This window comes from Suillus plorans (genome assembly GCF_016647745.1).
Source record: "Suillus plorans strain S12 chromosome Unknown HD556scaffold_14, whole genome shotgun sequence".
In the NCBI taxonomy this organism is placed as follows: domain Eukaryota; kingdom Fungi; phylum Basidiomycota; class Agaricomycetes; order Boletales; family Suillaceae; genus Suillus; species Suillus plorans.
In genome coordinates this window covers 146,441-363,577 of record NW_024537398.1, presented here as the reverse complement: position 1 = coordinate 363,577, position 217,137 = coordinate 146,441, and the positions used below count along the sequence as shown (strand labels likewise).

Sequence of the window (217,137 nt, the reverse complement as noted above, 5' to 3'; positions counted from 1 at the left end):
AACTTTTGATCTTGTTCAATCTTTTGTGGAGTTCAAGTGTTTCGCTCGTTCAGATGTTTTACGACCAACATCTACTATGATCACCTGGACTAATTTATCTTTCTTCGTGCAAAAATATCCACTTCGACCAATCAAAGCAGGAACGGTCATCATCGAATTCCCCAATCTCATGTCGCTGATCTACACACCGGGTGGTGGTATAACTAGCACGAATGCCATCGTATTACATCCATCAAGTTCGCCTCTCACCCACATCCATTCTCTACCAATATGACCGCCGTAATCTCAAATGATCCCACTTGGTGGTCGGCCATCGATGCATATCGGTTGGCCAGCTATTTTGGAGGTTCGTGGAGAACAGTCGGATCTTGAAGCTGACACACTCTAACCTTGGCTGTGGTTTCGCAGTTGCCGTCTTTGTTGCAGTGATGTATGATTGGGGTGAGCCTGATAACATTAAAAGACAGCTGACGTCTTATGATTATTTTCAGCACTTACATTCGGACAAGAGGTATGTCGATGGTATGACTGGAGTAGCCATCTCGCTGAGAATGGCTTTATAGGTGGAGCTCATCTGGGTGAGCAGAGTCTGGTGTCAGAGGAACACACACGAAAATACATCTGATGCCAGAGACAACAATGGTCCCTAATGACAGTTATGTATCTCGGTGTATGTGGCTTGTTTGCTGTGGTTGCCATGTTGTGCTGACTTGCAAGTACCCTAGGCACGTTACCTTGGAATCTTATACGCTGTGTATGTCCGGAAGGCTACACACTCGATGTTGTGCTAATTGTCTATCTCTCATAACCAGCCTGATCATTCTGAGTATGTCCCCTTAGTACATTCGCTGTCCGTGTTTATTCTGACCAACGACATATAGTCAGTGTTCCGACTATCTCATTGACAGATACTGTGAGTCTTCTGCACAGATGCTTGCTATTCCCCTCCAATTAACCGTGGTTCCCTGTAGCAGTGGGTGTGGTCATTTGCCAATTTCTTGGTTCACTAATGACTGCCATGCTATACTGCCACAGATGTGAGTCTGTTTGGAGTGTGGCACCCGAGGCCGATCACTGATCGGATTCGTCAGGCTGGATTATATACACCATAGGTGATTGGACGAATGTTGTGGTATTTGCGATGCTGTGGGGTAAGCTTTGCACTTGCGAGACCTCAGTGATATTAACTTGACTGAAACATGCTGCAAGTCATCATCATCGCTCGGTTGCATGCGATGTATCAAGGATCCAGAAAGATCCTGATACTTCTCATTGCCACCTTCCTGGCTATCAACACTTTCGATGCAGTGGCCGCTATAATGGCAGTGATGCATACTTCAGGGGGTGGGTCTAATTGTGAATGAAAATAAACGTGCATGAGACTCATTGATACCAGAGGAACTCATTCTCTCCGGCACTTATCAGTGCCAGCTTAACTATTCAAACGATATCCCACTTCTGAATTCGATTACTTGGATTCTTGCCATTGTATGGGAGGTCCTCACGCTATGTCTCGCAGTCTGGATTGCGATAAAACACTTCCGTGAACTGCGACAACATTCCGCAGGAGGGATTATCGAGGACTGTTTCACGGTGTTGATGAAAACTCACGCAGTTTACTTTGCGAGGTAAGCTCATATTGTGATTGTTGTTCCTTTTTTCCACTGACAGGTCGGACGTGGTAGCGTTGTTGCTGTTTCTGGCATCGAGCTCATTTTTGATTTATATCCAACATTCTTCGTGGTATGTCAATCTTTCACTTGCCTATGCACACTACCACAATTTATCATTTCTATAGTGCTTTTCCCTGGACGCTCAGATCATTTCTGGGGTTAGTCAGATTTTGGAGGTCGTGCAGATGTTTGTGTTGGGACCGCGCCTGATCCTTGGTGTCCGGGAATACTATGCCAAGCTCATGGCCGATTCTGACGCAGCAACTGGTATGACCTCAGTCGCTTTCCAGGAGCGCGTGGAAATATCGACTGGTAGTGGTGTGTGATAATCGGTGCAGTTAACGGTTGTCTGGTGCCCTCCAAAGAGCAGGGAAATTTGCTTTTATTTATTACCAATTTCTTGAAGGTATTGATTGGTGTTCCGAAGTAGATTTGAAGGAGAGATACAAATTTTTCGTCATATTATTTAGTCAAGTGATTTGCTATACGTGTTGATAATAGGGGAGCTCAAAGTTGAACACCCAACGTCTCAAGATCAGAGTCGATGTGCGGTCAGAATCTAACAGGTAAGACAAGTCTCAGTCTCTGGAAACAGAACTCTGCATTAACGAAATGTGTACCTAACAGGTAAGACAACTACATTGCGTTAGCGTTTGTATACGACAAGCTAAGGTATAGGTACTCACGTCTCAGTCTCTGGAAACAGAACTGAGACATTCATCTGCATGGGCGCTAGACTTTATACTGTGAGTAGTTTTTCTCGTTATATTAGAATGAAACTTGATATGTGTGCTGTTACAGTAACATTTTACCCCTATCTTCATTTCTCTTATCTCGCTTACAAATGGGCCGTCCATATCATGCTTATCTCTTATCTTCGCCAAGCGGGCTGTCCGCCTTATCTTTCTCCTTATCACGCTTCTATCTTGATAACCATTTACAAGCTCTGCTTGAACATTAGCTATATAGACTAGCTACCAACCGATTGTATTCTTTACTTTAATCTACTGGGTTTTACCTGGAACATTGTTCTTCAGTAAGGTCTCCAACCTTACTGTCTAAGAACCACTATTCTAAGGGAGTCAGCGACACTCGCCTTAGCCAGAACCCTTGATCTCTCAACCGAGAGTAGACCTCCGTCTATCTGGCACTTCGCCGATTGTCTATTCAGACACAGATAGCTCGACTTATCCCAGTCATAACAAAAGATTAAAGTCTTATAAACTGAACCGTTGCCATCTGCAACGAAACCAACACCACGACTTCGCTAACTCCCTTGATCGGAGCCTTGAACCTAGGAGCCCTACCAAATATCCCTCCTTTGAACGCCATGACAACCAAAGCCAAAGATATAGAACTTAAGATCGGCTCCCCCCGAATTTGATGGAGACCGAGAAGAATCCAAGAGATTCATGATGAAATGTCACGCGTACCTTGATATCAATGATCAAGTATACAACGAAGACAAGAAAAAGATCATCCTAGTGTTATCTTACATGACCAAAGGAAATGCAGCAATATGGGCAGAAGACTTCATGGAAGCAGCCCTAGACCCTAAGAGAAAAGATACCTCTGGCCAAATGATCGGTTACGGAACTTGGGCCACATTCAAAAAAGACTTCGACGAGGCCTTTAAACCCATGGATCCCGCTGGAACCGCTATGATGAAGATCCGAGGATTGGAAATGAGGGGAGATCTCCACACCTACATCTCCAACTACAAACTCCTCGCACACAGGGCAGGAATGTCCGAACAAGCCCCCCTGATCGAATTCTTCAGACAAGGTTTAGATTACGGACTTCAAGACAGCCTGCACCGTACCGGTGAAAGCCTTGACAACTTCGACACCGTGGTTAACACTTGTATCAACCTCGATAATGCTTTCCAAAGGTTGAAGGCCATTAAAAGAAAAGAAAGGCCCAACCAGCAGAAGAAGAAGAACTTCGGGAACAAGCACTATGTTCCCAGAAGAAGTGAGATATGGAAGTCGATCGTATAAGCCATCTATCAGACGCAGAGCTAAAGAAACACCTCAAAGAAGGAAGATGCTTCAAATGTCATCAAGTAGGACATCGCGCCAACGACACCTCTTTCCACCCTAGAGAAAGGGACCAGATCCGAAGAAATAAAGAAGAAGAAAGCAGCAGCGACGATGAAGTCGAAAGTCGCGCCCCCTCCTCCAGAAAAACACCTATCAGGAGGAAGAAGGAAAAGAACGAAGAAGACACCTCAAAAGGGAAAGCGCCAATCCGGAGGAAAACCATGAAAGTGAAAGAAGTCGAGGAAGAAGAAGATAGCGACTTTACTGAAGTAGAGTGTCGCTTCATGGAAGTGGATTTTTAGAAAGGGGAACTGCTTCGACGTCAGTACCCCCTATCCCTGTACGACTAATATGTTCTATCGGAACTAGAAATGAATTAAGAATTCCTGCATCCATTTTTTCCGATAAACGCGTACAAACCGTCGAAACGTCCATGATCATCGACTCCGGAGCATCCGGAACCTTCATAAGCGACGCCTTTTGTAAAAGGCACAAAATAAAAACCCACAAACTCTCTAGACCTTTCCCGGTCATCACTGCCGACGGATCAGACGCTCAAGGAGGACTCATCTCTCGCTATTGCGTACTCACGATCAAAATTGACCAACGAACCATGATCGGAAAGTTCAATATAGCAAAACTCGCCAAGCAAGACAAAATCCTCTTAGGATTCCCTTGGCTCGCGGCATTAAAACCTCAGATCGATTGGGAAGCCAAAACGGTATCACTCCCACCAACAAAAAGATCGTTGACTATAGAAAGAGATATCGATAGAAGACGACGAGGGAAATCCCTTCCACCACTCTTCAAGAAAACAAAGGAAATCAAAAAAGAAACGTCTCGAGTTTGGGTAAACTCCAAACTATGGAAGCCAATACAGGTGAAGGTGGCAATTAATGAAACCACCTCCCCCTATACCACCTCCGTAGAAGAAGTAATGGATGAAGAAATCCCTAACTATGACACTAAGGACAATGTTTGGTCAGAAAATTTCAAACCCCCGGTCCTCGATCCCCTAGCCTATCAGCTAGCCAACAATGAAGTACTCGTTGAATACGCCACAGATGGATCAACCGTACGCATCATCGAAGATATATCTTTTGATACCCCGCTCATTCGTGACGGAACATCGAAAACAGAACAAAACTTCGGAAAAACGAGTAATAAAGCCCAAGAATTCACAGTCACAGGAGAAATAGAAAAACAAAAGAAAACCTTTGAAGAACTCGTTCCCCCTTTTTTACACCAATACCGAGATGTTTTCGCCAAAGACGGTCTTAACAAAGTCCCACCCGAACGACCTGGTGTAGATCATCGCATCGATCTTAAACCAGGGTTCATACCCAAAACGTCAAAAATTTATCCGTTATCTGGGAAGGAACAAGAAGCTGTCAAAACCTTTATCGAAGAAAATACCAAGAAAGGTTTCATTGTCCCATCAAAGTCCCCTCAAGCCAGCGGGTTCTTTTTCATAGGAAAGAAAAGCGGAGAATTACGTCCCTGTCAAGATTACCGATATCTAAATGATTGGACCATATGGAACCAATACCCCCTCCCTTTGCCGAAATCTCTCATTGAACGACTCTATGACGCCAAATACTTCACAAAGATCGACATAAGGTCGGGGTACAATAACATTAGAATTCACCCTGAGGATTGCTGGAAGGCAGCATTTACGACAGAAGAAGGGTTGTTTGAACCAACAGTCATGTTCTTCGGACTGACAAACTCCCCAGCGACATTCCAAGCGTTTATGGCGAACCTCTGTCAGCAACAGATAAACGAGGGGTGGTTGGTCATTTATATGGACGACCTTTTGATCTTCTCGAAAGATCTTCAGCAACACCAGGCACGCACGATCGAAATCCTCAATATCCTTCGAAGAGAAAAGCTGTTTGTCAAACCAGAGAAATGCACTTTCAACACGAAAGAAGTAGAGTATCTTGGAATGATAATTCGACCCAGAGAAGTGGGTATGGAACCTGCTAAAGTAGACGGAATCAAGCACTGGCCAACCCCAGAAAACTTGAAAGATACACGGTCATTCTTAGGGTTTTGTAATTTCTACCGAGCATTCATCGCTCATTACTCCGATATCGCCCGACCCCTCATTGACCTCACAAAAAAGGACCACCCCTTTTTATGGACCAACGATTGCCAAAACGCCTTTGATCGTCTCAAAAACGCCTTTCTATCGCAACCAGTACTACGAAATCCTGACCCAACTCGACAATTCGCAATTGCTACTGATGCATCACTTGCAGCAACCGGGGCGGTGTTGTTACAAACCGATGAAAACGGGATGTACCATCCTTGCGGTTACTTGTCTCAATCACTCAACCCCGCAGAACGAAACTATGAAATCTTTGATAGAGAATTACTGGCGGTCATCCGGGCACTTTCGGAATGGCGCCACTACCTTGAAGCAAGCCCCCATGTCGTGATAGTATTCACGGATCATATGAACCTCCTGTACTTCCGCTCCACCCAGAAGTTAACTAGGAGACAAGCGCGTTGGCAGCTTATTTTATCAAACTTTCAGTTGGAGTTGCACCACGTTGCAGGTACTAAACTGGCTGCCCCCGATGCCCTATCACGACGCCCAGACCACTCATTCGGAAAAGACGATAACGAGAATCGCATTCTCCTCCCTGATACCATGTTCGTTCGATTGATCGACAACAACCTATCGGATAGCATCGCGCGCAACTCCGCCGACGATCCCATATATCAGAAAGCCGTACAGGCATTGGATGGGATATGCCTTCCCCCAATGAAATCTGCCCTCTCCGACTGGACATGCACCAATGGCGTCCTCTTTTATAAGCACAGGGCCTACGTACCGATGGCCCAACGGCATGATGTGTTATTCAAACACCATGATCACCCCACGGCAGGACACCCCGGCCGGTTCAAAACAGAAGAATTGGTGAAGCGGGATTTTTGGTGGCCCGCCATGGGAACCTATATTCGCAAATACGTTGACGGATGCGCGTTGTGCCAGCAGATGAAAGCTGACACACATCCGACCACCCCGCCTTTGCGGCCCATCCCCTCCGCTGCCACTCGCCCTTTTTCTCAGGTTTCCGTCGACCTCATCACCAACCTGCCATTATCGGGAGGCTTCGACTCTATCATGATCGTGGTAGACCATGGGCTTATGAAGGGGGTAATTATTTCACCATGTAACAAAAACATCACCTCAGAAGGAGTGGCCAAATTATTTCTCAAAAACGTATTCAAGAGATTTGGCCTCCATGATAAAGTAATCTCGGATAGAGGACCACAGTTCATTTCGAAATTCTCTCGAGAACTCGCCCGACTCCTCGGGTACCAGATCGCTGCATCAACTGCCTACCATCCCCAGACAGACGGACAAACGGAACGTCTCAACCAGGAACTGGAAACCTACCTTCGAATCTACTGCAGGAGTAACCCGTTAGAATGGGCCAACCACCTTCCCATCGCCGAATTCGTTCACAACCATCGAAAACATGACGCTAGAAATACCTCCCCGTTCTTCCTCATGATGGGCTATGAACCATGGGGAATTCCCCACATTTTACCTGTATCAGACACGCCTGCAGCAGAAGAAAGACTCAGGAACCTCCAGAAGATACGTGAAGAAGCACTCGCTTGCCACAGCATTGCGATGCAGAGAATGGCAGAAAGATCGCGCCATGGGAAATATCGACCATGGAAGATAGGAGATAAGGTATGGCTTACGGCCACCAATCTCCTGACATCGTTACCATCTAGGAAACTTGCGCCCAAGAGATATGGACCATTCGCTATCACCGCAGTCTTATCTCCTATCACGTTCACGTTGAAGCTTCCCAACCAATGGAAAGTTCACCCCACGTTCCATGCTTCTGAACTATCCTCCTATCACGAGACAGAGATACATGGACCAAACTACACCGAACCTCCACCTGACATTATCAATGGGGAAGAAGAATACGAAGTGGAAGCTATTCTTAGCCATAAGGGAACGGGTAAACGAAGACGCTATCTCGTATCATGGATAGGCTATTCTTCCGGAAGCAACGAGTGGATACCCAAAGAGAACTTGCGGAGTTCGAAAGAACTTTTGACAAGGTATAAAGGAAGACACAAGTCAAACTGAACGAACCATCCCCCTTGAACAAAGACATCCCAAGTATCATGACTCCCCCATTGACACCTTCCCCCACCGGATCATCCACATCTGCCTTCTCCCTTGAAAACTCCACGTACAAGAAAAACATCATTGACCTTGACGACGACGCCATCATCGAAACAACCCTCTTGTCCCTCCCTCACGCAATTGAACTAGAAAATCAACTCGCCAAAGAACCAGCGTTTGTCGCCGCCCCCATACTCTCCCAGATTCACGTCATACGCGCCACCGCCGCCCTTGAGCTCAAACTCAAAGAAATTGAGAACGATGCCCTCAGACTCGCCTGCCAACACCTCCAAAGACAAATTCGCAGTCTTGAGATTCAGCTTCTTCCTTCTGCTTTTAGCACTGTCTGCAAAACAGTTATACGAACTGTTGCAGAACGAAACAAAACCGAAATCGGTCGCCCGCCAAGCCCTTCTACTAGCGCTCCCCCCAACAGCATACTTGCTGCAGATACGACTAGAGAAGACCCTCAGCCTGCTGCTCAGCCAACACCAGCTGAAGAAGCATTACCCATCCCAGAACCCACCATCGTCTTTAAACAAAAGACCCGCAGTGGAGCCACGGTGCACGGAGTGTCGAAGACTAGAGCTTCTAAGGGAAAGAAGCGTGAAGTCATTGACCTCACCAAAACCCCCGACGTCATCACAGTAAAACAACCCCAGTTCTCCGCAGACAATTTCGTTTGTCGCGTCTGCAAGAAACTCGGACACCGCCACAAGAACTGTCCTGAATACCATTGCCACGTATGCCAAGGTCAAAAGCCTGGCCACCTCTCCATCTACTGCCCCTATGCCGCCAAGAAAGAGCAATTCCCGTTGGTCTACACTGACAAAGGCTTTTACGAAGCGCTGTCGGAATGGGAGGCTAAGAAAGATGAGGAACTTCGTGAGGAAATAGAACGAGCGAATCGGGAGTATGCGACTCGGTATGATGAGCCGGAGTTCTGCAACGCTGATGCAGACCCACTCTACTACGAACACATGGACGAGTATGTCAACACCGAAGAATATTGAAGCCGGAGACTTCAACCGTAGCAGTGGGGTAATGTTACAGTAACATTTTACCCCTATCTTCATTTCTCTTATCTCGCTTACAAATGGGCCGTCCATATCATGCTTATCTCTTATCTTCGCCAAGCGGGCTGTCCGCCTTATCTTTCTCCTTATCACGCTTCTATCTTGATAACCATTTACAAGCTCTGCTTGAACATTAGCTATATAGACTAGCTACCAACCGATTGTATTCTTTACTTTAATCTACTGGGTTTTACCTGGAACATTGTTCTTCAGTAAGGTCTCCAACCTTACTGTCTAAGAACCACTATTCTAAGGGAGTCAGCGACACTCGCCTTAGCCAGAACCCTTGATCTCTCAACCGAGAGTAGACCTCCGTCTATCTGGCACTTCGCCGATTGTCTATTCAGACACAGATAGCTCGACTTATCCCAGTCGTAACATGTGCAGCTTCGGAACCGATGTCACCTCTCCCTCATGCCTGCCATTCTCCCCTTGCGCTCGCACCCTCTATTCGACATCTTGTGCCTCGCTATTGGCTCCCTCAGTCTTCTTCGACTCGGACTCTTTGGACGACAACACTCCCCCTTGAGCACAAGCCAGTCCCATCAGGGCCCTGAGCTTTTGCAAACAGGGGCGTGGCACGGCCTTTGTGAATGCATCCACTACGTTCTCCTCTGTAGGGCAATAATGGAGCTTGAAGAGGCTGTCCTTGACGTGTGAACGGACAAAGTGGTACTGCAGATCTATGTGCTTGGTGCATGACTGAAATTTTCTGCTGGACGCAAGTGCTATAGCAGCTTGGTTATCGCACAGGATGGGGATGGGCTGTGTGGGGGCTTCATAGAGCTCTTTGATGAGAAGCCAGAGGTAGAGGAGCTCCCGAACAACACTGGTAAGTGCAATGTATTCGGCTTCTGCTGTGGACAAGGCGATTATGGGTTGCTTACGCGCACTCCAGGCTACAGCGCCTCCATTCAGGAGCACAATATAGCCTGACGTGGAGTGTCTATGGGCTTGTGAGGCCCAGTCTGCATTGACAAAGGCCTCTAGTCCTCCTTCGGTCTGGCTCAAGGTAAGTTCGAGGTTATCTGTACCCTTGAGGTAACATAGGGCACACTTTGCTGCCTCCCAATGGGCTCTGCCTGGGCTACGCATGAATTGTGACAAGCACGACACCACAAAGGCAATGTCCAGCCTTGTACTGGTTGCGGCGTACATCAATGAGCCTATGGCCCTTTGATAAGGTATGTCTCGCATGTCTTGCAGTTCCGAGTGCATCGCGGGGGACTGGTCTGACGAGAGGCTAACTCCAGGTTCCATTGGAGTTTGGACGTTCTTTGCATCGGCCAAGTGAAAACGCTCAATGAGAGTCGTGACATACGCCTTCTGTGACAAGGTTATAGTACGTGCAGTTCTATCCCCTGTTACCTTCAAACCTAACAACCAGCTTAGTTCTCCCAAGTCGGTGATTTTGAAGAATTGGTGCAGCTGGGACTTGAATTGGATGATGTGGGAGATATGGTTTGCCATGATGGCCATGTCATCCACGGACACTGTGATGACGACGTGCTCCTTCGAGGTACGTTTAAAGTACACAGCCTGGTTGACCTTCGAACGGCTGAAGCCCAGGTCAACAAATACTCCTGCTAGCTCCTCTGCCCACTCAAATCCAGCTTGCTTCAGTCCAGGTAGGCTCCTCTGAAGTTTCAACACCTTCCCCTCTTGCCCAGGCTTCAAATATCCAGGCGGTGGCCTCATGTAGATCTCTTCTTGGATGCTGGCATAAAGGTATGCACTTTTTATATCAACTTGATGAATCTCCCAGTCTTTCTGAGCTGCCATCATTAGCACCGTCTGAATGGTGGTCATATTCGTGGTGGGCGCGAACATTTCGAAGTAATCAACTCCGTAGCGTTGGCATTGGCCATTGGTGACTAGGCAAGCTCGTAACTTGAGCTTCTCTCCATCGGGTCCATGTTTCGTGGCCAGAACGAAATGGCAGGGAATAATGTTGGCGCCTCGAGGTGGGCCATCACTTCCCATGTACCTAACTTCTCAAGCTGACTTATTTTGTAATCCAGTGCTTCTTGCCACTCAACTCCATCCAGGCCATTCAGCGCCTGGCGAAGTGTAGGTTCTGGCTCTGCGGCAGCCAATGCAAGGTGAATGTGTCTCTCTTCGTCCAGCAGGTCCAACTCTGATGCCTCCAACAGGGAATCTAAAGCTAGGGATGCGGTCTCCCCCTCATTGAGGGCTGCATAATATCCTGGAGGTGGCCTGGTGTGGGTGGTCCTTGGAGCTGGTGGGGTTAAGGGACATTGGGGTACTCTGGCTGGAGTAGCAGGTGGCGGGATAGGCTGAATGACTGGTATGTTATTACTGCTGCTGCTGTTATATTCATCGTACCGCATGACATTGGAATCCCCCTCGTTCAGGGTATCCTCGGCCACTGTGACCTCCCTAGGTGCAAAGGTAAGGTTTCTTTCAACCGAAACCCTGCGCTTACCTGGCCAGTACACTCTGTAGCCTTTGCTCTCCACGTCCACTCCTACAAAGACTCCCTCCTCTGCCTTCGACTCGAGCTTCCCTGCGTCATGCAGGTGGACATAGACCTTCGTGCCAAATTTGTGTGCTTGGACAAGGCTGGGCTTAGTCTTTCGGACGAGCTCGAATGGGGTGGTATCTGGGGTTGCACTTGATGGTAAGCGGTTTTTCAACCATGTCGCATAATTGATTGCTTCAGCCCACAGATACTTTGGCAAGTCCTTCATTATGAGCATGGCCCTTGCATGTCCCACCAGGGTCCGGTTCAGATGTTCGGCTACGCTGTTCTGCTGAGGTGAGTCGTGGATGGTCAACTGGCGCTCGATACCTTGCTGATGCAGGTACTGGTCGAATTCGACGGACAGATACTCTCCCCCTCGATCCGAACGGACCTTCTTCAGACGGATGCCAGGACTCTGGCGTCCCAACCATGCCTCATAGGCCTTAAAAGCGGTAAGAGCCTCGCTCTTGAGCTTTAGGAAGTGGAGTTTGGTTTGACGACTATAGTCATCAGTGAAGCTGATATAATACAGGCTCCCACTGATACTGGTCGTCTGGGCCGGCCCCCACAAGTCCGTGTGGACAAGGCATAGGTGAGTGCCTGGCTGTTGCTCTCATTGGGGAATGGTTTCCGTGCTGACTTTGCCTTGGTGCAGGCTTCACAGAACTTGGGCTTCGAGCTTTGGTCTAGCTCGAGGCCCATTATCAGACCCTTCTTCACGGCATCTGCTGCTGTAGTCTGGGACACATGTCCCAAGACTTTATGCAGCTCACTAACGGTAAGCTTGCCTTTAGCAATGTTGGCGTGATGCTGACGTGGCTTCCCTGCTGTCACGCTGTACAGCCCTTCAACCTGGGGTATTTCGGCTATGACACGGCACTTGGGTCCTTGCGACAGGACCTTGCACATCCGTCCCTCGAAGAGGACAGCCATCCCAGCAGCCACAATGCAATTGGTGGAAATGAGGGTGAAGGCCATAGCAGGTGCATACAGTGTGTTTCTCACTGAGAGGCAACTCTAGCTCAACGTCTCCTCGACCTACAGCACTCAGACTGGAGCCATCGGCAGTGTGGATCTCCTGGGGGGGTATGGAGGTGAAGTTGGTGAACTTCGCCTGGTCTGGGCAGAAGTGTGAGGTAGCACCGGAGTCGACAATGGCCCCGCATCTATCTGCAGGTACCCTGAGGTCCTTGGCAATATTCACCAAGTCAGATGACACGAATGTGTACTCCTGGGACGTGGACTCTGCAGCTGAATTTGCGGTCTCGTTTCGGCCCTTCTCACCCTTCCGTCGTTGCTGATTTGGGCCTTGGCCCTCCTTTCCCCCTCCAGGTCTCCAACAGTCTGTTTTATAGTGACCTTTGCGGTCACAGTTATAACAGGTGATGTCCACATTAGCTTTGCTTGACGTGGCTGACCTCTTCCCTTTGTCTTTAGACTCGCGCGCATTCAATGTGGTGCCTGCGCTACCCTTCTTACCAGGACGCTTTTCGGTGAGCTGACGGTGCTCGTATTCCTCTGTTATGATACTGATTAGTTCATAGGAGGACAAGGGAGTCTTAGTGATCTTGGCGGCCACATTTATGGACGACAAAAGAGGGTGATAGGATTCGGGGAGTGAGCCGAGAATGATGGCATGGAAGTCCGTATTGAGGATCCCCGCACCCATGCCTGCAAGTAGCTCACGCAGGTGCATCATCTTGGAGAAGTGGGCTCTAATGTCTCCTCCCTCCTCGCACCTCGTCTCCTGCAGACGACGGCATATATTGATCTGGACGAGCTCAGTCTTGTCTTCATGGATCTGGCAGATCTCCTCCCAGACCTCCGATGCAGACTTGAACTTTTGGACGCGCAGCAAGAGTCGGTCCGTTATAGTACTGAAGATCTGCTGCTTGACCAGTGAGTTCTTTTGGTCGTACTCGTCTATTTTCTTATCGCGCTCGTCGATCTCCTTTTGTGAGGCAGTTGAACTGTCCAGTTTCTCCAGTACTCCTGATACCTTGCCTATGAGGTAGGGTAATGGCTCGATGGCACAACCATCTGCATATTGCATCAAACCTCGGGCACTTATCGCCGTCAACATTCTCTCCTTGTAGGTAATCCAATTCGTGCCATCTTCGGCAAGTTTGGGGACGTTGAACAATGAGGACGTAGTGCTGGGGAGTGTATTATCGACGGTCATGTCAGGGCTCATAACCTCTCAAGATCAGAGTCGATGTGCGGTCAGAATCTAACAGGTAAGACAAGTCTCAGTCTCTGGAAACAGAACTCTGCATTAACGAAATGTGTACCTAACAGGTAAGACAACTACATTGCGTTAGCGTTTGTATACGACAAGCTAAGGTATAGGTACTCACGTCTCAGTCTCTGGAAACAGAACTGAGACATTCATCTGCATGGGCGCTAGACTTTATACTGTGAGTAGTTTTTCTCGTTATATTAGAATGAAACTTGATACGTGTGCAGCTTCGGGGCCGATGTCACCTCTCCCTCATGCCTGCCATTCTCCCCTTGCGCTCGCACCCTCTATTCGACATCTTGTGCCTCGCTATCGGCTCTCTCGGTCTTCTTCGACTCGGACTCTTCGGACGACAACACAACACCCAACACCCAACACCCAACACCTAACACCCAACCTTGTGACCTAACTAGAATAAATAGAAATAAATACAACACAAACCCTAATAAGCCCTACACATTACATCATCATCCCACACGAAATAAATCAATAAGCATCATTAATATTGTCACTGAAGATAATCAATTACATGGCTCGTACAAGTCTAATCTACAAAACTACATCCTGTATATGATGTTATGAAGCATCCTTCAGCCACCACGGACCCCAGAAGAGGCTGTCCATGAATTTAACCTTGCATTCAGACATGGCACATCAGTAAACTAAAACAAGCTGTACAGAGCTGTACAGTATCCCAGCTCCCTAGCTTGGTCCCTACTACCTAGCTTGTTACAGTAGCAGACTATTTTGTCAATCTCTGTACAGATGCCCACAGACATGCCCAGCAAGCACAAAACAGCTCTCAAATAGTACTGATCTCCTCTGTCTATGTCTGTACAGACCCTCACAGATCACTCAAAGAACGTGATTTGTACAGACAACTTGCTCCTGGTCATGGTATTCACTCTATACAATAGGATAGCCACAAAAATATATTGAATCTCGCATGCAGATGCATGAAAGCACATAACAGTAGTGGTGGATATAACAATCAAGAGAAATGATACAGAATATGATATGGGTGAGTAATTCGAGCACAGATCAGCAGCACGATTTAGTCCAGAATCACCTGGAGGTGGTTGTGTCTTGCCTCCAGAAAATATTATTTCTGAGTATGATGTCATAATGATGTCATATAGCTCCACAGAAAGTTCTAGACTATTCTGTTGGAAATTATGATGTAATGTATGAAGTCATAATGATGTCATAGGCTCTAGAATATTCTAGCCCCACTATGATGTCATCTCTGATGTCATTGCTCCATCTTTTATTTGTATTTTATACTTTTATTGGGTTTCACCCAATATTCTGATTGGTTCTCTCTTTATTTTATTGTTTGTGAACCTACATTACTTTCCCACACAAAATGTATATAAGGGGAGCCCATTCTCCCCCAAAAAAATAGAGATCCCTCTTCTAGGAAATTTTCTTCTCAGAGAAACCCCTCAGTTGAACAAGACATCTCACTTGTAAAGATCTCCCACTTGTAGCAGAACAAGTGCAGGGAAACATATCCCTTGAGAATACAAGTTTCTTACGATAAGAAGCTTACATTACTGTTTATTTGACCAACCAGTCTTTGGTCCACATGATTTTAGAGACCGTTGTCTCTCCTGTTTTACTGTTTAATTGACCAACTCGTGCCTTGGTCAACGTGATTATTCTTGAGACCATTGTCTCACCAGTGCTATTTGTGCCTATTTGACCAACCAGTCTTTGGTCAACATGATATTACAGAGACCCCTTTGTCTCTACTCCTATTCGTGCCTATTTGACCAACTCGTGCCTTGGTCAAATCTACCCAGTTCATTTCAGTGCCTAGAACGTGCAATCTAGGCAAAGTTATTTGTACTTCAGACCACAGTTCTGAATCTAGGTAGCAAATCCTAGATAAAGCAATTGGAGGTACACATAAAAGCTCCGGCTAAGTTGATCACCTGATTGGTTTAGCGAGCCTCCCAAGAACTCACACGTTATCTACCACGAAAACTAGAAAAGTCGTAGACCGTGTTAATCGAGGACTGGCAAGAAGTCTTATCCAAGTGTAATTGTGGTGTCATTAAATTCTTACACGCTTTATGTAAGACCCTCGGTTATTAAGACAACGGGTATAGAACATAAAGAAATGCAACACGTCTTCGTTGGTCTGCTTGCTGGTGCTGTCCCAAGGTAAAGTTTAGTAAGCCATGCTGCTGACATAATCATTGATTTCATTTGCTAGTTGAGTCTTAGTGGTTGCGCGAGCCATTCTAGACTTTTCATATTACGCACAACTTCGAATGCACACTGTTGATTCCCTCGATGGTCTGGAGAGCGCGCTTGCGGTGTTTCACACCAACAAGGACATCCTTCAAGAGCTTGAAGTTCATGATCACTTTAATATTCCTAAACTCCATCAAATCTCACACTTCGTTAAGTCAATCACTCCATTTGGTTCCACTGATGGTTTCAACACTGAGCTTCCCGAACGTTTACATACCGATTTTGCCAAAGACGCCTATCGTGCCAGCAACAAACATGACTACGAGGAGCAAATGGCCTTATGGCTTCAATGGCAAGAAGCCATATTCCTGCGTAGTTCTTACCTTGATTGGTTGTCAGAACGCTCTCAGTCAGCCACAGTGTCCAGTTACACAGATCCCAACCGCAGATATGACTTGGATTCAGACTCAGACGCCGAGATTGAAGAGTTGCGCAGCACTGCCCCCACAAATGCAAGTCCGTCACTTCCTATTGATGTGGTCCATATTCTCGCCAAAACTCCTGCACACCCTCGGCAGTCTGTTGATCACCTCATCACCGCACATGGCACCACCATGTTTCTCCCTGCCCTCAAATCTTTCCTGCATGAGCACATACCATGCAACAACATCATCCCCGGTCCACATGACCAGTTTGATGTTTATCGACAAGTCGTCATAGTTACTCCCCCTGATCCACGCGCCAGTGACTCACCAAAGTGGTTGCGCATTAGAGCGACACCTGAAGTGCAGCCTGGTCCTGGCCAGAAACATGGGACCCCCGCTAGATTTGATATGGCACTGATAAGTGATGGTGTTAGGACATCGAATTTGCGGACATTCGAAGGTAAGCAATGGTTACTATTCAAGGCCTTGCAACTGAAATGGATACTGTAGGTGTGCGAGTTGCGCAAGTTCGTGTTATATTCACCTTGCCTCATCAGTTTCAAGTTGGGAGTGGCCCACTAGCTTACGTCAAGTGGTTCACGCCGCTTCGGGAGCCAGATCCCTCCTGTGGCCTGCATCAAGTGTCACGTTCGACTCATCAGCTGCAACAGAATGCAGCCGTGATACATCTAGATAAAATCGTTTGTCCGTGTCACCTTATTCCAAAGTTGGGTCCGTCTGTTGACCCCAGGTGGATGAGTGCGAACGTCTATGAGATGGCACATGATTTTTATTTGAATACTTTTATTGACCTTGAGACTTTTTGTATTTCTGCTCGTAGTGTCTAGATCTACTACTACTGCTACTACACTACAATGACTACAGGTTGCTACTACCGCCAACTGTTGCTCTACATAGTCCTAGTTCTGGCTACACCAGGTATGTAGTACTTGTTAAGGTCGTACTCTCATAGGATCGGATCCGAAGGACTTCGGCCTCAGCTCGTACGCTGTGCCCCTTTCCCAAGTACTGTCCCTTATTTCAGAGACTAACGATAACGCGTCCGAAGGTCCGGACGGGTCTCGTAGTTATATCCGGATGACTTCCGGATATCGGAAACACGTATAAGACTAATCCGGACGGATCCGGACTAGAAACAAACAGAGTATAGACTATCCGAAGATAGAGGCGGAGACGTAGACTATCGGAATCGATCCGAAGTCTCAGAGATCGACAAGAGTTGATTAGACTCAAGTCCGGAGGACAGAAAGAGGACAAACTAAGATGATATTCGAACTGAGGTAGTACTACAGAAAATATACATGGGTTTATATACTAAGAGGATAACGGAAGGATCAATAAGCAAAGGTCCGAGGCTATGTACGAAGCATATGCAAAGCTTATCAAACACGAGTCGGAAATGAAGCATAGGATAACGGATCAGTAATCATACCGGTAATAAGTATAACCGAGACACCGGGAAGAGGAAATACCGAATAGGCTGTGTTTAACATTATATGAACAGGAAATGAATTAAGAAGCTTATCGAATATCGGACCGGACGCGGATCTATGCATCGGACCGGACCGGATCTAAGGGTCCGAAGTCCGGAAGAGAAGCGTGAATATATGGGATATGACAGTACTATATAGTAGCCTGGTTGCCTACATAGTACTACACCGCCTATGTAGCACTATATAGCTGCCACTATGACTCTGATGATTTGGTATTTTTCCTGATGAAACGGCCCCTGGAGCCCCCAGGACAACACCCCATGACCGGAAATGACACTATAAGGCTACGGGGAGGTTGCTTCATCAGGAAATCACTGAGTTCCTTATTTGCTCCTTATTCTCCTTAATTTGCACGATAAGGTCACTCGAAAATAAGGAGAATAAGGAGATCCATTTCCTTAAACTAAGGTGCTTTCCTTAAAATAAGGCACTTTTCCTTAAACTAAGGCAGATAAGGAGATCAAAAAATACTATTATTTCGAGACATAGACTAAGTACACTAAGGTGAATACATGAGTTCAAGGCGCCCTATGAAAATCTCCAAAAAAAAACACGTCTGAAAATGAGCAATGATAGCGGGAGCAGGAACCAATATGTGATTAATGATTCAAGGGGGAAGGAGGAATAAGTGCGCATGTACCAAGTAGCCAATCAAGTCCTATCAAATATATAGCATCAGTGAGAAAATCTCGAGCTCAAATGAGGATCGACACACTCACATAATGTAGTGCTGCCGTGGTGCGGTTCTACCAGAGTCGATGTTATGTTTGCAGTGTCCGAGAATGCAAATGTGTCAATCTTCACTGCAGGATTCTCTGAAAGGTGGAAAGCCCGCAGAATAAGAGCTGTGGTGATGGAGACCGACCGATTCATGATATGTTGACCAGGACACACTCTGATATTTTCAAGTAAGGCATGAGGAATGGTCAAGAGATAAACGATACCACTCACCAGCGGCCAAAGCCAAAAGTAAAAAATCGGAGATCACTGCACACACAACCTGCATTGTCAGTGAAAGGTGGGTCGTTCATTATCGCGTCATCACAACTCAAATAAGACGTACCTCCAAGACTGACAGGTCTCTACCTGAGACTCTTGAGCATGAACGCGGTAACCTGTGGCAGCATGTCAGGATCTGTATGTGAAGTCGGAGTAATTTTTCCATAGATGAAGGAGTGAAATCTCTCACCAGAGCCCTCAAGCAGCACTCCCAACCCATCAGCCAACGTCTCTTGCACCGAAATAGAACATGGGCAATCGGCAACATTTGCTCCCTCTTTTTCCATGATATCCACTGCAGCCTATGACGTGATCTACTTCATGCCTGGATAGACAATGAAACATTTTATGCTGACCTGATGCCGTCCTATAGTCACGAAAATCCTATGGCTGAGCGAGAACACAGGTCCATATTGTTCTGTCCGTCTCGCGAATTGAAACGGCACACTGTGTAAGGGGTTAGATAGAGATCATGTTGGTGGTACGAGTGCAGAATTTGCAGATGTCAAGGATCCCAGAAGTCGAAGTCGTCACATGAACAAACATATACAAATATTGGACTTAGAGCAGTTTCGAACCATTTCGCCACCTTGACCACCTTATTTTCCTTAGCCACCTTAATTCCATTTTTTAAGTAATCTAAGGAACAAAAAGAAAAATAAGGAACTCGGTGATTTCCTGATGTTGGCACCTCCGCAGCATTGCTGATGCATGCGAGGACTTCGGTGGTCACCCCAATTTGTTGGTGGGACTTATACTTCTTCACAGCGAAGGCAGCTTGTTGTATATAAGTTTGATTTTTTTGTAAAAATTTGAAACATCCCCGCAAAAAACCTGAAAATGGTAAAAACAGTGTATTTTGGGCATGTTCCTTCCTAAAATGTCTATGGAGTCGCAGTAATGCATTTCTGAGGTTGTACAGAGGCACTGCATTTGAGCTTCTTACACTGTAGGTTAGGCAGAGTTAGGCATAGGCGAAGTTAGGCGGCTATGTCAGAAATTCCTAATTTAGATTTCAACACCTTGTAAGGCATTTCAAGGTTCAAAGGCAAAATGGCCTTTGAAATGGGTTTAAATAATAGAGTCGTACTTAAAATTGCCATAGAAATGTAGTTAAAATGGCATTGCAACAGATTGCAACGGGCCTTGCAATGGTACGGCACGTTGCAATTTGGTTGCCATATTATTGCAATATATTAAATTCCTTGCAAATTTGTTTCAAGAATACCTCATTGCAACCACTTTTGGAAATTTGCGACATACTTTGAGCCACCCTATAGAATGATGACTAAGCTACGCGAAACGCGTATGTACTAGTACCTTGAACGTTGACGTTGAACACGTGTAGACTACTTGTTGTTTTCTACTCCGAGTCTTCAGATTATGCGCGTGTCTTCGTCCGTTGTCCAATCTGTGTGCGCCCTTTGTCCGCCTCTCAGATCTCTCACAGGATCGCTGTGAGACAACCACCGAAATTGTCCTCTAATTTTTTGCAAGTTCTCAAATTTTGCATCGGGCTACCGGTGCCGCAATCAAATGATGATCAAGTGCACAATGCATGATGTTGGACTGCGCGGTGCTGTTCAGGAGAATATCTGTGCCATGACACTAGTGGCATATTGGCGCAGTGATCATCTCCTCCAACAAGCATTTCCGACATACTAATGCACATACGCGAGCAAAGAAGCCATGTTGATCGTGGCATACAATCTCGATGGATTATACTCTCGTGGTCTAATTTTGTGCGTTGTGACCTACATACTACCAATAAGGTGGTCGTGAAATTACTCGATATGGACACTCACGCTTGACCCTTGTCATCTAGATCATCCCTACATGGCTTGCACCGAGGTCCGAGGAAGCTTTCAGAGGGGGTGACGGATTATAGCTCATTGACCACCAGAAGATGATGATCAAACATGAGTTGAACCGCGCAGAGATCATGATGCTTAGCATTTGATGTAGGAAATCAGCTCACAGTTGTTCCGCATAGTGTACGGGCGTTGCAGTTCTTCCATTTGCATCAAACTGTAACCACCAATGGAGCAGAACATATTCATTTCGACACGAATGGCATGGTTTTCTTCTCTGAGTTTCAAATTCACCCTTTTGCCAGCGAGCAACTGCTTATGGGGCAATCCCAGTACTCTGCATTTGCTACATTGGAAATCCATCGCCAGTTTCGCGACACGGATAGGACCTGCTATTGGTTTTGACTGAATCACCATGTGCAGTCTAATTTGATCTCGCACGGTGACACGGCGAATGCACAGTTCCGAAATCATGCAAATTCAGATCTTGGAAATATATAAGAGCGAATTCTGGAACCTTATCTAGTACGAGCGTGCAATGGTCGCACCCCTCGAGAATACAGGTATTCAGACGGCGAAGGTAAGAATTCCCGAATCTGTTTTCCAGATGATGTTTATTGACTGCAACTGCTCTAGTATTGCAATGGTACGTGGACTTCATACATACAGGGGTTTACACCATTGTCATCCTGAATATGTGCAGTGGCCGGTCTAGGAGTTTTGGTAGGTCTATATACAAATCACGGACAATAACCCCTCTTATGCTTCCTAGATTTTTGACTATTTCTTAATGCTCAAACCTGAAGTGAGCATTTCTTTGTCAAGTTCGAACATCTCTTGACAAATGTCACAAGATTCGATGGACATGGAACAGGCGCTGGAACGTCGCTCGTGTTCTTTTCGTAATCTTATGCTACATGGCCTTTGTAGCAGCCGGCATGACTTCATACGGTGAGCAACTACCTGTATCTCCTGGTACATGACATTGACGAGTGATTAGCTATCCTTGCTACACGAGCGAACGAGAATGTTAGTGTGTCTTGTTTACGTGGTTGTTGTATGACCTGAAGGACGACAAATACAGTGCTCGAACTTCAGCAGGGCTTCAAATGGTGATCGATATCCTGAACATTCAGCGTCTTGTCACTGATTTCACTACAGCAATTCATATCATCAGTATTGTAGCTGCTGAAGGTTCGCTCCATTCCTGTAGTGTCGACGTCTTCTGAGCCTTATATCTATCTCTCATAGGTCTTCTGATTATTCGTACATATGCGTACTGGAAACAGAGCAAGAAGCTTTGGCAGTCTTACTGGTCTTGGCAGCAGTACGTTGGTCTGGTCATGCATGCTCACACTCATCGTCTGTTGATATCGCAATGTAGATTTGCATTGCGTGTGGTGTCGGTCTCACAGATTTTGTCGGTAGCCTACTAGTGGTGCCTGTAAACCCTTCAGGTGGGTTTGCATTATTTTCTTTCCTTGTTGTAGACGACAAATGTGCTTTTCAAGTTCCCCCCATAAGCAACTGCACTTTTCAAGTGAATCCGGGCAGTGCCATTCAATATGGCTTTCTTATAGCCTACGAACTATGTAAGGATATCTCGTCCATTCCATCGCGGCACAACTTTTCAATCCCGTTCACCTAGTGCTGTTGTCTTTGATGGTGTTCAAGAGATATAAGGACTACAGAGATTATAACAGTCGTCTGATGAGAGTAGTCTTCCAGGGCGGAATGCGGTATATGACTGCCATGATCTGTGTGGTGACCTTTTTTCAATTTAACATGTCCCGTGCTGAAGCGCTTGTTGCAGTCGTTTCTGTGGCCAATATAGTGATCACGTCTGCGGTGCCAGTAAGTTGCATATTGTATGCGCTCATTTGACAAATTTTGTTAATTTGGGCAAGATATCATACTATAGCGAGATGATGGACTTGTGCGTGGCAATTCGTTTAATGTGGTCTAATAAAATCACTGATGCATTGTGGCAGACCACAAGTTGTCCTCCATAGTATGTTTGCATCTCGTGTGCTGTTTGATCTGCGTGAAAGTGACCAGCATGATTTGGATTTAACAACATTACAATTGTCGACATTTCGTCCAGCTCAGCAGGACCAAAGGCCTACTTCATTTGATTGATTATATCACATAGTCATGATATGGTTGGTCCATCAGAATGTAGACGTAACATACAAGAGAGTTTGCCTAACTAACGACAACGTGATTTGAAGTGACCAAGGTCTGTGATGCCTGGTAAAAGAGGTGGAAGGAACGACAAGGATAATTAAGATGGACATGCGGATATAAATATAGACATGTTTGGGATTGTTGCTGAAGCACTACTGGGGGATACATGTACCCTATTAAGCGATGTGATATGAAGGCCGTGATCCTTCAGCCGAGACTCGGCGCCTTTGTGGAGTCGGGGGAATTTGAAGGAATCCAGGGTGCTAACGGACACGAAACATAAAACAACAACAACTTGTTGACGTGGCTCAAAACGGCGACAAGGGACGCACCTAGGAACGGACATGCAGGCACCAGCACCAGTAATAGTGCAGGAGTCGAGTATCTGCTGCTTGAGGTCAGGCTGTGGACTTGAAGTGTGCTGTATTGCAAATTGTTATAAGAATAGACTGGACGAGAATTTCAGTATGCACAAGTGATAGAATATTTCAAACAAAATCATTTGACACGAGTCGCTCTGAGCAGAACAAACATTGGAGCATGACTAACATGAAAAAGTCACCAGGTTGGTGGGTGCCATGGGTAGGCTTTGAAAGTGATGGGTGTGGTTGCGGAGGACTGAGTAGGTGGTGTTGGTGACAGTCGAGTCCGAAAATGCAAGTTGAAGATGGGATTATTGAATGCGTGGAAGCTCACGTTTTCCACGGGAATGCATTCCAGAGTCGTGGCCTGTACCGACGCGCAAGCTTAGTTGGGGCAGAATGCAAGGTAATGATATCGAGTCAAGTGGGAAGTTTTGTACAGTATCATAACACAGCTGTACATCAAACAGCGCAAACTAAAAGTCCTACTCACTACCTTCTGACATTTGCCACATTGCCAATTAATATTAATAGTACTACATAGTATTACAGGAATGAGAATGTACAATGTGGTGAGTTATTAGTGTTATTTTGATGATAACATGGGCTATGCTAATTCCATCGTGTCATATCGATGAATCCCACTAGGATGCTGTTCAATACTCCAAAGTGGCATGCACAACTACGCATGCGGCGACCAATCACCGGAGTGGAAAATTAGGTGGAATAGGGAAAGCAGCGCATAGGATTAAATGGTGAACATTGAGGATTGTGCATTTGCAGCCTGGAGGTGAGTTGACTATGACATTGTGGCAGTCACTTCATATCCAACTTCTACGCTAGCTCGCCAATGTTCTGTGGCATAAGGGCCATACCTGGATCTCTTTCTCCCTATGCGTTCACATTCCTGTTTGTAATCTAGGGATGATGTTACATTCTACGCGCGTCAACTACGGATCATGAATCAGGCCTCAGGCTGTGTCATTGATGCAAATCAAGTGCGGTGCGCCTTGTATCAGTTCCATACTTATCATTTAATGACATCCTTATATGAATAGTCAATCACTGAGGTGGAGGGCTAGAAGATGAGAAGGTGGCACATGCTCAGGAAACGAAGGAGCAGGGCGTTGAAAGACGTGCTTGAGGGGGTTGTATGGGTGAGTCCTCTGTCTGCTTCGTTTGGACCTTCCTTGTCTTACATTCTAACCTCATCGAGCGGCCTCGGAGGTGCCGTCACATTCAGGCATGCGAAGCAGAGACTACTGATGCCCATCGAAAGTCATTGAGATAGCAAGCTTTTCCCAAGGTCACATCACACCGAGGCCATTGTTAGACAAAGTTGTACATTGGATTTCAGTTGATTTAGCGTCGAGGGGTGTGCCCTGGCAGCTTTGTGGCCGAGGTGAGTTGTTGTTACAATCAAGTACCCTGAGATTGAGGCTCGTCGCTCAGGTTTTACGATATCAACTGGTACAGTTTGAAGAGCAACAAATCAGGCCTCATGCAGTCATGACAGTGCGTCTGAGTCTTCTTTTCCCATCTCTCAGCGCTGTCTTTATTTAGAGATGGCATTGCATCCGAATTCAACAGATATCAATCATAGATTCTCGATCAGGATGTCACCACAGCACTCAATTAGTATGTCTCTAGCTGTGTAAACCGATACCTGGCCATTTTGCCAAGTAAATCGAAGATTCTGCAGTCACCATTTTTCGCATCCCTATGAGACAAAAATCCGATAATCGAGGCAGAGAGCAAGGAGGTACGCATGTATTTTGAAGTACTTCAATCTCTTACCATATTCCAGTATTCCGCTCTCGCAACTGCTTGACGACCAACATCTACGTTGAGTGCCTAAATTTAGTTTATCTTTCTTCATGTGAAAATACTTATCTCATTTCGGTACTCCAAGCACATCATCGCGCTATATCTAGCATAAATGTCATCGTAATACGTCCACTAAGGTTGCCTCTCACCCACACCCATTCTCTACCAATATGACCATAGTCTCAAATGATCCCGCTTGGTGGTCAGCCATCAATGGATATCGTTTGGTCAGCTATTTTGAAGGTTCGGGAAGAGCAGTCGGATGTTGAAGCTGCCACAATCTAACCTTGGCTGTGGTTTTGCAGTCGCCGCCTTTGTTACAGTGATGTATGATTGGGGTGAGCATGATAACATTAAAAGACTGCTGACGTCTTATGATTATTTTCAGCACTTACATTTGGACAAGAGGTATGTCGATGATATGACTGGAGCGGCCATCTCACTGAGAATTGCTTTATAGGTGGAGCTCATCTGGGTGAGTAGAGTCTGGTGTCAGAAGAACACACATAAAAATATACTTGATTCCAGAGGCAACGATGGTCCCTAATGACAGTTCTGTATCTCGGTGTATGTAGCTTTTTTGTCGCGGTTGCCATGTTGTGCTGACTTGAGAGTACCCTAGGCGCGTTACCTTGGACTCTTATACGCTGCGTATGTTCGGAAGGCTACACAATCGGTGTTGTGCTAATCGTCTATCTCTCATCATCAGGGTGAACACGCTGAGTATGTCTCATTAGTACATTTGTTGTCTGTGTTTATTCTGACCAACGACATATAGTCGATGTTCCGACCATCTCACTGACAGATACAGTGAGTCTTCTGCACAGATGCCTATTACTATTTCCCTTGTGGTTCTTTACTGCCTTCCTGGTTCATTAATGACTACCATGCTATACTGCCGTAGCTGTGAGTGTTTGGAGCATGTGCTACCCGAGGCTGATTGCTGACTGGATTCGTCAGGCTATATTATGTACGTTATATGGAATTGGACGTATGTTGTGGTATCTGCGATACTGTCGGGTGAGCTTTGCACTTGCGAGACCTCTGTGATATTGACTTGATTGAAACATGCTGCAAGTCATCATCATCACTCGGGTGCATGCGATGTATCAAGGATCCAGAAAATCCTGCTATTTCTCACTGTCACCTTTCTGGCTGTCAACACTTTCGATGCAGTGGTCGCCGTAATGACAACGATGTATACTTCAGGGGGTGCGTTTAATTGTGAATGAAAATAAGCGTGTATGAGACTCATTGATACCAGAGGAACTCATTCTCTCTGGCACTTATCAGTGCCGGATTGACTATGCGGAAGATACCTTGTTTCTATATCTTCTTACTTGGATACTTGCCACCATGTGGGAGGTTCTCGCACTATGTCTCGCAGTCTGGATTGTGGTAAAACACTTCCATGAACTGCGACAACATTCGGCAGGAGGCATTATCGAGAACTGTTTCATGGTGTTGATAAAAACTCATGTAGTTTACTTTGTGAGGTAAACTCATATTGTGATTATTGTTCCTTTTTTCCACTGACGGGGTCGGACGTGGTAGCTTTGTTACTGTTTCTTGCTTCTATTTCATTCTTGCGTTCTCTCCAATCTTTACGGTATGTCAATCTTTCACTTTCCTATGCACGCTACTACAATTTATCATTTCTATAGGACAATCTTCTGGATGCTGAGATTATTTCTGGGTATGTTCAGATTTTGGAGGTCGTGCAGATGTTTGTGTTGGGACCGCGCCTGATCCTTTGCATTCGGGCATACTACGCCAAGCTCGTTGCCGATTCCGACGCAGCAACTGTTACGACCTCAATCGCTTTCCAGGAGCGCATGCATATATTGACTATCAGTGGTGTGTGATACTCGGTGGAGTTAACCCCTGCAAGAAGCAGCGGAATTTCCTTTAATTTAATCTCACTTCGTTGAAGTATTGATTAGTGTTCCGAAGTAGATTTCAAGGAGATGTACAAAGTTTCGTCGGATTATTTAGTCAAATGGTTTGCTATACGCGCTGACAATGGTTAAATCAAAGTCCTGAATATCTCCGCTGGCACCAGCTGCCCACCCACACTTGCACCGACCACCGGTTTTTGAGTGATGACAATCATTGCTATGTTTGCTTGGGAAAATGGGCATGCAAGAGTGGCAGTGCGCAGTTTCAGCTACTCAGAAATCCGTCCTCGATTCATCTTTTTGTCTCATTTAATGTCCACCCTTGTCTTCTCACCCGAGTCGCGCCAACTGGCTTACAGAAAATTAACTGTATTTAGGATAGTTACTGAAACATTACTAGTGGATACATGTGTACTATTAAACATCGTGATACGAAGGTCATGCGTGAGTTTGAATGCTTTCTGTACCTGAGACCCAGCGCCTCTGGGGAGTCAGGCGAATCTGAAGGAATATAGGGTACTAACAGCACACAAACATAACACAGCTCATTGATGTGACGCACCTAGGAACGGAAATGCAGGGACCAGCATCAATGATAGTGCAGGAGTCGAGCATCTTTTGCTTGATTTCAGGTGGTGGACGTGATAGCGAGTTTGAGAAAGGAAGGAGCCAATTTCTTGATGTAGCTGGCTGGTGGCAGAGACCGCCTCTCGGACATAGCGGGACTTGGAAAGCGATTATGTGGATGCAGCTAAGATGTCTTGAAAATGACATCGACGATGTGGTCTTGATTTAGGTTTTCGGATGTGGAACATGTATGGGGGAGTGCTTCAGGTCATGGTGGTGCTCTAAGAGATTTGGGGGTATCGAAGAAGGGAATGTTCCATGATCTTTCAAATGTGCTGTATGTGAATTGTCCTAAGAACATGTGAGTATGAGAGGCCATTCAGAAGATTTCAGGCACGCGAGAGTGATAAAACATTTGAAAACAAAAGCACGTCAAATTGTCAATTAGACTTTAGAACACGTGGCTGCAAATTTCAAATACCGTGCTTCGCCTTCAAGATTGTCAAGATCGATCAGACCAGCCGGAGCTCTCGACTGTCTATAGTTTGAACTTCGCGCTGAGGGTACTCGTCTGATATATTCTTGTTCCCAAATGCCCATACCCGCTTTAGCGTCATAAACCAGCTATACCACTAGTTTGACATTCGCACGGTCCGCGACTGGGTACGCCAGCTTTCCCAGTGTTCCATGACATCCCACTTTTTCAAGGTCTAACAAAGGCCACATGATGAAATAATACAGCTTGTTCACAGCAAGTCTACATCCACGGTGAGCATCCCTTCTTTTTTCAATTATTTTTTGCGGTGTAGTCCCAGGCATCGTTATGGTGGCTGGTTTATGCGAAATATAGACGGCGTTCCAATCCACATTCCCACTCAGGCTACCCTACGAATGTGTGAGTCAACAGGAGGGCATCAAATGCATGATGGATTCAATGTGGCACATTTTGGATCAGTTTTTGTTGGAATAAGCGTTGATGTGCATTGCAAGGTAGCTGTATGACCCGGTGAGTTATTCCCTCGACTTTTTCAAATCACCAACTTTCTGATGGTGTACCAACAGAATGTTATCGCCTTCAGCCATTGTGCATCTGAGCACCGGTTTCTCTCATCTTCTCTCTCAACGATTTTTGATACAGGGGTGATGTTGTATCTTCATCATACATCAATCACAGAATCTCACATCTCTGGTGAAATGCAGTGCCACCGCACCAACCCCACGATACAAACCAAACATTCTGGGCTCACCATTTCTGACATCCAGATGATATGGTAGCCCAATTTTCGAGGCAGAGAGCGAGAGGGTGCGCATGAAGCGACAGACCTAAGGGTGAGATGAGACATCGAGACATATGCTCGCTGGGAGGTATTGGTAGCTGGAGTAGGATGCAAATTTGCTTCTTCGTGCGATTTGACGGCTGACTTTCCTGTTCCAGCGTCTTGCCGACGCAATGTCCATTTGCTGAGTGACCTTGGATGAGCTGTTATGCTCCCCGGGTTTGTGCAGGAGAGGCGAATAGAGATGAGATAACAGGCTTTCCGATGGTCGCACCATGATCAGTATGTATCAAACAGATGAAGGTAGTACTTGGTTGCATTAATGAACTGATGCACGTGTAGCAAAATCATTTCGAGAATAGTATCGGAAACAAGGTGACAAGATCACAAAAAGTTCTCGATGTTGCTTGATCTTTTGCGGAGTTCAAGTGTTTCAGTCATTCAGATGTTTTACGACCAACATCTACTATAATCCCCTGGATTGATTTATCTTTGCTCATGCAGAAATATCCACTTTGACCAATCAAAGCAGGAACGGTCATCATCTCCTGATCTCGTTTTGCTGATCTATGTACCGGATGGTAGTATAACTAGCACGAATGCCATCGTCTTACGTCCACCAAGTTCACCTCTCACCCACACCCATTCTCTACCAGTATGACCATGATCTCAAATGATCCCACTTGGTGGCCAATCTTCGATGCATTTCGTGTTCAAAGCTATTTTGTAGGTTCGTGGAGAGCAGTCGGATGTTGAAGCTGACACAATCTAACCTTGGCTTTTGTTTCGCAGTCGCCGCCTTTGTTGCAGCGATATATGATTGGGGTGAGCATGATATCATTAAAAAACTGCTGACGTCTTACAATTATTTTCAGCACTTACATTCGGACAAGAGGTATGTCGTTACTATTAACGGAGCTGCCATCTCGCTGAGAACGGCTTTATAGGTGGAATTGATCTGGGTGAGTAGAGTCTGGTGTCAGAGGAACACATGAAAATACACTTGATTCCAGAGACAACGATGGTCCGTCATGACAGTTATGTATCTCGGCGTATGTAGCTTGTTGGTCGCAGTCGCCATGTTGTGCTGACTTGAAAGTATCCTAGGTGCGTTACCTTGGAATCTTATCCGCTGTGTATGTCTGGAAGGCTACACAATCGGTGTTGTGCTAATCGTCTATCTCTCATAACCAGCCTGATCATTCTGAGTATGTCCCCTCAGTACATTCGCTGTCTGTGCTTGTTCTGACCAACGACATTCAGGCAGTGTTCCGACTATCTCATCGACAGATACGGTGAGTCTTCTGCACAGATACTTGCTATTCCCCTCCAATTAACCGTGATGCCCTGTAGCAGTGGGTGTGGTTCTTTGCTAACTTCTTTGTTCACTAATGACTGCCATGCTATACTGCCACAGATGTGAGTCTGTTTGGACTGTGCTACCCGAGGACGATCACTGACCGGATTTGTCAGGCTGGATTATCTACACCGTATGGAATTGGATTGATGTTGTGGTATTTGCAATGCTGTCGGGTGAGCTTTGCACTTGCGAGACCTCAGTGATATTGACTTGACTGAAACATGGTGCAAGTCATCATCATCGCTCGGTTGCATGTGATGTATCAAGGATCCAGAAAGATCCTGATATTTCTCATTGTCACCTTCCTGGCTATCAACACTTTCGATGCAGTGGTCACCATAATGATAATGATGCATACTTCAGGGGGTGGGTTTAATTGTGAATGAAAATAAATGTGCATTGGGCTCATTGATGGTTACCAGAGAGATGGATCCGAGTGTGTGGGTGATAGTCACAGCAGTGAATATTGATTATGAGAGGAGTTAGACGCAGGTGCAGAGAAATGAGAGTTGAACTGAGTGTGATCGTGCCACATGTCTAGCCATGTCTCTGCAGTGTATTTTAATGGAACAAAATTGGAGGGATGATAAGTCACTCACAATTTTATCTTGAGCAAGAGGTACATCGATGGTGCGTGTGGGATGACCTCCGGAAAACAACTTGAAGTTGAAATTCCAGTGTTGGGACTGTCGTTCAATTGGTTGGGATGCATCTACAGGTCGTGTGCCAAAATGTATGAAACTGAGAAAATGTGTAAAGAGTGCTAGTCCGAAATGAAATGAAATGGACAGGCACACCGAAAGTGTAGAGAGATGGTGACTTGCTGTAACGAGCAACAGGTACACTGAGATTACAGTGTATGATTACACTGAGTTATACTTACAAATACAAGTTAGACACCATATACAACAGCCATGGTTGCTGTCATGAAGACAGGCGAGTAAGCCTCGTACTGTGCGACGTTGAAAGAAGCATTGACGACCACCAGACAGTCGGTCCATGGCTCAAGGGACCTGTCGTTACCAGGCTCGACAGTCTCAATGGGAACATACTGATAACCGCCAAGAGGAGTAACGACAGTGGTCTCATTGGCAAGAACAATCTTGTTGGCAAGGTTGGGAGGGAAACATCAGATGTGATGACCTTTGCACCTGGAATGCCGGTGAGAAAAATAGAACAATACAGAACAAACAAACTTACCTCGTCGAATTGAGAGACGGTGAAAGGACTCCAGAACATGTCAGATGATTATGATTGTGCCGCGACGAAAGTTTGTATGGCGACCAGTAGGAATGTTCTGATTTGGACATGGTTGACTTCGGATGTAAGTAGTTACAAGTGTGAATGTATGAATAGGAACGAGGAAAGGGACAAAAACAAAAATGCAGTTAAATTGCTTCGCCAGTTCAGGGTTCAGAGCAACTCTGTACGCCCTGGCCGGGTCTGCATTCACACTGGGATCAGCTCAGAATTCGAAGCAACTTCGGACTGCCCTGGCCAGCCCAGGTAAAAAGAGAAAGTGTGGGGGCGAAGTTGACAGAATGAGTACTCACTTCCACGAGTTTTTGCTGTGTCTTGGGGAGATCGATTAATTCCCACGGGTTCGGAAACTTCCTGGCCAACCCGGGCCCTGAGCAACTCGTGCCGATCAGACTTGAGTTCAATGTGGAGCATCATAAGATGTGCGAGACCTTTGTATGGAATCTGAATGGTAAGCCTCTTGTTTAGAGTAGCTTTCATTGCTGATGCCATTTAGATCCTTCCATCACTCCTGAGCATTTTGCGCAGATGCTCGTCAAGGATTATGCGCTACCCTGGAGTTATCACGGCGTCATCACGCCACGTTGACGGCGACTGGAAAAGAAGTGCGTCGTTTTTATATTGCTGTCATTTATCTACTGACTATTGCTATCCTTGCTCTGACTTCCTGCACTTACTTCACGAGTTCCCTAGTATGTCGCACAGACTTGTGAATCGATACTTATCGCAAAATCATACCAGATAAAAACAATACAGCAGGAACCACACACCGATAGGTGGCCTGTCGTTACTCGATCTTTTGAAAGTAGATGCCACTCTTATGGCAACCCGAGCGCCAAGCAGGGCATTTCAGACATGGATATTCTCTTTACTCTCATGCAAGCTTACAAAGTTCTCGACAAAGTAGGCTCGTTTTCCATGAATCAAAACATGATATTCATGTATGAATAGATCTCATTCGACATGTCTCTCGCCCGCGGTCTAGACTACGACCATGCAAGACATCCAAAGGCATGTTTCTGTCTCTGACTCTGAATATACCACAAATCGAGCATGTTTCTTGCAGACTATTGCCACCACAACAGTCCGCGATGCATGCATAGATGGAGACTTATATACTGACGAAGAACTACTCATGCAAGATATCAATACCGATCCAAACAACCATACTCCCTACGTCCATCACTCAAAGGCATGTTTTTGTCTCTGACTCATATACCACAAATCGAGCATGCTTCGTGCAGATCCTAGCCATCACGACCCCCCGTATTGCATGTCTAAATGGAGACTTATCTACCGCCAAAGGACTACTCACTCAAGATATCAATACCAGTCCGAACTATCATACTTCCTACGCCCATCGGTCATTCGTCATGGCACAAAAATGCGACTGGGACCGCGCCCTTCTGGATGCAATCAAGGTGAGAATTAGAGTGTGTCGTTGCCCACCAGTCACAGGCTTGCAGCTCAACTCACTTTTGCCAAATACTCGGAAGACCTTTTCGGCCGTTGCCCATACAATAGCCAACTAGTATATCGAAAATGGTGGTCTTCGCTTGTGCTTCTGCTTCGATCGTAGGCAAGCACTTGTATGGTAATATATATCACATTATTCCGCCTCGCTTTAATCTGTATCATACCCAGCACCATCAAAAACTGGTTTTTGTATATTAGCAAAGTCTTTCAGAACGACAAGGTGCGCAAGATGCCTGTGAGACCTTGTGAAGTTAGTGAGCCAAACGGGCAGATGTTTCATCATGGCATCTATGATGAAGACCAGGATCCTCATGATGGGTTATGGTTGATGAGTAGACTCGTATTTGGAATTTGGTTCGCCTCCAAGAGGCGTTGCCATCTCATACACTTTTGTACCATATGGTTTGCTTGCTTCTCATCTTCTCTGCTTGCTTCCACTGCATGTTAATCCTCTGACATGTCTCCCGATCACCAGCATCTCTTATCTCTTTTCCCCCACCTCCGAATTGTCCAGTCGCTCCCTCCATAGCCTGGTGCACTGATCCAGTATCTTTACACTTTGTTACTCATCAATAGTTCCTCTATTGGTGAGTAAACATGTTCTTGCAGTTGTAACACATTTTTAAATATAACTCTTAGTAAAATGACGACCCGGTATCGTTGCAGCAAGTGTTTGACTCGCATATGTGCTGCATATTTTGCTGCAGATGCTTCCCAGGTATGGTTTTTATTTTCCTGTAGCCATTAAACTCACACCGCACTCCCTGTAGCAAATATGCCACTGCACCCACTCAATAACATCTCACAGCAAAACTCCTCCACATCCAGAACCTCCAGTGTTTCCACCTCGAGGAGGTGCTGGCTTGTGTCGTGAATATCGCAGCCTTCACAATGCACCGGTAGGCAGAGCATAATTTGTTTTGTGCTTTTGTTTACTCACCATTTTTTGGTATCAAGATTCATCATTATTACCAGTTGTGTATGTGCGGGCAGCCTTACAGTGCCCACACCCCTTGGTCATCCAATCTGTGCTCCCATATTCCATACTGTCATTGTCATCTTCCTCTGTAAACCATTCCAGTGTACAGTCTAATCTGTCAGGGCATGCTGACGATCAGTTCTTCACTAATATGGCCTCTCACTCTATCCCTCAATACCAGGCCAGTACCACTTCAAACCGACTGGCAACCATCTCTGGACCTTCACTGGTCAATGCATATACTATGTCTGTACATCGTCCTCCCCCCCAATCTCAAGGGGCACCAGTCACCCGTGGCCACATGGCATTTGGAGTGCCAATGGCAGGTGTCTCAACCAGTTCTACCAGCTTGCGGGGGCATACACGTGGTCGTGGGCAACGAATCACAGTCAGTGCGCCATTGCGTACCATCCATGCTCAACTCATTCTCATGCCAAGAGATGTAAGTGACGTCAATGCTGTGGTATCTATAGCTATTCTGACCTGTGTTACAGCCCATGTATGATTACACTGAGGCAGATGATAACCATGTAGGCCATGTGAGGCGCATGCGCGATGGTGAAGGATTAGCATCTGACCTCCACTTTCTCACCGAGCATGGGCTTACTCGCATGGTGAACTTGTCAGGCCGCAAAGGCGATTCACTCATGAACCAGATCGTTCATGAGGTCACACAGATGGCTCATGATGGCCACCTGCAGTTCCCAGCATGGCAAGCTGACAATCTTCCACTAGCTACAGATGCACCCAACCGTGATATCCGCCTGAAATTCCACAGTTTGCCTTTCCGTTTTCTCCAACCTGGCAATTCCAATGGGAGCCGGGGCAGGCGCTACTTAAATGTCGATGCCGCCTTCAATTTCCAATCTTTGGAAGTCTCGAAGTTTTTCAAGCGATGTGACCATATAAAGAGCCCTGAAGATTCCAATGTGTCGCTCATCTATCTCTGTTTGTCTTGCACTTAATTTTGCATATTCTAAAATACTAATGGTGCATGTACTAGGTCCGAAAGGGGGCGATGTTATTGGACCGTTGATCAAGGGCTCAATATATCCCCACCACTGTTTTGCCGACCGTATTGCAACCTATTTAATTCAAAGCTATGAAGACACCGCTGGGATCACTGACCATTTCACAACTCCGCCTTGTGCTACCACATGTCCTCCTGAAGATTCACTAGGCACACCTGCATCGTCTACTTCTCAACTGAGCCTATTGTCACCCGCATTGCTGTCAAGTTCCATTCCATCCTCACCAACCCCATCTCCCTCCTATGCCAGTCTTTCTCCTCGCCCAGAACTCCCATCTACACCTGCCACCAGCGAGTCACCTGCAGCCATGACATCGGTGGGCAGTAGTACTAGTATCTCATCATCAAGCCTAGTACCTCGCTACAGCAATCGTGATCGATCAGCATCACCCCAATGCAGGGACATTGGTCCTGTATCTCATGGTCGAGCTCAATCTCATGGGCATTCATATCGCCTAATTCCATACTCTGAACGTCATTCAGAGTCATCATCTTCAGGGGATATTACATCTGGTCATTGGCTTATTCCAGCATCGTCATCATTCCCTAGTCCTGAAGCCACCACTTCTGCCACTGACACACCATCCACGCCACTGGACCAGGAAAGATTTATAGACTTGCGCCCATTGGTCCAATTTATACCACGCCGCCAAAATCAACAACCCCGATCTCCTTTACTACTACGTCCTTACCCTCAGCCCTCTACTACAACGTCCCCCATGCTCTCAGGCCTACCATCTTCTGAGGATACTAGTGGCTCCATTTCCGAAACCAGCTCCTCTCTGCCCAGTGAAGTGCATTCCCCAGCTCTAGAGAGAGCACAGCATGGTCGCACATCAGTACCCACCTATGATCACTCCCTCGTCCCTTTGGTGCCTTTCAGGGCAGACAATCTCCATGATCTGACAGATCTGCGTGAGGGGATTCATTACTCGGCAGATTCAAAGTACCATGGTGCAACTTTCTATGTTGAGGCTGATGTCCTTTCAGATGCTGCTGATGGTATTATTGACTTCTTCAAATACCAAAGGCAGTTTTCCGATGTAGACTCAGACATCCGGGACTTGTCTGATACCTTTGCGTTCACAAATCCTGATGCCAAGAGCAGTTTTCGAGTCCGATGGGGCACTGAAGGGAGGGACTGCACGCTAACTCATAGCGATGTTGAGAACATATTCTCAATGTCAGTCTGGCAATTTCGAGCGTACGTGATACAACTTTTTCATCGTGCACACCCTCATTGACCTAAATACCAGTGGTCATCCAGAGGCAACAGACAGTATCGGCGATGGGCCAATGCGACAGATTCTGGATACAGCTATGAGACGGTGTCTAACCTGGAAGCCTGACATAGGTTCTGGTGACGATGAGGATGTGATGGATGTTGATGGCGATGTCAGTTCATTGCTCGATGACGGCTATGTCTCACTCAAGCTTTCGAGATTTCCATCACCCGAGAAACTCGACATCATTTTTGCTCTTGGACGCATATGTGCGTGGTACCTGGTCAAGATCAACAGTGGACCGGATCTGATTTCTCCTGCTTTGCTTGAGCTGGTTATGAATGGTGTCAGCTCCATCATGGATGAAAAATGGCTTTCTACACTCTACCCAACACTTGCAGATGTTCTGAGTGTGGTTCCCCCAGATGATCAGAATGGACAGTGCCTTCCTCGTGAACCTAAAATGCGATCACAGATCACCCGCATCTGTCATGTCTGTTTGGACACCACTGTATGTGCTCATATACTATATGGTTGGCTAGATGAAGTTGACTAAACCTGTATCACTAGTTTAATGAGATCTATCGCACTGGGACTGAACAATGGCCAGCCGTTCGTCGTGACTTCTTTTGTAGTGCCCTTTTAGGCTACTCCTACGAGTCTTTTGTTAAATCACAGGAATACAAGGCGTTCACAACAGGCTTTGATATCTACCTTACATCATCTCTGCCTTCAATCACCAAGGTATGTTCTCAGCAAATTTTAACCAATGTTAGGTATTTATATCTTTCTAGGCCCTACAGCACCATTCCAAGCCAATTCTGCAGCATATCTTCAACAAACGTTTAACAGCAGTTAAAATAAGCCCATTGTTACGCTTTGAAGTTGATGGAGATGTGATGTTCCATGCATGCATGTCGCCTCTTCTGGAGGCCTTGAAGAATGCGGTGATTCGTTACTTGGAGGGAGAAGGACATCCAGACCATGATGCATTTCATGATCTTGTAGATCCTGATCATCAACCAGGTCCTGATTATCGTGCCCAGCGTTTTGTCAAGGTGTTAAGCGGTATCCCTACTCTACCTGCTGACCCTTTGACAACGTTTAGAGTAAGTCATTTGACTACTATCTGGCCTGTACATGCACTGACATGGGTGGGTAGATTGCATTAATTCAAGAGGTGTCAGACGCTGCTACTTTTCATGGTCAATTCAATGTGCGTTTCTGTTTGCTATCTGATGACTTGGACACTCATTCATATGCCAATAGGCCGATCGCGATATCATTCCACCAATGGTACATACCTGCATGTACAAGCTGAACGTCTTCATGAATGCTCCCCTCATCAAGTGTCTTCAAAATCCACCAATAGATGTGTCTCAAGTCACTGCTCTTGATGTATGCCTACACATGGCGCTCATAGAGGCAGGTGATGATACATTCAATGCACGAATGCCTTTATTCGTGTGACCCACCGCCATTCTCTTCTCGCATTTTGCTGATGTTACTGCTTTTTGAACTGGACTGCACGCATTTTCTCTACTAACCTGTTCATTCAAGTTGCACGACTGCTGCTTTCATTTTCTCGTACTGCAACATTTCCACCACTGCTCTTCTACTGCTCTTCCCTCCATGTCTTTCTCCACGTCATCAGCCCATATTGTACCTTCATCGCAGCGCTGATTAATTTTGCTCCTCCTGCACTGTTCTCATATCGCACTGTTCTCATACTGCACTTCCCTGACTTTGTCCACGTCATCAGCCCATATGGTACCTTCATCGCAGCGCTGATTAATTTTTTTCATATGTCCTGCACGCACTGTACTTGCCATTTCTCGACACAATTCCTTACTTTAGCTGTTGTTCTCAGATAACACACCTCGTATATTGCTGCATCCTGCTACATGACTGTGTATGATTCAAGTTGTTCGTATCATACTTATGGGCCCTTTGTGCCGAAGTACCTCTCGCTCTCGAAGTTCCACTCATAGTTCGAGCACACCCAGTTTCCCAAGCCATCACACCTTTTGCACACTCTGACCCTGTTTGTATTCAATCTCCTGTGCCTTTCGAATACGTTGAACGAGGTTGTTGCAGATGGATTCTCACCGCTCGGGCACAAGTTATATCTGCTCCTCCTGCACGTCAGAAGTCTCTGTTGCTGCTGCTTTTGCATGGGGCTTGAGGTGAGGCACGCTGGTCGCCTGAGATCATCCTATGAAAGTATCAAATTAGTATCCGTACATCATCACACATAAAGTTGAACAGCAATTCCTCCTAGCATAATGTTCACGCCCTGTCTCAATGATGTGAACGTCAGGCAAAATATGGGATGATGTGCATACCATCAAAGCACTTGTCTTTATGTTGGCAGCATGCGCAGCGGATGCGCCTCCCACAGCTTGTACAATCAAGTAAATGATGTCCTAGGAGGAGGCAAGATATGAGGAATTAACACCGCTTGAATATATGATACTAACAAAGCAACAGAAAACGATGGTATCTAGCCACCACTAGGTCCCGACCTGGATGACGGCGACCACTGATGCCCTGAAAAGGACGTGATGTCAGCAGCAGGCTAGAAGACCAAAGTAGAATGTACCCTCTCATCTGACCCTCGAACTTACAAGCTGCGAGAGTTGGGTGGACCGGGGTGCCTAGACCATGGTGCAGGCCAGTACAACTGACCGAGGAGATACTGAGAGTGAGAGGCACAGGGCGGAGAGAAGTCGGACATCTGAGAACCCCGGCAAATGTGGCCACCAGACGCGCTTGAAGAGGATCAGATGGACCCAGGTCCTATCCACTGTGCCATCCACGCTGTGAGTGGTCACAACCCGCTACTAGTAAACTAGCCCTGGCTTGATCTCTGTGCTTGTGGTTCTATCTGGGTAAGTTTTGAAGTGGCAGCACCAGCGAAAAGCACGGAGAGAGTGGGATGAGACATGTCAGCATACCATCTGGACACCATTGCTAATGAGAGCCGAGTGCCAGGCGGGCAGTACTGTAACTGGTAATTGATTAATTACTATACCAAGCAAGTGCTGGTACCAGCGTCACGCACCCGCCATACTGTGACCAGTGACCAGTGACCCGACATGCAAAGGGCGGGGCCCGCCTTGAGCTCACCATTGATAACGGTGAGCATGGGATGACTTGAGCCAGCAGGTGGACCACTTTTGTGCCATGAATAGAGTTTTGAGAAGCAACATGGATGACTTTTGTGCATGACATCCTGATTTGGTAGCCATGTGGACAACTTTTGTGAAATGATTTAGAGTTTTGAGAAGCCATGTGGATGACTTTTGTGAAATCAATTCGAGTTTTAGTTATAACATCGATTTATTTACTTTATCGTTTTGATTTTATTTTGTCCAATATGGTCCCTCATACCTACCAGTCAATATTTCCACACGCTCCTGGAAAGCAATTGAGGTCATACCAGTTGCTGCATCAGAATTGGCAACAAGCTTGGCATGGTATTCCCAAACGCCAAGGATCAGGCACGGTCCCAGCACAGACATCTGCACGACTGTCAAAATCTGAACAAACCCATAAATAATCTGATTGTCCAGGGAAATGCTCTATAGAAACGATAAATTGTGGTAGCGTGCATAGGCAAGTGAGAGATTGACATACCGTTAAGAATGTTGGATCTAAAACAAAAATGAGAGAGAAGCAAGAAACAGCAACAAAGCTACCACGTCCGACCCGTCAGTGGAAAAAGGAACAATAATCACAATATGAGCTTACCTCGCAAAGTACACCACATGAGTTTTGACCAACACCGTGAAACAGTCCTCGATAATCCCTCCTGTCGAATGTTGTTGCAGTTCACGGATGTGTTTGGCCGCAATCCAGACTGCAAGACATAATGCGATGACTTCCCACACGGTGGCGATTATCCAAGGAATGGAATCTAGAAATATGATATCTCCCGGATAGTCAATCTGGGACTGATAAGTGCCGGAGAGAATGAGTCCCTCTGGTATCAATGAGTCTCGTGCACGTTTATTTTCATTCACAATTAAACGCACCCCCTGAAGTATGCATTGTTGCCATTATGACAGACACTGCAGCGAAAGTGTTGATAGCCAGGAAGGTGACAATGAGAAATATCAGGATCTTTCTGGATCCTTGATACATCGCATGCAACCGAGCGATGATAATGACTTGCAGCATGTTTCAGTCAAGTCAATATCACTGAGGTCTCGCAAGTGCAAAGCTTACCCCACAACATCGCAAATACCACAACACCAATCGAATTCCATACGGTGTACATGATCCAGCCTGACGAATCCAGTCAGTGATCGGCCTCGGGTAGCACACTCCAAACAGACTCACATCTGTGGCAGTATAGCATGGCAGTCATTAGTGAACCAAGAATTTAGCAAAGAACCACACCCACTGCTACAGGGCACCACGGTTAATTGGAGGGGAATAGCAAGCATCTGTGCAGAAGACTCACCGTATCTGTCAATGAGATAGTCGGAACATCGACTATATGTCATTGGTCAGAAGAGGCAAAGACAGTGAATGTACTAAAGAGACGTACACAGCATGTACAGGCTGATTGTGAGAGATAGACAATTAGCACAACATCGAGTGTGTAGCCTTCTGGACATACACAGCGTATAAGATTCCAAGGTAACGCACCTAGGATATTTTGAAGTCAGCACAACATGGCGACTGCGACCAACAAACTACATACGCCGAGGTACATAGCTGTCATGACGGACCATTGTTTCTCTGGAATCAAGATTATTTTCATGTGTGTTCCTCTGACACCAGATTCTACTCACCCAGATCAATTCCACCTATAAAGCCATTCTCAGCGACATGGCTGCTCCGGTCATAGCATTGACATACCTCTTGTCCGAATGTGAGTGCTGAAAATAATTGTAAGACATCAGTAGTCTTTTAATTTTATCATGCTCACCCCAATCATACATCACTGCAACAAAGGCGGCGACTGCGAAACAAAAGCCAAGGTTAGTCAGCTTCAACATCCAACTGCTCTCCACGAACCTATAAAATAGCTGCCCAAACAATATGCATCGATGGCCGACCACCAAGTGGGATCATTTGAGATTACGGTCATATTGGTAGAGAATGGATGTGGGTGAGAGGCGAACTTGGTGGACGTAAGATGATGACATTCGTGCTAGTTATACCACTATCCGGTAAGTAGATCAGGGAAATGAGATCGGGAGATGATGACCGTTCCCGCTTTGATTGGTCGAAGTAGATATTTATGCATGAGGAAAGATAAATGAATCCAGGGGATCATAGTAGATGTTGGTCGTAAAACATCTGAACGACTGAAACACTTGAACTCCGCAAAAGATCGAACATCAAGAACTGACTGTTCGTGGTCTTGTCGTCTTGTTTCCGATGCTATTCTTGAGATGTTTTGCTACACATGCATCGGTCCATCAATGAAATTAAATGCTATTTCATTTGTTTGGCACATGCTGATCATGGTGCGACCATCGGAAAACCTGTCATCGCCTCGCCAGCACAGGCCCGCGGAGCATAACACCTCATTCAACAAATGTACATTTGCGTCAGCATGACGCCAGACCAGAAAAGTCAGCCATCAAAAATAGGGAGATTCGCATGAAGAAACGAATTCGTGTCCTACCCTGACTACCAATACCTCCCAGCGAGCATACATCTCAATGTCTCATCTCACCCTTATGTAGGTCATCTGTCCCTTCATGTGCGCCCTCTCGCTCTCTGCCTCAGAAATTGGGCTGCCATATCACCTGGATGCCAGAAATGGTGAGCCCAGAATATTTGATTTGCATCGTGGAGTTGGTGCGGTGGTGAAAAGCATCAGGATTCACCAGAGACGTCTTGGTTGAGATTGAGTGATTAATGTATGATGAAGATGCAACATCACCCTTGTATCAAGAGAGCATTGAGAGAGGAGATAGGAGAAAATGATACTCAGATGCACAATGGCTAAAGGCGATAACATTCCATTGGCACACCATCAGAAAGTTGGTGATAAGAAGTTGAGGGAATAACTCACTGGGTCATAGCTACCAATGCACACCATCAACGCTTATTCCAATGAAAACTGATCCAAACCATGCCACACTGAATCTATCATGCAGTTGATGCCCTCTTGTTGACTCACACATTTCTAGGGTAGCCTGAGTGGGAATATAGATCAAAACGCACTCTCTATATTTTGCATGAAACAGCTACTAGAACGATGCCGGAGACTACACCGACACCGACTGACGATCAAAATTCGAGATTTGAGAGTTCTTGTGGCATTAGAGCCCTTGCATGCTAACAGCTTATACAAAGCCGGTTCTGTATGGGTTTGCTTAGCGAAGAATAATCAAAAAAGGATGGGACGCTCACCGTGAATGTAGATGTGCTGTGAAAAACTCGAGCAGCTGTACGATTTCATCAGGTGGTCTTGGTTAGGCTTTGAAAGAGTGGGATGCCATGGCTAAGGACTAAGGACTTACTACTTCGATTTGGATGTTGGCGTACCCGGGTGTGGACTGTATGAATAACATACAATATCGCACTAGTCTGGTTTATGATGGCATGGGAATTTGGGAACAAGCAGCCTTAGTGCGAACAGACTCCAGTCCAGTGATCGATCGAAAGCTTGGCGAAGCACGGAGTTTGAAATTGCAGCGATGCATGTTGCTCAGATTGCCTCACAGACTTTGTTTGAGATATTTTATCACTTCGAATTCTGCGTGCCTGAAATCGTCTGAATAGTATGTGTTTGCCTCCCATGCATACAATCTTCTCGCGACTTAATTCACAATGCAGCACATTTCAAGGACCATGGAACACTCCCTTCTTCGATACCCTCAAATCTCTTAGAGTACCACTATGACCTGGATAGGGTTCCGGGAATTAGGGTATGGCGTCTGGTTGACCGGCAAATTAGCATGGCCCTCGCAGAGGGCCAAATTTACAGGTGTGAATGACACGAAATTCACGCAAATTTACTGACGGGGGTTCGGGGGCAGAGCCCCCGAAAGCTCTAGCTTTTTGACGCTAATTTGCATTAATTTGCAGGTGAATTTCACCTAATTGACTGTAATCTACTCCACAGACTCCCATATCTCCCACTCGCCATCCATCGGTGTCGTCGACGAAGTCACAGCATCAGCTGTCAGCTTGGATGGAGGTCCGTGACTCACGGGAGCCGGCTCAAGCTGCACAGGCTGGTCTGAGAGAAGATCGAGAAGGAATCCTGATGCTAAGTTAATGTGATCACCAACATCGAACCTGTCGCTGTCTTCTCCATCGAGGCTCACATCATCATCATCATCATCATCAGGCCACTGTCCCTCACTGGTCTCGTCATCTGAGTCGCTCATGGCAATATCTCGTTTCATAGGTGGTCGGGCAGGTGGTGGAACAACTGTTGGCTTCTCAGGTCGTTGATCACCAAGGATGGTTGCGTGCATATCATCATCATCATCAGGCCACTGTCCCTCACTGGTCTCGTCATCTGAGTCGCTCATGGCAATATCTCGTTTCATAGGTGGTCGGGCAGGTGGTGGAACAACTGTTGGCTTCTCAGGTCGTTGATCACCAAGGATGGTTGCGTGCATATCATCATCATCATCAGGCCACTGTCCCTCACTGGTCTCGTCATCTGAGTCGCTCATGGCAATATCTCGTTTCATAGGTGGTCGGGCAGGTGGTGGAACAACTGTTGGCTTCTCAGGTCGTTGATCACCAAGGATGGTTGCGTGCATATCGCACCATTTGATCGAAGGAGCCGTTTTTGACACCGCTGACTGAATTAGATGTACATGAGTCTTTCAATAGTCCAAATGAGCAAGAGAAACTTACATCAGGTTTCCAGCGGTGCCACTGGCGAATTTGAATGGTTTCTTTTAATGTTGCGATGTCTTGTCTGCTCCGAGTAGGACTATTGAGCCACATTATGATCGACATGGTCCTCTCATCAGCCATTGACACTGGTACCACAGAATATAGCTTGATTGCAAGAGCCTGACACAAGAACAGAACTTTAGTGAAATGAACCAATCGAGTAAAAGACTTTATCACCCCAAGAACCTGCGCATTTTCATCCTTCTGGACAGCTAGCCACCAATCCCGAACATTCTCATTTTTACGAGGCTTGCGGTTGAAAGGATCTGTGCCTTTGTAATACTCCTTGAGCTCGACCTTCATTGACTGCAGAGCCTCTCGTGGTGTCAATCCAGCCAAGCGTGGATTCCTCTCGTTCATGAGTTTTGCAGCAACTTGGTTCGACCTTACCCCATCATAAACATTGCCGTATTCATGCTTTAACATGCGCTGGAGACTCGTGCCAACTCTCTTGATAATTGCATCTTCAGGGGACACAATAGCATAGGTTCCATTAGATTTGCTTAATTGAATAGGCGGCAAGTCGAGAGGATTGATATTTTTGTAGATCTGCGCTGCTCTATATTCTTCCGAGATCCAATGGATCAGTAAGCTCCAACGACCATATTACACATCGCTCACCTGGGTTCAAGAAAAATGCTGTGATATATGGATCATTTGGTGCATCGTTGATCATCTGTTTGAACCGTGCATTAGTAATTGTACGAATGGCAGTTTTGGTCTCTTTGTGTAGTCGAATTGTATTGCCCTGAATCAGTTGTTCCATCTGGGCAACAATGGCAAGCCAGTAGAGATAGACATCTGCGCAAGTTGTTTGGGCTGATTCCAGACATTGAATTGCTTTTGCGTAAGGCCCCGTGACTGCTACGAGTTTCGCAAGGTCAACTTGGAACATCAGAGAATCAGTTGTGTTCTCCTCGAAGAAATGATTTAGGCCCTGTATGAAAAGATATTAGTGGCCAATCTTCACCGACAACAGACGTATCTACCTTGATATCAATCCCCAATTTTGAATCACTGACTATGGCTCGCATTGCTGGTAAACCTCGTTGCAGTGAAGCCGCTGACCAATGGATATTCGCGAATCGAGTTTTGCTGATCTTCTCAAGACCACGACCAATTTTGAGCACGTTGCGCTGGTAATTGAAGTGCTCCATGGCATAGCCTGACTTATCCATGAATGATAGAACCTTTCTCAGATGGCCAGAAATCTGTGGGTAGTACGATAACATCATTGCAGAGCCAAATCTTGAGCCATACGAGTTATTATCACCTCTTTGAGCTCTGGCAGCTGGCATATTTGCTTGCTGCATAGTGATAGCAAATGACATGCATCCTGGAGGTTTAGTATATAGGGGCGTTTTGCCGACAAATCTCTGCGGCTATTCTTTGTGTTTCCTGTGTCATCTGATGACAAGCCAGAGAACCGAAAGGGTCCAATATCAAGAATAACCTATTGTTGTCGAGTGAGCTTCAAATTCATTTAAGCAATCAACGAGTTTAGTACTCACACTTTCCAATAACTCCCCAATATAATGAGCTGTATGACTGAGCATTGATGCATCATCAAGCTCAAATAGAAATGTTCGCCGTTCAGCAGTGGTGACGTGGACAGTGTAGAATGATTTGGGCTTCCGGACCTTCCCACCATCAAACATAATGGTGAGATCGCATTGTGTTTTCAAATAGTTGACCATTGCGATGGTGATTCTTGCACATTCATTTGGGATCAGTCGCTCGGAAAGAGTCGATGCACAGGGAGTCTTGTAGTTCGCATTCAGGGTAGTGCAGAGTGCCCTAAACTCCTTGGAATCAATGATGTCTGGTGGAACTCCAGTGCACGTAACAAATAGCATCAGTGTGTGATCCCCATTCATCTTCAACTGCTTGGTTCCTTCTGTAACATATGCCTTGTTGAATGGCACGACTTGTTTCGAACTTGATGCAGCCTGGAACTCCATTCTTGCTTTCTTCATCGGCCGTTCTGTTACCTCCAATGGAAGAACATTTTCGTTAGAATCCAAGTCCAATGCTGCTTCTGTGACTTTTGCTTTCCCTCCTGTTGCCTGGGACACCATATATTCTCTTGCTTCTTTCCGCCACTCTTTTGCCATGCTTGGACACTCATGGGCAGCGTGCTTCATTATACGTTGTCAAGCTCTTGGCCATGCCCATGTCACATTACACCCACGGCTAGCAATGCACCATACAATTTTGGTAGCAGTAGGATTGCTTGCCAGATGACAAGGCTTTGAAATCTTGCGAAGCAGTGGGTGCATCTTAGCACCACCTTTCCGAGCATCCTCGCCTTCATCAGCAGTGAGGTACCGGTCATCGTCAAAGGTTGAGAGGATATGTGTATCGAGTTTCTGAACCTTCTTTCTTTTCTCAGGTTGATGATTATTGACATTGACTGGCTTATGTTTCGTAGAATCCACTTCGACATCGAGGACCGGCAACTATATACTAGTATGTCAATATTTTATTAGAATTAAGATAAAACTGACTCACAGTATTGCCGGCTGCAAGAATGAGACCTCGTGCAGCTTCGAGAATGTCATATGTCCACTTCTCTAAGAGAATATCGCCTGGATATTTTTTGATCCAAGTTTCGAGAACATCCACAACAGCTTCTGTCTCTGGCCCTCGCTCCATGATTTTCAGGCCACCAGCATGACTGCCAAACCGGACCTCTAATTCTCGGTTGACAGCTGCAGCCTCTCCGATTTCTGCGGTCCAATCGAGATCTGGGCTGAAGTTGGAAAAATTATATGTTGATTCCTTTGGAATAGGAATGTTGGACGGTAGCGCCTTGAGATACTGTTGCAGTTCAGCCAATCTATCCTTGAGATTTGGCTGCATGTGCGCTGTTGGGATTATCAGGGACTGATTGAAGTTCTTAGTTTTTACAATATTTTGGTTGTCATTGGCATAATGATGTTCGACCAAATATAAACCTTATTTCAACTATGTAGATACTAGAGCCACAATAAGCTATGTGAATCTTTCAAGTGTCCGAGCTGTCAGGATTGTCCAGTATATCATATTTAAGCTTTTCAGGTGTTCTGGGTCCAGTAGACACAAATTCACCCAAATTGACACTATGTTTTCGAGGGTGTGAAATTGACACTGTCATTCACAGTAAATTTGCAGGGTAAATTTGCCGGGCTAATTTGCCTGGTGCAAATTCCTGGAACCCTAGACCTGGAGCACTCCCGCACGCACTTTCCAAACACCTCGCAAAGTAAACCACGTGAGTTTCCATCAAACTATGAAACAGTCCCTTATAATTCCTCCTGCCGAATGTTGTCGCAGTTCACGGAAGTGCTTTATCGCAATCAAGACTGCGAGACATAGTGCGATGACCTGCCAGAAGATGGTGAGCAGGACTTTTAATTTGCGCTGTTTGATGTACACCTTCGTTGTAGATAGCTTGCGCATTGGTGCAGGCCGCAACTCTGGTGATTCATAAACGTGTGGAAAAATGTGAGCTTCCACGCATCCTTGACTTGTAATTTTCAGCCTCGACCCTCACCAACACCACCTACTCTGTCCTCCGCAGCCACTTCTATTGCTTTCAAAACCTATATATAGCGCCCACCAACCTGGTGGCTTGTTCGTGCTAGTCACACCCAACTGTTCTGCTCAGAGCGACTCTGTTACTCTGTTTGAAACATTTTATCACTTGTGCGTGCTTGATTTCTTGCGATCATCTACATCTATTCTCATAACAAAACTTTTAAACATAGCACACTTCAAATGTCTCTGAATATTCCCTTCTTAAAGTAATGCCCTCAATATCACTACTTCTCAATTGCACGCACATTCCAAATTCGAAATTCGAAATCAATCTAACATCGACAATATCTTGGCCACATACCAGCTACATCGAGAGATTCGCCTCGACCTCGCTATCACGTCCGCAGCCTGACCTCAAGCAGCAGATGCTCGACTCACGCACTATATTGTTGGTGCTGGTGCCTGCATGTCTGTTCCTGGGTGTCTCGCTTGTCGCTATTTCGAACCACGTCAACAAGCTGTTTTGTTTTGTGTCCAGTTAGCACCCTGAATTCCTTCAAATTCCCCCAACTCCACAGAGGCGCTGGGTCTTGGCTGAAGGATCACGGCCTTCATATCACAAATACAGTACTTGTATCCCCAAGTAGTGCTTCAGCAAAAATCCTAGACACGTTTATATTTATATCTGTATCCCATCTAATGAAAGTGAAAGGCAAAGCTCGTCCACAAGCATTAACCAACTTCAGCCTCCTCAAGACTCATCAAGTATGCCTCGCATCATTAAGCTACGTATGCATGAACATGCTTCGCAAACCTTGTGATCACCTTGAATGGATCATCATTTGTAAGTCAGTTGGCGTGAGTCAGGTGAGAAAATAAGGGTGGGACATTGAATGAGACGAGAAGATTAATCGAGTACGAATTGCTGAGGAACTGAAGCAGTGCGCTGTCACTCGACTTTCCTCTCGCGCGCTGCCTAAGCAAACATATGAATGATTGTCATCGCATAGAGCAAATAAGAACCGGTGGTTGGTGCAAGTGTGTGTGGGGAGCTAGTGCGAGTAGAGATATTCAGGATATTGATTTAAATATTGTCAGCACGTAGTTATGTATAGCAAATCACAATAACACGACGGGAGACTTTGTATGTCTCCTTGACATCTACTTTGGAACACCAGATAACTTCAATCAATACTTCAAGAAAGTGAGATTAAATAAAAGAAAATTCCCGTGCTCTTTGGAGAGCACCGGACAACCGTTAACTCCACCAACTATCACACACCACTGCCAGTCGATATATGCACGCGCTCCTGGAAAGCGATTGAGGTCATACCAGTTGCTACGTCAGAATTGGCCACGAGCTTGGCATGGTATTCTCGAATACCAAGGATCAGGCGCGGTCCCAACACAAACATCTGCACGACCTCAAAAATCTGAAGAAACCAAGAAATAATGTGAGCACCCAGAGAATCAGCCTATAGAAACAATCAATTGTGGTAGCGTGCATAGACAAGTGAAAGATTGACATACTGTGAGGAATGTTGGATAGAAACCAAGAATGAGATGGAAGCAAGAAACAGCAACAAAGCTACCACATCCGACCCGTCAGTGGAAAAAAGGAACAATAATGACAATGTGAGCTTACCTCGCAAAGTAAACCACATGAGTTTTCAACAACACCGTGAAACAGTCCTCGATAATCCCTCCTGCCGAATGTTGTCGCAGTTCACGGAAGTGTTTTACCACAGTCCAGACTGCGAGACATAGCACGAGGACCTCCCATACAGTGCTGAGTATCCAAGTCATAGGTATAAGAAGTAGGATATCTTCCACTTTAGCATAGTTAATCTGGCACTGATAAGTGCCAGAGAGAATGTGTTCCCCCACAGAGTTGCTCTAAATACAAATACAAAGAATACTGTGGAATTTCTTTTGCCAAAAAGTCAATTTTACGATGGCCATTAGCTGTACACTCTAAAGTCACACAAAAGTCACTCGTGGTCATGTGATGTTGGTTGTTTGTGCAAGAGCCCTATCTTATTTCCTGCCACAACATCACCATGCAATGAATGACAGAAAGATCTCACCAAAAGAAGTATATCCTCTGGAAAGAAGGAGATAAGGTTTGGCTATCTATCAGAACAATGGACGGTTCATTCCATGTTCTGTGCTTCTGAACTATCCTCTTATCATGAAGCCAAGATCCATGGTCCAAACTACACAGAGCCACCTCCTGATATAGTCAATGATGAGGAGGAGTATGAGATAGAAGCCATCCTGAGTCATAAAGTGATGGGTAAATGAAGACATTATCTCGTATCTTGAAAAGTAGAGGCAACAAATGGATTCCAGTGGAGAACCTGGCAAACTCTGAAGATATTCTGTTGCCCTGCTGATATTGAGCTATCTAGCTCTAGTGCACCTGTCAAACAGAAGAATGAACCAGAACCAGTCCTCATTCCAGCACCTTCCACTAAAACCCTGCGCTGTTGCTGCAGGAAAGATGTAAGCCATAGGCTGGTCCGCCTTTCTAGAAGTCATTGACCTCACCTCACCTTCTCCATTCTCTCAAAATACCTCTAAAAAGTCATCCTTTGACAACTCACTCTGCAGATACTGCAAGAAGATTGGACACCTCCATAAGAACTGTCCCGAGTACACATGCTGCGTATGCCACATCTTTGCGCCCTGCAGCTTGCCTTAGCCAGACACCTTGATCTCTCAGTCGAGAGTAGAACCCTGCTTGTCACTCTAGCTTCCTGCTAGTACCCAGTTGTAAAAAATACAAATTTGTCAAGGCTGAGATTCTTTATTGAGCTTATTCAAGTGGTTGCCAGAGTCAAAATATATTTCTCTCAAACTAAGCAGGTATGTAATCTATATAATGATGTTTATTGAAAGAACTGACAAAATGCAGATAAATGTGCTTTGAGGATTCACTTTTGAATGAGTTCATTGGAAGTGCATTCAACTAGTCTTAGCCAAGCAGTTAATACAACAGAATCTAAATCTGTATGTGTGGGTTCAAAACCCACTAAAGATGAAATTGTCAAGTGATTGCTAGAGTTGAAATCAGTGTCTCTTGGGCCATGCAGGTTTGAAACCTGTCAATGACATATTTTATTTTCTATAAAAATACTCATTGACATGTTATTGCCACAAATAGATTCACACAACTGCTCTCAGCCAAGCGGTTAATGCGACAGAATCTAAATCTGTCTGCGTGGGTTTGAAACCCGCCAAAGATGAAATTTTCAAGTGATCACCAGAGCTAAAATCTGTTTCTCTTGGACCGTGCAGGTTTGAAACCTGCCAATGATAAAATTCATTTTCTATGAAAACACACCTTGACATATGCTCATGGTCAGTTTGCTTTAAAGCCGCTGAGACTAGTGTTTAGCCAAGTGGTTGTCAAAACAGAATCAAAATCTGTTTCTATCGGAGTGCAACGGGTTTGAAACCAGTGAAACATTACATTTTTTTCTATAAAAAAATGCCTTGAATATTGAATCATAGACAGTATCTCAGACACTTATCTTCATCAGTCTTAGCTAGAGCTGCAACTGATCAACCTTGAGCGAGGAGAAACTGTATCACCAACGTTGATTGAAATAGACTCAGGTTACTAGATGCTGGGTCAAGGACGGTCGAGCTTGATTGGAACGACTGGAATAAGCCTGTGATGTCTCGGCTCAGGGCGAAGTTGTTCCGGAATAGCACCTACGTAAACGATATCAGGCAACCATGAGAAACATACAGCGGGCAGCAAACCAAGTTAGAGATCGCAGTATTGAATAGCACGAGCAATGTATCTTCTTGAGCAGAACGCTCAATACTATGAACACCTATCAAAGAAAGATATCAATGTGAAACGTCCACTGATGGTTTAATTCGACATACCTTCAAAATCCAAAGCAACAATAAGAGCATCTTTAGTCGGAGTTACTGACATCCAAACCCCTTCTGTCGTACGCATGGCCGATCCTGCGAATGATGTATCCACAAGATGGTTCAAGGAAAAGCTCTTCGATTGTTCGCCCATGGACGACACAACTTTGACCGGCTTGAAGAAGATGGCACCGGATAAAGTCAGTATCGCTCGACTCGAGGCGTTCATGTATCATACCTTTTTCGCCATGTATGACTGGAACAAAGACTCATACCAACCAAAAGACAGGTGATTGACAATGCGGTTAACATCTGCACCGAGGAGGGACTTCTCAAGTTCGGTTGGATATATACCATCCTTGAGGATCCAAGGATAGTAGCGCAAGGGAAAGGAAGTGCACGAGGAGACTAAAGACAACTTTGATCAGCTTGCAAGCAAACCGACCATGAGCATATTTCAAGGCGTGTTTTTATAGAAAACAAATGTTGCAACTGGCAGGTTTCAAACCTGCACGGTCCAAGAGAAACAGATTTTAACTCTGGTGATCACTTGACAATTTCATCTTTGGCAGGTTTTGAACCCCACGCAGACAGATTTAGATTCTGTTGTATTAACCGCTTGGCTGAGAGCAGTTGTGTTCAATTCCAATGAACCCATTCAGAAGTGAGTCCTCAAGGCACATTTATCTGCATTTTGTCAGTTCTTTCAACAGCATGGTCACCCTTGATTCTTGTATACTGCTCTTATTGCAAAAGACACAGACTTCTGCTGGGGCTCTTAACTTCAAGACCTGTTTACCTAAGAATCTCCTTGAAAAAGTGCTGATGACAGACCATCACAGTGGGCCAATGATGTTTGTGATGTCTTGGGATTAACAACCGGGTCACGAGTGACAACTGACAATGGAAGGATCGCATATGGTTGAGCTCAAGGGTGATGTTAGAAATTAATGTTAGAACTGACAAAATGCAGGATAAATGTACCTTGAGGATTCACTTCTGAATGGATTCAATGGGAGTGCATCTAACTGGTCTTAGCCAAGCAGTTAATACGACAGAATCCAAATCTGTCTGTGACAGGTTCAAAATCTGTCAAAGATGAAAATGCAAGTGATCATCAGAGTCAAAATCTGTTTCTCTTGGACTGCGCAGGTTTGAAACCTGCCAATGATGACATTTTTATTTTATGAAATCACATCCTGTCCCATACCAAGCACTGCATTTCTGTGCGCGCCCTACATTACATGTCCATCTGTTGTCCAATCCAACACACTGCTGGTATATTTTCATTATTTTATTTTTATGTCGTGCTGAAGGATACTCCCAGCTACAGACCACAATGTATAGATGCAACAGAAGCATTCTCGCTACATTCTGCTGCAAAACTAGTACAAAGCAGTCACACCTGGGTTGCATTGAAAAAGATAAAACTGACACGAATGACATCACTTTGATGAATACTCCAAAATGTCTAACTGTCCCTATTTGCTTGCACTTGGAACTTGGGTCTCTGAGAATCTATACACTGCAAAATATTTTGCAAGCAGGTTTTGAACCTGCATGGTTTGAAAGAAACAGATTTTGACTCTGTTGCAACATCTACTTGGCTAGGACCAGTGATATGAAGCTCTCAGGAAAGTACACATGGGTCGATGTCAAGGTGTGTTCTAACAGGGGAAAAAAAAAAAACATATATAAATCATGAGGAAATGTCAAGGTGCGATTTCATGGAATAAAAATGTTATCATTGGCAGGTTTTAAACCCGCACATTCCAAGAGAAACAGATTTTGACTCTGGCGATCACTTGATAATTTGATCTTTGGTAGGTTTTGAACCCACACAGACAGATTTAGATTCTGTCGTATCGACTGCTTGGCTAAGACCAGTGAGATGCACTTCTAATGAACTCATTCAGAAGTGAATACTCAAGACACGTTCATCTGCATTTTGTCAGTTCTTTCAATAGGCATGGTCACTGTTGATTCTTTTATCCTTGACGCAAAGTTCAATATATGACCAAAGTCTTGATGCAAACTCGGAATGATGAGTACAAGAGCAATTTAATTCTCTCCAAAGGTCTTGACTTTGTTGAAGAAGAAGAGCAGATTACACATCAAACTTTCAAGTTTGATCCTAATGACCTGGGGAATGAGGAAGAATACACATCTGTCAAGGCTGAGATTCAAGGCAAAGATTCAAAAGAGCCATCTGGCCACTATTCGCTTATGTATAAGGTTGAGGTGCACTGTATTTGAGACCTGCTCTTCTCTTGCTTTTTGAAAGTGTTGTATTGCAGTCTGTTTTCAATTCATCTGTTCAGCCGAGGGAAAACATTGCGAGTGACTGAACCAGACACTTAGTCAAGCCTGGTTAGGCGCGTGATGATGTGCGGAGCACAGTTAAGCAGAAGTGCTACTATGCATTGGCATGCACTAAGCAGATGTGAGGCGCGCATGCAGGTGGTTGGAGCATAGCGACTCTAGATGAGTTGAAGGGGGACCTAATAGGGGCTAAAAAGCACGTACCACAAAGGACTACTTTGAAGGTAAACCTATAGGGAGAGGTATGGAAGCAATGTAGTAGTAGTCCCAAGTATAGTCAACTTATACTGTCTAGTGCGCAGGAAAGTGCGGGTTCAGGTTTGCACAGGAGTTAATTGTTGGACAAATGATGAACAAGGATAGGGAAACTGATAGTGCTCTATACTCCTCGATGCATATATAAAAATTGGCTCATTCCTGCCCAGCGCGGTTCTGAGCATCACAGCAAGATGATGGTGGTTAATTTGTCAAGAGAGAAAAACATACATGAACTATGTAAGTAATGTTAAGCGCTAAAGCAAACTGAGAAGCGAAGCGAGTGCGTGATAATATGTAATATAAGGGTCCATGACATAGCATTATGGAATGTGTGCGTATAGCACCAGCAATGCTGTCAGAATTCACAGAAATAGAATAGAAATATGCACCGATGAACTGAATGGACAAAGGACAAGCATGACTCTGTTATGACAGTCACATGGCTAAACCCAACTTTGATCAGCTTGCAAGCAAAGCGACCATGAGCAAATTTCAAGGTGTGTTTTCATGGAAAAAAAATGAATTTTATCATTGGCAGGTTTCAATCCTGCAGAGTCCAAGAGAAACAGATTTTGACTCTGGCGATCACTTGACAATTTAATCTTTAGCAGGTTTTGAACCCACACGGACAGATTTGGATTCTGTTGTATTAACTGCTCGGCTAAGACTAGTTGAATGCACTTCCAATGAACTCATTCAAAAGTGGATCCTCAAGGCACAATCTCAGCCTTGATATATTTGTATTTTTCCTCATTCCCTAGGTCATTAGGATGAAACTTGCAAGTTTGATGCACCTGTGGTTCCCACGTACCTGATCTAATAAGATATGACAGCTGCGTGTGCTGGCGGGTCTAAAACGACGTGTTTCTAATTATCCCCAGCCAAATGAATAAAGGCTGGATACTGAGGGGCCTTCAGTGGTGCAAAGAGAGTACTGGTGGTGTTCCAGCAGTGTCGGCACCTATCTCCGTACCCCGCGTGCTAATATTAGCTCATTTAGAATGCCGCCGGCTGTCGGATGTAATGGGCGAGGCCACGTCAGCACCAATCATTCGTGCTCGCTGTTGCCGACAGCGAGCTCGTGTATTTCGCGTGGATGTGCACAGATTGGAGGCGGACTTTTTTGCATAGGTAGTATTACATGTATATAATGATGTACTACGTCGTTCTACAGCCAAAATGCAATCCCTATGATGAGCTCAAACATTCAAACATCTAAGGTCACCTGTAGAATACTCTCGAGAACGCGAGCATGCTCCTCACCATCCACGTCAGCATTCTCATCGTCCTCAAGGTCCTCCAGTGCATCATCCTCGCCTTCAGGCACCATGCTAAGCCCATCAGCAACCAGCTGCGCAGGAATACAGACTATAGGGGAGCTTGCGCTGGCTCCCGGTCCTCGTTCAACACTCTCACCCGGCGTGATGGATCCTGTAAAGCCCTCCAGCATACTGATATCATGCAGGCGCTGATAGTGGTGTCCAGCGAACCGCGCGCGAATCTTGCGGTGCAAGGAAACTTGATGAGCAAGCCCGGGGTGCAAAGTTTGCAGCTGCTTCTCGCACTCTGTCAGGTACCGGCTCTCGTCGTGTAGGTAAGTGGCTAGACGTCTGATTTCGATGTCGAGACGCTGTATTTCCTCACGGGCACGGCGCGTCTTGAAATATGTATCCATGGTCAGGCGTCCGGTGGGTGTTGCCCAAGGACGTTGTGATATGTCTTGACGTGCGTCACGGAGGAGATCGAAGTCGGAAAGAAAGGCGTATTCAACGACTTCCTCCCATGAAAGGGAGGCACGCGGGGGGCGTAGTGCTCGAGCAGCAGTGTTGTACCTGTCTAGTGCCGTCCGAATGGCCGCTGACCGTACTTGCAGCGCCTTGCCAATGTGTTTGCGCAGTTTGTAGCCTGACAATGCCATCAATATTGAGTAAGACACAAGCATCAAAACTCACCCGTCCCCGCTTGATTCATCTTCGAAAGTTCAAAAATTCGAGCAACAACCAGACCCTCCAGATGGTCCAGCACACGCTGAAACTTTCGGTTTGCCACTAGACGACCCACATCTTTCCACTCCTGGTCTTCCTGTTCCCATCTACGAGTCACGCCGAGCTTCGTTTCAAGTTCCTGGACAGCCTTGAGGTCCTTCTCGTAGTTTTCCATGGCATGCCTACGTGTCGTCTCGATCCTGTTCGTTGACGCGATATCATGGGGTCCGAACTCTACAGTGCTTGGCGTAGTGACGGTCCAAGCTGCAGTAGCAGCATCGAGGTCCTTCCTAAAAATTTGTTAGTAGTCAGCGAGCAGACAAAAGACCCTTACTCACTTGCTACCTGATAGATTCAAGAGTTTTTGCCAGTATTCCATCTGGATGGTCTCGTGGTTCGGTTCATGACTCAACGATGTGAGATAGGCTCGTTCCTCGGCCAACCAGGTGTCAAAGACACTCTTGTCCTCGAGGCCAAGCTCATGCATGAGCTTGGGCAGGGAGTTGGTGCCGTCAGAGATGATGCGGAGCGCCTGCTTGTAGTTGTTATATAAGAATGTACCTGGATACGAAAAAATCACATGTTATTCTGAGCACGCTGGTGATCGATTAAAAGACTTACTAAGATTTGCATAGATCTCATAATCATCGTTATGTTCAAAGTAATGGGCGATAGCTTGACGCCGGTGAAACACGCTCGCGTATCGCACAGGGGAGGCAAGTGCATTCGACTTCGAAAATGTCCGTTCGCAGCCCTCGAGGTCTTCCAGCCCAAGGCCATCCACATATGTGGCGAGATGGTCAAGCTGACAGAGACGTTGGTGGGCGTGTCCATGGAATGCCCCAACAAGTGAGGTATGATTGAGTTCCCGTGCGCGCTGACCTAGTGAACTACGGCTGAGTGTAGTCTTAAAGCGACAGCCGATGTCATAACCTCCTCCAAGGTTGCTGCCGAATGTATCGAGAAGTTTTGAGACGACGGCTAGAGGGTACTTTGCTCTGAAAAATGGGTCAGCAAGCAAGCAAACAGGGGATTAATGACTTACTGTTCTCCACTTTGGACCATGTCGGCTATCACGAGCGAGAAACCATGCCTGCAGATAGACATAAATATACCTGACTCGTCGAAAACACCCCACATCTTCTTCGTCTTTTCATCTCGCATATTTTTCCAGCGTCCTGCGCAAGGATTGTCCTGCAGTCAAATTAGCACAGTGTGAAGCTAAGAATGAAGAAAATAAACCTTGTCGTCATCAAGGGATAACATATCGGCAGGCGAGTCTCTTGCAAACTGTTCGATGTACTCGTTTAACAAATAACGGTCGCCACCGACAACTTGCGTGGTGGGTAACTCTGATGAGCGTTGGGCCAAGGGAGAATTGTCGTCAGAGTCCAAATCATCCTGCGTCGACTTTTTCAAGACTCGCTTAAGTGAGTCATTGCCGTCCATTGCATAGAGTAAGCTGAATTTCATGGGGACTTCACCTTGCAGTTTGTATGTACATGCTGGACAAGCATGCTTTAAGCGCCAGTGAGGGTCTCCACGGCGAAGTGCCTCGTCGACTAGCATATTGACACTGGTGAGAATCTGTAGGTAAACGTCCAGCGCAATCGAGAATTGGCGAGATAGATAAGCGTAAAATTGAACCTGTTCAATGTTTTAAATCATTGCGTGTTTGGGTGTTGACATAGACATTAGGTACGCACCCCTTGCAAGTCACACAATGTCTTTACGTAAGCTTGAATAGAGAAATGAGGATTTCGTTGATGTGCGGTGTGATAGAGTTCGAGGGCCTGTACTGTTAAGCCAGTAGTTGGACTTATGGGTGAGGAGGGAATGATGCCTTGTCGTACAAGGGCTGATGCAATAAACGAGTCCGTCGATAGTATGGTGAGAGGAACTTTCTCAGCGCCTATCATATAGTATGTCAGCACAGTGCATGTTTATGACGTACATCGTACAAAATACATCCACCACCTTGATCTGGATGGAACCCTCCGCTGTGTTCTCCCGGGCCTGAGAAGTGTTCTTATGGTGCGCAAAAAACCCGCAGTCGCCGCTGGCAGCATTGCTAATTGAGAGATGCCAATCGAGGTAGGCCTTTGTCAAGGCTGGCATCTGTCTATCGAATGCCTCGGTGCGCCGCCGTGTCCTATCACGCCTCGTCCTGTAGTCTGGCCTGCGAGACTTTGTATTGGCATTTCTGGGGATCATCTCAGTAAGTACTACGAGTTGTGTGATATATTATGGTACTCACATGTTGTAGAAATCCCCTAGTAGCTCTCTGGTAAGCTCGTGGAACTCTCCTCCCGCATGACTGATGTCCACTGGCTCAGATCCATCGAGGACGTTCATACCGGGGTCATCGTGAGTCTCGAAATCGAAGTCGTCCTGTTCTCGAAGCGCCTCAAGTGCGCGTTTCTCATCTGCTGTCAGTGCTAGGTAATTTTATTTGGTCAGGTTTCATACTATCACTTGGAAATTATAAGCTCACCTTCTGCGCGAGCTCGTTTGCGGATATTCGTACCAGCTGCCCGCTCAGCAATCTTACTTGGCCCTAGGACCTCTCGTGTTGGATGCAGCACACGGTCCCGATGAGACACAACGTGGCGGATCCTTGAGCTGGTAAGTCCCGTCTTGTTGCGTGGTCGTTTGTTGGGGCGTCCTAATGCCATTGACAAATATGATATAGATTTACCTTTGCGCGATCAACGACCACTCACCTGCACGGCGCACGTCAGATGCACGTGACTAACTTATCTTTCAGCGCTGTTGCCCACTGCCAGTGATCTACGACATATACCATCAGCGTGATTCTGTGAGGATCATGAATCAGAGTATTGCTACACCACCAGGTACGTTACATTATTCCTCCACTCACATTCTGGTAACTGATCAATGTAGCTTCTGAACCTTCATCTCAGAATCGCAGGCACGCCGCGGGGACCGTCACTCGCACATGGACAAGACGTACTGTGCAGACTCGTTCCCACCGAACCGTCACCCGCACAAAGACGACGGTCGATGCCACAGAGACCAAAACTGTCAGTGAGAAGACCCGCAAAGTCGACTCTGACATCACGCAGGCAATAACTGGCCCAGTAAGTGTCCCAGCCAGTAGTGCGCGCAGTTTTATCTGACATGCCACGTTAGTCGAACATTCCCGCTGTCTTGAACACTGACATTACAATACCGAGTCTCACCCAAGATTTTCCGCGGGATAACTCTCCCTCCCCAACCGACTCGACATTCACACAAACACCTCCTACCACTCCAAGTTCATCAAGTTCATCGATTTCATCAGCGCGATCGAGTGATGTGCTATGGGATCAGCTTGAGGATTTATCAGAATATATGAATGCTGTTAGTTTAGGTTGAGATCGAGTGTCGCCTGCGGGACTTTTGAGGATGTAGAACATTATCTATGGATGCTACGAAATAATGATAACACCCTAACTTCGCATTATCAGTGTGATTGACTCTTGAGCGCTGCAGAACCATGTCTGACATTTGCACGATAATTTGATGTATTGAATACCAATAATTCTAAGGCTACATAGAACAGAGTTTGTGTCCCGAAGTGTGGCTGAATGTTGCTTCAGTTTATTGGTGTATTTTCAAATCTTGCTCTACGAGAAATTGACTCGGCTTCAGCTCATCTCTCTGCAACAACTGCAACCACCATAAAACCATGCGTCCCACCATGTATAAAACTGCAGAGGAGCGTCATGAGGCTCGACTAAAATCAAAGAAGGATAGCTATGCGCGGTAGGTATCAGCCTTTCTTATCACTTCAGCATGTAACGCACCTTTAGTAGTCACCGACTTCAAGAACAAGTGAAGTCCTGCACACGATGGCGACGTCGTCGAGGGGCAGCTGCGGTGAGTACTCATCTGAATTTGACTTATGTGCATGTTGCCAATAATATCTGCACTTAGGGTACTCAAGAACTGCTTCAGCGTCTCGATAGCTTATGGTTAACGTTAGGTTACCGCGATCGGACTCTCCAACACAAATTCCTGGAGTCACATGGGATGTCGATCGTATCCGAGGTAGACCGAGAGGGTTGGGATTCAGTCAAGCCAGGATGTGAGGCAGGGCTCGCAGAGGTAAAGGACGTGGTGAAGCAGGCATATGATTTGCACACTGAGGCCCGTGATATTGATGGGCCTCTCACAGATTAATTGCGGGATGGAATAGCATCTGTTGTAGATGCGGTAGACGTGCACGTTCGTGCATGGGAGGAGTTGTTGTCAATGATGGAACACGGAGTCGATACATACTTTGATGCGCTTCGCTATGGTTCATTGGTCTGGCAAAGTACCGCATAATGCGCGTTCAGTATGCAATATCATTGTTTTCAAGTAAAGAACACTAAATTTTCGACCGCGAGCAATGACATATCAGCCTCTCCTACCCACATGCAAGCCGCTCCCTCTCCTACCCACATGCAAACCGCTCCCGCTCACCATATCAGTCAGAAGCTAAAGACATACTTTGGATCTTCCTCCCTCACTTCCTGCACCAGACTTGCCCCCACCAAGCTGCGGTATCGGTTTAGTCACGGCCATACGATCCTGCTGGCGAATCAAGTACAGAAGGCCAAGTGCATGGTATTGAGTGATGTAGCTCGTTGAAGGGATAGGTTGGTGACTGCTGTTCGAATTTCCAGACAAGCCAAAATTAAGGTAACCACTGCCGGATGATCCGGGGAAGAAGGATGATGAAGACTTTGAGCTGACACCTGGACGACATGGATGGTGGATGACCTGGACATTTGGTCTTGTGTAGTATGTAAGTCACGTGGGTCCAGGCCCTGCAGAAGCCATGCACATTGCGGAAGCAAAATGGACTGCGGAAGCAAAATGGACCCAAGTTGAGCTAAAAATAACGATCATTGTGTGTCGTTGTAGACGTCGCCGAAGAGCCTGAACTTTGTTCCGCGTCAACCTCAAAGCAAACTGCATCCCAACTTCCTGCATCCCAACTTCCTGCACTACCTCTCGCACTTAAGCGTGAACCACCTCATTCTTCCATTGTTCGGCTCATCACTCCAAATCAGTTCTCATTATACTCCACAATATTACAGCCGGCTAGCTCAATTGACAGCAACACAACTCGCTATCGTGTCCATCCTCAATCAGCCCCAGGCTGATGAAATGTATGGGATTCAGATACCTGATGTGTACGAACGCGTGAGACAGGTAATCAAGACCACCGAGGAAGAATTCAGGTAAATGGATCGCGTTCATCATCGTAATGGTCCATGGTTTATTTTGTTGCGGCCAGCACCGACATAGAGTGGCTTCTTGAAGAAATATACATATTCAGCCCACTCGATGATGATCGCATGCGCTCACGCCTCGTGCATCAGTTTAGTTTCACCATTTGTACAAATCAGTGAGTCTCACTTGAAGCAACGGAGCTCTCCTTGTTCGTCCTTGCAATATACTAATGTGCGCCGCAACTAGAACACAATTATCTTATGGTCATGCGACCCTTCTCATTGCCTCACTGGAAGCCGCCTCCTCAGGGGATTTGAACTTGCACGTGATGCTGGCAGATGCAAGACATTACTACGGTGAATTTTTTTTTCCATGATTTGGCAAATATCTTGACGTGTTCTTTGGTTGACAAACAGCGCGTCGTGATTTTTTGCACGGTGCAGTTTTTTGGCCAGCGTGGCTGGTACAAATGCTCACATCCATGGATGGCTTCATCTTCCCTGATCCATTGTGTGGTGACACTGGCTTTGGCTTTTTAGGTGAGTCTCTTACAATGGTAAAATGTGCGCTGTGTAATAAAGTCATCGCTAGATCTCAATATCAGCAAGGATCTTGGAACGACAGGCCCAGTCCCTCCTGCACACGACATTCACCACTCCTCTCAGCCTCCGTTCCAATATTCCGAACCTTTTCGACAATTTGACCCTGGTCGCCCTGATCTCAGTTTCACTGCGTCACTGAACTGGGATGATCCCTCACTGTACTTCGGACTCCCACCTCTCAGCGCTCTGCTCAATGAATCTCACGGCGTGTCAATTCCTCCTGTATCGAGTGATGTCCGGGCCACACTCACTTCAAGCAACACGGCCCCAGTTGAGGACAACACGCTCGAAAACTCAACAGAACTGGTCGGTAGTCTGACTCACAATACTGACGCGCATTCGACAATCGACGATACACAAGTAGATGGCCAGCAGCCCATTGAAGGCTCGCGTACGATGATTGCTCAACACAGCTCAGCTGCTCCACGCGTAGATTTGGCTGAAGCCAACAACTCTTCCTGGGCAGCACGGAATCCCGACAGGCCTGTTCTCGCATCGCGGGAACCCCTTACCACAGCGCAAAAAGCTCGTGCCAAGGCACAACGAGCATCACGCAAGATTACCTCCCAGCAACGCAAAGAGGCTGAAGATATGTTGAACAGCGCAATTCAACAAATGCTTGCCGAAGAAGCGCAGAAGGTGAACGACATCGCACTTGAGCATGGCGTGACTGTCGAGAAGGTCAAGAAGTTGATGGGAGGGATCAAAAATTACAAGAGCAGCCGCAGCGCACAACTTGAAAATGCCCTCATGCACGTGAAGGCAGAGCAAGTCAACAAAGGTGAATTTCTGTGCGTCATTCTCAACTGATTTATCTATTGTGTCTACAGATCTCCCGCGTGGTGCGAAATTTGGAGCTAAGGATCTCTGGATGTTGGTGAAGGAGGATACCGCCATGCAGAACTTGACAGAAGGAGAGAAGCAACAATATATCGACAACTTAATCGAACACCGCGCTATGCAGAACATGAGTGTTCGTGCGACGAACGCCTCCGCTGCACGTGATGTCCAGTCAACCCTTGATAATGTTTTTAAGATGGTAAGTTGCTTGATTTCACCAAGTCCTCACAACTAATGAACTCGTAGCTTGATAGTCTAGCAGTCCGGACCGGAATCTATGCCTGCGTGTTTGCCTCACGTGGACATGTATACGATACAGCTCAGGCAACGTGGTTCGGGACAGACAATGTGATGGATTTCTGGGAGGACGTCCTGCAAATGGAGGCAGACGAGATCGCAAGAAAACTGGAACAGTGGGCGTGCATGGCAGGTCGAAGTGTGTTTCACTTCACATTTTCACTTGCATATCTGCTGACTCTTACATTATCCTAGGCCTCGACGAACGTGAAACGGTGCAAAACATGCAACGTGTATGCACACGGCTCCTCAATTCAGGCCTAAGTACGTGTTTCGTTTCTCGCACTCACTTGATACTAACTAATTTTTTGTCAGAGACTGTAGCTAAGAGACGTGACATCCGCATCAACTATGCAAGCTTCGATACTGCTATCAAAGAGAAGCTCGGCATAGACCTGAGGGGCTGGCCTGAAGGCATTCCATTCCAATCCCCCACCAGCTTGAACGATCTCAACTCCCTCCTCAAGGTCCGTTGTGCACTGAAGGATGGCTCATGCCACTGGTTCCGCATGAGTCCCCGGCAACGCGAGGAGTATAATGCTCTGCTTGACGCACGCCGCAAGAAAGGAGAGGTGGTTACCAAGCCACGCAAGAAGCGCTCTGATGCAGGGGTACCTCGCAAACGAAAGGGCAAGGAAAATTCGCACCAGAGAAAGAGGGCACGAGCACCAGGGTCATCAATGCAGGCTCCAAAGAGTGCTGAGTTTGTTTGCACATCCGAGGAGGAGAGCAGCGAGGACGAAGCTTGACTTAGTAGTAGGGTGTTGACTTTGTAAGGTTTGGACCTCAAGAACCCTGTTATTCTACCTACGAAGCATTGCAATTACAGTACTCTACGTATATCTATATATCAGTGAAAGTCCGCCTCCAATCTGTGCACATCCACGCGAAATACACGAGCTCGCTGTCGGCAACAGCGAGCACGAATGATTGGTGCTGACGTGGCCTCGCCCATTACATCCGACAGCCGGCGGCATTCTAAATGAGCTAATATTAGCACGCGGGGTACGGAGATAGGTGCCGACACTGCTGGAACACCACCAGTACTCTCTTTGCACCACTGAAGGCCCCTCAGTATCCAGCCTTTATTCATTTGGCTGGGGATAATTAGAAACACGTCGTTTTAGACCCGCCAGCACACGCAGCTGTCATATCTTATTAGATCAGGTACGTGGGAACCACAGGTGGTTTGATGTGTAATCTGCTCTTCTTCTTCTTCAACAGAGTCAAGACCTTTAGAAAGAATTAAATTGTTCTTATGCTTATCCTTCCGAGTTTGCATCGAGATTTTGGTCATATATTGAACTCTGTGTCAAAAATACTCGCATTCACCTAGCAAAAAAGGATGCATGAAACCAACAGCGATGTCAATCAAGCTTGAGATCATCAGTGTTTGCTTGCTATACATTTGTGTGGAAATGTGAAGGTGTGATTTCATTATTCATACAATAAAAATAAAAATGTTATTGTCAAGGTGTGTTTTTATAGAAAATAAAATTCATCATCAGCAGGTTTCAAACCTGCACATTCCAAGAGAAACAGATTTTGACTCTGGCAATCACTTGATAATTCGATCTTTAGCAGGTTTTGAACCCACACAGACAGATTTAGACTCTGTTGTATCGACTGCTTGGCTAAGACCAGTGAGATGCAGTTCCAATAAGCTCATTCTTTACAACTGGGTCATGAGTGACAACCGACAATGGAAGGATCACATATGATTGGACTTAAGGGGGATGTTGGAAATTAATATTAGAACTGACAAAATGCAGATAAATGTACCTTGAGTATTCACTTCTGAATGGGCACATTTGGAGTGCATCTCACTGGTCTTAGCCAAGCAGTTGATATGACAGAATCCAAATCTGTCTGCATGGGTTCAAAACCTGCTAAAGATGAAATTGTTGAGTGATTATCAGAGTCAAAATCTGTTTCTCTTGGACTGTGCAGGTTTGAAACCCGCCAATGATACTATTTTTGTTTTATGAAATCACACCACCAGCAAGATGGTGCTCTAAAGCACAATATTCAAGGCATGTTCTAATAGAACAAAAAAATGCGAGATTCAACAGGTTTCAAACCTGTTGCACTTCAATGAAAACAGATTTTGATTCTGTTATGACAACCACTTGGCTAGACACAACTCTGATGAGCTTGTAAGCAAACCGACCATGAGCATATGTCAAGGTGCATTTTTATAGAAAATGAAAATTATCCTTGGCAGGTTTTAAACCCGCACATTCCAAGAGAAACAGATTTTGACTCTGGCGATCACTTGATAATTTGATCTTTGGTAGGTTTTGACCCCACACAGACAGATTTAGATTCTGTCGTATCGACTGCTTGGCTAAGAACAGTTAGATTCACTTCCAATGAACTCATTCAGAAGTGAACCCTCAAGGCACATTCATCTGCATTTTGTCAGTTCTTTCAATAGCATGGTCGCTGTTGATTCTTTTATTATATTTGTATTTTGCCTGATTCCCCAGGTTATTAGGATCAAACTTGAAACTTTGATGTGCAATCTGCTCTTTTTCTTCTTCAACCAAGTCAAGACCTTTAGAAAGAATGATATTGTTATTGTACTTGTCCTTCCGAGTTTGCATCGAGATTTTGGTCATATATCGAACTCTGCATCAAAAATACACTGTGTGATCCTTTCATTGTCAGTTTTCACTCATGGACCCACCATGGTGGTCTTCCATCAGCACTTTTTCAGGGAAATCATTAGATAAACAGGTCTTGAAGTCAAGAAGCCCCAGCAGGAAGTCTGTGTCTTTTGCAATAAGAGTAGGATAAAAAAAATCAACAGTGACCATGCTATTAAAAGAGATGACAAAATGCAGATAAATGCACCTTGAGGACTCGCTTCTGAATGGGTTCATTGGAGGTGAATCTAACTGGTCTTAGCCAAGCAGTTGATACAACAGAATTCAAATCTGTCTGCATAGGTTCAAAACCTGCTAAAGATGAAATTGTCGAGTGATCACCAGAGTCAAAATCTGTTTCTCTTGAACTGTGCAGGTTTGAAACCTGCCAATGATAAAATTTATTTTCTATGAAAACACATCTTGACATTGTCTCATGAATGATTTTCTCAAAAATTCATCTCAACTGATGTTAGCCATGTCGTTGCCAAAATAAATTCAAAATCTATTTCCATTAAAGTCTACAGGTTTGAAACCTATTGAGTGACACATTTTTTGTATTAGAACATGTCTTGGATATCTGCTCATAGACAGCATTTCAAGTATTGATCTTCATCAGTCTTAGTCAAGTTGTCACCAGAGTCAAAATCTGTTTCTCTTGGAATGTGCAGGTTTGAAACCTACCAACAATAACATTTTCATTTTGATTCTATGAAATCACACCTTCACACTTCCACATGAATCTTGAAATGAATTGGAAGGCCTCAAATTTCTGTTGGCATTATGACTTTCTTGGAAGAGAAATCAAAAAATTTCAAAGCTGGTGTATGGAACCATGTTCCATTGCTAGCCTCGCAGCAGCTTGTTTTATGATCCATGTCAACTGTTGAACATTGTCCGAGTCTCTATCTATTATATCCAACTTGATATGCATCAAACCTGAAAATATCAAACATCAGACATCAGGTTTCACATCGGCCAATCAGATATCACACACACTCATGCTACCTATGTCTCATCCCATCCTGCTAGTCCTGCTAGGTGCGCAGTTCATTATTTCTCACATTACTCATATCATAGATGGTATATTACATGTTTTCCCATAGTCCGCAGCACCTCTTGTCTTATTACAACTCAACTAAGACTGATGAAGATCAGTGTCCGAGAGACTGTCTATGATTCAATATTCAAGGCATGCTCTAATAGAAAAAATGCAGCATTCAATGTGTTTCAGACTGTCAAGGTGAATTTTCATAAAATAAAAAATGTTATCTTTGGCATGTTTCAGTCCTGTGCAGTCCAAGAGAAACAGATTTTGACTCTGAGGTAGCGAGTATAGCGGTTTGTGCAAGTCAAAATGATGATGAAAGAGTGAAAAAGAAGAGGAATGTATCCGCGTGACTCAGATGCGAAGCATGATGCTTCTTTGCATCAATGAGTCACGTGAAGGTTTGCAAACATTGGTTCTACAATTTCCTTTTGAAGTCATGGTCGGGGCGTAGAGGACATGCAATCCTTACATTCTTATGGGAAAAATGTTACATCCAACAAGTTTCAAACTCATTGCACTCCAATGGAAACAGATTTTGATTCTGTGATGACAGCTACTTGTCTAAACACAACTGTGATCAGCTTGCCAGCCAACCAACCATGAGCATATTTCAAGTCGTGTAAATCATAGAAAATGAATTTTATCATTGGTAGGTTTCAAACCTGCACAGTCCAAGAGCAATAGATTTTGACTTTGATGATCACTTGGCAAATTCATCTTTAGCAGGTTTTGAACCCACACAGACAGATTTTAGATTCTGGTGCATCAACTCCTTGACCAAGACGATGTAGGACTCAGCCTAGCACTGGACTCGTATTCAGCTATTTTACAATATATGTCAAATGCATGTCACACACCAATCACTTCCCAATTATATTCTGATAGTCTCCATAGCCCATAGTGGACCCAACACTTTGACTGGCGGACCTGATGTTTTGGCTGCATCGGCCAACCAAATATTGTGCACTTGTCCTCCCTATGTCCCGTTCCATCTTGCTAGCCCCACTAGGTGCATAGTTGATTATTTTGCACATTACTCATGTCGTAGCCACCGCTATTACATTTTTTCCCATCATCCACAGTGTTTGACTCTGGTGACAACTTGACTAAAGACCAATGAAAATAAATGTCTGAGATGCTGTCTATGAGCAAATATTTGAGACATGTTCTTATAGAAAAAAATGTGATGTTTCACTGGTTTCAAACCTGTTGCACTCCAATAGAAACAGATTTTGATTCTGTTATGACAACCACTTGGCTAAATACAGCTCTGATCAGCTTGCAAGCTGACCGACCATAAGCATATGTCAAGGTGTGCCCTCATAGAATAAACATAAAAATGTTATCATTGGCAGGTTTCAAACCTGCACAGTTCAAGAGAAACAGATTTTGACTCTGGTGATCACTCGACAATTTCATCTTTAGCAGGTTTTGAACCTATGCAGACAGATTTGAATTCTGTTGTATCAACTGCTTGGCTAAGACCAGTTAGATTCACCTCCAATGAACCCATTCAGAAGCGAGTCCTCAAGGTGCATTTATCTGCATTTTGTCATCTCTTTTAATAGCATGGTCACTGTTGATTTTTTTTATCCTACTCTTATTGCAAAAGACACAGACTTCCTGCTGGGGCTTCTTGACTTCAAGACCTGTTTATCTAATGATTTCCCTGAAAAAGTGCTGATGGAAGACCACCATGGTGGGTCCATGAGTGAAAACTGACAATGAAAGGATCACACAGTGTATTTTTGATGCAGAGTTCGATATATGACCAAAATCTCGATGCAAACTCGGAAGGACAAGTACAATAACAATATCATTCTTTCTAAAGGTCTTGACTTGGTTGAAGAAGAAAAAGAGCAGATTGCACATCAAAGTTTCAAGTTTGATCCTAATAACCTGGGGAATCAGGCAAAATACAAATATAATAAAAGAATCAACAGCGACCATGCTATTGAAAGAACTGACAAAATGCAGATGAATGTGCCTTGAGGGTTCACTTCTGAATGAGTTCATTGGAAGTGAATCTAACTGTTCTTAGCCAAGCAGTCGATACGACAGAATCTAAATCTGTCTGTGTGGGGTCAAAACCTACCAAAGATCAAATTATCAAGTGATCGCCAGAGTCAAAATCTGTTTCTCTTGGAATGTGCGGGTTTAAAACCTGCCAAGGATAATTTTCATTTTCTATAAAAATGCACCTTGACATATGCTCATGGTCGGTTTGCTTACAAGCTCATCAGAGTTGTGTCTAGCCAAGTGGTTGTCATAACAGAATCAAAATCTGTTTTCATTGAAGTGCAACAGGTTTGAAACCTGTTGAATCTCGCATTTTTTTGTTCTATTAGAACATGCCTTGAATATTGTGCTTTAGAGCACCATCTTGCTGGTGGTGTGATTTCATAAAACAAAAATAGTATCATTGGCGGGTTTCAAACCTGCACAGTCCAAGAGAAACAGATTTTGACTCTGATAATCACTCAACAATTTCATCTTTAGCAGGTTTTGAACCCATGCAGACAGATTTGGATTCTGTCATATCAACTGCTTGGCTAAGACCAGTGAGATGCACTCCAAATGTGCCCATTCAGAAGTGAATACTCAAGGTACATTTATCTGCATTTTGTCAGTTCTAATATTAATTTCCAACATCCCCCTTAAGTCCAATCATATGTGATCCTTCCATTGTCGGTTGTCACTCATGACCCAGTTGTAAAGAATGAGCTTATTGGAACTGCATCTCACTGGTCTTAGCCAAGCAGTCGATACAACAGAGTCTAAATCTGTCTGTGTGGGTTCAAAACCTGCTAAAGATCGAATTATCAAGTGATTGCCAGAGTCAAAATCTGTTTCTCTTGGAATGTGCAGGTTTGAAACCTGCTGATGATGAATTTTATTTTCTATAAAAACACACCTTGACAATAACATTTTTATTTTTATTGTATGAATAATGAAATCACACCTTCACATTTCCACACAAATGTATAGCAAGCAAACACTGATGATCTCAAGCTTGATTGACATCGCTGTTGGTTTCATGCATCCTTTTTTGCTAGGTGAATGCGAGTATTTTTGACACAGAGTTCAATATATGACCAAAATCTCGATGCAAACTCGGAAGGATAAGCATAAGAACAATTTAATTCTTTCTAAAGGTCTTGACTCTGTTGAAGAAGAAGAAGAGCAGATTACACATCAAACTTGCAAGTTTCATCCTAATGACCTAGGGAATGAGGAAAAATACAAATATATCAAGGCTGAGATTGTGCCTTGAGGATCCACTTTTGAATGAGTTCATTGGAAGTGCATTCAACTAGTCTTAGCCGAGCAGTTAATACAACAGAATCCAAATCTGTCCGTGTGGGTTCAAAACCTGCTAAAGATTAAATTGTCAAGTGATCGCCAGAGTCAAAATCTGTTTCTCTTGGACTCTGCAGGATTGAAACCTGCCAATGATAAAATTCATTTTTTTTCCATGAAAACACACCTTGAAATTTGCTCATGGTCGCTTTGCTTGCAAGCTGATCAAAGTTGGGTTTAGCCATGTGACTGTCATAACAGAGTCATGCTTGTCCTTTGTCCATTCAGTTCATCGGTGCATATTTCTATTCTATTTCTGTGAATTCTGACAGCATTGCTGGTGCTATACGCACACATTCCATAATGCTATGTCATGGACCCTTATATTACATATTATCACGCACTCGCTTCGCTTCTCAGTTTGCTTTAGCGCTTAACATTACTTACATAGTTCATGTATGTTTTTCTCTCTTGACAAATTAACCACCATCATCTTGCTGTGATGCTCAGAACCGCGCTGGGCAGGAATGAGCCAATTTTTATATATGCATCGAGGAGTATAGAGCACTATCAGTTTCCCTATCCTTGTTCATCATTTGTCCAACAATTAACTCCTGTGCAAACCTGAACCCGCACTTTCCTGCGCACTAGACAGTATAAGTTGACTATACTTGGGACTACTACTACATTGCTTCCATACCTCTCCCTATAGGTTTACCTTCAAAGTAGTCCTTTGTGGTACGTGCTTTTTAGCCCCTATTAGGTCCCCCTTCAACTCATCTAGAGTCGCTATGCTCCAACCACCTGCATGCGCGCCTCACATCTGCTTAGTGCATGCCAATGCATAGTAGCACTTCTGCTTAACTGTGCTCCGCACATCATCACGCGCCTAACCAGGCTTGACTAAGTGTCTGGTTCAGTCACTCGCAATGTTTTCCCTCGGCTGAACAGATGAATTGAAAACAGACTGCAATACAACACTTTCAAAAAGCAAGAGAAGAGCAGGTCTCAAATACAGTGCACCTCAACCTTATACATAAGCGAATAGTGGCCAGATGGCTCTTTTGAATCTTTGCCTTGAATCTCAGCCTTGACAGATGTGTATTCTTCCTCATTCCCCAGGTCATTAGGATCAAACTTGAAAGTTTGATGTGTAATCTGCTCTTCTTCTTCAACAAAGTCAAGACCTTTGGAGAGAATTAAATTGCTCTTGTACTCATCATTCCGAGTTTGCATCAAGACTTTGGTCATATATTGAACTTTGCGTCAAGGATAAAAGAATCAACAGTGACCATGCCTATTGAAAGAACTGACAAAATGCAGATGAACGTGTCTTGAGTATTCACTTCTGAATGAGTTCATTAGAAGTGCATCTCACTGGTCTTAGCCAAGCAGTCGATACGACAGAATCTAAATCTGTCTGTGTGGGTTCAAAACCTACCAAAGATCAAATTATCAAGTGATCGCCAGAGTCAAAATCTGTTTCTCTTGGAATGTGCGGGTTTAAAACCTGCCAATGATAACATTTTTATTCCATGAAATCGCACCTTGACATTTCCTCATGATTTATATATGTTTTTTTTTTTTCCCCTGTTAGAACACACCTTGACATCGACCCATGTGTACTTTCCTGAGAGCTTCATATCACTGGTCCTAGCCAAGTAGATGTTGCAACAGAGTCAAAATCTGTTTCTTTCAAACCATGCAGGTTCAAAACCTGCTTGCAAAATATTTTGCAGTGTATAGATTCTCAGAGACCCAAGTTCCAAGTGCAAGCAAATAGGGACAGTTAGACATTTTGGAGTATTCATCAAAGTGATGTCATTCGTGTCAGTTTTATCTTTTTCAATGCAACCCAGGTGTGACTGCTTTGTACTAGTTTTGCAGCAGAATGTAGCGAGAATGCTTCTGTTGCATCTATACATTGTGGTCTGTAGCTGGGAGTATCCTTCAGCACGACATAAAAATAAAATAATGAAAATATACCAGCAGTGTGTTGGATTGGACAACAGATGGACATGTAATGTAGGGCGCGCACAGAAATGCAGTGCTTGGTATGGGACAGGATGTGATTTCATAAAATAAAAATGTCATCATTGGCAGGTTTCAAACCTGCGCAGTCCAAGAGAAACAGATTTTGACTCTGATGATCACTTGCATTTTCATCTTTGACAGATTTTGAACCTGTCACAGACAGATTTGGATTCTGTCGTATTAACTGCTTGGCTAAGACCAGTTAGATGCACTCCCATTGAATCCATTCAGAAGTGAATCCTCAAGGTACATTTATCCTGCATTTTGTCAGTTCTAACATTAATTTCTAACATCACCCTTGAGCTCAACCATATGCGATCCTTCCATTGTCAGTTGTCACTCGTGACCCGGTTGTTAATCCCAAGACATCACAAACATCATTGGCCCACTGTGATGGTCTGTCATCAGCACTTTTTCAAGGAGATTCTTAGGTAAACAGGTCTTGAAGTTAAGAGCCCCAGCAGAAGTCTGTGTCTTTTGCAATAAGAGCAGTATACAAGAATCAAGGGTGACCATGCTGTTGAAAGAACTGACAAAATGCAGATAAATGTGCCTTGAGGACTCACTTCTGAATGGGTTCATTGGAATTGAACACAACTGCTCTCAGCCAAGCGGTTAATACAACAGAATCTAAATCTGTCTGCGTGGGGTTCAAAACCTGCCAAAGATGAAATTGTCAAGTGATCACCAGAGTTAAAATCTGTTTCTCTTGGACCGTGCAGGTTTGAAACCTGCCAGTTGCAACATTTGTTTTCTATAAAAACACGCCTTGAAATATGCTCATGGTCGGTTTGCTTGCAAGCTGATCAAAGTTGTCTTTAGTCTCCTCGTGCACTTCCTTTCCCTTGCGCTACTATCCTTGGATCCTCAAGGATGGTATATATCCAACCGAACTTGAGAAGTCCCTCCTCGGTGCAGATGTTAACCGCATTGTCAATCACCTGTCTTTTGGTTGGTATGAGTCTTTGTTCCAGTCATACATGGCGAAAAAGGTATGATACATGAACGCCTCGAGTCGAGCGATACTGACTTTATCCGGTGCCATCTTCTTCAAGCCGGTCAAAGTTGTGTCGTCCATGGGCGAACAATCGAAGAGCTTTTCCTTGAACCATCTTGTGGATACATCATTCGCAGGATCGGCCATGCGTACGACAGAAGGGGTTTGGATGTCAGTAACTCCGACTAAAGATGCTCTTATTGTTGCTTTGGATTTTGAAGGTATGTCGAATTAAACCATCAGTGGACGTTTCACATTGATATCTTTCTTTGATAGGTGTTCATAGTATTGAGCGTTCTGCTCAAGAAGATACATTGCTCGTGCTATTCAATACTGCGATCTCTAACTTGGTTTGCTGCCCGCTGTATGTTTCTCATGGTTGCCTGATATCGTTTACGTAGGTGCTATTCCGGAACAACTTCGCCCTGAGCCGAGACATCACAGGCTTATTCCAGTCGTTCCAATCAAGCTCGACCGTCCTTGACCCAGCATCTAGTAACCTGAGTCTATTTCAATCAACGTTGGTGATACAGTTTCTCCTCGCTCAAGGTTGATCAGTTGCAGCTCTTAAGCGAGACATACAAGATGTACAAAGGTGTGCGGATGCGCAGCAAAGGGTCAATCGAGTGGAGATGGTAGCCAGCTTAGGATCCTATGTTGCATGGTGCAGACTTATCACTAGTACAATGCAGCAATGCAGACTATGATATTAATTGAATACACTTAGCAAGTGCATGTTCCCAAAGAGACCTGCGAGTAACATTTTGCCCATCGTCTGGAAATTGCCAAAGGTAGGCATGCAACTGCTCAAGTTGGGCAGGGGAGAGGGGGCAGTTGGGTTCATCCACGTTCACTTCATTAAGTGTCTCAGGCCTATAGGCTATAAATGGATTGTCGGCGAGGTCGTCTGGTTGGTTGGAAGTATTGTGGTGAGAACGAATTCGGGAACTGTCAATGGCATCCCAATCAATACCATATTCTTCCAGACTGTCACCCTCAAGTACATCTTCTGGGGCATGAAATGTGCATGGCTCAAAGCCACGTGCACCATGCTGGAGCATGCTGAGGTAGCGCAGTTGGTGCGGGCTTGTGATACCATGTTCAGCAGTACTCATGCGGTGGTTGTTCCAAGTTTCAGCCCATGCGTGAATTTCGGAATTGAGGGTTGTGAGGAAAAGGTAATGGACCAGCCATATGTGATGAGGGTTATCAGCGTCAAGACCACTACTAAGTTCGAGATCTTGAAAAAACTTCTTCCATTTGGATCCTATCCCGTTTGTAAAGTCGACCCATAACCGCTCGATGCGTATATTGTGTACACTCCTGTGATCTCTTAGAATACTAAATTGAATGGTCAGGCTGACTGAGTGCTCACCGACCCCAGATGTACGAACCCCTGCCTGTCCCACGAGCAGCCTCCATGAACCGCGCAACATCAACATTCTCGACTCCATGGTCTCCCCGAACACGGCTTGGGAGCCCATGTACTTCGATGAGCTCCGTGAACAAATTCAAAACAGTAACAGCACAATGTTATTGTGCGCTCGAATGCCTGTTATGTACCGTGAATAGCCATCAATAAATCCATGAACAACGATCTTCCAGCGGATAAGACCTAATTGATCATGGTAGTGATGTACCAAGGTCCAAGCATAATCACTTATTGTGTTGTCCATCATGATGCGCCAAAGAGTTGTAGCCTTGGACTTTGTAGACCCATCGCATGATGCGGCGAATGCCAAAGGCTGCTACAGGAGGGCCATGGACACGAGCGTAAGATTCTTGAATGCGAGCACGAGGTACAATGATGCCCAAGTAACGTAGTTGACCATCGATCATGTGTCGTCCTAGAGTAGGATAGTGGGTGAGAATCTGAAGCATTGTTGTATCTAATTGATCGTCGGATAAGGTGGACTGTGATGCTGTGGATGATGTATAAAAACGGGACACAACACCATCATTGCCAGTGAATTCTACATAAACTGGCTCTCCAGGTTCTGAAAGCCCACTTTCCAAGGCACGTCGACGAACTGTGCGTGATGAAACACCAAAGACATTGCTCAGTGCCATTGGTCCACCAAACTGCATCGCAGTTTCTAGCACATCAGAATTGATTTCAAGCCGGGGACGACCACGCCGTCCAGTGTGAATAGCAACAATGGGGTTAATGGGAGGCGCATCCGGATGATCTGCTGACCGCTCTTTCGCTTGCTCAAGATCAGACACCATGGCATCCAGACTAGAGCACATGGTCGCAAAGGTGGCATCAGGTATAAGGTTATGATGCTGCAGACTCCGAGTTTAGTATCAGCACCTAGTTGAAGGAAGGAAATACACACCGTATCAATTTGATGTCTAAGCTGCTCGCATGAATGTATCTGAACTTGGAGACGTGCAGCGTCACCAAGCTGTGTGAGAAGAGCAACACGAACTTGATCTTTGAGCTCGTCGAATGCTATGATGATGTTCTGCAGTGGGAGAGTGAGTTGATCCATGTCAATGTTGTCCTGTGAATGTTGGACAGTATTGTAAGCACCGCACTCTAAATGGCTTTCCTTTAATATTCAACAATGTTTATTGCTGGCATGCGAAGCAATACATATCTATATCATACAACAAGTTTTGCCGCTCCCTAGGCAGTCCATTGGAGATAAGCTGGGAAGGTCTTCTCTAATGTATTCGCATGCAAGACGTGCCCACTCATAAAGTCCATCGGCTTTCACAATGAGGTTGGCAAACTCTTGGCACCTAAAACACAGCAGCCCAATTGTCCGATCTGAAAGTACGGGTGACAAACGTAGAATGTGATCGAAAGTTGGAAGGGAGTCCCTTGTCCAGAAGTCTACTGGCTGCCTAGAGGGCCGGATAGTCACATTACATGCGGAACAAAATCTCCACTCTGAGTAAGTATAATAGTCATGTGCAGATGCGACGACTCACATAAGCTCTTCATCTCCAAGTCTTCCTAATAAAACAGACAGATTCGAGTTTGCTGAGCAATAGAGATGCACAGATTTTACTCGTGCAGAAACAACACTTAATGAATGATTAGTATATACAAGGTGAGGGACACGCGAGACATACCTTTGAAAGTTGGAAAACGAGAAAGACCAGTCAGGAGCGCAGCAGTAGGCTGCATCGGGACTTTCTTGCGTCAGGATACCCTCTGCTGCAGTGAAATTCGGCAGCCTTGAACAGATTCCCATCGCCACCTCCTGGATCCAAGCACATGCCACAAGAGCTCACGAGGGTCAACGTGGACGATCTCCACAAGGAGGGTGGACATAGAGGCGCCGATGAGGAAACGGGAGTGCCAAAAGTGGGATTCGAATTTTGAGGAAGCGGTGGACTATTATCCTGAGAGGCATTGAGGCTTTGAGCATTAATGGGCTGGATGTCGAGGGAGTAAGGGAATGTTACAATGAACGACGAAACGCAAGTGAGCAGAACACAGGTATGGTGGTAGATGGTGTGCTCGTGTCGTCGCAGAGGGTGCAGCAGCAAGGTCATCTGTCAAACAGTCAAACCGTAACTGTAAATAAATAATTACTATTCAAGGAAAGTGCAGGTACATCACGCACCCGCCTGTGTGACGCGTGACCCGACGCGCGGCACTGCGTGGCTCATCATTGACAAAAATGAGGACAACAGTAGGACTCACCATGTGGATGACTGTTGTGCCGAGAAGAGAGTTCGGAGAAGCCACGTGGATGACTTTTGAGAATGAATTAGAGTTTTGAGAAGCCATGTGGATGACTTTTGGTTATCATTCAGAGATTTTCGGACATAACACGACTTTTGAGTTATCATGTAGATATTTTATATAAAATGATTCAATTTATTATTGTCTCCTCTGGGCTGTCATAGGTAGTGGTGTGTGATACTCGGTTGTCTGGTGCCCTGCAAACAGCAGGGAAATTTGCTTTTATTATGGAAAGCCTAACAGCCGCGCTCCTTTAGTCAGCGTCACGCATCTACAAATGGTATGAGGACCTCGTGCACCTCTGAGTCATCCGTTGAATATCAAGAACATCAATCGTATATACAAGTATAGCCCCAAGATATGATACAGCAAACTAAATACCACTCAGATATCAGCATCGTCTGTGCTGCCACTGGCATCTGGCAGCTTTGTGAAAGGATCTAAGCCAAAACCCGGCCACTCGCAATAATAATTACAGCTATGCTGCTTTTCAAACTTGCTAACAGCCCCTTCAATGTTCCCATCTCCGAAGATATCTTTCCCTTGGCTTACAGTGCTAACAGTGCAGAACACTAGTGAGTTGATGAATAAGATTTCACACAGTAATGCACGTATGGATGAGTCAGAATTTGTGGATCAGTTAATAGCTCTGAGCCTCCTGGAATTTCAAGACGGTCAGTATAAGTATTGCTGGGATAGAATTTATGGAAGTCAGTCGGGCCAATAACAGTCTGAGTAACATAACTTAGGGTTCGGAGTGCAGGTGCTTGCATTCCGAACCCTAATGTATGGGTCTATATAGGTTGCCGATCCTCGTTAGAAGTGTATGGAGTCCTCAACTTGTGACTACTACTCGGTGTGCTATAGACCCCTTCTTCGTACCAGTGCCAGTGCGAGATGGAGTAGAGAGAGACACCACACTGGATGATCTATATGTCAATTACTGGGTCAGGCAACGCAACACAGACGACTGTACAGCAACACGACAACACCTTCAACGAACATTTACAACAATACCAACTCTGCCATGACACTGGATAACCAGTATACACTATTTCTCGAAAGGCCGATGACTGGTATGCTGACGAATCACGTTCTAGCACGAATGGGAAGCCTGAGTGGAGACCACGAAGCGGTGAAAGGTAGTAAAGACAAAATAGTATTAATCAACTATCTAGTTAATAGGTTAGTCACATTTGTATCACATACATAATCAAAATTGACTCACAGAGCAGTATCATACACAACCACATGTTGTAAATGAGACGAGAAAAGGCAAAGCACGTGAGTCTGATTTGAGGTTCCTGACTTGTGCCTGATATAGCTACTGCTGGACTTGCCAGGCTGAGGTCAGCCTTTGGTGACAAGCCGTCCGAGGTCAGGACGCCCGAAGGTCTGAGTAGTTTGAACAAGGCGAGACAGAGGAATGTCCATCAGTCACAGAGGCTGAGCAGCTGCAATAGAATACAAAGCTAGGGTACGCAGAAAATGATCGGACGTTGAAAATGGTGCCAGCATGGCAGCTAAGCACTAATCGCTGGACCAGTCGGAAAAAATCTGTGACCACGCAGGCAAGCAAGGTCAGATTCAGCATCACCGAACTTGGTGTGTCCGCACCGCTACAATTTAGAAGCAATATCAGAGGTGTTCGGAGTCCACAAGTTGTGACTACCGTTTATGGTTCATGTCACAGGGGATAACAGAGCGCGGCTGTTAGACTTTCCATATTTTATTTATTACCACTTTCTTGAAGGTACTATTGATCGAAGTTATTTGGTGTTCCAAAGTAGATTTCAAGGAGACATAAAATTTTCGTCGTATTATCTAGTCAAGTAATTTGCTATACGTGCTGATAATGTTGAAATGAATATCCTGAATATCAATACCGGCACTAGCTGCCACGCACACTTGCACGAACCATCGGTTCTTCTTTCCTCTGTCTGATAATGATCATTCCCGCAATTGCTTAGGCAAATGAGGGGGCGAGGGCCAAGCTGAACAACAGTGCGCAGTCTCAGTTCCTCAATAACCTGTCCTCGATTTATCTTCTTGCCTCGCTCATTCAACGCCCTTCTCAGCTGACCATTCATGCCAACTGGCTTAATTGTGTCTAGGATTGCTACAAAAGTGTTATCGGGGGATACATGTATCATCGTGATATAAAGGCTACAAGTAGTAGTAAGTTTGAATGCTCCTGCGTGCTTTCTGTAGCCGAGACCCAGCGCCTCTGGGGAGTCAAGGGAATCCAGGATACTAATGTCTGAGCATGATACACAAACACAAAATGGCTCGTCGATGTGACGCACCTAGGAATGGACATGCAGGTACCAGCACCAGCGATAGTGCAGGAGTCGAGCATCTGTTGTTTGATTTCAAGTGGTGGATGTCATAGCGAGTTCGAGACAGGGAACGGTCGATCTCTCGAAGTAGCTGGGTAGTGGTAGAGACTGCCTCTGGGATGTAGCAGGGCTTGGAAAGCGATTATGTGGATGTGGCCAAGATGTCTTCAAGATGACATCGACGATGGGCCTTGCTTAAAATTTTCGGATTACGTGCGTTAGGTTGTGGTGGTACTCTGGGAGATTTGAGGGTATCGAATTCGAAGGGAATGTTCCATGATCGATCTTTGAATTGTGTTGCATTGCGAGTTGTCATAAGAACATGTGTGCATCGGAGGGAAATTACCATTCAGAAGACTTCAGGCACGCCAGATCTGTGATAAAACCTTTCAAAGTAAGAGCTAGTTCGGTAACCCAAGGTAAAGTAAATTTGCCAACTTCAAGGATGATGTAAGGCCGGCACAGTAGCTTCCGGTTTGGAGACCGACATTGGAGCTTGAACTTCCTTTGATCCATGTCTAGCTATCACACACCCCAGCATACGACTCAAGATCTATGCAATCGGAACAACATCTGGGCTAGTGTCATATCGATAGTGTTATCAGCTCAAGTCCACATCCTCTCCATGGCTCAGGAGTCATCTCATACTACTACAGAGAGGGCTGTTTGGACCGACACAGAGGTTGATCAGTTTCTCCTCTACCTATCCAACAATCGGGACAAGATCGGTGATGCTGGCAACTTCAAAGATGCGACGTACAATGGCGCTGCAGAGGCTATTGCTGAGTACCTGGAGCATGGTCCAGCAAAGAGTGGGGCAATGTGTAAGACAAAATGGGCGTCAGTAAGTCATATCAATATATCATTTTATAGACTTGATAAGAGATCGTGTAGTTAAAGCAGACTTTCAACGCTATTCAGAAGTACCGCCAGCAGTCTGGTGTCCACTGGGACAATATTAGAGGGGCAAATGTCGAGGGCGAGGCTTCAACCTCAGTATGGAATGAATATGTTTCCAAGAAGGTACGTCAAGTTCGCTAATGCTATTTCATGCGTCTCACTGTTTGATAATAGGGAAATTCAGTCATGCGCCCTTTTCGTGCATCAGGATGGAGACACTACGAGCAAATGGACGGCATAATACCACGAGGCAGTGGCGCCCGAGGGCGCACAGGGTACCAACCCAATATAGCTCTCCCCCCTCCCTTAAGCTCAAGCTCCAGTCCTAGCGTACCCGCAGGTGAACACAATACCATGATTGGTCCCGTTATTGCCACGTCTAGTGCTGGTGTTGCTGGTCCTAGCACCGCCCCTGCAGCAGCTGCCCTCACTTCTACACCTGCTTCTCCATCCTTCATGCCTCCTCCTACTTCTCCGTCCTTCATGCCTCCTCCTGCTTCTCCATCCTTCATGCCTCCTCCTGCTTCTCCGTCCTTCATGCCTCCTCCTGGCAAACGTTCTCACACTGACATGGAGCTGACCGCCTCATCTGCATCTACCTCAGTTTCTCAAATGCAAATGCCGCCTCCCTCCGAGTCGAGCTCTATCAAAAGAGCGAAGACAGTATCAGGCCGCGCATCAGGCCGCGCATCAGGCCGTGGATCAGGAGGCCATGCACAGACTCCGTTGGACACCAAGATATCGAAGGCCACCACAGCTGTAGCCGTGATGGGATTCCAGAGCTCTGTCAATCGCTTGACAGATGTAATTGCTGAGCGCATGGTCTATCCTGAGGATCGGGTAATGGACCAGCGCTCGAGGGCCATGCAGATGTTGCAGGTTGAGGATGCAGAGCTGCTGTTCGCAGAGCGGCTTATAATACAACAGGTTTTTTCTATGGACCCTGCAGCTACTGACATATACACACAGACCGCTGACAAGGAGATGCGCCGTGCTTTTATTCTTTCCACAGCCCAGCGGTTGGGACTTCAACTTCCTGCGCCTGGTAGTTAGTATACTCATGTAAAATGCGCTATTGACACAACATATGATGATAATGCAGTAGTTGAAGCATGGTAATGCAAACATCTTGTGCTTTGATGGCGGCGGATACATGAGAGTCGTGCTACAGTGCTACGTATCATTGTCAGAATCTTCAAAGGAGTCATCTAGCAGGCCCCGCTGCTGCAAAACGGTCTGATAATCTTCCCACATGGAGCGCGCAATACGATTGCGCACTTCCTTCATGCCTCCCGCTCCGTCAAACACCTCCTCATCATTGGGGATCCCTTGGTGCTCCGGGTTGTCGTAATCGAAGTGTTCGTCGTCGTCGTCCGGGAGCACGTTGTCGTCAGGGTTGTGAGTTGATATGAAATTGTGAATCGCGCATAGCGCGGCAGGTATACGTGCCTGGATGGTCATAGGATATTCAGGTGAGAGCAAAAGAATACGAAAACGGCGTTTTAACACGCCAAAGATCCGCTCAATCACATTTCGAGCGGATGAGTGTCGCAGATTGAAGAGCTCTTCTTTGGTTGTTGGTCTGCAAACATAGAATAGTTATTAAAAAACCTAAAATATAAAATAAATAAAACATACCTAAGATTAGCGCGTCCCCATTCAGCCAAATGATAACGGACACTGCGGTAGGGGACTAAGAGCTCGTCACACAAAGGGAATCCCGCATCCGCTAAGAAATATTTGCCGGGAGGGACATACAAACTGCCTGAACGAGCCTCGTCATAGAGGCGTGCGTCTGTGGCGGATCCCTCCCAGCCAGTGAGAGCGTATGAGAACTTGAGGTTGAAGGTGCAGGCGAATAGACAGTTTTGAGAAACAAAACCTTTGCGATTACGATATGAGGGGCGGTCAGATGATGAGGGGCGAGCATGGATGTGGCTGCCGTCGATCGCACCAATAGCGTCCTTGAAGTAAGGCCAGAATTTTGGGTTGTTACGGATGTTGCTGGAGACGTCATCGGTGTCATTGGGAGAATGTACGTAGGTTGTGTAGAACGGGGGGACACAAAGATAAACAAGATCTTCCGGAAATACCTGGAATTATTTGTGAGCTCATCATAAATAACATTAAAAACAAACTTACTTTGAGATGGTGTCGTTTGACCGTTGAAAACGCTCCCCGACATGACGGATTGTTAGCCCTGTAACGCACGTATATAAAAAGATGGCAAGTTGCTCTTCGAGCGAAACGTGGCGTGAGCTAGCATAACCCAAAACACGAAGTTCGGCTATGAGCGTGTGAAAGACATCTGCATGCATGCCAAGTTCGCATCGCATACGATCCGGGTGACCAACGATGAGTTCCATGACCCATTCTTCACCTGAGAGGGCCGATGTGTGGTATGCCTCAGGTACAGAGTCCTGAAGCAATGAGTGCGTAGCAGTCAGAAGGACACTGACGAGTAGTGCAATGTGACGTAGGATTCGCATATGATTCTGCCGACGGCCTGCAGCTGGCGGCTGAACAGCCTGGGCTTGAGCGAGTTGTTGGAGCAAGGGGTCAATGGTATCCATAATCTATCGATATCTATCCCTAAAGCAATGAGCACAATGGATAACAAGTCCTACTAATATTGATATCATAAGGTTGAAACTCAGCTATCGGCACCTACTGTGCCGGCCTTACATCATCCTTGAAGTTGGCAAATTTACTTTAGAGCTAGTTCGGTAACCCAAGGTAAAGTAAATTTGCCAACTTCAAGGATGATGTAAGGCCGGCACAGTAGGTGCCGATAGCTGAGTTTCAACCTTATGATATCAATATTAGTAGGACTTGTTATCCATTGTGCTCATTGCTTTAGGGATAGATATCGATAGATTATGGATACCATTGACCCCTTGCTCCAACAACTCGCTCAAGCCCAGGCTGTTCAGCCGCCAGCTGCAGGCCGTCGGCAGAATCATATGCGAATCCTACGTCACATTGCACTACTCGTCAGTGTCCTTCTGACTGCTACGCACTCATTGCTTCAGGACTCTGTACCTGAGGCATACCACACATCGGCCCTCTCAGGTGAAGAATGGGTCATGGAACTCATCGTTGGTCACCCGGATCGTATGCGATGCGAACTTGGCATGCATGCAGATGTCTTTCACACGCTCATAGCCGAACTTCGTGTTTTGGGTTATGCTAGCTCACGCCACGTTTCGCTCGAAGAGCAACTTGCCATCTTTTTATATACGTGCGTTACAGGGCTAACAATCCGTCATGTCGGGGAGCGTTTTCAACGGTCAAACGACACCATCTCAAAGTAAGTTTGTTTTTAATGTTATTTATGATGAGCTCACAAATAATTCCAGGTATTTCCGGAAGATCTTGTTTATCTTTGTGTCCCCCCGTTCTACACAACCTACGTACATTCTCCCAATGACACCGATGACGTCTCCAGCAACATCCGTAACAACCCAAAATTCTGGCCTTACTTCAAGGACGCTATTGGTGCGATCGACGGCAGCCACATCCATGCTCGCCCCTCATCATCTGACCGCCCCTCATATCGTAATCGCAAAGGTTTTGTTTCTCAAAACTGTCTATTCGCCTGCACCTTCAACCTCAAGTTCTCATACGCTCTCACTGGCTGGGAGGGATCCGCCACAGACGCACGCCTCTATGACGAGGCTCGTTCAGGCAGTTTGTATGTCCCTCCCGGCAAATATTTCTTAGCGGATGCGGGATTCCCTTTGTGTGACGAGCTCTTAGTCCCCTACCGCAGTGTCCGTTATCATTTGGCTGAATGGGGACGCGCTAATCTTAGGTATGTTTTATTTATTTTATATTTTAGGTTTTTTAATAACTATTCTATGTTTGCAGACCAACAACCAAAGAAGAGCTCTTCAATCTGCGACACTCATCCGCTCGAAATGTGATTGAGCGGATCTTTGGCGTGTTAAAACGCCGTTTTCGTATTCTTTTGCTCTCACCTGAATATCCTATGACCATCCAGGCACGTATACCTGCCGCGCTATGCGCGATTCACAATTTCATATCAACTCACAACCCTGACGACAACGTGCTCCCGGACGACGACGACGAACACTTCGATTACGACAACCCGGAGCACCAAGGGATCCCCAATGATGAGGAGGTGTTTGACGGAGCGGGAGGCATGAAGGAAGTGCGCAATCGTATTGCGCGCTCCATGTGGGAAGATTATCAGACCGTTTTGCAGCAGCGGGGCCTGCTAGATGACTCCTTTGAAGATTCTGACAATGATACGTAGCACTGTAGCACGACTCTCATGTATCCGCCGCCATCAAAGCACAAGATGTTTGCATTACCATGCTTCAACTACTGCATTATCATCATATGTTGTGTCAATAGCGCATTTTACATGAGTATACTAACTACCAGGCGCAGGAAGTTGAAGTCCCAACCGCTGGGCTGTGGAAAGAATAAAAGCACGGCGCATCTCCTTGTCAGCGGTCTGTGTGTATATGTCAGTAGCTGCAGGGTCCATAGAAAAAACCTGTTGTATTATAAGCCGCTCTGCGAACAGCAGCTCTGCATCCTCAACCTGCAACATCTGCATGGCCCTCGAGCGCTGGTCCATTACCCGATCCTCAGGATAGACCATGCGCTCAGCAATTACATCTGTCAAGCGATTGACAGAGCTCTGGAATCCCATCACGGCTACAGCTGTGGTGGCCTTCGATATCTTGGTGTCCAACGGAGTCTGTGCATGGCCTCCTGATCCACGGCCTGATGCGCGGCCTGATGCGCGGCCTGATACTGTCTTCGCTCTTTTGATAGAGCTCGACTCGGAGGGAGGCGGCATTTGCATTTGAGAAACTGAGGTAGATGCAGATGAGGCGGTCAGCTCCATGTCAGTGTGAGAACGTTTGCCAGGAGGAGGCATGAAGGACGGAGAAGCAGGAGGAGGCATGAAGGATGGAGAAGCAGGAGGAGGCATGAAGGACGGAGAAGTAGGAGGAGGCATGAAGGATGGAGAAGCAGGTGTAGAAGTGAGGGCAGCTGCTGCAGGGGCGGTGCTAGGACCAGCAACACCAGCACTAGACGTGGCAATAACGGGACCAATCATGGTATTGTGTTCACCTGCGGGTACGCTAGGACTGGAGCTTGAGCTTAAGGGAGGGGGGAGAGCTATATTGGGTTGGTACCCTGTGCGCCCTCGGGCGCCACTGCCTCGTGGTATTATGCCGTCCATTTGCTCGTAGTGTCTCCATCCTGATGCACGAAAAGGGCGCATGACTGAATTTCCCTATTATCAAACAGTGAGACGCATGAAATAGCATTAGCGAACTTGACGTACCTTCTTGGAAACATATTCATTCCATACTGAGGTTGAAGCCTCGCCCTCGACATTTGCCCCTCTAATATTGTCCCAGTGGACACCAGACTGCTGGCGGTACTTCTGAATAGCGTTGAAAGTCTGCTTTAACTACACGATCTCTTATCAAGTCTATAAAATGATATATTGATATGACTTACTGACGCCCATTTTGTCTTACACATTGCCCCACTCTTTGCTGGACCATGCTCCAGGTACTCAGCAATAGCCTCTGCAGCGCCATTGTACGTCGCATCTTTGAAGTTGCCAGCATCACCGATCTTGTCCCGATTGTTGGATAGGTAGAGGAGAAACTGATCAACCTCTGTGTCGGTCCAAACAGCCCTCTCTGTAGTAGTATGAGATGACTCCTGAGCCATGGAGAGGATGTGGACTTGAGCTGATAACACTATCGATATGACACTAGCCCAGATGTTGTTCCGATTGCATAGATCTTGAGTCGTATGCTGGGGTGTGTGATAGCTAGACATGGATCAAAGGAAGTTCAAGCTCCAATGTCGGTCTCCAAACCGGAAGCTACTGTGCCGGCCTTACATCATCCTTGAAGTTGGCAAATTTACTTTACCTTGGGTTACCGAACTAGCTCTTACCTTGGGTTACCGAACTAGCTCTAACAGAGGCAAACTGAGCACGAACGCAGGCCTACGCAGGCAGGCTGTAAATTTCAAACTCCGTACTTCGCCTGTCAAATCGACGACGTTAATATATATTCTCCACTGCTCTCAAAAGACCATGGCTGGTCAGGTATGTTTCGGTGAGTGATTCCCTCAACTTCAAATCTCTAGATTTCTGATGGTGCCAGCAGAATATCATCGCCTTCAGCCATTTTGCATCTGGGCCTTCATTTTCTCATCTTCTATCTCAATACTCTCTTGATATAGGGATGATGTATCTTCATCATACATCAATCACGGAATCTCAACCAGGAGAAAGTCTGGTGAAACCTGATACCTCTTATCACCGCACCAACTCCACGGACCACGATACAAATCAAATATTCTGGGCTGACCATTTCTGGTATCCAGATCATACGATGGCCCAATTTCTAAGGTGGAGAGCAAGAGCGTGCGCATGAAGCGACAGATGACCTAGGGACGAGATGAGACAATGAAGCAGGGTGGTATCGGCACGCAGGGTAAGATGCGAATTTGTTTGTATTGTGTTAATCTCCGCTATTTTTGACGGCTGACTTTTCTGGCCTGGCGTCATGCTGACGCAAATGTGCATTTTATGAGTGACCTTGAATGACTCGGAGGTGTTGTGTCCCCGGGCCTGTGCTGGCGAGGCAATGACAGGTTTTCCGATGGTCGCACCATGATCCGCATGCGCCAAACAGATGAAATAGTATTTAATTTCATTGATGGACTGATGCACGTGTGGCAAAAACATCTCGAGAATGGCATGAAAACCAAGGCGACAAGATCACGAACAGTTCTTGATGTTGTTCAATCTTTTGCGGAGTTCAAGTGTGTTTCGCTCGTTCAGATGTTTTACGACCAACATCTACTACGATCCCCTGGATTCATTTATCTTTCCTCATGCAAAATATCAAATTCGACCAATCAAAGCAGGAACGGTCATCATCTCCCAATCTCGTTTCGCTGATCTACTTACCGGATAGTGGTATAATTAGCACGAATGCCATCGTCTTACGTCCACCAAGTTTGCCTCTCACCCACGCCTATTCTCTACCAATATGACCGTAGTCTCCAATGATCCCACTTTGTGGTCGTCCATCAATGCATATAGTTTGAGCAGCTATTTTGTAGGTTCGTGGAGAGTAGTCGGATGTTGAAGCTGACACAATCTAACCTTGGCTTTTGTTTCACAGTCGCCGCCTTTGCTGCAGTGATGTATGATTGGTGTGAGCATGATAGCATTAAAAGACTGCTGACGTCTTACGATTATTTTCAGCACTTACATTCGGACAAGAGGTATGTCGATGCTATGACCGGAGCAGCTATCTTGCTGAGAATGGCTTTATAGGTGGAATTGATCTGGGTGAGTAGAGTCTGGTGTAAGAGGAACACACATAAAAATAAACTTGATTCCAGAGACAACGATGGTCCCTGATGACAGTTATGTATCTCAGTGTATGTAGCTTGTTTGTCGCGGTTGCTATGTTGTACTGACTTGGAAGTATCCTAGGCGCGTTACCTTGGAATGTTATACGCTGCGTACGTTCGGAAGGCTACAGATTCCCATTGCGCTAATCGTCCATCTCTCATAAGCAGCCTGGCCATTCTGGGTATGTCCCCTTAGTACATTCGCTGTCTTTGCTTCTTCTGACGAACGGCATTCAGTGTGTGTTCCGACCATCTCGCTGACAGATACAGTGAGTCTTCCATACAGATGCCTATTAATATTCCCCTCCAATTAACTGTCGCGCCTTGTAGCAGTGGGTGTGGTTCTTTACTCACTTCTTGGTTCACTAATTACTGCCATGCTATACTACCACAGATGTGAGTCTGTTTGGAGTGTGTGCTACCCGAGGCCAATCCCTGATTGGATTCGTCAGGCTATATTATGTTCATTATGTGGAATTGGATAGGTGTTGTGGTATTTGCGCTGCTGTGGGGTGAGCTTTGCACTTGCGATACCTCAGTGAAATTGACTTGACTGATACATGGTGCAAGTCATCATCATCACTCGGTTGCATGCCATGTATCAAGGATCCAGAAAGGTCCTGATATTTCTCATTGTCACCTTCCTGGCTATCAACACTTTCGATGCAGTGGCCTCCATAATCACAACGATGCATACTTCAGGGGGTGCGTTCAATTGTGAATGAAAATAACCGTGCATGAGACTCATTGACTCCAGAGGAACACATTCTCTCCGGCACTTATCAGTGCCAGACTAGTAACTATACAGGAGATCTCATAATTATAACTTCCATTGCTTGGATACTCGGAATTGTGTGGGAGGTCATCGCACTATGTCTCGCAGTCTGGATTGTGGTAAAACACTTCCGTGAATTGAGACAACATTCGACAGGAGGGATTATGGAGGACTGTTTCACGGTGTTGATGAAAACTCACGTGCTTTACTTTGCGAGGTAAGCTCATATTGTGATGATTGTTCCTTTTTCCAACTGACATGTCGGACGTGGTAGCTTTGTTGCTGTTTCTTGCTTTGAGATGATTGTTAATTTATCTCCAACATTGTCAATGGTATGTCAATCTTTCACTCGCCTATGCACGCTACCACAATTTATCGTTTCTATAGGCCATTTCCCTGGACGCTCAGATTATCTATGGGTTCCTTCAGATTTCGCAGGTCGTGCAGATGTTTGTGTTGGGACCGCGCCTGATCCTTGGTATTCGGGAATACCACGCCAAGCTCGTGGCCGATTCTGATGTAGCAACTGGTATGACCTCAATCGCTTTCCAGGAGCGCGTGCATATATCGACTGGCAGTGGTGTGTGATACTCGGTGCAGTCAACGATTGTCTAGTACCCTCCAAAGAGCAGGGGAATTTGCTTTTATTTAATCTCACTTTCTTGCAGTATTGATCGAAGTTATTTGGTGTTCCAAAATAGATTTCAAGGAGACATACAACGTTTTTGTCGCATTATTTAGTCAAGTGATTTGCTGTACGTGCTGATAATGTTTCAATCGATGAATATCTCTACCGGCACTAGCTGCCCACGCACACTTGCACCAACCACTAGTCCTTCTTTTCTGTGTGATGACAATCGTTCATATGATTGCTTGGGCAGTGCGCGTGAGGACAGCCGAGTGACAGCGCACTGCTTCAGTTCCTCAGCAATTCGTACCGGATTCATCTTCTTGCCTCATTTAATGTCCTACGGACTGCTGCCTTGTTTTCTCAGCTGACTCACGCCAACTGGCCTACAGATGATGATCCATTCAAGGTGATCACAAAGTGTGCGGCGGCCTAAGCACGTTCATGCATGCGTAGCTTAATGATGCGAGGCATACTTGATGAGTCTTGAGGCTGAAGTTGGTCAATGCTTATGGAGGAGCTTGCCTCTCTTCTTTGTTCGTCGAGGTAGAATTACGGATATGATTATAGATGTGTTTAGGATTGTTGCTGAAGGGACTACTTGAGGATACAAGTACTGTATTAAGCATTTGTGATATGAAGGCCACGGTTCCTCACTTGAGACCTAGCGCCTCTGTGGGGTCAAGGGAATTTGAAAAAATCCAGGGTGCTGAACAGCACACGAAACATAAAACAGCTTGTTGACGTGGTTCAAAACGGTGAGAAGCGACGCACCCAGGAATGCACCAGCACCAGCAATATCATAGTGCGGGAGTCGAGCATCTGCTCCTTGAGGTCAGGCTGCGGACGTGATAGCGAGGTCAAGGTGGATCTCTCCATGTAGCTGGTGTGTGGCCAGGATGTTTTCGACACTAGATTGATTTAGAATTTTGAACTTGGACCGTGCGTGCAAGAAGTGGTGATACTGAGGGCATTACTTTAAGGGAATGTTCAAAGACATTTGGAGTGTGCTCTATTGGAAATTGTTATAAGACTAGATGTAGACGAGAATTTAGGTACGCACAAGTGATACAATACTATTTCAAGATACTACGCCGGCGGACGTGCAGGGTGGAGCTTGAAAGCTTGATGTGCCATAGAAGGTTGACATTAGTACGCAGTTTGCGAAGAGTGTGGTGCTTGAACCAGCCTGAATGCCAATGAGGCTCGAGTGATGGCACAGTTGGACAACCCGAATGGCATCTGTGCCATGGGCCGTGCTTTGACTAATACTAGATGCTTGCAAGTGACCGCAGTGATTTCAGATAAAATTAACTTTTAAGTACTCGGCGTCCGAGTTGCCGATGCACAAGCACGTGATCGCGTCATTGGACTGTTAATTGGAGTAAGTATCATCATCAACCTCATGTCCACCGCACAGTCTACACCTACATCCCCAACGGCCCAACGTGTAAAGTCAGCTCCTAGAGTGGTCTCGTCTCCGCTGCGACCAACGTCTCCTCAAAGCTCTTCAACCCTAATTCCGTCCAATTCTCGTCGATCCTCGCTTGGTGTTGGACAAACGCCTCGGACAAAAACCCCTCCAGGGCCTCTTGCAAAGTCTCGTGCTAGAGATCTCTTGAGGAGGCACTATGGCCTCGGAGTAGGTCCACCACCACCTATACCTGGGAAATCAGACGACCCCATGGATCTAGGTATGCTTTGAAAGTCATCAAGTTCTCAAGCTCGATTCTCACCATGCTACTGAAGATTCAGCAGCCTTTGACGCAAAATCATACTATGAACAACTCATAACCGCATCATCTCTGTCGGCTCTGCTGAAGCGAGAGAATGACTTACTGACAGGTTCGTGTCGTTCAAGATCGTGAGACGTCTGCTCATGGACTCGGATGTTCAGAAATACGACAACTTGATGGTGATAGGCAGTCTCTGGTTTACAACCACCATCATGAGCTGATTGCAGCTAGTGATACGATAGCTGCGGTGTGTAAATTTCCAAGGTGCATCTTTGTGTAGTCTGATTTCTCTGTAGATGAAGACACGGGCGGAGGGCTTGGACGCAGACCTTGACCTACTTAAAGCAGCGTTCTCAGAAATATCTCGCTTGGGTGCTAAAGTTTCCATTGAGGAACAGCCTCAGCATGCAGATCGGAACTCCGATTCATGAGTGCCTCCGCGGTCATCGCTGAGCGCTGAGAATACAGCCTCGGCCCCACAAATATACATGACGTAACAGAGGAGTTTTTTTATTTATACAGGATACCCGCAAGCTCCAGGCTTGCAATGGTACAATATAACTATATGGAATAATGATACGCGAGTCCAGCACGTTGTCCCCATCAAGCCTTCACATGAAGTTCCACCTGCCAGTTGGATCCCGATTCGTGGACAAGACTAGTGATCAAACAGTCTCTCCAAATACTGGGCACCCCACGTGGCCTCCACTCAACCTTGTATCTCTCGTATCCTTTTTCTACATGTATCGATTTGCGCTGCACAGGCTGATCAGTACCAACAAAAAAGGTGAGTACACTTGAACGTACGTGGATATTCTGAACGAGGTCTTCAACGTACTTCGCCAACAACTTGAGCAACTTCTCTCTCTTGAGAGTTCCATTATCGGTGCAGATCCGCCTTTCTACAATTAATTGACTGTACCCAGGCCACTGCAACGGAAAGATATCAAATTAATCACTGCAAAAAAGTTGTCTGGTATTTCAACTTACCGTGATGAAAACCTTGATAAACCTATCTCCTATGCCACTAAACACCTGATCATGGCCTCCTTCCACCTCTGGCTTATCTTCGAGCTCGACCAGCTCGTCGACACGGAAGGCCGTCCCTCCACCCTTCCTGTTAAATTTGATGGCAGCGTGCTGGGATCCAATCCTGCACCACGATTTCGGGGACGCAGATGTGTCAGTGACAACGGGCTGCGAGAGCCGATGGAATCCTGAAGGAACGACAGTCTTGTACATCTTTTTGGGCGCAGCGGGTGGCATATTGGCCATGTATTTGGCGGGGTGCAAAACATTCCTCTCAGGGTATGGGTAAGGAGAGCGAGCAGACTTCGGACATTAGAAAGTAATAATGGCAGGTATTTTACGTGGACTCACAGATGACCCTTCGTAGCTGCCATTTAACGTATATGGGACAGCTGAATATGGCGAGATGGATGCCCCCTACAAATTCATAACAGGTAAATCGATTGCCAGTATCTCAACACGCTTCACTTACGGTACATACGGGGGCTTGTGACCGAATATATTGGTGCGGTTGTCCATGTGCAGGGCCGAGGGCACCTGAGAGGTCCGGGTTTGACGGTGTCTGAGCACGTATATACTGGGAGATGGGTATTCCCTACAAATTGTGAGATGAGTCAGGAGGATGACAAAATATGTAAGCATAGTCCTACATTATCGGAGGTGCTAGCATTCGGCCGAACGGGGTGATACGTTGACTGAGCTGGTGCAGGGTTAAGCGCACCGGAGAGTGTGGAGTAAGATGACGCTTGGGAAATTTGCCTAGCATCAGGGAATGCAAAAGGGTACGGGTAAGCCATGGTTTTACTTGGAGAAGATAGACGATGATAGTAACTTACCTGTCCTTGGCACCTATGCAGGTATTTTATAGCACTTGTCGTCAAAGCGCTACCTCCACATCCACCAGAATCCAGGGGAATCCACAAGCATCTACAGCAACTTTACAATGGCGTGCTGTGATTGTATATGCCAGTACTGTGGAATGTCGTGATAAGATTCAAAAGGAACAGTGGATCAACATCTCTGTGGGAGGTGGTAGAGTGGCGCCCTTTATCATGCCATCTTGCACTGGAGGTACCGTGACTGCCACCCACAATCAGCAGGTGATTGTAAACTTGCAGAAACGTGAGCGTTGCCATGATATACTTTTTTTCGAATGCTGTGACCTGCATTTTTGAAGCTGAAGGAAAAAAAAAATTAAGAAAACAAAGAAAGCTGCTCGTGCCCCATAAGGTAATCAATCCACTTGAATTTGTCGGAGTCACGGTGCGGAGCTCGGTAAACGACGGGGTGTCTTGAGACTCTTGAAGTAATTTGTGGTTGCGCAGCTTTTTCAGGGCGATTGCAGTACTGCTTTTACTGCACAGTGCCATCGTACTTGTACACGCATTTCAGGTGTGGTGGCAAAGGTGATGGTGGCATCAAGTATAGTCCATATGAAGAATCACTCACGAAGCACACCTTCCTATGTAAACGCCATTATCACGGTAGCCTGAGTAATGATGCTACTAATGGCAGGAGTTGAGACTCGACTGCAGGGTGTAGCTCCTCCGCAGACAGATATGTCATTCCGGTAAATTGGCTGCATGTAGTAATCCTGTAAAATCATAATCAGTTGGCAAGTCCCCCCTACCAATTGACTCTGAATCTGGTCAAAGTTGCGCGCTAGTATTGGGCTGACGCCTATAGTGAGTTTCACAATCCAATCAACCAAAGAAATTTGTGGATATCCGGACAGTTCGAATGAGCACGGGTAAGACAGTCGATTTACCCGGCCCCCGTCTGCAAAATAAAAATTTAGTGATCGCCGAGGCTCCCGATCCACAGTCATGTTCAAAGTCTACTAGAGCGCTCGCCGCTCAGGCAATTAATCTCCTTTAACCGGTCATGTGGTGGTCACCGACTGATACAGCAATGCAGTACTCTCCATCGCCCGGCTACTAGCTTGGGTTTTACTGCAAAATGTCTTGCCCCCCTCCCCCTTATCCATGCTTGCACGGGTACTCACTTGAACTTGAAAATAAAGTTTCAAAGAAGTGCTTCAATTACATACTAAATGCTATTTTTAGACCAGACGCATAACGGACGCCTGTGGCTGTGTTTATTGAATACTGTAGTGAAGTTTGAACCGCAGTGACTTGTCACTGTACTTGCTGAAATTCGCTCCTACCTCTGCTTTTATGGCTTTCTCTCAGGTCGTCAGCGCACTCGACAGTCTCAAAGATCAAGCAAAAGACGCTATCTGGGCCCTTTCTTCATGTCTCTGCCAGCAATCAGCCAAAGTAAAAATTAATGGCCGAACGTGTCAGTCATACCCTTTACAACGAATCTAGAACATTCGTTTGCACTTGCTAACGTGGTTTTTATGATCTCAGTTAATATCATAAAAGTCCTCGGCGAAGGTGGATTCTCCTTTGTGTATCTAGCACAAGACGAAATTAGTGGGGTACGCGATCTCACGAGTTCGTTCCTTGCAACATTTCACATATGGTTGGCATGTACATCTAGCGGCAATTCGCTCTCAAAAAGATAAGATGTCCTACTGGATCGGAGGGCGTGAAGGAGGCTATGCGGGAGGTAGAGGCATACAGACGTTTCAAGTAAGTCAACTTAGTGACGGTTACCTTACTGTCTTAAGTATGCTCTCAGACATCGAAACATCATCCGGATACTTGTGAGTGACAACGGATCGTCTTCATGTAGCTCCTGAATAACTGCACAGGACTCTGCTGTCGTTCAAGATCCCGAAGGCGAAGGCAAGATTGTCTACCTCTTCCTGCCGTTGTATCAGGTATGTTTTAGGCGTGCTTTACTATGGAACACCCGTAGACCTTTTGGGATAAAGCGCGGGAACCTTCAAGATGCTATCAACCTCAACGTAGTGAATGGGAAGCACTTTCCCGAGCAAGATATGATTCGGCTGTTCAAGGGGACATGCGAAGCCGTGCGCGCTATGCATGATTACCACACAACTACTGGCTCCTCTTCCGCTCAACCTCAGCCTTCCTCATCAAGTTTATCTTCGCGCGTGGAGGAGAACCACTCTGACGGAGAAGATGAGCTTTTCCCGCAACCGGAAGGCGACAGTGAGGGTGGCTACTCTTACGATAAGTCTGTAAACATGCCCCTGATGACAAAACACCGTATCGAGGGGGATGGGGATGTGATATTCGACGGTGACGAGGAAGTATCTGCAATTCAAACCGCTCAAAATGCCAATGTGTTTCAGGGAAAGAGCGAACACGTTCCATATGCCCACCGGGACTTGAAACCTGGGTAAAAATATTGTTGATATGTTGCAATTGCACCTCTGACATTTACATCACAGGAACATCATGATCGCGGACGATGGAGTCACACCCATACTGATGGACTTTGGGAGTACTATAAAAGCAAGAATAAAGATAGATAGCCGATCACTGGCGCTTCTACAGCAGGTATAATATGCAGGTATATATTTACCACTGTATATAATCTCACATTCATCTCACAGGATATTGCCGCGGAACAAAGCACCATGGCATACCGCGCTCCAGAACTTTTCGATGTGAAAACGGGCGTTACTCTTGACGAGAAAGTTGATATATGGGTAGGTCTTCTTGCTGCCGTTCACGCACTCTCTAACTCTTCACAGTCACTTGGATGCACGCTCTTCGCTCTTGCATACTCACACTCGCCATTTGAAAACATCCAAACGACGGAGCAAGGTGGCTCTATTGCGATGGCTGTACTGAACGCTCAGTATAAACACCCGAACTCCGCGTATTCACAAGGGTTGAAGGACTTGATTGATAGTATGCTGAAAGTTAACTCTAAAGACAGACCGAATATTCATCAGGTATGTGTTTCTAGTAGGAGTATCAACGTTGCTGAAAGAATCCCTCTAGGTCATCACAATGACCGACAGAGTACTACAGTCGCTGTTGTAGAGCACTATACTATACCTCCATGACTGGGACTGTGTTCCTTTACTTGTTTATTTAGCAGCTCTATGCATATCTAACGGGATTATTGTGACGTGGACTGATCGATACATATTGCCTGCCTACTCAAGAAGCCCTAGCTGTTGTCCGTTCTTTTTGACGAGGCGTCTTCGGTTTTCTGAGAGGTTTCTCCTGCGACCGTTTTGGAGATTGCGGTGGAGCAGAGGGGGTTGTGACTTGATCCTTTTGTACCTTGCGCCTTTTCTTTTGAGGTTCTGATAGCTTCTGGGGCGATAGCTCGGATTTTTCTACGTTTTGAAGTTCAGAAACGGGGGGCTTCCGTTCTCTTTTCTTTACTGTCCTTTTGTCGCTCAGCGAGGCGTCGGACTTTTCTACGTCATGAACTTTTGCACCGGTGGCTTTCTGCTCCCCTTTCTTCACCAACTTTTTGTCGCCGGTCGCAGCTCCAGCTTTTTGCGACTTCTGCTTCTCGAGCGTCTTGCTTGCTGGTGACTCTTTCCCTGCTGCATCCTGGGATGATGAAACTTTTTCGGCGGCCTTTTTTGCCTTTGCCTTTGCACGAAGCTTACTGTGAAGGTTCCGCTTCTCTTTGATTGATGCTTGCTTCGCTGACTGAAAACCTAGCATTAAGAAAATCCACCTCGAAACATAGCGTGATACACCACTCACTCTTTTGAGAGCGCGCTTCGACAATCCGGCATCAGGACGATTCTGAGTACCAGTAGGATTCGACGCCTCCTTTTGTACCATCCTTGCAATTTTCCAAGCGTCACTCTGGGAATCACTTTTCGCTGCGAAGGTCTTGAAACGCTCGAAACGTCGTACATGAGCCTGCGGCAGCCTGAACCTCTGTCTTTTTTCAGTTGCATGTTCAGAGAAAGGGACATACAGTAGATGCTTTATGGACTGTCGACATTTGAGTGCTCTTGATGACCTTGCCCTTGCATAATATACAAGCTCGGACATCTGGGTCGAGCGACACGATATAAATGGGATCCCTCAATGCTTCTGATAGCAAGATGGGCGTTTCTTCTTCATCATCGCTTGCATCATCTTCCTCCATTTCGTCTCCATCTTCAGATCCAGCTTCCTCCAGGTCCTCTTCGCCTGGTTGAAATTGGTCTGCGTCCGAGTGCTCGTCAGAGCCAGAATCCGAGTCTGATGCAGATTCATCCGAATCGGTGTCGTTGAACCCCATGAACCCCTTCATATCTTCATCGATTCCTAGTTCTTCCTCTTCTTCCAGCTTTTTGCGCTTCTTTTCGACTCGTTTGAACATGGTGATGAGCGACGAAGGGAATAATGAAATTCAATGAATTGATAGTATCGAACAAGCTTCAGTGTTTGATCATCTGACCATTTCATTTTCGGTCTTAACTTTTTGCACAGCCACAAGTGCATTTTCTTCCGTATCCTTTCATGCATCGTCGCGCCGGCCAACTGCTTACAGACATCCGGCCCAATGTCCAGCCAATAAAATCATATCCGATACCTACGCCAATAAAGAACAATGATTTCAAGACCCCCAATCGTCGATTTCGAAAGTTACCGCCCGGTGAGCTCGCTGCAGCAGCCAAGCTAACGGATAAGCTTGTCCGTGTTGCCGCTGGCACCAAATTCACTCCCAAACGTCCATGGAAGCACACGAAGACGTTACGAGGCGACGAAATGCGTCTGCTGGAGATGGTGAAGCCGAAGCCACCCATGACAGAAACGCAAGCTATCTTCGCAAATGATGTAGAAGATGGTGACTCTGGGGTAGAACCAGGGGATGCTTCGTCAGTTTCTAATATAGAGGTTGGATCGCTTGTTGAGATTAGAAGGTGAGTTTATGAGTCTTTTGTTTCTTTGTTCTTGATGGCTTATGATATTGCAGGAGTTCCATATATGCACATGGTGTAGTCTTGGGCCATTCGTATATGAACGGCCGCATGTGGCATCTCTCCTTGATCAGTACAGGCGAAGTCATTCAGCATGTCGAGTCAGATGTGTACATCGAGGTCCCTCGCATAGCTGACAGGGACCTTGCCCTCCGCGCAGGCACCAGCGCAACCCCAATGGACCGCACAGAGACTAATGCGCGGGTTGAAATCCTGAAGTACCTACGGGAGGCCGAGAGAGAAATAAACAAGGCATTCATGGTCATTGGGAGGAAGAACGCAGCGCTATATCCCCACGTACGGGCGAAGCACCCAGACGAGTGGGGGTCCGTCAGTCTTTCAGAGGCTGCGAAGCTAGTATGCGATTATAGACCGGAAAGCTGGCCGACTCTTTTCGCAACGCATAAATATATCATGGGTCGCCCAATCGAATTTGTGCCGCACATGCAGTCTCAGAGACTTGCGCTCACGTACGATGTGCGGCCAGAAAACCATGTTGTTAAACTGCAGAGAGTCGTGGATATGGTGCGGCAAAGAAGTCCGGAACTGGAGGCGTTTATCGAGAAAGCTCGGGGCCTCATTCTTACTGCCAGAGAGAAGGCTAGCGAGTCGTGGGATGAGCCTCCCAGCAGAGTTGTCGTAAAGGATGTCACATTTTCCACAGACGATCGCACCATCCTTGATGTCTTGCACCTTGCATTACGCAGGACGCGTAGCACTTGTATTGATCCCTTTTCTGGAGTGGTCACATCCATCATCAAGAGGATTGGCTTGCATGCTCATAAGATGGTGGACGACGTGTGTCTGCGGCAGTTCCTGATAGAGATGGGGGAGATGGCCCCTTGGGAGGATATCGTGACCCAGAGGAAGGAGCTGAATCTGGACCTGACTCCAGACGAGGAGTCGCAGCGTACCAGAGATGAGCACGCTCTTGTCCAAAGGAGCCTGTCTTTGCTGCGACCCTCGCGGGCGAAGGGAAAGCAACCATTAGGACTGGAAGACTTCTATGATCGTGATCCCGTCGAGCATTTGCGACACGACTTCGGAAGCTTACCAGTCTACGTGATTGACGATGTGAGCGCAGAAGAGCTGGACGACGGCTTGTCGGTGGAACCTGTTCTTAACGAGCCTGGTTCGGCTTGGATACACGTCCACATTGCAGACCCTACTGTTATCCTTCCACCGACTCATATTATCTCAGAGGCAGCACGTCGAATGGGCTCTTCTGCATACTTCATCCACAGGACATGGCCTATGCTACCTCCCTCCCTTACCCATGACCGACTAAGTTTGGGCTCGCATTCTCGGAAGGGAGAGCCTGAACCTGTCCTTACATTCAGCTTCAAGATAAACGCTGAAGGCAGCATGGTCGACTACGATGTTAAAGCCGGTCTCATTCGCAACGTCAAAAGAGTCGACTATGATAGTGTGGATCGACTTCTTGGAAACGGAGGTGTTCAATTTGGTTACCCATTCGGAGCACCCCAAACCCCTGAAATCTCCCATGTACCTGTACTTGAATCAAAAGATGTGGAGAATATGCGTCTCATGGACGACTTGACGCGCAAGTTCCGACAGCGTAACCGCCAGACACTAAATCCATTCGTATTCTCAGCTCCATCGGGTACTCTTGTGGCTACTGCAAAACCAATCCGCGGCGCTCCGACAACACCAGCTTGGAACGCTTCGTATTATCGTGGCTTCCCTAACCTTACCTATCAAGTGTACTCTCAGAAGACAATGGAGCGCGGCTCGCGGTTGCTTGTTGCCGACTGCATGAAAACAGCATCTCGCGTTGCTTCACGGTGGTTCGCCGCAAAGGGAGTGCCGATGTTGCGTCGTTCTGCACGGCCTCCGATAGCCCTCGAGGATAACAGAGATATTGAGAGGCTACTTGCTAGAATGGATGAGGATGGATTTGTGGATCACACGGAGCTTCTCCAGACGAAATTGCACATTCCACCTGTCGAGTATATCCTTAAGCCAGGCATGCATTGGTCCATGGGTATCCCGGAAGGGGAAGGTTATGTGCGCGTCACATCACCGCTACGACGGTACAACGATCTAGTTGCGCACTGGCAGATCAAGGATGTACTGCTTCGACCGAAGGCATCTACGCGTCCATTCACTCCCGGGTGGCTCACTACCTACGCCACCGAGGTACTTGAGTACGAGAAGCTTTGGAAGCATAGCGATCGGAGTCATCGCATGCAGTGGACACTCATGTACATCAAGCGCTTCCTTGACCACCCGAACCCTCCCAGCGATCGCGTCGACCCTCTGCAGTCCCTCAGTGCATATATCACAGAGTCTGGCAGGAAGCGCGACTTGCTGACGAACGTATTTCAATGCCACATCCCATCACTTGGTTTGCCAGCAACAATTATCACGCCTCGGACTACGGATATCCCGGTGGGGCAATATGTGAATGTGAGAGTCAAGGACATACAGGTCGGTTTGAAGGCGCTGTTCATGGTGGAGCTATGCGGTGGTGCATAGCTTCTTTTTATTTTTACACGTCATAATGCACCATAGCTTAATTGATTATCCCCTGCATGATTTAACACACCTCATTCTATATTTCTCTCCGTCGGAAGCAAGTCAGTTTTCGGGATATGATTGGTTCGGATGTGGGATGACTAAGCCACGTACCGTGGTTCGACAACCTATTCTGGGAAGATAAAAACGCGCGCTGAAAACAAGTCAGTCGCGTTCGTGAGACCCTACCAGTGCTCCTTGGACAGCGCGGGAGCATTTACATTGCTTTACATCTTGACTTTGTTTCTTCATGTCGTTCGATTCGACCGCCCCAGCTGCGGGCTACGTTGCAGCCGTTGTTGATGCTGTGCAGCAGTATCTCACCGCCTCTCCCGGTAGAACAGTTCTACTGGGAATCGTCTATACGCCAATAATCATCTTCGTGCTGAACATCCTTAAGCAGCTGGTGAGCATGTTACAGTAGCAACTCCAGTTTGCGTGCCTACTGACGCAATGTCGCCAGGTTGTTCCCCGAGACCCTTCACTGCCTCCAGAAGTGTTCCACTGGATCCCTTTCGTTGGGTCCTCCATCGCGTACGGCGATGACCCACTCAAATTTTTCTTCGAGTGTAGGGAAAAAGTACGGTCGTGTGACATCTCTCATGTCATGATTTGTCTCATACTTTTCTTCAGTACGGCGATGTCTTCACATTCACTCTACTTGGACGCAAGGTGACCGTCGCACTCGGTGCTAAGGGCAACAACTTTGTCTTGGGTGGTAAATCGACTGCGTTCTCTGCAGAAGATGCTTACACAGTATGTGCGATTGTTGTATTTTCGTGAATGCCTCTCAACCACGAACAGCACCTCACGACCCCCGTCTTCGGTAAAGATGTCGTATACGACGTCCCCAACGAAGTATTCATGGAGCAAAAGAAGTTCGTTAAAGTCGGCCTCTCAACTGAGAACTTCCGGGCGTACGTGGGCATGTTCGAGCAAGAAGTCGACGACTACATGCGCACCGACCAAGCATTCATCATCTGGCAAATGGACGATATCAATGAATGGGGACGCTTCGATGTGACGGACGTCATGGCTCAAATCACTATTTTAACTGCCAGTCGTACTCTGCAAGGCAAGGAGGTCAGGAGTGGTTTGGACAAATCGTTTTCTGCGCTTTACAACGACCTGGATGGAGGCTTCACCCCGCTGAATTTCATGTTTCCTAACTTGCCTTTGGAATCTTATCGCCGTCGGGACGTAGCACACAAGAAAATGAGCGAATATTATACCGACATCATCCGCAAACGCAGGGAATCAGGGCACTCTGTAAGGCGTTTACTTTGATGGGATCTAACGTATATTCACTATGCATGCTGTAGGACGAACCTGACATGATCTCCGCCTTGATGGATCAAAAATACCGTGATGGCAGACCTCTCCGTGACCACGAAATCGCGCACATCATGATTGCCCTTCTCATGGCAGGACAGCACACTAGCTCTGCCTCCGGTTCATGGACCCTTCTTCACCTTGCTCAGAACGTCGAAGTCCAGTGAGTCTTGTTCGTTATTGGCAGTTGACATATACTCATCGTCATCATAGGGAAGCACTTTACCAGGAGCAAGTCGACCATTTCGGCAACCCCGATGGCTCTTTCCGTCCGATGACATATGAGGGCTTCCGCCAGCTTCCAGTCCTTGATTCCGTCATTCGTGAGACACTCCGCATGCACCCGCCTATTCACAGCATCATGCGCTACGTTCGTTCCGATGTCCCAGTTCCCGCGACTCTTGCTGCCCCCTCCAAAGATGGTGTTTATGTTGTTCCAAAGGGCTACTACGTGCTTGCTTCTGCTGCCGTCAGCCAGGTTGACCCCCTTATCTGGGTTAACCCTACGAAGTGGGACCCGACACGGTGGAGTGATCCCGAGGGCGTTGCTGCTCAGGCTTTCAAGACTTACTCTGACGAGAATGGCGAGAAGATTGATTATGGTTTCGGTGCTGTAAGCAAGGGAACTGAGAGCCCGTACCAACCCTTCGGTGCCGGGAGGCATAGATGTATTGGCGAGCAGGTGGGCTTGATTATCTGCTTGCTGAGGCGTGTTTGGCTGATTTTTTCAATAGTTCGCATACCTGCAACTTGGAACCGTGATTTCCAACATCATCCGCAAAGTTGAGCTTCGGTTAGAGGATGGCATCACAGAGATCCCAGAACACAACTATCATGTTCGTCCATTCAGTTCATCATCACTCTTGAGTATTGTTAACAATCCTTCCATAGACCATGATCACAATGCCAAAGAAACCTCGGAATGTCTGTTACAGACGCAGGAGATTTGATTAAAGGATGTGCTCCGCTTCGCCTAGATATCTATACCACACGTCTTCCGTATTTACTCTTGGATGCTCGGTGACTTGCATAAAATATACCTCTTCTACAAAAATGCTGGGGTAAAATAGTCAGTCCAGGAGACTAACTGGCAATGGTCACGTAGTCGTAATTGGGTGAACATCTATTGTTGCATTAGCTGTCGTCCCGACCATCCCTTCTCATGTAGAGCTTGGCGATGCGTTCAAGTGCACACCCGGGGGCACACACGATGAACCCCCTGTGCACATAAATTAATTTTAGAGAACAGTATGTATGTCTTCTCGAGTCCGTTGCAAAAGCCTACGCCGGACAAAATGCTTGAGCTGATGCTTGAATTTGATGATGGCAGTACACAGTTGCTGTCATGCGGTTTCTGAGGCAAATCTACGGAAGGGCTGGGGTGGCCGAATCGAGAGGAAAATAAAATCGGGGTAATTGTCACGAATCACGATTGCCCAAACATAGTATTTAAATTTATGTGAAATTGTTCATGGAGCAGTACCCCGCATTGGAGTATCCGCTTCAGTATTCAAGCTTCAAGTCTGATTGCAAGAAACCAACAAGCCTAGGAGTAGGGCTAATATTATACGATCGATTGTAGGTCTCTTTGAATCCCCATGAACTCCATAACCTGCCTCAAGGCATCTGCCAGATGAGATCGAAGTATAGTTGTCTCCTTGAAATATACTTAGAAACACGAAACACGAAATAAAGAAATACCATCACGAAAGTAGGAATAAATAAAAGCGAAATCCCTTGCTCTTGGTACAGCACCAGACCGCCGTTAACTTTACTGAGCATTATACACTACTGCCAGTCGATATATGCACACGCTTCTGGAAAGCGATTGAAGTCATACCAGTTGCTGCGTCGGCATCGGTCACGAGCTTAGCATGGTATTCTCGAATGCCAAGGATCAGGCGTGGTCCCAGCACGAATGTCTGCACGACCGAGAAAATCTGAACCAGGCCATTAACAGTCTGATTTTCTTGCGAATTTTGGTCCTAGAGAAATAATGAATCGTGGTCGCAAGTGGTAAAGTGAAAAATTGACACACCGTTGGAGAGAAATCAATAACGAGCTCGAAGCAAGAAACAGCCACAAAGCTATCACGTCCGACCCTTCAGTGGACAAAAGAGACAATATTCACGATGGGCTTACCTCGCAAAGTAAAGTACATGAGTTTTCACCAACACCGCGAAACAGTCCTCAAGAATCCCTCCCGTTGAATGTTGTCGCACTTCACGGAAGTGTTTTACCGCAATCCAGACTGCGAGACACAGTGCGAGGACCTCCCACGCAATTCCGAGTATCCAAGAAACGGAAATCAAAAGTGGGATGTTTTCCGCACAGTTAATCTGGCACTGATAAGTGCCAGAAAGAATGAATTCCTCTGGTTGTCACCAATGAGCCAATGCACGTTTATTTTCATCTACAATCAAGCGTACCCCCTGAAGAATGCATCGTTGTCATTACGCCTATCACTCCGTCGAAAATGTTGGCAATCAGGAAGGTGACAATGAGAGATATCAGGATCTTTCTGGCTCGTTGATACATGGCATGCAACCGAGTGATGATGATGACTTTCAGCATATTTCAGTCATTCCAATATCACTGAGGTCTCGCAAGTGCAAAGCTCACCCCACAGCATCGCAAATACCACAATACCCGTCCAATCCCATATAGTGTACATCATCCAGCCTGACAAATCCGGTCAGTGACCAGTCTCAGGTAGCACGCGCTTCAAACAGACTCACATCTTTGGTAGTATAGCGTGGCAGCCATCAGTGGACTGAGAAGTCAGTAAAGAACCACACCCACTGCTACAGAGCACCACGGTTAATTTGAGGGGAATGGCAGGCATTTATGCAGAAGACTCACTGTATCTGTCAGCGAGATCGTCGGAAGATTGCCTGAATGCCGTTGGTCAGAAGAAGAGAAGAGAGTGTATGTACTAAGGAGACATACCAACCATGTACAGACTGATTACAAGAGATAGACGATTAACACAACACCAATTGTTTAACCTTCCGAACATACGCAGCAACTAGCATTCCAAGGTAGCGCACCTAGGATACTTTCAAGTCAGCACACAATGGCAACTACGACAAACAAGCTACATACACTGAGATACAGCACTGTCATGAGCGACCACCGTTGTCTCTATAATTAAGTGTGCTTTCATGTATGTTCCTTTGACATGAGACTGTACTCACCCAGACCAATTCGACCTGCAAAAGAATTATTAGTAAGACAGGTTCCGGTGATAGTATTGACATACCTCTTGTCCAAATGTAAGTGCTGAAAAATACTTGTAAGATATCAGCAGTCCTTTAATGTTATCATGCTCACCCCAATCATATGTTACTCCAGCGAAGGTGGCAACTGCAAAACAGCAGCCAAGGTCAGATCGAGACATCAGCTTCAAGATCCGACTGCTCTCCACGAACCTGCAAAATAGCTGGAAAAATGATACGCACTGATGGTCGGCCACCAAGTGGGATCATTGGAGACTATGGTCATATTGGTAGAGAATGGGTGTGGATGAGAGATGAACTTGGCAGACGTATGGTGATAGCATATAACCACCATCCAGCGCTTGGATCGCCAAAATGAGGTTGAAAGATAATAATCATCCCTGCCTTGATCAACCAAAGATCCAGGGACTCAACGTAAATGTTGGACATGAAACATGAAACATTGCGACGAGTGGAACCCTTTACATAACGTCGTAAAAGATAGCAAATTGTATTGGTATGCCAAGACCAGATCAAAGATAATCGATAAACCATGACAGAGATAACTCACATTCTACCCGTATGTGAGCACATATCTCAATGCCTCCTATCCCTTTGCCTCACCCTCGCGCCATCTGTCGCTTCGTGCGCCTTCGTGCTGGTTATCAGGCTTTCGCATCATAAGATTGCCAAGAATGATTAATGATGAGCGAAGAATCTTGGATCTGCATCGTGGAGTGCGGTGCTGACAGAACATCAGTTTGCGCAGCCAGAGATAGCCTAGTTGAGAATCGCTGATTGATAGATACAATGACATTCCTAGATTCAAACAGCGCTGAGAGAAGACGTGGAAAAAGAAGACTCGGGCGCGCTGATTACTGCATGAAGGCTGATTTGTTGTGTATGGGTTTATTTCGTAAATGTTGATGGACGAGCCTCAGCAGCGTGGGCTTTTGTGTGGAATAACTTGAAGTACTGGTATGTTGGCACAGATTGGCACGTCATTGAAAAGGAACGAGTTAAGGGAGTAGCTCCATTACTACAACCAGGATCCGGAAGCCTTCAACTCATGCTATGAAATATTGATAATCTGAACGCCGGTCAGCCGAGTTCCTATTACAGGAGCGAGAACGATGTCACAGTAAGGGCAGTGACACTCTGATGTAAACGCACGCTATGCTTAATCCATCGTGTATCTTGCATGCCGTTAGGATGGAAGGTAGGGAATTGATAGCTGGCACTGTTTCTTGTATAGGGCTGTAGATAATGATATTGTGTTGGGTTTGTGCAAGAGCACTGAGCCTACTAGTTTCGCCGTCGATTGCACATAATCATCCATTGGAAACCTGTTCAGTATGCTCCGCGTTCTGGAGGGGCGAACCCAAGAATGAAGAAACTATTTGTAGGGAGGCGAGTTGGCGAGGTTCTGTAGCGTGGTAGATGGGGAGATGGATGCTCTGCAGATGGATGAAGACGAGTCAGTCGTTGATGGTGTGGTTGGTTGGTGGTCAGATGGGATTAGTTGATAGTCCTCTGTGCGAGATTGGTTGACTCTCGTCCCATATTCGTGCATCTTGAACATGAGCATGGTTGAATGTTTGAGCAGCACGTCTGGTGATTGGGAGCGGCGCGCAAACACGAAGGATGAATCGATGACTCATCACATACATGGAGAAACCGTACCTCTTCGTGCACCCACAGAAGGTATATTGTACCTAGCTGTCACTTTGACTCTGACTGTGCTCTCCTCGTTAGCGCTTCCTGCGACAACACTATCATTCAACCTCCCAAACCCCTACTACTGAGATCAATGGATGCTCCTGGCGTTCTTCGTTCACCAGGTGTTCCAGGGTCCTACTTGGTGGAATTAGGATGACCGTGACGCGACATGAGCATTAGTGAATTGATGAGTCCTTGAAATGGTGGGGAATGTTGAATGAAATTCGTCGCACAGACATGGACAGTGCCTATATATGTACTACAACTCTGCAGCACGCTCTCACATATGATGAAAGCCGATATCTCATCGTAACGGTGCTTGCGCACCAGTCCCCAACTCCTGATTCCGGCCTGCTCGTTCCTCTGTAAACCTCATCGAGTCTTTGTCGCGGACCGTTGCATCTCGTAAGTTCTGCCGTCTTTCTTATTCACGGTATATTTATCTTGTATAATGTGTCTTATGTCGACATCTATATACAGCGCTCGCTCTTGCTACGAAGACCTTTGCAATTTCGTCTGGTACAATCGTTGCATCAAAATCATCAACCCAAGTGTTGGAGCAATGCGCTATTGGGTTCCAGGCGAGGGTTCGAGAAGCTCAGCCAAGACGCATGATGCCACCATCACTCAGGCATCTTACATAAATTTCTTCTCCATTGCAGGCTCTGCCTTGTGGTCGGGTTATTTATGTAAGTATATCTGTCTATCTTTCCCTTTCACCGTCTTGTCTGTCTGTCTTCCTTCTGTGATTCAATGGTAAAATTCATCTGGATCATATTGCTCGAGCAACACGAAAATTCGTTCAAAAACAATTGTACTGATTGGCTGTGTCACCGCCAACTGGATATTGCACCATCAATCATGATACCAAAGCGAAAGCAGAAAATGACCCACTGACGTGACATCCCGCTCGGGCTACCGACTATTTCCACTCTGTCAGTCCTGGCATGCATGTATGCTAAGGCGAGTAGGTGAGTGATTGGATCCTGGTTGCACGGCGACCTGCTCATACTCACCCCAACCTGATCACAAATCAAGGAGTCGCAGCAATCTGATGATAGTTTGCAATAGCCAGACTCTGTCGTACATGCACCAACAAACATAGATGTTGTCAAAGAGACAACAACAGCAAGGAGGGAGAGACGCATTTATGTGTGAGATGATATGGAGTCTTCTGAGAGAGATCTCGAATGATGCTTCTGAGGATAGGGAAACACTGTAGGACGACAACCAGCTTTTATATCCTGCACACTGTGACACACTTATGCATCAGCGGGTCAGATCGTGCTACAGAGTGCTACGAAGCACTCTGTAATCATGGGGGACGATTCTCGATTTGGCAGACTTGTGCGCATACATTGAACCGTTTCTCGGCGAATCTGCTCCACTCTTTGCAATTCGGATATTCAAAATTCTCTGTTTGCTGCTGAACTATTTTATTCTGTGACCTGGCATCTACTACAGACGCAACGCATGTAGCCTTCGTAACACCAGACAGCTCACTAATAACCAAACACTCGGTTCTTGTTCTTGATGATCAGGTATTCGATACTCAATTAGTATCCACACATCTAAAAAAACGAGTATAGAATCATAAATAGGCGTACACGTCTGCTATTTGAGACGCGCAAGGTAAGCTGTTCCAGCAGTCTCCGGGACGATCCTTAACTGGATCGTTCCATCTAAAACAATAACAAGCTTCTACTCACAGAACTTCCCTGTTGTATGTACAAATCGTAGAAGGAAAAACTAAATTAAAAGAGGCATTGTTGACTAGAATCCTGATGAAGTTTTCACAGCGTTAGTAAATGAGAGAAAGTATGGGATTGACATACAATTGGATACGAACTCGACAGCTGCGGCGTCTGCCTCTGAGTCCGACGTAAGATAACCTGCACAGACGCAAGTACCTGCAAATATGTCTGGGTTGGGTTGGTCGCTAATGCCAATAAGTCGCATGACTGTCATCACTAGAATAATACTCACTAAGGGACGAGATGAAGGCCTGATAGTCACTATTTGGTCAGAATAATACGAGCGAATTGTTAATTACTACGCACAGAGGACATGGCTCCAAGAAACTCTCCACCCCTTATGATAACGCCCCCGCTACCTTGGAAGTCACTACAGCTTGCAAACAATACCTGATATCTGATCGTCAAACAGACTTCGAGTTGAGGAGCGTATTTCACTTACCACATGAGCTTGCGGGTACTTTGTAAGAGCTCGAGAGTTCGCAGCATGCTGTTTCAAGTGATCACTGGGTTGATACTAAGCAAATGATTAGACAGTCGCGAGTGCATCAAGTTGCATCTGTGGACTGACGATGTACGGCAAATCTGTGCACGAGACAGATCAACAAAGAAACACAACATAGTTATATGACAGCTTCATACCAAGGACGGATCCAGAATAACATGACTAGTATTCATGATACAATCTGTTCAGCTTGAAATTGGCAACTAAAACTTACATCAAACAACGCCTGTTGATAAAAAAATTGAAGTTGGTTGACACATAAAGCCGCTCACAAACTCACATTAAGGCAGCAGCCAGCGGGTAGGGGTTTGACCTGTGTAAAAGTTAGTATCAACCTCACAGTTCGCGTTCCCAGTACTTGCCATCACGTCGTATAAGTCCTGTTTGAGAATTAACATCGCATATAATCAAAGCAAACAAGTATACAAACGCACCTCGCTCACAATCTCACCAGCGCGTTCCCAGTCAACTGGATGGATAGCTTGTTTGCGGATCAGCACTTTCAAATTTGGAACTATCGTGACTGTTACCCTTCTCAAATCCATCTACACGGTGACCATCCACACGGCGACCATCCAAGTCGACGATTCGTCCTCCATGTCTAGAGTCTGGATACATCATCAATCGCTTGTTCAAATGACAGATACGTGACTCACAGTGAAAGAATAAGCAATCTCCAGGCTGGGCGTCTTTCACTAACCATCGCAACGCGCTAAGAATGTTCCGTCTCGTCGGCATGTATTTCAGATTGTATGGCTCATCTGTGAGCACCATGATGTCCTCTTTCGCGTAATTCCAGAAGGCTGTTACATGGTTGTGTTGTTCAATACTGAGTGAGTAAGAGATGATCAAAATGGACAAACATTTTAGAAATTCTGCAATGTTCCAAGCATCATTCACACAGCCACGAAGCTCTCTATCCTGGCTTTTGTAGTTTATACCGATCTACCCGAAGGCAAGCTATGCAAGGACAAACTTGAAAGGACTCACGCATAATGCCTTCTTCTTCCTCGCACGTGGAGGCAACACTTTGATTGTCTGTGGAATATCTATTTCAAGTTGATCACACAGGTCACAGTTGCACCTTGCGACGACAGGTCGTCGCGCAGCACTATAGGGTGAGTGTATGTGATGTCTCTATGGCTCTATACTCTCTCCCGTCTGTTGCTGAAGAGATTGCGTCGATTGCGTCCGTCCGCGGTGAAGCCGCGAAGTCACATGTTGTACTGGCCGAGCATCTAGCGTAGTCCTCCCGTTGTACTTGGAATCATAGGAAGGCACCGATGGAGGAAGGGCTGCATGCCTGATTCCGGCCTGCTCGTTCTCAAAATGACATGCACTGCAACGTGTCATCGTATTTCAAGTTGTAGACATCTTATTTCGGTTTAATCACGACAACTTAATTTATCTCATGTGATTTTGCTTGCGAAGAAGGTCCTAGCAGGCTCCAGTTTCGTCCGTTGAGTATCTAACCCTGTGAATGTGTGGATGAGTATCGGGTTGCGACGATTGAAGCTTCCGTGCCCGAATAACGACGAACGACTTTCCAGAACCCTTGGGAGATGAAGTGGCTTTGTAGTGTCTTCGTTCGCGACCACCTCTCCGTGGCCCGCAACATCCGAAAAGAGAAAGCACACCGATCAATCCGCTATCGACTGGCCGTCTGGAGTGATCAAAGCCGACCCAACCAAGAATGCGCACAACAGCTTCGATGACCTTGATAACAAGAATCAGAAACAACGTAAGATAAACAAGGCAAAGGACTATCAGTATGCCATAGGCTACCCAACCGCCTGCGCCTGCGCCTATTGAAATCTGAACGAGCTGTTAGCATTGGACTTCACGGAGACAGGTAGCCTTACAGTTGGGGTCAAAATAACTAGCAGCACGGCAACCACGAAACGTGCAACACAAGATAGGAAGCTGATGAGGCCCATGCCTGCTCCTGCACCCCATGGTAACCATGCACTCGTGACCAAAGCGCTAACAACTTCTGCCACCCAAATTACAATCGCTTGTGCTGTTCCACATGTCATCGTATTTCAAGTTGAGGATATATATCAACGTGCTTTGAAGTCTGTAGTGTCTCACAAATAAAGGACCAGGCTGAAGACGACATTGAATGAGCCAAGGACCAACCTATTCAATTGCTTCAAGAAATTCCTTATCCCAGTGAAAATGAAAAAAACAGATGTAGAACTGCCGTCGCGCAGGTTTGGATGTCCGAGAGCGGTGAGATCCATGTAATAAGACTCAGCGCTCAGCTACTGACAAAAGTATGATGGTGAGTATTTGCCGAAAACTGTAGAGCACTCAGCAGATGCATAATAAAGTTAAGATTCTGTCCAAGTGCACAGCTTTGCACATCGGCTGACGCATGGGAATTCGTTTGTGTTCGACAAAGCCCTCCTCCACTAACGTGGGAGTCGGGGATTATGCTTCCGATACGACGAGAGGTGAGTCCTGAGTCACGAGTTGTCCTCGAGGATGAGGAGCAACTTGAAGAGCAAATAGTGAAAACTTGCATCCTAACGTTGCCACGGCGACATCGCCTATAAACATATTTCGCTCCTCTACTTTCCCGTTCAGTACGTACTACGCTGCTTGCCTTCGCAGTAGTGATATCCAGGATATTGGTTGAAACATCAATAAATAATTGTTCATGTCAGGACCTATAGCAAATGAATCGAACACATACTACGACAAAAATATTGCCCAAGCCTGTCTCCTTGAAATCTACTTCGTGACACCAAATAACTACTTGAGCACCGCAACGAGGTTTGGAATGGAGATAAAAAACAAATTTCCCCGCGTTCCCTGAAAGGCACTAGACTTCACCGAGCATTACACACTACTACCAGTCGATACATGCACACGCTCTTGGAAAGCGATTGAGGTCATGTGGGTTGCTGCGTCAGAGTCGGCCACGAGTTTAGCGTTAAATTCTCGAACGCTAAGGATCAGGCGTGGTCCCAGCACAAACATCTGCGCGACCTCGAAAATCTGAAGCAAGCCTAAAAAAGTCTGACTTTCTAGGGAAAATCGGTCCTATAGAAATGATGAATCGTAGTCGCATGAAGAGATAAGTGAGAGATGGACATACCGTTGTCAAGGCTGTTGGAGATAAATCGATAACGATATCGAAGCAAGAAACAGCAACAAAGCTACCACGTCCGACCCTTCAGTGGAAAACAGGAACAATAATCACAATATGAGCTTACCTCGCAAAGTAGAACACATGAGTTTTCATCAACACCGCGAAACAGTCCTCCATAATCCCTCCTGTTGAATGTTGTCGCAGTTCACGGAAGTGCTTTACAGCAATCCAGACTGCGAGACACATCGCGAGGACCTCCCACACAATGGATAGTATCCAAGCAACAGAAGTCAGAATCAGGCTGTGTTCCGCAACGCTGACTGAACACTGATAGGTGCCAGATAGAATGAGTTCCTCTGGTATTCATCAATGAACCCCATGCACGTTGGTTTTATCCACAATTAAACGTACCCCCTGAAGAATGCATCGTTGCTATTACGGCTGCCACTCCGTTGACAATATTGACAGCCAGGAAGGTGACAGTGAGAAATATCAAGATCTTTCTGGACCGTTGATACATGGCATATAACCGAGTGATGATGATGACTTGCGGCATGTTTCAGTCAGGTCAATATCACTGAGGTCTCGCAAATGCCAAGCTCACCCCACAACATCGAAAGTACCACAACACCCGTCCAATTCCATACGATGTACAAAATCCAGCCTAACGAATCCGGTCAGTGATCAGCCTCGGGTAGTACACTCCAAACAGACTCACATCTGTGAAAGTATAGCGTGGGAGTCATTAATGAACCAAGAAACTGATAAAGAACCACACCCACTCCTACAAGGTACCACGGTTAAGTGAAAGGGAATAGTATGTATCTGTGCAGCAGAAGACTCACTGCATCTGTCAGCGAGATGGTCGAAACACCGACTGTATGCCATTGGTCAGAAGAAGCAAAGACAGCGAATGAACTAGAGAGACATACGAAGCATGACCAGGCTGATTATGAGAGATGGACGATTAGCACGACATCAATTATTTACCCCTTCGAACATACGCAGCATATAAGATTCCAAGGTAGCGCACCTAAGATACTTTCAAGTCAGTACAACTTGGAGACCGCGACAAACGAGCCACATACACCGAGATACAGAACTGTCATTAGGGACCAGCGCTGCCTCTGTAATTAAGTGTATTTTCATGTGTGTTCCGAGTCGTCTGACATGAAACGCTACTCACCCAGACCAATTCGACCTATAAAACCATTCTCAGAGAGGTGACTGCTTCGGTGATAACGTTGACATACCTCTAGTATGAATGTAAGTGCTTAAAATACTTGTAAGATATCAGCAGTCCTTTAGTATCATCATGCTCACCCCAATCATGCGCCACAACAACAAAGGCGGCAACTGCGAAACCGCGGCCAAGGTTAGATTGAGTCAGCTTCAACATCTAACTGGTTTCCACGAGCTTGCAAAATAGCTGGAATAATGATATTCATTGATGGATGGCCACCAAGTGGGATCATTCGAAACTACGGTCATATTGTTAGAGAATGGGTGCGGGTGAGGTGAACTTGGTGAACTATGACTATGGCGATAGCATATATACTACCATCCAGTGCTTGGATCACCAAAATGACATTGGGGAATGATGCAATGAATCATTTCGACGGGCGGAACACCTAACATGACACCATAAAAGATACATAGAAATATGCCAAGGCTAGACTAAAAATAAACCCATGACAGACAGTATGAAGCGGAAGATAACTTACGTTCTACCCGCGTGCGAGCACATATCTCAATGCCTTCCACCCCTTCTCCTTGTCCTCAGGCCATCTATTGCTTCGAGCACGCCTTCTCTCTCTTTGCCTTGGTTATCAGGCTTTCGTATCACAAGGCCGCCAACCACGACGAGCGCAAATTTTTTGATCTGCATCGTGGAGTTGATGCAGTGCTGACAGGGCCCATCAGTATGCACAGCCAGACTCGAAGTGGCCTAGTTGAGAATCCCCGATTGATGGATACAACTTGAATATCATCCCTAGATTATCATTCAAGCAGCGCTGAGAGAGGACATGGATAAAGAAGACTCGGGTGCGCTGCCGCAGATGACTGCATCAAGCCTGACTTGTTGTTCTTAAGATTGTAGGCTAATTTCGTAAAAGTTGATTTATGAGCGCTGAGCCTCAGCAGGACCCTTAAGCTTTTAAGAAGTACCGAAGGCAGTGACATTCTGTTGGCACATGTTGGAAGAAAACGAGTGGAGTGAGTAGTTGTATTGCGATTGCCAATATTATGTAATGTACCGCTTATTCAAATGAAAAACTTGGTAGGCAGACTAATAGTCGCGACCCTTTGGAAAAGCTTGTTGTCTCGATGATTCTCGATAAGCATCAGCAGTCCGCAAGCACAACAAGATCCCCAAGGCTATTCAACAAGAGGAGTTTAATTATGTCGACATGGCAGAGATGTTGGATGTGTAAAACAAAGGTTACACATTACTACTTACTACCTGTACATGTACAGCCCTTTCATTAATGGATAATCCGCATCTTACTAGTAAGCATATGCGCACTTCCCGCCCTCCACCTTAGCAATCTCACAAGGATGCCAATAAATAATAGGTGCGGAATCTGATACAAGACACCACACTCGATTTGCAGCGTGCGGTTGATAGGATGTGGCAGTGGATGCACAATCCATGATTGAATCAGATTGATGTACGGTGAATACAACACCATCACTCAACTACAAACAGAAATGAGAGAGGCAAAAACTCGGGCGTCGTTCTTAGCAGCAAGCCTTTAAATTATGCTATGAAAGATTGATGATCTGAGCGCTAGTCAGTTGAGTTTCAGATCAAGGCGGCCTATCATAGGGGTAAGGGCAGTGCCACTCTGATCTAAACGCACGCTACGCTAAATCCATCGCGCAATCGGTGTATCTTGTATGCTGTTAGGATGGAAGGCGGGGACTAGATAACATGCACTGTTTGTTGCAGTGTGTGGTTAAGCTATTTGTGGGGAGGTGAGTTGGCGAGGTTCTGCAGACGTATGAAGAGAAGACGGGTGGTTGATGCCAGTATGGTTGGTCGCTCGACTTTCCCATTCAGTACACTGCTGCAATGCTTTCGTTAGCACAGTAGGGATATCCAAGATATTGGTTTAAATAATTGTTAATGTCAGAACCTATAGCAAATGATTCGAACACATACTACTACAAAAATACTGCCCAAGCCCGTCTCCTTGAAATCTACTTCGTGACACCAAATAACTATACAGGTACTGCAACGAAGCTTGTATTTGAGACAAAACACGAATTTTCCTGCTTCCTGCAGAGCACCAGACAACCATCAGCGTCTCGTGTGTTATACACCACTGCCAGTCGATATGTGCACGCGCTCCTGGAAAGCAACTGAGCTCATGACAGTTGCTGCGTCAGAATCAGCCACGAGCTTAGCGTTAAATTCTCGAACGCCAAGGATCAGGCGTGGTCCCAGCACAAACATCTGCACGACGTCCAAAATCTGAATCAAGCCATAAAAAGTCAGACTTTCCGTGAGATTTTGGAACTATAGAAATTATGAATCGTGAGCGCATGAAGGAGTAAGGCGGGAGATTGGCATACCGATGAAATTGTTGGAGATAAATTAATAATGAGCTGAAAGCAAGAAACACCAACAAAGCTACGACGTTCGACCGTTCAGTGGGGGGAAAAGAAACGATAATCACAATATGAGCTTACCTCGCAAAGTAAAGCACGTGGGTTTTCATCAACACTGCAAAACAGTCCTCCATGATCCCCCCTGCCGAATGTTGTGGCAGTTCACGGAAGTGTTTTACCGCAATCCAGGCTGCGAGACACAGCGCGAGGACCTCCCACACAAGGGAGAGTGTCCAAGCAACAGAGTTCAGAATCAGCGTATCTGTCGTATAGGTAATCGTGCACTGATACGTGCCGGAGAGAATGAATTCCTCTGGTATTCATCATTGAGTCACATGTATATTTGTTTTTATCCACAATTGAACGTACCCTCTAAAGCGTGTATCGTCATCAGGACGGCCTCCACTCCATTATAAATGGTGACAGCCAGGCAGGTGACAACAAGAAATATCAGGATCTTTCTGGATCCTTGATACATGGCATACAACCGAGTGATGATGATGACTTGCAGCATGGTTCAGTCAAGTCAATATCACTGAGGCTTCGCAAGTGCAAAGCTCACCCCACAGTATTGCAAATATCACAATACCCGTCCAATTCCGTACGACGTACATAATCCAGCCTGACGAATCCAGTCAGTGACCAACCTCGGGTGACACACACTCCAAACAGACTCACATCTGTGGCAGGATAGCATGACTGTCATTAATGAACCAAGAAGTTAGTAAAGAACCACACTCACTCCTACAGAGAACCACGTTTAATCAGAGGGGAATAGCAGGCATCTGTGCAGAAGACTCACTGTATCCGTCAGCGGGATGGTCGGAACAATGACTGTATCTCGTTAGTCAGAAAAAAACGAAGACAGTGAAAGTACTAAGGAGACACACCCAGCAAGGTCATGCTGGTTATGCGATATAAACGATCAGCTCAACATTGATTGTTTAGCCTTTCGAACATACCCAGCAGATAAGATTCCGAGGTAGCGCGACTAGAATACTTTCAAGTCAGCATGACATGGAAACTGCAACAAACAAGTTACATACACAGAGATACAAAACTGTCATTAGGGACCATCGTTGCCTCTGTGATTAAGTGTAAGTATTTTGATGTGCGTTCCCTCTACCGCGAGACTCTGTTCACCCAGATCAATTCGACCTACAAAATGATTCTTAGCGAGATGGCTGCTCCGATCACGGCATCGACATACCTCTTGTCCCAATGTAAGTGCTGAAAATACTTGTAAGATATCAGCAATGCTTTAATATTAATGTGCTCACCCCAATCATACGTCGCTCCAACAAAGGCGGCAACTATGAAACCGCCGTCATGGTTAGATTGAGACATCGACTTCAATATCCGATTACTCTCTACGAACCTACAAAATAACTGTAAAAATAGTTTGCATTGATGGTCGGCCACGAAGCAGGGTCATTTAAGACTATGGTCATATTGGTAGAGAATGGGTGTGGGTGAGAGGTGAACTTGGTGAGTGTATGGCGATAGTATATATACCACTTGAATTACCGAAATGAAATTAAGGAATAATAAGTCATTTCGAAGGGCAGAACACTTTACACGACACCACAAAAGATACACGAAAAGTGAATTCCATGTCGGGATGCCAAGGCTAAATCAAAAATAAACCATGACAAATAGCAGGGGCCATACGAAGCAAACATACAACTCGTTCGACCTGTGTGCGAGCATATATCTCGATGCCCTATCCCTTTTCCTCGTCTTCGGGCCATCTGTCGCTTTGTGCGCGCCTTCTTGCTCTTTGCCTCAGTTATCGGCCTTTCGTATCTGCCAACAATGATGAGCGCAAAATCTCCGATCTACATCGTGGAGTTGGTGCTGTGCTGACAGGGCATCAATTTGCACAGCCAAACTCGGAGATAGCGAGAATCGATGATCGATAGATACAACCCCTAGATTCAAGCAGGACTGAGAGGACATAGAGAAAGAAAACTCGGGCACGCCGATGACTGCATGAAGCCTGACTTGTTGTTCGTCAATTTGTATAGGCCTATTTCGTAAAAGTTGATCAACGAGCCTCAGCAGCATGAACTCTCAAGTGTATGAGAAGTACCAAATTCAGTCGGCAGTAACATTCTGCTGGCACAGGTTGCCATGCCATCAGAAAAGAACAACTGGAGCGAGTAGCTGTACAGTTGCCAATGTTGAATGCACCGCTTATTCAAATGAAAACCGATGCAAAACTTGGTCTTACAAAGGTAGGTCTAGGCGTGATGCGATCCTTCGCAATAGCTTGCTGTATCGATGAATCTCAATGAGCATCGGCAGTTCCCGAGCACAACAAGACATCCAGTAAGGGGAGCTTGTGTTGATCTGGCAGAGACGTTGGATGTATACAAAAAGGGAGAAGCGGACATATTACTTACCTGTACAACCCTTTCAATGAATAATCCGCGTCTTAAGCATATGCCCACCTTCTTTGCGGAATCTGATAGAAGACACCGCACTCAATTTGCAGCGTGCGGTTGATGGGATGTGGATGCATCAAACGTCACAGCCTGATTCATAGCCTTGATTAATGTGTGGTGAACACAAGACGACCCCTTGACTACAAACAAAAATGAGAGAGGCCAAGATCCGGGCATGGTTCTTACAACCATTGCAGGAAACCTTCAAATTATGCCATGAAATATTGATGATCGTACTTTTGATGAGTGCCGGCCAGCTGGGTTCTGAGTCAACCTAGGTTGCAATATCACAGGGTGAGTCAGTAAGGGCAGTGCCACTCTGATGTAAACGCACGCTACGCTCAATGCATCATATTGATGTATCTAAGTCTTGTACGTTGTTAGGATGGAAGGTAGGGACTAAACAACTTCCACGGTTTGTGGTGTAGAGTTGTGGATAGAAACGGAATAGTAATAGCCTGAGTATGTTGGGTTTGTGCAAGAGCGCTGAAGTTTAGCCGTCGGCCACGCACAATGCACCATATAATACATTGGAAACCTGTTCGGTATGCTCCGCGTTCCGGAGGAGCGAACCCAAGAATAGAGAAGCTATCTGTAGGGTGGTAAGTTAGCGAGATTCTGCAGCGTGGTATTAGATGGGGAGATGGACGCTCTGCAGACATATAAAGACGGGTGGCTGATGATATGGTTGGTTATTGGTAACCCTCGGTGCAATATTTGACTCTCGTCCGATACTTGAATATGAGCATAGTTGAACGTTTGAGTGCGCAAGCGCGTTTGGTGATTGGGAGGAAGGGAGGAGAGTGCCTGAAACATAAGGTATGACTCATCACATAATGGCGAGAAATCGCACCTGTAAGCTCTTCGGAGTTCGTGCATCCATGGAAGGTGCTCTGCTATGACTTTGACTCTGACTCGCTCTCATCGCTAGCGCAGTGCGATAACACCATCATTCAACAGGCTCCCAACTCCCTACTGAGATCAATGGATGCTCCCGGGGTTCTTCGTCCACCAGGCGTAACAAGACCTTACTTGGTGGAATTCTCAATTGAATCTGAGACACATGATAGGCCATAATTAGAATGCTAACTTGAAGTGCAGAATCTTCAATTTGCAATGTCGAGTCTCGACGATCACTTGATCGTGAACAAGTCGGGTGCCGTGAGTTCTTGTATTATTTATATAGAAAGTTGATGGACTGGGGTTTGGGTGGGCAATTAGAGAGGTTGGGCTATGCCCAGAGTGTTGACTAGGACTCTTCGCAAGCGACATGTACAAGATTCAGAGGTACAACAACTTGAGAATGTGAAGAAAGAACGGTACAAACTTCGGCTACACACCTATTACTTGTGCACTAACGAAGAGCTCAGTGGCTGCTCTGATCAAGGTGTTGACATGGGACACGATGATATTAATGCGATAGTGCTGGTACTCAGTACTCAACGTTCAACTTTAAAGTTTACCACCTTATGTAATGGGGTGCGTGTGCTTTGATTCGTGTCTTATCACTGCTGCAGGCGTGCGTCAGCGCCTGACATCTTCTTAATGATATAGTCGCCCTCCCATGTGCATATGTGTGTTCACCCTCCCTGTCTCGAAGTCGTCATCACCCCCACAGCCTGACAACAAGCAGCAGATACTCGACTCCTCACTCACTATCGCTGGTGCCGGTCCCTGCATGTCCCTACAGTGTTGGAGCCACATCAACAAGCCGTTTCATGATTGTTGTCCGATGCTCCGATGTCAGTACTTTGGATATGTTCAGATTCCCCTGCTCGACAATGCTCACTGATAGCACTCTGCATGGTGGTGAGACGTCGTATGAGCACTCTGAAGCACGCTCGTACCGTTCAAAAGCTTTGGCGGCCAGCAAAGCCACATAGTCGACCGTTACACCTGCTCCGACCATTTCAAGTATTTTCGTCCTGCCTCTTCGACTCGCCTGCCAGACGCGCCTCCTCTGCCTTTGGAAATAACTACGTGAGGAGGATGTCGAGGGCCTTGCCGTATGATCACCACAGCCCGCTGTTACCAGTCCGCCTTTGCAAGAATCTGTATTAGACGTCAATTCATCTATGGACTACACCATGCTATTATTTGATCTCAATGTTCGACCTCCCATTTTCGACTCACGCCAACTGGCTTACACGCGTGCATACTGTCCATGTATGTGCGTCCGTGAAGCATGAAAAAGTATGATACCTATATATGCTACAAGACGGCTACACCATATTACGAAAGTAAATGTGGGTCCGATACGACGAGAGGTGGGTCACGAGTTATCCTCGAGATGAGAAGCAGGAGCAAATAGAAATTTGCATCTAACGTTCCGGCGAGATCGCCTATAAACATCTCTCGCCTCTCGACTTTCCTGTTCTGTACGCTGCTTTCCTTCGTTGGTACAGTGAAGATATTCAGGACATTGGTTGAAACATTGTCAATGTCAAGACCTATAGCAAATGATTCGAGTAAACACTACGACGAAACTATTGTCTAAACCTATGTCTCCTTAACATATATTTTGTGACACTAAATAACCACTTGAGCACCGCAACGAGGCTTGTAATAGAAACAAAAAATAATAATTCCCGTGCTCCCTGCAAGCACTGGACAACGGTTCGCATCAACTTCACCAAGCATTACACACTACTGCTAGTCGAAATATGCACACGGTCTTGAAAAGCGATTGAGGTCATGCTGGTTGCTGCGTCGGAGTCAGCTACGAGTTTAGCATTATATTCTCGAATGCCAAGGATTAGCCGTGGTCCTAGCACGAACATCTGCACGACCTCCAAAATCTGAGACAAGCCAGACAAAGTCTGATATTCTAAGAGGGATTGGCTCTATAGAAATGATAGATAGTGGTCACATGTAGAGGTAAGTGAAAGATCGACATACCGTTGATAATGTTGCAGAGAAAATCATAGAGAGTTCGAAGCAAGAGACAGCAAGAAAGCTATCATGTCCGACTCTTCAGTGGAAAAAAAAATAATCACAATATGAACTTACCTCGCAAAGTAAACCACGTGAGTTTTCATCAACACCGTAAAACAGTCCCCGACAATCCCTCCTGCCGAATGCAATCGCAGTTCACGGAAGTGCTTTACCGCAATCCAGACTGCGAGACATAGTACGAGGACCTCCCATATAACGGAGAGTATCCAAACAGCAGAAGACAGCACTGTGAGATCTCCTGTATAGCTAATCGCGCACTGGTAGGTGCCAAAGAGAACGAGTTCCTCTGGTATCCATCAATGAGCCCTATGCACGTTCGTTTCCATCCATAATTAAACGCACCTCCTGAAGTATGCATCGTTGTCATTATGGCGGCCACTGCACCAAAAGCGTTGACAGCCAGGAAGGTGACAATGAGAAATATTAGGATCTTTCTGGATCTTTGATACATAGCATGCAACCGAGTGATGATGATGACTTGCAGCATGTTTCAGTCATTCCAATATCACTGAGGTCTCGCAAGTGAAAAGCTCACCCCACAGCATCGCAGATACCACAACACTCGTCCAAACCCATATCATGTACATCATCCAGCCTGACAAATCCGGTCAGTGACCAGTCTCAGGTAGCACACACTCCAAATAGACTCACATCTTTGGTAGTATAGCGTGACAGCCATTAGTGGACTGAGAAGTCAGCAAAGAACCACACCCACTGCTACAGAACACCGCGGTTAATTTGAGGGGAATGACAGGCATTTATACAGAAGACTCACTGTATCTGTCAGCGAGATGGTCGGAACACGGCCTGAATACCATTGGTCAGAAGAAGAGAAGACAGTGAATGTGCTCAGGAGACATACCAGCCATGAACAGACTGATTATAAGAGATAGACGATTAGAACAACACCAAATGTTTAGCCTTCCGAACATACGCAGCAGATAGGATTCCAAGGTAGCGCACCTAGGATACTTTCAAGTCAGCACGAAACGGCAACGACGACAAACAGGCTACATACACTGAGATACAGCACTGTCATGAGCGACCACCGTTGTCTCTGTAATTGAGTGCACTTTCATGTATGTTCTTCTGGCATAAGATTATACTCACCCAGACCAATTCGACCTGCAAAAATACTATTAGCAAGACGGGTTCCGGTGATAGTATTGATATACCTCTTGTCCAAATGTGAGTGCTTAAAAACACTTGTAAGATATCAGCAACCCTTTAATGTTATCATGCTCACCCCAATCATATGTTACTCCAACGAAGGCGGCAACTGCAAACCACAGCCAAGGTCAGATTGAGACATCAACTTCAACATCCGACTGCGAACCTCCAAAATAGCTGGCAAAACGATATACATCGATGGTCGGCCACCAAGTGGGATCATTTGAGACTATGGTCATATTGTTAGAGAATGGGCGAGAGGTGAACTTGGTAAACTTATAGTAGCGGTGACATTCGCGCTATATGTAGGTATACCACTATTCGTGCTTGGCACTATAGTTTGGTAAGCGAAATATCATCAAGGTAAATATTTGTGCACTCCAGTTGCAGTTGCATTCTTTATATATAGAAAATTGATGAACTTGTTCCCTGGAAGCTCCGTATGTGGCTGCCTTGGGCTATGCATAGAGTGTTACATTATAACTATTCGCAAGCAGATGAGTACGAGATTCGGAGGTACAATAGCTTGTTAACATGGGACAGCGCGAAGAAAGGAATGGTACAAACTTGAGCTCAGTAGTTGTTCTGAGGTGTTGACGTGGACGCGACGATGGCAGGCGGGCGGCGGGCGCATCAGTAAACCGGTGAGTTCTTGTTGGGGATTATGCTGATTATGGTGCTTTTACATGGTCATAAGCTTGCTTTATATTCCAATATCTTCTTCTCGCAGGCGGGCGGCCCGCCCAGGACCTTTCTCTGATCGGTGCCATAGTAATAGATAGATTCCATCTTTGGCAAAATTCCAGTGTTGGCACCAAATGCGAACACATTTTGTAACACAAATATGGATCGATGGAGGACATCCAGGAAACGGCCAGTCTGGGGCCAAAGTCTGGGGCGGAGTCTGGGGTCAAAGTCTGGGGCTGCGGCTGACGCGTGCGGAGCTTAATTCTGAGTTCCAATTATATCTGGTCACGTTTGCAATACCAGTGTGACCCGTCCATTGTGAGTTGTGACCCGCCCTTTGTGACCTCTTGCAGGCCGCACTGCACTTGGTGACATCAATGATCAGTACTCAGTACTCCCAGTGAGAATCAGCTGTGCTCGAATAGGGCTGAATGTGTTGAAATGTGCGTTTGAGAGACAGCGCACATACTCGTGCATTTCGCTCGATATCCGGACTGACAGCATATTTTCTATAAGACAGGGCAGTGCCCCATGTGCTCTATTGTGCTTCTTTTATATTGTGCACATTTAGGCGCATTCACGCACACTCGCGCTGTCCTCCCAGAATGTGCTTAAATAGTGTCAAATATGCTTTGATTGCTTAGTAGGTATTATGCGGAATACAATCGGTATACGAAAGCAGCTGGAAAATAGTGAAACCGATGCGAAACAGGTGGAGTATACCTCGAAAGTACGTTGAGAGCCGAGCATAAACGAAATAGACAACAGCCTGAGAGCGGATCGCAAACATCGAGAGCCGAGCAGAAAGGATGTAGACAGCAGAGCAGATCGAAAACATGTTGAGAGTAGACAGCGGAGGAGATCGAAAATGGGAAGCAGAAAACACAGCAACGAAGGTGCAGCAGACACTGGTAGCAGAATCAAGACACATTGAGGAAGCACAAGTATTGGGACAGTGGATTGACGATCATAATTTTGACTGGTTTTGGTGCGAAGAAGCACGAACATAGCATGCTAACTGCATGTGGTGAGTAGATTGGCGGGTGTGTCGGCAGCCGCTAGCCATCTACAACGGGCACACTAGTACTGGCAGGAGGCACGATGATGGCGGGTGGCTTTGGAATTGTCACAAAGCAAACACGTGACAAAAACAATTCAAACTCAGCCCGGGTCAGCCGTGTTTGCCAAACGCCCCAGACTCTCAGAATATCAGGGAATTGGCAGACTCCGGGACCGTCCGGGTCCACCTGCGTCACTCAGTTGGCGTTCTGTACAATCATAATTATCGAGCTTTTACTTTCAAATCAAATTTGATTCGCATTGGTGGCAACAGTAGAACAACATGACAGCGTTTAATCACTTGCTGCGCCATCTTGAACAAGAGCCAGGCACAATCAGTAACACCTCACTCACTTCTCTTTTCCAGTTCATCACTCTTGCAACCCGGCTTAAAAACGACATCATCCTTGTGGAGCCTTCCTTGAGTCCAACTTCAGATCCACCATTTGTTCTATCACCTGCAGTCACTGTGTTTCTTAGTGCAGGCTGTTCAATCTCTCCAGCTGAAGTCAATGATGCATGGTCCCTCCTCAAGGATGTCATTTGGAGTGGAGGGATCACTGTTGATGTGGGACGGCTATGGGAGACACATGGCACTCAAAGGGGTCTAGGTAAGTTCATTTGATTGTGTTGTCACCTCTGTTTCTTTATCTAATGATAGAATGGCCCCAGCTGAGTATCTGCTCTATCCTCCTAGCCACTCATGCCTTCATCCCGACTGCCAACGTCGCACAAAGGGCATGACTCTCAAGAAGGCTGCTCAAACCTATGTGGTGTTGTTCACGCTGACGAAAGGCCCATGCATTGCAAAATCCGTCCATCTCTACTGTCAAAGTAAGCACTTGCACTCCGCACTCTTGCTTTAAGTCATTATTTTTGTCATTGACAAGGTCAACTAGCTTGTGGAATTGATTACCACCATAATTACAGTGTGTTTAAAGGAGAGCGCACCTATTACGAGCACCAACCAGATAGTGTTCAGGCTGCAGATCATGTGTTCATCGAGAAGAGTGTAATTGAGCTCTTTAGGACTGCAATGGATTTCTCATGGTGCGCTATATGCTATGCTCTTGATCTCTCCCATCTGACTATAAAACTTGGTTGCACCCAGGACTTCAGCTACGAACTGTGCAAAGTTGTATAACCTTTGCCTCTCACATGGTAAGCAGACACCTGCAGACTTTAAAGTCAAGTTTGAGCTTTCTGTCGAGCATGTTTGGGATGGTTATGTAATAACTTCACTGCTGGAGGACTGCGAGCGTCGCATGAACACCCTCATTGCTCCCCACACTGGTGAACAGCGAGACCAATTCACGGAGGCCATGATCGCAAGGAACCGCCGCATTCAGCTTTATGGCTATGAGCAAGTCCGTCGCCACTACTGCAATAGATGCACAAGCATGTATGAAGATGAGCAAGGTGTCGGTGAGTGTAATAGTTTTGAGGCTATGCGGGGCTAAGTCGTAAGATATATACAGTCACGCATAAAGTGTCCGCTGTCGTCGTCGATGGTGTCACTGTCGGCCATCCATGCTGCGCAGTTTATAACTGCCACACCCCGCTGTCTAACAACCACCATCACTTTTGTTATCTACACTCTGGTCAAAATGACAAGTGCGTGATTATCGGCTGTGACCTGCCCATTGTACGTGGCCGACGCACTTGCTCAACACTGGAACATCGTCAAGTCGAGGATACTCACGAGCTGCGTGGTCAATCCAGATTCCAGCTCCAGGAGCGCCTTGCTCGTGCCAGAACTACCATTGCCACCAACACATCTCTCACAGATGATCCACCAGACGAAGAAGAGTATGAGTTCAATGAGAATACCAGGAGAGCACTTCCTGCTACCAGTTCATCCCAGGACAGACCTGGAAGGAAGAAGTTCAGGGCAGTCTTTGGCCGCCGGCGCACACACAACGAGCAGTTGATTGTTGCTCCATGCGGTATGATTATTGCTCGAAGGACTTTCTTTGGAGCGGAGGGAGTAGCCAGTGTCAAGGTATGTATCATCATTCCATGACCATTTCCTCAACTCATGATTATCTGCAGCAATTCATCAAAGAAGTCTATGCAGGCGAAGACGCTGTCAAGCCCAATCACATATTCTTCGACAACAACTGCACCCTTGCAAAACTTGCGATGGGCGATCCTTTCTTTGACAACATTGGCTTGTCCGTCGACGTTTTTCATTTCAAATGCAAGCATTCACAGACCGACACATTCTGCCAGGAGAATTGCAACCCAGAAGCATTCCCTGAGCTCCATAGCGATGATGGGAAGGGTTGGCGGTTCAATTCCTCCGTGGCAGAACAAACAAACAATTGGTTCGGCAAGTATCACCCCATCACTCGTGAAATGCTAGCTCACAAATTCAACTTCTTTTGTGATGAGTTGATCTTACGGAGGAATCATCGGACAGAGGAGAAGCTGGGCAAGGATGGACACAACCCACGCATATGGCCATGTCAGCAGGTATTTGAGTAGTCAGTAACCATGAATACCCAAGGCTATATTATCTTGCATCCGTTGCTCTGCATCACCGACATCATGCTTCGTAGGTTTAGCAGGACGCGAGCCACAACCTTTACTAGATATTTTGTTTTTCCCGTCAGTGATCGTCTATTCAGAAGAACCGTCTCTTGAAAGTAAAGTTAGCTAGTCAAAAACGGTCCCCTGGAAACTGGCCTCTGTAGCTTTTCCTTCGTTCGTATTTGCAATATGAGTGGATATCAATGTGCATATGACACGACTCTAGTGATGTGCACGGCCCGGCTTGAGGCCCTGGGCCGGCCCAAGCCGGGCCCAAATAGGCCGGGCCCAGCCCAGGCCTACGTCACGGCCTGAGGAAGGCTTGGGCCTGGGCTTGGATTTCGAGAAGCCTGAGCCGCCGGCCTGAGCCGTGGCTTTGGCATGTTTAGTGGCACTGCCATAGAAGCCTTGCCGGAGGTACGTTTCCCGACTCTATTTTTGTCTTTCTTTGACTTCCATCAACTCTATCAGCTTCGACTCGGATGGTCCACATGTTGCAGTCAAAAAGCCTGCATTGGCCAACATATCCAGCAATTTCAACGCCTTATCTCTTGTCTGTTGCTATGGAAAAGTCACGGTGAGTGCCAGCGCCATGTCCTCTGCTTCGCGAGCTCGACATAACTCACTCCGCTGTCGGAAAACCAGATCTCAGTTTCACAGATCAATATTTTTCGTAAATCTGAAGCCTTTTTTGCTTCACCTTCGCAAGTGTGACGGCGCACCCAATATCTTTCAATTGATTCATGTCGGTACGTGTTCCTCTAACATCCCTACTTACTACCCACCCATGACAAGCACAGATGCCGAGCACCGTGTTGCACGTCCTGTGCGCAAAACAAAGCCAACAGCCGCCCTCCTTCAGCATGCCGAGAAGGCAGCGTTGCCATCCCAAACCAAGGCGATCAACGAGTTCCACGCTGCAGAGGCTGCTAAGCGCGCTGCTAAACGTTTGTCCCCCGAAACCACAGAATCTCCATCCACCTCTCCCATACCACCATCGCCATCTGCTGTCAACACCCACAAAAGGGTGCACCCTGAAGACTCTGACAGGGAACCTAGTGATGATGAGCGTGAAGATGCACGTACTAATCCCAAGCCTCGAAAGCAGTGCAAAACGGCCGCTGTCCCAACTGAACCAGAATTGGTTGACGCTGACGGTATTCTAATCGACATCGACGTTCAATCTCTCACGGAAGTTGAACCAGTGTTGACGCAAGAAGCCAAAACTGCCGACATCAATGCTTTCTTTGGTGCTACCTTTGATCATGCAGGGGCCAAAGGGAAGGTGAAAAAGCACAGAAAGTGCAAGACGTGCCCGTAGGTGTGCTCACTTGTATTCATACTCACACACTGATGCATGCTCAATAGGCAAGCATGTATTCTTGTGAACGAAATATCTACCCTCCGTCGTCACGCTGAGGCAAAGTTCCCTGGCAAGTATTGGAAATGGGCCAAAGAACATTCGTTTGAGTCAATGCTTCCCGGTGACGTCAAGGCCCGCAAGGACAAACAGCAGAGCATTAATGCGCATCTGACTGAGCGAAAGCTCGCTGAAAAAGTGGTTTCATATTCGGATAAGTTGTTCAAACAGATAGTTCCACCAGGACGAAGCTCGTCAAGTTTTTTCTAAAGACATTAAGTAATGAATTCTGATATCATATCAAGTCATTCATACCTGCGTTTCCCACCAACATTTGCCAGTATGCATGTCGTGAAACAAACGAACAGTCTCGTCGTCATCGGCATAGTGCCGCTCCGGGGCAAAAGTAAGAAATCTTGCGAAGTCAGGATCGCTGTATAATGACTTCACAGTTAGGTTGTGTTAATGGTCACGTGATCATTACAACCGAAATTTTCACCAAGACCGGTCAGATGCTAGATCGGCACATGCTGCGATATCATGTATGTACACACGTACGAATATATGACTTGTTCAGCTCCGAACTGGAGGCGATACATACAGTGCGGCTTGGAAGCTAGCACGGACGCCAATGGTTCGGGTGTAGCAAGTTGTACTAGTACTGTGAGATGTACAAGTTCTCTGACTTGCCCCCCCCAAATTCGCTTTGCCTCACACACTCTCCTGGAGTCCTGCGAGCCGTTCGCAATAACACCCTCTCAGGCAGACATCCACGTTTACAACTTGCTCATGGCACCAGAGCCATCGAAATACCCGCACTCTGCCAGATGGTACTCTCACATCAAATCTTATAGTGCAGAACATGCAGATCTGCCTGGATCGCCTTCTTCATCTGTGGATAATTCATGCTCGGGATACGGAGAGCCCAGAAGCAGCGGTCAGTTGCATGCGTGACCCACCCTGTTGCACGAGCTTCAGTAATCATCTCACAACTCTATGGATACTGATATACCTTTTGGACGCAGTTGTTCTGGAGTCCAGCGAATCGTATATCTGAGAATTGGGAACCCCGCCTGTTGGAAATCTCTTGCAAACATCCTCACGGGGATGTGCACTTGTCCATCACTTAGAATATCACCCATCTGCCTCATCGATTCTTCAACAGTTGCTGTACTTGGGAGCGTCCGATACTTCTTCACGAGCTTCTCAACGACAGGGCGTGGGAAGTACCGCAAGATGTTAGGGAACACATCCTGTGGACCTTGAACCGGGTGCGCGATCGCGTAAAGGTACCACTCCTCGCTCAGATCGCCAATAGAAATGCTCTTGACTTAGCTCGCAATGGCCTGTCGTTCCTATTTCCAGTCGCCCCTTGAATGAACTTCTTGAAGATGTCGGCGACGTTTGGACGATGAGCAGGGCAGAACGGCAGAACTTACATCATTTCTGGGTTGAAAATACGCGCATAGAGTTGGCTGAGACACAGACAGGCGAGTTTGCGCGCCTTCGCGAGCTTCACGAGGGTATACTGCGAGAATGTAACGAAGGCCAAGAAGAGGTGCGTGGCTGTTTCACTTCAGCCATCAGCTGATTCGAATAGTTGTTTAGGTGCATCGAAATTTACTGCGCAACATCGATATCATTGGTTGCACCACGACTGGTATGTGTGTTTTCTACATTCAGCCAAGCATCCCACTTACAACGTGATATTCACTAGGCGCAGCAAAGTTGGCTTGGTCTCATAAATGTAGTCCTTGTCTTCATATTGATAATTAGGAGGTAGTGGCTTTGGGTCCTGGAAGCGAACGGGTGGCAACGCGTAAGGAACCTCTAAATACTTGGTTCAGCATACGAGCGCGAAGGGTTTGGTCGATATAGCCTCCAAGTGCTTCGACACCCTCTGCATCTCCGGGTGTTTCATGCTGCCCTACGCCTTCGCCTTCGCCATCATCTAGCACCAGACAGTACTACTCAACCTGTCGCCTCACACAACAACCTCCACCAAGTCGAACTATATGTCATCAACACTGTATTGTGCTCGTGCGTTCCTGTTAGTTCTACTACATCCATCAACTCACAAGAATACGATATAGCAATCCCACGCTGGCTCAGCTTAGGTTTGGATATGACACCGACGTATGCACCCCACCGAAAGCCAGTAAACTTGATATCAATGTAGCAACTGCACAGGACTCCAGGAGACGTCGCAGACCACTGGAACGCTCAGGAGCCACCGAGAAGCATCCTTCCTCCCAATTCCACAGCACCAGAGCAGACTGGGCAATACTCAGCGAGAGCGGAGGGTACCGATGGGAACGCACTGGAAGTAGGAGGGAACGTGTCTGATAGAGAAGATGAAGAAGCAGAAGATGAGTTTGTGGATACAGCGGCTGGATGGATGGATACACACAGACCCTGGATTATCAGAATTCTCCTTTCTTGCAAGATGCAGGGATCACTGTATCTCCTGACCCTATCTTAGTCACTGGACGTGAAATCCATTACGGTAATGCTGCCACTAGTAGACCGGTGGTAAGTCCAGGATGTCAGCATGCATGGGGCGCAATGATCTGATTCTTGACCTACAGCAACCACGAAATGGTTCTTGGAACGTCATCGACCAGATTTTCCACGAGCCGAAGAGTCTATCGTCCTGGGGGATTCTCAATTACTCAAGGGTTAATACCAAACAATCAGTCGCTTCATCAACACTTTGCTCAACGCGTGCAAAAAACTTGGTGCCATCAGTGTTTCTATCTTATGCGTATCTCAAACTAATCTTGTCTATCTTAGGAATGAGTAAATGAGATGTCAAATTTCATTTCTAGCTACTGATCGTTGTCTGGCAGATATATCCCCACCTGCAGCAAGTCAATCATGTGCTGGCGCGTCGTCTGTGGTGAATGTAAGTGCTACGTCGATTCGTCCACCAACGCGTGCTTATTTTATGTTTGGTAGGATTTCTGAAGGAGAATACGCGCTCACGGGACAAGAGGAGATTGAGGATATCCCGAGGTCATAAACGCACGCCCATAGACACGTTTAGTCTGCACGACCACTTTACTCGGTCCTCGGCCACACATCAGAGGCTCGGAAGATGGTGAATGTTAATTATGAGAAACAAAACTACAGGAACTAAATGGACACAAGTGTAGACTGTGGGCAATGCGAACAAAACTAAAGAATGAAGTCTTAACAATCAGAGTTGTGTGCACCTACTTGTGCGGCCGTTTCGCCTTCTTCATGAAGGAAGTCCAGCTTCCTTTCTCTGTTCGACCATAATCAATGTAGCGTTGGCGAAGCGATGTGTTGGGCTTGAAGTCCCACACCTTGCAGTTGTCATAAAACGTTGATGCCTTGAATGGTACACCAAAGTGGCCGACAAATGCATCTGCCACACTGCGTCGTCCATCAACCGCCCTTTGACAAGCATTGAAACCACGAGAAATGTCAACCACATAAAAGTCAACGGGCCAGATTGCGACTTTTTCGACGACAATGGCATCATGGCTTGATGATCCGCATGAAAGAAGACTTCCCGAATCCTCCTTCTTCACGATCGGTGTTGAGTGCATTGATGAGATAGATGATGAGAGCGAATGAGAGTCGGAGGCATCAGAAAGATCAAATGAGTCGGCAAAAGGGTGTTGTTTGCGGCATGGTAAAACACGGCGGGGAGCCTGAGGAAGTGGAGAATGGTGCCGCTTGGTTGTGTGGACAGATTTTGTCGTGTCATCCCCATCACTATCTGTCAATGACAAGATAGATGAAAAGCGCCGCTTGATTGGTGGTTTGAATGAGCGCCGCTTGATTGGTTGAGCTGGCGAGTCATTAGGCACTTCATGCTCATTGTCTGATGCGACTGGCGACAGTGAGGGCATACCAGAGCGAGGTTTGCGAGTATGTGGCACAGGATTGGTAGGAGGTAGAGATGGTGTACGTGAGCTCCGTGCAAGAGATGCAGCACGCACATACTTCCGTTCGCTCGTCAGGTCTGTCATGAGGTTAGCGCTTACTGGGCGTGTCAGTCTGTGAAGGTGCCGGTCAAAGTCTACACACTCCCTGACACGTGCATCCCTCACAAAGAGGATGCCAGCATCGCGCTCATGCAGAGTGACCATGTGGTCCACATCAAACCGTGTCCATGTGTCGAGGGCACGGTTGTACCGCTGGATAGGAGCAATCCTTGCAGGAGCAGGAATATCGGGGACCTCAGAGGTCATGCATAATTTTTGGAGGACCGAGAGTGTGAAGTAGAAGTTGGGTAGTTTGAAGCCGTCTTGAAATTCGTAAATTATGGGCTCAACACCATTCTGAGTCCATGCGTACACCACAACAGTGTTCTTCTCCCGAGCCGCAGCCTGAAGACGTTCAAGTTCACATTGGCGCCTTTCTTCATTCATTTCCTCTTCACGAGCATTTTGCTGCGTAAAGATGGCAGGCATCTGCATTGCATAGCGTGGTGCTGCTCAGGCTTTGGGTTGTGATGGGCCAGCAACCATGCGTGAAGGAAGCTGCACAGGTTCACTAGCATCTGGAAGCTCAACAGCGTGACCCTTGCCCTTCTGGACTTGTGCAGGAGGCTCAGGAACTTCCGATAAAGAGGCCAAGGGTGGGGACAGACGGACGTCCAAGTCAGAGGGTGCAGCATCAAGAATCAATGCTGGCTGCGAAGGTGGGGGTGGAGGCATAGGTGGACATGCTTGAGGCTGATGAGGTGTTCGAAGCGCCAATGATAGATCCAACACAACAGCGGAGGTATGTCCTTTGACGGAACAACCACCCAACAGGCTGCAATGTGTTCGGCATGCAGCGTTCTCACAATGTGCATGGGGGCGCTTCTTGCAGACCAGGGCAGCACACATAAGGAGCAATGTGGCATTGCTCAAGGCAGCAGGCTGGACGACAGCGGTTGGGACTAGCTGAGCTGGCTGGACGATAGTGGTTGGGGCTAATTGAGCTGCAGCCAAAGTGGGGGAGCTGGAGGGACTGGTTGAGCCCCGTGCCCAGCGAAAGAAATTGCATGGCACTTGCTGCTCGCCAGCAAATTTCTTGCACTTGAGTGATTGGAGTCAGTTGAAATTCAGCAGCGAACGAGTCTGGGAAAGATAGCACTTACCACTGCCACCCAACGGCCCTCATTTCCATTCTCGTTTGACTTGCACCGTCGCCAAGGAACCTCCTCTTTGCAGTTGGTGCATGAGTGGATGAAATCAGGTTGGGGTTGAGCCAGTCGAGCATCGAGGACAGCCTGCCATGATGGTGCACCCCGCGAGGTGGATGGGGTATTCATGGTTGTCAAGAAACCTGGTGATCGGAGGATATCAGCCATATTCATCTGGCGGGCACAAAAATAAACTTACCAATGTTATCTAGTAGCTTGAGGATCGCATAAACATTGAGAAATGAATGACATGCTGTGGAATGTAGTAGTTAGTACTCAGGAAATACAGGTCGTATTAGAAACTTACAGGTAGCATAGAGATTGAGAGAACACATACCGGGCGGACGTGCAAAGGCGTGCTGGCGGCAGTGGTTGGTTGAAAGCAAGAGATAAAGCATAAAGATAACCAATGGCGCATCATGTCGTGAACCGGACGGATCCGCACTCGGGCGGACCCAGCCAGACGGACCCGGAAAATTCCATTTCCCGGATGTCCTCCAGACTCTGGCCCCAGACTTTGGCCCCAGACTGGCCAGATCTCTGACATTCACGATCGATGGGTCCTTCGGATTCATTAGTGACGTGATCACGTGCATGTCGGTCACCTTTCCCGGATGAGTCTTACTCTTCTTAACTTCTTTTACATCCTCATCGACGACACCCAGTATAATCACTGCCAACATTAAAACATGGCCGATGTTACAGACGACTGGATTGTCGCTGACAGCGAATTCGAAGATGCTTCACGACCTCTTCAAATTGCTGACCGAAGCGGCCTCTTGAGCGGAACCCCGTTTTCTACGGGCCCGGAAAAGATGCTACAGCGTTAGGAATTCTTCAAGCTTCATGTCCCCTACTGCATGCTAACTGAACACGGATTTTCAGCGTCAACAATTCAGACTGCTTCATTTATTACCAGTCAAGCACAGATCCCCAGCGAGGACGTGAACCTCTTGACACAAGTAATGTATCTCTGTTTACACCACCTCCAGGACACCAAGACTCTGAACCACCAAATCCTTCTCTGCTGTTCCCTCGTGGCGCAGGAACACCTGTACCGAAGTCTAAACCGCGCCCACGTCCTGTGCCGCGAAAGTCTAAGTCTCGAACTACGAGTACCATATATGACGACTTCATCAAAGACGATGAACTTTGTTCCTCTGGCTCACTCATCGACTCTGCATCTGCGATTCCAGCCAGTACCTTGACTGCAGATAGCATCCACCCTCCAACCACACCATCTGCGGTTTCAGATCTCATCGAGGAGGTCGATCCTGTGTTTAGCGTTGCTGACCGAGCCAAGACGTGGACTCGAAAGACTCAGGTCAAGAAGCCGACTTACGTGCCTGTCAACCATGATGTGATAGAGTTAACATCTGACTCCGATCTCGACGAACTATCACTCGAGCCTCCACGGAAGCGGCAGAAATCCCAAGACAAGCCTGTCAAGCCCAAGCCGAGACCCAGGCCTAAACCGAAGCCTAAAGCTAGGACATCGCCTTCACTGGAGGTTCATGAAGAAAGCATTGTCGATACTCAGCCGAGCAACATTGTGGTTCTTCCTGCACCACAAAAGCCAGCGCTTCCGTCTCAACTATCTTCTACAACATCACGCCTCCCGTCTTCTATTCCTGCTTTACCCGATTTGTCTTCTCCGCCCTCTTCTCCACCCGAGATAACTCGTAAACGGAAGAAGGTTTCCCCGCTTCAGTCAGAGGTTCATGGCGAAGAGATGTAGACGTCCCCGATACTTCGTCGTCATCTATTATAGCACCTCCTCTATTCTTTGCACCATTGTCGCCCGTCGTCCCAGAAATCGACGATTCGCACACACTTGAAGACGAAAACGGAAACGGGGACGTAGACATCATCGTTGCTGCAAACAAGGGCAAGAAAAAGGACACAAAGTTGTCTTCTCGTGCGAAGGGGAAGAAAAAAGGTCAGAAGCAGGATGACAGAATCGAACTCAACGATCTTGCGCACAAATTCCCCATGGATGAACCAGCTGCAGGTAATAATGCCCTCGAAGACGACGATTTCATTGAGGCCCCAACTTCGGCACCTCATTTTGAAGACGGTCTCTGAGTCCATCAGCCAGCTACACCGAGAAATTGTCAATGTCAAGACCTATAGCAAATGATTCGAATAAATACTGCGACGAAAATATTGCCTAAACTATGTCTCCTTGACATCTATTTTGTGACACTAAATAACTACTTGAGCACCGCATCGGAGGGAAACAAAAAAACATATTTCCCGTGCTCCCTGCAAGCACTAGACAAAGGTTCGCGTCAACTTCACCGAGCATTACACACCACTGCCAGTCGATATATGCACACGCTCGTGGAAAGCGATTGAGGTCATGCCGGTTGCTGCATCGGAGTGAGCCACGAGTTTAGCATTATATTCTCGAACGCCAAGGATCAGCCGTGGTCCCAGCACAAACGTCTGCACGACCTCCAAAACCTGAAACAAGCCAAAAAAAGTCTGATATTCTAGGAGAACTTGGTTCTGTAGAAATGATAAATCGTAGGCACATGTAGAGGTAAGTGAAAGATTAAATATTGACATACCGATGATACTGTTGGAGAGAATTCAAGGATGAGGGAAAAACACGAAACAGTGACAAAGCTATCATATGTCCGACCCTTCAGTTGAAAAAAGGACAATAATTACAATATGAACTTACCTCGCGAAGTAAACCACGTGAGTTTTCATCAACACCGTAAAACAGTCCCCAATAATCCCTCCTGCCGAATGTTGTCGCAGTTCACGGAAGTGTTTTACCGCAATACAGACTGCGAGACATAGTGTGAGGACCTCCCACACAATGGAGAGTACCCAAGCAGTAGAATCCATAACCACGGTATCTCCTGTGTAGCCAATCGTGCACTGATAGGTGCCGGAGAGAATGAGTTCCTCTGGTATTCATCAATGAGCCCTATGCACGTTCGTTTTCCATAATTAAGCGTACCTCCTGAAGTACGCATCGTGATCAGTACGACGTTCACTCCATCAAAAGTGTTGATCGCCAGGAAGGTGACAACGAGAAATATCAGGATCTTTCTGTCTCATTGATACATGGCATGCAACCGAGTGATGATGATGACTTGCGGCATGTTTCAGTCATTCCAATATCACTGAGGTCTCGCAAGTGTAAAGCTCACCCCACAGCATCGCAAATACCACAACACCCGTCCAATTCCATATAGTGTACATCATCCAGCCTGACAAATCCGATCAGTGACCAGTCTCAGGTAGCCTCCAAACAGACTTACATCTTTGGTAGTACAGCGTGGCGGCCATTAGTGGGCTGAGAAGTCATCAAAGAACCATACCCACTGCTACAGAACTCCACGGTTAATTTGAGGGGGATGGCAGGCATTTGTGAAGAAGACTCACTGTATCTGTCAGTGAGATGGTCGGAACACCGTCTGATGTTGTTGGTCAGAAGAAGCAAAGATAGTGAATGTACTAAGAAGACATACCAGCCATGGACAGACTGATTATAAGAGATAGACGATTAGCACAACACCGAATGTTTAGCCTTCCGAACATACGCAGCAGATAGGGCTCCAAGGTAGCGCACCTAGGATACTTTCGAGTCAGCACAAAATGGAAACTACGACAAACAAGCTACATACACTGAGATACATCACTGTCATGAGCGACCACCGTTGTCTCTGTAATTAAGTGTACTTTCATGTATGTTCCTCTGACATGAGACTCTACTCACCCAGATGAGTTCAACCTATAAAAGGATTCTTAGCGAGATGGCTACTCCGGTCATGGCATCGACATACCTCTTGTCCAAATGTTAGTGCTGAAAAATACTTGTGAGACATCATTAGTCCTTTAATGTTATCTTGCCCACCCCAATCATATGTTACTGCAACGAAGGCGGCAACTGCAAAACCGTAGCCAAGGTCAGATTGAGACATCATCTCCAGAATACGACTACTCTCCACTGACCTGAAAAATAGCTGGAAAAATGATATGCATTGATGGTCGGCCACCAAGTGGGATCATTTGAGACTATGGTCATTGATAGAGAATGGGAGTGAGGGTGAAAGGTGAACTTGATAGACGTATGGTGATCTGAGTTTATATACGCCCAGTGCTTAGATCACCAAAATGAAATTGAGGGATTATAAGCATTCCTGCCTTGATTGCCCAAAGATGCAGGGGCTAGCGCTCCACATCATGAAACATTTCGATGGGCGCAACGCTTGAAATACTAACAGTGAAAGATAGAAGGCAAATTGTGTCGGCATGCCAAGGCCATACCAGAAATAAACCCTCAAAAGTAGAAAGGATTCACACGAAGTAAACTCACATTCTCGAGTATAGTACTATCTCAATGTTGACGATTTCTGCACCTCGTTCTTGGGCCATCTGTTGATTCATGCGCACATTCTTGCTCTCTACATCGGTCATTGGGGTTTTATATTATAAGGTTGCCAACAATGATGAGTGCAAAATATTCAATCTGCATCGTGAAATTAGTGCGGTTCTGACGGGCATCAGTTGTCTAGCCAGAGACAGCCTAGTTCAGAAACGCTGATTGACAGATAGTACTAGTGTCATTACTAGATATAAACGGCAATCAAAAAGGACACGGAGAAAAGAAGACTTGGGCGCACTGATATGACCGTGACTGCATTAAACCTGATTTGTTGTTCTTCAAAACTGTACTGACTCACATTATGAGAACGTCCGGTAAATGGCAAGGAAATGGACAGTCTGGGGGTAAGTCTGTCACGGACTCCGGGGGTATGGAATTGTCGGGTCCGAGTCTGGGGACATCATATGACGCCAGCTGCTCCGGAATTTCCGGGCACTAGGAAAATGGTATGCGGCTGCTGCGGTATTTGCCGCGACGCTCCAAACTTGACCGCTATGCTGCTGTACCAGTAGACTCTCGCTTCGACTTGTGGCCCGTATGTGTACTGCTTGCATTCGCTCCGAAATCAGACCTAATCTGCCCATGAAACATGCACTTAGTATAGTATGTGTCGTGTTAGGGCCTAATGATTTAAAACGTACTCATACTTGTGAAGTGCTCGGCATCTCCTCGACTCATCCTCAAACCTACCTCCCGTTAACGTTATAACGAAGTAGTGACGTTTTCCTGTGATAGAAGCATTCACTAATGCGCCTTTGACTGCTGTCAGACTTTCTGGGACGTCTTGTGGCTGATGCGCGTGCAGAAATTGTAGCGGGATATCGGAAAGGCTGTCGGTATTTCAGACAGATAGATTCGAAGGGGTAGGTGTAGCTCTGTACATTGTGAAATTGGCTTGTGAGACACACCAAGCGGAACCTATCAAAGTGTCGTCTGTGCTCCTGTCAAAGATTAGTCCGCCTGCATCCAGCACCAAAATCAAAGAGCTCCAGGGTTGGTGGCCACATCCTCCAAAGCCAATGTGAAAGGGAAATCCCGCGTTCGATGCCCTCTGCTGCTCGTTATCGTCCGGAATAATCATTCAATAATGCTCAATATCTGTCTTTTGCATCAATGCAGTATATCGTGGATGACGAAGCTAGATGGCGACATACGGGCTAGGCAACATTCAACGCTTTACGGCAGATGTTAGACGTTACATGCACGAGATAAACATAAACGAAGGACAAACTTTCAATCTCCATGTTCCATGCGGGCGTCGCTTGTGAACTCTTTCACTATCTTCAAGCCATCTCTACTAATCTCTCCAACAGGTTGTTGCCACTATGCGAACATTCTCGATGAGAAGCAGTAAACTGTTGCTAGTTGCAGAAAGAATGTTAGTATCCTACCCCTTCAGTCATATGAGTCGCCCTGGCTGTGGCATTGGAGTACAATATGAGGGATACCTGACGATGAGACTCGAACGGGAAATTTCCATTGTCATCATGAGTCGAGCTTGATGAACATGAATATGCTTGCGGTGCATGAGAACTTGATTAATTTTCGCACCTATGAATTTGTGTTATTGAATTTCAGCAAACATATGACAAGGTCATATGTCGAGCAACACACCTTCAAGTCAGACAGATTGGCCCGCCAAGCCACTAATGATGAGACGATATGGTAGATTGAGGATGAGCCAAGTGAAAGATGCTGAAGAAGCGTTGTGAACTAGTTGTCTTGATAAGTTGTGAATGTGCTGAACGTGAACTCATCATATATGTGATCCGGAAAGGCATCGATGAGCTGACAGGAAAGGAATCGTTGAGGACATGGGCCAGCATCGAGGATGCATATGCATTGATGACGATCGAGGATAGATATGTTCCTGATGGAAGAGAACGTTGTGTTATAATGAAAATAGTAAGATATAATGCGCAGGCTTATTATTATTAAATTTGGACGTACAAAATGGATGAGAGAGCACTCGAGCAAGCCCAGCCAACTGGATCGTAATATTTGGCAAAATTCAAGCTACGGTTGTGTTTCCTATTGCGGAAATTCATGTTACGTTTATTTTCCAATTCACTCACACCCTCCATCGAAGGCTACACTCTTGAGACATTCAAGTGTTTGCCTTCAAGGCTTCCCTACACGATGGACCTGCTAGCCTCTTCATCCGATGACAATGATATAGTGAGTATTTCTCTCCCACAATGTTTAGTTTGATATCTCTTGGCAGCGGCTACAGCTTCCTGAACATTCGTCAATCATCCTTCACCGAACAAGCATGCAGTTGGTTGCATTCTCGCTTTCAAGTCGACATTCTTTTCTTATTCCTTTGTTCACGCAAGATCATCCTCCCCCCATAGCTCTATCAGCTCATTTGGGCGAGTCGTATACAATCATTCGGTTCTTCTTGGCGTGCCGTTTTCAGTGGTTTTGACATTGTTCGCATTACCATACGAAATACACTCGATTCTACATCTTGCCTTGGTGTGCTAACTGAGCAGTACGATGCAAGTCCAATCACCCTGAGACTCCCATGCCCACTTCGACATTGGCTACTTTAGATTCTTCCGCTAATCCTGGTCGATGATCTCCTTTCCCAGCGCTTAGTGCAATCATACCAGCGTCTATAATACTTCAGGGCTCAACAACATGGAAATACACGTGCAGTATGGCCTGAACCCTCAACCTCTTCTCTCTCAGCCGAACTCCATCCACACTCTGACTCATTCCACCCACCCTCCGCCTTCTCCTACTGCTCATTCTGAACCTATCTCAATTTCAGATGCTGCGTGTCATTCGTCGTTTGTTTTGTCCCACGATCACACGTAGTGGTCTAGAAGAACGATATATTAGACTTGAAGGCGAGTCCCTCTATATTACCCTTGCATCTGTTTCATCATCCTCGCACTCGACCTACAGTTATCAGCGGGAAGAATCTTCAAGTTCCTTCCAAGCGCATTCCCGCTAGCATCTACATATCGACTCCCGGAGACGCTGGAAATCAGCCATCAGTGTCTTATCGTGAATCTGTAGTGTGGGGGAATTCTGTCACTGTAAAGTCCACGGTGACTTTCTGATGCTATGCAAGAACTCATCCTTGGTTTATAGATCATCACACTCCTCGCCTGCGTTGTCGATCAGAGCATCTTATGAGCTTGGTATAATGCTAGGCGGTGGTGAGGTCGTTCGAAGACTTCAAATGTCATGGGATGAGCTACTCAATCGTGGACATGGGTCATTCGGTGATTGATTCGCTTCTTATTCACGCACATACACCAACGTCCTGTAAATTTAGCCTTCCCACCTGCGCGTGTTGTTCACCCTCCCATCGAGCTGAAGGCCGCTATCGTACATGCTTGCGACGATCAGGACGATGCACTGTTTGATGTGAGTGACGCTGGTATCTGTCCTTTAGCTTTTGCTGACAGAACGCAAACTGCAGTCTCTCGTAGACTGCAAGATTGCTCGAGACACAGATGCGGGCCATGCACAATTTACCGCATACGTGACGAGCAAGACAGTCTCTCACCTGAACAATGCTGTAGAGCATTTTCAGTTGGTTCTGGACCAGTGTCCGGTCAGCCATCCAGATCATGCAACGGCTCTCACCAACCTCGCGTGGGTCCACCTCTTAGGCTACATCCGAAATGATCTCGAAGACATCGATGCCACCACTTCCCTCTTCCGCGACGCCCTTGCATTGCGTCCGCAGCACCATCCCGATCATCCCTCATCTCCATATAATCTTACCGAAGCACTGACTTGGCACCACATCAAGAAAAGTACTGCTACCGACATCCGCGAAGCCGCCCAACTCTATCATGAACTACTGCCTCTCTGTCCAGAGGACACCTACCTTCCTAACATCGCGGCAGGCAATGGCGTCAATTATGTGATCGACGAATGCAATAATCTTCCAACAGACGCATCCGATGAAGGCATCCACCTTCGAAGAGTCGTCCTCGAGCTCTGTCCTCTGGGCCATCAACTCCGTCCCAGAGCCCTCGACGAGCTTGATCATCGATGCTGCCGTGCTGATTGATCAGCACGGTAGCATCGATGATCTTGACACGAGCATACAACTCGGTCGTGAGGCCGTGTCTCTGTGCCTCGAGGTACATGCTGACCGCGATACCTACCTGAACAACTTGGCCTCTTCACTCACGTCACGCTTCCGTCATCAAGGCAAACCTAATGACCTCAATGAGGCTATCTCTTTGCATGAAGAGGTGCTGCACTGTTGGGCACCAATATCGTGTTTACTCATAAACACCCTAGGGCTTGCCTCCATCGCCCGTTTCAACAAACGTGGTGACATTGATGACATCACCTGAGCTATCAGCCTCTATCGCGAGGCACTGACGTTGCACCCACCTAGGCATCCATGTCGTGACACCACGCTCAACAACCTTGCCATCGCGCTCGACACTAGATATCGCAAATCGCATGTTAGTGAGGACCTTAACGAGGCCATTGGTTTGTATCGCGAATCCATTCGGTTAAGAAGGCTTGACCTTCCACAGCGCAATGTAACTCTTCACAATTTGAGCTCGGTGCTCTGTTTTCGTTTCACGCAAACTCAGAAGAATGAAGATGTCGAGGAGGCCATTACTCTTTGCCAACAATAATTGTCAGCTTTGTCTTCACTGCACCCGGACAGGTATTTCAGCTACATGAGGCTGCAGAAAGCCTATTTGTCTTGTTACCGGATTCTACATGACCCTGCTGATTTGTCACTCGCTGTAGAGAACTTCAGACTAGCATCAGGACATGCCACACAAGGCTTTCCGGAACGTATCAAGGCAGCTTTGCGCTGGGTTGCTGCAGCAGAGGAGCACAACCATGCATCTGGACTGGAGACCTACACAACATTTTTCAACCTTTTTGACGGTCACTTCGCAACGCGATCATCGACAATTTCACGACACGAAGCTGCCGCTGCCTTTCATTATGTCAGATCACTGCCCGTAGCTGCAGCCTCATGTGCTATACGTCATGTCAATCTACGACAGGCAGTTGAGCTCGTGCAGCAGGGCCGTGGCCATCGTTCAACTTCGACGTTCAACTCCCATTCTCGACTCACGCCAGCTGGCTTACAGGCGTGCACTACTGTCCATGTCTGTGCGCTCCTGAAGCCTGAAAAAGCTATATATGCTACAAGACAGCCGCACCATATTACGAAAGTCAATATCTCACAATGCTTCCGATACGACGACCGGTGGGTCACGAGTTGTCCTCGGAGATGAGAAGCAGGAGCAAATAGAAATTTGCATCTAACGTTCCGGCGATATCGCCTATTAACATCTCTCGCTCCTCGACTTTCCATTCTGTACACTGCTTTCCTTCGTTGGTACAGTAGAGATATCCAGGACATTGGTAGAAATATTGTCAATGTCAAGACCTATTCGAATAAATACTACGACGAAACTATTGTCTAAACCTATGTTTCCTTGACATCTATTTTGTGACACTAAATAACTACTGGAGCACCGGCTTGGAATATAAACAAAAAACAAATTTCCTGTGCTCCCTGCAAGCACTAGACAACGGTTCTCGTCAACTTCACCGAGCATTACACACTACTGCCAGTCGATATATGCACGCGCTCTTGGAAAGCGATTGAGGTCATGCCGGTTGCTGCGTCAGAGTCAGCCACGAGTTTGGCATTATATTCTCGAATGCCAAGGATCAGCCGTGGTCCTAGCACGAACATCTGCATGACTGAGAAAATCTGAGCCAAGCCAAAAAAAGCCTGATCTTCTAGGACAAATTGGTTCTATAGAAATGATAGATCATGGTCACATGTAGAGGTAAGTGAAAGATCGACATACCGTTGATATTATTGGAGAGAATTCAACGATGAGCTCGAAGCAAGAGACAGCAACAAAGCTATCATACCCTTCAGTGGAAAAAAGGACAATGATCATAATATGAACTTACCTTGCAAAGTAAAGCACATGAGTTTTCATCAACACCGTAAAACAGTCCCCGATAATCCCTCCTGCCGAATGTAATCGCAGTTCACGGAAGTGTTTTACTGCAATCCAGACTGCGAGACATAGTGCAAGGACCTCCCACACAACGTAGATTACCCAAGCAGCAGGATTCAGAATTGGTAGGGTATCTCCTGTATAGCTGATCATGCACTGGTAGGTGCCGGAGAGAATGAATTCCTCTGGTATCGATCAATGAGCCCTATGCACGTTCGGGTTTCATCCATAATTAAGCGTACCTCCTGAAGTCTGGATCGTTGATATTACGACTGTCACTCCTTCAAAAGTGTTGATCGCCAGGAAGGTGACAACAAGAAATATCAGGATTTTTCTGGATCGTTGATACATGGCATTCAACCGAGTGATGATGATGACTTGCAGTATGCTTCAGTCATCCCAATATCACTGAGATCTCGCAAGTGCAAAGCTCACCCCACAGCATCGCAAATACCACAACATTCGTCCAATTCCATATAATGTACATCATCCGGCCTGACAAATCGATTCAGTGACCAGTCTCAGGTAACACACACTCCAAACAGACTCACATCTTTGATAGTATAGCGTGGCAGCCATTAGTGAACTGAGAAGTCAGCAAAGAACCACACCCACTGCTACAGAACACCACGGTTAATTTGAGGGAAATGGCAAGCATTTATACAGAAGACTCACTGTATCTGTCAGCAAGATGGTCGGAACAGTGCCTGAAGGCCGTTGGTCAGAAGAAGAGAAGACAGTGAATGTACTAATGAGACATACCAACCATGTACAGACTGATTATAAGAGATAGATGATTAGCACAACACCAAATATTTAGCCTTCCGAACATACGCAGCAACTAGGATTCCAAGGTAGCGCACCTAGGATACTTTCAAGTCAGCACACAATGGCAACTACGACAAGCAAGCTACATACACTGAGATACGTCACTGTCATTAGGGACCAGCGTTGCCTCTGTAAATAAGCGTATTTTCATGAGTGTTCCTCTGCCATGAGACTCTACTCACCCAGATCAATTCGACCTATAAAGGGACTCTTAGCGAGATGGCTGCTCCGGTCATGGCATCGACATACCTCTTGTCCGAATGTGAGTGCTTAAAATACTTGTAAGATATCAGCATTCCTTTAATATTATCATGCTCACCCCAATCATACATCACCCCAACAAAGGCAGCAACTGCGATACCGGAGCCAAGGTTAGATTGAGACATCTGAGTCAGCGCTCAGCTTCAACATCCGACTGCTCTCCACGAACCTCCAAAATAGCTGGCAAAACAATATGCATTGATGGCCGGCCACCAAGTGGGATCATTTGAGACCATGGTCATATTGTGAGAGAATGTGTGAGGTGAGAGGTGAACTTGGTAAACGTATAGCGGTGACATTCACGCTATATGTACGTATGTACGTACACCACCATCCGTGCTCACTATAGTTTGATAACCGAAATATCAATAAGATCAACAAAAGATCAGGGTAGATATTTGTGCACTCCACATGCAGTTGCGGTTCTTGTATTCGTTATATAGAAAAGTGATGAACTTTGTGCCCTGGAAGGCTCCGTCTGTGGCTAGGTTGGGCTGTGCCTAGAGTGTTACATAACTCTTCGCAAGCAGACGAGTACGAGATTCGGAGGTACAATAACTTGTTAACGTGGGACAACGTGAAGAAAGGAACGGTACAAGCTTGAGCTCAGTAGGTGTGGACGTGGACGTGACGATCGATAGTAGATAGATCATAGATGCCATCTTTGGCAGAAGCAGTGTTGCCACCAAATGTGAACACATTTGTAACACGAATATCACTGGTTTCTGGCCATCATGCTGTGGCGATGAATCAGTACTTGATTGATCTCAGATGGTGCACCGGTGCCGGTGATGCATCGATGATCGATGCTAGGCAATGAACATTTTCGCTATGTTTCGACCCCTTTAGAAATGTGGGACTTTTCGAGACGAAAAAAGATAGAGATCGAGAGTTAAATTTACTGCTTAGATAGGATTTTCGATAGCTTTAGATGAATTTTAGATGCAAATATGTGCTGAAAGTGATGGTACCGTTCATTAGTGACGCGATCACGTGCATGTGGTGACCGCTTCTTAACTTCTTCTACATACTCTTCGACGATACCCAGTATAATCACTGCAAACCTCATTCAATTAAAACATGGCCGATGTTACAGACGACTGGATTGTCGCTGACAGCGAAGACGAAGATGCTTTACGACCTCTTCAAATTGCTGACCAAAGCGGTCTCTTGAGTGGAACCCCGTTTTCTACAGTCCCGGAAAACATACTACAGCGTTAGGAATTCTTCAAGCTTCATGTCCTACACCGCATGCTAACTGGATACGGATTTTTAGGGTCGGCAATTGAGACTGCTTCATTTATTACCAGTCAAGCACAGACTCCCCAGCGAGGACGCGAACCTCTCGACACAAGTAGTGTATCTCTGTTTACACCACCTCGAGGATACCAAGACTCTCAATCACCAAATCCTTCTCCGCTGTTCCCTCGTGGCGCAGGAACACCTGTACCGAAGTCTAAACCGCGCCCACGTCCTGTGCCGCGAAAGTCTAAGTCTCGAACTACGAGTACCATATATGACGACTTCATCAAAGACGATGAACTTTGTTCCTCTGGCTCACTCATCGACTCTGCATCTGCAATTCCAGCCAGTACCTTGGCTGCAGACAGCATCCGCCCTCCAACCACACCATCTACTGTTTCAGATCTCATCGAGGAAGTTGATCCTGCGTTTAGCATTGCCGACCGAGCCAAGACGCGCACTCGGAAGACTCAGGTCAAGAAGCCGACCTACGTGCCTGTCAACCATGATGTGATAGAGTTGACATCGGACTAAGCAGGCTGACAGAGTCGAACCCGACGATCTTGCGCATAAATCCCCCACGGATGAGCCAGCTGCAGGTAATAATTGCCTCGAAGACGACGATTTCGTTGAGGAAGAGGAACCGAAAGTTACATCGAAGATGAAGGCACTATCGAAACCCACCTCCGCTGCAAAATCGAAACTCAAGGCAAAAGGCAGAGGGAAAGCGATTCTCTCGGAAAGTGAAAACGAGGACGGCAACGACGACCCTCCTTGTGTCACCTAACCCAAGTAGGCATTTACCCGAGGACGAAGACTCTCGAGACGACGGTTCCAAGAATTCTGAAACCATTGTAATTCCTGAGGTAACCAAGGCACTACATCTCCATACTCTTTGATGTCCTTACTTACATTCTACCTAGAAGATTTGATTACTCATTGAACACCTTCACCTGCCAGACGCGTCTCCTTCGCTTTTTGGAATGCTTAAATTAACCGAAGCAATGTTGAAGTACGTGAGGAGGATGTCGAGGGCCTTGCCGCATGATCAACAAAGCCCGCAATCACCACTCCGCCTATCCAGTGGTCTGTATCAGACTTTCGCAACTCATTCATGTACTACACCATGTCAATTTCGACGTTCAACCTCCCATTCTCGACTCACGCCAACTGGATTACATGCGTGTACTACTGTCCATGTCTGTGCGCTCATGAAGCCTGAAAAAGCATGATACTTATATATGCTACGAGTCTTTGAAGAGCCAATTTGACTGGGAGGGAAAAAAGGTCCAAACACATCGGAGGAAATCATCAATGAGCATTGCATAAGACGACTTTCAAGTGACAAAAGGGTATGCTCATTACTAGTAGGAATGTGCCGCTTATATAACGATAACCTGTGAGACAGATGGTAAGCTTCGAAATTATGGAAAGAAAGAGGCAAGGATAGAATCAGTGGTGCAAATTTTTGGCTGTATGCTCTACCGTTCGTCAACGCTTATAGCTACGACTGGGGCGGCAAGCGAAATCATCATGAAAAGAAAATATAGGAACGTCACCCACCTTTTACATGGATTTCGGTCTGCGTCCTAATAGACGAAGACCACCCAATCGAATCGGCTCCACAACTGTCCGAGAGAAAATTGGAGAAATATATAGCGAAAGACCAATGCGGACGGGTAAAAGTGCCTGAACGAATATCAGTCATGACTATCCCAACCGTAGTAAAGAAAAAAAAAACCTTGACTGCGCCATAAGCCAGAACTGCATTAGCAACGTCCCCCGCTAGCTTACCAGACAACTCGCGCGCCTGGGTCTGGTCGACGACCTTGCCTTTCTCAAAGCCGAAGATGCCATATCGACGTCCAACGCGACCAGCCCATTGCTCGCCTTCATCAGCCCACGATCTCAGCCGGGTGTTCACCCAATACTGGTCATCGATAGAGCCATCTCGTTGGAGAGCAACAGCGTTGACAATGCGCTCGCCTGCACCTAGACTGCGTGCTGTGTAAAAAATGCCCACAATGGGAACGATGGCAGTTAATTCATGAAGGATGGCAAAAGAAACTATGAGAGAAGGTAGTGGTGTTCCCGCCCTCTTAGAAATCGCGGTGAGAGCATTTTTGTAAGGTGCAAATCGTCCTCCAGACGACATGCAAAAATTTAGGATGTGGGCCGCGGCTTAGATAATAAGAGCGGTTACGTGTCGAGTGGCTGTACAGCTAACAATAGTAATTGTTCAACGTTCAGCTCAACTTGCGATATATACTTAGTACGTTCTTATAATATGTAGATAAGACCGTCGCACCATATACCCCATAGTGCCTCCGATACGCGAGAGGTCACAAGTTGTCCTCGAGGATGAGAAGCACGAGCAAATAGAAACTTGCATCTATTCTGGTGACATCGCCTATAAACATCTCTTCCTCCTCGACTTTCCCGTTCTGGGCACTGCTTTCCTTCGTTGGTACAGTAGATATGTTCAGGACATTGGTTGAGTCATTGTCAATGTCAAGACCTATAGCAAATGATTCGAATAAATACTACGACGAAAACATTGCCTAAACCTATGTCTCTTTGACATCTATTTTGTGACACCAGATAACTACTTGAGCACCACAACGACGCTTGTAATAAATAAATTCCCGTGCTCCCTGCAAGCACTAGACAACGGTTCGTGTCAACTTCACCGAGTATTACACACTACTGCCAGTCGATATATGCACACGCTCTTGGAAAGCGATTGAGGTCATGCCGGTTGCTGTGTCGGAGTCAGCCACGAGTTCAGCATTGTATTCTCGAATGCCAAGGATTAGCCGTGGTCCTAGCACGAACATCTGCACGGCCTGCAAAATCTGAAACAAGCCAGACAAAGTCTGTTCTTCTAGGATATAATGGCTCTATAGAAATGATAGATCGTGGTCACATGTAGAGGTAAGTGAAAGATTGACATACCGTTGGAGAGAATTGAACGACGAACTCGAAGCAAGAGACAGCAACAAAGCTATCATGTCCGACCCTTCAGTGGAAAAAAGGACAATATTCACAATATGAACTTACCTCGCAAAGTAAAGCACGTGAGTTTTTATCAACACCGTAAAACAGTCCCCGATAATCCCTGCTGTCGAATGTTGTCGCAGTTCACGGAAGTGTTTTACCGCAATCCAGACCGCGAGACATAGGGTGAGGACCTCCCACACATTGTAGAGTATCCAAGCAGCAAAATACAGAACTAGGGTATCTCTTTTATAGCCAATGCTGCACTGGTAGGTGCCGGAGAGAATGAGTTCCTCTGGTATCCACCAATGAGCCATATACACGTTCGTTTTCATCTATAACTAAACGTACCTCCTGAACTATGCATCGTTGACACTAAGACTGTCACTCCATCAAAAGTGTTGATCGCCAAGAAGGTGAGAACGAGAAATATCAGGATCTTTCTGTCTCGTTGATACATGGCATGCAACCGGGTAATGATGATGACTTGCGGCATGTTTCAGTCATTCCAATATCACTGAGATCTCGCAAGTACAAAGCTCACCCCACAGCATCGCAAATGCCACAAGACTCGTCAAATACCACACAGTGAACATCATCCAGCCTGACAAATTCGATCAGTGACCAGTCTCAGGTAGCACATACTCCAAAAGACTCACATCTTTGGTGGTATAGCGTGGCAGCCATTAGTGGACTGAGAAGTCAGCACAGAACGACACCCACTGCTACAGAACACCGCGGTTAATTTGAGGGGAATGGCAGGCATTTAAACAGAAGACTCACTGTATCTGTCAGAGAGATTGTCGGAACACCGACTGAATGCCGTCGGTCAGAAGAAGAGAAGACAGTGAATGTACTAAGGAGACATACCAACCATGGACAAACTGATTATAAGAGATAGACTATTAGCACAACACCAATGTTTAACCTTCCGAACGTACGCAGCAGATAGGATTCCAAGGTAGCGCACCTAGGATACTTTCAAGTCAGCACAGAATGGCAACTACAACAAACAAGCTACATACACTGAGATACAGCACTGTCATTAGGGACCAGCGTTGTCTCTGTAAATAAGTGTATTTTCATGTGTGTTCCCTCTGCCATGAGACTCTGCTCACCCAGATGAGTTCGACCTATAGAAGGATTCTTAGCGAGATGGCTGCTCCGGTCATGGCATCGACATACCTCTTGTCCGAATGTGAGTGCTGAAAATACTTGTAAGATATCAGCGATCCTTTAATATTTATCGTGCTCACCCCAATCATACATCACCCCAACAAAAGCGGCAACTGCAATACCGGAGCCAAGGTTAGATTGAGACATCCGAGTCAGCGCTCAGCTTCAACATCCGACTGCTCTCCACGAACCTCCAAAATAGCTGGAAAAACGATATGCATGGATGGACGGCCACCAAGTGGGATCATACGAGACTAGTATGGCCATATTGTTAGAGAATGGGTGTGGGTGAGAGGTGAACTTGGTATAGCGGTTCGGACATTCGCGCTATATCACTGCCATCCGTGCTCACTGATAACCGAAGATCAAGGTAAATATTTTTGCACTCCACTGCATAGATCGATCCGATCCAGTTGGCGGTTCTTGTATTCCTTATATAGAAAATTGATCCCTGGAAGTTCCGTGGCTAGGTTGGGCGGTGCCTAGAGTGTTACATGACTCTTTGCAAGCAGACAAGTACGAGATTCGGATATCGATACAATAACTTGACAACGCGAAGAAATGAACGGTACAAGCTTGAGCTCAGTAGTTGTTCTGAGGTGTTGACGTGGACGCGACGATAGTAGACAGATTCCATCTTTGGCAGAAGCAGTGTTGGCACCAAATGTGAAGACATTTTGTAACACGGATATCACTGAGCACTGATTAAGATTGATGATTTCTGGCCATGATCTGAGCGCTGAGCAGTCACATCACCTCTTGTGAAGTATAGCGCTGGTAATGCTATGTCTTGGTAAAGTCCCACTTTCGGTCCCAAGAGTTGGAGGTAAGTATTCATATATTCATAATTCATGAGTGACGCGATCACGTGCATGTGGCCACCTTTGATGTGTCCCGGATGAGAGTCTTGTCTTACTCTTTTTAACTTCTTCTACATACTCATCGACGACACCCAGTATAATCACTGCAAATATCTATCAATTAAAACATGGCCGATGTTGCAGACGACTGGATTGTTGCTGACAGCGAAGACGAAGATGCTTTACGACCTCTTCAAATTGCCGACCAAAGCGGCCTCTTGAGCGGAGCCCCGTTTTCTACAGGCCCGGAAAACATACAGCGTTAGGAATTCTTCAAGCTTCTTGTCCTATACCCCATGCTAATTGGACACGGATTTGCAGCGTCAACAATTCAGACTGCTTCATTTATTACCAGTCAAGCACAGACTCCCCAGCGAGGACGTGAACCTCTCGACACAAGTAATGTGTCTCTATTTACACCACCTCCAGGCTACCAAGACTCTGAACCACCAAATCCTTCTCCGTCACTTCCTCGTGGCGCGGGAACACCTGTACCGAAGTCTAAACCGCGCCCACGTCCTATGCCGCGAAAGTCTCGAACTACGACTACCATATATGACGACTTCATCAAAGACGATGAACTTCGTTCCTCTGGCTCACTCATCGACTCTGCTTCTGTAATCCCAGCTAGTACCTTGGCTGCAGACAGCATCCGCCCTCCAACCACACCATCTGCGGTTTCAGATCTCATCGAGGAAGTCGATCCTGCGTTTAGCATTGCCGACCGAGCCAAGACGCGCACTCGGAAGACTCAGGTTAAGAAGCCGACTTACGTGCCTGTCAACCATGATGTGATAGAGTTAACGTCCGACTCCGACCTCGACGAACTATCACTCAAGCCTCCACGGAAGCGGCAGAAATCTCAAGACAAGCCCGTCAAGCCCAAGCCGAAACCCAGGCCTAAACCGAAGCCTAAAGCTAGGACATCGCCTTTACTGAAGGTTCCTGAACAAAGCATCGTCGATACTCAGCCGAGCAACGTTGTGGTTCTTCCTGCACCGCACGAGCCAGTGCTTCCGTCTCAACTATCTTCTACAACATCACGCCTCCCGTCTTCTATTCCTGCTTTACCCGATTTGTCCTCTCCGCCCTCTTCTCCACCCCAGATAACTCGTAAACGGAAGAAGGTTTCCCCGCTTCAGTCAGAAGTTCATGGCGAAAAGATGGATGTAGACGTCGCCGATACTTCGTCATCCTCTATTATAGCACCTCCTCTATTCTCTGCACAATTGTCGCCCGTCGTCGCAGAAATGGACAATTCGCACACACTTGGAGATGAAAACGGGGACGCAGACATCATCGTTGCTGCGAACAAGGGCAAGAAAAAGGACACAAAGTTGTCTTCTCGAGCGAAGGGGAAGAAAAAAGGTAGGAAGCAGGCTGACAGAGTCGAACTCGACGATCTTGCGCACAAATCCCCCATGGATGAACCAGCTGCAGGTAATAATGCCCTCGAAGACGACGATTTCGTTGAGGAAGAGGAAACGACAGTTATATCGAAGAAGAAGGCACTATCGAAACCCACCTCCACTGCAAAACCGAAACCGAAACCTAAGGCAAAAGGTAGAAGGAAAGCGGTTCTCTCGGAAAGTGAAAATGAGGACGGCAACGACGACCCTCCTCGTTCGAGGTCACCTAACCCAAGTAGGCATTTGCCCGAGGACGAAGACTCTCGAGACGACAACCCCAAGGGGTCCGAAATCATTGTAACCCCTGAGATAACCAAGGTACTACATTTCCGTACTCTTCGATATCCTCACTTACATTCTACCTAGAATATTCCACCGAAAAGCATAGCTCCCCCACCAAAGCAGACTCCGTCTGTCACTCTCCAGTCACGCGCCTTCAGCATCAAACCCAAGTCGACCCCAATGTCAGAGCTCATCCGACGTGTCAACTCACAACCAAATTCACCGTTCTCAAACGGGCCTTCCTATTCGCCATTGGTGAAGTCTTCGCGAACGATGCTTTCACGGATTGCACCACTCCACACCAACCGACGGACCCCTCCACCACCATTACCGAGACCTCCCCCGCCGAAGAAGAGCAAGAAGCAGATAGAGATGGAGGAGCGTATCGAGGAGGAGTTGTCGGAGACTGTTGAGGGGTGGTCGTGTATGACTGACGAGGAGAGGAGGAACTTGCGGAGAGCGCGAATTGATGCTGAGTTGGGTTATGAATGATTGCGAGTCGTGCCAGTGTATTTTTATTCCTTGTCATGCCGTTTACTTTTTTATTACTATGTATTGTGCAACTTCATGGGGAGCTTGTATATTAACCAATGGCAGGATACTCATCATGATACAGCTGACTCGCCATAAAATTGTCCAATAGCGACGGGCGCCCTGTCACAGTGTGAAGAGTGAGGCGGGCAGAGTCTCAAAATCTCACCGACACCATTGGTCAACACGTTCTTATGATAATTCGTGCCCGGTTGAATTCAAAGATCATGAAACCTTCCTTTTCTCAATATTCGAATCTCCCAGAGTATCACCACGACCCTGAGCGCTGAGCACTCAAACTTTTCATATCCGAAAATCTAATTCAGGGCCCCAACTTCTGTGTCATTTTGAAGACGGTCTCTTCCACCAACCAGCCACGGGAGATTTACCTCTTCATGTGTCGAATTCGCTATCATATTTACAACCTATGTAGCATCAAGCAGCAGATGCTCGACTCTTGCACTATTAGTCTATTGCTGGTCCCAGTGGTGCCTGTATATCCGTTCCTGGTCCAACGCTGTCACCGTTTAGAACCACGTCAGCAAACCGTTTGATGATTAGTGTGCTATTCCCAGACGTTAGCACTGGGTCCCAGCTGAAGAATCATGGTCTTCATAGCACAATGTCTATTAGCGCACATGTATCACCCAGTAGTGTTTCAGTGACAATCCGAGACAGTTCATATTCATACCCGTATTTCCGCTTCGTCGAACGAAAGTGAAAGACAAGCTCCTCCACAAGTATCAACCTCATCAAGTATGCCTCGCATCATCAAGCTACGCATGCACGACCGTGCTTCGCGCACCTTGGAATCATCTTGGTCGGATCTTCCGTAAGCCAGTTGGCGTCAGTCGGGTGAAAAGACGGGAGTGGGACGTCGAATGAGGCAAGAAGATGAATCGAGGACGGATTACACACTACTGCCACTCGATATGTCCCCACGCTCCTGGAAAGCGATTGAGTTCATACCAATATATGTGTCGGAATTGGCCACGAGCTTAGCGCCATACTCTCGAACGCCAAGGATCAGCCGTGGTCCCAGCACAAACAACTGTATGGTCTGCAAAATCTGAAGCATTCCATAAAAAGTCTGGATTCCTAGAGAATTTTGGAACTATAGAAATGATGAATCGTTGTAGCATGTATAGGTGAGTGAAAGATCAACATACCGTTGAGAATGTCGGAGAGAAATCAAGAATGAGTGCGAAGCACGAAACAGCGACAAAGCTACCAAGTCCGACCATTCAGTGGGAAAAGGGAACAACAACAAGATTAGCTTACCTCGCAAAGTAAAGCACATGAGTTTTCATCAACACCGTGAAACAGTGCCCCATAATCCCTCCTGCCGAATGTCGTCGCAGTTCACGGAAGTGTTTTACCGCAATCCAGACTGCGAGGCACAGTGCGAAGACCTCCCACACAGTTGCGAGTATCCAAGCAACAGAATTCAGAAGTAGAAAATCTCCCGTAAAGGTAATCCAGCACTGATGAGAGCCGGAAAAAATGACTTCCTCTGATATCCATCAGTGAGCCCCATGCACGTTTAAAGTTTTCATCTATAATTAAGCGTACCTCCTGAAGCATGCACCATTGCTATTACAGCTATCACTCCATCGAAAATGTTGACAACCAGGATGTTGACAACGAGAAATATCTGGATCTTTCTGGATCGTTGATACATGGCATGCAGCCGAGTGACGATGATGACTTGCAGCGTGTTTCAGTCAATATCACTGAGGTCTCGCAAGTGTCAAGCTCACCACACAGCATCGCAAATGCTACAACAGCCGTCCAATTCCATAGGACGTACACGATCCAGCCTGACGAATCCAGTCAGTGATCAACCTCAGGTAGCACACTCCAAACAGACTCACATCTGTGGCAGTATAGCGTGGCAGTCAGTAGAGAGCCAAGTAGTTAGTAAAGAACCGCACCCACTCCTAAAGGGAACCACAGTTAATTGGAGGAGAATAACAGGTATCTGCGCAGAAGACTCACTGTATCTGTCAGCGAGAGGGTCGGAATATGGACTGTATACTGTTTGTCAGAAGAAGCGAAGACAGTAGATGTACTAAGGAGACATACACAGGATGGTCAGGCTGATTATGAGAGATAGACGATCAACACAGCATTGATTATTTAACTTTGCGAACATACGCAGCATATACAATTCCAAGGTAGCGCACCTAGGATACTTTCATGTCAGCACAGCATGACAACCACGAAAAACAAGCTACATACACCGAGATACAAAACTGCCATCAGGGACCAACGTTGCCTCTGTAATTAGGCGTATTTTCATGGTCGTTCCTCTGACATGAGACTATACTCACCCAGACCAATTCAACCTATAAAGGATTCTTAGCAAGATGGCTGCTCCGGTCATAGTATTGACATACCTCTTGTCCAAATGTAAGTGCTGAAAATACTTGTAAGATATCAGCAGTCCTTTAATGTTATAATGCTCACCCCAATCATACGTCACTACAACAAAGGCGGCAACTGCGAAACCGCAGCCAACGTTAAATCGAGACATCATCTTCAGAATACGAATACTCTCCACTGACCTGAAAAATAGCTGGAAAAACTATATGCATTGATGGTCGGCCACAAAGTGGGATCATTTGAGACTATGGTCATATTGGTAGAGAATGGGAGTGAGGGTGAAAGGTGAACTTGGTTCACGCATGGTGATAGTTTATATACCACCGTCCAGTGTTTGGGCCACCAAAATGAAATTGAGGGATGACAACCATTCCGGCGTTGATTGCCCAAAAATCCAGGGGCTAGCGCTCAACGTAAAGATTGGTCATGAAACATTTCAATGGGCGGGACGCTTGACATACTGACACAGTACTTGAAATATAGAAGACAAATTGTGTCAGCATGCCAAGGCCATACCAGAAATAAACCGTCAAAAGTAGAGAAGATTCACACGAAGTAAACTCACGTTCTCGTGCGCGAGCATAGTACTATCTCAATGTTGACCATTTCTGCTCCTCGTTGTTGGGCTATCTGTCGCTTCATGCGCACATTCTTGCTCTCTGCATCGATTATCGGTGTTTCATATTGTAAGGTTGCCAACAATGATGAATGCAGAATCTTCAATCTGCATCGGACATTGGTGCGGTGCTGACGGGCATCAGTTTGTCTAGCCAGAGATAGCCTAATTGAGAAACACTATCAGATTGACAGATAGCACTAGTACTATCTAAACAGCAATAAGAAAAGACACGGAGAAAAGAAGACTTGGGCGCACTGATATGAGTCATATGACCGTGACTTGCATAAAACCTGATTTGTTGTTCTTCAAACTGTACTGATTCATATCATGAGAACGTCCAGGAAATGGTAAGGAAAGGGACATTCTGGCCCAGAGTAAGTCTGTCACAGACTCCGGGGGTATGGAATTGTCAGGTCCGAGTCTGAGCGAGGCTCGGAATTTCTTACTTACACGCGATCACGTGCATGTATACCTTCAATACAGTGCATATATACGTTAGTAATGTATAAATCTCATCTTGTGTCGAGTTTTGGCAGCTCCCATCGTACGTAGTATGCGGGTAGACGCTCAGAAAATTGTATAATGTGCCATGTATAGCCTTCGAAGGTCCGATATACACTATGGTCTGTACCGAGTAGGACTACTGCTGAGTGGCCGGAAGTTGATACATGACACTGTTGTCATTGCCACTGACAGGGAAGACGAAGATGCTTTACGAACTCTCCAAATTGCTTCAAACCAAAGCGGCCTCTTGAGGCTTGAGCGGAACCCCATTTTCTACAGGCCCGGAAAAGATACCACAGCGTCAGGAATTCTTCAAGCTGAATGGGCTGTACCGCAGGCTGGCTGATCATGATTCTGCAGCGTCATTCATTCAGACTGCCTCATTTACTACCAGTCAAGTGCGGACTCCCCACCGAGGACGTGAACCTCTCATAAGTAATAATGTGTCGCTGATGACGGCCAGGACTCTGACCCATTAAATACTTAGTTTCAGCGGCTCTCCCTATATTGATTTTCAATCAATGTTTTGTCCTACTTAAATTCACGGGCGTTCCTTTCCACAATGCAAAGCTGCCATTTGCCTGATGTGACGAAGACCTCCCCCAAGAAGGAATTTGAATTGCGATCCCTGAATTAACCAAGGTGCCCGATTTCCATCAGAAGATTCCCATCTCAACTCCAATATCACTGAGAGCTAGCGCTCATCCGGCGCGTCAACCCAAATCCACCGTTCTCAAATTGGAACCTTATATTCGTCATTGGTGAAGCCTTCGTGAATGATACTTTCGCACATTGCACCGCTCCACCCCCAACCAACGGACCTCTAATACCATTACCGAGACCCCCCGCCGCTGAAGAAGAGCAAGAAGCAAATAGAGATGGAGGTGCGTATTCAGGAGGAGCTGTCGAAGACTTTTGAGGGGTGGTCGTGCGTGAAGAGGGACTTGCGGAGAGTGCGAATTGATGCGGAGTTGGGTTAACGTTATAAATGTGTATTTTTATGTAATACATATTCCTTATCGTGCCGGTTACTTTTTTATTGCCATGTCACGGTACCGGTATTGTGTAATTTTATGGAGAGCTTGTATTAACCCTTGCTCTCGACTCTCGAGACGTTTAATATGGATCCCTCGCTCAATGACCCGGGAGACTCACGATACTCGCCATGCAGTTGTCCAATAGCGACGGGCAGTGTGGCGGCGTGTCAGCCTAGGCAGTTGTGTTATCTAAACTCCGCTTGGCCTAGGATGAACGATGATCCCAGACTCCACAGACTTGGAGTCCGCCCAAACCGGGCACATTCACCTTACAGCTGAGCCCGGTCGGATTTATGTGGTTCCACTACGGGCCAGCGAGGTGAAGACAATTCTACACGTGTCCCAGGAACACTGCGACCAAAAAGTCAGGCTACCTCCTCTGCGTCATTTTCAAATAACTCGGAGGTCGGTGGAGTCTAAATGCAATATCGTGTGGGGAGAAAGTGGGGATGAGTCGGGATGATCATTGATCGGCGAGAGAACAGTTTTGGTTAGTTGGTTATTTCTCCCTATCATCACCGTTATAAGCGGTTGCCTACTAGTACGTGCCTATTGTGAGTGCTCGCGAGAGTCTGTCTACTACCGCTCTTTACTGATGCCGACTCCTCGGCCATGGAGCCTAGCCAGGTACAACATACGTACAAGCTATCCGGGTCTTATCTTCTCCCATTTCTGTGCCAATGGGGCTCGGATGATGATTATCCTAGTGGCTGAGTTAAAAGAATGATGGCATCATCACCGACTACGCACTCGATGGTTTGTTACTGCACAGCTTCGCAATACAGCTTGGCTATGTTTGCCATCGATGTGAAAACCCTGTGTTGACATTTAGCAGACAAGTGAGTTGTCTATTTTCTCCACTTGAACCTGCCCTACATTGCATTTCTCAATATATACTAGTAGGTGATATCTTGACAGGCTTTACGCGCGTTCTATGCCCAGGGAAACCGTCAGTGGCTCAGCGAAGTGGTAAGACTGCTTATACTTGTCGACGATGATTGGAACGGCAGGAATTCTCGATATGCTCACTTATACTTCGGCGTGATCATATCACGGGGTCGGGGCCCGTCCGATGGATCGCGCAAATAGACTATAAAATTCTCGCGAATATTTGGTATCTTGGGACAAGTTACCACGCTCACATCTACCAACAGTTGATTTATTCCAATTTTTTTTAACGGCGGAGTGCTTTTGACAGGGTTTCACAACTAGCTTTGGTTCGATCAAAGCCCACTGAAACGGTTTCCCCTTTCTACTCGACTCCATGTGACATTACGTGTCTCTATCAATTATGACAGTGCCTAAGCCATAATGGCCTATAAAAGCACTGCAGGATGGTATATTATCCAGTATCGAGTGAGCACAGCGCGATCGTACACATCCACTATCTTGACGTTCGTTACTCCCTCCCACCATCCTTGAGCAGTATGACTTTAGTCTCAGACGATCCCGTTTGGTGGCCCTCCATTAATTCGTATCGTATCGCTAGCTATTTTATAGGTTCGTGAAACCCAATCAGGTAGTAACTTCTCGATCTAACCTTTTTCAGTTGCGGCCTCTGCTGGGGTGATGTACGATTGGGGTGAGTAAGATAGCATTGAAGAACCTACTAATGTCCTCATCGCATTCTTAGTATTGACATTCGGACATGAGGTAGGTTTATATCATTACCGGAGCAGCCATGTCGCTAAGGATGGTTTGATAGGTTGAACTGATTTGGGTGAGCAGAATCCCACATCATAAAAACCAATATTTGATTTGCGGCAGAGGCAACACTGGTCCCTCATGACCGGTCTGTATCTCAGTGTATGTAGCTTGGTTATCCCTTGTGGTCTGCCGGCCAGTTGTACTGACCAGAAATTTTCCTAGGCACGCTACCTTGGATTAGTATATGCAGCGTATGTTTAGAATGCTAAGTAATTGGCGTTGTGCTAATTAACCATATCTCATCAGCATCGGCTTGCTGAGTATGTCTCCCCATATACACCGTCGTATTTATTTCGCCTGATCAATGGCATACAGTATATGTTCCAACAATATCTTTGACAGATGCGGTGAGTGTTCCGCACCAATACCGGTCTTTCCCGTCTAATCAGCTGCATTGTCATATAGGGGTAAGTCCTTTACCATCTCCTTGGTTCCGTATAATGACTCCCATAGTTGTGAGTTTGCGTAGAGTATGTGGTCTTCCGAGGCTGATCACGAACTGAATTTTCCAGGCCATATCATATACGTTGTATCAAATTCGATGATCACAGTCGTGAATGCAATACTAGGCGGTGAGTTAGCATTTCACCAGTGATATTGACTTGGCTGAAATACCATGCAAGTCATCATGGTCGCTCGGTTGCATGCCATGTATCAGCGCAGAAAGATGCTGATATTTCTCTCCGTCGTCCTCCTGGCTGTCACCATCGGCAATGGAGTATCCATAACAATAATAACGATGCGTATGTCAGAGGGTAAGCTATAATTACGGATGAAAGACTTAATCCCCTAGGCTCACTAACGGATAACAGAAGAGCTTGTTCTCTCCGGCACCTACCAGTGCTTTGTTAACTTTGTGGATAACACAAGTCTTGCTTATTCCATGTATTGGATGTTCATCACTGCATGGGAGGTCCTCGCACTGTGTCTCGCAATTTGGATTGCTGTAAAACACTTCCGTGAACTGAAACGACCATCGACCGGATGGGTTATCGGTGACTGTTTCATGGCATTAACGAAGAGTCATGTGGTCTACTTCGTGAGGTGAGTTCATAATGTGAATGGGTTTCTCCTTTCCACTAAAGTCCTGCATGTGCTAGCTTTGTTGCTGTCTCTTGTTTCAACTTCGGTTATTTGTCTCCAGCTGTCTCAGCGGTATGCCGATCTGTCTGACCTATGCATGTAACCGCAGTTCATCATTTTTATAGGACCCATTTACACTCGCGAGTCAGATTTATCCGGGTCTTACTCAGATTTTCTTGCTCGTCCAGTTGTTTGTGCTGGGACCGCGCTTGATACTCAGTGTTCGAAAATACCACGCTAAGAGCATGGCCAACTCTGATACAGCGAGTGGCGTGACTTCAGTTTATTTCCAGGAGCTCGTGGATGTGTCGACTAGCAGTAGTGTGTAGCATAGGAAATAGGTTGGATGTGATTTATATTTGTCGGGTACTCTGCAGAGCATTAGTTTTTAAGCCAAGTTTCATCGTGGCACTACTGATACATGATATATTTCGCGATTTGGACAGTTGAGGCAAAAGATCGTCGATATCGCGCACAGCTACTGCTGAAGGAGGCAATTTTAAATTCAACGGCCCGTCGTACGAAAAACCACCTACAAAATTCTGCCAATTCGTCAAGAAACTCGAAACTCCTATGTAATCCCGGTATTGACACTTTAAGTATTCTGGATGTGGTTTGTCCTATATGCAAATTAAGATTGTGCGAGTCGAAGTCTCTGTTTTTGCCCCATCTGCAACGTATAGGATAATGTTCAACGGTCCAAATACATTTCTCCATTTTACGTTCGATTCCGCCTGACAGTAACAAGTCAATCGTCCATTACTCAGCGTAGCGCTACATGAGATCCGTTTATGGCACCGCTTACCTTCAGCAGCCATGCCCGGGATGCCGTGGCGTGTCCTGCATGGATGAGGGAGTGGGTCACCCCCAATAAAGCATGCCAATATCTTTGGTTGAGTCAATGCGTCTTGTTCTTCTTCAAAGTTATTCTCTGAGACACCCCTGTCCTCGACAGCCTTGATGAGGAAGGTGTTGTACGCAACACAAAATGAACGGGGCCTGTCAGGTTGCGAACTCCAAACTGACTTCTCGACACCGAGATGTTCGATGAAGTGATAGCCTTCGCGGCGTTCTCAGCGAGTAAACAAGAATGTGTGGGCGATTCGATGAATAAGCGTCAGATCGCCAATAGACCCTGGCTTCTTGCTGAAGCTAAGGTCGCATGCATCAATATTCTTTGAGACCAGAAACAAAAGAGAGCGGGCGCTTCTGACTATAACAAGACCCCTCGTCGATGCCACCGAACTTCCAGATCACGGTGTGGAAGCCCTTAATTTGAGGGGTAAGAGATGCGCGAGCCAACGGACGGAAGTCGCATAAAAACTCCGAAGAGTGCTAGTGAGTCCGACTCCTGAACCTATCTCAGGTGACCATGCTCGAGCCTGCCGGCTCAAGTCCAGAGGTAGTATCTTCAAGTTCATATGATTCCTTCAATTCCTCCGGGAACTCGTATGCAGAATGACGTAACAATGTTGCGATATTCGTCCCGTCTATATATCAAGCAAATTCGTGAAAATCTCTCACCCCAGCTGGCGTGACAACTTACAAGGTGAAACTGATCGTGAGGCTCCGTCTCTTTCAGGAAATTCATAACTCGCAGGTTGTGCACCAAAACTTTCACGTGCTAAGTCAAAATTTTCACACGAATCTCACTCCTGGAAGGCGCGTTCAACGTTAACGTTCAAGTACCGGAATCTATCGCGACGAACCGTTGACTTAATTGACCTCATGTCTTCTAGCATATAACCCACCTAGTGACGGCTTCGAAGATGAAACGTCCTCGATTCCCTTGGCCTTCCATTCTCTCATCCGTCTGACTCAGCTCTGTCAACGCAAGGCTTAGGCGACGTGTATGCTCAAGAATCCTACGTCTCTCACATCCTCTTATTCTCATCATCTTTCCGCGATCTCTCTCTCTGCTCAGAGCTCTTTTTGCAAGAGCCATCGCATCTATCGCCTTTTCAATGCTCAGACACCCTGGTACCAAGGACCTAGGCTGCGTGCGCCTCCATCATCTGCACGGTCCCAAAGATGCATTCTTTACACTGTTCTCGATGCCCATTTGGCAATACCCGTCTATTATATTGTACCATCGGAGATGTTGATAGGGATCGTATCGAAGAGGAAGGGGAATGAGGGTGGGAAGACGAAGATAAGACGATTGCCGTTGCCTCCCAGCTCATGAAACGATGGTTCTTTGATGTTGGACGGAGGTAAGACGAGGGATGGATTGGCGATGCGCTGGCAGCTATTGTTACCGGCCTGGGGTCGGGACTAATAATGACGACTTACCTGGTTTACCGCTGTCGTAGCCGTATACGAGTATAAAAAACTGTAAGTAGATCAAATCATTCAAGTCGTTTGGATGATGCACCCAAGATCGAAGTATAATATACATCTCTAGATTTTTTCCATGCAGTGCCACGCGCCGCGTGTTGAAACGTTGATGGTCGATAATGCCACCAAAGCTCGACGTGGTCGAGTAGGCGACAAGTGCTTCTTAACCGACTTACTTTACCCGCTCAGAATACGCCATTCAGCCACATATCGATTTGCGCTCTTAGGCAAATTCCTCCTCTTTTCGTCAGTCATACACAACGACCTCTCAACAATCTTTTTCATCTCTTCGATCATACGCCTCCCGGTTCTTGTTCGTCGGCAGCGGTACAACTTCGGCAAGGGAGGATGTCGACTCTCGAGCTTCTGACACATGTCAGGGGTATTGTGATTCATAACTGAGTTTTGCAACATTGTTCAGTTCGTGTTCAAACGTCGAATTTTCCATATCTCACGAACTGATGTAGGTCTTACCCTTTCTCGTACTTACGAACATCTAACGATGTGTCTAGCTCGCGGTGGGATGTCATACGACAGGCTGCTGCATCACATAGGTTTGTTGCATTCAACGAGTGAAAAATGGTCCTACTCCAAACAAGCTGATCAGTCCTTGTTGCGAGTTGGCTTCGCAAGATGAAAATTTGTTCCACGCCAAATTGCTGGTAGACATTACTCCGCAAGGTAGGTCTTATAGGTGGCAATACGCTTGGCATTGACCTTGCGTCGGGAGATGACGTCTCATTCCACGTCAAATTGCCAATAGACCCGCTTCACGAGGTAGATTTAGGTGGCAATCGGCTGGAATTGGAGGTACATCAGTTCGAAAGGGGATTTCAGGTGGACTTAGTACTTCGACATTGCCATAAAGGACAAGATTCCGCACATACATACAAGGCGCCTTCCTACGTTCCCTTCAGATATGAATCCCATATCCTCACGAACAATTCGTTTCCCCTTTATACTCGTCATCGTTGCTGCTTTGATAGCCTCGATATCTGCCACTGACGTTGTCAGTGAAAAAAAATGTCCTCCCATCTGCTTTCTTCCTAGCCAGTGCTCGGGCTGCGCTGATGGGGCGCTGTGTGTAAGTATGAGTGAGTTATATTTGACCCAACAACTTACCTGCGTGGTAGATCTTCTTTGTATGCTACTTCTAGTGTGGCAGTGAGTCACGTTTCTGTTTTCACGTCTGTCCAGTATAGTTGATGACACGACAGGTGAAGCGATTGGGTGCTCGATCATTGGGGTGGGATAAGGGCTATGGGAGGAGTTGGGACAAGAGACCGGTGATTCCAGCGAGAGTTCCGTGGTTACGAAGAAGAGAATTGTCAATGCCTGCAGGCAGGTTGGAATTCAATTGTCGTTGTTAATTGAATACGCTCCCGCAGGTTCTGCCGAAATTTCTTCCATGTGACAACAGATCTGCCAAATCGATGAGAATCGTGCCCATAAGCATATGCAGGATATAAAAGCTGGTCGTCGTCCTACAATGATCCCTCATCCTCAGAGATATCCCCCTCAGAAGATCCCATATCACCTCACACAGAAAATGCGCTTCTCCCTACTCGTCGTTATCGTTGCTTTGACAGCATCTATGTTTGTCAGTGCATGTGTGACCGAGGGAATGCCATGCGAAGGAATAGAATGCTGTCATGACCTTTTTTGTGTGAGCAGGTCGCTGTGCAACAAGGATTCAACCACATGATTCACCTGTGTCCCTTAGAATAAGAACCTTGTCTGCGAGCCGTTTTAGCCTGCTGAAAATTACGCCGGCAGCCTGAGCGGCACGTCGCGACAGTGAGTGGCGGCAGAGGCGAGGTTTGGGGTGATCATGCAGCAGGGATGATATTCACTTTCTTTGAAGAAGTTGTCGAAGGTTGAGTAGTCCTGTGGCGTCAGGGTCTTCGCACTGAGCTAAAAGATTGTACGGATCCGGTTCTCTATGGGCTTGCTTAGCGGGAAAAAACAGTTGAAAAGGGCGGGGTGCTCACCGTAGATCTAGATTTGCTCAATTGGCCTCGGTTTGACTTTGAAAGACCGGGATGCCACAACACCTAACTACTCAAGTCGGAGTACTGGGATAGGCTGACATGATCGGGGTTCGGCAACAGTAAGTACTAGCACTAGTCTAGTTGTAGCGTGCCAGCTACTGTGGGAAGCAATTTCAAATTACATAAACGTGGCCGTCATTGATTCGTCCGCGGGTCCCTCCCTCCGAGTCAGTCTCGCTGTCTGGACTCTCCGGGTGGGTCGCATTTCTCCAGCATCATATCCACCAAAGGTTCTGTTCTTGTCCTTAACTTCGCATCCAAACATGTACGCATCACCGTCCCTTGTTCATCGCTTTTTTCTCACTGTCTCCATTCCTTGATCATTCTTTCTATGTACAACTAACCTCCTCTTTTATATAACCGCCCCTTCCCCCCTGCTTTGCACGACTGCCTTCATCGCTACAGACGTTAATCGCATCACAATTACAGAGACAATGTCTATCACTGGCGAGCAACCCACGAGGTCAACTTGGGCGCCGTTTAAAACTCAATGTCAGATCAATGATCTGGTCTGGATAGACACGGTATTATTGATGAGCCGAGACCGAACCCCGTAATGTCACCAACGCCTTGAAGACCGCACCATCACATTGCCGAAATCACAGGCAGTTCTCTGATCTCTTGCGGCGTTGAACATCCCGCGTGAGTCACTGCCTTTGGATTTATCAACTTCTACCGTGATCCCATCGATATCCCTGGATGCCCTTTGTTCTCATACGTGGATTCATGCTGAAATACTTTCTTCGATCAATCAGATGTCATTCATTACAGCTATCTTCATATCGATAGACCTAAATCTCAAAAAATCATCTAGCCGCTTTCGTTTATTGTTGGGGCGACACCAAACTTAGATGTGCTCATACTAGCTACTTTTGTAAGTCATCATCATAACTTGGGGAGTACTCTAATAGTACGACTGCTATCATCATACCCAGAAACCGTCGATATATATATACTACTATCACCAACTATAGGCAAACCTTCGTTGTCAAGCAATGAAGCCCTCGTTGTGCAAGACACTACAATGCTGTCAAAGGTAAGTCGTTAGATGAGGCTTCACTTACTAGTTTCTGTAACCCTGTCACTTTAGTGAGATCACTGCCTCCTCATTTACGTCAAAAAATACATGCGCAAACATATTTCACAGACTAGTATGTACGTTTGGATATGGCAACCCACTTGCTGTTTTTCAGCTGATCACTGCGCGCGCAGTGCGGTTGAGTCTAAGGTCACTTATTTGTACCGACCCGCCCAATCCCCATAAGTCAGGACTTACGAGCGCTAGATGGTCATTGGTGGTATATCAAGCACAAATGCAATCATTGTACGTCCACTAAGACCTCCGCCCCCTCACTTCCAATCCTCTCGTAGTATGACCGTAGTCTCGAATGATCCCACCTGGTGGCCATCCATCAATTCATATCGTGTTTCCAGCTATTTCATAGGTTCGTAGAGAGTTAGCTGCATGATGTCCATGATGATTCAATTATCCTCGGGTGCGATATTGCAGTTGCTGCCTATGTCGGGGTAATATACGATTGGGGTGAGCAAGGCCAAGTGTGAAAGAACCACTAACATCCTTACTGTGGTGTTTCCAGCACTCACGTTTGGACAAGAGGTAGGTCCATCATCCATTACTAGGGCAGCCATCTCACTCAGAGTGTTTTACAGGTTGAACTGATCTTGGTGAGCGCACTCCCGCATCATATAACAATATACCATGATTAATTCGCGGCAGAGGCAACGCTGGTCCCTGACGACCGTCCTGTATGTCATTGTATGTAACTTGTGTTTCAGCTGTGTTTAGCAAGTTGAACTGACCTTAAAGCATCCTAGGTGCGCTATGGTGGAGTATTTTATGCTGTGTACGTTAGGAAGGCTAAGCAATTGGTGTTGCGCTCACTACCCATCTCTCATAATCAGGATGACCATATCGTGTATGTGTCCTCCCATTCACCGTGTTTATTTCTTCTGATCGACAGCGTACAGTTGCTGTTCCAACATTTTCAACGACAGATGCAGTGCGTATTCCACACTGATTCCTTCCATTCTCGTTCAAACAACTGAACTACCATGTAGGGGTGAGTGAGATTTTCGAACAACCGGTTGGTTCGATATAACATTTGCCACAGTTGTGAGTCTATTTCAAGCTTGTGATTGATAATTAATGTTGCTCGATTATCAGGCCTTGTGATAAACGATACACTTGCTTGGATGAATGATGTTGGAAATGCAATACTGGGCGGTGAGCTATACACTTCTGTAATATTAACTTGATTGAAACATCATGCAAGTCATCATGATCTTTCGGTTACACGCAATGTATCAGCAATCTAGAAAGATGCTGATATTTCTCGTTGTGGTCTTTTTGGCCATCAGAATAGCCCTCGAAGTGATGACCTTAATGATAATAATGAAGATTTCAGGGGGTGAGCTTTAATTATGTATGAAATGCTCGAGTGTATCAGGCTCATTGACAAATACCAGAGGAACTCGTTCTCTCTGGTACCCATCAGTGCATGATTGACTATGCGGGAGATTCCCTATTTCTGGCTTCCGTTACATGGATACTTGGTACTGTATGGGAGGTCCTTTCACTGTGTCTTGCAGCCTGGATTGCTGTCAAACACTTCCGTGAACTGCGACGAAACCCAACAAGAAGTATTATCGGAGACTGTTACACGGTGTTAATGCAAACTCACGTTAGTTACTTTGCGAGGTAAGTTCATAATATGAACGTGGTTCTCTTGTTTTTTGCTGAAGTTCTGTACGTGCAAGCTTTGTTGCAGTTTCTTCGTTTCAAATGAGTCATTTTTCTCCAGTAATCTTCACGGTATGCTGATTTGTCACCAACCTCTACATGCAGTCATGATTCATCATTCCTATAGAACGGATATTCCCTGGAAGATCAGCTTTATACTGGGTTCGTGCAAATCTTGGAACCCGTGCAGGTATTCATACTGGGACCACGCCTCATCCTTAACATTCGAGAATATCATGCTAAGCTAGTGGCTGACTCTGATGCAGCAACCGCTATGACTTCAATTGCTTTCGAAGAGCGTGTCCATGTGGAAACTAGCTATAGCGTGTAGTATGGGCGATGCTCGACGTGACTTACAATCGGCGGGTATTCTGTAGGGAGCGTGTTCTATCTTAATTTATTCCCAAGTTTCGTCGTGGTACTTATTTCAGGTTGTTTCATGTTGCAAAATATATTTGAAAGAAACATAGCCCTAGACAATGTTGCCGCTGGCGTCAGCTGCCTGGGCTCGTACCACATTGCATGCTGAAACGTCTAATAAATTTACCTGAAAACAGTCATTCCCTTTCATCGGTGTGGCGATATTGATTCCTGACTTATAGATTTGTTAGAATAAGCAAGCTAAACGCTGGGCGACATTACATACCCAAAGGACCAGGTCAGTAAGCCTGAGGTAACTTGTCAGATACCCTGTAATAATGGACGAATTTGCGTCATCATTCCATCTTACCTCCATTCCCTCCGAGAACACTTGACGAGCTGCAAGGGAGTAGCAATATGCTGATCGTGATATTCCTATTCCCGTTCTCCTTCAGTGGGCAGGCCTCAGATGGTACGACGGACGCAAAGATGGTAGTTGAGTTCTCTCAATTTGCTGTTGAGAACCGCTCGAGTAGCGCAATACTGGAAGTGGTTCGGTATGAAGGAGACGCACGCAGGGAGGTAGGGCTGTCCGAGTGATATCGCAAGATCAGCCTTTGGGATACATGTTTCCTAGTAGCAAGTTCGACTTGAAAGAGACTATTAGGTGGAAGTCGACGGACTCGAGAGTTGGAGGCGTCATCGAAGTAACCGTCGGGTAAGATATATAGGAGTTACAGAGCCAGGGAAGATTAAATGGAAGCAAGAGACAGGTTCACCATATGTGAGCAGTCGGGGAGTTTTCACACAGCAGTGTGGGCGGAGAATCATTGGAAAATCTACGTGTATCCGAGTCAGCTTTCTAGCGATTCTAAAAGACGCACCATGAGCACGGAGGAGCTTCCTGGCGACCTGTACTGACAATACAGTATCAGAGGGTCTTGATTCTGCCAAGAAATTATCTAATGTGCAGGGATCGACCTAGCTCGCCGGATGATGAGATGCAAAGTTCACAACGTGGATCATTCGTCTGAGGCCCCCGGAATAACCCGGGGCCACACATTCAGTCTTTTACTGTCCCGCTCAATTCCCGCCCATCATTTACACCGAAACAAAAAGCTGTACTCAATGGTTCCTTTTGATCAGGTGTGCATATAGCATACTGGCGGCTATTTCAAGTCATCATATGTAGGTGATTATAGTCATACTTCTGTTTTAAGCTACTCAAAGAGATCAATTCACAAGCAGGATCCCGCCCTCCCAGCAGCTTCACCTGCTTGCGTCCACCCCGAGCGAGTTAGCATTCGGTCCAGCACAATCCATTGGACCACGCAGCCGTACACGCTACATGGGCATCCAAATCTCGGCTTTGCAGCTAGTGCCTTGTCATTCCTGTTGTAATCTGAATATGCGGTGCTGTCTATATATATTCCGACAGATATCAATCACAGGTTGAGGCTGAGTCTGATACATTACCATCGCGTCGGCTCAGTGCGGTGCGTTTTCCGTCAGATTCGAACCAATACTCACCACTGCCATTTGGCATCGTTATGATATGATTGATGCTCGATGCATGAGGCAGAGAAGGAGAATGAGTTTTAGACGCTGAAGACAAATCGGAGCAGGGAGAGGTGTGATCGGAGGGATGAGTGGCGTTCAAGCTGTTCTCATTTTTCCACTCGGATCTCATGTCCGCTGTTATACCCACAGAATGTGACCTTGTTCAAACCTTCGAGTGCTGATCAGCTTATCGAGTATTATCAAGACGGCAGCTTCGATGGTCACATCATACCTAGGCCTGTGTTAGATGGATGAAATCTCGCTGATATCATGCAGGTGTAGCAATTATATCTCGAGATTGGCATCGCAGAAGAATGTTGCTGAAATCATGAACCGTTCTTTGAGAAACACACTGCTTGTTTCGTAACCAACATCTACTTTACGTGATTCTCCTTTCGACTCGATATCGTGAGGTGACACTAGCGCCTCTATCAATCACAGCAGTGATATCATCTTTCGTTTCGGCAATAAAAGCACGCGGTTGCTATCGTCCTCAATTCACTACTTATCTACTCCTCCGTTCTCGAGCAGTATGACCCTAGTCTCAGATGATCCCATTTGGTGGCCAAGCATCAATGCAGCTCTTATTAGCAGCTATTTTATAGGTTCGTAGCGAGCTAGTCGGGTCATAACAGTGACGTTTGAACTCACCTTGGTTTCGCAGTTTTTGGCTGTGCTGGGTTAATATACGATTGGGGTAAGCAAGTTAGTATTGACGAACTGCTGATATTCTCATCCCATTTCTAGTATTGACATTCGGACATGAAGTAGGTTGTTATTACCGGAGCAGCCATCTCGCTAAGAATTGCTTTACAGGTTGAGCTGGTCTGGGTAAGTAAGGTTCCGCATCATGATAAAAATGTGAAAATAGGATTGATTTGCGGCAGAGGCAACGGTGGTCCCTCATGACTGGCCTGTATCTCAGTGTATGTAGCTCCAGCGTGGTTTGAAAATTGGGCTGACTTGACAACCAACTAGACGCGCTATCTTGGAATAATATATGCTGTGTAGGTTTGGAATGCTAAGTAATTGGCGCTGTGCTGACTAGTCATGTATCACATCAGCAATATGTTGTGGTGTACGTCACCTTTGCCTCATACACGTGTTTGCATCTTCTGATTGATGGCGTATACTAGTTAATGTTCCGACAATCCCAATCACAGATGCAGTAAGTATTCTCCACCAATACTTGTCATGTCCTTCCGATTAACAGTATTTCCATGTAGGAGTGAGTTATTCTTGATCAACTTGTGGGTCCAAGATAATGATCGCCACAGGTGTGAGTTTGGGTAGAGTATGCGGTCCCCAGGGGTCAATCACTGATTGGATTTGCCAGGCCGTATCTTATTTTTTGTACAGAACTGGTTGGATCTGGCCGTAGTGGCAATACTAGGCGGTGAGCTTGTAATACCTTGGTGATATTGACTTCACTGCAACATTAAGCAAGTCATCATGACCACTCGGTTACATGCCATGTATCAGTGCAGAAATATGCTGATATTTCTCTTCATCATCTTCCTGGGTATCACCATTGTCAAGTGTTTGGCCACCGCGATGTATATGAGGCAACTGACGTCTGGTAAGCTATAATTACGGATGAAAGACTTAATCCATCAGACTCATTAACGAATACCAGATCTGTATGTTCTCTCTGGCACCTATCAGTGCATTTTTGATGTAGGGGACAATGCAACCTTCTATTTTCCCATTTATTGGGCGTTCACCACCCTATGGGAGGTCCTCGCAATGGGTCTCGCCATCTGGATTGCCGTGAAACGTTTTCGGGAACTGCGACGGATATCAGCAGGAGGGTTTATCGGGGATTGTTTCACAGTGTTGATGCAAAGTCACTTGGTTTACTTTGCCAGGTGAGTTCATAATGCGAATGTGGCCATCTTTTGCTGCTGAAATTCTACATGTGTTAGCTTTGTTGCTGTATCTTGCTTCTCTTTCAGTTCTCTGGCTCCGGCGATCTCGATGGTATGTCGATCTGTCACTAATCTCTGCATGCGACCATAGTTCATGATTTCTATAGGACAACCCATGGTCCCTGCGGGTTGAGATGTATTATGGTTTTCTTCAAGTTGCTTCATTAGTCCAGTCGTTTGTGCTGGGGCCTCGCCTGATCCTTAGCATTCGGGAATATCACGCCAAGCTCGTGGCCGACTCCGATGCAGCAACCGGCATGAGTTCAATCGCTTTCCAGGAACACGTGCATGTGTCAACTAGCAGTAGTGTATAGTATGAGAAACGCTCGACGTGATTCACATATGTTGGGTACTCGGCTAGGGGCGGCGGACTTCTTTCTTTTTGTTACAAGTCGTGATATTTATTTAATCTATTGATTGGTGTTCTGAAATAGGTCTGGTCCATCTGATAACTTGTAACGTTGCCGAAATAGAGCCAAGCTGCCTCCGAACCTTTGGTTTCAACGCGTGCATTTCGCTTCTTGTTTTCCATGCTGCGAAACGTTCACTTGTGCCCTCATCGGAATTATCATCGTTTGCTTTCCTCGTCTATATTCTGTTCATTGCGCGTTAGCACAATTCAGCGGCTCGCTACCACCTGGAATAGATTTGACTTATTTGTAGCCCATCAAGCTTTCAAGGACTGGTCAATTCTAAAAGCTCGTGTTCACTTGGGAACTGAGTATAGCGACTCAAGTTATTTAAGTCTTGAGCGCTTCGTTTCTGCCTCTGTAAATTAGCCCAAGCCCGAAGAAGGCCAGATGTGTCTGGCTCATAGTCTATCGCACTGTTAACAATGATCAGTTTCAGAGTGGGGTCCGGCATCAACAGCAGAAGTAGTCACCACATGATGGTTATGTTGTGTCACAACGGACATGGACAGTATTCTACTCCAGTGGGCAGTTACGATCACGGGAAAGTACTGCCTGCACACACCACGCAATCCCAAAACCAATCAGTCGCCGCCACAAGTCCCATAACGAAGACAAGCCAATAGTGCACAGATCGCTACGGTTTCCTCCCCGTTGATGCAAAGATCGGATTGTGCTCTAAACAAGCGATCAAAAGCTGCAGGACCAACACTGCCAGAGTACCGGCATGCTAAGAATATCGAAAAAGAGACGCTCGCCGATACACATAACGAAAGTCTTGGTCAATGATATATTGAATTTGCACTTCCGCCAAGGGATAGCATTAAAGAAAGTACGAAGGGCCGTCGAAGACTTGTGACTGTCCTGTGGAAGATAGAGCAAGCCGTTCATAGACTTGCTCGTCAAAATCCGGAGTGAAAAGCTCCTTATGAGGGCCTTGCTTTCATTGCTGTACACTTGTTCACCGTCGAAAATTGACGTTGACGTTCAACATGGAACGTAAGACAGTTGAAGTTGACGTGACGTTGACGTTCAACATGGAACGTATGAAACGCTGAACTGGAACGTTGAACTGGGACGTTGAATGATGGGAACTGACAGTGATAACGCGTGATTTCGAAAGTCACCGGCTAACAGCCGGCATCCGGTTCCAACCAAGGGCCGTCGATGAATCTTGCCGAGTGAAGGCGGACTGGGGAGAGAACATATCCAAGTAGGCCAGCTTTACATGATGATTACCGAGACCGATTTCACGGTCTCCAGTGGCGTCAGCTACGATCTTGTCCAGAATCCATAGAACATATTTGTAATGGGGGCATGGGGACTGTGGAGAATGCATTCGACTTTGCGAAACCACCGGGGGTGTTAACGAGGGACTAGTGCCGGCAGTCACGGAATGGATTGGCTATCTAGAGACACATCAACGTAGCACACCTGGAGTGCCACTGGCAAAACATGGTTTTACCAAGTTCTGCCAGTTTCTGCCCACGAGGAGTCACGTCACTTGACCTCATTTAGATCTTCTAAAGGTCCCGATAAAAGTAGCGACGCCAAATTTCTTGTACTGCAGTTTTTTACACAACATCCTTGCAGGACTGCAAGGCTGTACTACATATATCGGGTAGTGATCATGCATCATGCGCCGCCTTGTTGTTTCTCATTGCTGCTGTCAGGAGAGACTGACGCTGAAATCAAAGATTCGGCGCTATTACTCTTATTGGTTCTCATTGGTCTGGCGCATATCCGAGTCCTGGTCATTCAAAACACAAAAATTGAAGCAAAGTCAAGTTGCGCACTTGACTTCATTTAAAGCCTGTACTACTGTGTAACCATGATTGGTTGGCACAAGTAGGGAGTCCCGGGTAAATAAGGGAAACAAGGGAAACCAAGGTATTGTGACATACCTCCCAGGCTCCAGCGCATATCTATTGATTGGTGCCCTCGCCACCGTAATGCCACGTTTCAAGATCTCACCTCCCTTCAAATGTACTGCATAGCCTACTACACACAGCGAGGTCCAGAATACGGTTGATCCTTTCAACACTGCCCAGGAAAAGTGTGTCCGCGGTCTCATATTCCTTATAAATACCCCACAAACCATCATTTAATCACCGTGGTTTTCACGTCCCCTTGTACACCAACTCAACGTCAGTCCATCTTGATGCCAGTCCCGCAATGGACGATCACAGACTTCACTTATCGGGAGTCGTGGTGGAAGAATCGTGGTACGAACTTCGTTAAGCGCATACAAATTAATAATGTCCTTGACTACCCAGCCATCCTGATACTAAATATCTGTTTGATATTACCCCTCTTATCATCGACCCTTAATGGCTTTGACTCATCCATGATGAATAGTAAGTCACGCAACATTTTTTATCATGATCGTGGACTGTTGACTTGTGCTCCCTTAGATTTGCAAATCTTGCCCGGTTGGCAAGAGTACTTCCATAAACCGCACGGCATGAAGTTAGGTACGCAGCTGCTCGCTTTACTGTAACAGTTCTATTTACGGTCGTTAGGACTCATCAACTCCGCACATAGTATTGGCATCCTCAGCGTAAACCGTAGCACTGTTCGCATCGCTACAAAGCTCATACTGGTTCTTAGGGAACTCCATTTTCTCCTTACGTGTCTGACCTATTAGGACGGCGAGCAGCTATGTTTATCGGGGCAGCCGTCATGCTAGCTGGCGTTCTCACCCAAGCCTCATGTACGACCATCCAAGTCTTCCTTGGCGCTCGTGTGCTTAGTATGATGCGCAATCAAAAGTCCACCCATTTACTCATCCTCCATTTCTCAGTCGGCTTAGGGATGGCTTTTTCTATCAATGCTGCTCCCTTACTCATCAGCGAACTTAGCTATCCAACGCATGTGCGCAAAATCATCTCGTATCTCATTCTTCAACTCTAATTCCATTCAAGCGCGGAAAAATGACCTCTCTCTACAATTCGTTGTGGTACTCTGGCAGCGTCATTTGTAAGTGAGATCCGGCGTCACACATTTGATCTTCTCACATGTCTGTCAGCGGCTTGGATCTGCCTAGGAAGTTATGATGGTTCGGGGACGTCAGCATGGTCATGGAGGGTCCCTTCATTCGTTCAAGCAGCCATTCCTATCATTCAGATGTCGCTAATATGGTAAGATTGTTAGCTCATGCCCTACTTAAAAGTGACTCAGCGCCTTCAGGTTTATCCCAGAGAGTCCTCGGTTTCTAATGGCCAAAGGCTTGGTGAGCATTCACGAGGATACCTTCCATCAAGTAGATCATACAACGTTCATCGTTTATTTTCAGGAATCGCAAGCTGCCCGTGTTCTCGCTCGGTGCCATGCAAACGGGGGAGACGAACGCAACCCTCTAGTAGCTTTTGAGTTGGCTCAAATCCGACATGCTTTGAACCTCGAACGAGAGTACGCCTCCGGCAAATCCTACCTGAGGTGCTTCTCGACTCCCGGCAACAGACAGCGCATGTTTACCATTATATGGATCGCAGTATTCTCGCAGTGGAGGTTTGATCAGTTTCGTTCTGGTTTGATGATTGTCGTTGATCTTCGTATCTCAGCGGTAATGGTCTGGTGTCGTATTACTTCAACACAGTCTTGGATAAAGTGTACGTTTTCGAGGATTTCAGATGGTACATAGCCTGATATACGTTTCAACAGCGGGATCACCCAGACTAGAACGAAAGCAGCCATTAACGGCGGTTTGCAGGTTCATCATGGTCTTTCAGAAGCGAAACTCAAAATTGATGCGCATTTCATGCGTTCAGATTTTCAATTTAGCTAGTGCGCTGGTGGGCGTGATGGTGGTGGACAAACTAGGGAGAAGGAAGACTTTCTTGATTTCAAACATTGGCATGCTGACGGGTCAGTACTATTCCGTGACGCTGAATCGAAGGCTTATCATCTGTCCAGCTTTCTCTATGTGGACGGTCACGACCGCTCTTTTCAGTCAGTCCGGAAATGTAGCAGCTGCGAGAGGCATGTTCAACACCTTGCATATACGCTGACGCAAGCTAATGATCAAGCTCGAATAGCTACCGTGCCGCTCATTTTCATATACTTTTTCTTCTACGACTTGGCGTATACTTCGATGCTTGTGTTGTATACGCTCGAGATCCTGCCTTATAATATCCGTGCTAAAGGGTTTGCAATCATGGTCGGTCGCTTTCGTCTCTTCTCTGAACGCTGCCTGACGTTGCATACAGAACATCGTTCTCTATTCGACCAATGCTTTCAACTCGCTCGTCAATCCAGTGGCACTGGAAACCATAGGATGGAAATACGCAAGTCATCAGATCTCATTCATGCGATTGATTGATCGACCTTTTTCTCGTACAGTACCTCTTTTACTGCGGATGGCTTATCTTGGAACTCCTATTCGCGATGGTGTATATCATCGACACGAGAGGTGATTGTTATCTCTTCGACTCGTCGAGCTCTCATAAATTGTGTGTTTTCTTTCCTCAGCTCGCACTCTCGAAGAAACCGCCGCTTTGTTCGACGGAGTTAAAGTCCGTCGGGGTATCATGGAACGGACGGATGAAACTGCCATGAATCTGCCTCCATACCCCAGACTTCAGGACAGTCCTGAAGCAGGGCAGACCTGGAGGAGTTCTGCTTCGCCATCGCATTTCGAAGCTCAAACTGGAGAATCTGTTGTTGGGTTTGCCCGATAAATTTATGATTACTGTTTCACGATTATTGTATGTATTAAGCGCGCTCAAGTGCTGCAGAGTTGTGTGTATTTTTGGAGTTAGCTGATTGGGGCGATCAGACAGCGAAAGCGGGGTGTTGTTCTTATTGAGTTTCTAGGTCATTTTGTCGATGATGTGTACCTTGAGGATTATGATGGTTTTTCGCCTCTCCTTCGCCACCTCGCTATGACGTTACCAAGTCCAGGCGCTTTCTGACTGCTCACGGATCATCACTGCCCACTAATGCAACGCAGGTCGACTAGATATGGGAGAATTTCTCGTTACATTGCCTTGTCCATCGTTACGTGCTCTGACAAGCCAGCAATCATGAGTTACGCAGTCAGCTCTTCAATAAATGGTTCGCTCGTGGACCGGATGTTAGGTATAGAATAGAATACAACGTATGATACAATGTACACTCGCTGTCACGTCTAAAATGTATCTGAAATCTCCATGATGGATATATTCCTTCGGTCATCGCCGGTACTAAGGTCTACAAGTATTGATGTTAGCAAATGCGACAACTGGAAAGGACTATGAAGAGACTCACCCGTCTCGATACCTCTGCCAATCTTGTCCATGTGCCATGCGGCTCAAATCAAGCTCAGCGCCTCCTCTAGGTATCACCAATGCAGTCTGAGGACTATAGAATGGGTGGCGAGAAGCGGGTGGCACCCAGAATAACAGCCGATGTTTGGGCCCAACCATCCACCCACTGTCACGATCCAGTAAAAAGCGGGTCGAGCCGCGGTCGTCATGGGATGCTCCCTCCATTAGCTCAGAGGTGTTGCGCAGCGCATGGATGGAGTTGGGGGAGAAGCAAATGAAGTGATTGCTCCGAGTGTTCAACGTCATGGTAGTGGTGGCCTCGATATTGGGATGTTCATTTGACAATGATGGATGATCTGACTCGGTGGACTGTTGTGACTGCTGCATCGTGGTGGCATCCCACAGCCGAACTGTGTTATCGTCTGAACCACTGACGATGCGAGTGCCGTCCGGCGAGAACGAGACCGAGGGAACGCTACTGGTGTGCCCCCGCAAGGGCTCACCGACTGGCTGACCGGTCGCAGCATCCCACAGCCAAACTGTCTTATCCGAAGAACCACTGACGATGCGAGTGCCATCCGGCGAGAACGAGACCGAGTAAACATAATCAGTGTGCCCCCGCAAGGGCTCACCGACTGGCTGACCAGTCGCAGCATCCCACAGCTGAACTGTCTCATCCAAAGAACCACTGACGATGCGAGTGCCGTCCGGCGAGAACGAGACCGAGAGAACGCTACTGGTGTGCCCCTGCAAGGGCTCACCGACTGGCTGACCGGTCACAGCATCCCACAGCCAAACTGTCTTATCCGAAGAACCACTGACGATGCGAGTGCCGTCCGGCGAGAACAAGACCGAGAGAACATAATCAGTGTGCCCCCGCAAGGGCTCACCGACTGGCTGACCGGTCGCAGCATCCCACAGCCGAACTGTCTTATCGTATGAACCACTGACGATGCGAGTGCCGTCCGGCGAGAACGAGACCGAGCGAACATAATCAGTGTGCCCCCACAAGGGCTCACCGACTGGCTGACCGGTCGCAGCATCCCACAGCCGAACTGTCTCATCCGAAGAACCACTGACGATGCGAGTGCCATCCGGCGAGAACGAGACCGAGTAAACAGCACTGGTGTGCCCCCGCAAGGGCTCACCGACTGGCTGACCGGTCGCAGCATCCCACAGCCAAACTGTCTTATCGTCTGAACCACTGACAATGCGAGTGCCGTCCGGCGAGAACGAGACCGAGAGAACATAATCAGTGTGCCCACTGAGCACGGTCTGAACAGCCGGCCAGTTCATATCACGTCCAGATGCTACCCGAAAAATATTCGCAAATCGCGCAGAAACCATTCTGGAGAGCGGAGAGTTGGTGGGCAAGAATGGGAGTGCTGATACATACAGATGCGGTGTGCTGTGTAAAATCATGCTGCCGAAGACTTGAATGAATCTCTGGACATCCGTTGCAGTCGACGAGACATCTTTGAAGTCGGAATGGCCCTGATGTTGCGCGTCAGCGCTTTATCTGACACTCCGTAGCGATGTACTCACCTTTAGCCACTGATGAATGAGCGAAATGGCAGAAACGGCACCACTAAGAGCACCGATCAGGGTGAGTAACTCGAGCCAGAAAAACACCCGCTCGTGGTCGAAGAACAATTTCATTTCTTTGGCGAGCTCCTTGTGGAACGCTGTGGTTCGTACGTGCGACGTCCAGAATCGAGAGGAATATGACAGATCTGAGGGGATACATTTTTCGACTCGTTCTTGTAGTCCAGGATCTTCACTATTAGGTAGATGCGATGACTTTAAATCACAGATATTGAAGCGTAGGCCGTGTTCCATCACTCGAAGCGACGCGAATGCAAGGTTACGTTGAGCCTTTGATAAGTCGACGAAAAACTCGCTGGATGGTTCATCTGTCAAGAAATCGCGGAAGGATGCGTGAAGGGGTCGGATTGGGGAATCTGGATTGGTGGTACCGCTGAGGAGGGAGCCCATGTTTTTTACAACAACCTCCACGTCGAAATTGTCCTCTTGAGTTGGAAAGTAGCGCCTCATGGCGTTCAGGGAAGTTAAAGGAAGGGGTTCTGCTGTGGCTAGTATTTGTCCCATCACCGAGCGGAATCTCGCTAGCGCCATCGAACGCGATTTCTGTGAATGCTGGACATGGCTAGATGTATCCTTGGGCATGCTATTTGTTAAAATGAGGCCGTACATGCTGTGCAACAGCATGCTTCTCTCAGCAGGATCGCGTGACACTACGGCGTTGTAGCAATCATTTGGAGATAGTCCTACGTGGGACTCTTTGATATACTCGCAGGCAAGACGCGCCCACTCGAAAAGTCCGTCAGCTTTTTCAGCGAGGACCGCGAGCTGTCTGTGCCGGAAATCTAGCTTCTCCAACTCCTTGGATACGTAAGTATGGATGTCGCGCTTTGCGTCTGCTGTTGGAATATCATCCATGGACACCTGTCGAATATGTTCAACGCCACGAAACTCGTCTTCGATGTCACCGAGCGGGCGAGAGGTGACGATGAAGCGGAAGTTGTGTGGGAGATTCGTGATTTTGGGAACGTCGGAATTTTGATGTGTGCCAGCTAGAATGCGGAGGAGGTCTCTCCGCGTCTCTGCTCCGCCGCTCTCGTCCAGCGCATCGACCATGATCACAATGGGTCCCGCGGTGGGCCCAGATGACTTCTCCAGCGGTTCGATCAAAAGCTTCTGCCACTGCTGGGTGATATCCGCCGTATTCTTCAGCGAACTCGAGGTCTGAACTGCATCTGCTAATGCCCGCCTCATCTCCGGATCACGGTCAGCGAGGTCGCGCGCAATTGTGGAAAAGATCTTTTCGTGGCGACGGTCCGCTTCTCGCTGACGGTCAAAAGAGTAGCACGAACCGAGCCCCCCCACGTCGTTGAAACACTTAGCGATGGTGTGGCCGATGGCCGACTTTCCCGTACCTGCAGGGCCGGATAACCACAGCACGCGTGGATCGTTGTCCCCAGTGCTGTTGACCCATTCCATAATATGGGAAAGGATTTCTGTGCGCGTCCCTTGAAGACATTGTTTCCTGGTATCCAGGCCTGCGCCAGCTGCATAAGTCATACCACTGAGATCCAGTATGTCTCCTGAAAAGGTATGAGTATATGTCAAATCACAAGCACGTCTGAACGCGTACCCATACGGTGGATATGTATGGCTACGTCGTGAGCCACTTGGTCCCGGAATCTTTGCATGAGCGTATCCAACACGTCACTGTACTTTTGGATCATATCATTTGTTTCTGACACGATGTTCTTTTCGAGTCTCTTCCCTGTGACAATAGTAGAAACTTGAGACGGTGCAAAGTGTAACAGTTTGTTAATACTCACAAAAGTTCTTGGTCTCCGAATAATTTTTGATAAATTGAGCGCATTCAATGGTCTGCTGAGAGATCTGTCCGAGGATAATGCGCATCGACGAGATTTGGTCAAGCATCTGACTTTGTGTTATAAAGCCGTAAACTTGACACAACTTCTCGAGAAGTTTGAGTACCGCTGTGTCGCGGCCTGCTTGAGCTAGAATGATCTGCGCAAATGATTGCTTAGCGATGTAAGATGGGAAGAGATGAAAAGAGAACGTACTTTAGCTGCACAAGACAACACGCCCAGCGCCATCTTTGCATATGGATGTAACTGTGGGACAGCATTAGTTCGGTTCTCATAGAGGAGAAGGCCCATACATCCGAGATCTTTCCGACAACAGCATCGAATATCCTCAGTGGTTGGAGATATGTGTCCTCCAACTTGTCTGCGATATGGAGATCCTCTTGTGCATTCTTGCCAGCAGATGCAGCAGTTATCGCACGTCCCGAAGGTGAATGCATTTGCTCCATAGCACCTTGTGCATCCCAAAGTGCTGATTGGATATCATCCTCCACTTTTACACCAGACGGACCAGCCTGAGCCTGCGCGACCACCGAAATTTAGAGAAAGCACAGAAACAAAAGGATAGGTATGGGAACCCACCTCAATATTCGGGGTCGATGAAGCACTTTCCTCAGGACAGGTATTTGGGGGAGCAGGGCTATGGCTGCGGGAATCCTTCGAGCGCTTGTTGCAATGTTAGTCGTATTCAAGGACACTCATTACACATGCTCGTGGACTCACCCTCCCTAACTTTTTCGCATCTTCCTTAAGCTTCTTCAGAAACTGGCCGATTTTACCACGGGGTCTATGCTAGACGAAGGATGCGTCGATGTCAGCGTTTGGAGTGGAGTGAACTAAGAGATCCTCGTACCGAGGTTTCACGAGCTGTTGCTTTGCTAGATGTCTGGATTGCTTGGGTTGAATCCCTCGATGAATGACCGCCTCTGCTCATCGTGAATGGTGGTTGAATCGAAGCGATACGAAGGTTCCACGTAAACCATTGTTGCATGCCTCAAGGAAGCCTGGAGGCAGTTGCGAGCCGTAAGGCCTAAGCCATAAATAACCATTTGAATTTCAACCTCATTCGGTTGCTCTGCGGTGTGCATGACCGTCGGCTGTGGATGTCGATGAAGCTTATGTGTGCACACTGCACAGTGCAGGTCGGGGACGATGGATGACTGTGACGAAGTACATATTTCAATTTCAATGAGTGCAAGCATAGTATATTCCTTACAAATACCCTATGACCATGACTTTTACGTCCCCTTACACGTGTTCACCAATAGACGTCGACGATCGCAGATTTCACTTATCGAGATTCGTGATGGAAGAATCGTGGTACGAGCTTCGTTAAGCGCATACAAATCAATAATGTCCTTGACCGGTTGACCGCCCAGCCAATAAGCCTGCAGGCCTGAAGCCAGGCCTGGTACACCACTGGTGATTAATACCGCTCTTATCATCAACGCTTGATGGTGAATATTTGAATGAAGACGTTCGTACTAAATATGCCATGCGCACAGTGCTTGACCGGATCACCAAACGGGTTGATATCGATGCCAAAATGGTAACCGTAGGTCCGAATTGCCCATCAGTCCATCACAAATAGAAATATATATCCTAGTTGATGTTCTGCTAAACACCGAAGATACGGCGCAGATTTTATAAAGAGGACAGTATTTGAGGAAAAGAAGAGCTGGACGTGAGTATGATCATATCTTCGTGTTCATTTGTATTGATGCGAGCGCGAGGCCAGACTCGTCTTTGAAGCTCAAACTGAAGAATCTGTTGTTGCGTTTTCCCGATAAATTTATGATTACAGTTCACGGTCATTGTATGTACTAGTAAGAGCGCGCAAATGCTGCAGAGTTGTGTTTATGTTCGGAGTTGGCTGATTGGGGCGATCAAACAGAGGCAAGTGGCGCGTTATTCTTATTGGGTTTCTAGGTCATTTTGTTGATGTTTGTTCACCTTGGGGCTTATTCCCTCTCTGGCTACAACATGAGGCCTCGAGGCCTGAGTACAGGCGCTTGAAGACTGCTGATGGATCATCACTGCAGTCTCATGTAATGCAGATCGACTAGATATAGGTTTGTGCGTTTCCTGCGTATTTGCTTCGATCGATCAAAACAGGGAAGCTCGTGCTATATCTCGCAACCTATCGTCTAAACAGCCGCTCCACATGTCCGTAACTTTGAATAAATAGAAGCAATTCTCCCGCTCTCTGCAGAGCATGTCCAACAAGTGTAATTTACAACGAACATTTCCCATTATACACTGCTGCTAGTTGGCACGTGCACGCGCTCCTGAAAAGCGATTGAAGTCATGATACTTGCTGTGTCAGAGTCGGTCACGAGCTTAGCGTTGAATTCTCGAATACTGAGGATCAGCCGCGGTCCTAGCACAAATATCTGGATGAACGTGAAAATTTGAAGAAAGCCAACATAAATCTGCGTTTCCAAGGAGAATTGATCCTATAGAAATAATGAATCATGTTCACAAATGTCACCAGCAGATCGGCATACCGATGAGAGCGTTGGGGACAAAAGACCGATTTGGAAGCAAGAAACAACAAAAAAACTAAGATGTCCAGAGCTTCAGTAGGAAAACAAAACCGGAATCATATTATGAGCTCACCTTGCAAAGTAAATGACGTGAAATTTCATCAACACAGTGAAACAGTCCTCGATAATCCCTCCAGCAGAATGTCGTCGCAGTTCACGGAAGTGTATTACAGCAATCCGAATTGCGAGATACAGTGCAAGAACCTCCCACACAATAGCGAATATCCAAGTCATGGAACTCAGAAGTGAGGTATCGTCCATATTGTTGATCATGCATTGATAGGTGTCGGAGAGAATGAATGCCTCTGGTATTCATCGATGAGTATCATGCACACTCTGATCTACGAGTAAGCGTACCCATCGAAGTATGCTTGATCCCTATTGCGGTGACCGCTCCGTTGAAAATGTTGTCAGCCAGGAAGATGGTGACGAGAAATATTAGCATCTTTCGGGATCGTCGATACATGGCATATAGTCGAGCGATCATGATGACTTGCAGGATGATTCAGTGAAATAGATACCACTGAGGTCTTGCAACTGCAAAGCTTACCGCAAAGTATCGGAAATGCCACAACGATTGTCAAATCCTGTACGATGTACAGATTCCGGCCTGAAGAATTCAGTTAGAGATCAACCTCGCGTGAATCGCACACTCCAGATAGCCTCACATCTGTGGTGGTCATTGAAGCGAACCAATGAGCTGATCGCGACTCACACTCACCCCTACAGAGCGCTGCGGTTAATTGGGGTGGATAGAGGGTATCGGCCCGTGCAGAAGACTCACTGCATCTGTTACCGAAATTGTTGGAACACTAACTTCATACCACCGGTCAGAAAAGATGAACACAGTGGGTGTGAAGAGACATACACAGCATACTGATGCTGATTGTGAGAGATGGATCATTAGAACAAGGTCAGTTGCTGAACCTTCTCAACATACACAGCATATAACATTCCAAGATAGCGCACCTATGATACTTTCAAGTCAGCATAACTTTCCAACCACACTTCTAACGCAAGCTACGTACACTGAGATACAGAAAGGTCATAAGGGACCAGCGTTGCCTCTGTCACGAATCAATCGTTGTTCTTCTGGTGCGGAACTGTGCTCACCCAGACAAGCTCGATCTATAAAACCAACTTCAGCTAGATGGCTGCTCTGATCATGGAATATACCTACCTCTTGTGCAAGTGTCAGGGCTAGAATTACCATGAATATGAGCACGTTTGTGAAAGATTATCTTGCTCACCCCAATCGTATATCACCCCAGCACAAATAGCAACTGCGTAACCATAGACCATTAGATCGAGACACCGTCGTCATCGTTCAATTAGCTCTCGACAAACCTATAAAATAGCTGCCAATGCGAGTCGCATTGATGAGTGGCCACCAACTGGGATCATTCGAGATTATCATAGCGTTAGAAGGTGGGTGCGAGGAAGCGGAGAACTTGTTGGATAAATGATGAAGACGTTCGTACTAAATATGCCATGCAGTGCTTGGATCCAAACGGGTTGATATCATATCATAAGGATGCCAAAATGATAACCGTAGGTCCGAATTAATGCAGTGAACTTGTCAAAAGGCCCATCAGTTTTTGCATCACACCGATCTGGTAAACTATTAGTGATGCTGTCACATGACCGAGAGAACGTGGCACTTTTTCCTTGAGTGATGTCACCACTCAAGGAAAAAGTGCCATGTGGCTTGCATCACGTAAGTCAGAAAAAACACTTGATTCAATCTTCGTGTTCGTTTGTTGATGGCGATGCTAGATATCGACGAGCACATCATTTCGTCTGAATTTGAAACTACAAGGCGCAAGTTGCGACCTAATTTGGATGTGACATTTGCAATTTTGCATATCTCAGATACCCATCATGTGTATGATTGATTTGGTGTTACGCAAAATCGCGTTTTACATCAGAGCCACACTGCGCTGTCTGTACTTGTGACATCATAGCCCGATGGCCGCAACAAAGAACAACGAGGAGTAGGAGAATTGGGTATGTAAAAGTGTGCTCTGAGAGCAGCCCGGGTGAGACAGTTAAGTTATCCTTTCGCTTCATTCGAATCTCCCCTACTTTTCGTTTCCGACTTTTCTCCTTTCATCCCAACAGAATGTGACCGTGTCGAGTGACCTTGGACAAGCTGTTTTGCTCCCTTACCCGGGTGAGCAAAGTAGAGACAGAACTAATCGGTGTTCAGGCATTCAAAGCAGGGATATGCGCCATTCCTCTAGTTCTTATTTCGGCAGTAAAGCGCTGCATGGTGGGATATTCAGCACGGACTAACACCACCCGTCACCAGGTTCGCGTTCGTCCTCTAACAGCATGACCCTAGTATCAAATGAATTCCGTTTGGTGGCCGTTCACGCTTTCGACCCAATTACAAGCTATATAGTTGGTTCGTAGAGAACCAGTTAGATGATGCATGACCATATGATGATCTAGTAGCTCCGCGGCCTTTCAGCTGCCTTCTCTTTGGGGTTGAGGTATGATTGGGGTGAGCAAGATAGTATTCAAGTGTCACTGGTATACTTATGGTGCGTTTTAGAATTGATTTTCGGGCGAGAGGTATGTCAGTGTCATTACTAGAGCAACCATCTCGCTGATCACGTATTTACAGGTCGAACTGGTCTGGGTGAGCAGAGTCTCGCATCAGAAAACACACGGTAATACAATTAATGCACGACAGAGGCAACATTGGTCATTCATGACTGTTCTGTATCTCAGTGTACGTATCTCGTGTTGCAAGTGTGGTTGAGACGTTGTACTGACTTGACGACATTCTAGGTTCGCTATGCTGGTATACTGCATGCAATGTATGTTTGGATGGCTAAGCAATTGATGTTTTGTTGATTAGCTGACTTGCATACTCAGCATTAACATGCATTGCATGTCTACTCACTCACATCATATGTTTCCTCTGATCGACAGCATGCAGTATCTCTTCCGAGAATTTCGGTAACAGAATCAGTGAGTATTCTTGACCTCTGCTGGCTATTCATATCCAATTAATTGTACTCCCCTGCAGGCGTGAGTGAGTTACCGAGCCTCCTGGTTCGATATAGTGATCGCCATAGCTGTGAGTTTGTTTAAAGTTATCATGCGAGGCTATTAACCGACATTGCTTGATTTTTCAGGTCGTATAATGTTCGACGCACTAAGTCGGATGAATGTTGCCGTGACTGTAGTATTGGGTGGTGAGCTACGCAGCTGTATTACCTTGACTGGACTGACACAACGCGCAAGTCATCATGATCGCTCGGTGGCATGCCTTGCATCAATCCAGATATCTCTCAGCGTCATCTTCCTGGCTGTCAACATCGCTGACAGTGATCGCCGCAATGGTCATGAGTCGTGTTTCGTCAGGTAAGCTCTAATTTTGGTGAATGGTGGACTAGAATGCGCAAGGCTCGTTTGCAAACACAGAGGCGTTCATTCTCTTCGGCATCACTCAATATGCTTCTGACTTTCAAGTAATCTATTCTGGCTTTGGTGACTTGGATTCTCCCCACTTTATGGGAGGTCCTCGCACTATGCCTCACAGTCCAGATTGCTTTCAAACGCCTCCGTGAGCTGCAGCGACCACTGACAGGATGGCTTAATGCCAGAGACTGTTTCGCGGTGTTAACGAAAACTGATGTCTCTACTTTCAGTTTTGTTGCCGTTTCCGGCTTCATCCTCCCTTTGCATTTCGAACGGCCATAGCGGTATGTCAATGTGACACTGACTTTCGCATGTGACCATCGTTCATCCCCAGTGAAAACTGACTATGACGGGAGGAGTCGTGGTGTGACGATAAGTGATTTTGTCAGCAGCTCGATAGAAAAACATATGAGAACATGATAAGACACGTAGTGAGCGAATCCGCACATTTCAATATATGCGGGGGCGGGTTTCCTCATGCACATAGGTGCTTTTTTAACGTAAAACATATTTGCGCATTTGAACGCATATACTCGTTCCCCTTGCCAGATGGTTGAAAATGTGCGCAAATATGCTCGAATAATATTAGGCACTGTAGCAATGGTGGTACAAAAGTGGTACAAAAAGCTCAAAAACACATAGCGGCTTGAAAACATGACACGCGCGGACAACGGCTCGAAAGCACTCGAAAACATTGTAGGAAATGTGTATGTCGGATCGTGCTGAATCTAATAGAGACATCCTTCGGAGACAGATTTAGTCCATGTATCAGAAGCGACCTAGTAGATGAGACTTACCTTACGGGAGATTCACTAGTAGAGTTGGCTGTCGCAAACTGCTTGCCCCCCGAGGTCCAGAACATCCAAGAATCGTTGGTAACCTGTTGCAAGCGAACGGTTAAAACAACGTCAACAAACAAAAAAGGTCACGCAACAATAGAGTGGCCTCAGTTTTATATCATCCCGCTGTTCTAAACTCGTGTGGTCAGCGCAATCATACCGTCGGATAAGCGACATGTGAGACACTCACAGGGCAGAACCAGTGGAGGAGAATAGCGAGACCTTTAACTCGGAGGTGGGAATGTGGTGGGGAGGAAGAAGGGTCATCAGCAATATCTCACATTTCCTTTTCGGTCTGATTCATATTATTGCTCTGAAAAAAGTCGCTAAGTAAAAAAAGGAAACCTCTGATGTTACTGATTCTACTGATTTCACTTTTTACAAACTTGGTTCAAATCAATATTGTAGTATAAGACGCGAAAGTGAATTAAGTGCGGTAATACATTTTTTTTTGACAAATATGTTAGTATGCGATTGGTAACAATAAAAGATGAATATACTTCGCGCACGGGTCTGGAACAAACAGACACTCTCAGTTGTGCCGCGTGCGCACGAAGGTAAACGTGTACTACTCGAAGTAAGTAAAGGTGAATATGTGAAACTGTGAGTACCTCACCTCAGCCGTGCATGCGAAGGCCAACATCTGAGGTGCGAACCGCTGAACCAGAGTCTTGTGTGGTGCGATTGGTTAGGTTGGGCTGTCCCTAGAGTGTTAACTCTAGGAGGGACAAAAGTGTGGAAGCCGCTCACCCATATAAGACCGATTAATGTGGCTGGTGTGGATGGCGGAGCTTTGAACGGAAGTTGAATTTCGCACGTTTAGGAATAAGCGTGTCGATGCAACCTTTTTGTTATTCACCAGAAGAATGCTTACTACTCGCGGCGTTACCCGCCTCTCACATCTCAGAAGTTGTTGCCTGCCATTCGCAGACTGTGAGTGTGCTGATCCTCCTTCAAGCTCAAGCCATGCTGATAGTAATACCCACCTCTCGGAAGTCGTTGCCCACCGTTTGCAGACTGTAAGTGTGCCGATTCTCCTTCGAGTTTAAGCCATGCTGATCACAGTCCTTTCCCACCAGTCGCAGGTCTGCAGCTTACCTCCCACTTCACCAGCGAGGCAACAGCGAAAACTTGGATCTGTCAGCATCACGGCGTTTTGTACCATTCAAGTTTTTACTGCCGCCACCTTCATATTGCTCTTCATCGTAGTATTACAGTTGAAGTTTTGTTCACTCGCAATTTCGACTGCTTTGTCTAACAGTATTCACTCATTTTCTAAATCCTATTTTAATTGACTTTTTGTCGTGTTTCATTACTTCACTTATTGTACTGAATGATCACTTTTTCATCTTACTACCAGAGCGATAAGTGAAATTAAGACGAAAATAAGAGATCGACTGGTCTGAATAAGTCAGTGTTTGCTTATCCAGCGCTCCTACTTATTTGTGCTTATTAAGTCATTTAAGCACATCAAGTAAATGTGAGAATTTCCTGATGGTGGGGAGAAAGAAGGGTGGGACAACAGAAATTTGGCCCCAACAATTTATGTTGCTTTGGGGTGCCGCACGACCTTCGTAGCTTGCACAAGTTGCAATGACATTGATGCAAAGTTTGTGTTTGCGATGTGCAGTTTGCGCTTTGCGATACGGAATTTGTGCTATTACATAGCTTGACACGAAGATGTTATGCAATGCGAACTTTGCAAAGCTAATAAATGACGAAAATATAAGAAATGAGCACACCTGGCACAGTACTAATACGGTAATTCACGTCTCAGCACATATAGACCTCTCCCGTCATAGTCAGTTTTCACTGGGGTTCATCATCCCTACAGGACGCAATCGTTGCGGAACGTCAGATTTATTTTCGTTTTGCTCAAGCTTCATAGTCACGTTCTGGAACCACGCCTGCTCCTTGGCGTTCAAAAATATCACGCAAAGCTCGTGTCCACCCCAAAACAGGTCCTTGCACGACTTCAATTGCCTTTGAAGAGCATGTGCATGTGTCGACCAGCATCAGCGTGCGGCATGGAAAACGCTTGCTGTGTTTACCGCACGCCGTATTCTTTTAGAAAGGGAGCGAACTCGTTTTTTGTCCAAAGATTTTGTTGTGATACCCATAAGTATAAACTATCTAATATGGATTCTAAGTAAACTTGGTAGGGAACCTACAGGTCTGGGTATATCGTACATGTTTTGAGCGTAAGCAAGGTTTCTGTTAAGCATCGTGACATTGCGGTAAGCTATCCGAATCAAGATTGGACTTTGAGGGTACGAACAAGAAAGAAAAGTTCTCCCAAATGTTGTTAAGAACGGTGCGAGTGGCCGTTAGACACATTAGAGGCTACAGCGGAGGGCCTTGTTTGAACACTGAGAATGCGAGAGTGCTGCTGGAGAAGAAGTATGTGGCACAAGCAGGTAAATGATATGCCAGTCAAGCAATACAGTAAAGGGACTGCATGCCATCTAGTACCAGGACTGACCAGGGGCAGATCAACTCCAAAATACCGGAGGCATCGTAGAGGCGAGTGATGCTTTGAGGGTGATTTGAACGATTTCAAGTTGGTCTGATTGACGATCGGACACATTCGTCGAGTACTGGAACTGTCATACTGGTAATCTGCTTGCTTCATTTTGTCATCGGAGCTGGTGGACAAATACAATCGAGTCAACTATTCAGGAAGGACAGGTGGGATATCTTAGACATGGTAAGGATTTGAATGGGATTCAATCTTTGGTTTCTTCGCAGCGAGAAGGGGAGCCTAAGGATGAGGGAAAAGACTATTGATGGACAAGGCGTGATACAATGAGAAAAACCTTTGACGTCGTTTCAGTGCACGTGGTAGCCCTGGGCTACGGCTCCGAGAATGTATTAAGGTTTGATGAAAGACTCGAGGGTGTTGCGTCATCGAAACAATCATTGCAACGTTGAGTACCTGATAAACGCTACAATTAATAATGTTGAGGTAAATCACTGGACCGGTCACCACAACGACAACACGAAGCCTGATGGCAGTAGGGTAGTAAGTGTCCAGGTGTGCAGTGAACGGAGGTGACATGCAACATCCCATCGCATCTTCCCGAATCCCGTCGGATCCTACACTGTTTATCCAAGCTTTTCCGGTTCCGAAAACATCGCATCCTTCCGGACCAACTTGGACACTTTTACTTCGCAACATGGCTGTCAAAACGCGCGCGGTCGACGCGTAGTATTATCCTATAATTAACTCAAAGTTCGCTTGCGTGTCTTCCTGCTATCGAGTGAGTGTTCGAAATACATGGACCATTCCTGTCGTTCAAGAATGTTAATGAATTGTCGTCTGATAAATAAGTCGTATGTTGACCTAGTACTTACTGAACACAATGTTGCCATATAGGGACTTACATTTGTTGTCTCAAGGCCAGCATACTCGAGCGCAACAGAGTATATGCAACTGGCAAAACTTGAACCACCCCCTTCTTACGCTAGCAACCTCATCCTACTCTTCATCAATCAACCCCCCAAAGTCTATCAGGGCTGTCCCTCGCGGTTGGATAGGCACATAGCGACAGTGCGTGAGCGTACGGTACAGCAACACAACGTGATCAATGTCATGATGTGTTGGCCCTTGGTGTGTACGGCGGATGTCTTCAAGGTTAGGTTTGGTCAAGACTCGAACAACTCAACCATCTGACACGGGTTTACAAACCTAAAGCTCGCGCCTCCAGTCATCGAGATCCATGGATTCACTTGGAAAGTGCCCTCCTTGTCGCTGCTGTCCCTCAAGCAGGTGCCGATAACGTATCCTTTTCTAGATGCGAGCATCACTGTATCGTTCGGTTAAGATGATGATGTGTGGAAAGGGCTCATACATAGTGCATATGCGTGGCGATTCAGCGACAGATGTCGATTTTGTACGATACAATGAATCCGTGCTTAGCATATAGAAGTGGACCAAATATCTTGTGCTTCTCGGTTCGTCTATCTCAATTTTCTAGCTGTCACTATCGTAAACCACTCATACATAGCACCCTAGTTCTGTCTCTTGTCCTACGTTCAAAAATTGCCGTACCTCCGAATCTCTCATTCAACTACTTGCCAAGAGCTCACACTCTATGCATAGCCCAATATCTCCAGCCGCTACAGGTGACCCTGTAACTAAATCTAAGGAATACACGGATTCATGGCACTCTACGGTTCCACAATCAAGTGAACGTTGCGGACGACGGTCATCGACCTTCACACCCACGTTGCAAATTGAAGATTCTGCACTAACCATTTTAGCGTCCTTACGATACGAAAGCCCAATGACTGAGGAAGAGAGCGTAGTTTTCAGCTCCCGCAACTGCAATTTCTACGTGGAGTGTACAGATGTCACCTTTTGATATATCCAAGCACTGGATAGTGGTATACGTATATATAGCGCGAATGTCATCGTCATACGTCCTCCCAGTTCGCCTTTTACCTACACTCATTCTCTACCAGCATGACCATAGTTTCAGATGACCCCACTTGGTGGCCGATCATCGATGCCAATCGTTTTTTAAGTTATTTTTTAGGTTCGTGGAGAGCAGTTAGATGTTGAAGCTGACTCGATCTAACTTTGGCTGCGGTTTCGCAGTTGCCGCCTTCGTTGGAGTGACGTATGATTGGGGTGAGCATGATAATATTGCAGCACTAGTGTTGATGTCTTACGAGTATTTTCAGCACTTACCTTCGGACAAGAGGTATGTCCATGCTATGACCGGAGCAGCTCTCACTAAGAAACCTTTGGTAGGTTGAATTGGTCTGGGTGAGTAGAGTCTTATGTCAGAGGAACAACCATGAAAATAAACTTAATTACAGAGACAGCGCTGGTCTCTAATGACAGTTCTGTATCTCGGCGTATGTAGCTCGTTTGTCACGGTTGTCATGTCGTGCTGACTTGAAAGTATTTCAGGTGCGCTACCTTGGAATCTTACACGCTGCGTATGCTCAGAAAGCTAAACACTCGATGTTGTATTAATTATCTATCTCTTACAATCAGCCTGAACGTGCTGGGTATGTCTCCTTGGTATATTCGCTGTCTTTGTTTCTTCTGACCAACGGCATACAGCCAGTATTCCGACCGTCTGGCTGACAGATACAGTGAGTCTTCTGCACAGATGCCTACTATTCGCCTCTTGTTAACCATGGCACCCTGTAGGAGTGAGTGCGGTTCTTTACTAACTTCTTGGTTTCCTAATGACTGTCACGCTATACTTCCACAGATGTGAGTGTGTTTGGAGTCCGCTACCCGAGGCCGATCACTGACTGAATTCGCCAGGCTGGGTTGTGTACGTCTCATGGAATTGGACGGGTGTTGTGGTGTTTGCAATGCTGTGGGGTGAGCTTGGGACTTGTGAGACCTCGATGATATTTTCTGACTGAAACATGCTGCCAGTCATCATCATCACTCGGTTGTATGCCATGTATCAGCGATCCAGAAAGATACTGATATCTCTCATTGTCACCTTCCTGGCCGTCAACATCTACGACGGAGTAGTAACCACAATTATAACGAAGAATATTTTAGGAGGTACGCTTGATTGTGATGAAAATGCACGTGTATGGGGCTCAATGATGAATACCAGAGGAACTCAATCTCTCCGGCACTTATCAGTGCTCGTTTTCCTATACACAAGATATGCCACTTCTGTCTTCCATGACTTGGATACTCGGCACCGTGTGGGAGGTCCTCACATTATGTCTCGCAGTCTGGATTGCGGTCAAACACTTCCGTGAACTGCGACAACATTCGGCAGGAGGAATTATCGGGGATTGTTTCACGGTGTTAATGAAAACTCACATTGTTTACTTTGCTAGGTAAGCTCATGTTGCGATTATTGTTTCTTTTTTTACTGAAGGGTCGGACGTCCTAGCTTTATTGCCGTCTCTTGCGTCGAGCTTGTTCTTGATTTTTCTCCAACACTCTCAACAGTACGTCGATGTTTCACTTACGACCTCTCCATGCTACCATGTTTCATCGTTTTTATAGGAATATACTTTGAACACTCTACTTTATGCTGGGTTTCTTCAGATTTTGGAGATCGTGCAGTTTGTGCTAGGACCACGCCTGATTCTTAGTGTTCGAGAATATCACGCCAAGCTCGTGACCGATTCGGACGCAGCAACTGGTATGGCCTCAATTGCTTTCCAGGAACGCGTGCATATATCGACTGGCAGTAGTGTGTAACTCTCTGTGAAGTTCACGGCTGTCTGGTGCTCTACGAAGAGCAGGGGAATGTGTTTTTATTTAGTCTCGCTTTTGTGATGGTATCGATATAAGTGATTTGATGTTCCGAAGTAGATTCCAAAGAGACATACAAAAAAATTTACCTGAGTAATTTGCTATGTGCTCTCAATCAGATATCGCTGCTGGCACTAGCTGCCCATCTACACTTGCACCAAGCACTGGTATTTCCTTTCTCCGCGTGATGGCAATCATTCTTATGATTCCTTGAGCGAATGGGCATGCGAGAGCCAAGTCGAGTAACGGTATACTGCTTCAGTTCCTTATGCTTCTCGGCTCATTCAACATCTCACTCTTGAGAGAGATCTACTCGAAATCCTCTTGTATGGCCTATTTCTATCAAGTAACAACTTACATAAATAAGTATCACAACAAAACCTGGAATAAATAAATAAAAATATCCCACTCCCTGCAGACTACTGCAAAACGATTATATCGAGAATGGTCTACACTACACGCTACTGCTAGTTTCCACATGGACACGTTCCTCGAAAGCAACTGAAGTCATAGCACTTGCTGTATCGTAGTCGGCCACGAGTTTTGCATAATATTCTCGAACACCAAGGATGAGGCGTGGTCCCAGCACAGACATCTGCGCTATCTCGAAAATTGAAACGAAACCATAATAAATCTCAATACCCAGGGACAATTCACCCTATAGAATTGATTAACCATGTGTGCACATAGAGGTCGGTGACCGACATACCGCTGAGAACGTCGGAGAGAATAAACCAGCCATCTGGAAGCAAGAGACAACCAAAAAACTAGTGCGTACAAAACTTCAGTGAAACAAGAGAACCACATTCACATCATGAGCTTACCTTGCAAAGTAACTAATGTGAGTCTGCATCAAGACCGTGAAACAGTCCCCGATAATACCTCTTGTCGAGTGTTGTCGCAATTCACGTAAGTGCTTCACAGTAATCCAGACCGCGAGACACAGAGCGAGGACCTCCCAAACAGTGTTAAGTATCCAAGTCACGGAAAGCAAAAGTAGGACATCTCCAGAACTGTAGCCAAGGTTGCACTGATAGGTGCCGGAGAGAACAAATTCCTCTGGTATTTGTCAATGACCCTGATCAAACATTTCATACAAAATTAAAGCCTACCCCCCGAAAGCTCCATCATCGATATTGTGATCATCACTACGTTGGGGATGGTGGTGGCCAGAAAGATGACAACCAGAAATATCAGCACCTTTCTGGATTGCTGATACATGGCATGTAACCGAGCGATCATGATGACTTGATGATATTTCAGTCAAGTCAATATCACGGAGGTGTATAGCTCACCGCCCAGTATCACAGTTACAACTTCAGACGTCCAACTACGTGCCTTGAATATGATAAGGCCTGACGAATCCAGCAGCATTATTTATCAGTTTTGGATGATCACAGGCTCGAAATAAACTCACAGCTGTGGAAGTCATTATATTGAACCAACGAGTTGTTCGAGAATTTTACTCACGCCTACACGGTATTTCAGTTGTTTGGACGGTAATGGAAGGCATCAGTGTGGGATACTCACTGCATCTGTCGTCCAAATTGTTGGAACACTAACTGTATGCGGCCCGTCAGAAGAAAGAAAGAAACTCTACGCGAGGAGACATACTCTACATAGTGAGGCTGATTGTAGAGACGGACGATGAGTGCAACACCAATGGCTTAGATGTCGAAACGTACACGATATATCCTATTCCAACATATCGCGCCTAGGATATGTCTGCGTTAGTACAACTTGCTAACCACGCTTGAAAATACAAGCTACATACAATGAGATACAAAACTGTCATCATGGACCACCGTTGCCTCTGCCACGAGTTAGTTGTCATAGTCTCACATCGTTCTTTTGATGTGAGAATCCGCTCACCCAGATCAGTTCCACCTATAAAAGTGTTGTCAGCGAGATGGCTGCTCCTGTAACAGTGTCTACCTACCTCTTGTCCAAACATAAGTCCTAGAAATCACATAGTATCAATGGTCTTTTCATACTTGATATTGCTCACCCCAGTCGTATATTACCGCGGCACAGGAGGCAACTGCGAAACCGCAGCCAAGGTTAATCGAGTCATCACGGTCATCATGCGGCTGACTCTCCACGAACCTACAAAATAGCTGCTAATAATATTCGCATTGATAACTGGCCACCAACTAGGATCGTTCGAGAATAGGGTCATACTATTAGAGGATGGGTATGGGCGAGCAGGGATGGTGGACGTATAACGAATGCATTCGTGCTTGATATACCACCACCATCCAGTGTTGACATCGCCGAAGTGAGATTTGAGTGATGATGTCTGGTTGATCGAAGTAAGTGTTTCAGCATGAATCCAAGCAGAAAAGGGATCTACATCCAGGGATATATTGACGAGATCAAATGATAAAGCAGAGCCTCACGCAGAATGTTCGGACGCCACAAAAGATCGAATGTTCGTGATTTGGCAACAAAGTTCGAGGTATCCTTGCTACAGCACAGGGATTCCACCTCAGTCCGTCAATGATATCGTTTCATTGTTCTAACAGAGCACTGAACAGCGCCCAACTGATAGATTGCCCTCGTAACAGACATTTTCTCTCAAGGTCAGCAAAGTTTTTTTGACCTTGAAAAAAAAAGCGAGTGATTGAGATACACATGTGATGGTAGCATATACGTACCGTGAGGAGGACCACACTGGCATACAAATCCCCGTTCACAGTTTGTCATGCGCCCTATGCAAATGCGCGAACCACTACAATGAAAAGGATAGAAATGAACGGTGCGAACAGTATTTAGGTGGGAGCACGGAATTGGTTGCCGCTGCAAGGACTTTGAGCATCACTGCGAACTCTAGAAAACAGTTCCATCATCCGCGTCCTTGGTATACAGTGTTAGTTGATTTGGAATTCGATCGTGGTGTGAGTACGGCTTTCGGCCCTGGTGTGGCAAATTCGCGGAGTCTAAAAAAACCACCAAGCGTACGACTCGCTCGAAAAAGTACTCTTGTTATTGGCAGACTGTGCTTCACAAGGTGGTGGCAATCTGCAGCTGGCATTGCAGATGGAGTCAACTGTTTGTTGAGGAATTCCAGGTGATTCCTTTGCGGCTTCGCCAACGTAAAGCACATAAAGCAAGGCGTCTTCCTATCCCCTTCAGATTCATTTGATCCTCGTTTATACAATGTGTTTCTCCTGTGTGCTCGCTGTTGTTGTTGATTTGACGGCATTTAAAAGTATGTCCTTTCTGATTTGTATTTTATCCATTGTCGATCTCGAGAACCACTTTCATAGATCTACAAATGCGGGAACGAGGCATGCCCTGCCCAGGCTGCCATCGATAGTACCACTCAGACAAGGAAGAAGATCCTCTTTGCGAACGGTCAGGATGCGGTCAGAGGATGAAACTCATTCGCCATGTTTCCTTCATGGACTGTCCCGGTCACGATATTCTGATGTCTATCATGCTTGACGATGCCGCAGTCATGGATGCTGCTCTTCATCTAATCGCAAGACACGAAACATGCCCTCAGCTGCAGATATTCGAGCACTTGGCACGGTCAAAATCACGAAGCTGGAAAACATCATATAAGGTCGACTTAATCGTGGAAGCCCAGGCTTTTGAACACCAGAAATCAATCGCTGCATTCGTCAAGGGTGGGTCATCGGTGGCATGGATCATCCGATGTTGTATTGATTTTTGTAACAGGCATGGTGGTCGAGTCGTCACTCATGGTTCTGATATGCAACCGAAATACGACATCGACACTGTCAACGAATACATTATAAAGCATATACCTATCCTGGTCTGCGACTTTGCTTCCGATCCCAGTTTTATCGTTGTCTGTTCCTTTGATATCGACAAGCCTAGTGCTGATATCGATGAGCTCAAAGGTGGTTCTATCCTCACAGACATCCTACGGGTTAGAGCAAGGATTCAAGCTTCGTCCGGGGATTCTACCAAAAGACACTCGGGGCTGGAACCGTGCAAGCTTGTTTCCAGCAAGATCGTCTCCCTGTACGCCGAAAACAATCACTTGCAGTTCGCAGTTCCGGGAGGACTGATTGGTAAGATTAACCCTACGCTATGCAGAGCGGACCGTCTCGTCGATCAAGTGCTGGGTGCGATTGTAACCTTCCAAAAGTCTATACTGGTGAGCATCCTCGATCGATATCCTTTCGCGTTCTGACAGAATCTAGAGCTTGAAATCATTTTGTTCCTTTTTTTATTTTTATTTATTTTTTATTTTATCCAATTATTGTCCATTGAGAGGTATACTCTATGTAGGACAGTACTGTCTAGCCAAGGAGCCCTGTGCTCCGTCCCGTTGTCGCATCCCCAAATGCACTGGTGTAAGGCGTACCCCACCAGTCCGCCGTTCCTGCCGGCCGTTTTAGATGGGCAATGTAAGAGACTAAGGGAAGACTATAAGTAAGATTGCGTGGGTAAGAACTATCGTGAAATATATAACGCGTGCTCGGCCGCTGTCGCGGACCAAACAGAGATCAGTTGGGGTGTTCAGTAAGTGAGTGATAGACATAAGGTAAGGGACATGGAAGTTAAGGTGCGCTTCCTGGTTGGACGAGGAGACGGGTCGTCCAACGTGTCGGTACATCATGTATCCGCGGTTACTGGCGTAGTCCCCAAGGTGAGACCAGGGATCTCGTGTGGGCGAGCTGAGGTGTAGGGATTAGGTGAGGATTATGTCGTGATAGGGTAGGATGGGGGATATGGTGTGTTGGCATTAGAGTGGTCGTAGAGTGATAACTGGACAAAGTGCGTCAGAGTGGTCATGCTGTGGGCATCGAAATTTCACCTAGCGTGGATTTCAATCTACGGGTCTGATTAACATACCGAACGAGATGAGTGATGGCGTCTGAGTCTGCCAGAACGTGAGAAAGCGAGGTGGATTTCCGCCCTAGGGCACGGGACATGACATGACGTGCTGCGAGGTACTGAGGGCATTCAAATAGAAAGTGGTGAACAGTTTCTTCGGTTTGCGGGCAATGAGGGCAGTGGGGGGATTCAGTTTTCGTTAGGCGGAAGAGATGTTGGTTTAGAGGGAGGTGACGGGTGCGCAGTCCTATTAAGAGTCCGGTGAGGTGTTTCGAGTAGGATGATGTGAGTTTGAGAAATGAGCGTTTGATTGCGAGGGGGTCTATGCGTTGGATGTGTTGGAAGTGGGGGGAGGTGGACCATAATGTGGCCCATCTGGCATGGGTACGTTCTCTGTGAGCTTGCTTGATGGCTGAGAGGCTGAGCGGCAGTAGGTTGTTACGAAGATATTTGGGGAGAAGCTCACGGGGGCTGTTGCGATTCCTTCCCTCTGCTGCTACTTTCGCCGCTTTGTCTGCCTCCTCATTCCCGTGTACTCCCTCGTGTCCAGGAACCCAGCGGAGCGTTAGCTTGAAATTCGGATTCGCGCGCTTGATCTTCCTTAGTATTCTCTGAAATTTCGCAGCTAGGTAGGAACCTGGGTTAGTGTAGAAACTCTCACCTGATAGGATGGCCGCCTGGTTGTCAACCGAGATGGAGAGTGGGAAGGTGAGATTCTGTTCAGTCGCAATCAACTTAGCGGCTAAGGTCAGGCCAACCATTTCGGCTTCGAAGACGGTATGATCCTCGTCCGTGCCCAGATAGTAACGGAGGGTACGGGGGATTTGCCTGCACGAAAGAGTATGGCAGCTGCGCCTATGTGTCCGTCGTGTCCGGAGCCGTCGCTGTATACTTGGATGTTGTCTGGCAGGTCATGGTGTTCGGCGATGGCCTCTTCTCAAGAGGTGGCGATGTGCGTGTCATATAGGTTGGGGGAGGAAGGTGCACGTCGAGCTGGGATAAGGGTTTCGATGTCGGATGGGTTGATCTGGAAGAATCGGGTGAGACGGTGGAGGGAGGATCGGTGGGACGAGACATATCGGCTTGCAGCTGTTCGGAGGGCAGAGTAGAGGGGGTGGGTGTCTGGGTGGGCAGCCATTCTGGTGACCGCTCGGTGACAAGTGTTCTGGAGTAGGAGGGTCATGGGTAGTAGGTTAGCGTGTACTTCGAGCACGTCAGTTGCGGTGCTCCTCATGGCTCCGGTCATGGCAATGGCAGCAATGCGCTGGATGGAGGTTAGTTTCTTGGCCACTCCTAAGGAGCCATGCTGCAGTGTGTCAGTGCCTTCACGGTATGCTGGTGTGAACCAGAGGTCAGCCGCATAGAGCATTTTGGGAACAGCTGTGGCCTGGTAGAGTTGCCTCATGAGACGGAGCGGGATACCTTTGGACATGGTGGACAATCGTCGGAGCTGCAGGACATAGGCTAGGCCCTTGGCCAGGGCATTGTCAACTTGAGCCTTCCAACGCAGTTCTTGGTCGATGATGACGCCTAGAAAACGGTGAGTAGGGGAGGGACGAATGACCACTCCACGAAGGAGTAATGCCGGACGATCCTTTCTTCTATTCATGGAGAAGTCGATTAGCGCGAACTTGTTGGTCTCGAACTTGGAGTTGTGGTCCCGTGACCAATCAAAGCCTCCGCCCGGCCGTTCTAGCATGTTCTTGAGGATGTGATGAGTATTGTTGAAATCTTTACCTATGGCCACCAGGGCTGTATCATCAACGAAGGCAAGGGTTAGTTCTGAGAGAGATGCGCGTCCTCGTCTGGGTTTCGCGATGTCTACGAGGTCAGCGCTATAAATAATATAAAGAATCATTGAGAGAGGGTCGCCCTGTCCTATACCATTATTAATATCGATCCAATCTGAAGTGAATCCGTCGAAGTGCAGCTGAGTCTTGCGATTCGTGAGGACTCGTTCCGTGAAGTTGACGAGTGCTGAAGGCAGACACCGGGTTTGCATATTGTGCAGCAGCCGTTTGGTGACTGCATTCGGGAAGGCACCCTCGATATCCAGGAAAAGTACCGAAGCGACTTTGTGCGAGCGCCATGCGTTCTTGATGGTATGTTCCAGGAGGTGGAGAGAATCGGTGGTGGAGCGTCCTGGGCGGCCGCCGAAGTGGGTGTTCGGCAAGAGATGATGGTGTTCTAGTAGATAGGTTAGTTGTTCAGCGACGACGGCAGTGAGAAGTTTGCATGTGGTGTTAAGAAGGGCGATAGGGCGATAGGCCTTCGGTACTGTGTAATTCGGCTTGCCGGGCTTTCGAAGTACGACCGTCGTGAAGGTCTTCCAAGGGGCATAGTAAGTATTATAGGTGAAAACGGCATTAAAAAGATGGACTAGATAAGGGGTTAGTACGTCAGAGCATTGTTTGAAAACGATATTGCGGATGCTGTCGGGCCCTGGGGCCTTATATCCGCTAAGCTTCGAGATGGCACAAGTGATCTGGGCTGATGAGATGGGAGTATGGGGAGCTATTGGGTCTGGATAAATGTAGTCAGTGGGGACAGAGTCAGTGATAGGAGGAGGGGGAAAGAAAGCTTCTGCGATGACGGCACTCTTTTCAGCATTGGTGGTAGCTTCTATCTCGCTGCTGTCTGGTCGTTTGGCAAGAAGGGTGGGTATGCGCGACTTCCCCCCGTTGCTCGGAGTGGAAGAGATGTAGCGGTTAGCGGTCCAGAGATCATTACCCTCGATATCCTCTAGCCATTCCAGCCAATGCTGCTTCTTGGTGGCAGCGATTTCATCGGCATAGCGGTTTTTGAGGGCCTTGTGTTCCCGATGGCATGGGTGATCTGGGAGACCATGCATCTGGTGGGATTTTCGGCTGAGCTTCGCGACCTGCTTGCGTAGGTCGGAGAGGGTACGCGTCCACCAGCGTTTGGAGTGTGGACAGGGTTTTGCTAGAGGTACACATGCTTCAGCGGTGGACGTGATGGCTCGCGTGACAAATTTGGCCATTTGCTGAAATTCTTCCTCTGAGGCGAGTGGGAGTGGAGGGGTGGGTGCGAGTGTGGCGCTAAGGACCTCTTTGAATTTCTCCCAGTCGACCTCACGCCAGTTGGGGCGAGGGACGTCGTCTTTTCGGGTGACTGCTAGTTCAAGCATTAGTATAATAGGGAGGTGGTCCGTTTTGGGGCCTCGTTTCGCTGGTTCAGTGTCACATGCGATGACAGCGTCGAGAGTGCCCTCTGTGCCGAGTACATTATCTGGCCGAGTCCAATTGCCAGTGCTGTTGGATTGGAGGGTGGGGATGCCGCAAGGAAGTAGCTGTAGCATACCATAGTCAGCGATCAGGTCAATAAGCGGTTGAGAGAGCGGGTAGTTAAATAAGTGGCAGTTACGAATGTCCTCCCACATGGGGTGATGGCGATTGAAGTCGCCCAGCCAGAGCATGTGGTCATCTGCCGTTGGACGGAGCAGAGCAATGTTCTGACTGAGGAAGGTCTCCATGGCAATTAGGGTATTCTGGTGGGTACAGTCGTTATATATATTTACAATGGTGCATGCACCGAAGTCACCAGTCATTTGTACAATAACCACGTCGGATGACGGGAATGGAATTTGTCGCCACGTGTTCGTGTCGAGCGAAGTGTTGACAAAGGTGATTGCTCGTGAGCGTTCCTGAGGGTGAGTGAGATGGTTAGTAGGATATAGGACATGCCAGCGGTGGCTGGCGCGAGTGTTACGAAGGAAGTTAATATATGGTTCCTGAATTATTAGAAGATCGTGGTTAGTGATATCCCGGCTGTTCATCAGCGACTCTTGAGCCGCTAGCGAGGCGTTGAGGTTTTGCTGCCATATCCTAAGACTGCCTGGGGCGGGGTTGGGTTGTTCAGACATTTGGGAGGAGAGAGTTGGGGCTGGCAATGGGGGTCGTGTAGGTGGACAACGAGGGAGTAGGTGACGACACCGGAGTAGAAGGGGGTGTGGGTGACGAGGGGGTTGATGGTGTCGCAGGAGTGGACGTAGTCGAGGGAGTTGAGGGGGGGTGAGAGCTCATCGGGGGGACAGGCGCAGTCGCAGTTGGCTGCAGAGGGTCAACGCGTTTGAAGGGGAGAGTGGCTTGCTTGTGTTGATAGCGGGGGGTGGTGTGTGCAGCTCTGCAGTGCGGGGAGAAGTAGAATGATTGGGCGTCAAGGTTGGTGCCCTTGAGGGACGGATGGTTGGGTTCCAGGTGGAGCTGGTAGGGAAGAAGGGGAGTTTGTTCTCCGGGTATTGTTCGTCCAAGGTCTTGCAACGGCGGATGAATTCCGGACACTTGCGACTCCAGCTGGTGTGGTTTTGGCTCTTGCAGTTTACGCAGCATTCGGTTCGGAACGCGTTGCACTGTGTAGTCCAGTGACGGCCACTGCATGTGCCGCAAACGTCATGAGGAGAGGAACAGTTGCGAGCCATGTGCCCGAATTTCTGGCATTTGGCGCAGCGTAGGGGTTCCTTGTGGTCCTTATTGACAGCATAGCGATGGGCATCAATACATATGCCCTCCTTCAGGATGTTGTTGGCGGTTTCGACGTCCGTGATCTGGAGGAGTGCGAAGGCGGTGCGTTGCTCTCTTGTACGACGTTGTGGGGGCTTGATCCAGCGGATGGATGCTATCGAATTAGGGGGGAGGTGGTTTTCAGCTTCGATGTGACGAGGGAAGTCATCATGTTCTATCTCGTAAGTGATCAGCAGGAATTGAATTACGATGGAATAGGTCCTATCCCGTATGCATGCCGGCGAGTCCAGTTGAGACTCGAGCAGCATTCGGCCTGTAGGGCCTTTGAGCCAGCCCGCTAGTTGTTCATTGTCGAGCTCCACTATCAGACCTCCATTGCGAAGGCGCTGGACCGCGCGGACTGCGCCTGTAGGGGTTCCCTCGCCACGTATTTCAGAGAGGATATCAGAGATGCGCTTAGCAATGGTGGCATTAGTGGCTTCTGCCAGGAAGAGAGAGTGGCCCGGCGTTGGGTCAAGCAATATCTGTTTGGCTCGAAGAGATGCTCTGGCTACCGCTTGGTCAATGGACGGGGGGAGATTGGCAGCTGCTACTGAGCTGTAGGTAGGGAAGGCTGGGGGAGTGACTGTTGGCTGCGTGATAACTGGTGGGGGTTGGGAGAGCTGAGTCGCGAGGTTGTTGAGACGGTCCTGAGTGAATTTGAGGGACGGTGTGAGGAGCTTGTAGGAGTTATTGCAGTCCTCGATGGATTCGTATAGGGTGTCCACCGCATCCTCGATGCGTTCAGCTGCAGTTTTGAGATCATTCTTTTCTTCCTCTTTTTCCCTTTCTATTGCGTCGTGAAGTTGCTTCGATTGCGCCAACGTTCCTATCAAAGATTCTGCAGTGGTGTGTATGGAAGCCACTTGAGGGGCGATAGCTGCTATGACACTGTTCACGATGTTGGTCGAGAGGGAATTCGTGAGTTGTTTGGCTGCCGCTTTGGCGACTACGTCCGCTATTTCCGAGGCGGCTTGCTGTTTGAGAATGAAGGCTACAGCTCTGATGGCGTTGGTGACGGCAAGTGGGATGGGTTTGGCCATTTGGGTGACTTGGAAAAGGATGCCCACCAGGTGGAGCAGGGAGAGAGGTTCGTCAGCCTGGCGAAGGAGAACATTGGTGAGATACTTCTCAGCCGAGTCCAAACCCGTGACTGCTCCCGGTAACGCCTCAATGTCATCCTGCAACATCTGATTCCTTTGGGCGGTGGGGTTATGATTAGTTGTGTGAGGTAGCGTAGTTGGCTGGTTCTTTTTCTCTGGCGCTTTAGTGGGCGCCATGAGCTGTAGAGTCTGTCTGTTAGTGTTGTTCATGGTTTATATACTTATTTGATTGTTTTTGGAGTTTTCTGGAGTATGTCTAGATAGAAGAGAAAGGTCTAAGAGTTAGTATGGATGCGCAAAGGCGCCGTTTGGCAACCTTGGCGCTGTTGAGCGCGATGTTGAAATTTGAGTTTCGAGGTCCTAGTCGGGGTGCCACTTGGTTCAGGTCCAAGAAGCGATCTCATTTTGTTCCTTCTCTGCCGTTTACTGGGCATTCGTCGAAGGTTCACCTGACTTCACTCGCGCGTGCTGAGGTTGGAGAGGAGGTCGCGCTTTCGAGAAGCATCGATAAGTATCGGGGGCTTGTAGGCAAATGTTTCTGTCGACTTAGTAGATTGATTCGCTACCTACTTGATGTGATTGGAGCCAATCTACATATGTATTTGACGAGAAAAGGAAAATATACTACTGATGATCATGGGTATACTCAGTAGAAGCGCAACGAAATTATAAGAAATGACAAAGAACATCTTTTAGAGATGAAGAAATAAACAGAGTAGATTAATGATGACCGTCAGTATACTCAGAAGAGGAACAGAATATAGAGACCCAAAAACGAGTCCAGCATCCAGCGTGTTTGATTATGACATGAGGATTGTTGTTTGGAGTTGTGTTAGTGACGACGGGAGGTGGGGTGGCAGTGGAGACAGCAGCCTGTGCTTGCGAAGACTGGGCTTGAGATGCACCACTAGAGTGTTGTGTGGTATTGCTATTGGGAGGAAGTGAGATGCTTGCGGCAGTGTTCCCAGGTTTCAATGGAATTATTTTCATACGTCTTTCTCTTGCACATGCGTTCCTCTGTGTTGTATGAGATGGGATTTGAATATTCGAGAAGCAAACAGACAACATACACGTTTGCCCTTGGCATACGGGACATCGACTACTGCTGAGGGACGCTCGCGGACCTTGATGTCTTCACCAGTTGGTCTCCCAGAGAGACGATTTCGAACCCAGTGGAAAGGGCGGGGTCGCGAAGACGTATTGTGGGCGTCGGGGTGGAATAAAGAGGAAAGCCGGTCACGAAGGGTGCTTGCATGCGATGCGTGCTGAGAACATACAAGTCAGGAAAAACAGTACTGGATTAGATGTTAATGACATACGTGAGCCCGATGTGGTATGTCGTCAAAAAAACCATGAGGCACCCGGCGCTGGGGGATGATGATTGGCTGACGGACTGGACATAGTGTAGCATCAGCCTAGAAGGAATATTTAGGTTCAATTGCGATAGGATCTCAATAAATAAGACCTGATCATAAAAAGCGTCACATACAGTAAGGATCGGGTTGTCCAACAGAAGTTCGCTAAGGCCAGCTTCTTTGAGTATCGCAGAAACGTCCCATGAATACGCATTTTTGTCGCTGCAGCCAGTGGCTAGTAGCTTTCCATCTAACGAAAATGACACAGAAGCCACGGCATGTGGATGCTGGAGGGGCGAACTGATGGGCTGGTTGTTGTCGAGGTTCCATAATTGTGCTGTGCTGTCCCAGGATACGCTTGCGAGGATGCGGCCATTCGGAGATATTCCAAAGGATCGGACAAAAGAAATGTGCGCATCCAACACTGCGATCTGTTTCCAAGTTGTAGTATTCCATATCCTAATGAAGGAATTGTATGACCCAGATATAAGCGCGGTTCCATCAGGCGTCCAAGCCAGGCACCACACCGCATCAGCTGTTTCAACAGTGGTGACAAGCTTGCCTGTCTTGGCATCCCAAATTTTGGCATGCTGTTTGGATCCGCCAGTCGCAAACATCGTCATGTCTGGCGAGTAGACGACTGCCCACACCAATTTGTTTCCTGTCTTGGTTGGTGCGAGGTTTGCCTCTCCGCTCTCTACATCCCATTGTCTTGCAGTCCCATCGTCAGACCCGCTCAAGACTCGCTGACCATCTCCACTCCAGCAGACAGAATTCACTCCCTTTGTATGCCCCATCCATTTCACGATGACTTTGCCTGTGTCCATATCCCACAACCTCACACCGCCATCCATACTCCCGCTGGCGACTTTCTTTCCGTCCGGAGACAACGCTATAGTGTACACTGGACTGTCACCGTCCCGCCAGTCGTCTCCTATCTGTTTCCCACTCTTCAAATTCCATACCCGCAGCGAGCCGTCCGCTGAACAAGTCAATATCTGTTGTCCGCCTGGTAGATGTATGGTGCCGCGGACCGAATCGGTGTGTCCCTCAAATTTCTGACGAGGCATTATCCTCGAGGTCTCCTGTCTCTCAACGATGGGTGAAGACATCTGGACAGAGCTCTCTTTCAGCCTTCATCCCACAAAGTGCAAAATCGTCACTTACAACGATATGTTCCTCAGCAGGTCACGATGTGTTGATACCAAGACACGAAGGCGTCAGTGCACTGGAAGTTTAAACCGGGACGTCCTCGTGTTCGTTTCATAGCTTTCAGCAGGCTGTGCAACTGAAGCGCCCAAGCCTCGTTTCTGATTAACCGAGTCACCGTCCTAACTCCCATGTTCATTGTCGGTCCATATACCAAATTGCGCCTCACTACCTTTGCTATGTCTTGCAGATGATACTGTCCTCCCGTATTCTTTTCGATCTCGTCATGGACGCTGCTCTACTAATCGCAGTAAACGTAACATACTCTTGGCTGCAGATACCGGAGTACTTGGCCGGGGTTGAATGAAGCTGGAAAACATCAATATTTTTCAGAACAAGGTCGACTTGATCGAGCTCTTGAGCAACAAACATCAATCGCTGCATTCATCAAGGGTTAGTCCTCTGTAGCATGGATCATCCATTGTTATATTAATTCTCCTAACAGGCACGGTGGTCGAGCCGTCGCTCAGCGTCCCGATACGCAACTGGAATACGACATCGACGCTGTCAACGAAATCATTGCAAAGCGTCTACCTATCCCAGTCCGCGACTTTGCTTTCGATCTCGGTCTCATCCGTTCCTTCGATGTCAACAAGCCTGGTGCTGAGGTCCACGAACTCTAAGGTAGTGCCACTAGTCATTCCATCCTCACGGGCCGGGGAAACAAGTCAAGATTTGTCCGGTGATCGTAACAAAAAACACTAAGGGACGGACTCGTGCAAGCCCGTTTCTAGCACGATCGTCTCTCTGCACGCTGAGAACAATCGCTTGCAGTTTGCAGTTTCGAGGAGGACTGATTGGTATTTGCACCAAGTTTGATCCGACGCTGGGTGCGGTTGGGAAGCTCCCGAAGGTTTATACTGGTGAGCATCCTCGTTTTGGATGTGCCATTGCATTTTCAAGAGAATCTAGAGCTTGAAAATAGTTCGTTCCTTCTCCGCTGTTTGCTGGACGTTCGTACAGAGAAGAAACAGGTCTCAAAATTTGCCAAGAACAAGCTCCTAGTGATTAACATTGGTTCGACATTGGCTGGTGGGCAGATAATGGGCGTAAGAGGGGATCTCGCGAAGGTTCAACTAACTTTACCCGCATGCACTGAAGTTGGAGGGAAGTTTGCGCTTTCGAGACATATTGAGAAGTATTGGTAGCTTGTGGGCAAGTATTTCTGTCGGCCGAGTAGACTGATTCGCTGCCTACTTGATGTGACCGGAGCCAATCGACATATTCATCATTTCTGGAGCACGCAAATGCAAGTGTTTTTTTTTCATTTCAGTAGTAAACATCTTTGTTGAGAAGAGTCGCTTTCCTGATCAGTGAAGGCTTGTTGGCAATAACAAAAACATAGAATCGACCGTGGTATGTAAAGTGTTCCTTAAGTTTATGTCTCTATGTTATGTATTGGAAGGATGAGATGGGAGATATCCCTCGTAAAGGGCAAGGAAACGGACGGGATACATTACTGATGATCATGGGTATACTCAGCAGAAGCGCAACAAATGAAGAGCCAGAAGGGAGTCCAGCGTCCAGCATGTCTGATTATGATATGAGGATTGGTGTTTGGAGTTGTGTTAGTGACGACGGGAGATGCAGTGGCAGCAGCCGGTGCTTGCGAAGACTGGGCTTGAGATGTGCCATTACAATGTTGTGTGGTATTGCTATTGGAACCATGGGGCACCTGGCGCTGGGGGACGATGATTGGCTGACGGACTGGACATGATGTAGTAGCATCAGCCTAGTAGAAGGAATAGGTTCAATTGCGATAGGATAGGACCTGATCATAAAAAGTGACACATACAGCAAGAACCAACTTGTCCAACAGAAGTTCACTAAGGCCAGCTTCTTTTAGTATCCCAGAAATGTCCCATATATACGCATTATGGTCGAAGCAGCCAGTGGCTAGTAGCTTTCCATCTCCCGAAAACGACACAGAACGCACGTAGTGCCAATCTGGATCCTGGACTCGGAGGGGCGGACCGATAGGCAGGTTGTTGTCCAGGTTCCATAATCTCGTTGTGCTGTCATGTGATACACTTGCGAGGATGCGGCCATTCGGAGATATTGCAATGGATGTGATGAAAGAAGTGTGCCCATGCAACACTGCGATCTGTTTCCAAGTTGTGGTGCTCCATGTCCTAATCGAGGAATCGTATGACCCGGATATAAGTGTTTTTCCATCTGGAGTCCAAGCCAGACACCACAGCACATCAGCTGTTTCAAAAGTGGCGACAAGCTTGCCCGTCTTGACATCCCAAATTTTGGCATGACGCTGTCCGAGCCCGCTAGTTGCAAACATGCTCATATCTGGCGAGTAGACGACTGCCAACACGTATTCGTGCCCTGTCTTGATGGGTGCGAGGTTGGCCTCTCCGCCCTCTACATCCCATTGTCTTGCAGTCCCATCTTCAGATCCGCTCAAGACTCGCTGACTATCTCCACTCCAGCAAACAGTCCTCACTCTCTTTGTATGCCCCATCCATGTCACGATGACTTTGCCTGTGTCCATGTCCCACAACCTCACTCCGCCATCCTCACTCCCGCTGACCACTCTCTTCCCGTCCGGAGACAACGCTATGGTGTACACTGGACCGTCACCGTCCCGCCAGTCGTCTCCTATCTGTTTCCCACTCTTCAAGTCCCATACCCGCAGCGAGCCGTCCCTTGAACAAGTCATTATCCGTTGTCCGCCTGGTAGATGTATGGCACTCCAGACATCTTTGGTATGTCCCTCAAATTTCTGACGAGGCATTCTGCTCGAGGTCTCCTGTATTTCAACGATAGCTGAAGACATCTAGACGGAGCTTCGTTTCAGTCTTCATCCCACAAAGTTTAGAATCACCACTTACAACGATATGTCCCTCAGCAGGTCACGACGTGTTGACAGCAAGACACAACGAGCCTCAGTGCACTGGAAGTTTAAACTGCGACGTCCTCGTGTTTGCCTCACAGCTTCTAGCAGGCTGTGCAACTGAAGCGCCCAAGCCTCGTTTCGGATCAACCTCGCCGTCCTAACTCCCATGTTCATTGTCGGTCCATACACCAAATTGCGCCTCACTACCTTTGCTATGTCTTGCAGATGATACTGTCCTCCCGTATTCTTTTCGATCTTATGGTTGAATGAAGCTGGAAAGCATCAATATTCTTCAGAACAAGGTCGACTTGATCAAGCTCTTGAGCAACAATCGCAATCGCTGCATTCATCAAGGGTGAGTCTTCTGTAGCATGGATCATCCACTGTTATATTAATTCTCCTAACAGGCACGGTGGTCGAGCCGTCGCTCAGCGTCCCGATACGCAACTGGAATACGACATCGACGCTGTCAACGAAATCATTGCAAAGCGTCCACCTATCCCAGTCCGCGACTTTGCTTTCGATCCCGGTCTCATCCGTTCCTTCGATGTCAACAAGCCTGGTGCTGAGGTCCACGAACTCAAAGGTGGTGTTGCTAGTGGTTCTATCCTCACGGGCCAGGGCAACAAGTCAAGATTTGTCCGGTGATGGTAACAAAAAACACTCAGGGCCGGAACCGTGCAAGCCCGTTTCCAGCAGGATCCTCTGCGCGCTGAGAACAATCGCGTGAAGTTTGCAGTTTCGAGGAGGACTGATTGATATTCGCACCAAATTTAATCCGACGCTGTTGAGAGTGGATCGTTTCGTTGGTCAGGTGTTGAGTGCGGTTGGGAAGCTCCTGAAGGTCTATACCGGTGAGCATCCTCGTTTTGGATGTGCCATGATTGCATTTTCAAGAGAATCTAGAGCTTGAAAATAGTTCGTTCCTTCTCCGCTGTTTGCTGGATGTTCGTACAGAGAAGAAACAGGTCTCAAAATTTGCCAAGAACGAGCTCCTAGTGATTAACATTGGTTCGACATTGGCTGGTGGGCAGGTAATTGGCGTAAGAGGGGATCTCGCGATGGTTCAACTAACTTTACCTGGATGCACTGAAGTTGGAGGGAAGGTTGCGCTTTCGAGACATTGAGAAGCATAGGTTGCTTGTAGGCAAGTGTTTCTGTCGCCTGAGTAAACTGATTCGCTACCTACTTTATGTGACCGGAGCCAATCTACATGTTCATCATTTCTGGAGCACGCAAGTGCAAGTATTTTTCATTTCAGTAGTACACATGTTTATTGAGAAGAGTCGCTTTTCTGATCAGTGAAGGCTTGTTGGCAACAACAAAAACCTATAATCGACCGCGGTATGTAGTGTTCCTTAAATTTATGTCTCCATTTTATGTACTGGAAGGATGAGATGGGAGATATCCTTCGCAAAGGACAAGGAAACGCACGGGATACATTACTGATGATCATGGGTATACTCAGTAGAGGTGCAACAAATAAGAAGCCAGAAGCGAGTCCAGCGTCCAGCATGTCTTATTGTTACATGAGGATTAGCGCTTGAAAATGTATGAGTGACGGCGGGAGGTGCGGTGGAAGGGGAGACAGCAGCCTGTGCTTGCGAAGACTGGGCTTGAGACGCGCTATTAGAGTGTTGTGTGGTATTGCTGTTGGGAGGACGTGAGGTGCTTGCGGCAGTGTTCCCAGGTTTCAACGGAGGTATTTTCATCCGTCTTTCTCTTGCCGATGCATTCCTCTGTGTTGTATGAGAGGAAGTTTGAATATTCGAGAAGTAAACAGACAACATACACGTTTGCCCTTAGCATACGGAACATCGACTACTGCTGAGGGATGCCCGTGAAGCCCGATGTCTTCACCGGTTGGTCTCCCAGAGAGACGACTTCGAACCCAGTGGAAAGGGCGGGGTCGTGAAGACGTATCGTGGGCGTCGGTGTGGAATAAAGAGGAAAGTCGGTCACGAAGGGTGCTTGGATGCGATGCGTGCTGAGAACATGCACAAGTCAGGAAAAACAGTCCTGGATTAGACATTAATGACTTACGTGAGCCCGATGTGGTATGTCGTCAAAAAAACCATGAGGCACTCGGCGCTGGGGGATGATGATTGGCTGACGAACTGGACGTGGTGTAGCATCAACCTAGAAGGAATAGGTTCAATTGCAATAGGATATCAGCAAATAGGACCTGATCATAAAAAGTGTCACATACTACAGCAAGGACCGGCTTGTCCAACAGAAGTTCGCTAAGCACATACTTCAGTCAATTTCCCATGTAGAACCAGTGCCCTGGATGTGCCAAAACCCTGTAGAATCATGGCCAGCCAGTCCCCGGCCGGTCTATGTAGAATACATGCTGGCCGGCCTTGTATAGTAGTAGTCCACATGTATAATACACTACCATACTATTGTAAAAGCATGACCAGCCAGTAGATGTAAGACAACTGCCGGCCGTAGGTATACCAATATCAAGGCTTGCTGGTGTATTAGGATGCTGACTGTTTCACATCTATATTTGTAACTGGCCAGCCTTTCTTCTACATAGGCAGACGTGGGGTGGCCCAATATGTGGGATTAAGATTATACTGGCCAACCATATCTCTACCTCAGTAGAAACCAGGCTGGCCAGTATGTAGGTCTTAATCTAGCAAACCGGCCGCCCTGCATCTACCTATGTATGGGTAAGGCTAGCCAGTTTGTATGTTTTGAACTAGCATACCAGCCATCATGCATCCACCTAGGTAGCCATCAGGCTGGCCAGTTTGTAAGTTTAAAACAACATTTCAGCCACCCTGCATATACCTACGTACAGGCAAGGCTGGCCAGTTTGTAAGCTTGAACTAGCATACCAGCTGCCCTACATATACTTGGGTAGCCATGAAGCTGGCCAGTTTGTAGGTATGAAACCAGCATACTGGCCATCCTGCATTTACTTTGTAGATATTCAACTAGCATACCGGCCGTCCTGCATTTACTTATGTAGGGGCCAGGCTGGCCTGTTTGCAGGTATTAAACTAGCATACCGGCCGTCCTGCATTTACCTATGTAGGAGCCAGGCTGGCCTGTTTGCAGGTATTAAACTAGCATACCGGCCGTCCTGCATTTACTTATGTAGGAGCCAGGCTGGCCTGTTTGCAGGTATTAAACTAGCATACCGGCCGTCCTGCATTTACCTATGTAGGAGCCAGGCTGGCCTGTTTGCAGGTATTAAACTAGCATACCGGCCGTCCTGCATTTACTTATGTAGGAGCCAGGCTGGTCTGTTTGCAGGTATTAAACTAGCATACCAGCCGTCCTGCATTTACCTATGTAGGAGTCAGGCTGGCCAATATATATGTACATAGAGCGAGGAAAGCCAGTTTATACTCAAGTCATAACTTATCACCAGGCAGTGCGAGAGTCTAGACAAGCATATGTAATTACTGTACAAGATTGACTAGCAATGAAGACAATGGAGGATACAAGATCATATCTTCTGGGATCTCTTAGAGGGTTGCCTCGCCCTACCTGATCTACGAACCACAGGCTCAGTCCTAGGCTTCTTGGACTTACTTGATGAAGCATGGTTAATTTTTCTCTTCCTCCCTTTCTGCACCACCTCTTCAACCTCCTACTCCTGCTGTTCTTCTCCCCCAACTACATTCTCCTCTGACTCAACATCCTTCTCCTCAACCTCATGCCTTTCCTTCTCTACCACCATCCTCATCTCCTCATCCTCAACCTCGTCACTGAGTCCCTCTTTGTTCAGCCTCTCAATCTGACCAACAACTGAGAATAAGACTTCCCGGACAGCCTCATCCAGAGCGACCAAGAACTGTAGATCAATAGCAGAATGAGGTAGGTAGAAAGGGGTATTGGGATCAGCCTCGTCTTCCTCATACTCTATCACACGCTTAGACTCCCTATAGAGGAGCCCAATTCCTAGTATTACTGGCATTGCCGATGATGGCCCTGAGATTGGACAGGTCTGTAGCTTGTTTAAGCTAGCCATCAATGTCGCATATGAGGTGTGAATGTCCTCGGAAAGATAATTTTCGCTCCAAGACCAGTCAGCCCAGGTAGGCAAATCTTGGTGTCGCTCTGAAATTGGCTATTGGACATATAAGCCATAAAATTGAAAACAGCACCAAGTGACACTAACATTCTGTTTGGCTAATATTGCCAGGTCCCTAGTGGCGTCCACAAGCTCCAAGTAGTTTTCATTCTTGCTAAGGGTTTCTAAAAATGTGTATCGGTCATTGATGGCAACATCATCTGGTGTTGTCTCATGAGCGGCCGGCTGTGTTGTACGTTCTGTGAAATGAGAGGCAAATGGAGCCGGCCGGCCTTGATCTTCTTCATCTAAGTCTAGGGTGCTCACTACTTTCGTCTTGGACTTCCCAGTGACCCGAATATCAGCATCCTTGGCCTTAATAAAGACAACTAGCTTCTGATTTGTAGCAGAATGTCGTTCCCAATGCATCCATAGACAATTTACCTCCTCTGTCTTCATATGAGAAGGGTCTTTGACCACAAATCCTGTGGGAACTGAACCAGGTTCCAAATAATTGGACGGGCTGGCAGTTATCACGCCCCAAGGTACAGGTCTAGAGCCACCTGTGCAGACTTCTACAAACCATTGAGTCAATCAAATGTCATGCACATATTGAAGATGTTAGATCTTACTGTATGAAGTATGAAAGATACTTCTAATCAATTCATGTTGGCCCTTGAGGCCAATACCATCACGAAGAGGAAGTTTTGCATACCCCTCATCATCTACTATGATTTCAGGTAAGACAGGTCCATCCTCACAGTCTGAAGCCGCATGGTCTGAATCCTCTGAAGGGTCTATCAATTTAATAGTCAGTGAGCATGATATTTAAAATCAAATGAAACACGTACAAAATTCAGTCTTAGACCATTCTCCAAAGGATTCAAATCCATTTGCAGCCCACTCCTTGATACCACTCGAGCTCACAGAAAATTTTTTCTTGGCATTCTGAGGCATAGTTTCGTGTCTATAGTAGTTTAGTTAGTCTTGAGATTTCCATGTTGATTTGATGACTTACAGACTGACGGACAATGTCTGACTAGCTTTTTTCTTATGATTAACAAGCATTACTATGCGACAACCCATGGTGCGCCGAATTTGCTCTGCAAAATCTTCCAGAGTTTTCTTGAGGTTATTCTTACGATATCTCAAGCCAAAGTGTTAGACTGGAATAACTGTAGATTTGAAGTAAAACTTACATTGCCTGAGTTTCTTCTGGCGCCCCCTCCTCATTCCATTTCTTCATGGCAAACTTGACCTCCTGCTGTTGTGAAGGTGTCATGTTGTTGAACCACTCCCTGGCATTCCCAGTGCGGTACTTGATTGAATACTCCAAGCCTTTACTCTGTTGTTGGGCCTTGTCATATGAGTCGATCTCCTGCTTAAATAATTTCTGTGCTACGTCCCACTCAGACAGGGGTTTCTTATAGAAAGATGGTTCTCTTGGGCGACTCGCTGCCTCACGTTCGTCTGCCTCTTCCTTGTCTTTGAGACTTTTGGCATAGTATTCTTTTATTGCCTGTAGGTAACATTTATGTATATCATCAGACAACTAAATACATGTACAGTATAAGAATTTTGTGACCTTTTTCAAGGAAGTAGGCAAGGCAATGGGTTCCTCTTGCTCGTCTTGAGCAGCTAGTATGGCCCTCCGAATCTTCCTCACCACAGGCTTTCCAACAGATGAGGAACCTGCAGCAAAAATGGCCTTAGAGTGAAGGTCGAGAATTGGCTTAAAGGCAATAGACCAGTCGGTAGACATTACATCCCTTCATGTTTCATTTTTCTTCATCTTACTTGATTAGATACCCTCACCGCTCAATGGAAGTATAATGTGTTTTGGATCTTTTTACCTGATGTGAATTTGTCTATTATCTACACTGTCTAACTCCACTCAATGGAAGTATAATGTGCCTTTAATCTTGTTACTTGATGTGAATTTGACCGTCTCAATATATCCAATTTGATAATTGATTCAAGATAAAAATTGCAGGTAGGCTGGTACAGGCGGTAGGAGGGTGGCTAGCCGAAATTAATTTGAACACCCATGTTTATCAACAATAACGTGTGACTTACGCGCCGGCACGTGTTGAGTGGATTTTGACACGCGACGCGTTGAATTGTGGATTAGCCAATATTATGACGCTGTTGAGTTCATTGTTGATAATCACGTGACTATTTGCAAACAATAACAAACTGACACGTGAATATGAACAACAACAATCAGTTCTCACGGTTCAATCTCTTCTTTCGTCTTACCTTCATCATTCTCCTTCATCCTTTATTTCTGCCAGTGCCGTTACTTCAGGGCGACTTCCGGTGTACTCCTTTGGGTTCTTGCAGACTGCAGCTGCAAGAATCCAAAGGTACTACCCTACAGTCGCCCTTCAAACATAGTAAGTTCAACTTTGGTGGTGCGCCTACTTACTAACTGTTTTCATTTACATATACTCTCTTTCCCTTGAGGTTTCTCAAGGTAAGTACTTAATTGCTCACACCCGCTTGCTAATGTCTGTTGTACTTAGGATTTTGGAGACTTTGGATGGCGCAGTGACAGCCACTCCTCCCTTTGAGCGCCCTCCTGGCAGTTCCCTAATGTAAGTCCTTCTTTTCCCGCGTCTGCTTGCTAACGTTTGTTCTATTTAGGATTATACTTACGAATTTCGGGACTTTGGATGGCAGTTAGAGCCACTCCTCCCTTTGAGCGCCCTCCAGTTCCCAACGTAAGTCCTTCTTTTCCCGCGTCCGCTTGCTAACGTTTGTTCTATTTAGGATTATACTTACGAATTTCGGGACTTTGGATGGCAGTTAGAGCCACTCCTCCCTTTGAGCGCCCTCCAGTTCCCAACGTAAGTCCTTCTTTTCCCGCGTCCGCTTGCTAACGTTTGTTCTATTTAGGATTATACTTACGAATTTCGGGACTTTGGATGGCAGTTAGAGCCACTCCTCCCTTTGAGCGCCCTCCAGTTCCCAACGTAAGTCCTTTCTCTCTCATGTCCGTTTGCTAACGTTTGTTCTATTTAGTATTATACTTACGAATTTCAGGACTTTGGATGGCGCAGTTAGAGCCACTCCTCCCTTTGAGCGCCTTCCAGTTCCTTAAACGTAAGTCCTTCTTCTCTTGTGTCCGTTTGCTAATGTCTGTTCTATTTAGTATTCTGCTTATTGGAACTGGGGGTTGCGCAGTGCATGCCACTTGTCAGTGGCTCCTGCTTATAGGAACTGGGGGTTGCGCAGTGCATGCCACTTGTCAGTGGCTCCTGCTTCTTGAAATTGGCGGTAGCGCAGTGCATGCCACTTGTTAGTGGCTCCTGCTTATTGGGACTGGGGCTCAGCGCAGTGCATGCCACTTGTCAGTGGCTCCTGCTTCTTGGAATTGGCGGTAGTGCAGTGCATGCCACTTGTTAGTGGCTCCTGCTTATTGGGACTGGGGCTCAGCGCAGTGCATGCCACTTGTCAGTGGCTCCTGCTTCTTGGAATTGGCGGTAGCGCAGTGCATGCCACTTGTTAGTGGCTCCTGCTTATTGGGACTGGGGCTCAGCGCAGTGCATGCCACTTGTCAGTGGCTCCTGCTTCTTGGAATTGGCGGTATCGCAGTGCATGCCACTTGTCAGTGGCTCCTGCTCCGACTTTTTAATAGCCTGCTCCAACTTTTTAATGGTGGTAAGCGCTCAATTCCTGATGACCTTAACTGATCTGTTTTGTTCTCTAGACTGCTGAACCTGCCGGTACTTTTGTGTGGCAAGTGCTCTCTAGTTAAGTGTTAATCTTGTCTTAAATTTTGGTCTAACGTTTCTACAGGACAAATTTGTATTGTATTATATATATATTTGCTACATACATTTTCACCTGGAGTGTTGAGGCTTTGGTGAGGAGGGCCCCCTCATTGAAGTCTCGCCTCCCCTTTTGTATTTGTTACTTTATTTGTTTGCTTACTTGTAGTAAAATTTATTGTCACTCGTACTTTGTATTTGAAAATGTATGTTGATGGATGCACTTTATTTGCTGCCGGCTGAAAAGGTCACGTGACCGTGTGTATATTAGCAAAGAGCCTTATTAAGAAAGCAAGCGCAAAAGCACAGTAGTGTATAATAATCAAACGCTGCACAGACCAAAGCAACTATTATCTACTACATGTCTTAGATAGATAATGTGTTATGTAGATCTCAATTCTGCCTTGATGCGGCTCACCATTGACATGCTGAAGGACGCTATCATTGATTATTGTCTGCCAGTCAAAATATACTATTGGCATAGGCAGATGGTGGCAGAACACTAGGACAAGTAGCCATGACGCCATATGATACAAACTTCCCTTCCCGGTCAGAAGGTTGATTCTTCTTTGAAATTGCCTTCTGACCACAGA

The 217,137-nt window shown here is 46.6% G+C and overlaps 63 protein-coding genes across 63 annotated transcripts; 34 read left to right on the top strand and 29 right to left on the bottom strand.

Moving 5' to 3' along the window:
- Positions 1-270: 270 nt before the first annotated feature.
- On the top strand, positions 271-1,999 carry HD556DRAFT_1440497 (uncharacterized protein; the record flags this gene model as incomplete). The annotated part of the gene is made up of 14 exons (XM_041306120.1): positions 271-346; positions 409-441; positions 492-511; positions 564-578; positions 632-670; positions 726-752; positions 813-826; positions 882-913; positions 975-1,037; positions 1,092-1,151; positions 1,210-1,344; positions 1,397-1,628; positions 1,686-1,743; positions 1,799-1,999. 14 exons carry the CDS (start codon positions 271-273, stop codon positions 1,997-1,999), a joined length of 1,005 nt encoding a protein of 334 aa, XP_041162966.1.
- Positions 2,000-15,772: 13,773 nt separating this feature from the next.
- HD556DRAFT_1232565 (uncharacterized protein) lies at positions 15,773-17,155 on the top strand (the record flags this gene model as incomplete). The annotated part of the gene is made up of 3 exons (XM_041297519.1): positions 15,773-15,836; positions 15,907-16,767; positions 16,818-17,155. Coding segments are annotated over 3 exons (1,263 nt in total), but the record flags the coding sequence as incomplete, so codon positions are not given.
- A 4,014-nt stretch (positions 17,156-21,169) lies between these two features.
- On the top strand, positions 21,170-22,770 carry HD556DRAFT_1306194 (uncharacterized protein; the record flags this gene model as incomplete). Its single annotated transcript, XM_041299882.1, has 14 exons — positions 21,170-21,211; positions 21,268-21,277; positions 21,335-21,354; positions 21,404-21,436; positions 21,486-21,582; positions 21,632-21,660; positions 21,702-21,825; positions 21,921-21,958; positions 22,016-22,088; positions 22,122-22,223; positions 22,280-22,485; positions 22,539-22,567; positions 22,623-22,642; positions 22,736-22,770. The coding sequence occupies 14 exons, from the start codon at positions 21,170-21,172 to the stop codon at positions 22,768-22,770; spliced, it is 858 nt and encodes a 285-aa protein (XP_041162964.1).
- Positions 22,771-25,138: 2,368 nt separating this feature from the next.
- Positions 25,139-26,872, top strand: HD556DRAFT_1463708 (uncharacterized protein; the record flags this gene model as incomplete). Its single annotated transcript, XM_041308301.1, has 12 exons — positions 25,139-25,250; positions 25,313-25,345; positions 25,396-25,415; positions 25,468-25,482; positions 25,536-25,574; positions 25,630-25,658; positions 25,717-25,730; positions 25,786-25,817; positions 26,129-26,219; positions 26,272-26,503; positions 26,562-26,616; positions 26,672-26,872. Exons 1-12 carry the CDS (start codon positions 25,178-25,180, stop codon positions 26,870-26,872), a joined length of 834 nt encoding a protein of 277 aa, XP_041162963.1. The 5' UTR covers positions 25,139-25,177.
- Positions 26,873-29,406: 2,534 nt separating this feature from the next.
- On the top strand, positions 29,407-30,169 carry HD556DRAFT_1463702 (uncharacterized protein; the record flags this gene model as incomplete). The annotated part of the gene is made up of 9 exons (XM_041308300.1): positions 29,407-29,479; positions 29,542-29,574; positions 29,625-29,644; positions 29,697-29,711; positions 29,763-29,801; positions 29,857-29,885; positions 29,944-29,957; positions 30,013-30,044; positions 30,103-30,169. The coding sequence occupies 9 exons, from the start codon at positions 29,407-29,409 to the stop codon at positions 30,139-30,141; spliced, it is 294 nt and encodes a 97-aa protein (XP_041162962.1). The 3' UTR covers positions 30,142-30,169.
- Positions 30,170-31,001: 832 nt separating this feature from the next.
- On the bottom strand, positions 31,002-31,348 carry HD556DRAFT_1440487 (uncharacterized protein; the record flags this gene model as incomplete). The annotated part of the gene is made up of 2 exons (XM_041306119.1): positions 31,002-31,211; positions 31,310-31,348. 2 exons carry the CDS (start codon positions 31,346-31,348, stop codon positions 31,002-31,004), a joined length of 249 nt encoding a protein of 82 aa, XP_041162961.1.
- A 367-nt stretch (positions 31,349-31,715) lies between these two features.
- Positions 31,716-32,210, top strand: HD556DRAFT_1353390 (uncharacterized protein). Its single transcript, XM_041302411.1, has 2 exons — positions 31,716-31,820; positions 31,866-32,210. Exons 1-2 carry the CDS (start codon positions 31,818-31,820, stop codon positions 32,112-32,114), a joined length of 252 nt encoding a protein of 83 aa, XP_041162960.1. The 5' UTR covers positions 31,716-31,817; the 3' UTR covers positions 32,115-32,210.
- A 1,765-nt stretch (positions 32,211-33,975) lies between these two features.
- HD556DRAFT_1440486 (uncharacterized protein) lies at positions 33,976-37,547 on the top strand (the record flags this gene model as incomplete). Its single annotated transcript, XM_041306118.1, has 8 exons — positions 33,976-34,266; positions 34,319-34,772; positions 34,828-36,058; positions 36,111-36,588; positions 36,648-36,821; positions 36,872-37,186; positions 37,240-37,293; positions 37,347-37,547. The coding sequence occupies 8 exons, from the start codon at positions 33,976-33,978 to the stop codon at positions 37,545-37,547; spliced, it is 3,198 nt and encodes a 1,065-aa protein (XP_041162959.1).
- Positions 37,548-38,200: 653 nt separating this feature from the next.
- Positions 38,201-41,178, bottom strand: HD556DRAFT_1463687 (uncharacterized protein; the record flags this gene model as incomplete). The annotated part of the gene is made up of 19 exons (XM_041308299.1): positions 38,201-38,281; positions 38,423-38,503; positions 38,603-38,627; positions 38,705-38,734; positions 38,766-38,897; positions 39,035-39,081; positions 39,142-39,253; positions 39,471-39,601; positions 39,630-39,661; positions 39,717-39,733; positions 39,831-40,062; positions 40,115-40,249; positions 40,308-40,367; positions 40,546-40,577; positions 40,734-40,780; positions 40,880-40,894; positions 40,947-40,966; positions 41,017-41,049; positions 41,106-41,178. The coding sequence occupies 19 exons, from the start codon at positions 41,176-41,178 to the stop codon at positions 38,201-38,203; spliced, it is 1,335 nt and encodes a 444-aa protein (XP_041162958.1).
- A 5,315-nt stretch (positions 41,179-46,493) lies between these two features.
- Positions 46,494-46,799, bottom strand: HD556DRAFT_1195972 (uncharacterized protein; the record flags this gene model as incomplete). Its single annotated transcript, XM_041296277.1, has 1 exon — positions 46,494-46,799. A coding segment is annotated over one exon (306 nt), but the record flags the coding sequence as incomplete, so codon positions are not given.
- A 1,938-nt stretch (positions 46,800-48,737) lies between these two features.
- On the bottom strand, positions 48,738-49,286 carry HD556DRAFT_1353359 (uncharacterized protein; the record flags this gene model as incomplete). Its single annotated transcript, XM_041302410.1, has 3 exons — positions 48,738-48,955; positions 49,011-49,068; positions 49,126-49,286. 3 exons carry the CDS (start codon positions 49,284-49,286, stop codon positions 48,755-48,757), a joined length of 420 nt encoding a protein of 139 aa, XP_041162956.1. The 3' UTR covers positions 48,738-48,754.
- A 1,448-nt stretch (positions 49,287-50,734) lies between these two features.
- HD556DRAFT_1534921 (uncharacterized protein) lies at positions 50,735-51,597 on the bottom strand (the record flags this gene model as incomplete). The annotated part of the gene is made up of 5 exons (XM_041309581.1): positions 50,735-50,789; positions 50,827-50,869; positions 51,107-51,200; positions 51,252-51,325; positions 51,381-51,597. 5 exons carry the CDS (start codon positions 51,595-51,597, stop codon positions 50,735-50,737), a joined length of 483 nt encoding a protein of 160 aa, XP_041162955.1.
- A 3,558-nt stretch (positions 51,598-55,155) lies between these two features.
- HD556DRAFT_1232600 (uncharacterized protein) lies at positions 55,156-57,852 on the bottom strand (the record flags this gene model as incomplete). The annotated part of the gene is made up of 7 exons (XM_041297524.1): positions 55,156-55,853; positions 55,901-56,223; positions 56,272-56,494; positions 56,555-56,931; positions 56,979-57,127; positions 57,176-57,580; positions 57,640-57,852. 7 exons carry the CDS (start codon positions 57,850-57,852, stop codon positions 55,156-55,158), a joined length of 2,388 nt encoding a protein of 795 aa, XP_041162954.1.
- A 40-nt stretch (positions 57,853-57,892) lies between these two features.
- On the bottom strand, positions 57,893-58,369 carry HD556DRAFT_1200545 (uncharacterized protein; the record flags this gene model as incomplete). Its single annotated transcript, XM_041296375.1, has 2 exons — positions 57,893-58,085; positions 58,191-58,369. Coding segments are annotated over 2 exons (372 nt in total), but the record flags the coding sequence as incomplete, so codon positions are not given.
- A 391-nt stretch (positions 58,370-58,760) lies between these two features.
- HD556DRAFT_1440480 (uncharacterized protein) lies at positions 58,761-59,311 on the top strand (the record flags this gene model as incomplete). Its single annotated transcript, XM_041306117.1, has 3 exons — positions 58,761-58,788; positions 58,838-59,034; positions 59,087-59,311. 3 exons carry the CDS (start codon positions 58,761-58,763, stop codon positions 59,309-59,311), a joined length of 450 nt encoding a protein of 149 aa, XP_041162952.1.
- Positions 59,312-59,636: 325 nt separating this feature from the next.
- On the top strand, positions 59,637-60,118 carry HD556DRAFT_1440479 (uncharacterized protein; the record flags this gene model as incomplete). Its single annotated transcript, XM_041306116.1, has 3 exons — positions 59,637-59,701; positions 59,752-59,815; positions 59,873-60,118. 3 exons carry the CDS (start codon positions 59,637-59,639, stop codon positions 60,116-60,118), a joined length of 375 nt encoding a protein of 124 aa, XP_041162951.1.
- Positions 60,119-62,157: 2,039 nt separating this feature from the next.
- HD556DRAFT_1232654 (uncharacterized protein) lies at positions 62,158-63,647 on the top strand (the record flags this gene model as incomplete). Its single annotated transcript, XM_041297530.1, has 4 exons — positions 62,158-62,542; positions 62,592-62,800; positions 62,848-63,037; positions 63,094-63,647. 4 exons carry the CDS (start codon positions 62,158-62,160, stop codon positions 63,645-63,647), a joined length of 1,338 nt encoding a protein of 445 aa, XP_041162950.1.
- Positions 63,648-72,755: 9,108 nt separating this feature from the next.
- Positions 72,756-73,785, top strand: HD556DRAFT_223109 (uncharacterized protein; the record flags this gene model as incomplete). The annotated part of the gene is made up of 4 exons (XM_041309939.1): positions 72,756-72,923; positions 72,987-73,149; positions 73,205-73,278; positions 73,330-73,785. Coding segments are annotated over 4 exons (558 nt in total), but the record flags the coding sequence as incomplete, so codon positions are not given.
- On the bottom strand, positions 73,630-74,355 carry HD556DRAFT_1463671 (uncharacterized protein; the record flags this gene model as incomplete). The annotated part of the gene is made up of 2 exons (XM_041308298.1): positions 74,304-74,355; positions 73,630-74,251 (listed from the first exon to the last, which is right to left on the bottom strand). Exons 1-2 carry the CDS (start codon positions 74,348-74,350, stop codon positions 73,630-73,632), a joined length of 669 nt encoding a protein of 222 aa, XP_041162948.1. The 5' UTR covers positions 74,351-74,355.
- A 2,756-nt stretch (positions 74,356-77,111) lies between these two features.
- HD556DRAFT_1306181 (uncharacterized protein) lies at positions 77,112-78,107 on the top strand (the record flags this gene model as incomplete). The annotated part of the gene is made up of 6 exons (XM_041299881.1): positions 77,112-77,206; positions 77,235-77,305; positions 77,499-77,603; positions 77,677-77,766; positions 77,862-77,915; positions 77,956-78,107. The coding sequence occupies 6 exons, from the start codon at positions 77,112-77,114 to the stop codon at positions 78,105-78,107; spliced, it is 567 nt and encodes a 188-aa protein (XP_041162947.1).
- Positions 78,108-86,781: 8,674 nt separating this feature from the next.
- Positions 86,782-88,776, top strand: HD556DRAFT_223037 (uncharacterized protein). The gene is made up of 14 exons (XM_041309938.1): positions 86,782-87,007; positions 87,070-87,102; positions 87,153-87,172; positions 87,225-87,239; positions 87,293-87,331; positions 87,387-87,415; positions 87,473-87,490; positions 87,757-87,816; positions 87,875-87,921; positions 87,974-88,009; positions 88,062-88,296; positions 88,354-88,411; positions 88,467-88,608; positions 88,658-88,776. Exons 1-14 carry the CDS (start codon positions 86,935-86,937, stop codon positions 88,729-88,731), a joined length of 879 nt encoding a protein of 292 aa, XP_041162946.1. The 5' UTR covers positions 86,782-86,934; the 3' UTR covers positions 88,732-88,776.
- A 1,304-nt stretch (positions 88,777-90,080) lies between these two features.
- Positions 90,081-90,973, top strand: HD556DRAFT_1353320 (Vps51/Vps67-domain-containing protein). The gene is made up of 4 exons (XM_041302409.1): positions 90,081-90,401; positions 90,457-90,552; positions 90,605-90,690; positions 90,740-90,973. The coding sequence occupies exons 1-4, from the start codon at positions 90,113-90,115 to the stop codon at positions 90,872-90,874; spliced, it is 606 nt and encodes a 201-aa protein (XP_041162945.1). The 5' UTR covers positions 90,081-90,112; the 3' UTR covers positions 90,875-90,973.
- Positions 90,856-92,269, bottom strand: HD556DRAFT_1463649 (uncharacterized protein; the record flags this gene model as incomplete). The annotated part of the gene is made up of 6 exons (XM_041308297.1): positions 90,856-91,199; positions 91,251-91,373; positions 91,434-91,775; positions 91,824-91,889; positions 91,945-92,067; positions 92,123-92,269. The coding sequence occupies 6 exons, from the start codon at positions 92,267-92,269 to the stop codon at positions 91,047-91,049; spliced, it is 954 nt and encodes a 317-aa protein (XP_041162944.1). The 3' UTR covers positions 90,856-91,046.
- Positions 92,270-93,649: 1,380 nt separating this feature from the next.
- On the top strand, positions 93,650-95,614 carry HD556DRAFT_1463637 (protein kinase; the record flags this gene model as incomplete). The annotated part of the gene is made up of 10 exons (XM_041308296.1): positions 93,650-93,773; positions 93,845-93,915; positions 93,978-94,069; positions 94,119-94,143; positions 94,192-94,260; positions 94,315-94,745; positions 94,798-94,906; positions 94,963-95,058; positions 95,104-95,307; positions 95,357-95,614. The coding sequence occupies 10 exons, from the start codon at positions 93,650-93,652 to the stop codon at positions 95,396-95,398; spliced, it is 1,263 nt and encodes a 420-aa protein (XP_041162943.1). The 3' UTR covers positions 95,399-95,614.
- Positions 95,519-96,692, bottom strand: HD556DRAFT_1306176 (uncharacterized protein; the record flags this gene model as incomplete). The annotated part of the gene is made up of 3 exons (XM_041299880.1): positions 95,519-96,025; positions 96,083-96,262; positions 96,303-96,692. 3 exons carry the CDS (start codon positions 96,690-96,692, stop codon positions 95,519-95,521), a joined length of 1,077 nt encoding a protein of 358 aa, XP_041162942.1.
- Positions 96,693-97,117: 425 nt separating this feature from the next.
- HD556DRAFT_1232590 (uncharacterized protein) lies at positions 97,118-99,792 on the top strand (the record flags this gene model as incomplete). Its single annotated transcript, XM_041297521.1, has 2 exons — positions 97,118-97,236; positions 97,290-99,792. The coding sequence occupies 2 exons, from the start codon at positions 97,118-97,120 to the stop codon at positions 99,790-99,792; spliced, it is 2,622 nt and encodes an 873-aa protein (XP_041162941.1).
- A 196-nt stretch (positions 99,793-99,988) lies between these two features.
- On the top strand, positions 99,989-102,281 carry HD556DRAFT_1288643 (cytochrome P450). Its single transcript, XM_041299360.1, has 7 exons — positions 99,989-100,237; positions 100,295-100,411; positions 100,465-100,587; positions 100,636-101,100; positions 101,154-101,326; positions 101,377-101,845; positions 101,898-102,281. The coding sequence occupies exons 1-7, from the start codon at positions 100,082-100,084 to the stop codon at positions 102,111-102,113; spliced, it is 1,719 nt and encodes a 572-aa protein (XP_041162940.1). The 5' UTR covers positions 99,989-100,081; the 3' UTR covers positions 102,114-102,281.
- A 663-nt stretch (positions 102,282-102,944) lies between these two features.
- HD556DRAFT_1440463 (uncharacterized protein) lies at positions 102,945-104,667 on the bottom strand (the record flags this gene model as incomplete). The annotated part of the gene is made up of 15 exons (XM_041306115.1): positions 102,945-103,148; positions 103,202-103,250; positions 103,306-103,537; positions 103,593-103,727; positions 103,786-103,845; positions 103,902-103,936; positions 103,957-103,967; positions 104,026-104,057; positions 104,113-104,126; positions 104,185-104,213; positions 104,269-104,307; positions 104,361-104,375; positions 104,426-104,445; positions 104,497-104,529; positions 104,595-104,667. 15 exons carry the CDS (start codon positions 104,665-104,667, stop codon positions 102,945-102,947), a joined length of 981 nt encoding a protein of 326 aa, XP_041162939.1.
- A 2,893-nt stretch (positions 104,668-107,560) lies between these two features.
- Positions 107,561-109,619, bottom strand: HD556DRAFT_221902 (peptidase C14, caspase domain-containing protein). The gene is made up of 14 exons (XM_041309937.1): positions 109,350-109,619; positions 109,016-109,162; positions 108,890-108,967; positions 108,794-108,828; positions 108,722-108,739; positions 108,640-108,672; positions 108,574-108,585; positions 108,497-108,521; positions 108,426-108,439; positions 108,297-108,371; positions 108,161-108,244; positions 108,087-108,105; positions 107,950-108,039; positions 107,561-107,881 (listed from the first exon to the last, which is right to left on the bottom strand). Exons 1-14 carry the CDS (start codon positions 109,351-109,353, stop codon positions 107,874-107,876), a joined length of 642 nt encoding a protein of 213 aa, XP_041162938.1. The 5' UTR covers positions 109,354-109,619; the 3' UTR covers positions 107,561-107,873.
- Positions 109,620-109,796: 177 nt separating this feature from the next.
- HD556DRAFT_1440461 (uncharacterized protein) lies at positions 109,797-110,395 on the bottom strand (the record flags this gene model as incomplete). The annotated part of the gene is made up of 2 exons (XM_041306114.1): positions 109,797-110,174; positions 110,222-110,395. 2 exons carry the CDS (start codon positions 110,393-110,395, stop codon positions 109,797-109,799), a joined length of 552 nt encoding a protein of 183 aa, XP_041162937.1.
- An 808-nt stretch (positions 110,396-111,203) lies between these two features.
- HD556DRAFT_1525713 (uncharacterized protein) lies at positions 111,204-112,855 on the bottom strand (the record flags this gene model as incomplete). The annotated part of the gene is made up of 13 exons (XM_041309286.1): positions 111,204-111,407; positions 111,463-111,523; positions 111,581-111,812; positions 111,868-112,002; positions 112,061-112,120; positions 112,175-112,240; positions 112,298-112,333; positions 112,389-112,402; positions 112,461-112,489; positions 112,545-112,583; positions 112,643-112,657; positions 112,710-112,729; positions 112,780-112,855. The coding sequence occupies 13 exons, from the start codon at positions 112,853-112,855 to the stop codon at positions 111,204-111,206; spliced, it is 987 nt and encodes a 328-aa protein (XP_041162936.1).
- A 1,486-nt stretch (positions 112,856-114,341) lies between these two features.
- Positions 114,342-116,689, bottom strand: HD556DRAFT_221487 (uncharacterized protein). Its single transcript, XM_041309936.1, has 13 exons — positions 116,450-116,689; positions 116,352-116,384; positions 116,282-116,301; positions 116,215-116,229; positions 116,118-116,156; positions 116,034-116,062; positions 115,962-115,975; positions 115,870-115,905; positions 115,634-115,693; positions 115,441-115,575; positions 115,153-115,384; positions 115,036-115,093; positions 114,342-114,979 (listed from the first exon to the last, which is right to left on the bottom strand). The coding sequence occupies exons 1-13, from the start codon at positions 116,520-116,522 to the stop codon at positions 114,776-114,778; spliced, it is 948 nt and encodes a 315-aa protein (XP_041162935.1). The 5' UTR covers positions 116,523-116,689; the 3' UTR covers positions 114,342-114,775.
- Positions 116,690-119,868: 3,179 nt separating this feature from the next.
- HD556DRAFT_221470 (uncharacterized protein) lies at positions 119,869-122,088 on the bottom strand. Its single transcript, XM_041309935.1, has 14 exons — positions 122,023-122,088; positions 121,810-121,976; positions 121,720-121,752; positions 121,649-121,668; positions 121,584-121,598; positions 121,492-121,530; positions 121,408-121,436; positions 121,336-121,349; positions 121,245-121,280; positions 121,009-121,068; positions 120,816-120,950; positions 120,528-120,759; positions 120,417-120,474; positions 119,869-120,361 (listed from the first exon to the last, which is right to left on the bottom strand). The coding sequence occupies exons 2-14, from the start codon at positions 121,880-121,882 to the stop codon at positions 120,158-120,160; spliced, it is 948 nt and encodes a 315-aa protein (XP_041162934.1). The 5' UTR covers positions 121,883-121,976; positions 122,023-122,088; the 3' UTR covers positions 119,869-120,157.
- A 4,982-nt stretch (positions 122,089-127,070) lies between these two features.
- HD556DRAFT_1267045 (uncharacterized protein) lies at positions 127,071-127,238 on the top strand (the record flags this gene model as incomplete). Its single annotated transcript, XM_041299125.1, has 1 exon — positions 127,071-127,238. A coding segment is annotated over one exon (166 nt), but the record flags the coding sequence as incomplete, so codon positions are not given.
- Positions 127,239-127,302: 64 nt separating this feature from the next.
- Positions 127,303-127,512, top strand: HD556DRAFT_1189826 (uncharacterized protein; the record flags this gene model as incomplete). Its single annotated transcript, XM_041296141.1, has 1 exon — positions 127,303-127,512. A coding segment is annotated over one exon (210 nt), but the record flags the coding sequence as incomplete, so codon positions are not given.
- A 679-nt stretch (positions 127,513-128,191) lies between these two features.
- On the bottom strand, positions 128,192-128,483 carry HD556DRAFT_1192011 (uncharacterized protein; the record flags this gene model as incomplete). Its single annotated transcript, XM_041296192.1, has 2 exons — positions 128,192-128,241; positions 128,294-128,483. Coding segments are annotated over 2 exons (240 nt in total), but the record flags the coding sequence as incomplete, so codon positions are not given.
- Positions 128,484-128,615: 132 nt separating this feature from the next.
- HD556DRAFT_221369 (uncharacterized protein) lies at positions 128,616-129,152 on the top strand. The gene is made up of 3 exons (XM_041309934.1): positions 128,616-128,839; positions 128,890-128,941; positions 128,999-129,152. The coding sequence occupies exons 1-3, from the start codon at positions 128,693-128,695 to the stop codon at positions 129,055-129,057; spliced, it is 258 nt and encodes an 85-aa protein (XP_041162930.1). The 5' UTR covers positions 128,616-128,692; the 3' UTR covers positions 129,058-129,152.
- Positions 129,153-130,496: 1,344 nt separating this feature from the next.
- Positions 130,497-133,041, bottom strand: HD556DRAFT_1534909 (uncharacterized protein; the record flags this gene model as incomplete). The annotated part of the gene is made up of 5 exons (XM_041309580.1): positions 130,497-131,726; positions 131,781-132,338; positions 132,401-132,588; positions 132,645-132,698; positions 132,783-133,041. The coding sequence occupies 5 exons, from the start codon at positions 133,039-133,041 to the stop codon at positions 130,497-130,499; spliced, it is 2,289 nt and encodes a 762-aa protein (XP_041162929.1).
- Positions 133,042-133,134: 93 nt separating this feature from the next.
- Positions 133,135-134,829, top strand: HD556DRAFT_1525706 (uncharacterized protein; the record flags this gene model as incomplete). Its single annotated transcript, XM_041309285.1, has 3 exons — positions 133,135-133,270; positions 133,345-134,127; positions 134,184-134,829. The coding sequence occupies 3 exons, from the start codon at positions 133,135-133,137 to the stop codon at positions 134,528-134,530; spliced, it is 1,266 nt and encodes a 421-aa protein (XP_041162928.1). The 3' UTR covers positions 134,531-134,829.
- On the bottom strand, positions 134,753-136,386 carry HD556DRAFT_1440450 (uncharacterized protein; the record flags this gene model as incomplete). Its single annotated transcript, XM_041306113.1, has 13 exons — positions 134,753-134,956; positions 135,019-135,076; positions 135,135-135,366; positions 135,420-135,511; positions 135,613-135,672; positions 135,724-135,758; positions 135,848-135,879; positions 135,934-135,947; positions 136,006-136,034; positions 136,090-136,128; positions 136,182-136,196; positions 136,249-136,268; positions 136,320-136,386. The coding sequence occupies 13 exons, from the start codon at positions 136,384-136,386 to the stop codon at positions 134,753-134,755; spliced, it is 897 nt and encodes a 298-aa protein (XP_041162927.1).
- Positions 136,387-140,364: 3,978 nt separating this feature from the next.
- HD556DRAFT_1267042 (uncharacterized protein) lies at positions 140,365-141,472 on the top strand (the record flags this gene model as incomplete). Its single annotated transcript, XM_041299124.1, has 3 exons — positions 140,365-140,736; positions 140,891-141,073; positions 141,200-141,472. Coding segments are annotated over 3 exons (828 nt in total), but the record flags the coding sequence as incomplete, so codon positions are not given.
- HD556DRAFT_220852 (uncharacterized protein) lies at positions 141,405-142,253 on the top strand. Its single transcript, XM_041309932.1, has one exon. The coding sequence runs from the start codon at positions 141,518-141,520 to the stop codon at positions 142,088-142,090; it is 573 nt and encodes a 190-aa protein (XP_041162925.1). The 5' UTR covers positions 141,405-141,517; the 3' UTR covers positions 142,091-142,253.
- Positions 142,254-144,204, bottom strand: HD556DRAFT_220893 (uncharacterized protein). Its single transcript, XM_041309933.1, has 12 exons — positions 143,982-144,204; positions 143,912-143,931; positions 143,845-143,859; positions 143,753-143,791; positions 143,669-143,697; positions 143,597-143,610; positions 143,506-143,541; positions 143,270-143,329; positions 143,077-143,211; positions 142,785-143,019; positions 142,676-142,733; positions 142,254-142,620 (listed from the first exon to the last, which is right to left on the bottom strand). Exons 1-12 carry the CDS (start codon positions 144,046-144,048, stop codon positions 142,417-142,419), a joined length of 912 nt encoding a protein of 303 aa, XP_041162924.1. The 5' UTR covers positions 144,049-144,204; the 3' UTR covers positions 142,254-142,416.
- Positions 144,205-146,478: 2,274 nt separating this feature from the next.
- On the bottom strand, positions 146,479-147,331 carry HD556DRAFT_1353096 (uncharacterized protein). The gene is made up of 2 exons (XM_041302408.1): positions 146,907-147,331; positions 146,479-146,854 (listed from the first exon to the last, which is right to left on the bottom strand). The coding sequence occupies exons 1-2, from the start codon at positions 147,318-147,320 to the stop codon at positions 146,732-146,734; spliced, it is 537 nt and encodes a 178-aa protein (XP_041162923.1). The 5' UTR covers positions 147,321-147,331; the 3' UTR covers positions 146,479-146,731.
- A 491-nt stretch (positions 147,332-147,822) lies between these two features.
- Positions 147,823-149,726, bottom strand: HD556DRAFT_220798 (uncharacterized protein). The gene is made up of 12 exons (XM_041309931.1): positions 149,530-149,726; positions 149,419-149,451; positions 149,348-149,367; positions 149,281-149,295; positions 149,188-149,226; positions 149,104-149,132; positions 149,033-149,046; positions 148,942-148,977; positions 148,707-148,766; positions 148,514-148,648; positions 148,226-148,457; positions 147,823-148,169 (listed from the first exon to the last, which is right to left on the bottom strand). Exons 1-12 carry the CDS (start codon positions 149,603-149,605, stop codon positions 148,088-148,090), a joined length of 771 nt encoding a protein of 256 aa, XP_041162922.1. The 5' UTR covers positions 149,606-149,726; the 3' UTR covers positions 147,823-148,087.
- Positions 149,727-150,326: 600 nt separating this feature from the next.
- On the top strand, positions 150,327-152,468 carry HD556DRAFT_1525698 (uncharacterized protein; the record flags this gene model as incomplete). Its single annotated transcript, XM_041309284.1, has 3 exons — positions 150,327-150,459; positions 150,520-151,925; positions 151,974-152,468. The coding sequence occupies 3 exons, from the start codon at positions 150,327-150,329 to the stop codon at positions 152,379-152,381; spliced, it is 1,947 nt and encodes a 648-aa protein (XP_041162921.1). The 3' UTR covers positions 152,382-152,468.
- Positions 152,469-153,152: 684 nt separating this feature from the next.
- Positions 153,153-155,183, bottom strand: HD556DRAFT_220581 (uncharacterized protein). The gene is made up of 13 exons (XM_041309930.1): positions 154,988-155,183; positions 154,890-154,922; positions 154,820-154,839; positions 154,754-154,768; positions 154,662-154,700; positions 154,578-154,606; positions 154,506-154,519; positions 154,415-154,450; positions 154,181-154,240; positions 153,993-154,127; positions 153,702-153,933; positions 153,590-153,647; positions 153,153-153,534 (listed from the first exon to the last, which is right to left on the bottom strand). The coding sequence occupies exons 1-13, from the start codon at positions 155,058-155,060 to the stop codon at positions 153,331-153,333; spliced, it is 948 nt and encodes a 315-aa protein (XP_041162920.1). The 5' UTR covers positions 155,061-155,183; the 3' UTR covers positions 153,153-153,330.
- Positions 155,184-157,974: 2,791 nt separating this feature from the next.
- Positions 157,975-160,125, top strand: HD556DRAFT_219982 (uncharacterized protein). The gene is made up of 14 exons (XM_041309929.1): positions 157,975-158,321; positions 158,392-158,465; positions 158,515-158,547; positions 158,599-158,618; positions 158,671-158,685; positions 158,733-158,771; positions 158,835-158,863; positions 158,919-158,932; positions 158,988-159,023; positions 159,185-159,244; positions 159,296-159,427; positions 159,485-159,716; positions 159,773-159,827; positions 159,881-160,125. The coding sequence occupies exons 2-14, from the start codon at positions 158,393-158,395 to the stop codon at positions 160,082-160,084; spliced, it is 942 nt and encodes a 313-aa protein (XP_041162919.1). The 5' UTR covers positions 157,975-158,321; position 158,392; the 3' UTR covers positions 160,085-160,125.
- Positions 160,126-164,939: 4,814 nt separating this feature from the next.
- Positions 164,940-167,536, top strand: HD556DRAFT_219273 (uncharacterized protein). Its single transcript, XM_041309927.1, has 16 exons — positions 164,940-165,179; positions 165,234-165,298; positions 165,356-165,467; positions 165,515-165,588; positions 165,654-165,686; positions 165,742-165,761; positions 165,815-165,829; positions 165,882-165,920; positions 165,980-166,008; positions 166,067-166,080; positions 166,133-166,168; positions 166,329-166,388; positions 166,438-166,572; positions 166,631-166,862; positions 166,922-166,976; positions 167,032-167,536. Exons 1-16 carry the CDS (start codon positions 165,139-165,141, stop codon positions 167,233-167,235), a joined length of 1,164 nt encoding a protein of 387 aa, XP_041162918.1. The 5' UTR covers positions 164,940-165,138; the 3' UTR covers positions 167,236-167,536.
- Positions 167,537-169,829: 2,293 nt separating this feature from the next.
- On the top strand, positions 169,830-171,174 carry HD556DRAFT_219943 (uncharacterized protein). Its single transcript, XM_041309928.1, has 7 exons — positions 169,830-169,902; positions 169,961-170,103; positions 170,161-170,220; positions 170,272-170,403; positions 170,461-170,692; positions 170,750-170,804; positions 170,860-171,174. Exons 2-7 carry the CDS (start codon positions 170,019-170,021, stop codon positions 171,064-171,066), a joined length of 771 nt encoding a protein of 256 aa, XP_041162917.1. The 5' UTR covers positions 169,830-169,902; positions 169,961-170,018; the 3' UTR covers positions 171,067-171,174.
- Positions 171,175-173,323: 2,149 nt separating this feature from the next.
- HD556DRAFT_1430917 (general substrate transporter) lies at positions 173,324-175,841 on the top strand (the record flags this gene model as incomplete). Its single annotated transcript, XM_041304948.1, has 17 exons — positions 173,324-173,387; positions 173,439-173,519; positions 173,577-173,636; positions 173,685-173,722; positions 173,773-173,914; positions 173,966-174,053; positions 174,147-174,302; positions 174,352-174,394; positions 174,458-174,672; positions 174,726-174,773; positions 174,826-174,874; positions 174,933-175,029; positions 175,078-175,143; positions 175,200-175,321; positions 175,371-175,448; positions 175,504-175,573; positions 175,633-175,841. The coding sequence occupies 17 exons, from the start codon at positions 173,324-173,326 to the stop codon at positions 175,839-175,841; spliced, it is 1,626 nt and encodes a 541-aa protein (XP_041162916.1).
- A 585-nt stretch (positions 175,842-176,426) lies between these two features.
- On the bottom strand, positions 176,427-176,741 carry HD556DRAFT_1189875 (uncharacterized protein; the record flags this gene model as incomplete). The annotated part of the gene is made up of 1 exon (XM_041296143.1): positions 176,427-176,741. A coding segment is annotated over one exon (315 nt), but the record flags the coding sequence as incomplete, so codon positions are not given.
- A 5,012-nt stretch (positions 176,742-181,753) lies between these two features.
- HD556DRAFT_1525693 (uncharacterized protein) lies at positions 181,754-183,784 on the bottom strand. The gene is made up of 11 exons (XM_041309283.1): positions 183,627-183,784; positions 183,557-183,576; positions 183,490-183,504; positions 183,405-183,443; positions 183,317-183,345; positions 183,245-183,258; positions 182,927-182,986; positions 182,734-182,868; positions 182,450-182,681; positions 182,338-182,392; positions 181,754-182,286 (listed from the first exon to the last, which is right to left on the bottom strand). The coding sequence occupies exons 1-11, from the start codon at positions 183,676-183,678 to the stop codon at positions 182,083-182,085; spliced, it is 855 nt and encodes a 284-aa protein (XP_041162914.1). The 5' UTR covers positions 183,679-183,784; the 3' UTR covers positions 181,754-182,082.
- Positions 183,785-184,710: 926 nt separating this feature from the next.
- HD556DRAFT_1306152 (uncharacterized protein) lies at positions 184,711-185,957 on the top strand (the record flags this gene model as incomplete). The annotated part of the gene is made up of 10 exons (XM_041299879.1): positions 184,711-184,783; positions 184,934-184,953; positions 185,006-185,020; positions 185,075-185,113; positions 185,173-185,201; positions 185,324-185,355; positions 185,414-185,419; positions 185,523-185,582; positions 185,716-185,751; positions 185,860-185,957. The coding sequence occupies 10 exons, from the start codon at positions 184,711-184,713 to the stop codon at positions 185,955-185,957; spliced, it is 408 nt and encodes a 135-aa protein (XP_041162913.1).
- Positions 185,958-191,112: 5,155 nt separating this feature from the next.
- HD556DRAFT_1525692 (uncharacterized protein) lies at positions 191,113-192,840 on the top strand (the record flags this gene model as incomplete). The annotated part of the gene is made up of 13 exons (XM_041309282.1): positions 191,113-191,185; positions 191,248-191,280; positions 191,334-191,353; positions 191,404-191,418; positions 191,472-191,510; positions 191,566-191,594; positions 191,653-191,666; positions 191,722-191,757; positions 191,932-191,991; positions 192,049-192,183; positions 192,239-192,470; positions 192,527-192,584; positions 192,643-192,840. The coding sequence occupies 13 exons, from the start codon at positions 191,113-191,115 to the stop codon at positions 192,838-192,840; spliced, it is 942 nt and encodes a 313-aa protein (XP_041162912.1).
- Positions 192,841-193,318: 478 nt separating this feature from the next.
- On the bottom strand, positions 193,319-194,442 carry HD556DRAFT_218201 (uncharacterized protein). The gene is made up of 7 exons (XM_041309926.1): positions 194,425-194,442; positions 194,312-194,366; positions 194,190-194,249; positions 194,007-194,141; positions 193,719-193,953; positions 193,604-193,661; positions 193,319-193,552 (listed from the first exon to the last, which is right to left on the bottom strand). The coding sequence occupies exons 4-7, from the start codon at positions 194,134-194,136 to the stop codon at positions 193,349-193,351; spliced, it is 627 nt and encodes a 208-aa protein (XP_041162911.1). The 5' UTR covers positions 194,137-194,141; positions 194,190-194,249; positions 194,312-194,366; positions 194,425-194,442; the 3' UTR covers positions 193,319-193,348.
- Positions 194,443-196,145: 1,703 nt separating this feature from the next.
- HD556DRAFT_1463533 (uncharacterized protein) lies at positions 196,146-197,305 on the top strand (the record flags this gene model as incomplete). The annotated part of the gene is made up of 3 exons (XM_041308295.1): positions 196,146-196,530; positions 196,579-197,023; positions 197,141-197,305. The coding sequence occupies exons 1-3, from the start codon at positions 196,271-196,273 to the stop codon at positions 197,303-197,305; spliced, it is 870 nt and encodes a 289-aa protein (XP_041162910.1). The 5' UTR covers positions 196,146-196,270.
- A 3,900-nt stretch (positions 197,306-201,205) lies between these two features.
- Positions 201,206-201,502, bottom strand: HD556DRAFT_1232777 (uncharacterized protein; the record flags this gene model as incomplete). The annotated part of the gene is made up of 1 exon (XM_041297541.1): positions 201,206-201,502. A coding segment is annotated over one exon (297 nt), but the record flags the coding sequence as incomplete, so codon positions are not given.
- Positions 201,503-201,581: 79 nt separating this feature from the next.
- Positions 201,582-203,506, bottom strand: HD556DRAFT_1306148 (uncharacterized protein; the record flags this gene model as incomplete). The annotated part of the gene is made up of 2 exons (XM_041299878.1): positions 201,582-202,097; positions 202,436-203,506. The coding sequence occupies 2 exons, from the start codon at positions 203,504-203,506 to the stop codon at positions 201,582-201,584; spliced, it is 1,587 nt and encodes a 528-aa protein (XP_041162908.1).
- A 2,613-nt stretch (positions 203,507-206,119) lies between these two features.
- Positions 206,120-206,516, top strand: HD556DRAFT_1440431 (uncharacterized protein; the record flags this gene model as incomplete). Its single annotated transcript, XM_041306112.1, has 2 exons — positions 206,120-206,178; positions 206,339-206,516. 2 exons carry the CDS (start codon positions 206,120-206,122, stop codon positions 206,514-206,516), a joined length of 237 nt encoding a protein of 78 aa, XP_041162907.1.
- A 2,491-nt stretch (positions 206,517-209,007) lies between these two features.
- On the top strand, positions 209,008-209,389 carry HD556DRAFT_1463523 (uncharacterized protein; the record flags this gene model as incomplete). The annotated part of the gene is made up of 2 exons (XM_041308294.1): positions 209,008-209,096; positions 209,149-209,389. 2 exons carry the CDS (start codon positions 209,008-209,010, stop codon positions 209,387-209,389), a joined length of 330 nt encoding a protein of 109 aa, XP_041162906.1.
- Positions 209,390-210,178: 789 nt separating this feature from the next.
- Positions 210,179-214,533, bottom strand: HD556DRAFT_1463521 (uncharacterized protein; the record flags this gene model as incomplete). The annotated part of the gene is made up of 12 exons (XM_041308293.1): positions 210,179-210,480; positions 210,534-210,728; positions 210,785-210,880; positions 210,951-210,984; positions 212,353-212,828; positions 212,880-213,164; positions 213,216-213,346; positions 213,404-213,568; positions 213,623-213,738; positions 213,790-213,918; positions 213,971-214,290; positions 214,357-214,533. 12 exons carry the CDS (start codon positions 214,531-214,533, stop codon positions 210,184-210,186), a joined length of 2,421 nt encoding a protein of 806 aa, XP_041162905.1. The 3' UTR covers positions 210,179-210,183.
- Positions 214,534-214,980: 447 nt separating this feature from the next.
- Positions 214,981-216,531, top strand: HD556DRAFT_1306145 (uncharacterized protein; the record flags this gene model as incomplete). Its single annotated transcript, XM_041299877.1, has 12 exons — positions 214,981-215,167; positions 215,238-215,247; positions 215,297-215,368; positions 215,458-215,494; positions 215,544-215,620; positions 215,739-215,746; positions 215,817-215,876; positions 215,926-215,969; positions 216,055-216,123; positions 216,158-216,380; positions 216,412-216,434; positions 216,484-216,531. 12 exons carry the CDS (start codon positions 214,981-214,983, stop codon positions 216,529-216,531), a joined length of 858 nt encoding a protein of 285 aa, XP_041162904.1.
- Positions 216,532-217,137: the final 606 nt, after the last annotated feature.

Excerpts from the sequence above, each read along its gene's own strand:
- HD556DRAFT_220893 (XM_041309933.1), bottom strand. The coding sequence starts at position 144,048 with ATGTCTCAATCTAACCTTGGCTCCGGTATCGCAGTTGCTGCCTTTGTT. Across the intron at positions 143,330-143,505 it reads CTTGCTGACAGATACAGTGA|GCCGGATGATGTACATTATA; the intron begins GTCTTCTGTATA and ends TCGATTTGTCAG. Across the intron at positions 142,621-142,675 it reads TCTCTCCAATAATATCAACG|AACCAATTTGTCCTAGAAGA; the intron begins GTATGTCGATCT and ends TCATTTCTATAG.
- HD556DRAFT_1353096 (XM_041302408.1), bottom strand. The coding sequence starts at position 147,320 with ATGTCGTCTGGAGGACGATTTGCACCTTACAAAAATGCTCTCACCGCG. Across the intron at positions 146,855-146,906 it reads TGGCTTATGGCGCAGTCAAG|GCACTTTTACCCGTCCGCAT; the intron begins GTTTTTTTTTTC and ends ATATTCGTTCAG.
- HD556DRAFT_220852 (XM_041309932.1), top strand. The coding sequence starts at position 141,518 with ATGAGGCTGCAGAAAGCCTATTTGTCTTGTTACCGGATTCTACATGAC.
- HD556DRAFT_219982 (XM_041309929.1), top strand. The coding sequence starts at position 158,393 with ATGACTTTAGTCTCAGACGATCCCGTTTGGTGGCCCTCCATTAATTCG. Across the intron at positions 159,717-159,772 it reads CATGTGGTCTACTTCGTGAG|CTTTGTTGCTGTCTCTTGTT; the intron begins GTGAGTTCATAA and ends TGCATGTGCTAG. Across the intron at positions 159,828-159,880 it reads TGTCTCCAGCTGTCTCAGCG|GACCCATTTACACTCGCGAG; the intron begins GTATGCCGATCT and ends TCATTTTTATAG.
- HD556DRAFT_1288643 (XM_041299360.1), top strand. The coding sequence starts at position 100,082 with ATGTCGTTCGATTCGACCGCCCCAGCTGCGGGCTACGTTGCAGCCGTT. Across the intron at positions 100,238-100,294 it reads TGAACATCCTTAAGCAGCTG|GTTGTTCCCCGAGACCCTTC; the intron begins GTGAGCATGTTA and ends CAATGTCGCCAG. Across the intron at positions 101,327-101,376 it reads GCTCAGAACGTCGAAGTCCA|GGAAGCACTTTACCAGGAGC; the intron begins GTGAGTCTTGTT and ends TCGTCATCATAG.
- HD556DRAFT_219943 (XM_041309928.1), top strand. The coding sequence starts at position 170,019 with ATGTCCTTCCGATTAACAGTATTTCCATGTAGGAGTGAGTTATTCTTG. Across the intron at positions 170,104-170,160 it reads AGATAATGATCGCCACAGGT|GCCGTATCTTATTTTTTGTA; the intron begins GTGAGTTTGGGT and ends TGGATTTGCCAG. Across the intron at positions 170,805-170,859 it reads TGGCTCCGGCGATCTCGATG|GACAACCCATGGTCCCTGCG; the intron begins GTATGTCGATCT and ends TGATTTCTATAG.
- HD556DRAFT_221369 (XM_041309934.1), top strand. The coding sequence starts at position 128,693 with ATGAGCAGGGCAGAACGGCAGAACTTACATCATTTCTGGGTTGAAAAT. Across the intron at positions 128,840-128,889 it reads GTAACGAAGGCCAAGAAGAG|GTGCATCGAAATTTACTGCG; the intron begins GTGCGTGGCTGT and ends ATAGTTGTTTAG. Across the intron at positions 128,942-128,998 it reads CATTGGTTGCACCACGACTG|GCGCAGCAAAGTTGGCTTGG; the intron begins GTATGTGTGTTT and ends GATATTCACTAG.
- HD556DRAFT_219273 (XM_041309927.1), top strand. The coding sequence starts at position 165,139 with ATGAAGCCCTCGTTGTGCAAGACACTACAATGCTGTCAAAG. Across the intron at positions 165,921-165,979 it reads CGACCGTCCTGTATGTCATT|GTGCGCTATGGTGGAGTATT; the intron begins GTATGTAACTTG and ends AAAGCATCCTAG. Across the intron at positions 166,863-166,921 it reads CACGTTAGTTACTTTGCGAG|CTTTGTTGCAGTTTCTTCGT; the intron begins GTAAGTTCATAA and ends TGTACGTGCAAG.
- HD556DRAFT_221470 (XM_041309935.1), bottom strand. The coding sequence starts at position 121,882 with ATGACCATAGTCTCAAATGATCCCACTTGGTGGCCGACCATCGATGTA. Across the intron at positions 121,437-121,491 it reads TGACAGTGCTGTATCTCAGT|GTGCGCTACCTTGGAATCCT; the intron begins GTATGTAGCCTG and ends AAAGTATCCTAG. Across the intron at positions 121,069-121,244 it reads CTCGCTGACAGATACAGTGA|GCTGGATGATGTACATGATA; the intron begins GTCTTCTGTATA and ends CGGATTTGTCAG.
- HD556DRAFT_221487 (XM_041309936.1), bottom strand. The coding sequence starts at position 116,522 with ATGACCATAGTCTTAAATGACCCTGCTTCGTGGCCGACCATCAATGCA. Across the intron at positions 116,063-116,117 it reads TGACAGTTTTGTATCTCTGT|TCGCGCTACCTCGGAATCTT; the intron begins GTATGTAACTTG and ends AAAGTATTCTAG. Across the intron at positions 115,694-115,869 it reads CCCGCTGACGGATACAGTGA|GCTGGATTATGTACGTCGTA; the intron begins GTCTTCTGCACA and ends TGGATTCGTCAG.
- HD556DRAFT_220581 (XM_041309930.1), bottom strand. The coding sequence starts at position 155,060 with ATGACCATAGTCTCAAATGATCCCACTTTGTGGCCGACCATCAATGCA. Across the intron at positions 154,840-154,889 it reads TGTAGTGACGTATGATTGGG|CACTTACATTTGGACAAGAG; the intron begins GTGAGCATTATA and ends AAGTATTTTCAG. Across the intron at positions 153,934-153,992 it reads AATGGTGCATGCTTCAGGAG|AGGAAGTCATTTTTTCCGGC; the intron begins GTACGCTTAATT and ends GATGGATATCAG.
- HD556DRAFT_223037 (XM_041309938.1), top strand. The coding sequence starts at position 86,935 with ATGACCGTAGTCTCCAATGATCCCACTTTGTGGTCGTCCATCAATGCA. Across the intron at positions 87,008-87,069 it reads TTTGAGCAGCTATTTTGTAG|TCGCCGCCTTTGCTGCAGTG; the intron begins GTTCGTGGAGAG and ends TTTGTTTCACAG. Across the intron at positions 87,332-87,386 it reads TGACAGTTATGTATCTCAGT|GCGCGTTACCTTGGAATGTT; the intron begins GTATGTAGCTTG and ends GAAGTATCCTAG.
- HD556DRAFT_1525693 (XM_041309283.1), bottom strand. The coding sequence starts at position 183,678 with ATGGTCTATGGTTACGCAGTTGCTATTTGTGCTGGGGTGATATACGAT. Across the intron at positions 182,869-182,926 it reads GGCATTTCCGATACTTTGCG|TCATCATGATCGCTCGACTA; the intron begins GTAAGCTTTGCA and ends TCATCCTGCAAG. Across the intron at positions 182,393-182,449 it reads CACGTCATTTACTTTGCAAG|TTTTTTTGTTGTTTCTTGCT; the intron begins GTGAGCTCATAA and ends TGGACATCTTAG.
- HD556DRAFT_1353320 (XM_041302409.1), top strand. The coding sequence starts at position 90,113 with ATGTCCACCGCACAGTCTACACCTACATCCCCAACGGCCCAACGTGTA. Across the intron at positions 90,402-90,456 it reads AGACGACCCCATGGATCTAG|ATTCAGCAGCCTTTGACGCA; the intron begins GTATGCTTTGAA and ends ATGCTACTGAAG. Across the intron at positions 90,691-90,739 it reads CTAGTGATACGATAGCTGCG|ATGAAGACACGGGCGGAGGG; the intron begins GTGTGTAAATTT and ends ATTTCTCTGTAG.
- HD556DRAFT_218201 (XM_041309926.1), bottom strand. The coding sequence starts at position 194,136 with ATGATCGCTCGGTTACATGCCATGTATCAGCAATCCAGAAAGGTGCTG. Across the intron at positions 193,954-194,006 it reads GATGATGGAGCTTTCGGGGG|AGGAATTTGTTCTCTCCGGC; the intron begins GTAGGCTTTAAT and ends GACAAATACCAG. Across the intron at positions 193,553-193,603 it reads TCTCTCCGACGTTCTCAGCG|GGTGAATTGTCCCTGGGTAT; the intron begins GTATGTCGGTCA and ends TCAATTCTATAG.
- HD556DRAFT_221902 (XM_041309937.1), bottom strand. Across the intron at positions 108,968-109,015 it reads AGATTGCTTATTCTTTCACT|ACTCTAGACATGGAGGACGA; the intron begins GTGAGTCACGTA and ends TGATGTATCCAG. Across the intron at positions 108,829-108,889 it reads TGTAGATGGATTTGAGAAGG|TTGACTGGGAACGCGCTGGT; the intron begins GTAACAGTCACG and ends CTATCCATCCAG.
- HD556DRAFT_220798 (XM_041309931.1), bottom strand. The coding sequence starts at position 149,605 with ATGGCCATACTAGTCTCGTATGATCCCACTTGGTGGCCGTCCATCCAT. Across the intron at positions 149,368-149,418 it reads TGGGGTGATGTATGATTGGG|CACTCACATTCGGACAAGAG; the intron begins GTGAGCACGATA and ends AAGTATTTTCAG. Across the intron at positions 148,458-148,513 it reads AACGATGCATAGTTCAGGAG|AGGAACTCATTCTCTCCGGC; the intron begins GTACGTTTAGTT and ends GGTGGATACCAG.